Source organism: Corythoichthys intestinalis, chromosome 14 (genome assembly GCF_030265065.1).
Source record: "Corythoichthys intestinalis isolate RoL2023-P3 chromosome 14, ASM3026506v1, whole genome shotgun sequence".
Taxonomy (NCBI): Eukaryota; Metazoa; Chordata; class Actinopteri; order Syngnathiformes; family Syngnathidae; genus Corythoichthys; species Corythoichthys intestinalis.
Window position 1 is genome coordinate 21,320,522 of NC_080408.1, and position 264,271 is coordinate 21,584,792.

The following is a 264,271-nucleotide window of genomic DNA, read 5'->3' on the forward strand; positions in this document are numbered from 1 at the left end:
AATGTTGTCCATAAAGCTATTAGAAATAACTTCTGATTGTTTGTTCATAGACTTTAGTGAGGGCCTTTGAAGAAAATAATGAAAAATTATCTTTAGAAAAAATTTTAATGAAAAAAAAGTCATTAATCCTGCATTTAATTTATTGGCTGCCATTGACGGTGCTAGACATCCATTTGACGGTAGGAGACATCACTCTACCGACTTTTCAGGATGCTCAAATTGTCCCCACCAACTTTTAAGCAACCTTATTTTCATTATATAAAGAGTTTAGTTATATAGGTCATTTAGATTGTCTTCCCAAATGTTGTAATTATAGAATAGACTCTACCATTATTAAATGAATTATTTTCATTATATTCAGACTTACATTTATCCATTTTCACTTGCTGAATGTGCTGGTCTACCCCCCCCCCCCCCCCCCCCAAATGAACGTTTGGATGGCTGATGACTTGACGCCCCCTGTCCCGCCACAAAGACAGACAGACAGACTCAACCATTCCCAACAGATTTCGTCACCTTTAGAGAGGAGGGATATTAGAATTTTTTTTTTCGGCCAGCAACAGCCACTGTAAGACATGTAAAAAGACGTCAATGTTGTGGAAGTGGGGGAAACACCAACAATTTTGCTACTGAAAGTCCAACCTGCATTAGAGTTAGTATAACATTAAACTTGCTAACCTGCAAAAGTACTGCGATCAGGCCAGCCTACACAAGGAATAACAAAGTCAAGCTAGTCGTCCCTAAAATGGATCATTGTTTGCATTTTATGCATTACAGTAATATTGTCCCGACAATGTTGAGACCAAACCTACGCCGTACCGCTGAAAGTATTTAAGGCATCTAGTTGAGGTCAATTTTAACAACTTTTAATAGAATATCTTCATAAACATTCCCTTCGCTTTGCACGTAGGCAACTTACTCTGAATTGCTGACTTTTTAACCTTCAGGTTGGTGTGGAGTTTACATTGTCTGTGTTTGCAGAGGGTTTTATTATTGTTTTGCTTTTTCACTACATTGAAAAACAGGCCTGGTAGGTTACAAAAAGTAATACTTTCCATCTGAGATCACCTGTACAAAGTTCCGGCTGAAAAAATGCCTTGAAAGGCTTCAGCAACCCATAACATGCTTCAAAGAATGGATTAACGAGGAAGGGACCATAGGGCTGTAACAATAAATTGAATGATTAAACAACGCTCCAATGTAATTGATCGCAAAACATCAATAAACATGATCATCTTTTAAGATATGCCGTTTTGTTCACAACAGTGGTTTTAATTCAAATATCTGAAATGCTTTGGCAACAAAACAGTCCAAAACATCGAAATTGCTTTGTGTTTTTTATTTGCTTAAGGTAAAATGTAACTGATTATTAAGGTAGAAAATCGATCAAAAGCCCTTGAATCCAACTCAAATGCCATCATGGCAGATTTTATTCTGGAAAAAAAAAAAGATCGAAACATGGGTAATATCTTTAGTGATCTAAAATGTTTAGTTCTGAGTATAAAACAAGTAAATATTTGGCTTCCAGTCATGTGACAACTTGATTTTTTACATAACATATATATCTGGTATTAGTGACTACTAGGAAATAAAGTACCGATGTTGCGCAAAATGCACTTTCCGAGATCTAGTTAAGATCTAGTACCCATGATGGCCGCCAACTACGCACACAACCGTAAAAAAAGGAGGACTTCTTGCCCTTCCCATGATGATGGTAAATGTCTAATCGTGTCACTTTCAGTCGTTCTTCTGCTGTATTTGCCCCCTCTCACCAATTAGTTTGTCACTTGTAGACGTCCAATCCATTTGAAGGGGGAGGGCAACCCTCCCACTGACCCCCCCAAAGTATTGGCACCCCCAGCCTAATACTTGGTAGCGCAACATTCAGACAAAATAACTGCGAACAACCACTTCCGGTATCCATCAATGAGTTTCTTACAATGTTCTGCTGGAATTTTAGACCATTCTTCTTTGGCCAACTGCTCCAGGTCTGAAGGGTGCCTTCTCCAAACTGCCATTTTCAGATCTCTTCACAGGTGTTCTCGGGGTTTCAGGTCTGTACTCATTGCTGGCCACTTTAGAAGTTTCCCGTGCTTTCTTTCAAACCATTTTCTAGTGCTTTTTGAAGTGTGTTTTGGGTCATTGTCCTGTTGGAAGACCCATGACCTCTGAGGGCGACCCAGCTTTCTAACACTGGGCCCAGCATTACACTGCAAAATTTGTTGGTAGTCTTCAGACTTCATAATGCCATGCACACAGTCAAGCAGTCCAGTGCCAGAGGTAGCAAAGCAACCCCAAAACATCAGGGAACCTCCGCCATGTTTGACTGTGGGGACAGTGTTCTTTTTCTTTGAAGGCCTCCTTTTTTCCTGTAAACTCTATGTTGATGCCTTTTCCCAAAAAGCTCTACTTTTGTCTCATCTGGCCAGAGAACATTCTTCCAAAACGTTTTTGGCTTTCTCATGTAGGTTTTGGCAAACTCCAGCCTGGCTTTTTTATGTCTCTGGGTCAGAAGTGGGGTCTTCCTGGGTATCCTACCATAGAGTCTCTTTTCATTCAGAGACCGACGGATAGTACGGGTTGTCAATGTTGTACCCTCGGACTGCAGGATAGCTTGAACTTGTTTGGATGTTAGTCGAGGTTCTCTATCCACCATCCGCAAAATTTTTCGTTGAAATCTATCGTCAATTTTTCTTTTCTGTCAACATCTTGAGAGGTTAGCCACAGTGCCATGGGCTTTACACTTATTGATGACACTGCGCACGGTAGACACAGAAACATTCAAGTCTTTGGAGATGGACTTGTGGCCTTGAGATTGCTCATGCTTCCTCACAAATTTGCTTCTCAAGTCCTCAGACAGTTCTTTACCAAACAGTTTCTTTCTTTTCTCCATGCTCAATGTGTTACACACAAGGACACAGGAAAGAGGTTGAGTCAAATGTAATCCATTTTAACTGGCTCCAAGTGTGATTTAGTTATTGCCACCACCTGTTATGTGCCACAGGTAGGTAACACGTGCTGTTAATTACTCAAATTTGATTTTTCAAAGGGTCCCTATACTTTTGTCAGCCAATTTTTGGAGTTTTGTAATGATTTAATTTTTTGTTTTTATTCTCTTGTGGTTTTTCATTGCAAGCAAAGTAAATGAAGATACTACTACCAAAGCATTTGTAATTGCAATCATTTTCTGGGAGAAAATGAGCATTATCTGACAGAATTGGAGGGCAGAATTGCAGAGGCGCCAATACTTTTGGCCAGCACTGTAGGTCATTTAACTTAGATTGTCTTCCCATATGTTTTAATGGTTGTAATTGACCCCACCATTATTAAGTCAATGCAGTAGTGTTTTACTTGAAGGACAGCTCCATTTTTATTTATTTTTTTAATTCCCTGACAAAGAGTCCGACCCTTCCTTAAAAGCCGTGTTCAAGGCAAGCTAGGCGCTAATGACGCACAGCTGCACCGCTACAGTACTCTCTCGCTTTTTGATGACGTAATTGCTGGATGAATTCCGATTTGAGAGACTGGACAGTACAGACCGCCGCGACAGTCTGGAAAAATGTGGCCCAGATCGGATTTGAACCACATACGAAAGTGACCCAGATCGGATTTGAAATGGTCCAGTTCTATGCAACTTGTCACGTTCAGACCATCAAGTTAATGCCTCACTCAAGTCGGAAAAACACAAAAAAATCGGATTCGTGCATTAAGACCTGTAGTATGAACGTAGCCTTTGTGAACTTGCTAACCTGCAAAACTTGAGTAGGAAGCTGCTTAGAGAGAAATGTCCTTCTGTTTGTGTTTTCTACTGTTAACGTTAATTAAACTGTGAGAAATGTACTGAACTCTGCTGGAAACTATACAACCAGAAAAACGCAAGCAAGAAGCTGCTTGGAGAGAGAGTGCTGCATAAACTCATACGTTGCTCACACAACAGAACATACACACAACATAATCATAATTAACTATCTTGGGTGGCCTCGAGCTACCCACGTTGCGATCGACTGGTCGATCGTGATCGACGTAATGACCACCCCTGATTTAGCCTCTAAATTAATTAGGTTGATATCCGTGACAAATTTAGCCCTGGCCCCCGTTCATTCTATCTGTTTGGTTTTATTTATGTCCTATTCCCAGCAAAAAAGTGCACATTCAGGTTATGCCATATTGTCCCCACCAATGTTATATAGCATTTTTTTTTAAATCATATAATTAGGATGGAAATTAGGTCCAAGGGTCGAGATAATATTTTCAGTTCATTTGCTAATAATAAATATTAATATTTGAGGCATAGGAGGTATGACAAATTAACCAAACATTGTCAACTTCATAAAACAACAACAGATGGAAAATATACATATATTCAAACAATAATTAATGTGCATTTAAACAAACTGTGAAAACTTTACTCCAAACAATCATAATTGAATCAACTTAAATAACCCCCCCTTCAGAATGGTAGGTGGCAGATCTTACACAGCTGTGGTCGTTACCTCAAATTGGCAAATAAAATCGAATAAGCATTCAGACAAGTATTAACTAAAGTGTGCACCCATTAGAAAATACATGTCCAAAAAATATCACATAAATAATTAACTAAATCTTGAAACATTAAATTGTGGTAGTAGTGGTAGCCCCCACAAAAAAAAAAAAAAAAAAAAAAAAAAAAACTCACAAAAACATATAGCATTACTTTTATTGTGAAAAATAACGGAAACAGTCCCAAACTATTCTCACACTTCATTTTATCACACTTTTAAGTTTATGCAGAATTAATAAATATCTGAATCAGTCAATGAGCTGGAGACTACCAATGTTTCTTTTTTTTTTTTTAAATACGGCTTCGTATTGACTGCGCATGCGCACTAACCCGAGTCGGCTCCGCTGCTGTTTTCTGTCTTCTTACCTCGCGTTTAGAACTTGTTTTTGCTGCAAATGTTGCAACGGACAGAAGCCCAAAGCCACATCGGTGAAATGAAATGACGTCCATTCATTCGCGTCGGTTGCTCACGCGAGGCGAGACGAGACGCTGGATTGGCTCTGCGTTGGCTCGGTTTGACTGATGTTCTCCAGTTTTGAGATGATCTATTTTTGCGATGGCGAAGGGGCTGTTTCCACGGGCCTGGGTGAAGAAGTCGTTCTATTTCCAGGTAAGACAGCTTGCTGTTTTTGAATGAGACAGTATTGTCGTCGAAAATTAACAGCTAGTTTTCAACGTGTTGTTCTTTCCTCGATTTTATCATACCTGAAGAATGTTGACTGTCCTCATAACCCGAATGCATCTGAGATTGGAGTTTGTATGGTCTTGGTCTTAGAATAACGAGGTTGTAGGCTTTCCAAAGTCTTAATTCAGACAGCAGGTCTTAAAACTAAGAATCAGATTTGTGTTTTTGTCAGTTTGTGTGGTCTTGGTCTTAGAATAACGAGGTTGTAGGCTTTCCAAAGTCTTAATTCAGACAGCAGGTCTTAAAACTAAGAATCAGATTTCTGTTTTTGTCAGATCTGATTGTTTTTTTATGTTTGGCCTTAAAAGTACGGTGGTATCAAAAAGTATCTGAACCTTTTGGAATTTTTCACATTTCTGCATAAAAGCACTATCAAATGTGATGTGATCCTTGTCAAAATCACACAGATGAATGTAAAGTGTCTGCTTTAACTAAACCCACCCAAACATTTATAGGTTTTCATGTTTTAATGAGGATAGCATGCAGACAATGACTGAAGGGGGAAAATAAGTAAGGGAACGGTCTGCCTAAGAAGACCTAAAGAGCAATTGTCAGCAAGTCAGGTGTGTGCTTAATCACTGATGAGTGGTCTAAAGCTGCCCTGCCAACTAGGCCTGCACAATATATCGTTTGAACAACGCCATCGCGATATGTGCATGCGCAATAGTCCTATCGCAGGACGTGCAATTTTTGTTTGTATTTTTAACACATAAACCTTTGTTTTGCTTCATATAAGCAGCAAGTGTACAGAGACGTGGCCTCCTGGTACCTTTTTACATACATGAATCTTTATAATTCACAGATGAAACCCCTTAACCTGGAGTAAACTGTATTATATGACTACAATGTGGTCATGGTGAGTCAACCAAAGTCTTCCCAAACAAAGCTATTCAAGTCATCTGGTGAAAATTCTTTTAGTTTTAATATTGCAATATATATCGCAAACTCCCAAAAAGTCACAGTGTAAGTTTTTCCAATATCGTTCAGCCCTACTGCCCACTATAAAACACACACCTGGTAAGAAATGTCTTGATGAGAAGCATTGTCTAATGTGGACCATGGCTCGGTCAAAAGAGTTGTCTGAAGACCTACGATCAAGGATTGTTGCCTTGAAAAAGCTGGGAAAGAATATAAAGCCATCTCTAAAAGTCTGGATGTTCATCAATCGACAGTCAGAGAAATTGTCTACAAATGGAGAGAGTTTGGCACTGTTGCTTCTCTCCCAAGGAGTGGCCGTCCACCAAAGATGATGCCGAGAGATCAGCGCAGAATACTCAGAGAGGTAAAAAAGAACCCTAGAGTGTCTGCTAAAGACTTACAGAAATCACTGGCACAGTCCAATATCTCTGTGCACACATCAACTATTTGTAAAACTATGGCCAAGAATGGTGTTCATGAGAGGACTCCACAGTAGAAGCCACTGCTGTCTAAAAAAAACATTGTTGCTTGTTTAATGTTCCTAAAAAGGCACTTGGACACTCCACAGAAGTTTTAGGAAAAATTTTGTGGACTGATGAAACCAAAGTTGAATTGTTTGGGAGTAACATACAACACAATGCATGGAGTAAAAATGGAACAGCTCAACGACATCAACACCTCATCCCCACCGTGAAGCATGGTGGAGGGAGCATCATGATTTGGGGCAGCTTTGCTTTCTCAGAGCCTGGACAACTTGCAATCATTAATGGAAGAATGAATTCTCAAAATTTTATCAGGATATTTTGCAGGAAAACCTGAGGCAGTCTGTCAGACAGCTGAAGCTAAAAAGAGGATGGATGCTGCAACAAGACAATGATCCAAAATGTAGAAATAAATCAACTTCAGAATGGTTTCAGAAGAACAAAATACACGTTCTGGAGTGGGCTAGTCAAAGACCAGACTTGAACCCCATTGAGATGCTGTGGCTTGACCTAAAGACAGCAATTCATGTCAGACCTCCCAGGAATCTGACTGAACTACAGCAGTTTTGCAGAGAAAAATGGGCCAAGATTCGTCCTGATCAATGTGCCGGATTGATCTACAGCAACAGAAAGTGTCTGGTTGAAGTTGTCGCTACCAAAGGGGGGGCCACAAAATATTAAATGTGATGGTTCACTTACTTATTTTTTCCCCCTTCTGTCATTGTTTGCATTCTATCCCCATTAAAATATCAAAACCTATAAATGTTTGGTTATAGTTGAAGCAGACAGTTTTTTCATCTGTGTGGTTTTGACAAAGCTCAGATCACATTTGACGGTGATTTGTTGCCAAAATGTGAGAAATTCCAAAAGGTTCAGATACTTTTTCATACCACTGTAGGCAAAGGTGACAAGCTTTCACTGAAGAATATAAAAACAAGCAGTAATGTTCTACTACTTCACTACAGGCTGAAGGTTGTGACAAAGCATGGATGTCCTCAACTGGCTAATTCGTAACCTGCAGGTTACAATAATTCCGCGATTAAGTCATCAATTATTCAATAATTTAAGACTATCAGTTCACGAATGACAGAGAATTAGGGTTGTCAAAAGTTTCAAAACGCAATTATTTGTTTTTGCATTACCAAAGATGACCAGAAATTTGTTGTCATTGGATACTTTTGATCAAGGGCGTAGGTTTGGTTTCAGCACTGGTAGGGACGATATAACAGCATAACCTGTATGTACACTTTTTCCTGGGGACGGGACATTAATAAGACCAATCAGACTATTGAACGGAGGTCAGGGCTACATTTCTCATGAATATGAACCTAATTAAACGATAGGCTAAATGATCAATGCCAAATAAATCTATTGATTTATACTAATTTTCATGTTCATTGGTTAAGGTGATTCAACGTTCGATTCAAACCTTTGTTTTTAAAAAGTACTAAGGAAATATTTTGGAGTGCAAGTACCTTTATTTAAAAAAAAAAAAAGGGGGGGGGGGGTAGTACACTGGAGCACCCCTAGACTCGAACGAAAGAATTTATATAAAAGTGATTTGGGAAAAAAAAAAAAGAAAAAAAAACCTCATATATCCAAGGACTGATCAACATCTGAGGCATACTAGACTACCCTAACACTCAAACAAGGATGAGAGGCAAACAATGATCCAAATGAGGGACGGCTAGCTTGACTTTGTTGTTTTTTGTGGAGACTGGCCTGACCGCAGTAGTTTTGCAGGTTAGCAAGTTTAAACTGTTTAATGTTACGCTAACTCTGATGCACTTCCGATTTTGGAGTAGCAAAGTTAGAGGTGTCTCCCCCACTTCCACAACATTGACGTCTTTTTATTAGGGCTGTCAAAATTATCGTGTTAACGGGCGGTAATGAATTTTTTTTTCAATTAATCACGTTAAAATATTTGACGCAATTAACGCACATGCCCCGCTCAAACAGACTAAAATGACCGTACAGTGTAATGTCCGCTTGTTACTTGTTTTTTCGTGTTTGGCGCCCTCTGCTGGCGTTTGGGTCCAACTGATTTGATGGGTTAGTACTTAAGATCGATCGGGTCCGATCACGTCATTTTCAAAGTATCGGAATCGGCAAAAAAATATCGGACATGCCTTATTTTAATATATCTATATTTTTTATTTAAATCGTTTTCTAATTGTGTTTAACGTTACAAACAAAATGTCTTCCACTCATCCAGAGTTGTTTTGGCTTAAAGTAGGGCTATCAAATTTATTGCGTTAACGGCGGTAATTAATTTTTTTTAATTAATCACGTTAAATAATTAACGCATGTGGTGCACGACCCACTCACGCATTGTCGCGTTACATCTATAAAGACGCCGTTTTACCTATACATAGTGCTAAAAGGCAGCGTATAATGAGTAGAGAGAATTTTGACAGCCTTTGGAGCCATTTTTTATGTGGCTAAAGCCTTACAATACCTCTCTCAGCAATTAAAATAATGTGGGAGGCAATGTGGGGAAGAAAGGTAGTAGTTGATCATTTTCTTACCACCCTATATTCTTTCCCAACACAGAGAAGATATATCAATTGGTGCCCCTACACACAGTCATGGTTGCACTTCCCATCATGCATTTGGGCAGAAGTTAAATGGCTGCAGTATCATTTACTGAAAGCTCAACAAATACACTAGATGGCAATATTTAGTCACAATATACAAAGTCACATTTATCCATTAAGTCTTTCTGTCAGTGGATCCCTCTCACAGAAAGAATGTTAATAATGTAAATGCCATCTTGAGGATTTATTGTCATAATAAACAAATACAGTACTTATGTACTGTATGTTGAATGTATATAATCGTCCGAGTTTTATTCATTTTTTTTTAATGCATTGCCAAAATGTATATGATCGGGAAAAATTATCGGGAATGATTGGAATTGAATCGGGAGCAAAAAAAAAAGCAATCGGATCGGAAAATATCGGGATCGGCAGATACTCAAACTAAAACGATTGGGATCGGATCGGGAGCAAAAAAACATGATCGGAACAACCCTAGTTAGTACCATGAGTGAGCATGGTGTAATTATTGACATCAACAATGGCGAGCTACAAGTTTATTTTTTGTTTGAAAATTTTACAAAATTTAATAAAACGAAAACATTAAGACGGGTTTTAATATAAAATTTCTATAACTTGTACTAACATTTGTCTTTTAAGAACTACAAGTCTTTCTATCCATGGATCGCTTTAAGAGAATGTTAATAATGTTAATGCCATCTTGTTGATTTATTGTTATAATAAACAAATACAGTACTAACTGTATGTACCGTATGTTGAATGTATATATCTGTCTTGTGTTTTATCTTTCCATTTCAACAATAATTTACAGAAAAATATGGCATATTTTATAGATGGTTTGAATTGCGATTAATTCCGATTAATTAATTTTTAAGCTGTAATTAACTCGATTAAAAATTTTAAGTGTTTGACAGCCCACCTTTTTATATTACTTACAGTGGCTGCTGCTGGCCGAAAAAAAAAACTTTCCTCTCTGAAAGGGGCGGAAGAGATTAATGTTGTCGACATTAATCTGTCAGGGCTGTGGGTGTGCGTGTGTCTGTGTGGTGGGAGGGGTGGGGTCAAGTCAACAGCCAATCAAATGTGCTTTTGAGGAGGAAAAATTGACTGGCATTTTCAGCAAGTGAAAAGGAATAAATGTAAGTCTGAACATAGTGAAAATAATTCATTTAATAATGCTAGGGTCTATTCTATCCTTACAACATATGAGAAGACAATCCAACTCCGGTCCTCGAGAGCCCCTATCCAGCTTGTTTTCCATGTCTCCTTCTTTTAACACACCTGAATCAAATGATCAGCTCATCAGCAAGCTCTGCAGGAGCCTGATAACAATCCTGATTATTTGAGTCAGGTGTGTTGGAGGAAGGAGACATAGAAAACAAGCTGGATAGGGGCTCTCGAGGACCGGAGTTGGATACCCCTGATCTAAATTACCTCTATGACTGAACTCATTGTATACTGCAAAAAAAAAAAGGTTGCTTATAAGGACTATTTGAGGATCCTGAAAAGTTGGTAGTGTTATGTCCCTATTCAAACCTACGCCCTTGATAGTAATTGAAGATATTTTTGCATTTGGCGCTGAAAGATGAGCATTCACAACCAGTTCCCCCAGGTTAAATTAATTGAATGTCTATTGTTGTCAATGGTAGACAATGAGTTAATTTTGAGTCACCTGCTTGTTAATTGTAGGGTACTTACAGGTATCCAGTTTATTTTTGGTCATTTCCTCTTGATTTCTGATCATTTTATGTTGGATTATAGGTCACTTTCTGATGATTTTGGGGCATTCCAGGGTAACTTCCTGCCCATTTGGAGCCCCTTCTTGTTCATTTTTGGGCAATTTGAGGATTTACATTTCTTTTTTTAACCACCGACAGAATTAATACAAAGGAGCATTTATTTTTTACAACTGCTGTCAGGCGAGTTTCAAGTCAAAATAAAGTCAAGCCGCAAAAGATTTTTAAAGTCACCTTTGAATCGTTTGTTAACACTTGGCTGCCGCAATACAAATTGATGTCATCCACAAATTAATTCCACATATGATACATGATACACTGCCAATGGGTTTTCCCATTGGCAGTGTATCAAATACTTGTTCTCCCCACTGTATGTTGAATGTATATATCCGTCTTGTGTCTTATCTTTCATTCCAACAATAATTTCCAGAAAAATATGGCATATTTTATATTTGGCTTGAATTGCGATTAATTACGATTAATTAATTTTTAAGCTGTAATTAATTCGATTAAAAATTTTAATCGTTTGACAGCCCTAATTTAAATCAATTAAATGATTAGATGTTGCAGCCTACTTGAGAAACTAATTTAGACAGTAAGATGTCCGAAAATTGGCAAAAATCTGAATTGTTTTCCAAAGTAAAAGCAGATTTTTGTACATGTCCTACTTTGACTTGACAAAAATATAATGAAGAAATCTGATATTTACGACTGAGAATTTATATGTATGTTAAAAATTTCAAGAATTTTGACATGTTTAAGTTGAAGAAGGTCCTTAAATGATTAATTGGTTATCAAAATAGTTGTCGATTAATTGTTGCACCTCTAGTCTGAATGTGGCTTGTCGAAATATCCCAGGAACTACAGATTGACCCATTTGGATAGTTGCCTGTGTCTTCTGCAATGCAGTTGCTCAAAGTAAACTGTACAAGAAATGTGGCAGTTTCCCAGTAAACACTGATAGTTTTTTCCAAAGTGAAGATGTCAGGAAAATATGAGACACAATTTCCCGCAAATTGCCGTACTGTAAAATGTAAACATGACATCACATTCAATCCATTTTGAACTGAGAGGGCTGGAAGTGAATGATCATATTTCAGTGTCATCGAGTTAAAATCTTTTGACTGGGATTGTCTCAAGTTGCTCCCTCCAATTGTTTTGAATGCAATATAGGTCATGTTAATAATAGGCAAGATAGGGAACCTTTGCACAAGTCCTCATGACTTTTGTACAACATACCATGTGATTTTAATCTATAAACAAGCAGATTAGGATGACCTAGACATGACTTGTTAAAACAGTAGCAGTTTCCAAGTTGGTGTACAGCCATCACACCCGCTGAAAAATTAACTGCCGTAGTTGGCACAAAGTTGAGTCAAAAAAACTGCCTCATCTTTAGAATACTAGAAGGAAGAGCAACCACAGTTTTGCCCTCAAGGGAGTCGCTAACACAGCAAGTTTGACCACTTGTCACTTTGTTTATTATAAGTGCGCTCCAGTCTGTGTTGGGGAAAGTTCATTTTCTATGGCAACTAGTTTGAAGTTAGTTTATAAATAGTGGTGCACCGATACATTTTTTTTTTTGCCTCATGATTCCTATCCCTTTCAGCCCGTTATCGGCCAATTCCGATCCCGGACCAATGCCAAGTTTTAATTTTTTTTAATACTAAATTACTACATATTCGAATGTTAAGTAATTGCTATCATGACTTGGTCATACAATGCTTAACTCATTGGCTTCCATTGACGATACTAGACTTCAAATCCATTTGAAGTGTGAGGGTAACTCCCAGTTCAAATAGATTGAACGTCTGCGAGTGATAAACTAATTGGTGGAAGGGTGCATCTTGGCCAGAGGAAGAACATTTTTTCCCCCCCTCTTTGGCTGCCATTGACAGCACTAGACGTCCAATCCATTGGAAATGGGAGCGATCGAACAAAAAAAAACAACAACAAATTACTAGGGATGTCCCGATCCCGATCAATCGGGTCCGATCACGTCATTTTCAAAGTATCGGAATCGGCAAAAAAATATCGGACATGCCTTTTTTTAATATATATATATTTTTTAATTAAATCATTTTCTAATTGTATTTAACGTTACAGACATAATATGTTACACTCATCCAGAGTCTTTAGTTTAGGCTTAAGGTAGGGTTATCAAATTTATCCTATTAACGGCAGTAATTAATTTCTTAAAACATGTATCACGTTAAAATATTTAACGCAATTAATGCATGCACTGCATGACCCACTCACGCATTGTCACGTTTAATCTGTAATGGCGCCGTTTTACCTATATATAGAGCTAAAAGACAGCGTAAAATGAGGAGAGTGAATTTTGGCATCCTTTGGAGCCTTTTTGTAATTGGCTAAAGCCTTACAATCCCTCTCCCTACGATGAGAAATATCGTGGGAAGCAATGTGGGGAAGAAAGCCAGTAGTTGATCTTCTTCTTAACACCTTATGTGATTTCCCAACGCAGAGAAGATATATCAATTGGTACCACTACGCACAGTCATGGTTGCACTTCCCATCATGCATTTGGGCAGAACAGTTAAATGGCTACAGTATTATTTACTAAAAGCTCAACAAATACACTAGATGGCAATATTTAGTCATAATATACAAAGTCACATTTATCCTTTAAGAATTACAAGTCTTTCTATCCGTGGATCCCTCTCACAGAAAGAATGTTAATAATGTAAATGCCATCTTGAGGATTTATTGTTATAATAAACAAATACAGTACTTATGTACTGTGTGTTGAATGTATACATTCGTCTGAGTTTTATTCATTTTTTTCTTAATGCATTGCCAAAATGTATATGATTGGGAAAAATTATCGGGAATGATTGGAATTGAATCGGGAGCAAAAAAAAAAAGCAATCGGATCGGGAAATATCAGGATCGGCAGATACTAAAACTAAAACGATCGGGATCGGATCAGGGGCAAAAAAACATGATCGGAACAACCCTACGAATTACTTAAACTGGACTTCAATTAAGTACTGTATTTTATGACAATAAATTTAATTATAAATTAGTTTGGCCCGGTGTGTGACTTATACTCTGAAGAGACTTATTTGTGTGGAATTATTAACACATTACAGGTAGTCCCCGGGTCACAAACGAGTTCCGTTCCTCGGCTGGCGATATAACCCAAATTTCCGCGTAAGTCGGAATTAACCCTTTAAGTACCTCTAAACACAAAATAACTGTCCAAAAACATGTATTATACAAGTATTTAGACATGTATTAAACCAAGCGTTTCTCGAGTCTGCATTGGTTGCAGTACCTATATTGTGACCATTATATTTTATGCTAATTAACACCAATTTTTGAGGATCCAAGCTGTGTTTTTGCTTTGTTGACTCATTTTCCAGGGCTTATAGTCACTGTGCCCCCTGGCTCTAGAACTCCCTACCCCCTGATCTACCTTTTCACTTTTCAAATCCAGACTCCAAACACACCTGTTCACTCTTTCTTAGCCACCATGATCCCTAGCTCTGTTACAGTGAGGCAAATAAGTATTTAGTCAACCACCAATTGTGCAAGTTCTCCTACTTGAAAAGATTAGAGAGGCCTGTAATTGTCAACATGGGTAAACCTCAATCATTAGAGACTGAATGTGGGGAAAAAAAACAGAAAATCACATTGTTTGATTTTTAAAGAATTTATCTCCAAATTAGAGTGGAAAATACGTATTTGGTCAACAAACAAGCAAGATTTCTGGCTGTCAAAGAGGTCTAACTTGTAACGAGGTGTAACGAGGCTCCACTCATTACCTGTATTAATGGCACCTGTTTTAACTCATTATCGGTATAAAAGACACCTGTCCACAATCTCAGTCGGTCACACTCCAAACTCCACTATGGCCAAGACCAAAGAGCTGTCGAAGGACACCAGAGAAAAAATTGTAGACCTGCACCAGGCTGGGAAGACAATCTGCAATAGGTAAAACGCTTGGTGTAAAGAAATCAACTGTGGGAGCAATTATTGGAAAATGGAAGACATACAAGACCACTGATAATCTCCCTCGATCTGGGGCTCCATGCAAGATCTCACCCCGTGGCGTCAAAATGATAACAAGAACGGTGAGCAAAAATCCCAGAACCACACTGGGGGACCTAGCGACTGACCTAAAGAGAGCTGGGACCACAGTAACAAAGGCTACTATCAGTAACACAATGTGTCGCCAGGGACTCAAATCCTGCACTGCCAGTCGTGTCCCCCTGCTGAAGAAAGTACACGTCCAGGCCCGTCTGCGGTTCGCAAGAGAGCATTTGGATGATCCAGAAGAGGACTGGGAGAATGAGTTATGGTCAGATGAAACCAAAATAGAACTTTTTGGTACAAACACAGGTTCTCGTGTTTGGAGGAGAAAGAATACTGAATTGCATCCGAAGAACACCATACCCACTGTGAAGCATGGGGGTGAAAACATCATGCTTTAGGGCTGTTTTTTTGCAAAGGGGCCAGGACGACTGATCTGTGTAAAAGAAAGAATGAATGGAGCCATGTATCGAGAGATTTTGAGTGAAAATCTACTTCCATCAGCAAGGGCCTTGAAGATGAGACGTGGCTGTGTCTTTCAGCATGACAATGATCCCAAACACACAGCCAGGGCAACAAAGGAGTGGCTATGTAAGAAGCATTTCAAGGTCCTGGAGTGGCCCAGCCAGTCTCCAGATCTCAACCCCATAGAAAATCTGTGGAGGGAGTTGAAAGTCCGTGTTGCCCAACGACAGCCCCAAAACGTCACTGCTCTAGAGGAGATCTGCATGGAGGAATGGGCCGAAATACCAGCAACAGTGTGTGAAAAGCTTGTTAGGAGTTACAGAAACGTTTGGCCTCTGTTATTGCCAACAAAGGGTACATAACAAAGTATTGAGATGTACTTTTGGTATTGACCAAATACTTATTTTCCACCACGATTTGCAAATTAGTGGTTGACTAAATACTTATTTCCCCCACTGTATATCTTTACGTCTCTTTATCGTGCTTTTAATCTTTTTATGCTTGTTTTGTCGGTACTGCGATTCCATCTCTCTTGTGAAGCGTCTTTGTGTGGTTTGAAGTGTTCTAGAAATAAAATTTATTATTTTTCAATCAAGTGTTCCGTCATGCACCAGCGACAAAATGACTCTTTCAAAACAACGTGGTGCATGGTATTTTTAACTTAATGGGACACCGGAACGACTGGATCTGTACAGCCTTCATCATGAGGGAAGCGACAACCTGAACACCCCGCGATACCTTTATGGCGTAATGCTGTTGTCTCTTTTGGCAGGCTCGGATCTCTTTTGTAAGGGTGAAGTACTTGTTCCTCACTTGGCTGACGGTGCTAGTGGGGAGTTGGGTGCTCTACGTGCAATACTCAGCCTACACAGAGCTGTGCAGAGGACGCCAGTGCAAAAACGCCATTGTGAGTTATCGATTCACGTGTGTTTGTTGACACCACATCGAGGGCGTAGCATTGATTTTTGGGGGGATGTTGATGTTTTTGCACAATATGTCTGCTGGTTGTCTGGGTCAATGTTGCTTTTTTAGATTTTCACAGAGCCATGTTGAACAAGATGATGAATTAGAGTGGAGGTCAATTATTCATGCCAAGGTGCAAAAGTTGCAACTGGCAGTGATAGGATTTTTTTGTTTTTTTTAAATAAGCCAATTTTATTTTGTTTTAAATATAATTTCCTAAGTTTTGTAATGGTTGCACTATATGAGCAATGAGCATCTAAGAAAATCTGGAAAAAAATAGCATAAAAATGAGTAGCAATATTCGAATAATAATTTCTTTAGATCTCATTTGGCTCATTTACTGCCATTGACGGTGATAGACGTCCAATCCAGCCTCTTCCAGTCAGAAAGGATTGTACGTCCATTGCCGTCAGTGCTATTGAAACGTGAAGTCAGATTTTTTAATATGGACAAAAAAAATCATAATTTAGAAGAACAAAGAGATATTTTCAGGATAAAGTTTGAATTTTACATGATTGTAAATTGTTTTACCCTTGGAGATGCGTGTGTGGCAGTCTGGCTATTTATTTTTTTTAACATGGAGGTTATCAAAACATATTTTCAGAATCAAAACACCGTTCCGGCCCACTTTAACCCCTGCTCTTCAGTAATCATTTTAGGATATTTGAATTTTCTAAGTAGTACCTTTGTACTAAACAAGTACCTTAATGATTCTTTTTTTCCTGTAATAATACATATTTTGCACAAATAAATACTTCATACTATTTTCATACCTTATTTTTTCCCCTTCCAAAAAATACTTCATCCATAAGTAGATGTGAAATTGATATACACTGCTGGCCAAAAGTATTGGCACCCCTGCAATTCTGTCAGATAATGCTCAATTTCTCCCAGAAAATGATTGCAATTACAAATGCTTTGGTAGTAATGTCTTCATTTATTTTGCTTGCAATGAAAAAACACAAAAGAGAATTGGAAAAGAAAAATCATTATCATTTTACACAAAACTCCAAATATGGGCCGGACAAAAGTATTGGCACCCTTTGAAAAATCATGCAATACTTCTCTAATTTGTGTAATTAACAACACCTGTTACTTACCTGTGGCACATAACAGGTAATGGCAATAACTAAGTCACACTTGGAGCCAGTTAAAATGGATTAAAGTTGACGCAACCTCTTTTCTGTGTGTAACACATTGAGCATGGAGAAAAGAAAGAAGACCAAAGACCTATCTGAGGACTTGAGAAGCAAAATTGTGTTGAAGCATGGGCAATCTCAAGGAAACAAATCCATCTCCAAAGACCTGAATGTTCCTGTGTCTACCGTGCTCAGTCATCAATATGTAAAGCCCACGGCACTGTGGCTAACCTCCCTAGATGTGGACAGAAAAGAAAAATTGACGATAGATTTTCAACGAAAGATTGTGCGCATGGTGGATAAAGAACCTCAACTAACATCCAAAGAAGTTCAAGCTGTCCTGCAGTCCGAGGGTACAACAGTGTCAACCCGTACTATCCGTCGGCGTCTGAATTAAAAGGGACACTATGGTAGGATACCAAGGAAGACACCACTTCTAACCCGGAGACATAAAAAAGCCAGGCTGGAGTTTGCCAAAACTTACTTGAGAAAGCCAAAAACGTTTTGGAAGAATGTTCTCTAGTCAGATGAGACAAAAGTAGGGCTTTTTGGTAAATCGCATCAACATAGAGTTTACAGGGGAAAAAAACGAGGCCTTCATGGTCCCCGCAGTCAACAAGGCGAAGGTTCCCTGATGTTTTGGGGTTGCTTTGCTGCCTCTGGCACTGTCGCCTGTACTACAAAGGCGGTTTTCTAGCTTATCAGGGTAACTGCGAGAGTAACTTCATCGCGTGCAGCTTAACTTCCCGGCTAACCTGGACAACGAAAGGTGGATATGTTGAAACCGGGGAATGTTGCAATGGCAATATACCCGACATCTCAAACCTGGTCATCTCAGAGTTAAATCTTGCTTAACCCCAGGTTCCCGATTAACCATTCCATATATTATCACCACAATGCAATATATTACTCCGCACATAGAGTGGACATTTCCGCTGCCCCAGGGGTGGATTGCATCCCCTCAACCCCCTCCGAAATTGGCCTTTCACTGTTCACTGTTTCACTGTTGGCCAACTCTTCAGCCACAGTGAAGGACTCTTGTGCACCCCCCCCCCCCCACTCCCCCACCCAATCACCACCACACACACTTACCATTTGCGTTTTCTGCTGCTGTTGCCTCAGAAGATGTTCAAAGGACATACAGTGCCTTGCAAAAGTATTTGGCCCCCTTGAATCTTGCAACCTTTCGCCACATTTCAGGCTTCAAACATAAAGATATGAAATTTAATTTTTTTGTCAAGAATCAACAACAAGTGGGACACAATTGTGAAGTGGAACAACATTTAATGGTAATTTAAACTTTTTTAACAAATAAAAAACTGAAAAGTGGGGCGTGCAATATTATTCGGCCCCTTTACTTTCAGTGCAGCAAACTCACTCCAGAAGTTCAGTGAGGATCTCTGAATGATCCAATGTTGTCCTAAATGAACGATGATGATAAATAGAATCCACCTGTGTGTAATCAAGTCTCTGTATAAATGCACCTGCTCTGTGATAGTCTCAGGGTTCTGTTTAAAGTGCAGAGAGCATTATGAAAACCAAGGAACACACCAGGCAGGTCCGAGATACTGTTGTGGAGAAGTTTAAAGCCGGATTTGGATACAAAAAGATTTCCCAAGCTTTAAACATCTCAAGGAGCACTGTGCAAGCCATCATATTGAAATGGAAGGAGCAACAGACCACTGCAAATCTACCAAGACCCGGCCGTCCTTCCAAACTTTCTTCTCAAACAAGGAGAAAACTGATCAGAGATGCAGCCAAGAGGCCCATGATCACTCTGGATGAACTGCAGAGATCTACAGCTGAGGTGAGAGAGTCTGTCCATAGGACAACAATCAGTCGTACACTGCACAAATCTGGCCTTTATGGAAGAGTGGCAAGAAGAAAGCCATTTCTCAAAGATATCCATAAAATGTCTCGTTTAAAGTTTGCCACAAGCCACCTGGGAGACACACCAAACATGTGGAAGAAGGTGCTCTGGTCAGATGAAACCAAAATTGAACTTTTTGGCCACAATGCAAAACGATATGTTTGGCGTAAAAGCAACACAGCTCATCACCCCGAACACACCATCCCCACTGTCAAACATGGTGGTGGCAGCATCATGGTTTGGGCCTGCTTTTCTTCAGCAGGGACAGGGAAGATGGTTAAAATTGACGGGAAGATGGATGCAGCCAAATACAGGAACATTCTGGAAGAAAACCTGTTGGTATCTGCACAAGACCTGAGACTGGGACCGAGATTTATCTTCCAACAGGACAATGATCCAAAACATAAAGCCAAATCTACAATGGAATGGTTAAAAAATAAACGTATCCAGGTGTTAGAATGGCCAAGTCAAAGTCCAGACCTGAATCCAATCAAGAATCTGTGGAAAGAGCTGAAGACTGCTGTTCACAAACACTCTCCATCCAACCTCACTGAGCTCGAGCTGTTTTGCAAGGAAGAATGGGCATGAATGTCAGTCTCTCGATGTGCAAAACTGATAGAAACATACCGCAAGCGACTTGCAGCTGCAATTGGAGCAAAAGGTGGCGCTACAAAGTATTAACGCAAGGGGGCCGAATAATATTGCACGCCCCACTTTTCGGTTTTTTATTTGTTAAAAAAGTTTAAATTATCCAATAAATTTTGTTCCACTTCACGATTGTGTCCCACTTGTTGTTGATTCTTGACAAAAAAATACAATTTTATATCTTTATGTTTGAAGCCTGAAATGTGGCGAAAGGTTGCAAGGTTCAAGGGGGCCGAATACTTTTGCAAGGCACTGTACATAGACTCGTACAGTCAAGGGGACTAAACATAAAATCATCCTGTTTCATGTGGTGATACACATACGATAAATTATTGCTTACAGTTAACGTACCAAACTTTATTTTATTGTCCTGACAGCAGGCTTTATTTCTTTTCACAGACATAAGTAAAACTGGCATACTTATTAATTCCTCCGCTGGGCAAAAAAAATATGGTGGATCCTACCAGATTGAAGGATGTCAAACAGAAGTCTCGCGTGCGTCTCGCTCCTGCGTGAGGCACAGTTCAATGGTTCGTCTTTGGATTAGCTCGCCATCTTGTATCCCAGTTGGAATTTCTCTCTCCAACAATTTTTCAGTCACTTCTTAATCAAGCTTTAATAGCCTATCGAATTCACAAAAATACATAAATAAATAAACTAGGGCTGTCAAACGATTAAAATTTTTAATCGAGTTAATTACAGATTAAAAATTAATTAATCGCAATTAATCGCAATTCAAACCATCTATAAAATATGCCATATTTTTCTGTAAATTATATGTATATTCTGTAAAATAAATTGTTGGAATGGAAAGATAAGACACAAGATGGATATATACATTCAACATACAGTACATAAGGACTGTAGTGGGCATTTCACTCTACTGTCATTTAAATCTGTCTATGCTGTCCTCACTCTGAAGCGTCTACTTTTTCCAAAGCTAGACAGCTAGTGAACGACGCCTTAATAATCAGACTTCTTCCTTTTTCATCTGATTTATTAATAAAATGGCCTCAAACCATTGTCCTCTTTAGACCGTAGTGAAACTACAAAAAAAAGTGCACAAGCATTGCATTAGCAACAACGTTAGCTTAGCACGCTATACAGGTTCACTAAACATAAACAAAAAGCATCTCATACAAAAAATAGAACATTTCGCTTACTAACATAATATGTACATTCTTTACAACAACCATACTTACGGACAAATCTTGTTCAAGGATCATATAAGCACAACATTACAACGTAGGCGTCAGCCCGACACGTCATGCAGCCATATTGAACTGGCAAAAAAGCAATAAACCATGTCGCAAAGCGACCACAAGAGTTCGCTGTTAGACAGCACAAAAAACATTGCTGAAAACTTACCAAAAGGCAGAATACTGTCTGACATGGGACAGTGCGGGACATGTGCGTTAATTGCGTCAAATATTTTAACGTGATTAATTTAAAAAATTAATTACCGTGCGTTAACGCGATAATTTTGACAGCCCTAAAATAAACTAATTCGCACACTAAAGAGCTCTAAGTATGATTTAAAAAAAAGTTATCGTCGAGTGAAGTCGACAAAAGTGCAGTGACGCACGTTATAAACCGACAGAGCAGGTGGCTAGGCTAGGCAAAAAGGAGACATTTTGCGACGTCATATGTTCAATTAACCACCATTTCTTGGTTTACAATAATTGTGTGACAGAAATATCATGAATTAACACTTTTAGCATACACTGACACAAATAATGTGAACTAAAATATTCAACAAATATAAGTAAGTATATTTTTGAACTCACCAAATCCCTTTCAGCAAGCAGTTTGTCACCAAGATGAACAGTGCTTGTGAATAATCCAAGAAATACACCTCTCACAGTTAAAAGAAAGGTTTTAGTGTCATAGTTTTAATCATATTTTAATCTTTATGGCAGTAACTCTAAGTGGACTCACCGCTTCCCTTCCTCAATCACGAATGAGCAATAGCGGTGAAAGTGCGCATTCTACAGGTTAGTGCATTTCGCCAGTAGAGATTTTTTAAATAAAAGCGTTGCGGAAATTTTTAACTTTTTATTTCTTTTAAATCAAATAATTGTTCGTATACTGATTATATCAGGTTTTAAATATTTTTTAAACATAGATTTTTAAACAACTTTCCAATTTAATGTTTAGACAATGTATTCTTTTAATGGTTGTCTTAATCAATGGCTCTTAATTTGGTAACTATGTTAACTTGGGTTACAGAAAAAACAATTGTTGCGATTTTTTGGGGGTTTGCGATATAATATTGCAATATTAAAAAAATATACATCTATTTTTTTTTTTTTTTTTCAAGAAATTTTCACTTGATGACTTGAATAGCTGTTTGGAAAGACTTTGGATGACTCACCATCACCACAGTGTACAGTGATCCCTCGTTTTTTGCGGTTAAGCGGTTAATGGGGACCAGAACCCGCTGCGATAAGTGGAAAACTGCGAAGTAGCGCACCCCCCAATTTTTTTTGTGTGTGTGTGTGTTCTTTATGGTCAATGTATTTCTTCAGATTTAGCATTGGAAATAGATACATATAAGACATGTTTTTTTCCTCACTTTTCCCCCCAAAGTGATTTTAAAAATGTATATAAATAAATGGTTTTTAAGCACTTCAAATGTCATAATTATTATCAGTTTTAAACATAACTGTCCAACCAAATCATTTTTGAACAAGAATAAAGTACTGTAGTTGAAAAATGCTTGGCTTTATTAAATGCTTCTGTTTATCTACCTTAGCTGTAACTCTTGGAGTGACATGTAGAAATTTCAAACTCCTCATGATCACTTCTGGCATTTATTTTATATGTCTCCGACGCCTCCACACACACACATTCATTCCAGCGCGGCTTCCTTGCAGAAACTGTTTAGCAAGTTAAACGATGATTGACACATTCCTCCGCTTTGAAGTCCCCTTCTTTGGCAAGATCTAAGACAACGAGCATCGTTAACTTTGATAAGCAAGTGCTGCAGTGACTGTGAGGAACAAAGGGCTGGGAGAGGGAGGGTGTGAAGCTGTGCGCAGAGCAGAAAGCACGGCGTATGTAGATTTTAAAAAAAAATTGCACGTGCTTGTGATGGGACTATCGCTCACGCGCACATCACGATGGCGATGTTTAAACGATATATCGTTCAGGCTTAGTGCCCGTGCCATCATCAAAAGTTTGACTCTGGTATCCGCCCCCTTTTATGTGAACGCGCAGTAACTATGATTGGGTTAACACACGTTCAGCATATCAACTTCATAATCAGTGTCATAGCACCGAATAACCCCAAACTAGATAATCAGGTTTTGTCAACCCCGGTTTCCTGCTGGAACACCGTTCACAGTACAGGCCACTAGACTGCTTGACTGTGTGGATGGTATTATGAAGTCTGAAGACTACCAACAAATTTTGCAGCATAATGCATACCTGTCAACCCGAGGCTGTTGGCAATCTTACAAATAGTGACGTATGCCCTTACAAATTGGTGACTACAGAAAATCATATTGTTTGATTTTTAAAGAATTTATTTGCAAATCATGGTGGAAAAGAAGTATTTGGTCAATACCAAAAGTTCATCTCAATTAGAGCTGAAAAGAATACTCGAGCAACTCGAGTTTAAAAACTGACCCGAGTAATTTTATTCACCTCGAGGAATCGTTTAATTTTTCCAGCTCTAAGCATCACGTTTTGCCCGACTACTTTTAATGCGAGACAACGCGCTGACGTCATGTGCGTAGAGGACGAAGAAATAAATACCTGACTGCAACCGACAGCTGCTAAAAACTACGCCCGCATGACGATCGTAGCAGGTAGCGTCTGATGCTACGGTGGTAGCAGATAGCGGCTGATGCGTCTCATAGATATCATTTATATATAACAAGATGCGAAATGACAGAGTCGGCGGCGTTACTAAACAGCCGCCATCTTAAAGCAGTATTATTTATTCTGTGAAAACAGCGCTGTAGAGTGAAGAGGGTGTAAAATAAAAACTTAATAATGCTAACTGTCAATTTTAGCTTGGTAGTCATTACTGGATAAAACCTCAAGTAGCACTGGTCCCTAATGTGATCCAATACAGCAGGTATCATATATTTATATTGAAAACAGAAAAAAACTAAAAATCCTATCAGGACTTACAGTTTAGACTAACTTAAAACTTAACTAGAACCTAAAAATAGCTTGACACAAATGGAAATTCAATTGAACCAAGTGGGGAAAAACACCTAACTTTTAAGTGATATGTGTTATCAAGCGTCATGACATTTTTAGGTAAGAAATATACATATTTTTATAAGAACTAGAAGTTTTTTGAGTGAAAGCAGTGAATGTCTTTTTTTTTTTTTTTTTTTTTTATTCTAGTCACATCTGAGATGCAATTGTTGGCTGTTTTCAACAATGTACATCAAAAATAAAGACATTGATTGACTGAAAATGGTTCAATATTAGATGAAATGTCTTGTTTTCTCATGTAAATTTATCATTGCTCTTTTCCTAAGAAAAAATGTTTTATCCGATTACTCGATTATTCGATAGAATTTTAAGTGGATTACTAAAATATTCGATAGCTGCAGCCCTAATCTCAATACTTCGTTATTGCCAACAAAGGGTACATAACAGAGGCCAAACATTTTCTGTAACTCTTCACAAGCTTTTCACACACTGTTGCTGGTATTTTGGCCCATTCCTTCATGCAGATCTCCTCTAGAGCAGTGATATTTTGGGGCTGTCGTTGGGCAACATGGACTTTCAACTCCCTCCACAGATTTTCTATGGGGTTGAGATCTGGAGACTGGCAAGGCCACTTATGGACCTTGAAATGCTTCTTACGAAGCCACTCCTTTGTTGCCCTGGCTGTGTGTTTGGGATCATTGTCATGCTGAAAGACCCAGCCCTTGCTGAAGGAAGGATCATTTTCAACTTATTCTTATAAATATTCTTGTAAGTTAATTTTATCGTTTACACTGTGTTTCGGGGTCATCAACATGTTGTGCCCCCCCGTCCCAAAAGTCAAACTCCGCCTATGGCATTACCTGACAGAATTGGAGGGGTGCCAATACTTTTGGCCAGCAGTGTAGTGTCCTGAAGCTAAAATCAAGAAATGTAAACAAACCGTAATCCAAATATTTGCTTACAGTAACAGGTGTTTATCTGGTTTAAACCTATTTGATCTGAGCACATAATTCTCTCTTTGAACCCACAACAAACATGTATTTCTTGGCCTTTCAAGTGTGACAAATACAAAAGAGGGATCATCGATGGCTCGGCTTGCAGCAGCCTGTGTGATAAAGACACCTTCTACATGAGCAGATGTTTGTCAACGTTCCCCAACAATCAGGTAGGAAACACTGCAGTTTTGCTTTTTTTTTTTTTTTTTTTTTGTTGTCGATTGAAAAGAGGCTTATCGGTGTTTGATCAGGTATACACGGGGAGCTGGGGCGATCGCGAAGGGATCATTCGCTGTCGTTTGGGGAAAGTTACACACGACGAGCTGGGCGAAGAGCCGGAGCCTCAGCGGGAGGCGCCAGCGTTCGATACTCCAACTAGGGGCACGTCGGTGGAGAAGTTCCGGGAGATGGTCTTTAATCACGTCAAGGTCAAAATAATGACCGCGATAGAAGTCCGTTTGTGGTTTTTACCTGGCACTTTTTGTGGCTTTTCTAGTCCAAGCTTGGGGATCAGGCCAACCTCGGCAGTTTGGTGAGCGTGATCCTGTCGGTGGCGGACGGCAACAAAGATGGAAAAGTTTCCCTGCCGGAGGCTCGTTCCATGTGGGCGCTTCTACAGATTGATGAGGTCAATCACAGCCGACGTCCATTTTTCCAATGTGCTGTAGTTACAAATACTGTTACTCAGCATTGGTTTGAGCCTTTTAATTATTGTGTTAGTCTTTAGTATGAAACTACATATTAGTCTTAGTCAAATCGCATACAAAATTTGTCTAGTTTTAGTTGGACGATATTGGTTATCGGTTAAAAAGGTCAACTCTAAAAGGGCTAAATTTCGGACTTGTAGGGTAAGTTTGAAATTTGAAACGGAACAGTTTTTGCCCAAAATAGCAACTTCCTAATTTTCATATCAGAAACTTAATACTGGAGGAAAGCAGAACCATCTAAATTTTACTCAACAAAAGCAAAATATGCATTTTTCTATATACGATCACAACTTATTTAGGCTAAATTCCGCTATTGTACAGAGGTACAAAATCCAACATGGCGGCCGTCACGAAACAGAGTTAAAGTTGAAAATTATTTTCAAATAAATACTTAAATCGCAGAATTTCTATAGATATGAACGTAAAACAGTCTAGATTCTTATGTAAATATTTCAAGCCAAAGTTACACTTTTATCAATTTTTACAATTTTATCCATTGTTTTTTTTTTTTCCACAACTTTTCAAAGTGCAGGCATATTGCTATTTAATATAATAATTACCTTGCCTCCTCAACCAACTCACTCTTGAGCAGTGGTGTCCAAACTATTCCACATCGGGCCGCAGTGGATGCTGGATTTCATTCCTACAAAACAAGACGACATATTTTCACCAATCTGGTGTCTCACAAGTGTAATCAGTTGCTTGTAGTCAGGTGCTGCTTGTTTTAGCACAAACTTCATTGGTTAAACTGTCTGTGCTCGATTGGTAAGAACAAAAACCAGGACCCACAGCGGCCACAGAGACCCACAGGTTTGGACACACATGCTCTTGAGACACTCCTGCCTGCTTGGGTGCAGTAAAACCTTCGTCCTATTTCCACCTAAATCCGGCGTTAGAAAGCCGCGTGTGTTTGAGTTTATCACAGTAAAAGCCAAATGCTCTGCCTGGGTTGGCCACCTACGGCAGGGATCTCCAAACCGGTCCTCGATGGCCGCTGTGGGTCCTGGTTTTTGTTCATACCGATCAAGCACAGCAATGGTGCCACCAGCGAGTGACCAAATTTTTTGGCCACTCCAGTGGTCAGCATAACAGTGGGGTGTTGAGGGTGCTGCAGCACCCCCTGGTGTTAAACCGAGGCTTATTGGACCTTTTATTTTTCAAACGTGTTCGTGTGTCATTGCCATCAAGTAGCAGGGCGCTTTTATTTCCAGTACAAAAACTCCAAAACACACTGTAGGAGAAATAGAACGCTGTCTTTGTAATAGCCTAGTAGTAGTAGTACGTAAACTATCCAGCATGTATGGAGAAAATGCGCAATCATGACAAATTTGGACCAAAATGGCTCTTCTTGGATGGAAAATCTAAAAAAGCTGTGAGTGACTCCAGCGCCGCTGCAGTATAATGTCAGATTGTAGTAGCTGTGGAACTCAAAATGTTGACTGTACTGTTATGGACTGTGCGCATTAAATCATTAGTAACATTAAATACAGCACAATACACCAAAGTATAACAGTAGGTGTGTCCTTAAGTCTTTCTGATAGTTTTCTTCTGGCCTTTTTACTGCAACAACATAATAAAAACCTGAAATTATGGCTTTTAGTTTTGGTGTGCCACCCTAAGATTTTAAGTGGCCCCGTCTGGCCACCCCTATGAACAATTTCTGGAGGCGCCACTGAAGCACAGACCTTTTAACCAATGTGGTTTCTACTAAAACAAGCAGCACCTGACTGCAATCATCGGATTACACTTATAAAACACCAGATTGGTGAAAAGGTGGTCTTGTTTTGTTGGGGTGAAATCCTTCACCCACTGCGACCCTATGCGGAATAGTTTGGAGACCACTGCCCTACGGGAAGGCGTGGCACAATGTCTGGAGGAGCTGTCTTGTCAGCTGATGGGTGAGTCTATGGTCACCCTGTATTATTCAAACTCATGCTAAATGAATCAGTTGTCCAGGTTATAGGCCTCATTTTCCGAGATTTCAAATATCTTTCTTTCGATTGCTTCAAGTCAAAATAGATAGGATATGTGATAGACTTCATAATTATATTGACGGGACACATTCCACAGACACTGCGCCACGCCTTCAAGTAGAGGGCCGTCCCACACTCCGCTTCAGTTATTCGCAGTCGGTCGCAGTTATTCAACACATGCAGCGATCCAACAGTGGATTTAGGTTGAAAAAGTATGAAAGCTTTACCGCATACAAACAGAAAAGATTGTCTCAGGAGTGATTTGTTTGAGGATTCAAGGTTATTATTACCGTATTGGCCCGAATATAAGACAGTGTTTTTTGCGTTGAAATAAGACTGAAAAAGAGGGTGTCGTCTTATATTCGCGGTCTAGACATTATACCCATTCACGACGCTAGATGGCACCAGATATCATTGAAGCGATGTTCTGTCATGACAGATCTCAGCTACTCTTCCCATTCACGACGCTAGATGGCGCCAGATATCATTGAAGCGATGTTCTGTCATGACAAATCTCAGCTACTCTCAAGTTTAAGCAGTTTTGCATAATTTTATGGCAATGTTGTTTCAAGACTACAGTTACAGTTAGACTTCACTTTGATGGTTAATGCTGTTATTGCAATTTTGTTGTCTTATCACAATAGATTGGTTTATTTACATTTCAAAAACCAGAAGCCATTCATTTATGAATGTGATTGCACTTTAATTTACATATTTAAATGTTCAGATATTAAGATTTGAATGAGGCAAAATAACATGCTTTTTCTCTCAAATATATTGTTATATTCATTTGTTTTGGATGTACTGTAGTAATTTTCTGTGTGAAAATTAATTTGGTGTTCAAAAAGTCTTTTTTTCAAACTTGTGTCTTGAAAAAGAGGGGGGTCGTCTTATAATCAGAGCCGTCCTATATTTGGGCCAATACGGTATTTTCTACCACGCATGCATTTTGAAATGTTGTGAAAAAAAATCAATGGGAGAAATTAACCCCTACGGCATTGACATCTGAATTTGCAATATTTGCTTTTCAGAATCGAGACTGTTTTGCGTTCATATCTAATAAGAATTCAGGGATTTAAGCATTTATTCACAAGAATTTACAACGTAAAAAGCTCTTTGTGTTGAAACGGCGGCGCCACAGTGGCTTAAAGACGAGCAGCACATTCAACATATTTACGTAAAATAAATGTTAACTGCCCGTTTTTTGCTTTTAACCAAGAATCGAGGCTGTTTTACGTTCATATCTATTAAGAATTCAGGGATTTAAGCATTTATTCACAAGAATTTTCAACGTAAAAAGCTCTTTGTGTTGAAAAGGCGGCGCCGCAGTGGCTTTAAGACGAGCAGCACATTCAACATATTTACGTAAAATAAATGCTAACTGCCCGTTTTTTTGCTTTTAATCAAGAATCGAGACTGTTTTATGTCCATATCTATAAAGAATTCAGGGATTTACGCATACAAGAATTTTCAACGTAAAAAGCTCTGTGTTGATAAGGCCGCGCCACAGTGGCTTAATGATTAGCTGCACGTTCGACATATTTACGTAAAATAGATGCTAACTGCCCGCTTTTTTTTTTTTTTTCCGCTTTTAACCAAGAATCGAGACTGTTTTGCGTTCATATCTTTAAAGAATTCAGGGATTTAAGCATTTATTCACAAGAATTTTAAACGTAAAAAGCTCTTTGTGTTGAAAAGGCGGCGCCACAGTGGCTTCAAGACTAGCAGCATATTTGACATATTTACATAAATTAAATGCTAACTGCCCGGTTCTTTGCTCTTTTAACAAAGAATTGAGGCCGTTTTACTTTCATATCTATTTTACATAAAATAAATGCTAACTGCTGGGTTTTTTGCTCTTTTAACAAAGATTCGAGACTGTTTTACGTTCATATCTATTAAGAATTCAGGGATTTAAACATTTATTCACAAGAATTTTCAACGTAAAAAGCTTTTTGTGTTGAAAAGGCAGCGCCACAGTGGCTTAAAGATGAGCAGCACGTTCAACATATTTACGTAAAATAAATGCTAACTGCCCGTTTTTTTTTGTTTTGGGGTTTTTTTTGCTTTTAACCAAGAATCAAGACTGTTTTACGTCCATATCAATAAAGGATTCAGGGATTTAAGCATTTATTCACAAGAATTTTCATCGTAAAAAGCTCTTTGTCTATGTTTCCACTCGGTCAGCTTTGACGTAGATAGTCCCCGCGTCCCGTCAATATATTATGAGGTCTATGGATATCTATTACCTTCACTGGCCTTTGTGTATTTGTTTTTAATGACGCCCAACCTGCGGGTGTGTTTCAGGTTCTACTGGGTTTGCTTCTCCAAGAACGCGGCCACACCCCTCGCCTCCTGGGCTACTGCGGCGACTTGTACATGACTGAACGGGTACCCCATGGCCCCCTGTACGGTCTGTCTGTCCCCCAGCCATCAGTCTCTTGGCTCCCAGGTGGCTTCCGGCGTGCGACCGACCGGTGGTTGGCCCCCTCGTGGCCCCGCAAAGCAAAGATCTCCATGGGCCTCCTGGAACTGGTGGAGGACATCTTCCACGGCACTTACGGCAGCTTCTTTATCTGCGACATGGCGGCGGCGCGTTTCGGATACACCGACGGCCACGAGCTGCGGCTGACAGACGCTCGGGCGCTGGTGCCCGAGAGCCAGTTTCGTCAGGGGATGCGGGCACTGAGCTGCCGCACGGATGAAGACTGCGTGTACGGCGCCGACTGCCGGACAGCGTGCGACGCTGTGCGGCGACGCTGCGGAGAGGAGCCGCTCAGGCCTAATTTGGCCAAAGTGTGCGGCGCGCTGAAGGACTACCTGCTGCACGGGGCGCCGGGCGCCCTGCGGGAGGAGCTGGAGAGGCACCTGTACGCCTGCATGGCCCTCAAGGGCAATGCCGTGCAGTTGAACATGGAGCACTCGCTGCTGCTCAATAACTTGAAGTCTCTGCTGTGGAGACAGATCTCCCACACCAAGGATTCGTGACCGGCAGCTAGTCAGGTCTAGCAATACTGTGAGATAATGTCAAGGAGAGCACATGGAGGTTCTTATAAAGGTACACAGCTGCCAGTACTTTACTATATATATTTTTTAGGGCTGTCAAACGATAAACATTTTTAATCGAGTTAATCACAGCTTAAAAAAATAATCGTAATTAATCGCTATTCAAACCATCTATAAAATATGCCATATTTTTCTGTAAATTATTGTTGGAATGGAAAGATAAGACACAAGACGGATATATACATTCAACATACTGTACATAAGTACTGTATTTGTTTATTATAACAACAAATAAAAACGATGGCATTAACATTATTAACATTCTGTTAAAGTGATCCATGGATAGAAAGGTTTGTAGTTCTTAAAAGATACATTTTAGTACAAGTTAGAGAAATTTTATATTAAAACCACTCTTAATGTTTTTGTTTTAATAAAATTTGTAAAATTTTCAATCAAAAAATAAACTAGTAGCTCGCCATTGTTGATGTCAATAATTACACAATGCTCATGGTGCTGAAACCCATAAAATCAGTTGCATCCAAGCGCCAGCAGAGGGCGACAAAACACCAAAAAACACACGTAACAAATGGACATGACACTGTGCTGTCATTTTAATCTGCTTGAGCGCGGCATGTGCGTTAAATGCGTCAAATATTTTACCGTGATTAATTTAAAAAATTACCGCCCGTCAACGCGATAATTTTGACAGCCCTAATTTTTTTTTTTTACAGTGTACTGACGCAAAAGGTTTAGAATGTTATTTTTTAGGGCCAACCTATACTGCACATTTTTACACATTTACAGGGGAGCTTCAGTTTAGTTCAGTTAAACCTAAAAAAATATAAGTGAAAATGTAAATATATATCTGAAATCTTGAAATACTGAAGATTAATTACAAGAATTTCATAAATGTCAAAGGCTTTGACCACTGAATGCCAGGCAGGGAATGAATTAATATTAGTTTGTGGAAGATTCCCATTTGATGTGATGAATTTTGCATGATTATTTGGGATATTCATTTGAGATGTCGGAACTCAGCAGATTACACTCGTATGGGAAAACATGGATTAGTAATGAAGGTTTTTAAAACTTCAAGAACACTGGTTCGGGTTTGTTACACGATTTCACTGTCAGTTTTCATGAATGATGCTTTTTTTTGTGTGTCACATTTCCAGTCGGGTTGATACTTATTACTCAATGTGGTATTACGGGCATTGCAAGCAACTACACGTGGTGGTCAGTTTGGAAGATATGGAAGTTTATTGCATTTATTTAAAAAAATATATTTTCCAAGTTATTTATTTTGGAGGGTGCTCTTGGTTTAATGTACATTGAGGAAAATAAGTTTTTGAACACCCTGCAATTTTGCAAGTTCTCCCACTTAGAAATGGGTGGGTTTGAAATTTTCATGGTAGGTGCTTGCCCACTGTGAGTAACAGTCTAAGGAAAAAATATCCAGAAATCACAGTATGATTTATAACAATTTATTTGTATTATCCTGCTGCAAATAAGTATTTGAAAACCTGTCTATTAGCTAGAATTGTGAGCTTCAAAGACCTATTAGTTGCCTTTAAAAAGTCCAACGAATAAGTAGAGCGGAGGTGGACTTTCTGACTTTTTGACCTGTTTGAGGCAGTTAGCTGCATATAAACACCTGTCCACCCCATGCAATCAGGAAAAATCTAATTCCTAACATGGTCAAGACCAAAGAGCTGTCCAAAGACGCCAGAGACAGAATTGTAGACCTCTACAAGGCTGGACAGGATTTTGGGGCAATTGCCAAGCAGCTTGGTGATATAAAATCCAACGTAGGAGCAATTATTAGAAAATGAAAGAAGCTAAACATGATTGTCAATCTCCCTCGGACTGGGGCTCCGTGCAAGATCTACCTTGTAGGGTCTCGATCCTAAGAATGGTGAGGAATCAGCCAAGAACTACACGGGGGGAGCTGGTTAATGACCTGAAAGGAGCTGGGACCACCATGTCCAAGGTTACTGTTGGTAATACACTAACATGTCATGGTTTAATATCATGCTTAGCATGAAAGGTTCCATTGCTTAAACCAGCCCATATCCAAGCCTGTTTTAAGTTTGCCAATGACCATTTGGATGATCCAGAGGAGTCATGTGGTATTATGAGATCAAAATTGAACTCCTTGGTCTTAATTCCACTCATTGTGTTTGGAGGAAGAAGAACGATGAGTACCATCCCAAGAACACCATCCCTACTGCGAAGCATGGGGTGGTAACATCATGCCTTGGGGGTGTTTTTCTACATATGGGACTAGACGACGGCACTGTATTAAGTAGAGGATGACCAGGTCCATGTATTGTGAGATTTTGGAGAATAACATTCTTCCCTCAGTTTAGAGCATTGAAGGCCAGTACTTACTGGGTCTTCCAACATGACAATGGCCCAAAGCAGACAGCCAGAATAACCAAGGAGTGGCTTCGTAAAAAGTGTATCAAGGTTCTGGAGGGTTCTAGCCAGTCTCCAGACTTAAACCCAATAGAAAATCTTTGGAGGAAGCGCAAACTGTTTCTGAGTGACAGCAAATAAACCTGATTGATCTAGAGAAGATCTGTGTGGAGCAGCGGTGCATAATCCCTGCTGCAGTCGGTGCAAACCTGGTCAAAAGTTACAGGAAATGGTTGATCTCTGTAATTGTAATCAAATGCTACTGTCCTAAATATTAACACCGATTTTCTGTTGTTCCGGTGTTCAAATACTTATTTGCAGCGGTGTGATACTAATAAATTGTTTTTTTTTTAAAAACCACTGTGATTTCTGGATTTTTTTTTGATTGGCTCTCACAGTGGACAGGCACCTACCATGAAAATCTAAAATGCACCCATCGTATCTAAATGGTAAAACTTGTCAAATCACAGGGTGTTGAAATACTTATTTTTTCCCCCAATTAATGTTGGAGTAATGTTTCAGTATGTTTTCCGGGATTATTTTTCCGAATACTTGTCAAATGTTCCAATATAATAACGAATTATTTTGAAACATTTTTCAGTTCTTTCAACTATTTTATTTGTATTTTTTCCCCAACTGAATGCAGTACGCTTCCGTAGAAACAAGCACAATTATATTGCACATGAATAGCTGTATGGTCATGAATGTTAGCCACTTATTTTTGGCTCATCACACTGCATTAGTTGTTTCACCTATCACAGTGCCATAAAAATATGCTGAATTAGTTTTATGAATGTTATAAGTGAAGCTAATTTTCCAATCCTGTGACTGCACGACAATGCTGTATGAAAGATGAAGGACTGAACGCTGCTGTCTGTTTCAAAGAAGGAAAAATATGCATGATTTTGCACAACTGGGACTTCAGTACACACTATTTTGATGTCATACCACATGCCTTGTTCTTTTTAAATCATAAAATGTTATGACTATTTGAATTGACAGTGAATGATGTTTTAGCAATTTTTTTCAAGGTATAACAATTTTTGTTTGCTTTGCTCCTTATATTATTCTTTACCAATTTATCGGTTTTGTCTTAAAATGGTCTTCTTCAGTGAAAGTATTTAGATGATCGTACTGTATATGAAGCGTGCAGCAGTGGTTCAAACCATGCTCACTGCAAGGACAAAACTATACGAGCTGCCACAATCAGCTACTCACTAGTTTGAATGTTTTTAAATCAAATTGCCTTCTATGATCATCTTACCGACAAATATTTGATTACTGTTGTTTTTGATGAAAGCAGACTAATCTTGGTAAATATTAAAGGTAAAGAATCTTTGAGTTAGCGGGGGTTTGATTAGTAGAGATGATATCAACAAATTCCGTGCAGTTTTTTAGTTGTTTCAGGGTTCTGGAGTGGCTATGCAAAGTCAATGGTGTCTGCTTGGCATACAATCAAAAAACAACATTTGCACACATGAGAATCACCAATGATACTAGTACATGCAATCAACAGTGTTGGCTATGTTTTAAGGATAAAGTTAATTAAACTTACCAATTTCCATGTAAATAATTGTAGTATGAACAGCAACATTTCTAATCCAGCAGCTCAGCAGGGGACAGGCTTTCTAGGCAAGCAGGGCAGTGATATTTTTTTCACCGCTGATTATTTTGTGGGAACGAAAGAGACTCCCCAGCAGACTGCGCACGAGTGGCCGAAGCACTCCTCTGTTGCAGTTGCATTACATATCTAGGGGAAAAAAATAGTCCTGCAGAATGAAATAAATTAAAGCAGTTTGGTGTAACACAGTAGCTACATGGGTATCTCGAACAATGATCTGCATTTTTAATTTGACTGTTAACGGGCATGAAAATGGGTCAGGGGTTACAAAGGTGAGAAGGGTGTGGAGGAAATATGTTCCTGTACTCTATACAACCCAAAAAAATATTGAGCTCTGTCGACCCACACTGTGTTTCAGCAGGGCAGTGCAGAGACCGGTGCTCATAGATCAAAAGGGGCACATGAACAAGTATTAAATACACCTTACAACAACATAACTTCAATTTTAATCAGCTTTAGATTATAAGTGGCTGTGACATACTTTAATTGGGAGGGGGCAACAGTGAATAGAAATCAACACTGTCATCAACACTTTCTGGCTGTGACTCAGTCACTGCCTCTTTTCTTCCTTCAACCTCTACATCAAAACTTCAACTTGTTGCTCATCTGAGAACAAACCACATCAGATGGTCACTGAGCCACCAACAGCAGTTTTCTCAAAACTATTATTTCATTATCATCAATATTTGACAACTCTAGCGCCTAATAATTAATAAAGCAATGACATAAAATCTTATAAATAACATTGTAATTGTGTTTATAATTGTATTTTATACCCGACTATCCTTGCAAACTGTTATTCTTACTAAGTGTGCTATTCTCCCAGCTAATGAGGTATCCACTGCCTTTAGCAGCCTCATCCAACTCCTTTTTTTCCATCCCTCAATCTCCTTTCCTTACTAGGCATGTTTACATAATGAAATATAAATCTTAAATTCAAACAGACTTCCCGGTGGCATTTATTTTTAAAGCTTTCTTAATATCTTTCTCAATAACTATTGAAGTAGATTTGTGTCTTTATTATTCAATCCCAAAAACAAGTTGCTTCGATCAAAAACAAAGGTGCTTCAATCAAAATATATATTTTCAATCCCAAAAAAAGTCACTTCAAAATAAAAATAAAAAATGTGTTTGAATGCAAAAATAAATTTGAGTTAAAAAAAAGCATTTGAAAACTATTTTTTTGATTGAAACAACTTTTTTGTTTGAAGTAATGTTCTGCGTTTTGGCCACATTTTGGCTAGGACATTTGTGTCTTTATTATTCAATCAAAAAGATAAGTTGCTTCAAACATATATTTTTTAAAAATTCACTTTAAAAAAAAAAAAAAAAAGTCATAGAAAAAGTTTGCGCATGTGTCAATCATTGTTTAAGTGAGCAGCTTGAGAGGATTCAACTACTATGAAGCATTTAATAAAGCCAATCATTTTACTACTACTATATTCTTGTTTAAAAATAATTCGGTGGGACAGTAACATGTTTAAAACTTTTAATTATTACTTTTTGAAGTGCTTAAAAACCATTTATCAATTATACTTTGGGGACAAACGACTGAAAAAACATGTCATGTTATATAATGTATATATTTTTTAAATCTCCCGACCCACCCCAAAAAAAATGTTCTCCTCGAATCTACACAATTCACGTAGGTCACTCTTTTTGACTTCAAAACAGCGAATTTCGCCGAAAGGTGAGACATTTTCATGCCTGTGTTAAATATGTTAATATTTTTACTGGCATGCTAAGCAGGTGCCATTGACTTGTGCTAGCTTAGCACTCTGGAGACCTGAAACTTAATAACTGACAACTGCGTTAAACTCCCCACTAACTCGAAGATTAAGCCTAATGTAAAAAAATCTGAACTTCCCTTTTAAACACTATTTTGGAAAATGTTTTTAGTTCTACTGCACATTGACAGCTAACAACTTTAACCCATATTAATAAAACGGCGAATATTCTAATTTATATATGGCGGAAAACACAAGACTGAAAAAGAAGTTTCTGCTCTTGCACCCTTCTTTAAAATAAACTGTATTTTAAGCCAAAACAACTGTTGTGTTTGATAGAACATTATGTTTATATGGTCCCATAGCACATGGCGCATTAGCCCCCGAACTATTTTTAATTTGTCTGTCTTACCCTGAAAACCCCCGTTTACAGACGTCACGCAACCACTTTTGTTTCAACCCAGCCATAAAAACAATTATATTATTCAAAATGTCATTTTTAGTTTAGAATCATTAATCGATGTGTAAGATTTAGTTAAAAATTTTAGTTAAAAAAAAAAAAAAAGACTAAAAAATTATCGCATATCTTATACTTTTAAACAAATGAAAAAAATGGCGTCTGTAAAAAAAGTCACGGATATCTACCTAATAACTATCGATTAATTTTATTTTTTTTTGTCACTGACGCATGTTCCCCAATACGTTAAATAATTGATCCAAACAAAGAAAAATTGGGGAAAAAAAACATTTAAAAGGGTACATATATGAAAAAGAATATCTCGACCACTCCTTGATGTCTGCGATTTCTGCATCACGACCCTTGTTATATTACCATGTTTCCCCCATAAAATCCCCCAAAAATTCGGCTGTGGCTATTCACATCTGTTTCTTGACACTCGATGATACATGCTACATGGAGTTTTGGGGTCGAAACAAGGTAAGTATGCGATTATGCGATCTCATTAAAATCATAGCGTCTTTAATTCTGCTCTCGCCTCCAGTTAGGGTTTTGCTGTTTTTTTTTTTTCCAAATGCCCTCCTGTTCAAAAATAATTCCCCCCAGAAAATAGAGACTTTAAGCTTTCCAATGATGTATCACACATGCATATATTGGGGGGCCTCAGCTTCAAGTCAACTGAGTGTTTTCCGCCATATACAAAAATGAGATTAGTAAACAAAATAGTTGTCTGTGGCAGCCCTAATTCTTAAAATCTATCCAGTCGTAACCTCAACACTGGAAACGAAATGACATACTAGGTTGAACGTTTTGAGACATTTTTTCATTCAACTGAATGGTGAAATGTCTCAAGTCAGGTGTTTTGTTTGGCATGATTATCTTGTCTTTTTTTTTTCATTCGTGTTAAGAGGAGTGAATAACAACATAAAGGTTAAGTTCACACGTAAAGGTCAAAGTGTATTTTTCACTTGTTTTTTTTTTTTTTTTGCAAATACTAAGTCAAGGGACCAAATGTGAACGATTAAACTAAGTATGCCATTCTCTGACTCGACTCATCTCTAAATCAAACCACAAAGTCAAACAACGAAGTGATTCTTTGGAATAAATTTATTTGTTTGCGAGTCGCTCCGAGCGGGACCGCTAACCGTCGCCTGCCTGCCGCTCTTGCGCTCGTAAGAAGCTGGCCTTTTTCTGGGCAACGCGGTCCTTCCTTTGAGCCAGGGACATCTTGGCACGGTTCCATCTGGCCAAAGAGGAGCAAAAAGCACCATCATTAACATTCAAGACAAGAACTGCATGACAAACTCGGCTATCACAAGATAAATGTTCATGTGAGGCATGCTGTTTTGTCACTTGATTTGAAGGAAAATAAAATGGAGGGGGGAAAAAAAACGTACCTCTTCTTCGTTTGGATTTCTTTTTTGAGTTTCTTTTCGTGAACAGGGTTTGCTCTGATGGTGGCGTGTGCTTTTTTGTACATTTCCTCTACCTGTAAAGTCCACAAATATCACGTTAAGGTGCTAATACTACAGCAAGTGACTAAAATGATAGCAGACCATTTTTTGGGACACATACCCATTAAAATGTCACTGAAAAGGCTTAATAATGAAATCAGATCCTAATTAGTCTCCCTTTCTCAAGTGTGTTGGCCCTGCCACTAAAAAGAAAAAAGTCCAAATAGAAGATATCATACCTAGAATGAGCTGTTGATTTTTTGAAGTCACCTAACATGTTATCTATGGCCATGTCTACACCTAGCAGGTTTTTTTTTTTAAAAAAACGAGGATTCTGCACTAATTCGTCCGGAAAAATAATTACGTCTACAACAGCACGTTTGTGGAAGGGGAAAAAGCTTCCACAGCCAACCATTCATTCGTTTTTAGCTCATTTGCTCCCAAAAACGTATACATTCTATTTCTAATTGTTTCAGTGTCCCAAAGACGTATAATACGTCTTTTACGTTTTTTTCCCCACAAGAGATATCTCTAGGTTCTGATGCAACTTCGCTCTAAAGCACAATGCTGAAAATCCATTTTAAAGCAATAAAACTGGTCACTGGAGGGCAGTAGCGCATTTGGTAAGACCCTCAACCCGATTCAACGGAACAAACAGCCGGGCCGCACAGCCAGGGCACCGGCGGAAGACGACCGAATGGACATCCAGGATGTCGGGCGGCGGACGACCGAGCAGGACGACAGGGACCACCAGTGCAGCGGACAATACCGTTGAGTCAGTGCTGCCCGCGCCGCCATGCTCGGCCGCTCGCGTCCCCCGCACCCTCTAGTGTCCCACGACTCAGCCGGAAACGTGCACGGCCAAACCAGTTCCCGCCCAGGAACACAAGCTCCCTAGGCGAACTCTGCCACGAAGCAGTGGTCACCACAAAAGAAAGACTAAAAAAAAAATCCATCTTTATGAGACAGGCGGCGATGAGGGAAAAGTTTACCCTGGCTGTCGCAGCCACAACAGCGTCATCTCTCACTTAGTTATGTGTAAATAAATTGTTACTTTGCTATCAAAAGTAGGGCTGTCCCAAACGACTAATTTTCTCCCGATTAGTCAGCCGACTATTTTTACGATTAGTCGACTAATCTAATAATTAAATGTTTTTTTTTTTTTTTTTTTTTTTTTTTACCAATTTAGCAATGAAATTTTTGTTGACGCTTATCAATTCACAAAAAACATATTGGAACACTCAAATTATTTATTAAAGTACAAATAAACACGTAAATAACAATAATCAATCACAAATAAACAATGTGTTCAAATGCTGATAGAATTAACTAGTGTAGCATCCCGATTGAAAAGATGGTCTCTTAAACTGATGGTTTACAACTTTTATTCCATCCTTGATGTAAACACACTGTAAGAGCTACGGTGCACACAAATAAAGCAACACAATTAGAAATTAACAAAAACTTTTCACCTTTTTCCTTTTAAACCTTATTTATATATCAATGAATTGCCTATATGAATTGCCTTTACCTTAATTTATTACCTTATCATTGACAATCTCTCCCTTGAGTGCAATCACTGTATATACTGTATATATTTATGACCTTTTAACCTTATATAATATAATTTTCTATACCATAAAATAAACCATAACATGAAATAAACCTTTCAATTAGCATTAAGAACAATACTAATAGCACTTATAGGCCCATTGTCAATGAAACATTATTATTTAGTAAGGCGACAGCACCCTCTGGTGTACAAAAAATGAAAGAAAAAAAATTACAAACTGCGTGAAGGCGCTTGAGGTGTTTATTCACGGCCGACGTGCAGCCAAGCTTGGCATTGAAGAGACAGGACAGAAGAGCGTACTCTCCTTTATTTCTTTGAAATAAGGCAATGTTTTGGACACTCTGGTGCGCTTTTTTTGGCTTTGTGCCGCTTTCCCCGCTTGCAAACAGAGCATCCGACATTCTAACTTTCCACGCATATATTTTTTTAACCCTTCATTAACCGTCGACGGGATGTTGTGCTCATCGACGGATTTACGTCATCGATGACGTCGACTATGTCGACTAGTCGGGACAGCTCTAATCAAAAGCTCTACTTGTCTTGTTGTTAATGTTATTTTGTAGAAGGAAAACACTATTCAGATGTTTGGGATGTAACTAAAGCAAAAAATAGCTTTGTTCAAGTCAAAGTTATGTTTGATATGTATGCTTTTACAAAAAGCCCAATTTCTGTTTTTTTCATCAGAAATTGGAAAATTGCTCAAACTAAGCTATTTTCTAATGCTAATTTCTAAAGAATGGAAAAATATATGAACTCTCTTTTCCTGCTGAAAGAAGAAAGTCTTTCTTTTGGTGGGTTCCATGTTTATATAGCAATGGAACAGAATTTTCTGTGGGCGTTGCAAAATCAGTCAAAATCCAGTAAAACGGCCGGGAGCGAAGGGGGTTGCACCGGTGAAAATGGCAGGGAGTGAATGAGTTAAGTATATTCATAACATCGCGCGAAAAATAATTGTCCATAATACTACCCTCATCCTTTGCATGTGTTCTTCAATATGAAGCACTTCAAGAGTTTTAAAAAAATGGAAGCAAAAGATCTAAAGCCACTGCGAAGGTATCCATGTTTGATCCAAATGTAAACATTGGTCTCATGTGTGACAGAACAAAAATTTGTCAGTCACTGACGTTTCCACAGTTAAATCTTTGTTTATCAGTGTCCACATGATGGCGCTAAAACGCAGAACTCGCATGTCTTTACTTTGAACGGAGTTTTTAAGAACGCTCGTTTTCCATGCCCAAAATGTGCACGTGGATGATAGGCCAAACCGTAGGCAAAGTTCTTTTTTTTGCCAAATACCCTGCAACATGTAGACATGGCCTAAGGATGTGACAATAAATCGAAAAGGTAGCTCAAAAGGTTATCGATATGCTCCCAAGAAGAATTGATAGAAATCGATAAATCGTTTTATAAAGGTGTCACCGCTTAAAAAAATAATTAAAAAACCAGGTTGCTAACAAAATCTTCCATTAGAATAATTTCTACGTCAGCTCACTGGCTGCCACTGATGGCGCGAGACATCCGTTACATGTTGACTGGACTGGACGTCACACGCCGTCAATGGCACTGAAACCAGAGCATTCACAGCTGTCACACCTGTTCATTTTATGGCATTTACAGGTTACTTTCTCTTGATTCTGAGTCACTTCCTATTCATTTGGGGACATTCATGAGTCACTACTTTTTCAGTAACCCAAAATCAACAAGAAGTTACCGTATTTTTCGGACTGTAAGTCGCAGTCCCCCCCCCCCCCCCCCCAAGTTTGGCTGGGGGTGCGATTTCTACTCAGGAGTGACTTATGTGTGAAATTATTCACACATTATATCATATCATTTCACATGTTGTTTTGGTGTTTTGGAGTGACACTGATGGTTTGGTAAACTTATTAGCATGTTCTTTATGCTATAGTTATCTGGATAACTCTTAATAGCAATGGCCACGTTCGCGTTCTGCCTTTGGCAATGTGTATTCAATTGTATTATTGACTTTTTATATTGAAATGCATGCTTTTAGTTTGTGGCGCTTTCACGCCCACGTGAGGGCGCACTCGCACTTGTTTACGTGAAGAAGACCGCTCTCACGCCAGAAGAAGACGGACAGCTACGCAGCTTGAGTGTGTGAGTGAGTTAGCGAGAGAGAAACACGACTGCGAACCTACGTTCATTGATTATGCTTGTAAAATATCTCTACAGAGACAACACCTGTGTGTATCATCTTTTCTGTTGTTGTGTGTTTTCCACCCGCGATCGGACACTTAAAGCCAGTTGTGTGGTTGTTTGAACGATGTGCTAATGCTAGCGAACGCATGCTAACCGTTTGTCTCATTGCTATAACAGCACCTAATCATCATTTACGTTGATGCAAACCTGTTTGGTATCGAGGATGAAATTGATTCCGCGCAAATTATACGGACGTCAAGCATTGTCATTTGGGAGTTTAGCTCGCTGTATAGCCAGGACCGAGCCGTAGCGTCCTGGTGAGGACACTATATTCGCATTTCGTTGTTCATGCACTATACACTTATTCAGCATGTTGTTCTCTATTGTATTTTTATATTAAATTGCCCTTCAAGATGACAGATCTGTTCAATGTGTCGGATTTTATCAAGTAAATGTCCCCCAAAATGGTGCGACTTATATGTTTTTTTTTTTCTCTTCGTTGGACATTTTATAGCTAGTGCGACTTATACTCAGGTGCGACTTGTAGTCCGAAATATACGGTACATGTAAATGCCCAAAATATAGAAATGGAAGTGACTGAAAATCAACAGGAAATATTGTGAAATGCCCCAAAATTAACTCATGGCCATAGACATCAAATCCATTTGTCTCCCAGTTCAAATGGATTGGACGACTACTAGTGATACTCATTTAAATTCATAGCCTGAAAGATCAATATCGCAACATAATTGGATGTCTATCATTGTCAATGTCACAGAAATAGTTTTCGGTTGTACCGTTTCGGGCGTGACTCCGTTTTTGATGAACCGCGAAAACTGCTTCTTGAAGGCATCCTCATCCTCCCCCATCAGGTACGACATGTAGTCGGCCACGTTCATGCCCATGATGTGTTTCCGATGCACCTCGGCGTTAAATTCTTTGCTCTCCGTATCGTAACCGGGGAAGCGTCTCAGGCTGGACAACAAGAAATCCAACACACACACAAAAAAAAAGAGGTTTTAGTTAACAATAGAAATGTGCCGATTACCGGTTTCAAGGTATACCGTGATAGGAAAATGTCAAGGTTTAAATTCCGCAAAAAAATTCCATCATATCTTACCTAAGGTATTCGCTATTTTTTATGTCCCAAAAAATGCAGGGAGAAATCCCTTGCTTGCTTGTCTGTAATGCTCAACCCTTCCTCACCGGTCTTGCTCAGTGTCAGTGAGTCAGCTGTGCTACACGATGGCTGGAGGAGGTGAAACTCCTGAACTTTTTCCCCCCATCGAAGAAAATGAAATTGCTGGTGTTGGAATACTTTGGCTACAGAAAAGTTAGAGGCGGCCGCGGCTTAGCGGAGGAGGGCCAACCGACATGTAAAACATGTTTGCAGAAGGTGGCTGCCGAGGAGGCAATACCTCCAATATGATTTCGCATTTATACAAAATTAAAGGTTAGGAAACACTAGAGCTGGGAATCTTTGGGCACCTAACGATTCGATTACGATTCAGAGGCTCCGATTCGATTATAAAACGATTATTGATGCACCCCCCTCCTTTTTTTTTTTTTTTTTTTTTTTTAATAAAGTTTTGTACATTAGTTCCAAAATTGTTCAAAAATACTCTCAGGCTAAACCAAACTACTATTTCAGTATCAAGTTAACATATAGCAGTAAACAAATATACAAAAAAACATTAAATAAAAAAACTCCAGTCCCCATTCTGTATCAGCAGCTTTAAACTACATTCAATTAATTTAATGTTGTGAATCAACCGTTAAAGTTGTTAAAATTGCTCCCGTTATTCCATAATTTCCCTTTTGTCTACTTTTGACATGTGAAAGTTTTAAAATTATTTTAAAGATAGATTCAGGTCAATATTTTACCGATTTAGGAGTATTTTAGATAAAAAGTTAATTAGGTTTGCTTGGAAGGTTCGCTACAACAGCATTGCAGGGAAGTTTACTGCTTTAAGATGGCGGCCGTTTACTAACGCCAGCATCTAGCTTTTTGCAAATGTGCTGCTACCGCTACCGAGTCTATGATCCATCTAGTCCTATGTACATGATATCTACCGTAACATTATGTAGCTTAGCTGTACTTGTAGCAGCTTTTCGGCAGCAGTCAGGTATGTTGTTGTGTTTTTTTTATCTCGTGGCATGAGTTGAGCTAGAGCCGTGAGTTGAGCGTTGGCATTACCCGAGGGGCCGGTTAATGAGAAGCATAATGTTTAGCTACTCCCGCTCCGTTCAGTCCCAAAGACCGCGCAGCGCGCTGAGTGTGTTGTTCTTCCGCTTTACTTGGCATATTTCAATAATCGGAATTTGGATGTTTGTGAATCGTTCTCGAATCTTGCACGGCCGAATCGCGAATAATCTCAGAATCGGAAATTTTGCACACCTCTAGGAAACACTGTCATGACCGTTTCCAACCAGCTACGAGCGTTAACTCCGGTGTGTTTAGTGTGTCTAGCGGTGGTAGAACGTGTTTTTCCTCTCTCTGGCAACTGTCTGTGTTGAGAAAGTGTATGTATAATGTAAACACGATACGAGTCATCCACACGTGCTTTTTACGAAAAATAGTTATTTTTCTTCTGATGGTAATAATGTTGAGCTGTCGGTTTACGCTCACCTAAAGGACAGCACTTATTTTAATTTTATTTAGAATATTTCAGTTGTTTTTTTGTTCCTTTTTTTGAAAATGTATTTTATTTTAACTTAACATTATACTTGTGTTCCAATTTACTAAGTATTTCCAATGTTTTGAAAAATAAAAATCATGGTCAATGGAAAAAAATTTTTTTTCATTCTTGTTTTTAACCCAGATATCTCAAAGTAACATATTTTAGAGCTGTAATTGCAATACCGTGATATTTTTACTTAAAGTTATCATACCGTCAGAATCTCATACCGGCACATTCCTAGTTTTTAATGTTATAAAGCAAAGGATTGAAGCACAATATTGTCGCAGGCTACAATGTGGTTATGGTTACATTTGGAGGGATCAAATGACTGAATTAAAAAATTTTTTTTTAAAAAAGTCAATGACAGTGCCACTGCCACTAGGGGTGAGATAAAATATCGAAATGGTGATATATAGTGATACTTTTTACCACAAAAGGTTATCAATATACTCCTGCCAAGAATCGAGATATCGTTTTAAAAAGGTGACAATGTCTAAAAAAATAAATAAAAAGGAACCAACAAGTTGCCACCCAAATCTTCCACCATAGTAGTGTCTCAGTTAACTCTTAGGCAGCATTGACAGTGCACGACGCCGAATCCATTTATACTGAGAACGTTCGTTCATTCGAAACCAGAGCATTCACAGTCATTCTGTCCGATTCTCAGGGCATTTACAGGTCATTTCCTGTTGAGTTTGAGTCATTGCCTATTCATTTGGGTGATTCCCAGGTCACTTCCTGTCCTGTAACTCAAAATAAACAGGAAGTGACTCGTAAAATACCCCAAAATCAACAGGATGTAACTGAAAATCAACAGGATGTAACTGAAAATCAACAGGTAAATGACCTTAAATAGCCCAAAATGACCTCATTGCCTGGCATTGGCTGCCACTGACGGCCATAGACGTTCAATCTGTTTGAAGTGGGATGGTGATTCGCTGCCACCATCCCTGTTCAAATGGATTGGACGTCTACTAGTGATACTCATTCCAATTCACAGCAGAAGCTTGTTTTTGTATTTATTAGTTGTTTGTAGAATAATGTAGAATGATTTCCTGACCAATTTATCGAAAATTTTTGTATCACCATATCGTCAGATCATCGTTATCGTGAGCTTTGTATTGCAAATCGTATCGTGAGGTACTAAGAGGTTCCCACTCCTTACTGCCACCCACTGAGTGGATGTGCAATTACACTTTATTCTAATACGGCAAAAACGTATGTCCCCCTAAATCACATGCGCCACCCCCAGCATCGCTCTGTGCCCCACTTTTGAGAAGAACTGAATTAATACACCTAAAAACAGATGACAGATTTGGGTATGACTGTACCTAGTTTAAATATTAAATTTTAATTAATAAGTGTTTATTCAACATGGCAATATGATTAATTACAGTTAATCGCGAGAGCATAATAAAGCTCTCTCAATAGGCGTCCAATCCAAATGGACTGACAACGATCGGCAGTTGATTGCAAGTGTGTATGACAATGCCATTAATCACAAACCATTGCAAGTGTGAATGATTAATCGCAGTTAATCGCAAGACCATAACGCTTTGTTTGTGAAATAACATTTCATGGATTAAAAACACATATAACAGTAAAACAGATTTGGGTATGACCGTTTTGACTTTATATTTTTTTTAAAATTTATCATCGGTTTGCGTGCATGACAATGCCATTAACGCAATAAACTAGAAGCGCATAAAGCTCTTTATCAAACGACACATTTCATGATTAACTCATTAGCTCATATGATCGCTGCTAGCCCCTCCCAGTCTAAATATATTAGACATCTATCGCCGTCAATGGCACTGAAACATTTTGAGCCATCCTGGTTTGAGTAATAAGAACAAATTGGGTGGTTCTATTGCTTCTCTCAGCCCCGTCTTGAAAGAACAGCAAACATCAGCGGATGCAAACGAAGGACCAACTACGTTTTGCTCAGCTTACTTTGGTTCATCATGGAGAAGCAAAGACCCACCTTGCACAAATTCGACCCGTCACTCCAAATGGAAAGCCAACTGACCTGTGAGGAATGGCCAGGCCTCCGTCGACCGCTCCTTTCAGCACGCCGAAGACTTTATTGCCCGTAGTGGTTCTGGCCAGGCCCGCGTCCAGGTAGCAGGTGAAGGCGCCGGGCTGACCGTCTACGCTCTCCACATTGAATTCGTCGCCGGTTACCTCCACCTGACCCTCGTAGACTTGATCCATGCCAAACTTTTGCAAAAGCTAGGACAAAGTTCACGCCCCTTAAGCATGCCGCTTCCCGTCAGTTGTGTTTTCAGTTCTTACCCGGCGGGCCAGCAGCAGTCCAGTACAGTAGGCCGCGGCATAGTTGGTGAGACCTACTGCAATGCCGTATTTCGGCAGCTCGTGGGAGTAAGCGGCACACACAATGTGGTCTCCTTCAATCTTGGCGTAGGCAATCTGTTTAAAGACAAAGCTAAATAAGTCCTCAGAATACATGAAAAAAAAAAAAAGAGTGTTTCTATAACTGACCTGGCAGCAGATGTCCCTGTTGGACAAGCGAACGATCAGTCGGTACTTGGGTGTGTTGTACTTGTTCTTGTCTTGTACAACCAGGCGCTTGCGGGCATAGTAGTCCGTTTTACCCTCTGGAATGCAAAACAAAAACTTCCAAGGTTTATCACAGTGCTTTATAAACCTGGCATGCCGCCACACTCCCCACACAAGGCTAAAACAGTACTACAAAAAAGCAAATATTTTAACCACATCTGGTAATGCATTTGTAAGCACAATTCTGACATCTTATGGTCGATATCTGAACAACCATGTCATGCTCTCTGCCATTGAACTGAATTCCTTGTTAAAATGTATTTCAAGAGCATGCCTTTTTATAAGACTACATTTAAGTATTGTTAATAAATGGCTAGTAATAACTTTTTTTTTTATTCCTGTCTAACTCAAATTTATATTTTTATTTATTTTCCGCTCAAAACAAGGCCGCCAGTAGGCTTCTCCACTGCAAAGTTTTGTAATTGTCCTGGTGGAAACCCTGCCCTCGTTCTGTTTTGTACTTCTTTGAAAAATCAACAACTAATTGATGATGAAATTAATTGACAACTATTCTAATAGTTTTTGAGTCATTGATTGTTGAGGTAAAAATCCTTGTCTATTTAAGTATTATCGTAAACTAACCTTTTTTCCCCCTCTCATACCAAATGGGCCATTAAAAAGATGGGGATAAATTGTTACCTTGGTTTGGCTGACAACAACTCAATTACAGCTGTCCCGACTAGTCGACGTCATCGATGACGTAAATGCGTCGACGGGCACAACATACCGTCAACGGGTAATGATGGGCCAAAAAAAAACAAACAAACAAAAAAAAACACGCAGATAAAGTTGAGAATGGCGGACGCTCGGGATGCAAGCAGTGAAAGCGGCTTAAAGCCAAAAAAGCGCACCAGAGTGGCCAAAGCCTGGAATTATTTTAACAAAAATAAGGAGGGTGCCTAGTTATGCGGTCTTTGAAATGCTGCGCTCGCATATCATGGTAGCACGTGGGCCATGAACAAACACGAAGCGCCGCCACCCAGATGCAATTTTAGAAGACGACAAGAAAGAACAAGCTGGTGGATCGTTAGTTCATATAACCACCGACTTTTTTTTTTTACTGAAGTTGCCTTTATGTGCATCATATCAACGTGCATCAATAAGTTTTTTTTTTGTTCTTCTTCCATATTTCACGTTTTTACTCTCCTAAAAGCTATAGGTCTCGAGTCTCTCGACACAACTGTGCACGGCAGATTGTATTTATTAGGATCATGGAAGCAAAAAACAAAAACACCCACACAAAAAAAAAAAAAAAAAATCCACATGACTGCACTAATGTTATTTAATTTATATTATAAAGTATTATTATGTACAGTATATACATATAGTAGTATCAGGGGTCGCGTTAACCGGAAATTTTCCGTCGTTGACCGGTTTTTTAAAACGGTGACGGAAAAAACTGAAGTCCGTCAGTCATTTTGACAGGTTGCAATTCACACCCCAGACCACAGGGTGGCACATTAATTAGCTATTGTCTCTCTTAATGCATGACGTCGTTGGCTATTCTGTCAGAATATTGTAGCGTAACCGGGGTCTGGCTGCAGCACCGTGATTGACACATCAACGCGAGGTTCTTATTGGTGCACCCGGTGTGCCAGCGCGTGATCCAATTGGTGGACTAGATTGCCTTTGCTATTGATATTACGATGATGATTGTAATTACGAAGTTTAATCATTTTTACAACAACTAGCTTCTGCTACTGCTGCTAGCCGCCTGTTGCTAATCGTGTTTGAATGCACCGCATATATCCAAGTGTTACAAGTTTTTATTCGTTTGTTTACAGCTGGGAAATGCTGTTATAAAAGAGAAGACAACTTGACTTGTACGTTGATGGACATATATCGAACATATATAGTTTGCGTTCCACAATGATGATGACAGCTCGACTCCCGGGAGAGGCCGAGAGAGGCAGGAATTGTGACAGACGGTGGTTCGCCGAGATCCAACTACGAACTTGTGAACGGTAGCATTTTTAAATATATGCTATTGGAGCTGGAATTACCGAAGAGGAGAGTGAGATGGACTGCTGTAATTCGACAAGAAATCGGGGCACCAAACGATCACCACAGACTATGTAGTAGTCATTTTATATCTGGTAAGATGCATTTAATATATATTTAGAAGATTTTGGGCTGACAACCACAATTAAGATCATTGTGTGACGTTGGTGATTGGGGTCTATATGGTTGCCTCTTTTTCTTTGGGAGTGGAGTTGTTTTGGTGGTGTTGTTGGCGGTAAGCAGAGTAAAAAGAGGGAGAAAAATACAACTTCAGTGTCTAATTTTTCGCCGCCACGCAAGCGTTACAAAATTAAAAATGAATGAAAACTAAATACTATTGAATATGTCATCATTATCATTTTAAAAATTTCAGTGACTGGTAAAAATAGATTATGACCGGATTTTTATGACCCTGTCAGTCAAAATGACAGACAACGAAAATGTCTAGCGCAACCTCTGAGTAGTATACTATAATATTTATATATTTGCCAGCAGCATTTGACCTCCTTGTTTGTGATTTATTATTGGTGTTTATGTTAATTATTTATACGTCAATAAAGAATTTAAGTGTTCCAAAATGTTTTTTTTTTTTGAACTAATAAGCGTCGACAAAAATTACAAAACTAGCAAAACAAAACAAACAAAAAATATATATACCATATTGGCCCGAATATAAGACAGTGTTTTTTGCATTGAAATAAGATTGAAAAAGTGTGGGTCGTCTTATATTCATGGTCTAGACGTTATACCCATTCACGACGCTAGATGGCGCCAGATATCATTTAAGGAATGTTCTGTCATGGCAGATCTCAGCTACTCTCAAGTTTAACCAGTTTGCATTATTCTATTGCAATGTTTTTCCTTATTCAGATTTGTTTCAAGACTACAGTTACAATGAGACTTCACTTTGATGATTAATGCAGTTATTGCAATTTTGTTGTTTTATCACATTAGATCGGTTTATTTACATTTCAAAAACCAGAAGCCATTCATTTACGAACAAGTGATTGCACTTTAGTTTACATATTTAAATGTTCAGATATTAAGATTTGAATGAGGCAAAAATAACATGCTTTTTCTCTCAAATATATTGTTATAATCATTTGTTTCAGATGTACTGTAATTACTTTCTGTATAAAAATTAATTTGGTCTTTAAAAAGTTTTTTCAAACTGGAGTCTTGAAAAAGAGGAAAGAGGGGGTGGTCTTATAATCAGGGCCGTCTTATATTTGGGCCGATACGGTATATATTTATATTGGATTTGTCGACTGATCATTAAAAAAAATAAATAAAAAATAATAAAATTTTAAAAAGTCTGACTAATTGGAAGAAAATTAGTCGTTTGGGACAGCACTAAATTGAATCATGTATCTAAGCTTAAATAAAACGAAGGGGAAAAAATCATGTCCAAATCTATTTTTTTTTTAGTCTCTTAACAAGTATTTATTTTTTATATTTACCTTTTTTTTTTTTTTAATATGAAAACCAAATTTTAAAAATATTTGACAGAAAAATCAAAATAGGAAAAACAGTAAACATCCTCTTTTTCATTCAAAAACGGTAAGGAAAACTGAAAATATTAGATTTCTGTAGCCCTCAATCATGATTAAATCCAGTCTGGTTGGCTCTTGTTTATAATTTCTTCCATATTTAAAAAAAAAAAAAAAAATTCCCAAATGTACTTAATATAAAAGAAAAAGATGGATGAATGAAAAAATATTTTCTATTTTACATTTAAAAAAAACAACAACAAAAAAACAAAAACTTTTTCCGTTTATTATAATTAATACAAATTCTGGGGAAAACTATATATTTTGACATTTCTGTGATCATCAATTAAAACACTATTAAATCAGTCTTCTCTCAGCCCCGTCTTGAAAGGACAGCAAACATCAGCCCATGCAAACGAAGGACCAACTACGTTTTGCTCAGCGAACTTGGGATCATCATTGAGAAGTAGACAACCAGCAAAATTAACTCATTAGCTTCCATTGACGGCACTACACGTCCAATTCATTATGACCTTTATTCGCCAGTCAAAATGAATTGGACGTTTAGCACCATCAATGGCGTTGAAAAATGAACATTCACAGCCAATCCTCCCAGTTTAAACGAATTTATATCGTTGTCAACAACCAAATTACGGTAGTTGAAACATAAATTATCACATACTTCCCCTTCATATTGTAGGTTTTGGACCTTTCTCAACGTGTCCTGGTGTTTCATGTAATTTTTCGTTAAAGTGTAAATATAAACATACTTATAATGAATACATACCTCTCCTCCTCCTGAATTTGACTTCATATCTCTTGAAGTAAGACTTATTCTTCACCACTTTGACGAAACCCTGAGAAGAAACGAAGCGGTCCAATACTTGTTAGAAACTCGTATATGATGTTGCAAGATACAAACAATTTGGGCAGACTCGAGAATCTTTGATTTTTTGCGAATGTTTTGGGCAAATTTGAGCTCCGTCGACCACTGAAAGCGCCACGCTAGAACTGAGCACCCGGCATTTTATCAAACGCCATCCGGCTATTAAACCAAGGCTAACATTCGTCAAACATGAATAATCTACATGTAAACACACACATTGAAATAAATTAATATATATTTTTAAGATTATTCTCACCATTTTGACGGGTTTTATCTTTCTAGTGTCAGCAATTTATTACCACTACTTGGTTCGCTGAAACGTAAATTTCTCCTTTGTATACGTAGCGCCCCCTGCAGCACTGGAGGAGACATGATATATACAACCAGAAGAGGGCAGCAAAATGCAGACTTTAAAGAGCATACGACACCAGAAAAAAAGTCTTAAATGGCATTATTATGTGAATTAGAATCATATTTTGAGACGATTCGACCATATACAACAATTTAGCAAAGCGCAGATGACGAGAAATTAGTCTTTTAATCTGCCGGTTAGCCACGCCTACAATTATAGGGCTTTAGCGTCCCCAACAGGTGGATGACGTCAGCGGTAGACTAGGCTCATCGGTTTTACTATTCAGCCCATTGAGGGGGAATTGTTCAGAACGAGGAAAACGAGACGAAGAGAGCTGCAAAATGTCATTGTTTCAGTCTCTCTACTCCCAATATTTTTACAGGATATTCTTTTTATCCAAGTATTTTCCCCAATAGCTATATAAATGGCTTGAGAAGGACCAGTCAGCCCGTCGAGGGGGGACTATTCACAATGAGGAAAACGCGACGAAGAGAGCGGCAAAATGTCATTGTTTCTGTCTCTTTACTTCAATATTTTTACAGGATATTCTTTTTACCCAAGTACTTTCCCCAATTGCTAAATAAATGGCATGGTCATGACAAATAACTTGTGCTAAATGGAATATAAAATAATAAAAATCCATTTATTCAAGACGACATGGCAAAATTACTCCATAATGGTCAAAACAGTCGACTTTACCTTTACTGTCACACCTGCCGAACGATATTTTATGACACCTAAATCGGACATATGTCATTTCCCTTCCCCGGCTTCGGAGAATGCAAACAGACCAGAAGGAGTGACAGCTAGCCGACATGCTAACCCGAACCGAGGGATGTTTCAAAGTCTTCGAAGTGGAAAATCACACATAACTAGCCTGGATTATTTGACATGACGACCCGGTTGTCGAGTTTCTTTGCGGATCGGCAAACCGCCCGGCGGAGAGCAATTTACAGTTCGTTCCCTGGAGGAGGGTGGCTGGAATTGTTGTGTAGCTAACGTGCTAACAGCTAACTGCTAATGAGCGTGAGGATAGCTTTTTACATGCCTATCAATGATCAAACGTAAGTAGTCCTTTATTTAAAGGAATTTTATAGTGTTTACTTTGTAATCACTGTATTCGTATTTGACATAATACAAAACAAGATGTTTACTCACTTCCTTGTAAGTCCAATGGTCCCACAGTAAATATCCACGGTGAATGGGAACCTTTTGAAACTCCAAAAAGGCGCATACGCCTCTCCCGCATACAGAATGATTTTTCTGCAGCCGTTTGGCTGGCGTGATGCAAAAAATAAAAGTATTAATCCGCAAAATCAGCTGAATCCTTCGTCCTCATACACAACAGTACACTGTAGCGTGAAGAGGACGTCTTCTACCGTACACGTCACAGCGCCCTCCTCCTCAATGCGAGACCGAAGCCGGAAGTCACTCATTTTCCTGGCGCGGGATTCAAAAAACTAAATAAATATAGCGATCGCTTCCACACACATCCAAGCGGTCCATATCATTCAGGAGCATAAAATACCGCGTGTATTATGAAATAAACATGCTTTTTCGTGTCACAAGCACTTTAAACTCATTTTCCTCGTTTTATATATGTTAAAACAAAGAGGCGATTATGTCTTTTTCCTTCACCTTTCATATTTTTTTCTCATTGGCTGCCATTGACAGGGATAGACTAAGCAGTGTTGCTTTAAAAATGAGCGTCTTGTACATTGAGCACACTGTAACTTTATCAAATTACCACTTACAACCCTGAAACAAACACATCAACAACGGTCCTACTGCTTTAATATTACTTTATTTCATAAATTAACATTGGCTGCCATTGACGGCGATAGATGTCCAATTTGGACAGTGACTACCCTCCTAGTTCAAGTGGATTTGACGTCTATCACTGTCAATGGCAGTAAATGAGTAAATAACTCAGGACATTCATTGACCATATCTTCCTTGGTTAAAAACATGTATTCGGGTAGCCACAATTAATCAACACGTAAATAGTTTATCAAATTAATTGACAGCTATCTTGACAGTCAATTAATCGTTTAGCAACATTGCTGACCTTTTTGACAATGATTTTGAGCCATAGTAAATTGTTTCAATTTTTTTGGTTTATTTTTTAAAAATATTTTTAATTAAAAGCAAATGCGGGGGAAAAAAACTACAAAAATATATTTCTACAGTTTTATTTATTATATATTTTGATTAGAACAAAAACAACAACAAAAATTCACATAGGTATTTATCAATTTTTTCTGAATTTTCTGTTTTCTGTTAAGATTTAAAGGAAATAAATAGCAAGTACTCTCTGATTCCTGCCATCCTTGACGCAGATGATTATCTTCAACGGCAACTAAATGATCATCAAATTAAGTTTTTCTTAATTGATTAATTAGTTGATTAACTGTTTAAAGACATTGTTATAACTAGTCCAAGTGTCCTTTTTTGTGCCTCTTAATATTAAATAATATGTATTGGATATATATGGCGGAAAACACAGACAAGGCTGAAAAAGCAGTTTCTGTTCTTGCAACCCTCTTTAAAATAAACTGCTGCATTTTACGCCAAAAGAACTGTTGTGTTTGATAAAACAATATGTCTAAATGCTGCCATAGCAGATTCATGGCGCAATAAGCCCCTAAACTATTTTTAATTTGTCCGTTTTACCCTGAAAACCCCTGTCGCGCAACCGCTTTGTTTCAACCTAGCCATAAAAAGAAGGTAAGTAATCATATTTATTGTTTAAATGTCTGTCATTTTTAGCTTAGAACCATTAATTGATGTCTAATATTTTAAGCCAAAAGAACTGTTTTGTTTGATAGAACAATGTGTCTATATTCTGCCATAGCAGATTCATGGCGCAATAAGCCCCCGAACTATTTTTAATGTGTCCGTTTTACCCTGAAAACCCTCGTTTACAGACGTCGCGCAACCGCTTTTGTTTCAACCTAGCCAAAAAAAAGAAGGTAAGTAATCATATCTATTGTTCGAAATGTCTGTCATTTTTAGCTTTGAATCATTGATGTCTAATATTTAGTTAAAAAAAAAAAAAACTTTAAAAAATTATTCACTTGCATATTTTAAACTTTTTAAAAAATTACGTCACAATGAAGAAATTGGCTTCTGTAAAAAAGTCACGGATATCTACCTCATAAATAACTATCGCTTAATTGTAATTTTTTCGTTACTGTCGCATTTTCCCCAATATTTTAGATGATAAATAGTCGATCCAAACAAAGAAAAATAATTAAAAAAAAAAAAAAAAAAAAAAAACGTTTTAAAGGGTAAATATATGAAAAAGAAAATCTCGACCACACCTTGATGTCTGCGATTTCTGCATCGCGACCCTTGTTATATTACTATGTTTCACCCATAAAATCCCTCAAAAATCCGGCTGTGGCCATTCACAGCTGTGTGTTGACTCTTGATGATACATGCTACATGGAGTTTTTGGATCGAAAAGAGGTATGCACGCGATAATATCCCGTTAAAATCATGGCGTCTTTAATTATGCTCTCTTATGCTCTCACCTCCAGTTAGGGTTTTGCTGATTACATTTTTTTAAATGCCCTCCGGTTCAAAATTTTTCTTCCCCCAGAAAATTGAGATTTTAAGCTTTCCAATGACATATCACACATGCATATAGGACAATTTTGAAATTTGACCAAACTGGGGGTTTCAGAGCGGAACTTCAAGTCACCTGTGTGTTTTCCGCCATATACACACACATATACTTATATATGCAGTATATATTATGTATACATATACAGCTTTCTTTTTTTTTAATAAAAAAAAAAAAAGTTGTACAAACTGTAGATTTCTTGTTTAAATGCTTTATTACCTCCACCCAGAAGTGAAGCTTACTATTCGGTTATATATATAACAATAACATGTTTCATCGATGAGCCAATTTATTGACTAATCGCAAAAAAAAAAAATTCTGTGATTACTCTCCTATCAAAACAATCGTTTGTGGCAGCCTTACCAGGTATACATTAAAAAAAATCTCAAGTATTTGTCGTGACTCGTGAGTGTGGTTCTACACCATTGCAAACTATTCAACTTATAGTTAACTTAAATAAAAATAACTGCCACAGTTCAGGCCTCAAATCTCTGTACTCAATCAGAGTTGACTCACTAGTTTTTCTGATTTATTTCACCAGTGTGACTAATACAATAGGAGAAAGTAGGGAGCTAAGGTTCAACAGTTTATATCGAGCAATATGAGCAACAGGAAGAGGAACTGTGAAATACTCACAGCAGGGATCCACCTATTCCCAAACGCCAGACACCCAACAAATTCATCATTCGAGATTCATTTCACAAGTCTCACGATATATCATCTCTTTGAGCCATTGATGGCAATAGGCGTCCAATCCATTTGGACCAGGATGGCAGAGATCATTCGTTTTTGGAGATTTGAGATAACTCAAGAACGACAAAAGGGATTAGTATCAAACTTGTAGGATATACTGTATATATGGAGGAAGTGGTACCAGTTTGTTGTTACTATCATTCACAGTCCAGTAGATATGAGGACTGAATGGGATTTCAGTTGTACAGGCCTCATTCACTTATTTTCTGCCATTGACAGTGATGGACGTCCAATCCACTTGGCCTGGGAGCAACCATTTGATCAGTTAATGGTTAGAGCATTAAGTTCTTTTTTAAATAACTTATTTCATGAATTAAACACACCTAATAAATAAAGATGTCCCGATCGATCGTCCGATCACGTCATTTTCAAAGTATCGGAATCGGCAAAAAAATATCGGACATGCCTTTTTTTAATATATATCTATATATATATTTTTTAAATTAAACTGTTTTCTGATCGTGTTTAACATGACAGACAAAATGCCTTACACTCATCCAGAGTCTTTAGTTTTGGCTTAAAGTAGGGCTATCAAATTTATCGCATTAACGGCGGTAATTAATTTTTTAAAAAATTAATCACGTTAAAATATTTAACACAATTAACGCATGCGCTGACCCACTCACGCATTGTCGCGTTCAATCTATAATGGCGCCAATTTGCCTATATATAGAGCTAAAAGGCAGCGTAAAATGAGTAGAGTAAATTTTGGCAGTCTTTGGAGCCTTTTTTTAATTGGCTAAAGCCTTAAAATCCCTCTCTCAACAATTAAAAATATCGTGGGATAGCAATGTGGGGAAGATAGGTTGTAGTTGAACTTTTTCTTTACACCCTATGTTATTTCCCAACGCAGAGAAGATATATCACTTGGTGCCACTACGCACAGTCATGGTTGCACTTCCCATCATGCATTTGGGCAGAACAGTTAAATGGCTACAGTATCATTTATTAAAAGCTCAACAAATACACTAGATGGCAATATTTAGTCACAATATACAAAGTCACATTTATCCCTTAAGAATTACAAGTCTTTCTATCAGTGGATCCTTCTCACAGAAAGAACGTTAATAATGTAAATGCCATCTTGAGGATTTATTGTCATAATAAACAAATACAGTACTTATGTACCGTATGTTGAATGTATATATTCGTCCAAGTTTTATTCATTTTTTTCTTAATGCATTGCCAAAATGTATATGATCGGGAAAAATTATCGGGAATGATTGGAATTGAATCGGGAGCAAAAAAAAAAGCAATCGGATCGGGAAATATCGGGATCGGTAGCTACTCAAACTAAAATGATCGGGATCGGATCAGGAGCAAAAAACATGATCGGAACAACCCTACTAATAACTGATAGGGCAAGACAAGGGAAGTCCGGACAGCTCTAGCATAGACTTCATAATGTATTGACTGGACACGGGGCCAATAAATAGGGGGCCTGCATTGTTGGTGAGGCCGTCAAAGCTGACCAAGTTGAATCACAGACAAAGAGCTTTTTTCGTTGAAAATTCTTGTGAATAAATGCATAAATCGATTAATTTTTTAAAGATATGGATGTAAAACAGTCTCGACTCTTGGTTAAAAGAAAAAAAACGTGCAGTTAGCATTTATTTTATGTAAATATGTCGAAGTACAATGCTAGTCTGTTAGTGAATGTAGCTAGCGGCCGCCTTATGTAAACAGAGGAAATTCTTCGGTGAAAATATTTTTGAATAAATTATGGCTGTCAAATGATTAAATTTTTTAATCGAGTTAATTACAGCTTAAAAATTAATTAATCGTAATTAATCGCAATTCAAACCATCGATAAAATATGCCATATTTTTCTGTAAATTATTGTTGGAATGGAAAGATAAGACACAAGATGGATATATACATTCAACATACGGTACATAAGTACTGTATTTCTTTATTATAACAATAAATAAACAAGATGGCATTAACATTATTAACATTCTCTTAAAATGATCCATGGATAGAAAGACTTGTAGTTCTTAAAAGATTTAGTACAAGTTATAGAAATTTTATATTAAAACCCCTTAACGTGTTCGTTTTATTAAAATTTGTAAAATTTTCAGTCAAAAATTAAACTATTAGCTCGCCATTGTTGATGTCAATAATTACACCATGCTCACTCATGGTACTAACCCAGAAAATCAGTTGGACCCAAGCGCCACCAGAGGGCGCCAAACACCAAAAATCAAGTAACAAGCGGGCATTACACTGTACTGTCATTTGAATCTGTTTGAGCGGGGCATGTGCGTTAATTGCATCAAATATTTTAACGTGATTATTTTAAAAAATTAATTACCGCCCATTAACGCGATAATTTTGACGCCAGCAGAGGGCGCCAAACACCAAAAAACAAGTAACAAGCGGGCATTTCACTGTACTGTCATTTTAATCTGTTTGAGCGGGGCATGTGCGTTAATTGCATCAAATATTTTAACGTGATTAATTAAAAAAATTAATGACCGCCCATTAACGCGATAATTTCGACAGCCCTAGAATAAATGCTAAAATCCCCGAATTCTTTGTAGATATGGATGTAAAACACTCTCGATTCATGGTTAAAAGCAAAAAAAACGTGCAGTTAGCATTTATTTTACGTAAATATTGTGAACTATGATGCCACTGCAGTAGCGGCTAATTTCTCCCATTGATTTTTTTTCAAAATGCATGAATGGTACGAAAAATATAATAATTACCTTGAATCCTCGAACAAATCACTCCTGAGACAATCCTTCCTGTTTGTATGCGGTACAGCTTTCATACTTTTTCAACAGAAATCCGGCATTAGATCGCTGCGTGCGTGTGTTTGTGAATAGCTCCTCTTGATGTGGGCGGCCCTCTACTTAAAGGTGAGGTGCAGTGCATGATCGATTTGACCCGTCAATAACGTTATGAAGTCTATGGCTCTGTGTATGACTGTTACTACTTAATTTTTTTGAATTTATTATTGGTTTGTGCGTATAACAATGCTTTTATCGTAGTTAATCACAATAGCATAAAGCGCTCCTTGTGAAATAATTTATTTCATGCATTGCGCACGCTTAATAACGGATAGTCAGGACAGATTTGGGTATGACAGTTAGTACTTTTTATACTACCTTTGAATTATAAGTATTATTGGTTCGTGTGTACGACAATGCAATTAATCGCAAGCGTATGAAGCTCTCTTTATGAAATGACTTTTTTATACGAAAGGTATTGGCTGCATTGACAGCAATAGATGTCCAATCCATTTGAACGGCGAGTACAAAAAGATTAGACGTCTATCGTAGTCAATGGCAGGATTTTACTAATCAAAAGCAAAAGCAGAAGCAAAATCTTCTGCTTTACAGTTCCTGAGCGATAAAATATCTCAGAGTGAGTTTCTGACATTGACACTGGGCGATAAGAAAAGTCTAAAGTCACGGTTGTGGGCCGCATTTTCACGGAGGTTCAAGCTTGCTTTCTGCAGAACTGATTTCACAACAAGGAGAAAGCAAAACGTCCAGTCATCTGACAGCAGTTACACAGTAGATGGTGTGATGCGATAATGACTGTGTGTCTCAATCAGTCTAAATGCTCATTTTGGTCTTCAGTGGGAAAAAGTAAAGGCAATTGTTGGTTTGTTTTGGTTGCAATCCAGAAAGTGGAATGTATTTTTTTGTTTTCATAATTCTCCCGGCATGGCAAGAGTTGAGTCAGATCTGCTATTCCTACAGTGTTTTTTCTATCATTTTCTATCTTTTCACACCTTTGTTTTAGTCATTTTCTTATTTGTTTTTATTGTTTTATAGAGGATCGTTAGTGACAAAAATTAAAAATACATTAAATTAAATACATACATAGTGAAATAATTACTGTAAATTAGAGATGTCCCGATCGATCGGCATCCCGATCAATCGGGTCCGATCACGTCATCTTCAAAGTATCGGAATCAGCAAAAAAAAAATCGGCCATGCCTTTTTTTTTAATACAGTATATATATATTTTTTTAATTAAATCGTTTTCTAATTGTATTTAACGTTACAGACATAATATGTTACACGCATCCAGAGTCTTTAGTTGAGGCTTAAGGTAGGGTTATCAAATTTATCCCGATGACGGCGGTAATCAATTTTTTAAAAAATGCATCACGTTAAAATATTTAACGCTATTAATGCGTGCGTTGCACTACCCACTCACGCATTGTCACGCTCAATCTGTAATGGCGCCGTTTTGCCTATATAGAGAGATAAAAGGCAGCATAAAATATGTAGAGTCAATTTTGGCATCCTTTGGAGCCTGTTTTTATTTGGCTAAAGCCTTACAATCCCTCTCCCTACGATTAGAAATATCATGGGAAGCAATGTGGGGAAGCAAGGTAGCAATTGATCTTTTTCTTAACACCTTATGTTATTTCCCAACGCAGAGAAGATATATCAATTGGTAGCACTACACACAGTCATGGTTCCACTTCCCATCATGCATTGGGGCATGGCTACAGTATCATTTACTGAAAGGTTAACAAATACACTAGATGGCAATATTTAGTCACAATATACAAAGTCACAAGTCTTTCTATCCGTGGATCCCTCTCACAGAAAGAATGTTAATAATGTAAATGCCATCTTGAGGATTTATTGTCATAATAAACAAATACAGTACTTATGTACTGTATATTGAATGTATATATTCGTCCGAGTTTTATTCATTTTTTTTTTAATGCATTCCCAAAATGTATATGATCGGGAAAAATTATCGGGAATGATTGGAATTGAATCTGGAGCAAAAAAAAAGCAATCGGATTGGGAAATATCGGGATCGGCATTTACTCAAAACTAAAACGATCGGGATCGGATCGGGAGTAAAAAAACATTATCGGAACAACCCTACTGTAAATGTATCATTCCCACACATCCCGTGTGTATTTTGCTCTGCAAATTTTATTTCATTTCGGTTTAAAAATTATTTTTTTTTATAAATCTCTTGTGAATTCACATCGCATAACTCTTTAGCTGCCATTGATGGCAAGATCGTTCAATCTCTTCCAGCTCCTCCCATTTAAAATGGATTGGACGTCAATTTCTGCCAATAGGTGTTTTCAATCTCAATTTCCCTTTTTTACTAACTACCGCAACACATGCTCTGGAAACAGGGCTGACACTCCATGAGTTAAACTACTGTTAAGATTTGAATAGGTGAAGAGTTCAAATTAATTTTTGTACATTTTTACTTTCTAATTTTAAAAAGAGATCAGCCTTTTCTACTCCTTTGCCAAAATTAGAATTGGACTGAAAAGTTAGTGTGTATGTAAAAATACCTTTTTTGAACATAAGGTCGGATCCATTGGAAGTGTGAACAAGAGAAGTAAGACTCAACACCAAACTGGATGCTTGGATTTATGCTTGAAACAGTCCACAAATCAGACGCCCTGATCCATCCCCCTTGTTTGCAAACAGACCGTTTCTGGTTGTAAATCTAACCTCAGCTAAGGACCTCTACCAGCCAGGGAACGTGAAGAAAGCTGCTCTCTACTTCCTGGTCATTGTGTGTCTCTGTGCGTGTCTTTCAAAAGGTCACGGTTCATTTCTGCTTTGTTTTGGCTTTTTGATATTAACTCATTGGATGCCATTGATGCTGATAAATGTCCAGTCATAGATAAACTCAGTTAAAAAGCGAATTATCGCTGAAACCGTATGGAGGAGCAGGAGTGCGAACAGTAAATACATGATTAAATACAGTAAATAAACAGTTGTGTTAGTATTCCAGGTTAATTTTTTTCTCAATATGTGTTGATATCCTTCATTTTTCTATATATTTATGGTGTTTAAAATTGCACTTGATAATTTCAGCAAATATTTATTTCGATTTTTTAAATACACTTAAATTAGTTTTGATGTACAGTAGCTCGTTGATTTTTTTTCATTTATTTACACTTTTATTTTTCGAAATTTGTATTCATTTACTGTATTTTATTTTGTATTTATGTAACTATTGATTTTAACATATTTATTACACTTCTTATCTATTTCATTTTGAGACAAAAAAGTAAATGTTGAAATAAGAACAAATTAAAATGGATGAATATAAATTGAATGAATCAATTAATAAATTAATTAATCAAGAATATTAAAAAAAATACAAAAACAAATATTTAAAAAAAAACAAAAAACTTTTAATAGAGAAATATATGTTGAAATAAATATAAATTCAAATACACAAATATAAACTTAAATAAAGGAAAATTTAAATTTAAAAAATGGAAACAAATGTAAAAAAAAGAATAAACAAATTTTGAAATAGATCTTGAAACAGCTAAAGGAATACTGACATAATATACAGTGGGGCAAATAAGTATTTAGTCAACCACCAATTGTGTAAGTTCTTCTACTTGAAAAGATTAGAGAGGCCTGTAATTGTCAACATGGGTAAACTTCAACCATGAGAGACAGACTGTGGAAAAAAAACAGAAAATCACATTGTTTGATTATTAAAGAATTTATTTCCAAATTAGAGTGGAAAATAAGTATTTGGTCACCTACAAACAAGCAAGATTTCTGGCTGTCAAAGAGGTCTAACTTCTTCTATTGAGGTCTAACGAGGCCACACTCGTTACTTGTATTATTGGCACCTGTTTTAACTCATTATCGGTATAAAAGACACCTGTCCACAAGCTCAGTCAGTCACACTCCAATCTCCACTATGGCCAAGACCAAAGAGTTGTCGAAGGACACCAGAGACAAAATTGTAGACCTGCACCAGGCTGGGAAGACTGAATCTGCAATAGGTAAAACGCTTGGTGTAAAGCAATCAACTGTGGGAGCAATTATTAGAAAATGGAAGACATACAAGACCACTGATAATCTCCCTCGATCTGGGGCTCCATGCAAGTTCTCATCCCGTGGCTTCAAAATGAAACAAGAACGGTGAGCAAAAATTCCAGAACCACCCGGGGGGACCTAGTGAATGACCTACAGAGAGCTGGGACCACAGTAACAAAGGCTACTATCAGTAACACAATGCGCCGCCAGGGACTCAAATCCTGCACTGCCAGATGTGTCCCCCTGCTGAAGCCAGTACATGTCCGGGCCCGTCTGCGATTCGCTAGAGAGCATTTGGATGATCCAGAAGAGGACTGGGAGAATGTGTTATGGTCAGATGAAACCAAAATAGAACTTTTTGGTAGAAACAAAGGTTCTCGTGTTTGGAGGAGAAAGAATACTGAATTGCATCCGAAGAACACCATACCCACTTTGAAGAATGGGGGTGGAAACATCATGTTTTGGGGCTGTTTTTCTACAAAGGGACCAGAACGACTGATCTGTGTAAAGGAAAGAATGAATGGGGCCATGTATCGAGAGATTTTGAGTCAAAATCTCCTTCCATCAGCAAGGCCATTGAAGATGAGACGTGGCTGGGTCTTTCAACATAACAATGATCCCAAACACACAGCCACGGCAACAAAGGAGTGGCTTAATAAGAAGCATTTCAAGGTCCTGGAGTGGCCTAGCCAGTCTCCAGATCTCAACCCCATAGAAAATCTGTGGAGGGAGTTGAAAGTCAGTGTTGCCCAACCATATACCCAAAACATCACTGCTCTAGAGATCTGCATGGAGGAATGGGCCAAAAAAAACAGCAACAGTGTGTGAAAAGCTTGTGAAGAGTTACAGAAAACGTTTGGCCTCCGTTATTGCCAACAAAGGGTACATAACAAAGTATTGAGATTAACTTTTGGTATTGACCAAATACTTATTTTCCACCATGATTTGCAAATAAATTCTTTAAAAATCAATGTGATTTTCTGGGTTTTTTTTCCACATTCTGTCTCTCATGGTTGAGGTTTACCCATGTTGACAATTACAGGCCTCTCTAATATTTTCAAGTGGGAGAACTTGCACAATTAGTGGTTGACAAAATACTTATTTGCCCCACTGTATATGTTTTTTATGTTACTCTGACAGCCGTGATATTGTTATGTTGTGTTGTTTAGGCTATAGTTATAAAAAAAAAACTGTTAATATGTTATGTTAATGGATGCCTATTTAACCTGTCGTTCCCATTTTCCCATTATTACTTTAATGTATAATATTTGCTCTTGTTTTTTGATAAATCTTAAAAATTGCTCTCCAAAATTGTGACTGATATTCTAGTGTGATACAATGGGGAAAACAAGTATTTGATACACTGCCGATTTTGCTGGTTTTCCTACTTGCAAGCCATGTAGAGGTCTGCAATTTGTATCATAAGTTCTCTTCAACTGTGAGGGACGGAATCTAATTAAAAAAATCCAGAAAATCACATTGTATAATTTTTAAATAATAAATTTGTATGTAACTGCATGAAATAAGTATTTGATACATTACCAACTAGTAAATATTTCGGCTCTTAGTTCTTTTTTAAGAACCCCTCCTGTTCTCCACTCATTACCGGATGTAACTGCACCTGTTTGAACTTGTTACCTGTATAAAAGACACCTGTTCACATGCTCAAACAAACAAACTTCAACCTCTCCACAATGGCCAAGACCAAAGAGCTGTGTAAGGACATCAGGGATAAAATAATAGACCTGCACAAGGCTGGGATGGGCTACAGGAAAATAAGCTAGCAGCTTGGTGAGAAGGTAACAACTGTTGGAGCGATTATTAGAAAATAGAAGAAGTTCAAGTTGACGGTCAATCTGCCTCGTTCTGGGGCTCCATGCAAGATCTCACCTCGTGGGGCATCACTGATCATGAGGAAGGTGAGGGATCAGCCCAGAACTACACGGCAGGACCTGGTCAATGACCTGAAGAGAGCTGGAACCACAGTCTCGAAGAAAACCATCGGAAACACATTACGCCGTCATGGATTAAAATCCTACAGCGCACGCAAGGTCCCGCTGCTGAAGCCAGCGCATGTCCAGACACGTCTGAAGTTTGCCACTGACCATCTGAATGATCCAGAGGAGCAATGGGAGAAGGTCATGTGGTCGGATGAGACCAAAGTTGAACTTTTTGGTCTAAACTCGGCTCGTCGTGTTTGGAGGAAAAAGAAGGATGAGTACAACCCCAAGAACACCATCCCAACCGTGAAACATGGAGGAGGAAACATCATTTTTTGGGGCTGCTTCTCTGCCAAGGGTACAGGACGACTGCATCGTTTTCAGGGGAGGATGGATGGGGCTATGTATCGCCAGATCTTGGCTGACAACCTCCTTCCTTCAGTGAGAGCCCTGAAGATGGGTCGTGGCTGGGTCTTCCAGCATGACAACGACCCAAAGCACACAGCCAAGGCAACTAAAGAGTGGCTCCGTAAGAAGCATCTTAAGGTCCTGGAGTGGCCTAGCCAGTCACCAGATCTGAACCTGATAGAAAATCTATGGAGGGAGCTGAAAGTCCGTGTTGCCCGGCAGCAGCCCCGAAACCTGAAGGCTTTGGAGAAGATCTGCATGGAGGAGTGGGCCAAAATCCCTGCTGCAGTGTGTGCAAACCTTGTCAAGGACTACAGGAAACATTTGGTATCTGTAATAGCAAACAAAGGTTTCTGTACCAAATATTAAGTTCGATTTTTGTGATGTATCAAATACTTATTTCACGCAATTAAATGCAAATTTATTATTTAAAAAATCATACAACGTGATTTTCTGTTTTTTTGTATTAGATTCCGTCCCTCACAGTTGAAGAGAACTTATGATACAAATTACAGACCTCTACATGCTTTGCAAGTGGGAAAACCAGCAAAATCGGCAGTGTATCAAATACTTGTTCTCCCCACTGTGTATGTTTTTTTCCTGTTCTATGGGCATTCTTTGGCTGGTGCGACTTAACTCGAGTATGACTTACAGTCAGAAGAATACAGTATATACTCACGTAGAGTTCAGATATCAGAAATCTGCATTAGTACAGTTGCAAAATACTGCAACGTCAAATGAATCTATCATTGAATCAAATCAGTAAAGGGCGACGAAACAACATTGCTGTGAGGGCACAAACAGCAAAAAAACAAGGTGTCAGTGCAGTTGCTATGTGAAAGAAGAACAAGTGTCTTGTGGTCAGAAGCATTCAGTAAATCATAGTCACTGTGTTCACACTTTGCTTCTTACTGCATATGCAGTAGTGGGACAATGAACACATTGGCTGCCATTGACTGCGATAGACGTCGAATCCATTTTGACTGTGAAATGGATTGGATATTCGTTCATTCGCCCCTCCCAGTCAAAGTTATGTGGACATCTATTACCGTCAATGGCACTGAAACGTGATCACTCACTGTTTGATTAAGTTGGCCAAGTCCCCACAAATCAGAATGGAGCGTGGCACAGAGATGGTAAGCAAGAGGAGGGGGTCCGGGTGGTTGACACGCTGCGGTTTGGCTGCAAGAGTCAAAGGAAAAATGTGAGGGGATGAGATAGCGATTTGTGGTTTGCATTCAAATGCAGGACAAACGGACTAAACAAAGAACCAAACTAAGGAAAGTGTTTGACGGTTCAGACTTCTGAGGCATAAATCTAAAGTATGTTTGTTAAAAATCAGTTTTGACAAGTGACAAGGAAGGAGGAAAATTACACTCAAACTTGCACATTCTCCCTCTAAAAGCCCTTAAAGTGATTTTACATCCCAGCCAATTAGAGAAAAACAGTACCGTAACATTTTCGGACTATAAGCCGCTACTTTTTTCCTTCATTTTGATTTCATTATGGTCCAGTGCGGCTTATTTGTTGATTTATTTTGGTTAATAGGTAACATTTTATTTGACACTACCATGGGCATTACTGAATGCTTATGACAGATGTCATTAAGTGTCATCCTGCAAATTATCTCACTAACTCCATTTATTTCCATCTCGGCTCTTTTACATCCTTTCAAAAGTTAGATAATTTGCCGGATAACACTTAATGACATCTGTGTAATGCTGAAATATTTGAGAAATTAGGATTTAAAAAAATCTTTTTAGCAAGAAAGCGTGTCTAAAACACGACAATGTTGATAAATGTATTACATTCCATCATTCGGACTGGATCGTTCCTTAACCAATCGACAAATTAATACAGATCAATGTGGAAAAGCGCTATATAAGTGTAACACCATTTACCATTTACCATATACATGATAAAGAATATACAGTGGGGCAAATAAGTATTTAGTCAACCACTAATTGTGCAAGTTCTCCCACTTGAAAATATTAGAGAGGCCTGTAATTGTCAATATGGGTAAACCTCAACCATGAGAGACAAAATGTGGGGGGAAAAAACAGAAAATCACTTTGTTTGATTTTATAATAATTTATTTGAAAATCATGGCGGAAAATAAGTATTTGGTCAATACCAAAAGTTCATCTCAATACTTTGTTATGTACCCTTTGTTGGCAATAACGGAGGCCAAACGTTTTCTGTAACTCTTCACAAGCTTTTCACACGCTGTTGCTGGTATTTTGGCCCATTCCTCCATGCAGATCTCCTCTAGATCAGTGATGCTTTGGGGTTGTCGTTGGGCAACACGGACTTTCAACTCCCACCACAGATTTTCTATGGGGTTGAGATCTGGACACTGGCTAGGCCACCCCAGGACCTTGAAATGCTTCTTACGAAGCCACTCCTTCGTTGCCCTGGCTGTGTGTTTGGGATCATTGTCATGCTGAAAGACCCAGCCACGTCTCATCTTCAATGCCCTTGCTGATGGAAGGAGATTTTCACTCAAATCTCTCAATACATGGCCCCATTCATTCTTTCCTTTACACGGATCAGTCGTCCTGGTCCCTTCGCAGAAAAACTGCCCCAAAGCATGATATTTCCACCCCCATGCTTCACAGTGGGTATGGTGTTCTTCGAATGCAATTCAGTATTCTTTCTCCTCCAAACATGAGAACCTGTGTTTCTACCAAAAAGTTCTATTTTGGTTTCATCTGACCATAACACATTCTCCCAGTCCTCTTCTGGATCATCCAAATGCTATCTGGCGGACCGCAGACGGGCCTGGACGTGTACTTTTTTTCAGCAGGGTGACACGTCTAGCAGTGCAGGATTTGAGTCCCTGGCGGCGCATTGTGTTACTGATAGTAGCCTTTGTTACTGTGGTCCCAGCTCTCTGTCGGTCATTCACTAGGTCCCCCTGTGTGGTTCTGGTATTTTTGCTCACTGTTCTTGTTATCATTTTGATGCCACGGGGTGAGATCTTGCATGGAGCCCCAGATCGAGGGAGATTATCAGTGGTCTTGTATGTCTTCCATTTTCTAATAATTGCTCTAACAGTCGATTTCTTTACACCAAGCATTTTACCTATTGCAGATTCAGTCCTCCCAGCCTGGTGCAGGTCTACAATTTTGTCTCTGATGTCCTTTGACAGCTCTTTGGTCTTGGCTATAGTGGAGTTTGGAGTGTGACTGACTGACTATAGTGGAGTTTGGAGTGTGACTGACTGAGGTTGTGGACAGGTGTCTTTTATACGGATAATGAGTTAAAATAGGCGCCATTAATACAGGTAACGAGTGGGACCTCGTTAGACCTCGTTAGAAGAAGTTAGACCTCTTTGACAGCCAGAAATCTTGCTTGTTTGTAGGTGACCAAATACTTATTTTCCACTCTAATTTGGAAATAAGTTCTTTAAAAATCAAACAATGTGATTTTCTGGGTTTTTTCCCCACATTCTGTCTCTCATGGTTGAGGTTTACCCATGTTGACAGTTACAGGCCTCTCTAATCTTTTCAAGTAGGAGAACTTGCACAATTGGTGGTTGACTAAATACTTATTTGTCCCACTGTATGCACTTTAAAAACATGACATTGTGTGTTTAGTTCCCTTTTGACCACACTGGCCCGTACACAGGCGAGGCCTCCAGTATCAGTGCACCGTGAGTACGTTGCCATGTGTTCTATCTCGCTCCCTCCAGCTGCATCAAACAACCTCAGTTCCCACTCGGAACACAAATCCACACCTTGACCTTGAGCTGCACAGCCCAAATCTCTGACAGGATTTAAAACTGACAGATTTCCTAACGGACGTCACGTTAGCAGTTCCATTTTTCTGCCCTCCCAGACTAATGAATGCGTTTGAGTGTGTAAAACAATCAGGCTGAAGTCAGCGTTGGTAAACTGAAGCAGAGCAACTGTAAAGTTACACCCTGAGCATCCACCAGCAGGCTGCCGGGAGGCTCATTAACAGGATCGGCTTACAAGCAACCCAACAAAAAGGCCTCTCTGTATGGATGACCCTACCTGGTCATCCACAATAAGCGGACGCACTATAGGATCAATTGTATTCATGTCATCTCATTATTTGTCTTAGGGTCGTCTTGTCTTTCATTACTTCCAATAGCAATAAAGACATTAAAATTAAAAAAAAAAGCTACAATTATACCTAGTAATGGGCGTAAATAATTTGATATTACTTTGAAAAACCTTGATTTTCATAGTTTAAATAGCTGAACAGATATCACATGTATAAGGGTAGCTGTCTAAAGGTAAATAAAGCTTTATGTTAGTATATAATTCAATGGAGCTTTGAAAGACAAAGGCCCAGATAGTAAAATTCCTTTTTTTTTTTTTAAATTGAATGGCGTTTCGTCGGCTCGCCAACACATCCCCAAACATTTGACCGACCATCACCGTTCGGATATCAAAACAACTGGAATTTTCGCGTGACGCAGCGAATTTTTCCAACGATCCTCCCCAAATTTTCTGTTCACCCGTAAAATCAAAATGCAGAATTTACACATCAAAAATTCCAGGACGGTAAATGGCATAAAAGTTGTATACAGAATTTGGCAAAAACCTATAGTTCCCCCAAAATTCCCCCAAAACTGTCCAATTAATTTCTAATGGGATGCCATTGACAGCCATGTACTCCCAAATTTCCCCATTCATTTTCAATAGCAGGAAAACATAGGTCATTGTGATTTTTGACCATTTACCATGACAGTTCATTGACATTCAACTGGCGCCCAAGTAAGTCAATGCCATTACATTACATGCACATTCATACCAGTGACAGCTATGTACGTCCAAATTTCCTGTTGTTTTTCAATGGCAGAAAAAACTGAGTGGTTGCGATTTTTGACCAAAAAAAACTTACAATTACAGCCCACTGACATTAAAATGCGTCCAAGTAAGTCGATGCCATTGACAGCCATGCAACAGGACGTGTCCCCGAAATGTCCCCAAATCAATCTGGGTGGGTCTTAGAAAATGTATCTCCCACAGCAAAGCCCCATTGTAATTTCTCCAGAAATTGCAGTTTCTAGTTTAATAATAATTTTTTAAAACACTATATCAGTGGTTCTTAACTGGGGTTCGATCAAACCCCAGGGGTTCATTGAGTAAACCTCAGGGGTTCGGTTAGTAAACACAGTGCCCTAATTTGTACGCTGACTAAATCTAGGAAAAGTGGGGTTTTAGACAAGTTTTTTTCACTGGGTTGCCGTAAATTTACAGTCTTTATTCTATTTCTTTCAAGTGCTAGCCCTCTATCTAATGGTAGGAGAGATCGGTTTGCTCAGTGGAAGGTTGACTTGCACTTGGTATGAGGAAGAATAACAGACCTACAGGCAGCGTGAACTGCGTAGATAACTTCTTTTTTTTTAATTGCGTCATTTTACGTCATGAACATAGTATGTAATGCAAGAATGTGACAATAAAATGAGAACGTAGACATGAAAACAGAAAAAGGAACAGTGTGAAATGAAATGAGTTTCATTTCATTTGCCAACGAGAAAATCTACAGCAAAAGGCAAAATTATTTGGAGTAAATTTGACATCTGGAAGAAATTTGAACAGGAATTCACTTGGATGTTAGGTTTAAAAAATGGCTTTATTATGAAATTCCGAAGGGTTCGGTGAAAGCACCTGTAAAATTCGTGGGGTTTGGTACCTTCAGCAAGGTTAAGAACCACTGCACTATATAAAGACAATGTGTTTTGGTTCAGTGTCATTGACAGCGATGGACGTCCAATCTATTTTGACAGGGAGGTCTAGCAGAAATCATTCATCATAGCGTCATCAAAGGCAGCCATTGAGCTGATATAGTGGAGAAAACAGTGCGCTTTTTTTTTTTTTTTAATGCAAACTCAAAAGTATCAAGTGTGATTTGTGAATACACGAATAAAGTCAAGATTTGATTAATAATCACTCATTAATCTTTTTTTATAGATACATCATTAAGATCAAAGAAAAAGTTTTTTTTTTCTAATGACTTTCTCTTAGAATCTTTGTTAAGTCTGACAGCTGTATTTTTTTAAACAAATTTTTGAGGACTTAACGCTTAACTGATCTCAAGTTTTCTCTTTCACATCACGTTTTTTTTTGACTATAGGATCCTTGTTTTCTTTATAGGGCACTCATTTAAATAATAAAATGAGTATCAATACTTTTGCAATCAAATATCCTTTTCAACAACATTTCACTTTCAATATTTTTAACAACCATATGTTCTGGTGTACATTGATTTTCACATAGAGTACTTTTGGGGTTTGGGCACCTGCCACGGGCAACACCTGGCAAGCAAAGAAGTCTCTGCGCATGCGTAATAGTCCTTAAAAAATCCCAACCTCAAGTCGCTCGAGAGTTTTGAAGCGTTCCAGTCAAGTGAGCGGTAGTGACAAGTAACACAGAGTTGAGTCACGCCACGGACCATGCCGAGGTCTTTCCTGGTTAAAAGTAAACGGGCCCACAGCTACCACCAGCCCCGATACTTGGATGACGTCTGCATCGGCCTGGATACGCTCTTGGCTCACATAAACGCAGGTTGGTCATGCCAAATTACGCACGGATTTAACCAAAAATATAATTTATTATACTAAGATTTTAGAAGGAGGAAGAAAAAAAAAAAACTAAAAGTTTTCTCTTGATAATTTTAGAGACAAAATGTCAAGTGGAGTCGCGCTTGGAGGTCGTGACAACCGACAGACTGTCACCCGGGCTCCAGCTCCTGTCTCCGGGTTCACTGCCGTCCAGCTCCCCGCTGAGCTACGGAGCGTGTGACCGTGTCACGGACTGTGATTTGTGGCGTCCCCCGTCCCCGTCATCCTCTCCAGGTCTCATTTTATTTTTGCTCGTTTGCATTAAAAGGCCTAGTTGGCATAATTAGTAGAAAACGTTTGTCAACTTTAGCCATGTAAATGAAGGCCAACTGTTCATACACATACATACATACACACACACATATATATCTATATTGTTTTTTTTTTCTTTTTCTTTTGACTAGGCAGCAGAAAATCTGTTCTGATCTGTTTTTAAAATTAGGAAGAAAGTTTCAAGTTGTCCAAAAATTGAATTAAATTAGAAAGTGCTGATTTATCCCCTTGACGCCTGAATTTACATTTAACAAATTTACGTCAAAAAGCATTGAGAAATAGATAGGTTCATGGAAATAACAATGAAAGAAAACAAAATACAGAAAATTAAATTGAAAAATACAACAGAAAATGATAAAATCCCAAAATAGTTCAAGAAAATATGGAACACTCATTAGAAAGTAAAAATTGAAAACATTTAAACCATTTAAAAAAATACTCTGGGAGAAAATATAACAAATACAAAATGAAATAAATTATTCTATTGTTATTATCATCATTATTTATGAATTAAAAATATTTTTAAATAATTCAAATATTGTATATTTCTTTTCATCTTTTCCTGATTTTGTATATTTTTCTATATTTTAATTTTCTAAATTTTTAATGGTATTTTTCAAATAAATTTTCTATATTTAGTTTTTTGTTTTTTTAAATCAATACTGTCATTTATGTTTATGTTTTATATATATTTGTTAATTCTTTGGGTGCAGTTGATGACACTAGACGTCGAATCCATTCGAAATGCGTGTGTTTGTGGGGGGGTGTTCATTCATTTGCCGCCACCCTCCCAGTGCAAATGCTTTGGAAGTCTACTGGTGATAAAATATTGATTTAAATTCAAAGCAGAAGAATGATTAGATGCCACTTCATTGGATGTCTAGCATCGTCAATGGCACTGAAAGAGGCAGAAAAGAGTATTCTATCCCCCAATCCCAATATAAAATGAGATTAAAAATACTAATATTTTTAGATATTTGTATATTATTGCAATGCACTAGGCTGATTTAAAACATGAACTAAATATATTTTCACCTCAAATCCAGTCAGTCATTTCCAGTTGTTATTTGTGTTGTTTTGAATGTAGACAAGATTTTAAAAGTCATAAAGTTTATATTTTTGACATAATTCAGAAATGTTGTCTGCATTGTTGTTGTTTTTTTTTTTTAATAATGAGCCATCATGTAACAGTAATATTCAAGTTTGTAAACTATAATTGAAAATGTGAGGAATAGGGTTGCATTGGTTTGGGCAGCAAACTCAATTACGGCTGAAAATATGAAAAAATATGAAAAAATAAAAACGAGTACTGTACTTACCTTTGTCTAATTCTGGTCAGAGCAAAATAATTTAAGGCTTACTTCTTCTTTTCCGTAGGAAGCGTTTTCATTGTTCATAATTGCTGGGCTTTAAAGAGACACTTCTTCAGAGGATAAATACTCCTGCCGAATGTGATAAATGTACAACTTGAAAAGATACTTATAAAACAAAATCATATTAATATAAAAAATGGAAAAAGTTGGCCACTGGGAGGCAGTATCATACAGTCACAAGTAAAGAGGTTTAATGACAACGGTGACTCATTGAGCTACAGTTATATTAGTCGTTCTTTGCAGAGGATAAAGAATAGATGCCTGTGAGTATTGTTGTGCTGTCTACGTGTTGCTTTGTGTTCAAATATCAAATACACATAAAGCAACAATGTGGACACTTTTCATTAGCCCATTTATTTATAGTATTTCCTACTAATTATTAGCATTACAGTAGCAGATGTATTGAATCATCGAAGTAATCTCAAATTTTTAATCCAATAAAGTGGTCTGAACGGTGGCTCAAATCTTAAAAAAAAACAAAAACTTATAATGTCAGCTGCTTCTACTTACATTGACGACATTCCAGATTCGGAGGAATGCTCGACAGCCAGCGTGGAGGACGGCCATCACTTCAACATGTCCCTGTTCCCCGCTTATTCCTGGTCCCACTTCCCTGCTTCAGACCTACGGCACGCCATTCCAGCTCCGTACCACCGGCCTGACCCACAGCGGGGCCACGGGGAGCCCGGGACTGAAACGTGCTACGGGGACTGCTCGGCTACCGTCCGCGTCCAACAGATGTGTGGGATGATAAACACTGACAACATGTTTGGCGACCTAAAACAGAAGCAACGAGTGTCGGAAACCATTAAGAGTGAAGACGAGTTCATGTGCGTCAACCGGCTTGACCCTGACGGCACATATAAGTGCATCAAGTGTTACAAGGTAATGTTAAAGGCATCCTTCGTGCAAAAAAGTGCATTTTTAATGCAAAAATGTATTTTTTTAACATGCCATGGAAAGGCCATCCGGTGGCCCAACATGTTTGGGTGGGGGAGGGGGGGCAATTCTTGTGTAGCACTGTCTTAGCCTAGCAACCCGCCAGTCTTATAAAAGCACTGGGGAAAACACTACATTAATCCATTTTATTCGTGTTGACATCAGAATGACATTGTTAACGTCCGTAATTTGTTCTCAAAGGTGTTCTCCACATCCCACGGGCTGGAGGTCCATGTAAGGCGATCGCACAGTGGGACACGTCCGTTCGAGTGCGGGATTTGTGGCAAAACCTTCGGTCACGCGGTCAGCCTGGATCAACACAGGGCAGTGCACTCGCAGGTAAGAAAGCTGACGTTACAAAATAATCCAAAGGATCAGCAGATCAATCATCAATCCTTACTGGTTCAAATGTATTGGACTGCATAACAGACAAATAAATTGGACAACTACGAACAACAATGGGAAACATTTGCTAGAATGGTGAACCTAGAATAATGATTTTCTCTTGACTGCGAAGGAATGCCATAACAACAATAACAAAAATGTATACATATATATATACAGTGCCCTCCATAATTATTGGCACCCCTGAAAAAGATGTGTTTCTTTAGCTTCTAAAATATATTTTTTTTTATTCAAATAATATGGGACCTAATAGAAAAAAGAGAAAAATCCAACCTTCAATACAAGTGCATTCATTCAGTGGGGAAAAAAATCCCACATAAAGAAAAAAATATTTGACATCAAATAATGTGTGTCACAATTATTAGCACCAAGCTCAATCTTGGTCTCATCTGACCAAAGCACACGGTTCCAGTTGAAGCCTGGGACCGTGTGTATTTTTGTGTGAAACCAAGATTGAGCTTTTTGGCAACAAACACTCTAAGTGGGTCTGGCGTGCCACGAAAGATGCGCATACTGAAAAGCACCTCATACCCACTGTGAAGTATGGGGGTGGGTCAGTGATGCTGTGGGGCTGTTTCGCTTCCAAAGGCCCTGGGAACCTTGTTAGGGTGCATGGCATCATGAATGCTTTGAAATACCAGGACATTTTAAATCAAAATCTGTTGGGTCGTCACTGGGTCTTTCAGCAAGACAATGACCCTAAACATATGGCCAAATCTACACGGAAATGGTTCACCAGACACAAAATCAAGCTCCTCCCATGGCCATCGCAGTCCCCAGACCTTGTTTTGTTGGCAAAAGGGGGTTGTACAAAGTATTAACACCAGGGGTGCTAATAATTGTGACACACATTATTTGATGTCAAATAATTTTTTCTTTATGTGGGATTTTTTCCCCACTGAATAAATGCACTTGTATTGAAGCTTGGATTTTTCCTCTTTTTTTCCATTAAGGTCCCATATTATTTGAATTTTTTTCTTAAATATTAGAAGCTAAAAAACACATCTTTTTCAGGGGTGCCAATAATTATGGAGGGCACTGTGTATATTGTATTGTATATACAAATAACCAGAATAATAACAAATAAAGAATTATGTTTAAATAATGCCCTTCACTAGTCACGGGCACACATCTATGGGTTCTCGATAAACCTATCCCTTCACAGTTGCTGCATGGGTCCCCTCTCTGGGGTGGGGTGGGGGGCACAGTGCCCTCCCAGGTCGGCCCGGCCTGGGCCTCGTCTCCTTGCACTGTGTGCCGGGGGGTGCTCCCAGAATTATATCGCGTGGGGGGTGCCTCTGTCCCTTGGGCCTGTCTCTGGCTCTGGAACTTCTCCGGGCGGGCCTGCTGCGACTGCCCTTCTGTCATCTGGGGTGGGGCTTGTTATCCCCTGCTGGGGGGGTAGTTGTCCCCTGGTCTGTGGAGCATGGTGTGGCGCCTGTTTGGGGATGCGGGGTGGATGCCTGGGGGTAGGTGGGGTGCTGGGAGTGGTTCAGGGCGGGGGTGGGTCGGAGCCCTGGTGCTTCTTTCGCCCTGCGTCCAGTGATTCTGGCGGGCGGGGCCCCGCCTGCGGGAGCTTACCTCTTAACTCACCCACTCATCACTTTGCACTGTAAATATTTCGCTGGCTGAGTGCCGGTGGGTCGGTGTGGTGTCACTCACTCAGGGTGGAGAACCTGTCCTGCCCTGGGCCTAGTGGGCCGTGGGGTCCTGCGGTGTGCCGTGTCGGTTGGGGGCAGTGGCGTGTCCCCTCAATTCCTTCCCTGAAGGCTGGTTGATGGGGGCGTGGATGGTCCGGGGACCAGCCTGGATCGCGGGGGAATGACGGCAGCCCCTTTGCTGAAGTTGCAGGAGGAGGGACAGGTTGCCCTGGCTAACCCACCCAGATTGGCTGGGGAGGGGCTGTGGCCGTCCCCGCGCAGAATTTCCACTTGTCTGCGGGACTTTTACATGTCTGATCTGATTCACGCATGACTGGGTGCAATTAGACACAATAAAAGTAGTGAAACTATTGGTGCCAGGATTAGAGATCAGGCAGCATAAGATAGGATGTCAACATATCCACATTTACAAGTGATTCACATAATACTGGGTTCTACACCTCACATTGCTTATTTGTGTATGCTCCACCCCACGTAATCACATCGCTTTCTGACTCACCCCCCATGCCTTTTTCTCCTCGGTCATCAGGCCCCCCCATTTGGTGTAGGAGTTCAATGTATCTCATAAACTTGATAACTTTGTTTTAAAATGTGCAAAAGAAATTAAATCCATGTGAAAAAAGAAAACAGACAAATTAGAGCTAAATTAAAGCTTTTTTCTGTATTAGAAGTCCATCTACCGAAAAATTCACCCTATTTATTGAATGACCGAATGATACTGATAATGTTCAGTATTTTGCAAAAATTATAGTATTACAGTACAGTACTAAATCCACCAATTATTCATTTAAATTATTTAATGCCAATATTTTTGCATTCGTAACACAATGGGACTTAGCACATTTTTGGCTCAAGATTTTATTTATTTTCTTAATCTTCTTGGGGTGAGAAAACAAGCCCAGTTTTGTTCGAAAACACTGGCGATTTGTATAGTAACTTTTTGAGTTAGAACATAAAAGCAAATATAAGCGAGCATCAATATTTGCAGAATTTCACATTTAGCAATCGGCCTCTATATTGTTGCTATTGCTATTTACAACTCCCTGATTTAGATATTTTGATATCTTTCTGATTTATATATTTAATATACTTAAATCCTGAATGAATGTTTCCACTTGTTGCCATTCATACAAAATTTAAATAACAGACAGTATTTTGAAAAAATATACACTACATACAGTGCCTTGCAAAAGTATTCGGCCCCCTTGAACCTTGTAACCTTTCGCCACATTTCAGGCTTCAAACATAAAGATATAAAATTTTAATTTTTTGTCAAGAATCAACAACAAGTGGGACACAATCGTGAAGTGGAACAAAATTTATTGGATAATTTAAACTTTTTTAACAAATAAAAAACCGAAAAGTGGGGCGTGCAATATTATTCGGCCCCCTTGCGTTAATACTTTGTAGCGCCACCTTTTGCTCCAATTACAGCTGCAAGTCGCTTGGGGTATGTTTCTATCAGTTTTGCACATCGAGAGACTGACATTCTTGCCCATTCTTCCTTGCAAAACAGCTCGAGCTCAGTGAGGTTGGATGGAGAGTGTTTGTGAACAGCAGTCTTCAGCTCTTTCCACAGATACTCGATTGGATTCAGGTCTGGACTTTGACTTGGCCATTCTAACACCTGGATACGTTTATTTTTTAACCATTGCATTGTAGATTTGGCTTTATGTTTTGGATCATTGTCCTGTTGGAAGATAAATCTCCGTCCCAGTCTCAGGTCTTGTGCAGATACCAACAGGTTTTCTTCCAGAATGTTCCTGTATTTGGCTGCATCCATCTTCCCGTCAATTTTAACCATCTTCCCTGTCCCTGCTGAAGAAAAGCAGGCCCAAACCATGATGCTGCCACCACCATGTTTGACAGTGGGGATGGTGTGTTCAGGGTGATGAGCTGTGTTGCTTTTAAACCAAACATATCGTTTTGCATTGTGGCCAAAAAGTTCAATTTTGGTTTCATCTGACCAGAGCACCTTCTTCCACATGTTTGGTGTGTCTCCCAGGTGGCTTGTGGCAAACTTTAAACGAGACTTTTTATGGATATCTTTGAGAAATGACTTTCTTCTTGCCACTCTTCCATAAAGGCCAGATTTGTGCAGTGTACGACTGATTGTTGTCCTATGGACAGACTCTCCCACCTCAGCTGTAGATCTCTGCAGTTCATCCAGAGTGATCATGGGCCTCTTGGCTGCATCTCTGATCAGTTTTCTCCTTGTTTGAGAAGAAAGTTTGGAAGGACGGCCGGGTCTTGGTAGATTTGCAGTGGTCTGATGCTCCTTCCATTTCAATATGATGGCTTGCACAGTGCTCCTTGAGATGTTTAAAGCTTGGGAAATCTTTTTGTATCCAAATCCGGCTTTAAACTTCTCCACAACAGTATCTCGGACCTGCCTGGTGTGTTCCTTGGTTTTCATAATGCTCTCTGCACTTTAAACAGAACCCTGAGACTATCACAGAGCAGGTGCATTTATACGGAGACTTGATTACACACAGGTGGATTCTATTTATCATCATCGGTCATTTAGGACAACATTGGATCATTCAGAGATCCTCACTGAACTTCTGGAGTAAGTTTGCTGCACTGAAAGTAAAGGGGCCGAATAATATTGCACGCCCCACTTTTCAGTTTTTTATTTGTTAAAAAAGTTTAAATTATCCAATAAATGTTGTTCCACTTCACGATTGTGTCCTACTTGTTGTTGATTCTTGACAAAAAAATTAAATTTCATATCTTTATGTTTGAAGCCTGAAATGTGGCGAAAGGTTGCAAGATTCAAGGGGGCCGAATACTTTTGCAAGGCACTGTAGTTTGGTTTCACTTAAAAAAGCATACAAAATTTTAAACACAAATCCTGATGTATGAACCAAGGTGTGCAGACTCTAATTACCTTCCATACTTTTTGCTGAATTTCTGAATGGGGTTTTTGGTTCTGCATGTGTGGTTAAAAATAGCAACGATTTTGGATGTACAGGAGAGGAGCTTCAGCTGCAAAATCTGCGGGAAAAGCTTCAAGCGCTCGTCCACGCTGTCCACACATCTTCTCATCCATTCGGACACGCGGCCTTATCCGTGTCAGTACTGCGGGAAGAGATTCCACCAGAAGTCCGACATGAAAAAGCATACGTTCATCCACACGGGTAAGAGAGCCATTGTTGAAAGACCGTTGAACAAGTATTCCATATCCTTGATATACAGCTTAACCCTTTCAGTGGTTAAGATGACTATCCTGGATATGGGTCGTTTTTATATATTTTGCTCAGTAAAAGTAAAAATTGCAATTTTTATTACGCTTAAAGGAGAGAAACCGCACAAGTGCCAAGTGTGCGGCAAGGCCTTCAGCCAGAGCTCCAACTTGATCACGCACAGCAGGAAACACACGGGATTCAAGCCATTCGCCTGCGACTTCTGCGGAAAAGGCTTCCAGAGGAAGGTGGACCTGCGCAGGCACAAGGAGACTCAGCACGGACTCAAATAACCACATCCGTTTCCAGGCACTTTTAACTCCCATGTTGTTGCTGGAGAGACACATTTAAACATAAATGAGTTGACTATTTATTGTTAAGCCTGGCAAAACGACACTGGGTGTTTTTATTGTCATTAACATGTATTTATTATTCTTCATTAACCTTGTTTTCCCTTCAATAAATTATACATTCAAACAATTCACAGCTTAAGAATTCTAATTTACGATTTGCGTGTACTAAGCAAGCACACAAAACAATTTCTGAGCACTCACCTAACCACCTAGGACTTATTCAATCTTTCTGTGGTGTGCACACACTTGTGGCGGGCAACAAGGCGCGCTAAAGTGGATTTGACTTGTTTACTCGTTTTAAAATTTCACTGGAAAAAATGAATTTTTTTCATCAGTATTCTACGGTTTGTTAAAAAAAATCAATGTGAAGCAGTGTTGTTTTCGTCAATGACGACGATAACAAAAATATTTCGTCAATGAACAATTTTTTTCATGACAATGACGTCACGAGCTAAAAACGTGTCTGGGGAGACTGAAACATATCGAGATGGATGCCAGTTTTCATCTGATGAGACGAGAACGAGATGAAAACTCGCCAGTTTCCGTCCTAAGTTCACAATGTGTGACATTTTCTAATTGTATGTGTAGTTAGCACGCATCGTAGCAGTGTTTGGTCATATGTGCTTCGCTACCCCACACACACGCTTACTCACCGGCCGGTGTGTCCACTCTAGGTTCCTTGTGTAAAACATGTGTTAGGAGCTGCTTGGTAAGTTTTGTTTTCTCATCTTGGCTCGATATGTCATGTTGCTTTAGCCTGTAAAGGTGCTGAGTCATCATCACACGCTAAATGCAACTTGTAGCATTTGCATAATTTTAGACGTAATTGTTGCCTAAAACTAGACTAAATTTGTTTTCGTTGACTAAAACTAGACATACACATTTGTAAATGACTAAAATATGACTAAGACTAATAAGACTAAAATGAAAATTAAAAGGGCTGCCGAAAACAACACTGATGTGAACTAAAATCACAAAATTTGAAGAACATAAATGGGTTGAAATTCTGAATAGCGGATTTTCAGTCTTATAACTGTATTACATCTAGATTGCACTGATAGTAGCATCGGTATCGATACGGCACTAAAATGACATCATCAGTATCAGGGGTTGTTGTGCAATGTTTTTTTTAGATAGTTTCCAAATGCTTGTTACCCTACCCAAGATGGCTGCACGCTACGTACAACACTGTAAGAAAAAAAAAGAAAAAGGAGAACTTGGCGGCCCTTCCAAGATGGTGACAGACCTCCCATTGTGTGGCGTCCAATTGTCCTTCTACTGTGAATTTTGTAAAACTATTTGACACTGGCCTCATAAGACTGTCATAAGGTTATAATTATAACATGACATTGTCATTAGCATTAATAAATGCTTATGACAGATGTCATTTAACGTCATCAGGAAAATTTTGTCACTAACTCCATTCATGTCCAGTCTGGATCTTTTCACATCCATTCAAAAGTGACATAATTTGCCAGGTGACACTTAATGACTCATTAATGATTAGGACAGTGTAATGTCAAAATTACGACAGTCTTATGACGCAACTGTCAAATAAAGTGTTACCGTGAATTACAATGAATTTATTCCTACTAGACGTCCAAGCCACCATAAATCGGAGGGTGATAACGAATGGACGAACATTTTATAGACTCCTAGTTATAGTCTAAAGACATGGTAATAGTTCTAGGAACTGCCGACCTTGGTAAAATGCTAGCTACAGTATGTTGATCTAAGTTTGGCATCAATCACAACTCCAATCCCTCTGATTGTCTTATCAATAGTACCAAACAGGAAAATAACACATGGAGAGTGCCATCTGGGCAAAATCAAATGCCATACCCATATAACAAATACTATTATGGTGTCATAAAGCAGTTTGTAAAGGAACTAGCGTCAGATTTACGACCAATGCCGATAACTTCCATTGCTACAATTCAGAGCATGAAAGAAGTTTGTAAAGGAACTAGCGTCAGATTTACGACCAATGCCGATAACTTCCATTGCTACAATTCAGAGCATGAAAGTTACACGGACCTGATTTGCACAAACTCCACCCCTGATTTTAAAAATTCTGGTCAATTTCCATCAAATAACATCACAGTGTTTTCATATGTAATATGATTACTTTCTTTCAGTAATGAGTAATCTAACACATTCATTTTTCCAAATCTGATTAGTTTCTTTAGTGTCTGTGCGTTACTATTTAGTACTCGTAATGTATATAGAATGAAGAATATTGTAGTCATGTACGAAGAGCATTTTGAATAAAAAATGTTAGTAAGATTCCTGCTATGTGTTCGTTTCCATGGTAATTGCTCATAGTTGTTCCTGTTTTGGGACTGACACATGCCAGCGCGGGTGTATATTAGAGCCGAGAGCAGCCACATGTTGGGATGTGCGAGGGAATGTTAATCTGTGTACGTCCATGAATGAACGTATTCTTCCTTTATTCTGGAGGGTTCCAGCTATAGGTTGGACCCACTACATGCGTGGCCGTTTTTTAGCGTTGTCAATGCAATGATGGGTAGTCGTCGCTCCAAGTTGGCAAGAATTGTTTACATCATATTCCTGTTGCACATTTATGCCATGAGGTGACGTGTTCGTTTAGCATTTTTTGGATGTGCTGTAAATCCGACTGAGTGTAAAGTGCTTAGTTGCCGCCAAGTTTTGTGGCCAAATTGACCGCGTGTGTGTACGGCGTAATTTCGGGTTGTGCGTGCGCATCCGCCCCCACCTTTATGTTTATTGCACTGTGCAACTCATTTGTGTGTTGATCATTGTGCAGTCAATTTACGTTGTTTTACATTGGCATTGATATGCTGTTAACCCTAACACGAAATACAGAATTTTTGACATTCGGCTTAATCTTCGAGTTAGCGTGGTTTAATTAGTCGGTCGAGTAGATTTCAACAAATTCCATGCAGTTTGTCAGTTATTTGTTAGTTTCAGGGCTCCAGAGTGGCTAAGCTAGCGCGACTCAATGGTGATTCCGCAAACTCGAAGCCTTATGTGAAAAATTCCGATCTTCCCCTTTAAATTCAATCATCAGAAAGTCAATTATGTGCGATGAAATTTTTCTCGTCATTCTTACGTTGAGGCGGCAAAGTGAGAAAAACTGGTAAAAAGTAAAAGTAACTTAGTTACTTTGATAATGAAGTAATCAGTAGATTACTTTTTCGGCGTAATCAGTAATTAAATTACTTTTTCAAGTAGTCTGTGACAACACATCACAAATCATGCAAAAAGTAAACAATACATATTATACTTATCAAGAATGATAATTCTAAAAACATTAGGCAGATTATTTGGAAACACATAGTGGCAGAAATCTTATTGGACAAAATGGTTTCATTTACCAATCGGACGTTCATCGCCGTCAATGGTAGCCTATCAGTTAACATGCTGGAGGCGCAAGAAAAACACACCTGAATAAACCAACAAATGGAAAAATACATTTATTTGGTTGAATTACAGACCCCATTTCAAGTGCCCATTCCTTGCAAAATAATTGTGCTTGTCATTGTTGTAGATTTTTAAATGACTGGAGCAAGTTTAAAAGATCTTGCTGCTGTAGGCCCAGCTCCTCCATCAGAGTGTTTACATACGACACTGAAGAAGACTTCGCTAAAGCCTCTGCCACCACTGGAGACACACTGGACAACCTGTATAAAAAAACAAAATACTGTAGATAGGCACCATTTACAGGATAAGGCAGAAAATGAACAAAAACTCACCAAGAGAGACTTATTTTTCCAAACGACTCAGTATGATTCAGTGTAATTTGAGACCACCATGAACTAAAAAGTAAAATAAAACTACCAGGTTTCATTGAGAATTTGAAATGTAGGTAACATGGCTAATTAGAATGAGACACTCGGGCCTTTCCCAAACCCTCATCTGCCATCTCGGGCTGTTGGGTCAACCTGCGCGGAGTTCGGATTATCTGTGGTTCTCCTCAGGTTCCAGTGTTGCAAAGGGGTGCCATCTATTATTCAGCCGGTTTCAACAATAGCCGCCAGACGAGCTTCACAGCTGCTGGGTAGCAGATAGATAACCACACCGCGCCAAATTATTCATGGTGGAGAAATAGAAGCTTAGATTTAAATGGGAACTAATGAAATCACGTGGTATCACTGGCACTGCTTCCCATAGTAGTGTATTATTTGAAAATAGACGGCTTCGTTTTCTTTTCTAAGTTTAGATGCATCCATTGGATAATGACATATCATTGCAGTGATCCAGACACACCTGAAGTGTGACTATCTAAAAGAAGCTCCTCAATTCACTTTAACTTAATTCGTTGATGCCAACATGCCAAACATTGTCAGAAAAGCTCTACTTTTTTTTCTTCAGTACAAATGCTGTAAATACAGTAGATGTGTTTTTTCAAAAAACAAATAACAGAATAGGTTGCAAAAATAAATGTTTTTATTCTTGTACAGGATCTATATCAAGGTTTTCCCCTAGTGCTCTATAAGGCTGGAGCGCCACCAGGCTTTTCTTGCCCCCCGCCAGGCTAAAAAAGTGCTACAACAGAAAGTATAAAAACTATAGAGGTTTCAAAGGCATTTTAACTACTTCTGTTGAAAGCTTGAAATAATATGTCCATATGTGAAAAAAGCTCTCTGCCATTGCACCGTATTTTTGTTTGCTGGTTAAAACTGTTTTTCAAGACTTTTGCTTTGACTATTTTTAAGTATAAATGGCTTATCATGCTAACACAAAAGTCATAATTTCAAAATTCCTGTCAAATTTATATATATATATATATATATATATATATATATATATATATATATATTAGTGATGCACGATAATGCATTTTTCAACCGATACCGATAACCGATAATTTCCTCCTCATTCCAACCGATAACCGATAATGTCAAGCCGATAATTCTATTAAAAGATTTATGTAAAATTTTAAAGTATACACAAAAGAAAATATTACTGTGCAAAAATATAATTTATTGCTCTTTTTTTTCAACACAATGTATGAACAAGTCGTCAATTCAAACATCTATCTAAATAATGACAGATTGTCTGACATTGTGTAATGGTCAACCTTTGGCAACAATTACTTACAGAGTAAATACCTAAGTTGCACAAAAATGCCTTTAAAAGTAAGCCATTCCTAATATATATAACATTAATCCGCTGCAAAACACACCTCCTTAAAACTAGTCAGTTTTAAGTGTAAATCTATTGGCAATAAGTGAAATTATCTGCCATCGCTTCAAGTGTATTTCTCTCAGATTTCTTGGAAGAAAAATAGCTAGCTGAAAATAATCTTAACAGCCTTGTTTTAAGCAATACAATATTATACTTAATCCTAAAAAAAAAAAAAAAACTTGAAGAAGGAAAGATTTTGAATAATATTTGTGGCTACAGAATATTGATTTAAGAATTTGATTATCTACTGTGACTGTAATTGAGCAAAGAAATAAGTTAAATAATTTGAAAAGTGATTGCTAATGTTATATGCTTTGTTGCACACTATGAAAATGATTACCTCAAAAGAGCGAGATGTCATGTACCCATTCTGCAGCGCTTTGTTTACATTTGCGGCTTTCACGACATTTGCGTTACAGCAGCTAAACTGCTACACGGCAGTACTATTTGGACGGAGTTGGCGCTCGCATCCGTGTGCGTGTTGTTTTGTGCCTGAGTTTTATTAAGCCGAAAATAAAGGTAGCGTTACAAAGTCATCTGACCACTCGTCATTTCACATTCTGAATGCATTATTGACTGGCTGACTTCGTTTTCTCCATGTTTAAATTATCTTATAACCACTGTGCCGTCATGATAAGCTTGCTTACCGGACATCACTTTTTCATGAAGAATGGTGGTCGTATAAACTGCATTATTTCTTTTATCCAGGGTTTTCGTTCTCGTGTCATTAAGGTAAAAAAAAAAACTGTCTCGTCTCGGCGGCAGCTACATTCGTACCGGATAATCCGCCCGCCCGCCCCGGCCGGTTCGCCGCGGCGTATTCGGGTCCTGGCTCTGCTCGCACGCCATGGGGGAACGCTCGAGAAACCGGGGTGTTCGCCGGAGGTCCAGAGGCCGGGGAACCGGGCTCGGCCCGCCCTGCCTATGGCGAGGCGGCGGCGGCCTGGCCAAAGCGGCGGGCTCCGTCGGAATTTACCACCCGCCTTGGGCTGCATTCCCAAACAGCCCGACTCTGTATCGTCACAAGCCCTGTAGTTTAGCTTAGTGTTTACAATAGCTTTAGCATTCGTGCTAGCAGCAGCTTCGTATATGTTCCAAAATTCTTTGTGATGCAGTTTTAAATGGCTGCTGGGTTAGTGGTTTTGAATGAGGACGCGTTCTTTCTGCCTCGTGGAACTTGTACGGTACATGTTTCGCAGATGGCGAGAGCGTCGTTTTTTTAGTAACAGCCGCCATAATATTCAACTACTTCTTGTCTTGTAACTCCGCCTCCTCAACCCCTCCTCCCTCAGGGGCTTCAGAGAGGGGAGGGGTTGAGGAGGCGGCGTGCTGAATTCTTCGGTTGAGCACATTTGGAGGCAAAATCAAGTATATAATTATCGGATTGCATTATCGGTTGAATTTTTTTATTATCTGGATTATCTGTGTGTCATAATTGCCATTATCGGCCGATAATTATCGGTGACCGATATTATCGTGTATCTTTAATACATATATATATATATGGCGGAAAACACAGACAAGACTGAAAAAGCAGTTTCTGCTCTTGCACCCCTCTTTAAAATAAACTGCTGTATTTTAAGCGAAAATAACTGTTGTATTTGATAGAAGAATATATCTATATGCTGCAATAGCAGATTCATGGCGAATTAAGCCCCAAAACTATTTTTAATTTGTCCATTTTACCCTGAAAACCCCTGTTTAAAGACGTCTCGTAACCGTTTTTGTTTCAACCTAGCCATAGTAATTGTAAGTAATCGTATTTATTATTCGAAATGTCTGTCATTTTTAGCTCAGAATCATTGATTGATGTCTAATATTTAGTTTAAAAAAAAAAAAAAAGACTTTAAAAAAGTATTCACTCGCATATTTTAAACTTTTAAACAAATTACGTCACAATGAAAAAAATTGGCGTCTGTAAAGAAGTAACGGATATCTACCTCATAACTATCACTTAATTGTATTTTTTTTGTTACTGTCGCAATTTCTTCGATATGTTAGATGATAAATAATGGATCCAAACAAAGAATAATTGGAAAAAAAAACATTTAAAAGGGTAAATATATGAAAAAGAACATTTCGACCACTCCTTGATGTCTGCGATTTCTGCATCGCGACCCTTGTTATATCACCATGTTTCAGCCCTAAAACCCCCAAGAAATCCGGCTGTGGCCATTCACAGCTATGTCTTGACACTCTGTGATACATGCAACATGGAGTTTTTGGATCGAAACAAGGTAAGTACGCGATAAAATCTCGTTACAATCGTGGCGTCTTTAATTCTGCTCTCGCGTGCTCTCGCAGGGTTTTACTGTTTAAAAAAAAAAACTTTTTTTTTTTTTTTTTTTTTTTAAATCCCCTCCTGTTCAAAATTTTTCTTCCCCCAGAAAATGGAGATTTTAAGCTTTGCAATGATGTATCACACATGCATATAGAACAATTTTGAAATTTGGCCAAACTGGGGGTCTCAGAGCAGAACTTCAAGTCACCTGAGTGTTTTCCGCCATATACAGTACTGTGCAAAAGTTTTTACAGGATATACTGTATGTATATATTTTCCCCAAGTGGAAGCTTCAATGATCCTAATAAATTTAATAATTAAAAAAATATATATACAGTACTGTGCAAAAGTTTTAGGCAGGACACCTGCCTAAAACTTTTGCATATTTTTTCCCAAAAAGATGGTGGGCCGACAGTGAGCTTCTCTACCATCGAGCTTTGCAAGTTTTCTGAGGGTAACCCTGAATAATCATTGTAAAGTGCTTGGAAAAACCCATAAAAGTGATCACTGGAAATTCCTGTAACACTAAATGCAACATGTAATCCCTAGAATGAATGAAGAATAAATAAAATCACTTGTTTTATCGGTAATTTGTCTTTTGGCATTTTTTTTCAAATTGCAAAACAGCATTTAAAAAAAAAAAAAAAAAAAAACATTCGTTTAAAAGTCATGTCCGTTCTGTATTTTAATGTGTTTAATAGTACTGTATAAAAAATTGGCAACAATAAAAAAATTCCAATTAATTCATTGGCTGCCATTAACGTCCAATCTGTTTGAATGGGGATTGCTTCCAAACCTCCCAGTTCAAATGGATTGGAAGTCAATCGCCGTCATGGGCACCCAATTATCAAAAAGAAACCTAATTTTCTTTTAAACTATTTTTATATATATTTTTTTAAAACAACTGGAGATTGTTAAAGGAGTCAACGAGCGAGTATATTGCTGTAACTTACTTAACATCCTAAATCAGAGCAAGTTCAAATCAGGTGCACATTTTCCCGAGTGGCATTTTAACATGAACGTGTGTGTGTGTGTTTAACTTGAGAGTTAAACAACGTCGCTTGTGTGCTTTCCGTCCTCCATCACGGATCTGGAGCAGGACAATCTGGTTGAGATAAGGCAAGCGAGCTGGTGTGTGTACTCAGATGGGAGGAGCGCGGAACTGCCGATGAACCGCAGTCGCCACGAGCGCACGCGCGTGCGCCCTCGGACGCCATATGGTATTGGTGAGGGAATATCACATGCACTGCGATGCCAGGGCCCATGAAGGGGTTTTATGACACGGGTGCGCTTGTCTGGATCAGGAGCTGCATTTTATAAATCAGTCATCAATAATGTAAAAGTACATACAGTGGTATGAAAAAGTATCCGAAACGTTTGGAATTTCTCACATTTCTGCATAAAGTCACCATCAAATGTGATCTGATCTTTGTCAAAATCACACAGATGAAAAAACTGTCTGCTTTAACTAAAACCACCCAAACATTTAAAGGTTTTCAGATTTTAATGAGGGCAGTATGCAATCAATGAAAAAAGAGGGAAAAATAAGTAGTAAGTGAACAGTCACATTTAATATTTTGTGCCCCCCCTTTGGCAGCAATAACTTCAACCAGACACTTCCTGTAGCTGCAGATCAGTCTGGCACATCGATCAAGACTAATCTTGGCCCATTCTCCTCTACAAAACTGCTGTAGTTCTGTAATATTCCTGGGATGTCTGGCATGTATCACTGTCTTTAGGTCATGCCACAACATCTCAATGGGCTTCAAGTTTGGACTTTGACTTGGCCACTTAAGTACGTGTATTTTGTTCTCCTAAAACCATCCTGAAGTTGATCTACTTCTGTGTTTTGGATCATTGTCTTGTTGCAGCATCCATCCTCTTTTTAGCTTCAACTGTCTGACAGACGGCCGCGGGTTTTCCTGCAAAACATCCTAATAAACTTTTGAATTCATTCTTCCATTAATGATTTCAAGTTGTCCAGGCCCTGAGGCAGCAAACCTGCCCCAAATCATGATGCACCCTCCACCATGCTTCACGGTGGGGATGAGGTGTTGATGTTGGTGAGCGGTTCCATTTTTCCTCCACACATGATGTTGTGTGTTACTCCCAAACATTTAACTTGGGTTTCATCAGTCCACAAAATATATTGCCAAAACTTCTGTGGAGTGTCCAAGTGCCTTTTTGCGAACATTAAACGAGCAACAATGTTTTTTTTAGATAGCAGTGGGTTCCTCCGTGGAGTCCTCCCATGAACACCATTCTTGGCCAAAGTTTTACATATAGTTGATGTGTGCACAGACATTGAACTGTGCCAGTGATTTCTGTAAGTCTTTAGCAGACACTCTAGGGTTCTTTTTTTTACCTCTCTGAGTATTCTGCACTGAACTCTTGGTGGACTGCCACCCCATGGGAGAGAAGCAACAGTGCCAAACTCTCTCCATTTGTAGACAACTTCCCTGACTGTTGATTGATGAACATCCACACTTTTAGAGATGGTTTTGTATCCTTTCTCAACTTTATACAAATCAACAATCCTTGATCGTAGGTCTTCAGACAGCTCTTTTGACCGAGCCATGATGCACATCAGACAATGCTTCTCATCAAGACAATTCTTACCAGGTGTGTGTTTTATAGTGGGCAGGGCAGCTTTAAACCACTCATCAGTGAGTCGGCAAACACCTGACTTACATTGTTTGGTAAAAAATGGTTTCAGTTGCTCTTTAAGTCTCCTTAGGCAGAGGTTTCACTTACTTAACCCCCACTTCTGTCATTTTTTCCATGCTATCCTCATTAAATATGAAAACCTATAAATGCTTGGGTCGTTTTAGTTAAAGCAGACACTGTTTTTACACCTGTCTGATGTTGACCAAAATCGGATCACATTTGATGATTTTATGCAGAAACGTTTGAAATTCCAAAAGGTTCAGATACTTTTTCATACCACTGTATAACGTACAGTATACATTTAATTTTGTTTGACTTCTTCTGCTTTAATGTGGTTTTCATTCTTGTTTTAATTTGTTCCAAAAGTGTTTGATGGGCTCAAGTGCAACAGTTTCCTCCAAACCATAGGTCAATTTATGACTTTGTGAGCCTTTCTTTTCACCATGGGAAACACAACCCCCCCCCCAAACTGTTCCCACAAAGATGGAAGAGAAGAAAAACATTTTAGTGAGAAGGGAAAGGTGCCTAAAGTTGGTGTTTTACAGTTAGGGCTGCCATAATCTGCAACTAATAGATTATTAAATTAATCGACTACTGTTCATAGTCCATCAATCATTTGTTGACCTGAAATTGTTTGGTCAAATAGTCACTTTGAGATTCCCAACACTAAATATTTGGCTTCTTTCTGTAGTTCTAAATGAAAGCAGGGTGATTCTATTTGTAATTATTGAAAATGGGATATTTGCAAACATCTATTTTGGAAAACAACGACAATTTAGACAAAGGTTCTAAAATTTAATTGTCAAAACAGCTGTGGATTAATTTCATGATACTTGTTGATTCATCAAATTGTTTTGACACCCCTAAGTTGCAGTTAACTTTTTTTAATCGAAAAAAATGCATTATTTATTTCATTACACTGATTAATGTTGAGTTCCTTTGTAAAGGATGTTATTTTATAATATATTTCAGGGTTTCCCCCATTGTTTTATAAGCCTGGTGGCTCGCCAGGTTTTTCAAATGAATAACACATATTGTAAGTTATAATTTCATAATTCCTGTCAATTTAGAATCTTTATTCAATATTTTTTTTCTCCCCAAATACATGGCAGGCCATCAGTGGCCTTCTCTTGTCAACCAACAGGCTTTCTGGGGGAAACCCTTTTTCTGAGTTTTTGAATTGAATGCACTTACAGATGGAGTAACACTACAGCGATGAAGGTCCACTCTGGAGGTTTATGGATGATGTTGGTGTTGGTAAACCTGTGGTATGAAGATAAAACGAAAATCAGTCCAAATATTTCATGCTTAGTAAATACAAAAGCCTGAATATGGTTTGAATGTAAGGTAGCATAGCCACAAATGTGGCTTTTGCTGTGAAAGGTGCTATGATATATGCCTCTCTGGCACCTCGCATATCCTTTATTTTCGGTTCAAGTGTGTCAGTGGGACCTCTCATCAGAAAACAAAAGAATTCCAGGAAGGCAGACTACTCTTAAAACACCAACACAGTGATTTAATAGCAAACCTATTGAAAACCTCTTAAAAGACCAATGGAAGAAAAAAAAAAAAAAAATCAAGGATTTGTTTGTGTTTTCATTTCTTAATTTCCCACGTGACCATAGTCAATATTTTAAAATTGTACTTTCTCCTTTCTAAGCATAGGCATCACTTTCTCATTTTTTATCAGTGGGGTTGCTTTAACTCAGCCTGCTTAACTTAAAAAGTGAATTATCATGTTTCAGTCTCATTGACGCCAATAGACGTCCGATCCATTTTCAGTTCATGGACCATGGTCTTCAACTTTTCTATTGTCGTCAATAGCAGTAAAGAGGTTAACCAAGAGCATTGTAGTATTGCTAGCATTTTGAAGAGCATACCGTAATACGAGTAACGAGTTGGCATCAATTGCTGCCGTGAAACATGAATACATCACAATGGGGGCGTGTCGTGTGTTGCAATGACCTGAACGTCCTGACCAGGTTGTTGAGGTCACTGGTGATGTCACTCAGGGTGAGACTCAGTGGACCCACAATGTTTTTGAGACTGCACAACAAAAAACACAGACACAATTTGAAAAAAAAAAAAAAAAAAAAAGAATTTGAAATACAGTTTAAGCCTACATTGATGGAAAAATATTAACTGTACATAGCCATTTATGAATAAAATGAGAAAGATTGTCAACACACCAGCTAGCAAGCTTCTCCACTGTGATTCGCTTCTGAATGAGGTGCTGAGCTTTGGAGTCAACCAGAGGCAGAGCTGGAGAGTCACTTGTGCTCTGGTCCTGTTAAAATATGGTATTGTTATCACATTGCGGAACACAATTCTTGTTGTTTTTGGAATCTTTTAACACTTTCAGTGTCATTGCCGATGATGGCCTTGAAATCATGTGGCCCTTTTCGTCTTCCTGTTGTCAATTTACATTAGTAGATGTCCAATCACTTGGGAGGGTTGCCAGCGAATTACCATATTGGCCCAAATATAAGACGGCCCTGATTATAAGACGACCCCCTCTTTTTAAAGACTCAAGTTTGAAAAACAGACTTTTTGAACACCGAATTAATTTCTATACAGAAAATAATTACAGTACATCTGAAACAAATGATTATAACAATATATTTGAGAGAAAAATCATGTTTTGCCTCATTCAAATCTTAATATCAGAACATTTAAATATATAAACTAAAGTGCAATCACATTCGTAAATGAATGGCTTCTGGTTTTTGAAATGTAAATAAACCAATCTATTGTGATAAAACGACAAAATTGCAATAACTGCATTTACCATAAGGGGTTCGCTTTGGCCTGTGGAGTCAAATTTAGCATTCAGCATTACTTTTACTTGAGTAGATTTGTGAAGAAAAAAACACTACTCTTACTTTGCTACTTTAAGCTACACAAGAGTCGTTACATTTTCTCCTCTTTATTCTACTTTTTTTTTGCCAGCGATGCCAAGAGTAGCTCTACCAATTTCACCGATGAGACGTCGCAACAATAATCACATGACTCCATTACACCAATCAGACTCAACTCAACAGCACTCGAAAGCGCAGATTTACACCTCTCTCACAGTTTTTATTTGGCACAGATTGACCACGGAAAACCGGAGATATGATCCTTTTTCATAACAGTAACCATGAAGGAACTATTCACTATTGAAACTAGGAACATTTTCTCCACTAGATGGCACTCATGCTCTTTATTTCTGTCTTTTTTTTCCAATGATTTCTTTTTTTGTATTTCTCTATTGGCTTAATGCGGTTATGTAACGGGTTATTGTACAGTATCATTAGAACAACAGTTCATATAGATAAGTTTATGCAGAGAAAAAAAAATACCAGTTTAAAAAAAATAGCATGCACATAATTACTCATAATACTTGAGTATTCTTTTCACTGTATATTGTTTCCTTGTACTGAAGTACATTTTTCAGATGACTACTTTTACTCTTACTTGAGTAATATCATCTTATTTGAGCAACATTTTTGGCTACTCTACCCACCTCTGGAATTAACGTTCTGCGAACCTTCCCAATTCAAATGGACAGGAAGTCTATCGACGTCAGTGGCAGCCAATCAGTTAATTGGAGGTCACCTGATTATTATGATTTTTTTTTTCCAGAGGTTATTCTAAATTATGTACTTGAAGATCGTGGGTGACAATAATGGTGAGTACTTAGGAGGACCATTTGTGTTTTATTTGTGTTAAAAAACAATTTACAATAAAATATGAAAAAAAAAACTGCATGATTGCACTTTTTATTTAACACTATTAAATTTTTATAAATGAATTGGCTAGATGTGTGCTTGTAGTATCAACATAGCAGTTAGGTAAGCTGTGGGGGAAATAAAATGAAAAGAACTGAAAAGATTTGTTTTCCGCACCCAAATATTAAACAGCTGTCAGACCTAAAATGACAAATATTGTGTACCCACTGTAATCGATTAGCTTACCAGGCACAGGATAGGTTAATGACTGGAAAAAAAATCGACACCGGCAAAGCATCAAACATTTACTGTTATGTGGTCAAATATGAATGTTTTTGCCAATGTTGAAATCCAAATCGCTTGATCCTAACGCTGTTCACATCTGTACACATGTCAATGGTTTTAATCCGAAACTTCTGACTTTACAAATGTAAAGTGGGTGATTTGTTGGCTTGTTTTTGGTCTATCGTCTGCCAAATAATTGAAATAATCAGAACTGACATAAAATTCCTCCAAGTGCGACTAGCGTTTATCTAGCACCCTCTTGTGGCCTTTAACTTGTCACATCACTCACCTTGTTCCCCTTCATGTTTTCTTCCTCCCCAGGCAAAATCCAAGTCCCTTTGTAAAACTCTCTGACCCTGAGAGCCATCTGCTGGGTTTCTCTTTTCAATGTCTCATAATCAGGAGGCGCTCTCCAGCCTTCTTTGCCTGCATTCTCCTCAGTCACGTCATCTTCAAGATCATCTTCATCCAATTCCTCCTCCTCTTCGTCTTCTTTCGTGAATATAGAGGGAGAGTCAAACTTACAATCGGAAAAGTGCAGGTATTTAAGACTCTCTACTGTGAGCCATTCATTCAGTGTCGCTCTTAAGGATTTGAGCAGATTCTGCCCAATCGGGTTGGGTCTTGCTTCGGAGGCGTGGTTCTTAAGAAGCTCCCGTAGCCCTGATGCCCCTCGTTTGCTCATGCCTACCTGGATGACACTGAGTCCATTTGCATTCAACTTGGCCAGATTTCCATCTTCATGTGAACGGCTTTCTTTTGGGTGAAATGATTCTGCATCAACAGAGGTTGGAGGATGTCTTGTGTGGTCTTCCTGAGGTGGTTTTACAGTTTGTAAGCTGCATGAATTCAGGCGATCAGTCAGTCCTTCAACTCTGACTTCCTCACGCAATTCTTCATTCAACTCCATTTCCGCTTTCTGCTTAGCTTGACGCCGTCTGACTGCCTCGCCTTCATTTTTACGTTTTGGACGGTCACCCCAGTGCACCCTGGGTCTCTGTTCCTGGGAGAGCACGCTGGAAATAAAGTCCTGCTCTTGTTCGTCATCGCTGCTGTCGCTGTAAGCGGTTTTATGGGAACGATCCTCATGTTGAGTATTCAGCGGTTGTTCTATGTCTTCCACCTGGAGGCACTTGGCTGTCAGATGTACCTCCTCACCCGAACTTCCGCTGGACACAAAGTTTGTACACAAAATATAGTTTAAGTCAGGGGTCCCCAACCTTTTTTGCACCACGGACCGGTGTTATTCGGGTCTTTTTTTTCCACGGACCGGTGTTCTGACAAATTTTGCAACCCATCAAAAATTGCAACGATGCGGTTCTGCGCATGCGCGTAACGTTAAACATAGCCGCAAAATGCGCAAATGCAGCGATTCCAAAGTAAACACTACAAACTTTCTTGAAAGAAAAGAATATTAACTTACGTTTGATCATGGAAGGACTTGTAGAAAAGTTCTCCTCAGATTTATCCTGCCATGTAAGCTTCACACAACAGCTGCACACCGCGCTCACCATTAACGACTTCGCCTTGTCGTTAAACATGAATTAAAAAGCCCGCTTCACAAAGATACGATGTTGGAAATTGTAGCAAGGTTTTCAATGCTCTTGTCGCGATGTCAGGATATTCCAGAACGACTTTAATCCAGAACTTCGGTAGACTTGTTGTCTCAAATGTACGTTTAATAAGGTCGCCGTCATTTGCGATCTCTCTGTTTATTCACAAATGGGTCACGAATCCACTCCTTCGCAGTTCGTGGGTCTTCGAGGTTGTAGGCTCGTCAGGTGCCCTTTTCGCCGCAAAAATATCCTTTTCGCCGTAAAAATATTTCCAAAGACGTCCGTTTTCCTGTTATCTTCGCTCATGTGGGGGCTAATTATTTCCGGGAACAAATGTGCTGCGCTGCGGCCTAGTAATACGCTATTATCGAGGACAAGCACACATAGATATACTATATACACAAACAAGATGTACTGCTAACAGTCCAATCAATGGACTTCTATGACAACATTGTAATTTATCCCGTAGTATTATATCTAGAGTAGACAGAGATATTGGTGTGTTAAGCAGGGGCACAGGGTTAATTCGGCCAGAATGCGGTCGTTATTAAATTATTTTTTTCTTTGCGGCCCGGTCGCAAATGCGCCACGGACCGGTACCGGTCCGCGGCCCGGCAGATGGGGACCCCTGGTTTAAGTTATCAAAACCACATAAGACAGATGCAATTTAGCATTAGCGTTAAGCTAGAAGACTGAGAGGCTAAGCTATGTAGTTGTTTTAAATATAGAGGGTATATTTTCAACTCATTGGCCGCCATTGACTGTCTACCGCCGTCAATTAAAGAATTGTTCGCCAATTTTATCTGCCAAATAGCTGTTTATCGTGACCTGAATATTCAAAGTCTGCAATTGCAAGTCAAAGTTGGGGGACATTGGTTTAACAACTTAACAGTGGGGTTGCCACAATTCATTGGCAACTAAATTGATTATTCTGATAGGCGATTTATCATTTAGACATTGTTTCACTCGAAATTGTCCAAATTGTTTATAGTAAATATTTAAATTATTTTTTATCTTTATCATTTCCATTTACAAAAAAATAATTTGTAATAAATGTAATTTGTAAGTTTACGCTGTCATACAAGCTGCATGCGGATTACATTGTAGCAAAGTGTCATTTTCTTCAGTGTACAGTGAAAAAAGTCGATTCAAATTTTGACAAATATGTGCAGTGTGGACAGTTTATAAGATAATGAAAGAAAAAAAGAAGGTGGAATGCTATGAATGAAGCAAATACATACATGTCCCCTTTCTTCTTCAACTTGATTTCAGGAGGTCTGCAAGAAAATGTGAGGATTTTTCACTTCACAATGTGCTCATTCAAACGTAAGAATATTAAAAGAACAGTATCATGGAATTCTAAAGAATTAATGTGCTAATGAAATGGCTAACAAATTCAATTTTGGCTGCAATGTAGCTATAACATGAACAAAATATGCTAATTTGTGACCACAAAATTAGTGCTGTAACGATTAATCGATTAACTCGAGTAATTCGATTAGAAAAAAGCTTCGAATCAAATTTTGATGCTTCAAGTATTCGTTTAAATAGAGGCATTGAAATGGTTTGTTTTGAAAGTGCTGCCACTTAGTTTTACTGATTTGGATGCATTGCCTTCTAGTGGCAACAGTGATTATGACATAACTCATTTAACATGGCTAAATCCAGCTGCTCCCTGTTAAGACCAACATAAGGTTCTTTTTATTATGCATTCGTAATTTAATTTATAGGTGTAGCCGTTTTTTGTGGGAATGTTTGTCTGAACGATTCGTTAAGAGCAATGTTTTTTTTTTAAAGTTAGCGTTTTACAGCATTTAAGTTAGCGGACCTTTGCTGTGCAAGTTAGCCAGTTGTTTTTTTGTTGTACTTAGATCCTAATTTATTTTAATTTTTTATACCGTTTGAGGCTAAGATCAGGTATTGTTATTTATTTGTAAATTAATGTGCAATTCTGCATAGCTTGAAGTGACACTCAGGAATTTATTTTGTATTCGCATTTAATGCTCTTTTGAAAGTGCAATCTTGGCAAGCCTTTGTTTTACATCTCCTAAAATTTATTCTGCAACACGTTAAATGTTCCTAATCCGATGACTCCATTATTCGAACTAACTAGTTGATAGATTAATCGACTACTAAAATAATCGATAGCTGCAGCCTAACACAAAACATAAAATTGTGTCTGGGAAATTGGGATAATAAGCGCCCAAAATACTTATTTGTACGTTTAACATAATTCTCATTTAGAATCTGGACATTTTCAAACAGAATGATAATTTTTCCAGTTTTTTAACATATATTGTTAAAAACTAACTGCTGCACTGTTAAAGTTCTACAAGTCATAGTGCCACACACCTCTCTTCATGCCTGAGCCAAAGTGGGGTCTTTGAAATTTGTAGCTCAAATTCTTTGGAGGCTTTGTAGCAGAAGTTACTGCAAAAACTCTACACATCAAGACAAAAAAAATCTGTTACGTACACATGCAATGTATATTTCTCATATTGTGTTCAGGCACATGTCGTAGTACTTACCTTGCGCTCTGTGATGTCATACACCCTATTGGTCTTCGTCGAGATTTTGTACTGTTGCTTTGGAATCTGCAAGGCATACAAATTGAAGTATGAGAAAGTAGGTAATTTGTGCTGTGGAAATGAATGTATGATAAATGGCTGCAGGTACCTTTCCTAGTTTATTGGAACATAAAGGATAACCACACAGTTTGGTGATGAATCTTTCCTCCACAGCATCTTTGTAATTAGCAGTAGTGATAAACTTGGCCTGAATGTGGAACAAATAGTTATTTGTGACTTTAACCCTTTGCTGCCATTGACAGCGATAGATGTCCCATGCATTTGAAGGGGGAGATTGGCAGCAAAAGATTTGCTGCCACCCTCCTCCTTTAAATGGATTGGACATCTACCAGTGATAAACTCATTTTAATTCACAGCAGAAGGATGACCGGAAGTCGATCATTTAAACTCACACAGTCAAGCAGGAACTCATCAGACACGCTGTCTTCTAGGAGGCGCTCTACCACTTGCAGGGCTTTTTTCTCTAGTTCCAGCCTCTCTCTCAGTCTCTCCCGGATTGCTTCTCTCCTAAAGGTTACATACAAGTATCACTTTACAGTAAAAATATAAATTAATGAAAATAAATAAATAAATAACAGCAGTTAGTAGAGGTGGGAATCTTTGGGTACCTAACGATTCGATGACGATTACGATTCAGAGGCTCCGATTCGATTATAAATCAATTATTGATGTCACCCAAACCCCCCCTTTTAATGTTTTGTACATTAGTTCCAAAATAGTTTCAAAATCCTATTAGGCTAAACCAAACTAATATTTAAGTATCAAGTTAACAGTTAAAAACATTAAATAAAATACTCAAGTCCCCATTCTGTAACAGCAGCTTTTAACTACATTCAATTCATTTAATTAGGTGAATCAACCGTTAAAGTTGATAAAATTGCTCGCGTTATTCCATAATTTCCCTTCTGTCTACTTACAATATGTCAAAGTTTTAAAACTGTTTCATTATTTAAAGATAGATTCAAATCAAGATTTTGCTGATTTAGGAGTATTTCAGATAAAAAGTTAATTAGGTTCGCTACAACAGAGCCTTCTAGAGAAGTCTACTGCTTTAAGATGGCGGCTGCTTACAACGTGGCAACTACTAAACGGCAAACCTGTCGGGTCGCATCTAGTTCTTTTTATATGTTCTAACACCGCAGTTGTCTGTCATTTAGCATCTAGTTCTGCATATATGGGGTATCTACAATAGCCGTATGTGGCCATATGTTTGTAGCAACTGAGCGTTGTTTGAACCAGCTGTCGGCCGCAGTCAGGTATTTTTGTTTTTTTATCTAGCAGCATGAGTTGAACGTGATAATTGCTCTCGGTCCGTTCCTCATTGCGTCCTGAAGACCGCGCTGACTGTGTTTTAGTTCTGCTTTACCTGGTATAATTCAACAATCGGAATTTGGATGTTTGTTAATCGTTCTCGAATCTTCCGCGGCCGAATCGCGAATAATCTGAGAATCGGAAATTTCGCACGCCTCTAGCAGTTAGCAGTGATTAACAACCACTACTTGAACCAATTTCCCGTATAGTCCAAAAATGATAAAGATCTTTTTCATCAAATCTTTGTTCTATACCAGCGACGTATCGTAACAGGCACACAATACTGTCCATTGTAAATTGCACCTATATCACAGTATCCCTTTGTTTCTACATGTAGGTGTTTGTATACTGCCTGTACAAAACCTGTGTGTTAACATGTCTACGGTGAATTAAAATAAAAGTATTTTTAATTTTGTGGATTCAAAATTAATATTATTTATTATATGTACTTTTATTTTATGAAGTTCAATATGTTAAAGTTGCTATCCTTAGCTTTTTTTTCTTATTAGTGAGAGCATTGTTGGACAACTACGAGTGCAATTTTTGGGGGGATTGATTTTCTACATATGCAACCATACAAAAGACAAGAAAACACAGAACAAATGAAGGCAAACCAACAATAACCAACAACAACAAAAACAGCCAGCTGGCAATAGCAAACAGGAACATCATTAAAGGAGTGCAAAACAATGAAAGCTATACAAGGGAGAAAGTACTATATTACACAAATGCCCTCGTCAGAATGGCTGAAACATTGTCCTGAGTGTAGTCCAGGAATGGTTTCCAAGATTGTTCAAAAACATCCGTTTTTGAATGCAAATGACAAGTTAGAAGGTCCAGTGGAATATATTCCATTATTATCCTGTGCCATCCCGACAGTGAGGGGGCTTTATCCATAATCCAGTGCATGAGGATTATTTTTCCAAGCATAAAAAGTCAAACTATTATGAAGTCTTTCCTGATATTTTTCATTAATACGGTCAATTGTAAGACACAAGAGAAGGCAAACCAGGTTGAAATGAAGCGGTGATTTTAGAATTTTCTGTATTTCAAACAGGACATCATTGCAATATTTCTGTATTTTAATACAGGACCAATAGCAGTGAGTAAGATCACCGATTTCTGTCTGACATTTAGGACAAACAGGAGAAACATCTTTCCTATATTTAGAGAGACGGTTGGAAGGAACATGTGCACGAAGCAAAATCTTTAATTGAATGGCTCTTGTTCGGTTACAAACAGTATTTTTTTTTTCCGTTCGTCCAAATGTTGTCCCACATTTCCCCAACTATTTCAACATCAAGTTCCCTCTCCCAGACCCCATGAGTGCAATTTAATATAATAGAAACTATTTTGTTTGCAGTGCCAACAGAATTGACACACACTTAGTTATTTTACTACATTTCTGGCGCTGTAGTTTTATTTTTACTGAAATACAAAGCTAGAAATCAATATTTAAGTTGAATATGAGTACTTTTGAGACTTGGTGCTTTTCCCCCACACAAACAAACAAACAAACAAACAAACAAACAAACAAATAACGACTTCACATAACTTCTACCATCGTAACCACATAAAATTCGGATTTTAAAAATGTAAAATACCCTTTGCTTGGCTCAATATAAGGTTAGAATTTAAAAGTAGGGGGGAAAAAAACATTTAAAAACCTTCGTGCTTCTTCCTCCGCACTCTGAAGCTTAGCTTGTTTTCCACCTGCCATGACAAATAAACATCAAAGTTAGCAAAGAGCAAGTAATTCGTAAATACAAGCTGTAAAATTACCTTTTTTAGCCGCTTTCGAGACAAATTGTCTCTCTTCCGTCTCCATGTTGCTCCTGTTTGGTAGGATTTCAACTCCGACCCGTGAAGTCACAGAGTTAGGGCGAGTCAAAAGGGCCAGATTTCAACAATTCGCATATCTCATAGACATATTAAAACAAAATTAGATGTCTAATACGCGCTGTGAGGTAATGGGGACGAGCGTCGATAGTTATCTGCTATTTTGCGTCGGTGCCATTAATATAACAATAACAACAGTGTAATTTAAAATTTAAAAAAAAGAAAAGAAAAAAATATTCCATTATGAACGGGTTTTCAAATAGTTTGGTTTCAACATTCACGTCAGACATGCTGTAAATTAACTGTAGACTACAAAATGAAAATATTTTCCCTCTACAAACAGACAAAATCATATGGCATGTTATAAATACAACAGTTTGTAAATTCGTCAAGTTTAGTGGAGGCGGAGCAAAATAATAAACTCAGCCCGACGCAAGATGGTAGCTAGTTATTACGCCGCTGACTGCACCTTTTAACATTTAGCCTTATATATGATATCTATGTTCTTCTCAACCCGGCGTGGGTAAGTTGCACCGTGAAGATAAAGATTTTTCATTTATTCGTAACATTAAAACTACATAATTACTAACACAATGAAGTATTTTTTTTTTTTTAATTAAGTTACGGTCATACTTTTGTGTGTCTAGTGCCTACACTGTTTAAGCTAGCCTTGACCAGTCTCTTTACAGTTACCTATTTAGTTGTGTTAGGCTAATAATATAATTTGAATGCATATGATGTTTTATTTTAGGATTTTCGTCTGAAGTCAAACAGAATGGCTTTGGATCAGTTCAGTGATGTGGTCCAGAGATGTGTAAGTATAAACCTGGGGGGAACAACTCCAACTACTACAACCATACATATATAAAATGTCAAAGTCTAAAAGGGCTTCACAGGCAAAGGTTTGAGGTGTTGGGATCAGGGGATCATTTTTGTGGATAATTTTTAAACGTGGATGTTTTTATTTTTAAATCATTTTCTTTCTCATCCAGCAAGCCCTCCCAGTTGACAGTTACAGTACAGACGATCACGACATTTTTATGACTGCTGGTCGGTCATGCATCGAGGAGGGAAACAGTGCTCAAGTGCTGAGTATTGTCCTGGACGAAAAAAATCAGGTACATAAATGTTCACAAGTGCTACAATATGCAATATTCATTGACACAAATCCATTCTTTTGTAGGACACGGTGAGATTTATGGGGTGGAACTTGCTTCATCCTCTGGTTCAGGTTCTAATGAAGAAGGAAGACAAGAACCTTCCTCACTGTCTGGCCATTTTCAATCACCTGCTTGAGGTTATTATATATTATAAGACACTTTCTGTTGTTGATTAATTAATGTTATTTGTAGGAGTGGGAACCTCTTGGTACCTCATGATACAATACAATTTGTGATAGAAAGCTCACGATAGCGAAGATCTGATGATATGGCGATACAATGATTATCGATACATTGGTCAGGAAATCATTCTAGGATATTCTACAAAGAACTAATACACAGAAAAACAAGCTTCTGCTTTGAATTGGAATGAGTTTATCACTAATAGACGTTCAATCCATTTGAACTGGGAGGGTGGCAGCGAATGAACATTTGCTGCCATCCCTCCCACTTCAAACGGATTGAACATCTATGGCCGTCAGTGGCAGCCAATGCCAGGCAATGAGGTCATTTTGGGCCATTTAAGGTTATTTACCTGTTGATTTTCAGTTACTTCCTATTGATTTGGGGGGTATTTTATGGGTCACTCTTGTTTCTTTTGAGTTACGGAACAGGACGTGACCTGGGAATCACCCAAATGAATAGGCAGCTACTCAAACTCAACAGGAAATGACCTGTAAATGCCTTAAAATGAACAGCAAGTGACAAGTACAGTGCCTTGCAAAAGTATTCGGCCCCCCTTGAATCTTGCAACCTTTCGCCACATATCAGGCTTCAAACATAAAGATATGAAATTTAATTTTTTTGTCAAGAATCAACAACAAGTGGGACACAATCGTGAAGTGGAACAACATTTATTGGATAATTTAAACTTTTTTAACAAATAAAAAACTGAAAAGTGCGGCGTGCAATATTATTCGGCCCCTTTACTTTCAGTGCAGCAAACTCACTCCAGAAGTTCAGTGAGGATCTCTGAATGATCCAATGTTGTCCTAAATGACCGATGATGATAAATAGAATCCACCTGTGTGTAATCAAGTCTCCGTATAAATGCACCTGCTCTGTGATAGTCTCAGGGTTCTGTTTAAAGTGCAGAGAGCATTATGAAAACCAAGGAACACACCGGGCAGGTCCGAGATACTGTTGTGGAGAAGTTTAAAGCCGGATTTGGATACAAAAAGATTTCCCAAGCTTTAAACATCTCAGAGCACTGTGCAAGCCATCATATTGAAATGGAAGGAGCATCAGACCACTGCAAATCTACCAAGACCCGGCCGTCCTTCCAAACTTTCTTCTCAAACAAGGAGAAAACTGATCAGAGATGCGGCCAAGAGGCCCATGATCACTCTGGATGAACTGCAGAGATCTACAGCTGAGGTGGGAGAGTCTGTCCATAGGACAACAATCAGTCCTACACTGCACAAATCTGGCCTTTATGGAAGAGTGGCAAGAAGAAAGCCATTTCTCAAAGATATCCATAAAAAGACTCGTTTAAAGTTTGCCACAAGCCACCTGGGAGACACACCAAACATGTGGAAGAAGGTGCTCTGGTCAGATGAAACCAAAATTGAACTTTTTGGCCACAATGCAAAATGATATGTTTGGCGTAAAAGCAACACAGCTCATCACCCTGAACACACCATCCCCACTGTCAAACATGGTGGTGGCAGCATCATGGTTTGGGCCTGCTTTTCTTCAGCAGGGACAGGGAAGATGGTTAAAATTGACGGGAAGATGGATGCAGCCAAATACAGGAACATTCTGGAAGAAAACCTGTTGGTATCTGCACAAGACCTGAGACTGGGACGGAGATTTATCTTCCAACAGGACAATGATCCAAAACATAAAGCCAAATCTACAATGGAATGGTTAAAAAATAAACGTATCCAGGTGTTAGAATGGCCAAGTCAAAGTCCAGACCTGAATCCAATCGAGAATCTGTGGAAAGAGCTGAAGACTGCTGTTCACAAACTCTCCATCCAACCTCACTGAGCTCAAGCTGTTTTGCAAGGAAGAATGGGCAAGAATGTCAGTCTCTCGATGTGCAAAACTGATAGAAACATACCCCAAGCGACTTGCAGCTGTAATTGGAGCAAAAGGTGGCGCTACAAAGTATTAACGCAAGGGGGCCGAATAATATTGTACGCCCCACTTTTCAGTTTTTTATATGTTAAAAAAGTTTAAATTATCCAATAAATTTTGTTCCACTTCACGATTGTGTCCCACTTGTTGTTGATTCTTGACAAAAAATTAAAATTTTATATCTTATGTTTGAAGCCTGAAATGTGGCGAAAGGTTGCAAGGTTCAAGGGGGCCGAATACTTTTGCAAGGCACTGTAAATGCCCCGAAAATCGGACCGAATGATTGAATGCTCTGGTTTTGAATGAACGAACGTTCCCAGCCTTAATGGATTGGGCGTCGAGCACCGTCACTGGCAGCCTTAGAGTTAACTGAGACACTATTATGGTGGAAGACTTTGGTAGAAACTTGATAGTTCTTTTTAGAAAACACTGACACCTTTATAAAACGATATCTCGATTCTTGACAGGGGCATATCGATAACCTTTTGGGATACAAAGGCTAGGTTCATACTACAGGTCTTAATGCACGAATCCGATTTTTTCGGGTTTTTCCGACTCGAGTCAGGCATTAACTTGACGGTCTGAACGGGACAAGTCGTATAAAGTGGACCATTTCAAATCCAATCCGAGTCACTTTCGTATGTGGTTCAAATCCGATCTGGGAAACATTTTTTCAGAACGTGACTGGCGGTCTGAACTGTCAAGACTCCCAAATTGGAATTCATGCAGCAATGACGTCAGCAAAGAGCAAGAGGCACAGAGGACGGCAGCCATGTAGGCATTAGCGTCTAGCTTGAACTCTGCTTTTAAGCTTGAAGCGGGCTTGACCATGGTCATGAAAAAATAAATTAAAAGAATAAGCCTTACAATTTTCGATTTTCATTTTGTGCGCCGAATAAACAATTTTTCATTATTGCACACATGGCCGAGTCAGGGCAAACTGACGCACCCACGTCATTTCACGCACACACGTCAAGGCTCGTGTATGCGTTCTATCAGTCCATATAAACTTTGAATATAAGACTATACGGGGATTATTAATGTCTGTTATTTGTGTCCTCTTTTTGGAAATCAAAATATGATCATTCTGGAAGGACGTACAGCTAGCATGTGTAATTTGTTTTGATGCTTCTGCGCATGCGGGTCTCTTTGCTGAGCGCATCTCGGACTGCGAATTAGTGCGCATGCGTGATACTTGAACGGTCTCAATGGACAAAGGCAGTCTGAACGGGCACGCCAAAAAAACAGATATTGCAAAAAATCGGATTTGTGCATTAAGACCTGTAGTATGAACCTAGCCAAAGTATCACGATATATCACCATTTCAATATTTTGTCACACCCCTAGTTATTTGTTCCATTTTAGACGTGCAGGCCTAAAGAATTGCTCATTGGCCTATTGGAACAGTTGGAGCAAGAAGAACCAGTCATCATAGCAGAAAGCCTCCATCTGCTGTTGAACCCTTTGCAAAAAGGTGACAAATAGGTTGATATTAAAAAAACAACAACAAAAGAATGCCAAGTTAATTTTCAAAATGATTAATTTCTCGCAGTGCTGCTGCGTCTGGGAAGCCGTAAGGCATCCTCTTTGGGCATGGCCTTGTCCTCCGCCTTGGAGCAAGTGGCCAAACTGCCCATCCCTCACTCCGAGGAGGAGGAGGAAGACGACATTATTCTGCTCGGTCGCTGCTGCGCTGACCTGACTACTTTTGTCAAGCCATTTGTCCAAGAAGCTAAACTGGAACCTGGTAGCGACAATTGTAAGCAGAGTGAAAACTGCAAAACGTCGGACATTAAAGGGGTAATACAGGATCAAGAAGAGTTGAGGACAGAACTGCTTAAGTTGTAAGTGATGATTTGGAGGTTTCATCTTATGCAACCTGATTTAATGATGTTTCTGGACTGCAGCTGTATGAGTTCTTTGAGTCGTCCTCTTCTGGAGGTGCAACTCAAAGATCAGGACACTCTGGCTTCGTCACCGCTGAGGGATTTTGCCACAGAAATTTTGGTACGACGACCTCCACTGTAGTTTAAGAAATCCAATTCACTAGAACTATAATTTAACTGATAAACATCCAATCCATTTGAATTTGGTGGACTCCTAATTTAAATGGATTGGACATATATCGCTGTTTTAAATTTCGATTTAATTCATTTAAAGTTTTATTCTGATTTTCAGAGATTTATTTCAATTTTTATTTATTCCAATGTTTCAATTTTTATTTAAACATTTAATTTTGAATATTTTTTTCTACAATTTATATCACTATTTTTTTTTAATTCAAAATTTACTTATTTCAATATTTATAGTTCAACTTTTATCTCAACATTCATATTTATTTTTCTTTTTTTTTTTTTAAATGTCCACTTTTATATATAATCTAATCGTGGCACTTATGTTCCCTTGCACAGTATGAAAAAAATATCTGTAAAATGAAATAAAAACTTCATATACAGTCAAAGACGAAATTATTTGCACCCCTGAAATTTAGCATTTCTCACAGCAATTTATGCAATTACAAATGTTTTCCGTATGAATGTGTTTATTTCTTGGATGTACATTGGGAAAAACACAAAAAAAGCTGCAGAGAAAAGCCAAAATGTACACACTTTTGCACAGAATGCAAATATGGGCTGGACAAAATTGTTGGCACCCCCAACTCAATATTTGGTTGTGCATCCTTTAGAATAAAATAACGGAAAGCAATCACTTCCTATAACCTTGTTGCCATTTTAGGTATTTTTTGGTTCATTGTCCTGTTAGATCACCCATGACCTCTGACTCAGACCAGGTTTTCTGACACTACATCCGACATTGCGACCCAAAACATTTTGATAGTCTCCATATTTCATGACTCCTTGCACACTGTCAAGGCAGCTCGGCAGCAAAACTACCCCAAAACATCATTGTTTTCTTTGGGTGTTCATGTTGTTCTTTTCTTTGTAGGCCTCATTCTTTTTTTCTGGCACTGCCACAAAAAAGAATGAGTTCTACAAAGAAAAGATCACAGTGCCTATAATAGAACATGGTGGAGGTCCAATAATGTTTTGGGGTTGTTTTGCTGCCTTTGCCACTGGGTGCCTTGACAGTGTGCAAGGAGTCATGAAATATGAAGACTATCATAATGTTTTGGGTCGGAATGTAGGGTTTAGTGTCAAAAACTGGGTCTGTGTCAGAGGTCGTGGGTGTTCCAACAGGACAATGACCCAAAACATACCTCAAATAGCACCAAGAAATGGTTGGAGACAAAGCGCTAGAGAATTCTGAGGTGGCTCTCGATGAGTCCGGTTCTAAATCATACTGAATACTATATGGAGAGATCTCAAAATTGCTGTTGCTAGAAGGCACCCTTTAAATCAGAGAGATCTGGAACAGTTTGCAAAAGAAGAGTGGTCCAAAATTCCATCTGAGAGTCGCACGAAGTTGTCGATTGTTATAGGAAGCAATTGCTTTCCGTTATTTCCTCAAAAGGATGCACAACCAAATATTGAGTTGAGGGTGCCAACAATTTTGTCCAGCGCATTTTTTTTTGGCATTCTTTGTAAAATTGTGTACATTTTGGCTTTTCTCTTTAGCTTTTCGTGTTTTCCAATGCACATCCAAGAAATAAACACATTCATGCTGAAAACATTTGTAATTGCATTAGTGAGTTATTGTGAGAAATGCTGTATTTTCTGGAAAAATTCCAGGGGTGCCAATAATTTTATCCATGACGGTAAACACAAATTTTAAAATATAAAGATTGAAATGTTTAAATACAGTGGGGGAAATAAGTATTTAGTCAAACCCTAATTGTGCAAGTTCTTCCACTTGAAAATATTACAGAGGCCTGTAATTGTCAACATGGGTAAACCTCAACCATGAGAGACAGAATGTGAAAAAAAAACCAGAAAATCACATTGTTTGATTTTTAAAGAATTTATTTACAAATCATGGTGGAAAATAAGTAGAGTGCCTTGCAAAAGTATTTGGCCCCCTTGAACCTTGCAACCTTTCACCACATTTCAGGCTTCAAACATAAAGATATAAAATTTTAATTTTTTGTCAAGAATCAACAACAAGTGGGACGCAATCGTGAAGTGGAACAAAATTTATTGGATAATTTAAACTTTTTTAACAAATAGAAAACTGAAAAGTGGGGCGTGCAATATTATTCGGCCCCCTTGCGTTAATACTTTGTAGCGCCACCTTTTGCTCCAATTACAGCTGCAAGTCACTTGGGGTATGTTTCTATCAGTTTTGCACATCGAGAGACTGACATTCTTGCCCATTCTTCCTTGCAAAACAGCTTGAGCTCAGTGAGGTTGGATGGAGAGTGTTTGTGAACAGCAGTCTTCAGCTCTTTCCACAGATTCTCGATTGGATTCAGGTCTGGACTTTGACTTGGCCATTCTAACACCTGGATACGTTTATTTTTGAACCATTCCATTGTAGATTTGGCTTTATGTTTTGGAACATTGTCCTGCTGGAAGATAAATCTCCGTCCCAGTCTCAGGTCTTGTGCAGATACCAACAGGTTTTCTTTCAGAATGTTCCTGTATTTGGCTGCATCCATCTTCCCGTCAATTTTAACCATCTTCCCTGTCCCTGCTGAAATAAAGCAGGCCCAAACATGATGCTGCCACCACCATGTTTGACAGTGGGGATGGTGTGTTCAGGGTGATGAGCTGTGTTGCTTTTACGCCAAACATATCGTTTTGCATTGTGGCCAAAAGTTCAATTTTGGTTTCATCTGACCAGAGGACCTTCTTCCACATGTTTGGTGTGTCTCCCAGGTGGCTTGTGGCAAACTTTAAACGAGACTTTTTATGGATGTCTTTGAGAAATGGATTTCTTCTTGCCACTCTTCCATAAAGGCCAGATTTGTGCAGTGTACGACTGATTGTTGTCCTATGGACAGACTCTCCCACCTCAGCTGTAGATCTCTGCAGTTCATCCAGAGTGATCATGGGCCTCTTGGCTGCATCTCTGATCAGTTTTCTCCTTGTTTGAGAAGAAAGTTTGGAAGAACGGCTGGGTCTTGGTAGATTTGCAGAGGTCTGATGCTCCTTCCATTTCAATATGATGGCTTGCACAGTGCTCCTTGAGATGTTTAAAGCTTGGGAAATCTTTTTGTATCCAAATCCGGCTTTAAACTTCTCCACAACAGTATCTCGGACCTGCCTGGTGTGTTCCTTGGTTTTCATAATGCTCTCTGCACTTTAAACAGAACCCTGAGACTATCACAGAGCAGGTGCATTTATACAGAGACTTGATTACACACAGGTGGATTCTATTTATCATCATCGGTCATTTAGGACAACATTGGATCATTCAGAGATCCTCACTGAACTTCTGGAGTGAGTTTGCTGCACTGAAAGTAAAGGGGCCGAATAATATTGCACGCCCCACTTTTCAGTTTTTTATTTGTTAAAAAAGTTTAAATTATCCAATAAATGTTGTTCCACTTCACGATTGTGTCCCACTTGTTGTTGATTCTTGACAAAAAAATTGAATTTCATATCTTTATGTTTGAAGCCTGAAATGTGGCGAAAGGTTGCAAGATTCAAGGGGGCCGAATACTTTTGCAAGGCACTGTATTTGGTCAATACCAAAAGTTCATCTCAATACTTTGTTATGTACCCTTTGTTGGCAATAGCAGAGGCCAAACGTTTTCTGTAACTCTTCACAAGCTTTTTACACACTGTTGCTGGTATTTTGGCCCATTCCTCCATGCAGATCTCCTCTAGAGCAGTGATGTATTGGGGCTGTTGTTGGGCAACACAGACTTTCAACTCCCTCCAAAGATTTTCTATGGGGTTGAGATCTGGAGACTGGCTTGGCCACTCCAGGACCTTGAAACGCTTCTTATGAAGCCACTCCTTTGTTGCCCTGGCTGTGTGTTTGGGATCATTGTCATGCTGAAAGACCCAGCCACGTCTCATGTTCAATGCCCTTGCTGATGGAAGGAGATTTTCACTCAAAATCTCTCGATACATGGCCCCATTCATTCTTTCCTTTACACAGATCAATTGTCCTGGTCCCTTTGCAGAAAACAGCCCCAAAGCATGATGTTTCCACCCCCATGCTTCACAGTGGGTATGGTGCAATTCAGTATTCTTTTTCCTCCAAACACGAGAACCTGTGTTTCTACCAAAAAGTTCTATTTTGGTTTCATCTGACCATAACACATTCTCCCAGTCCTCTTCTGCATCATCCAAATGCTCTCTAGCGAACCGCAGATGGGCCTGGACGTGTACTTTCTTCAGCAGGGGGACACGTCTGGCAGTGCAGGATTTGAGTCCCTGGCGGCGCCTTGTGTTACTGATAGTAGCCTTTGTTTATGTCCCAGCTCTCTGTAGGTCATTCACTAGGTACCCCAGTATGGTTCTGGGATTTTTGCTCACCGTTCTTGTTATAATTTTGACGCCACGGGGAGAGGAGGGAGTTGAAAGTCCGTGTTGCCCAACGACAGCCCCAAAACATCACTGCTCTAGAGGAGATCTGCATGGAGGAATGGGCCAAAATACCAGCAACAGTGTGTGAAAAGCTTGTGAAGAGTTACAGAAAACGTTTGGCCTCCGTTTTTGCCAACAAAGGGTACATAACAAAGTATTGTGATGAACTTTTGGTATTGACCAAATACTTATTTCCACCATGATTTGCAAATATTTTTTTAAAAAATCAAACAATGTGATTTTCTGTTTTTTTTCTTCTCCACATTCTGTCTCTCATGATTGAGGTTTACCCATGTTGACAATTACATGCCTCTCTAATATTTTAAAGTGGGAGAACTTGCACAATTAGTGGTTGACTAAATACTTATTTGCCCCACTGTAGGTTAAATATACAAGTATTTACATAAATACTTAAATACCTATATATTAACACATTCGACTCATAGCACTTGCCACTAATGGTCCCCCATATTGGTGGATGGAACTCCAATCCAACTGTTTTATTACATTTTTCAATGAGTAGCTGTTGAAGACGTTCTCAAAACATGGATGGGCTTTGCCGCTGATTGTACCTCTGTGGTGTACTTTAGAAAAACCTCAACGCTATCGGAGAGTCTACGCCAGGTCTCGTTTATCAGCCCCTGTTTAAGAGAAAAGTAGCCACGGGTTTTTTAGAGGAGGAAGTGCGCTATCCCAAAGAGTCCCTCGCCAGCCTGGCTCACCTGGTGTTCGTTCACCACCTGGCAGCTGACACTTTTCCCTATGTCTTCAAGTAAGACGACTGTAAGATCGACACCAGATGAAAGGAAGCTTTGATCAACTCTCTGAAGTCTAATCAAATGTTCTCACGCTTGCAGTCCTGTGTTCTGTCTTCGGTGTAATATGGAGCATGTGAGCCTCCTGCTGTCCAGGTGAATGCATTCCACTCCTTAAACAGTGTTAGACTGTTAGATTGCTAGAATGTTAACTTCATTAGCCTGATAACAAAAACTCCTGGGTTGTATATTATGGGGCGCCGTTTGTAATGCAGCACATGTTAAATATTACGACAACATTTTCTCACATTTAGCGCCACGCGGTGTTAAAATAGGGTGTGAAATTTTTAGTCCCCCTTTTTTTTTGTTTTTTTTTTGGTACATTTACAACATTATTTAGCAACTTAAATATTTATTTTTAAATAATAAGTTTTGGACTTGAATTTTTAAATCCAGAACTAAATATTTATTTAAATCATAAAAATAAATATTAAATTTATATCCTAAATAAATTTATTAAATTTATATCCGAAATATATATCTTAAAGTAGGTGTTATTCATTTTTCATTTCATTTCATTCATTTTTTTTGTTATTCATTCAAGTCTGAGCTCCTCCAGCTTTTATTTTCTTACTTCCGGTCCCCAGTCGTGAATTTGCATATTACGCTTAATATTTAGTTTCAACTGTTTCCAGATTTAAGATTTACAGTGGGGAGAACAAGTATTTGATAAATTGCCGATTTTGCAGGTTTTCCCACTTGCAAAGCATGTAGAAGTCTGTAATTTGATTCATAAGTTCTCTTTAAGTGTGAAGGACGGAATCTAATACAAAAAAACACAAAATCACGTTGTATGATTTTTAAATAATAAATTTGCATTTAATTGCATGAAATAAGTATTTGATACATCACAAAACTCGAACTTAATATTTGGTACAGAAACCTTTGTTTGCTATTACAGATACCAAACGTTTCCTGTAGTCCTTCACAAGGTTTGCACACACTGCAGCAGGGATTTTGGCCCACTCCTCCATACAGATCTTCTCCAGAGCCTTCAGGTTTCGGGGCTGCTGCCGGGCAACACAAACTTTCAGCTCCCTCCATAGATTTTCTATCTGGTGACTGGCTAGGCCACTCCAGGATCTTAAGATGCCTCTTACGGAGCCACTCTTTAGTTGCCTTGGCTGTGTGCTTTGGGTCGTTGTCATGCTGGAAGACCCAGCCACGACCCATCTTCAGGGCTCTCACTGAAGGAAGGTTGTCAGCCAAGATCTGGCGATACATAGCCCCATCCATCCTCCCCTCAATACGATGCAGTCGTCCTGTACCCTTGGCAGAGAAGCAGCCCCAAAAAATGATGTTTCCTCCTCCATGTTTCACGGTTGGGATGGTGTTCTTGGGGTTGTACTCATCCTTCTTTTTCCTCCAAACATGACGAGCCGAGTTTAGACCAAAAAGTTCAGTTTTGGTCTCATCCGACCACATGACCTTCTCCCATTGCTCCTCTGGATCATCCAGATGGTCAGTGGCAAACTTCAGACGTGTCTGGACATGCACAAGCTTCAGCAGCGGGACCTTGCGTGCGCTGTAGGATTTTAATCCATGACGGCGTAATGTGTTTCCGATGGTTTTCTTCGACACTGTGGTTCCAGCTCTCTTCAGGTCATTGACCAGGTCCTGCCGTGTAGTTCTGGGCTGATCCCTCGCCTTCCTCATGATCAGTGATGCCCCACGAGGTGAGATCTTGCATGGAGCCCCAGAACGAGGCAGATTGACCGTCAACTTGAACTTCTTCCATATTCTAATAATCGCTCTAACAGTTCTTACCTTCTCACCAAGCTGCTTGCTTGTTTTCCTGTAGCCCATCCCAGCCTTGTGCAGGTCTATTATTTTATCCCTGATGTCCTTACACAGCTCTTTGGTCTTGGCCATTGTGGAGAGGTTGGAGTTTGTTTGTTTGAGCATGTGAACAGGTGTCTTTTTTACAGGTAACAAGTTCAAACAGGTGCAGTTACTTCCGGTAATGAGTGGAGAACAGGAGGGGTTCTTAAAAAAGAACTAAGAGCCGAAATATTTACTAGTTGGTAATGTATCAAATACTTATTTCATGCGGTTAAATACAAATTTATTATTTAAAAATTATACAATGTGATTTTCTGGATTTTTATATTAGATTCCGTCCCTCAGGGTTGAAGAGAACTTATGATACAAATTACAGACCTCTACATGGCTTGCAAGTGGGAAAACCAGCAAAATCGGCAGTGTATCAAATATTTGTTCTCCCCACTGTAAATATAGTATTTACATATAACATTTACATTTATGATATAAATATAAAATTTGGATTGAAGATATAGATTTTGGATATAAATTTAAAATGAATATTTAGAATATAAATTTAAGATTTGTATTTACGATTCAAATAAATATTTAGTTCTGGATTTAAACATTCAAATCCAAAACTTATTTTAAAAATAAATATTTAAGTTGGTAAATAATGTTGTAAATGTGCAAAAAAAAGGTGACTGTAAAAATTTCACACCATATTTTAACACCGCGTGGCGCTAAATGTGAGAAAATGTTGTAATTTTTAGCATGTGCTGCTTTACAAACGGTGCCCCATAGTATATCCTTTTTCCTGATTTACAGTAAAAGCATGTAGCCATTATTATGGGCCTTTGTCCTCATTATCACTTCACATTTTATTTTCAGAAGTGAAGAATTCAGGATTCAGAAAGGACTGGTGGGTCATTTTTAGTTCTTTTTTTTTTTTAAATAGGTGTTTATATGAATGTATATTACAAAAAATACTTTTTTCTGTGTCACAGGAGCTTTATGAAAAGATTCTTTTGCGGGTTGAGGACAACAGTCTGCCTTCAGAATTACTAGAAATTAAAACATTCCTCACTGTTCCTCAGGTATGCTTTAATAACGGCCCTTTTTCTAATGTAGTTATATTCCTTCACTGCATTATATCCCAATGATTGTTTGTCTGTTTGTATGCAGAACTTAACTAAGGTTATGACCATATGTCCAAGACAGGACTTGGTAAGTTCCTATACCGAGCGAGGATTTTCAGGGTTTCCCCAGTTCTCCATTTGCCGGGCAGGCTTTTCTTGTCCCCACTCCGACAGGCTGAACAAGTGCTACAAAAATGTACACAAACTGATTCAAATTCCTATCATCTGAAAAATGGCGCCATCAGATGGGGACATCTCTAGTTTTACTATATGAATAATTTATTTATTTTATTTAAAAGTAGCAGTATGGCCCGGCCTTGCCTGGCATGCTACTTGTGCTGGGTTGTTAGGGCCAAGGTTTGTTAAATCGACACTTAGGAAACCTCGAAACATGGGTTTCCCCATGTATATACTGTATATTTTTTTAATGTATACTGGATGGATTATCGAGCTGTATGGCCTCGTGTGAAAAAGTTAAAATTGGCCTTTTCTATCCTAATTTTTGGAGTTTGGAATTAATTTTCTACATTAAATGGAGGCCTGTAGAGCTCAAACCCATTGTAAAATATGTGGGAGCTACACTAATACTACAATTGGATGTCAAATGGAGGCCGCAAAATATTGTCCCACGGGCTGCAGATTTGAGACCACTGCCCTATATAAGTAATTAAAACATTTAAGAAAAAAATCCATCTCTACATGAAAAGGTTAATCACATCCGGTGAGAAGATTGAATGGTGACATCTGATGGTCCATATGTGAACTGGAAGAAACCCTGAAATAGTTAACTGGACGATCGATCAATCGTGGCAGCCTCACCAAATAAAATACAGTACATTGAATGTCTTATCTAAGGATATGGCTCCTGAAATAACATGAATCTCATTCTCTTCAATCGCAGAGATGCAAAGGTTTGAAAGTGTTTCAGCTGAGCATTGAGAAATTCAGTCTTAAGGCCAAGTACGATTTCTTCAGGTAGGTTCCCACAAATTAGACTGGATGTCTATTGCTGTCAATGAGTTGAAATTACATCTTTTCAGATTCATGCTGAGAACGAGTAATCACTCTGGCTTAGAAGGTTACATTATCAAAAACATCAGGGGTCAAATTGATAAGGCCTTACAGGTGAGTGGACTTGAAATGGCACTTTAATTGGTGTTCCTTATTATTTCTTCTTTGCTTGTATGAAGCCTGGCAACGGTAACATCTGGTTCGATGGTGTTCACCTGCTTCCTCTGTTGCGAATGGTCTTCACCCTTCCAGATGGCCCAGAGACTGACCTCCTACAGTATCTTGACAGGTGAAGATGGGGGAAAAAATCCAAAAAGACAATGGAAACTCTACTATCAGAATAGTTATCGGTTATTTGACGATTGTTGCAATTTTCTAACAGAGTCATGGAGGCTCTCAACCTACTGCGCTACCTCGTCATAAGGGACAAAGTGACTGAGAATAAGGTGAGTTTTAGTTTTACATCATCATGGAAATCATATCACGTTAATACTTCAACATTAATTCAGTGATCTTATTGTGCACCACTAGAGCGTGTGCATAACACTGGTGGTACTCTGACCACATTTTGAGAAGGACTGACTTAAATGTCAAAATACACCTACCAGTTTTTAGATGCATGTCTGGTATTATCCATTAATGTCGCAGACCGGCATCTGGACAGAGCTCTATAAAATTGAAGATGTGTTCATGAAGCCCCTTCGTGTTGGAATTAACATGTCAAGAGCTCACTATGAAAGAGAATTGAGCACCACTATGGATCAGAACAAGAGAAATGTCAAAGGTCAGGCCAACGCAAATATGTTTTAAACCAAGTAACTACTCAAATATTACAATCATTAAAAAAAACAAACTTATATTACAATTATTATATCGTCCTCTCCAGAAACATCTGTGATTTCTGTGTCCGTCGGTGACGAGAAGCTACCAAACATGACATCAGAGTCTCAGATTCAGGTGAGAGGCTGTTTTGTATTACTTTAATAGTACTTTGAAGAGTACTGTATATTTTTTCCCCCACCAGGCCCTCCATTCAGCTTTGCACACCTTTGACATGATGGAAAGTGTACTAGTACGAATAGAGGAGCTCACAGAGGGGAGGGACTGAAGATTAGACTTTAACATCACCTCCTACTGATTAAAATTGCAAAAATTGGGGATCTGTCATTGTGCTGTTGTTTTTTTATTTTAACGCAAGTCTGCTAATAAATATTTGTATCTAACTTGGTGTTTTCAGTATGTCACATCATTATGCACACAGGACAATATATGCCAGACTGCCCTCCCAATTATATGATACAAATTAATTAGGACAAGCATCTTAGCAATTGATAATATACATTTAGAAAACTATTTGGTGTTAAGATTCTTCATTAGGCAGGAGCGGGTAAACGTTTGAGCATTCAGTCTTTGATTTTTAACATTCACAGAAAGTTTTTTTTTTTTTAAACTTAGGTTTCTGACAAGGCATTAATATTTTCCCCACAATGAACACTAATTATAGTCCAGTGCATCTTGATTTTTTACAGGTTAATGAGCTGCATGTCTTTTGGTGTGAACATTACAAAATACAATATGGACATTTACGAACAGTACATTTTATACGGTAGGTATATAAACAAATTCGGGCTTCTTGTCACAGTTGGTGGGTGAGTCTTATAGTCATAAAATTATGGTATGTAAAAATGCATGCTCATTTTAAATGGTCAACAGTAAATTGTGTATCTTGAAAGAAAACTAATGACTAACAAGTCCAGTTTTATTCATTTATCTCCCGTGCTGCTTATTCTCATGAGGGTCACGGAGGCCAGTTTCACTGTAATTTTTTATTAACAAATTATCCAGTTAACTCATGGTTTACCATTTACAGCACCATTGAAGGAGTTTACAAAAATTCAGTCATTTTATGTGATAAATATGGGAGGGTACCTCAGATTTATTATTTAATATTTCATTCCTTTATTCTCACCATTTAAAATAACATTTTATGAAATTTATCGAAAAATAGTAAAACGAAAAACATGTTCACTGAGGTGGATTAGAATTGGTCACCCTCTACTCACCCCATTTGTTCATAAAGCCTAAATCCGAAATACTACCTTTACTGATAAAAATCCATATAACCTGACAATCAAAAGTCTGTAAAGAGTGGGTGCTCCAGAGCCTTTGCTGCTGTAATTCTAGTCATTGGGTTGAGATCCAATAAGTGGTCCAGTAGGTCATAGGCCTCTTCAGGCACAGTGTCCCACCCCTGTTCATCATTGACCAAAGTTTCGCTCTGTGAGACTTTTTGGAATTTCGCCTTGCTTTTTGAAAGCAGTGGTGTCTCAACCGCTCGCTTTTTGCGGCAATCATCTAGAGATTTACAGACTTCTTCAACTGGTCTCCGACCTCTTAGTGTCTCGCAAAGAACCCTGAGATCCAACCTGGGAAGCTCCCGACTGCACAGCACCGCCTTGCCTGGACAAGATGGATGACGAAGGTGGTGGTTGAAGCCACTTTAAGTTGCAACAGTTATTTTGATACGCACCGAATGCCTTAGCAGCTCGTGCAGTTTCTCTGGAGCCTCGGATGGTCATAATCTGAGTGAGGGCCACCATGTCGTCGCTGGCTTTGAAAAACGGGTAACGTCCACTCAGCAGGGAGAGGAAGATGACTCCGGCTGACCACACGTCGATAGCTGAGTGCAGAAACAAATGCATTTGTCTATCGCTGTTAGGCAAAGAGTTAGAGGACAGATGAAGAGTTTAATTTTTGAGCGTTTTACTGTTAAATTATATTGAATGCATCATTCGCTGTGTCAAAACTTATATTACCCTCCCCCAAAAAATTTGAATTGACCGCATAGTTTTTGAGTTACTGCCATAGTAACACCTTAGCAAAGCAGGCCGCCCCTCGTTGCCGGCTGCTACCTAATGACGTTTTTTTATATAAAAACCTCGCCAGCTCTCCCAATACAGTAGTATAGCACTACTCTATCCTCGCCGTATATAGCAAAGATTTTCTGGGTTTTACTTGCGAGATTCATCATGCCATCTCTGTGTAGCGATAAATTGCTCACACAAAGGTTTGAAACTATCAGTTGCCTAAAAAACCTTCTGCTAGGATTTGGACATCTTTTGTGAGAGTCAAGCGGGAGAACTTATCCCCTCCTCGATCGCTTCTGTGTTTTCAACTTTTCAGCTACGAAAGCTTTGGAAGCCTAGGAGAATACAACTTTGGGTTTTTCAGACATAAGTAGACCCTTACTGGCTTTTTCAATTCTAAAATTTGATGCAATTCTGTTGATATAGGAGGTCAAATCCTATTGCCTGTTCGTTGAAGTGCGAACTTTTTTTAGTTGTTGTTGTTGCTGGCCTTTCATTAGTAAATAGGACAGCTGACAGCTGGTCCTCTATTCATGTGAATTTGATCAATTTATTACTAGAGCTATATGATCTGTTTTTGCAATTACTGATAATTATATCACAGAATGACTGGGGAAAGAAAGGTTGAGATGAATCATTATGCTAGACATAGGCTTAACACTCTTCATTTCGTGAAGTTTCGAGCCGCCTATCGCCGTCATCAACATCACCTACTGCGCCAAGTCAATCGTCGTCATCGGACGCCTCAAATTCAAACATGTAAGGATTAATTGAAGATACGGTAATCTTTCCTGGGAGCCCTCATAATCGCTAACATCACGAAAAACCGATCCTAAATGGGTACTTTCGCTGGAAATATCACTATCGCTGGTTAAGTCAGCAACATCTTCTGTTGCCCTCTGTAAATGACGTCGCACTTTCGAATTTAGGAAGGCAGTGTTGTCGGAGTGCTTAAAAAAAAAAAAAGTGCATTCTTTTTACAGTTATGCATCAGAAATGGCAGTCGTTTTGACGACCTCGTCCAAAGTATAAATTCTTTAAATTATACCAAAAGTCCGACAAACTCTTCATCTGCTCTTTAAAGCCACCTACCTGTCCCTTGGTTCGGACACTTAATGAGGACTTCAGGTGCACGGAAACCAGGAGTTCCCGCTCTTGGAGCAGACTGCTGCTTCCTTTGGAGAAATTAGACAGTATAAGGTAAATCAAGAGTCAATTTCATGTTTCTAGCTAAAATAAACTGTAAATCAAATTTCTGTAGTGCTAATCGAATTGAACAGGACATCTGCTGCCATCAATGGCAGTGAAACATCATTACTCAATGCCAGGCATCTCAGTTTAACCCGATTTGATGTCCATCTCTGTCAAGGCAGTGATGAATAATAATAATAAAAAAAGACTGTTCACTGTTTTAACAAATATTGCAAACAGATTCCAAAAGTTAAAAAGCAAAAATAAGAATATTTGCAATCAAGATACTGGGGAAAAAAACAAAAAAGATTTTCACAATCTGATGAACGATGTTGTCAATTATACGATTCATCACGGTAGCCCTAGTTGGTGGACATAATGGTCTTCTGAAGAAAACAAACTACAACTTGGCCCCTGTCAAAGATGAGTTTGACACCCGTGGTATAAGACAATAGCAGGAGAACCTGAGACGGCAAATATCAAGACTTTACCTAGACAAGCACACGTTGCAGACTTGGTCCGTTTGGAAGCAGTTGCAGGTAAGAGAGTGGTGGACACCTCGCTGAGATTTCTGATTGCGGACAGTTGCTAGTCCTCTTCTGGCTGGAGGAAACCTTCGACTTGAAAGCTCTCCAGTTCTCACGAGCTGAACAAGAGAAAACATTTAATACATTACGACTTCCTTTTTGGTAGGACTGAGCAATCTGGTCCTCAAAAATTATAATCAAGACACCGTAATGAAATATATCATTATCCAGTTAACATTAATGATTCTTTAAAATGTGCACCTTCTTGGCAACAAACTTACTTGTGTTTTAGTTTCTTGTTTGGTGGTGATTAAAGAACAGCTGTTCAGGTTCCTCTCGCTAAACACAGGCCTTGGTGCTTTGCTTAAACCCACTAAATCCTAGAAACAACAAACCTTCATGAGTCAAGTACATAAAAAAAGATTGGTACAGAAACCAGGACATAAACAAACTCAGTCTGGATATAGTGTCACTCATTCCCCACTCACTATAGAAGGGTTTGTAGTTAATGAGCTAGCTGCTAGATGGTGAATTCGCAGACAGAACATTAAAGGATTTTTAAGAGTGCTTACAGAAAGTTATACCTCTGAATGTAATTTGTCTTTTTTTTAGTAAGCCCTTGATGCCTGAATTTACATTTAACAAATATACATAAAGAATTGGAGGAATATATTTAATATATAAATAAAAAGGAAAAGGTTTCATTTTATAATCGTTTACTTGTCCGTTGGTCGTATAAATTCACATTGATGGCGCTAGATGTCCTACTCTATTTTGACTGGGATGGGTTGGCAGCGATCCTTCGATCAAATCAAAATGGATTCAACTTGTACCGCCATCAATGAGTCAAATATTTATATAAGTGGCCGACATAATGGCCCTCCAAACTCAAAGAAAAACATAACTACACTGATGAGTTTGACACCCCTGATATAGATTGTAGGGAGTGATTCTGAACAGTCCCCAATCACCAAGAAAAAAAGTGACCATGACAGTGCAGACACCTTTGCGTGAGAAGTGGAGGCCCCCACTGTGTTCGTGAGAGAATGTGATTTTTTAATCAGCACTTTCCGAGTTGCTGAGGAAGAAAAAGAGTTGGAGGAATGTGGATGAGCCGTAGAATGCGGTGGATGTAGTGAGGTGGGGGCAGTGTTGGCAGAGGGGGGTCTATGTTGTGCTCGTCTTTCTTTGGAGCCTCCGGGTTTTGGTTGCGACAACTTCTGCCTGACCACCTTGAGCAGCTCGATTTGAGTGTCCGCCGTTCCCTGAGCCAAGCCAAAATCCACCAGGGCAAACCTACACATACGACATATAGACATAAAATCGTTTATCGTTGACAATGGCATTGAAAAATAATAATTTCCAGTCCATTTAAAGCTGTCTGCACGGTTACTACTCACTTCTTGGCCTTCCTATTGTAGAGAAAGTTGTTCGGTTTGATGTCTCGATGGATTATACCAAACTGATGAATGTGTCTGAGGGCCTTCAACAGATGGTAGATGTACAGCCGAACCTCTTCAAAGCTCAATGTGCCAATGATGTCCTTGTTTGATAGATTTCAACCACATCAGTGTTAGAAAACAGAAATCAATACGTTGCTTAATGTTTTGTTGTTGTGCTTATAATCATTTGGTTTCACATGATAAATCTGATGGCAGTTTGTTTTATAGATGTGTCTCTTTAAATAACATATTTCTGATTAATTCAATGTTTTCTCAGGGTTTCCCCCAGAGCTTTGTAAGCTTGGCAGGTCACCAGCTTCTCTGTTCCCTGCCAGGTTAAAACTAGTGATGCACGATAATACATTTTTCAACCGATATCGATAACCGATAATTTCCTGCCCCTTCCACTCGATAACCGCCGATAATTCTATTCAAATATGTATGTAAAATTTTAAAGTATACAAAGATCAAATGTTACTGTACAAAAATGTAATTAAGTGCTATTTTTTTCCACATCAACTGTGAACAAGTAGTAAATTCCAACATCTAAACAATGGCAATGACATTGTGTAATGGTAAGCTTTTGGCAACAATTACTTAGAGAGTAAACACTCAAGTTGCACAAAAATGCCTTTAAAAGTAAGCCATTCCTAACATATATCACATTACTACACTGCAAAAACACCTCCTTCAAACTAACAGAATTGGACAAAACTGTTGATTGCGCACATTTGGAGGCTAAATCAAGTATATAATTATCGGATTGCATTATCGGTTGAATTTCGTTTTATCTAGATTATCTGTGTGACGTCATAATTGCCATTATCGGCCGATAATTATCGGTGAACGACATTATCGTGCATCTCTAGTTAAAACAGTTAAAAGCACATTGGCGAGATCATATGATTAATATGTGAACAAACCTGCCCCATCTTTCTGCCATTGTAATGAAGTATTTCATTTTTTGTTTAATAAATTTTTTTTAAGACGGTGCCTTTTTATAAGACTGTATTGTTAGCACATTGGCTAACGGCGATTAACCGTCCGACCCATTTGAGGGGGAGAGTTGGCAGAAAATGGACGCCTGTCTCAGTAGATGTCACTGAAACATGAGCATTCACTCCTACCCGCTTACTTCATATGGATTGGATGTCTGCTTGTAACAAATTCGTTGAAATTTATAGTGAAAGGGCGGCACGGTGGCTGAGAGGTTAGCACATCCGCCTCACAGTTCTGAGATTAAGGGTTCCGGCTCCGGCCTTTCTGTGCGGAGCTTGCATGTTCTCCCCGTGCCTGTGTGGGTTTCCTCCGGGAACTCCGGTTTCCTCCCACATCTCAAAAAAATGCATGGGAGGCTGATTGAACACTCTAAATTGTCCGTAGGTATGAGTGTGTGCATGAATGGTTGTATGTCTCACTGTGCCTTGCGACTGGCTGGCAACCAGTTCAAGGTGTACCCTGCCTTTTGCCCGTAGTTTGCTGGGATAGGCTCCAGCACCTCCGCGACCCTCATGAGGAAAAGCGGCATGGAAAATGAATGTATGAATCATCGTGAAAGTTTCTGAGGTGAGACTTTATTCATTAGTTCACTCACTGTCAGCCCTCCGATTGCAAATAGATTAAACGTCTACTAGTGGCAAACTCATTTAAATTCACAGCAGAAGGATAAAAAGAGCCACATGATTGGATGTAAATCACTGACAATGGCACTGAAAGAATTAAAACATGACTTATAATTAGGGTTGTTCCGATCATGTTCTTTTGCTCCCGATCCGATCCCGATCTTTTTAGTTTGAGTATCTGCCGATCCCGATATTTCCCGATCCGATTGCTTTTTTTTTTTTTTTGCTACCGATTCAATTCCAATCATTCCCGATAATTTTTCCCAATCATATACATTTTGGCAATGCATTAAGAAAAAAATGAATAAAACTCTGACGAATATATACATTCAACATACAGTACATAAGTACTGTATTTGTTTATTATGACAGTAAATCCTCAAGATGAAATTTACATTATTAACATTCTTTCTGTGAGAGGGATCCACGGATAGAAAGACTTGTAATTCTTAAAGGTTAAATGTGACTTTGTATATTGTGACTAAATATTGCCATCTAGTGTATTTGTTGAGCTTTCAGTAAATGATACTGTAGCCATTTAACTGTTGTGCCCAAATGCATGATGGGAAGTGCAACCATGACTGTGCAAAGTGGCACCAATTGATATATCTTCTCTGCGTTGGGAAAAAATATAGGGTGTTAAGAAAAAGATCAACTACTACCTTTCCTCCCCACATTGCCTCCCACGATATTTCTAATTGTTGAGAGAGGGATTGTAAAGCTTTAGCCTATTAAAAAAAAAGGCACTAAAGGCTGCCAAAATTCACTCTACTTATTGTACGCTGCCTTTTAGCTATATATATATATATATATATATATATATATATATATATATAGGTAAAACGGCCCCATTATAGATTGAACGCGACATTGCGCGAGTGGGTCGTGCAGCGCATGCGTTGATTGCGTTAAATACTTTAACGTGATTAATTTTAAAAAATTAATTACGGCCGTTAACGCGATAAATTTGATAACCCTACTTTAAGCCAATATATATATATATATATATATATATATATATATATATATATATATATATAGGTAAAACGGCCCCATTATAGATTGAACGCGACATTGCGTGAGTGGGTCGTGCAGCGCATGCGTTGATTGCGTTAAATACTTTAACGTGATTAATTTTAAAAAATTAATTACGGCCGTTAACGCGATAAATTTGATAACCCTACTTTAAGCCAAAACTAAAAACTCTGGATGAGTGTAAGACATTTTGTCTGTAACGTTAATACAATTAGAAAACAATTTAATTAAAAAAAGAATATATTTAAAAAAGGCATGTCCAATATTTATTTGCCGATTCCGATACTTTGAAAATGACGTGATCGGACCCGATCCGTCCCAATTGATCGGGACATCTTTACTTATAATAGCACATACTAGTCATATTTTCAAATTTTTATTTATTAAAAAAATGATGGGAAACATTGCATCTTCAGTAAAAACAAAGTGCACTTTCTTTAAAAATTTTTTTTTTTAAAAGTATAATTTATAGATTTGTCTTACCACTATTGCTTGATGTTCCATATAAGGCATGACAATCACGGCGTGATCCTCCTTTCTGAAGCAATACTCCACACCCATTACATTCTCCCTGCCCCTGCAAAAATGAAGAGCCAAGGCGTGTCATGCAAAATTACAACAAAAAAAATGATTATAATCTCAAAATACTAATCAACTAACCCAGCAATTGTGAGACACTGGAGCTCAGCAGCAATGCGAGTGGGATGACTGGTAGGAATGAGATGTTTGAGCGCAAACAAGCCTCTGCTACCATCCTGCATCCGAGCCTCACCAAGGTAGACTGAGCTGAATGTTCCTGAAGCACCAAATAAAAATTATATTGATACAAAGAACATCGATTCTTTGACGGGTCATTAATTCTCAACAAATAGTGTACCTTGTCCAATTTTTTCTATGATACGAAAAGTCTTGGCAAGCTGAGGAACAGCTTTGTAGAGGGATTCTATGTCCGACTCCATGTCCCCTGGTGGAAAATAGGAAACATCGTGTTATTGTGAGCAAAATATGACATTTTGACATTTGACATTGACAGCTATAGACATCTAATCGTCTTTCATAGGAAGTAACAGCACTATCTATCTATTGCCGTCAATGGCAGTCAATTAAAAATAAAATATCGGTGCCATATTATTATTTATTTAATAGTATTTAGGACCAGTATACTTTATTCATTTCCCGTAAAACTGGATGACGACTTTTTTCATCATCAACATTTGAAACCAATGCATTATATCTCCACATTTCAACTCACTTGACATTTTTTTCTTGTTTCCAGACTTGACAATGCCGTCTACTCCAAACATTTCATCAGTGCAGGCGACACAAGAATCCATCTAAAAGTACATTTAAAAGGGGAACACGACCATTCATTCCGCACTCTCAACTGCGCTTATTTTACATTGTAAACTAACGAAAGCAACTTTATTAGTGTAAGCCTGCGAAGGTTCCGAACAAAACAAAATGAAACTTACCTCAAGTGTTTGACGTAAAGTGTGGCTGCATATAAAGTATGCGTATTAAACACTTTCCAAAATCCGCAGGGATTAATCTACCTAAGAAACGTTAGTTAATTGTTCAAATCAATCACAATTCGTCTGAATTAATAGTTTCACTTCTGCTACCGCGCTTTTTCCCCACCAACAACCCGCGTAAATGACGTCATAGAACTGAGTTCTCGCGATACGTACAAATTACCATAGAAAACGCGTTTAAAGTCTGGTATCAAACTGAAATATTAGTTAAAAAATTAAAAATTGTCGTAGAAATTTTTGATAATACACAGACAATGTCTTTTCATAAGTTATTTTATTTAGTGAATATACTAAATATATTTTGGTACATGCAAACAATCAACTTTTATTGGTCTCTTCTTGAGAAGTCAACATAGGAACACATTGAGACAAATTATTTCTTCAATATCCGAGGCAGCTAATGTAACAATTACTTTTAACAAACCAAAAAGCATCTGGGAACTATGCAACATCTCAGAACATTCAACAAGTGGAAAAAAACACTTCTTTTTCTTTTAATTATGTCATCCAGGGGTTTTAGAATATGCCATCAAAAATGCCGTCAAAAACGTCTTCGTTTTTGCTGTGGAAAATGGAACATAATTTAAATTCCAGTTAAATTCTGTGTCATGGATATTTTGACAAGAAACTTGCAAGGAAATAACATAAATTTGTAATCATTAAATTAAAAAGTACCTGCTGTTGTCAGTTGCAATGGCGTCAAAGGGTCCACTCGTTGTTGTGAAAAAATTAAACCTTGGAGTGAGCTGTGCCACTAAGTTTGAGGTTTTTTCTGGTGCATTTGGTGGGACAACTGTATCGAACATGCTTGGACTCTGCATCTTAAAAATAGAATGAATCACATACAGGATTAATTAATTCTACCGATGGCAGACCACCTCTGGTCGTTAACTCTTTCAGGGACAATCTTTTCAAAAGTTAACATGAGCTTAACTCATTCACTGCCAACCCAGGTCACAGAATATGTGTCGTGGTAGTTAGTAAAAGAGGGAAATTGATATTGAAAATACCTACTGTTTGAACGAACAATCGCTACCAGCCCCTCCCAGTTAAAATGGATTGGACGTTTGTCCTCGTCAATGACCGCCAAAGAGTTAAACTATATGAGGTCAGAAGGGATTTATAAAAATTTTTTAAAAACAAATAAAAATCCGAGAGCAAGATAAGAGAGAGCTGCGCTGGTTTGAAATCATATCTTTTTTTTTTTAAATTATCATACCTTTCTTTTTTTTAATTTTCTAAAATGTATTTTATTTAGAATTATGTATGTTTTTATTATTTCTGGCTTTTTATTTTGAAATTGCTACATGCTGACATCACGAATACTACAATTTAATGTCAAAAGTGGGTTGCAAAATATTGTCCCGCCGGATGCATTTGGCAAGTTTAACACCCCTGTCCTAAAAGAGTTAAGAAAAAAAAAAAAAAGTCATGAAATGGTTAAAAGCATGCATATATTTTTCTGCTCACTCAGCAATACTCTGAAGATAGTGAGCAAAAAAAGAAGTACATTCATTTATTCGATCACTTGACTAAAGCCGAAAATTTAGATTGTACTCCAACATGGTGTCTCATCACTTACCAACAAGTCTTTGTCTATTTGTACATCAAATAGTCAGCATATACCCACCTTTGCTTGGTTCTGCAGTCTAGGTGTCAAGGGAGAATGTCCAGGATTGTTCGGTGTAGCCTGAGAACTTGTCCTACAGAAAAAAAATTGGGTGTAAAAAACATTTATCTTTCATTTTCTAAATGTGGAAAACTCTTTTGCCTTCCTAGGATTTAGCATAAACTTCATAATGATATTGACAGGTCAGATTCAACCTTCATTGCGCCACACCTTCAAGTAGGGGGCCATCCCACAATCCACTTCAGTTATTCGCGGTTGGTCGCAGCGACACATGCAGAGATTCAACGCCAGATTTATGTTGAAAAAGTACGAAAGCTCCACTGCATACAAGGTAATTATTATATTTTTCGTACTATGCATGCATTTTGAAACGTTGTGAAAAAAATTAATGGGAGAAATTAGCCGCTACAGCATTGGAATTATACTTCGCAGTATTTACGTAAAAAAATTGCTAACTTTACGTTTTTTTTTGTTTTGTTTAATTTTAACCAAGAATCGAGACTCTTTTACGTGCATATCTATAAAGAATTCAGGGATTTAAGCATTTATTCACAATAATTTTCAATGGAAAAAAGCCCTTTGTTTACATATGGCAGCCGCTAATTTCCTTATTGACTAGCCTCATAATTCGCAATATTTACATAAAATAAATGCTACCTGCACGTTTTTTTTGCTTTTAACCAAGAATCGAGACTGTTTTACATCCATATCTGTAAAGAATTCAGGGATCTAAGCATTTATTCACAAGAATTTTCACCAGAAAAGCTCTGTTTACACATGGCGGCCGCCACATTGACTGACAGACTAGTATTGTACTTCAACCTATTTACGTAAAATAACTGTACGTTTTTTGTTTGCTTTTAACCAGGAATCGAGACTGTCTTACGTCCTTATCCATAAATAATTCAGGGATCTTGGCATTTATTCACAAGAATTTTCACCGGAAAAGCTCTGTTTACATATGGCAGCTGCCACATTAACTAACAGACTAGCATCGTACTTCAACATTTTTCACGTAAAATAAATGTTAACTGCACGTTTTTTTTTGCTTTTAACCAAGAATCAAGACTGTTTTACGCCCATATCTACAGTAAAAAGAATTCTGGGATTTAAGCATTTATTCACAATAATTTTCAACTATAAAAGCTTTGTCTGTGATTCCACTCGGTCAGCTTTGATGGCCACGCCAAAAATGCAGGCCCCCTATTAATCGGCCCCGCGCCCGTCAATATCATTATGAAGTATATGGATTTAGCTTCCCTTGAGCTCAACTTGAATCAGATACAGTATGTATAATATTTGTCGAACAATAAAAACTTTTCAGCTATACAAAAAATTGGTTAAAAGTTAAGATATGCAAGAGATTTTTTGTGCCGACCTCAGTGCGATGCCGGTAGGACGACACTGGGGTGTAGTCAGATAACCTGTGCAAATATGACCGTTACTGTTGTGTTCAAGTACACATTAGGTATTATTAACTCACTGAATAAAAAAATCTTAACATTGTTACACTTAAACCTAGAAGAAACAACCTGGTAATTTCCATTCAGCAGATTGTTGAGCTTGAGTCAGGGATGTGTCACCGATTTGAACCGGTTCCTCAACATCAAAGTCGTCCCAGTCGTCCCAATCATTTCCCAGGTCAAAGCTGACATTTGGAATTTTAGACAATGTCTCACTGTTGTTGCGTGTGGTCTGATGTGACCCTTGCCAGGGACTCTGTGGGATAACACATGCGAGATCTAGTCGGCAGTGTTGTTTTGGTTCTTTGCTCTTTGGTTCATTTACTCACAGAAGCGTGGAATCCAGCGTTCCTCTCTTTGATTAATTAAACAAACGACAGACAGAATTAGTTTAGCATTAGACTTGTAACTCTTTAATGATGAGGAAGTGAGGAATTGGTACCGTTGTCAAACTCATTTGTATACTGTGGATACTGGGAAGAACCGTCTTCTGCAATATCCATTATTGCATCAGGAACACTATGGTGGTATCCGCCACCACTTCAAGCAGGAAAAACAAACAAAAAAACAACAACAAATTAAATCTGACTTTAAGTTGTATTATTAGTAGGGCTGTCAAAATTATCGCGTTAACAGGCGGCAATTATTTTTTAAAATTAATCACGTTAAAATATTTGACGCATTTAACGCACATGCTCAAACAGACAAAAATGACAGCACAGTGTCATGTCCACTTGTTACTTGTGTTTTCTGGTGTTTTGTCGCCCTCAGCTGGCGCTTGGGTGCGACTGATTTTATGGGTTTCAGCACAATGAGCATTGTGTAATTATTGACATCAACAATGGTGAGCTACTAGTTTATTTTTTGTTTGAAATTTTTACAAATTTTATTAAAACGAAAACACTAAGAGGGGTTTTAATATAAAATTTCTAACTTGTACTAACATTTATCTTTTAAGAACTACAAGCCTTTCTATCCATTGATCGCTTTAACAAAAAGTTAATAATGTTAATGCCATCTTGTTGATTTATTGTTATAATAAACAAATACAGTACTTACGTACTGTATGTCAAATGCATATATCCATCTTGTGTCTTATCTTTCCATTCCAACAATAATTTACAGAAAAATATGGCATATTTTATAGATGGTTTGAATTGCGATTAATTACGATTAATTAATTTTTATTAACTTAATCGATTCATTCGATTAAGAATTTTAATCGTTTGACAGCCTTAATTGTTAGTAATTACTGTCCTATTGTATCACCTGGTCAGAGTATGTTGTGGCTTGGCTTTGTAGCTATGTTCCATGTTCACACCCACAGAGGACTCCATCATTTTCATCTAACAAAAAAAAATCAATTCAATTCAATAAACTTCATTAAATAAATTATCACTAAAAACATACTCTCTGTGAGGGCTGTGTATCATATCACCTTGAGTCGTTTGACTGGAGAGGGCCCAAGTGTGTCACACCTACTCTTCAGATCATCCAAAAAGGAAGAAAAAAACCCACTTTTGCCTGCTGGCCTCTTTCGTACCACAGCTACACCGATTTTACCTGGGAGCAGATGAAAGCTGTTCAATAAAACCTGGACCAAATAGTGAAGAAGAACGATCAATGAATATACTTACAACAGTCATGGCCGCACTGGTTCTTATTCTTGCAGAGGTGGTTGCATTGTCTTTTGTTAGCTGCATCTGATTAAATAGATATTTATTTTTTACATTTGTCGGAATTTAGCAGCCTAATAAAATCAAACAATCACTCCAGTAGTACCTTGTTCTGTAGATGCAGCGTTTCCCCTTCGACGTGCAGATTTGCCTACAGACTGAAAATTTGTTGTTGACTGCTGTGAAGTGTCTCCAGAAGAATCATATGACCTGTTGTGCGCACTTTCATAGTAGTACACTGTCAAGTTTTGCTGGACGTCAAGACCAACTACAAGAGAGGAAGATTTTTCACTTTACATACGGCAGTTTTGAACATGGCTTTAGTTTAAAATATATATTTTCCCAAAAAAATAATCACCATATTCTGAACTGATCAGATGAACACTGATCTCATTTCCCTTCAAGGCCTTTTTCACTTCAATCTTCTTTGACCAGGTACTGCACTTCAACAGTGCGAGGTCACTGGATGAATAGAAAGTTTTTTTTTTTTTAATGATTGAGACATTATATGAAAACCTGCCATTTTGCATCCTTGAGATATGATAAAGTTGTCTCAAGAACAAAATATTTTAAGATATAGTTGATCTGATATGGTAGGACAAATTATCCTAATATAAAGTATTCATTTGTTGATCTTTTTTTTTTAAGCAAATATATTTGTATTGTAAATTGTTACAAATTGTAAAAATGACTTATTCTTCTGTGACATGTTTCCAATATAATAGGCTTTCAAAGAGCGTATAAAATTAGGTGTATATGGCGGAAAACACAGACAAGGCTGAAAAAGCAGTTTCTGTTCTTGCACCCCTCTTTAAAATAAACAAATGTATTTTAAGCCGAAAGAACTGTTGTGTTTGATAGAACAATATGTCTATATGCTGTCATAGCAGTTTCATGGCGCATTAAGCCCCCAAACTATTTTTAATTTGTCCGTTTTACCCTGGAGACCCTCGTTTACAGACCCCGGATAACCGCTTTTGTTTCAACCCAGCCATAAAAAAAAGGTAAGTAATTATATTTATTACTTGAAATGTCTATCATTTTTAGCTTAGAATCATTAATTGGTGTCTAATATTCAGTTTAAAAAAAAGACTTTATAAAATTATTAGGGCTGTCAAAATTATCGGGCGGTAATTAATTTTTTTAATTAATCACGTTAAAATATTTGACTCAATTAACGCACATGCCCCGCTCAGACAGATTTAAATGACAGTACAGTGAAATGCCCACATGTTAATTGTGTTTTTCGGCGTTTTGCCGCCCTCTGCTGGCGCTTGGGTGCGACTGATTTTATAGGCTTCAGCACCCATGAGCATTGCGTAAGTCATTATTGACATCAACAATGGCGGGCTACTAGTTTATTTTTTGATTGAAATTTTTACAAATTTTATTAAAACAAAAACATTAAGAGGGGTTTTGATATAAAATTTCTATAACTTGTACTAACATTTATCTTTTAAGAACTACAAGTCTTTCTATCCATGGATCGCTTTAACAGAATGTTAATAATGTTAATGCCATCTTGTTGATTTATTGTTATAATAAACAAATACAGTCCCTACGTACCGTATGTTGAACGTATATATCCATCTTGTGTCTTATCTTTCCATTCCAACAATAATTTACTGAAAAATATGGCATATTTTATAGATGGTTTGAATTGCGATTAATTGCGATTAATTACGATTAATTAGTTTTTAAGCTGTAATTAACTCGATTAAAAATCTTAATCATTTGACAGCCCTAAAAATTATATATTTTAAACTTTTAAACATATTACATCACAGTGAAAAAAATTGTGTCTGTAAATAGGTCTTGGATATCTACCTCATAACTATCGCTAAATTGTATTATTTTTGTTATTGTCGCATTTTCCCCGATATTTTAGATGATAACTAATCTATCCAAACAAAGAAAAAAATGTTTAAAAGTGTATATACATGGAAAAGAAAATCTCAACCACTACTTGATGACTGCGATTTCTGCATTGTGACCCTTGTTATATTACCGTATGTCGCCCATAAAATCCCCCAAAAGTCCGGCTGTGGCTATTCACAGCTGTGTCTTGACACTCGGTGAGACATGCTACACGTAGTTTTTGGATCGGAACAAGGTAAGTATGCGATAATATCTTGTTAAAATCATGGTGTCTTTAATTATGCTCTCTCATGCTCTCACCTAGAGTTAGAGTTTAGGGGTTACAATTTTTTTTTAAAATGTCCTCCTTTCCAAAATTTTTCTTCCCGCAGAAAATTAAGATTTTAAGCTTTCCAATAAAGTATCACACATGCATATAGGACAATTTTGAAATTTGGCCAAATTGGGGGTCTCAGAGTGGAACTTCAAGTCACCTGAGTGTTTTCCGCCGTACATATGTAAGGTACTTATGAAAACCCTCAAGTGTAATTTAACATATGATGCATTTATGTTAATGTAGGCCCATTTGAAAAATTGGCGGGGAAAAAATCCTTTAATTGGTGTCCCTATATTTTCCATCAAATGCGTTACTTAAATAAACATGACCTACAGGGCAAGGATCATCTTGGAAGTTACATAATTTTTAGAAAGTGGCATCGCCTTTCTCTTTTTGGGATGCTACCAAAAAGTAAGTGTTCATTTCTTTTCAACAAGTACTGATGCGAAATGCTCCAAAATTTACAGGAAGTCACACGAAGTCAACAAGAAGTGACGTGGATTTGCCCCAAAATCTTCAGGAAGAAATAACGTCAACGACAAAACACACCTTTGCATGTTGATTGTTTCAGGAAAATAAATACATAAAAATGATAGCCACTGCATATTTTTCTGACTTTCAAGAGCCTACTTGGACCAAATAGTAGATTTAGACAGTAAAAAGCAAAACTTTAAAAATTGGATTTTCTGACAGCAAAATAGCACATTTTCATATAAATGTGTCTTATTCAACTAATGCCGGTTTGTCAAACAGTCCCTACGTGAGTTTTTGGCGGAAGACACAATTGTTGTCCGAGTCTCCGATGAGCAAAGACACATAGTGATGGTCTGGAGCGGTTCTCTTGGACATCAGTAGCTTTTGGTTTTTGAGGGTTACCTTCACAACAATCTCAGCAATACTGCTACTGTATCTTGGCAGCTGTGAAATACAGAAGTTACATGAGAAAAAAAGATTTGAAGTATATATTTTACATATCAACAGTCTTCACAGGATCATTTGTTTAACTCATTGACTGCCATTCATGGTGACAGATGTCCGTTTTAATTGGGAGAGGCTATCGCTACCAGCCATCTCAGTGCAAATAGATTGGTCGTATAACGCTGTTAATGTTAATGGCACTGAGTCATAATCATTCATGTGTTTTTTTACCTGCTCCAAAGAGAGCTCATACTTTGGGAGATACAGGATAAATTCTTGAATTTGGTTTCCGAAAGGTGGATGTCTGTTGAGAATCTGAACAAAACAGCAGGGTCTGAACATTTATTTGGTAAAACATAAATAATGTATTTAAACATGTGTACATTGACCACCGTACCATATAACACAAATGTCAAGCTCAAGGCCCAGGGCCCAAATCTGGCCTGCCACGTCATTTTGCGTGGCACGTGAAAGTAAATCATAGGCATCCACTTCATTTTTTTTTTTTTTCTAAAATGACAATTAAATTTTAAAAAAATGTCCTCAATAAAAGATCGAAAAATTTAAACAAAAAAATGAAAATATTAAAATAAAAATATATTTAAAAAACACATATTAAAAAATATTTTTCCTCCTTTGTGAAATAAAAAAAATGAAGAGATTTTTTTAATTACATGAAAAGCAATGAAATATATATTTTTATAAATAAGGAGACTACTTATTTTATTTTCCCTTTTTAAAATGAAAAAATAAAATAAAATAAAAGAATAATCACTGTTTTTCTCTTTTCGTTAAAAAAAATGTAAATTTTATAAATGAATAAATACAAGCGAAAAATCAATATATGAGATAATGTGCTATTTTTAAAAAAAGATGAATTGGACAATTTTTACGTCAACAATTTCTCCAAAAATTAAATGCCTATTAAAATAGTTATCAATTCATTTGCTACTCGATTATTTGCCAATTATCCAATTAATCGTATCAACCGTAGTTGGCAGACATATTAGCCGTCCAAAGGAAATCATAACTCCAATTTGGCCGACAACAAAAATGAGTTTGACACTGCTGCTGTAGAATATAACATAACCTTATATTGTCTGAAAATGTTTCAGCGTATCTGTATCTGCAAAAGTCTATCTAAATCTAATAAATCCACCTTTACAAAAGAAGTACGTTTTATATTGACTTAGCTGTAGACTGACCATCTCAATCTCTCTCGGGTTGGTTTGCTCTATCTTACTGAATGTGGTGAGTCCAGCATTCACCATAACAGTAGACAGAGTTTGCCCTGAGACACAGTATTATGAGAGTCACATTTGTGCAGATACAATGCGATTTGTTTTTCAGGGATTTTTTTTTACCTATTTTGTCAAGCTGTTTTGAGACAAACACAGAGTTCTCCCAGAGTTTGGCTCTGAAACATTTGGCCAGGATCAGAGCGTTGAGCAGAGTACTGAAGCCCATGTTGAAATTCTGACTAAGGTATTCAGAGAGGCCTGGTTGGAAGTGAGAACAAATAGAAATTTAATTGAGGTTAAACACAATTTGTTGCCTCTGGTTTTGTAAACATACACTTGCTAATGCGCAGCCCAATCCTGAAGATTTTTGCTGTGTCCTGAGTAAGTCCAAACTCTTGAATTGAGATGGACCCTAACTGAGCTTGAATCAAGCTGTGAGGAAATGAAAAACCAAGGTGGAGAACAATTTGAAGTATTCCTGTTAATCGTACGTACAATACTTTTGTCAAGAGAAAAATTCACCCACCAGTTCACTTTCATATCACTGCTTTTTATCTTTCCTTCCATCGGAAACCTGGGAAGTACATTTGGGTTTATTTTACCTAAACTTGAATCTTAAATGTCCAGACATTGTGAATTTCAAAAAGCGACAATATTGAAATGAGCGATGATATTGAAATCAAAAGCTATTAAAATATACTGCGATTTCCTTTTTTTTTTTTTTTTTTTTAAATTTTTTTTATAAACCTGTCCTGTTCTCATCTAGACCAATTACTAATATGTTGGTGCTATCGTCAGCTAGATGTATTATCCGTTGACACCATGTGGGGGGCCTGTTGACCAGGGAAAGAGGGGGACGGGGGTGGGGGAGTCTATAAGCTAAATGATTGAAAAGGGAAGAGTGTACACAAATCAGCTCTGTGAACTAGAACCCAGTAATCGTGTGAATCCCTTGTGAGTGTAAGCCCGTTGGCAACCAACCCTACGCCGCCCCATCGCCAATCCCGGCACCAGGACCCCCCACCTGAGCGCGCCTTATCACATCCAGCCGCACGCGATCCCCACCAGGTGCGCGACAGCCACGCAGACGAGCGGAGACGCCATGCGGGCGCCAACCCAGGGCCACGGCCCCCACCCAGCCAGCCCGGGGAGGGAGGGAGGTGGGGCGGGGGCTCCATCCCTCCTCCCGCAGCCCAGCAAAGGGGCCATCACCCCCCGGAATCCAGGGTGGTCCCCCGAGCCATCCGCGCACCCATCAACTGGCCTTCAGGGATGGCAAGAGGGGACGCACCACCAACCCCTCGGCTACCCCCACCCCCGCCCGCCCACCCCGACTACGAGCCACAGCCGCAGCCCAGCAAAGGGTCCTTCGTCTCCTCCCCCCTTCCCCCCAGGATCTAGGGTGGTCCCCCAGGCCACCCGCGCACCCATCAACCGGCCTTCAGGGATGGCAAGAGGGGACACACCACCAACCCCACGGCTACCCCCACCCCCGCCCACCCAGACTGCGAGCCACAGCCGCAGCCCCCCCAACCGGCACGGCACACCAAGACCAGGGCAGGGCAGGGTCCCCCCGCCGGCGCCCAGAATCACAATGACCAGACATTGTGAATTTCAAAAAGCGACAATATTGAAATGAGCGATGATATTGAAATCGAAAGCTATTAAAATATACTGCAATTTCCAATGATGTGACCTGATTGTAGTTGCGTTCACATTCCGGTTCAAGTTATTCAACGGCCTCTTCTCCATAACTCGCAGCTGGATGTCCCAAAATTCTCGGCTCTTTGAAACAAGCCCTATCTGTCCAACAAAACATTTTGAATTGATAGCTCAAACCACAGAAATTCCAAGATCATCAAAATACTGATGTATTTGGACTTTAACCTACCAAATCGGACAGGTTCTCGGTGCCAGACAATTTGCTGAACTGCTTCATAGTGTCAAAAGCAATACAATATCTTGCCATCAACCCGCCAGCCTCTTGGGGAAATAAACATTTGGGTCATATTGACAAGTGAAACAACAATAAACCGAAAGATGTGCAACTATGAAAACAAAACAGCTTTAATAACTTACAGTGGTATGAATAAGTATATGAACCTTTCGGAATTTCTCACATTTCTGCATAAAATCGACATCAAATGTAATCTGATCTTTGTCAAAATCACACAGATGAAAATACAGTGTCTGCTTTAACTAAAACCACCCAAACATCTATAGGTTTTCACATTTTAATGAGGACAGCATGCAAACAATGACAGAAGGGGGATAATAAGTACAGTAAGTGAACCCTCTGCCTAAGGAGATTTAAAGAGCAATTGAAACCAATTTTTACCAAACATTTTGAGTCAGGTGTGTGCCCAATCAATGATGAGTGGTTTAAAGCTGCACTGCCCACTATAAAACACACACCGGGTAAGAATTGTCTTGATCAGAAGCATTGTCTAATGTGTATCACGGCTCAGTAAAAAGAGCTGTCCGAAGACCTGCGATCAAGGATTGTTGATATGTATAAAGCTGGGAAAGGATACAAAACAATTTCTAAAAGTCTGGATGTTTATCAATCGACAGTCAGAGAAGTTGTCTACAAATAGAGAGTTTGGCAGTATTGCTTCTCTCCCAAGCAGTGGCCATCACCAAAGATGACAGAAGGAGTTCAGCGCAGAATACTCAGAAAGGTAAAAAAGAAACCTACAGTGTCTGCTAATGACTTACAGAAATCACTGTCACAGTACAATATCTATGTGCACTCATCAACTATATGTAAAACTATGGTCAGGAACGGTGTTCATGGGAGGACTCCACGGAGGAAGCCATTGCTGTCTAAAAAAACCCATTGTTGCTCGTTTAATGTTTGCAAAATGGCACTTGGACACGCTACAGAAGTTTTGGCAAAATATTTTGTGGATTTATGAAACCAAAGTTCCATTGTAAGGGAGTAACACACAACGTCATGTGTGGAGGAAATATGGAACAGCTCACCAACATCAACAACTCATTGCCACCATTAAGTATGGTGGCGAGAGCATCATGATTTGGGGCTGTTTGGCTACCTCAGGGCCTGGACAACTTGCAATCAATTAATGGAGGAATGAATTCAAAAGTTTATTAGGATGTTTTGCAGGAAAACCTGAGGCTGTCTGTCAGACAACTGAAGCTAAAATTAGGATGAATGTTGCAACAAGACAATGATCCAAAACACAGAAGTATTTTAACTTCAGAATTGTTTAACAAGAACAAAATACATGTTCTGGAGTGGCGGAGTCAAGTTAAAGTCCAGATTTGAACCACATTGAGATGCTGTGGCATGACCTAAAGACAGCGATTCATGCCAGACATCCCAGGTATCTGACTGAACTACAATAGTTTTGTAGAGACGGATGGGCCAAGATGAGTCCTGATCGATTTGCCATACTGATCTGCAGCATCAGGAAGCGCCTGGTTGAAGTTACTGCTACCAAAAGGAGGGGAGGGGGGTCACAAGATATTAAATGTGATGGTTCACTTGCTTATTCCCCCCCCCCCCCGTCATTGTTTGCATAATATCCTCATTAAAATATGAAAACCTATAAATGTTTGGGTGGTTTTAGTTCAAGCAGACACTGTTTTTTCATGTGTGTGATTTTGACAAAGATCAGATCACATTTGATGGTGATTTCATGCAGAAATGTGAGAAATTGCAAAAGGTTCAGATACTTTTTCATAGCGCTGTACCTGATTGTGACAGTATTCAGTATATTTTGGGGGTTTAGGTACCTGTAGGTTTAACACTGATGTCCTCATCCATAATGATCAGACCAATAGAATGCAGCGCGTTAAGGTTCTTCAGACACAGTTCTACAATAGGCATGAAGAAACTGAATTTGCGAGTGAATGATCATGTTTCATTGCCAATGATGGCAATTGACATCCAATCCATTTTGACTCAGAGGAGATGGCAGCGATCCCTCCAAGTCAAAATTGAATGGACATCTGTCACCATCAGTGTAAACCAATGATTTAAATATCTGAACATGGAACCTGAAAACATGGGGAAATAACTTACCATGAAGTTTTGATTCAATTCCACTTCTGTCCAAGTCAGTCGGGAAACCTGGTAAGTTACAAATGCATTTAAACTACTATGATAACCCTATATCAACTTTAGCTTCGTGGAAAAAGTTTCTGTGGAAAGCTAACCATAGTGTAAGGGATTCTTCAGCGCTCGGATGTAAAGGAAAGTGGAGCGTATCCAATCCTGAGCCATGCTGACATTGCTGATCGTTTGGAGAACTATCTCAGCATTCAGGTGCTCTACTAAGTGACTGTGCAAACTGTCCAAAACACATTTAGTGTTACCTGATGTACTGAAAGGGTGTCAAACGCATTTTTGTCATACGCCACATCCGAGTTATGGTTTCCTTCGGAGACCCTTATGTCTGCCAACTAGGACTGCCATAATTAATCAACTAATCCTAAACTATCGATCATCAAATCAATCGACAACTCCTTTGAAAGGTAATTTACAGACTATTTTGTAAATTAAAAAACGTTTACTTTTCATTTATTCATGTAAAATTTTACAAAAACGGAAAAAGCAGTAAATATTCTCTCATTTCTAGCGGGCCATACAAAATGATGAATCTGACTACCGTAATCTGGCCTGCAGGTTGCAAGCTTGACCTCTTTTATGTACAGTGATTAACTTTTTTCAAGTTATCAATACGAAACTTTTTTTTCTAGCTTGGCACACCTTGTGACTGCGCTGCCTTGCTACATACCTGCTTTCGATAATCTCCATCCCGTTCATCAGTTTCGTATGCTTGTCCCTGGTTTGCATTTTGGTCATGATCACTGCAGTGGCAGATGTGTCAAACTTGACCAAGAATATGAAATCATGAAGAATTAGCTTTGTAGAATTTCCAAAAAGTACGTAAGTACATTACTATTAGGTCCACACCTGAGGTCGTCCAGCACGGCCAATCATCTGCAGCAGGTCTGCCTCACTGTACTCTTCACAGGAGCCTCCAGAATACTGCATTGTGGACTTGATCACCACTAGGTGAGCAGGAAGGTTTACTCCCATGGCGAGAGTTCGTGTGGTAACTATAAGAATTGAACACAGCCAGCCACACCCGAATTAATGCTACATCTGGCTGTTTAGCAAAAAATGAACAGAAAAACTTGATCATGTGTCACAGACAGTCAGTCTTACAAAGGACAGGAAGGTCACCAAGGGTAAAAGCTTTTTCTATCACTTTTCTGTCCGATGCTTCGACTCCGGCGTGGTGGTAACCAACTCCTAGTACCACCAGATCTATGCACCAAATTGAACAATGTTATCAAACATTGGCACATGTTTGCTAAACTACAACACACTATTTTATATAACCCAAAAACATACCTCTCAGTTTGGAATCCTGAAGGGACTGTGCATATTTTATCAACCTGCAGGTCAAGAATTATGACAGTTGACCGACCTCAAAAGCTTTTATAAAATGAAAAGTTGTTGGATGCTAGCATTTATGTTGTTGAGTATGCACCTTTGCTTGTGTTCAACTTTTAAAAGAAACCTAGCATCCTTAGCCAGAACAGCAGCTGACTGCTGAGTTCCTTTCCTTGTGGAGCAAAACTATAAAATAAGATAATTATTGTCACAGACAGTATAGACGCCTCCTGTATATTTCAAAGGAGAAGACGCACAACTAAAGCTGGCTTCTGGTCAGAGTAAGTCTGGATGATAGAGCCCATCTTGTAATTGAGAGACAAGTCGAACTTAAACTCTGATTGGTTTTCGTTGCAGGGGAATCCTAAAACGACCTTCCTCAGCTTCACCGGGCGGTGGCTGTCATCCAATTGGAGATATGAAGCTGGGCCCTTCTCATTGGACAGCCAGTCTGCGATCTAAATATAAGATAAATCCCATTAGCTCAACCACTGCAAGTGCTAAAGTAGTAAAGTAAAGAAGTTGTAAAGCTAGAGATTAGGACCAAATAATCATGTCCTTACGTACATCAGAAATATTGGGTATAGTTGCTGACACTGCCAAAAACCTCATAGTGATGCCCGTGTCTTGGTTTTGGACAACCATGTAGCCATGGACAGCCTTCATCCTGCTAACCACCACTTCCAGAGTAGCACCACGTGCTGCATTCTTCACAACATGAACCTGAAGGAACACATGATCATTCACGTCGTCACAGCTTATCAAAAGAAAGATTGGATGAAAACACTTACCTCGTCTATCAGGATGAGTCTAACCAACTGGAGAAGACAGTTGCTTTTCCACCTTCTGGTCATGCTGTCCCATTTTTCCTAGGCAAAGAATATGTCATTATATTGCATACCCAAGTGAGTCTTTTGCCCCAGCTTTTTTCTCTTGCATTGCGATCACACACTGGAGTAGTCAGGATGATGTGGGCGTCCTGGATTTCGAAAATATCGTCAATTTCGGTGTCGCCCGTAAGCTCCTTGCATTTCAGCCCCAGAGGACCAAACTTCTTTGTCCAATTCTCAAAACATTGACTGCAGAGAGCTTTGATGGGAGCGACTGGGAAGAAGACGAAAAAAAAAAAAAATCATTAAATCTATATAAAATCTAACTGATTGGCTGCCATAGATGGTGTTTAACGTCCAATTCATTTGGGCCAAAAGAGTTGGACGTGTAGTGCTGTCAATGGCGCTGAAACATTCATTCAGTCATTCAAGGACACTCACTATACACAACTTTGACATCATGCCAAGGCTCTGAGGTCTTCATCAACAGGTGAATGATGGCGAGTTCAAACAGCACGGTTTTCCCAGATCCGGTCGGAGCACATGCCACAAAGTTCTTGTCTGTATAAAGAATCTGGGACAAACATTAAAGATAACCACATTCTCTCAAAGAAACAAGCATCACTTTAACCCTTTATTGGGCAAATGGCTTTTCTGTAATCTAAAAAAATATATATATTAGGGCTGTCAAAATGATCGCGTTAACGGGCGGTAATTAATTTCTTAAATTAATCACGTTAAAATATTTGACGCAATTAACGCACATGCCCTGCTCAGACAGATTTAAATGACAGTACAGTAAAATGCCCACTTGGTAATTAATTGTGTTTTATGGAGTTTTGCCACCCTCTGCTGGCGCTTGGATGTGACTGATTTTATAGGCTTCAGCACCCATGAGCATTGTGGAGGTAATTATTGACATCAACAATGGTGGGCTACTAGTTTATTTTTTGATTGAAAATTTTACAAATTTTATTAAAACGAAAACATTAAGAGGGGTTTTAATATAAAATTTCTATAACTTGTACTAACATTTATCTTTTAAGAACTACAAGTCTTTCTATTCATGGATCGCTTTAACAGACTGTTAATAATGTTAATGCCATCTTGTTATAATAAACAAATACAGTCCTTATGTACCGTATGTTGAATGTATATATCCATCTTGTGTCTTATCTTTCCATTCCAACAATAATTTACAAAAAAATATGGCATATTTTATATTAATTGTGATTAATTACGATTAATTTTTAAGCTGTAATTAACTCGCTTAAAAATTTTAATCGTTTGACAGCCCTAATATATATTTAATGTAACCCAAAAAGAACTGGTGTCCACATAGATACACGTCATATTTTAAGTCATCTAGTCCACACTTGTATACTAACTGTTAATATTCTCAAATGTCTTAAGAGTAAAGAGCATGGTTAAACACCATCATACTTACGTCATCAAGCGCTTTGGACTGGACAAAATTGAAAAACGGGAACTCGCTAAAGACGGGTCTGAACTTAACTGCTGTTAGCATGGGTCAGGAAATGAAAATGTCAATTATTTGTGAAAACATTTCATTTAAGAACTGGGCTGTTGACAACACTTTCTTCCCTTTAGTGTCAAATTTAGAAGACATTTGTTTTAATTTTATAAGGACACAGAGTATTTTATTCTTTTTCATTTGGTAAAAAGGATACGGATTTCAGAGACTGGGCGCAAAGAGTCTAATTCTGACGACCCTGCAACACACACAAGGCAAACCATTAAAATTATAAGTCAAAACAAATAAGACATTTTAATTTATGATAAAATGAACACTGTTATTTGTACTGCATATACATTTTGTAATACATATATATATATATTTGTTTGGCCAGGAGGGTTTTTATTTTATTTTATTTCATTAAATATCATCCAGTTTAAGTAAAATAAAGTGTTATAGTGTTGTAAAACTCAAGACCCATCTTGGTCTCAAAACCAGATTTTGAGGCTCTTGGTCATCTCTCGACTCGGGTGGACTCTGGATTAAGGGGGGGCCGGCGGGGCATAGCCCCCACCAGTGTCCACAAATGTCATTGCATATAATTGACTTCCCAATATATGAATTTAAAATTAAGACTTTGCCGGTAAAATGTTGTCTATGAGTTGTAAAGCAAAAAACAAACAATGAAATGAACAAAAAAAATATTTTTAAAATGTGTCAGAATTATTTTTCAAACAAATCATGTGACTAGCACCTTAGAGAGGGTCAATAGCTTTGCTTAATCCAAAAAAAAAAAAAAAAAAAGACCCGAGGACAGAAGAGGAAAGATGGATATACGTAATCTTTTCAAACCTAAGCTTTCAAAAGCGACAACAACTATTGAGCAAGAACCAAGGATTGAAGATGTGGACCATAAAACGCCGGAGAGCATTGCAAAAATGGTGACCGGAGTTTCATTTTGCTCCACTAAAGACGTTAACCCTCATAAATGATGAGAAACAACAACAACAAAAAATGCTCATTTTCAACATATTATTAGAAATGTTTGTGGCTGAAATATTCAGTCAAAATGGATGTGATTTTATTGCTGACACTGCATTGCAGGGTCATCGCCATTTTTGCCCCCCCTGCCACAAAAGCCAAACTCCGCCTATGTTCAAGACCAGCACTACAGGTTCATTAATGGGATTTTATGGGGTGCTTCGGTTTTCTTTTTTTCTCAATAATTTACTTTTTTAGTATGGGTCTCATAATGTCCTGGTCCTGTCTTGGTCTTGGATAGATAGGCGGTGTTTGACTTTTGGGGCGGGGGGGGGGGGGCACAACATGTTGATGACCCCGAAACTCAGTGTCAACAATAAAATTACTTACAAGGATATTTATAATCATAAGTTGACAATCAGCGTTGTTTGTTTCCCATCATTCTTGTGGGGAATTCTAAATCAAGCAGCTTAGGCAATAATTTTCGCCAAGATCGTCATTATTTAATATAATACGCCCGCCGGTGTCGAGCCAATGTAGTTACCCCAGTCAAAAATTGTATCCCCTGTGCGGAGCCATATGAAGGTAGATTTGTGTCTTTATTATTCAATCCAAAAAAGTTGCTTTAATTAAATAAATAAAAAAGTTGCTTCCTTAAAAATATATTTTTTCAACCAAAAAACGCTTCAGTAAAAAAAAAAAAAAAAAAAAAAAAAAAATTGTTTGACTGCAAAAATAAATTTGAAACTCAAAAAACTAAAAAAAAAAAAATGCATGTGAAAGCTATTTTTCTTTGTTTTTTATTTTTTTTTTAATTTTATTTTTTATTTTGATGAAGTCCAGTTTTATTTTTTGATTGAAGCAACTTTTTTGATTGAAGTAATGTTGATTTGTGTTTGGGCCACATTTTGGCAAGGACATTTTTGTCTTTAGTATTCAATCAAAAAATAAGCTGCTTCAAAAAAAAAAAAAAAATTTTCAAAAAGAAAAATCACTTCAATCAAAAAAAGAAAAAATTAAATCATAGAAAAAGTTTTTGAATGCGGCAAAATATTTAAGATTGAAAAATTTGCCTTTGAAGACTTAACTTTTCTTTGAAAAAGTTTTCTTTGATTGAAACAATCCGTGTTTGGGCCATATTAAGGGTAGGACATTTGTGTAAAAATCATTCAATCCCCAAAAAAGTTGCTTCAGTCAATAAAAAAATATTTTCAATCAAAGCAAAAAATCATTTGAAAAATAAAATTGCCCTCCCCTAATTTTTAAAAAATTATATGCAAAGCAAATGACCGTCTAAGGTGCTAGTCACATGATTTGTTCAAAATATAATTTTGACCCATTATAATTTTTTTTTTTTTTTTTGTTCATTTCATTCATTTTTGTTGGAGTTTAATTGCTTTACAACTTTTATATCTATAGGAAAGTCAATTAAATGCAATGACACTTTTCGGCCACCGGGAGGGCCTGCCCCCCCCCCCCCCTTAAAATCCGCTTAAACTTGGATACTGTGGTTTTGAGCACAAAACCAAATGCTTTGGCTCAATTATCAGAGTTTCTCAAGGTGTTTTATAAGACTGCTAGGCCACCAGGCTTTATTTTACACACACACACTCCTTCTCCCGCATGCCTAAAACAGTGGTACAAACAACAAGTATAAAAAGTACTGTAGAGTATACCTATTTTAATTGCATCGAGTGATCTTGTTGAAAGTGCAAAGGCGACATCTTATGGTCAATATGTGAACAAACCTCTCCCAGTTGTAATTGCATTGATAATTCCTGTCTAGTAGGCAAGTGCCGGTATGGGATTTTGACGGTATGATAACCTTAAGCAAAAATACCGTGGTTTCATGGTATCATGATATTGCAACTATAGCACTAAAATGTGTTATTTTTAGATGCATGAGGTTAAAAAAAAACAAAAAACTTTTTCCCATTGAACAGGATTTTTCACTACATATTTGCAAATTGGAACATCAACATGAATATCATGTAAAAATAGATAAATAAAATAACCAAAAAAATCACTGAAATATTTCAAATAAAATTGAAATAATTAGAATTTATAGACCAGGGGTCCTCAAATACAAATCTTGAAGGTCCACAATTGTTTTTTTCATACAAGCATGGGTCCATTTATTAATGTCGGTCAAGTACAAGGCAGGTCGAAGGTGGTAAAGGTGGTTTTCTTTTGACCACAAAAATTACAATGCACATTCTGATTAAATAAAAATAAATTAACAAAACATTTTCTTGACTTAAAATAAAAAATACAAAAAAATAAATAAAATAAAACAAGTACAATGAAGTACAATGTTTTCACATGTACACTAAATAATTGACAAGATCTGTCATTAAGGTGCAAACAATAACTATTGACAGTACATTTTGTAACTGTAAAACACTGCTGGACAAAAAAAGAAAACATGTGCAAGTAGTACAGTACATGTTCACATGTACAGAACATAAATGAGAAGCTCTGTCATTAAGTTGCAAACATACCGTAATAATTATTGACAGGAACTGTAAAATACTGCTCAATGAGAGAAATGGCATTTGGGGGTCACAAAGCTTTTTACTCACATCATCAGCCAGTACTTCAGTGCATCTTGTGGTTGATGAATCTGAGAGTGAGATTTGTTTGATTTTTGTTGTCATTTCCTCTTTTTCTTTTCCTTCGAACATTGCTGCCATCACTTCAGTCATACACTCTTTTATTGTTTCTCCATCAGAGAATGGCTTCTTATGTTTTGCCAACACCCACGGCACTCTGAGTGAGCACTCCATTGCAGTTTGTTGTTGGGTCATATATTTAACGATAACCTTGCTTGACTCTTGATATGACTGCTTCAACCAGTTAATTTCTTGCCTTCTCAATTCTGATTCAGGAGGAAACTTCTCTTCAATAGAGCTGTGCTGTTTAACATAATGGCGTTTCACATTTTCACTTTTTATCAAAGCAACTGTCTTGAAGCATATTAAGCACATAGGTTTGGTACTTGCAGTTGGTAAAATGGACGTATACATTTGTCAGTCCATTCCTCATTTTCGTTGTCCACTTTTCTTCTCTTGGTCAACTTGAACATGCCATTTTGTTAGTTTTCATACCACGTAAACCTTGAAACCGGTAACCGGCACATGCCTACTGTCTAGTGTAGTAAACTTTCTTAGATATTAACAGGGTGAGTATTTTGTTTTCACTTTAAGTAGGTACACATTTGTCTAATGTCAGTTAGGTGATTAGATTAGGTTTCGCTGATCTCTTCACAATGTGCAGAAAAAAGTTGAAGAGGCCACGCAGTACATCCTTCTAAGCTGGTTTTACCGCTTGCCATGTTTGCACTTTATTCTAGTTGATCAATATAATTTAAAAGTGAAAAGCAATCGATTGTTTCGGGATTCACTAGGTTAAGTGTAAAGAATGTTTTTTGTTTTTTTTTAATTGTACTTTTTTTTTTTTTTTTAACAGTTTTAACAGTTTTAGTTTTTAGAAAACATGGTGGGCCTCTGGTGAGCTTCTCAACCACCAGGTTTAGCAAGTTTTCTGGGGAAATCCTGGACATTGGGAAACATGAGTTTCCTCTCTACTGTTCCTACCATCTAGTGGTACATTATGTTCACTTAAAAGTAGACGGTCAATCACCTCACCTCACTTCACCTCATCGCGACCTACGTACATTGTGCCAGCTGCTGTCAAAGGCTGGATTATTCATTCAGAAGCCAAATGATAATCCGTGTGAGCGTCAAAAGCGGTGTGTTTTTCAATAGTGCTATATTTGTATAGAACCTTGAATATGGAGCGGCGGAGGCACCGTGGATGGAACCAAGGCTCTCATTGTGTCCTTGTCCTGCCTTTCTACATGGACCGCCCGCTGGGGGGGGTTGACGCTTACTGCAGATGAGACCAGACGAGGGGGGAGGAAGGAGGCCGGCTGGAAAGGGGAAGGAGGAGCGGCTTTGTAAAATGTCGCCCTCGGTGGCTGGAAAGGAGGAGGCACTGTTGCCATGGAAACCGGACTGCGAAAAGTTTGGGGTCTGGATGCTGTGCGACTTTGACAGAGGTCATTTGGGTTTGACGAGTCACCTCCGCACCTTGACACCGGAACCTTGAACAAGCTGTTGTGGTCGGGAGCACAAGAGAGTAAAACATGAAGACTCTTGTGGCCGCAGTCCAGTTTGAAGGTTACTTTAACGGCAATAGGAACACGCAGACTGATCCTATTGGAGTGTAAATCACCAATTTCATGACAACAAAAATTTAACACAATGAAATCCACTTCATCTGAACAATTAAAAAACACAAATGCCCCGTTAGCAAATTTCAGAAAATTTATGTTAAATATGTGTTGACTTTATTAACACATTCACTGCCGTTGACGGGGACAGGTATCCAATCCATTTGAGCTGGGAGGGCTGGCAGCAGATGATCGCTGCCAGACCTCCCAATGTTAAACAAATGCAGTTGGTGGTGCACTTTTGAGGAATTTAATGTGCCACTTGCCTTCTCTGAAGAGGTAGGTGCTTTCTGTCATCCACAGATGAATACTTTATGCCGAAGTTTTCTTGATCAGTATCTTGCCGAATGTGTTCTCCATCTATCCGACTCTGATGCGGGCTAAGAAGGGGGTCCTTAAAACATTCACCTTCCCTAATGCCAAATGTTATGTAGTTCTGGGTGTTCTCTTGGCTTTCGTTACCCTCCTTCTCAATGGGATTGTTTGACACCATTTGTGAGATACCTGTGAATTTACAAGAAAAATATTACACCTGAGCTTATGAAGCAAGGGGGAGAAAAGTTTTTCAAGCTTATTTAAATAATCATTGCAGTGAGTCTTATTGTATAATTTAGTAAGATACAGAGCAGGTTATGCAAGCCAATCGAAAAGGAATTTACTCTAATCCAAAACATAACATACTATAAAGGGTAGTGAGCAATTCAGCATCTTCCTGCATAACCTGGGTGGCTGGAATCTGTGAAAGAGATGGTGGTGCTTCCAGCCGCCATGGTCTGACCTCCTGGTGCAGTGGGTTTCTAAAAAAAATTTAAAAATTAAAAAGTACCTAATCTAAATAAATAAATAAATAAAGGGGATGAGAGTGAGTTCAGCTATTTTTCATTGCACTCACACTTTTTGGACGAAGGTTTTCTCGGAAAAAAGCTCGTCCAAGGACCAAGTGTCATCTGAGTCCAACATCTTATTCATCAGTACAGTATTTCCTAACCTATTTTAAGTCACAGCACATATTTTACATTGATAAAATATCATTGTGCACCACTAAACTGGTGAACCATATACACATTGATATGTGTGAATAAATGATGATGTTGTCTCAATTACGAACAAATTTACATTGTAAATTTAAATCTGGGCTTTCACTGTAGACATATTAAATGGACCTATTTTTAACTTGTTCATTTTCTTGACCAGTTAGGTTAGGGTGACCAAACGTCCTCTTTTCCCCGGACAAGTCCTACTTTCACGTAGTATCCTCATCATCCGGGCGGGTTTTATAAATTCATAAAAATGTCCGGTTTTTATGATTTTTCACGGGACCAATTTGAAGAGAATCCGTCCGGCCGCTGGGTGGCAACAGTTGACATGGCTTTTACTAGAAGTAAGGGAAGGAGTAGTTCTTCTCGTTTTTGTTGGCAATTTACCCCTATCATGAGGCATTACCGCCATCTACCGGGTTGACGATTTGGCCACAACGCCTGCCCAGTTAAGTTTTTTACAATAAATACGTATATAATGGCAACTGTTGACTTCTGTCGGAGCTTTGACTGTAAAATCCCGTTTGGTGTCGCATCGTTGCGCTGCCGATGATTAAACTTGAATAGCAAAGTTTGTTTTTTACCTCAGCTAGCTATCAGTAAGCTAAACCACGCTATGCATTATGGGAAACGTAGTTTTGAACTGCTACATTTGGAAACATGCTGGTTGAATTGTTTGTCAGTTTATTTCGGTTTTTGTTTGTGTGTAATCTAGAACATTGAATGAGAATATCAATTGAATGGGAATAACAATTGGTCAAGGACTATTGTCGTGATAGTAATTTATAAAAATGTTTAGTTGGCACATAGCCTACTGTGTGTATGTCTATTGACTACATTTCCATGGGTCTGCATTCTATATATATTATTATTATTATTATTTTCAAACTGCATTTTTCCATCCAGAGTGAGGGGGCACACTTTAAATATAATAAAGTGATATGGGCATCTTTGAGTGAACTTCGAGTAAAATTCAATTATCTTGAGGCCGGGCTGAGTGTCCTCTTTTTGGGAAATCAAAATATGGTCACCCTAAGTTAGGTGAAATTCAAATATTAGACAATGACGTAGTGTCATGATTCGGTATAAATAATTATCTAAATATTATGACTGTAATTCATTCTAAAGTCTAAATAATTACAACAGTTGGCGTGTTTCCTTTCCAAATGAATGAAATACTACATGTATTCACGAAAACATTATGAAGTGACTTACTCAGACAGGACCGAAAAAGATTTTGCATTTGCATTGCTAATGACAAGCAATAAATTGACACACGCTAGCAGGACAGTAAATAGCGGATATTGATTAATTTTGTCTAAATTGAGACTAATTACGAACCAACTGGATATAAATTCAACATTTTCAAATTAGCTCTTTTTCTGTTATTTGTATCTAAGTGTTAATTACCTATGAATCTTAATGGTTTCCTTCCCCAATGCTAATATGAGCTATAATTAGCACAACCGACCACATTTTACTGTAAAGTTTTAGAAGTCCCTTGTTTTGCCTGATTGAAAGTGACAAACTAAATCACTGTGAGGCTAATTATTTGACACTCGTAATTTTTAATTGAGCAGACAGTGAACTCTTTTAAAAAAAATTTAATATGAGAATTTTTTTCATCAGGTAATAGAAAGTGGAATATGCTTTTTAAGTAGTAAATCAGGAATCTTTGGGGCTTAAATGCGCTTAGAAATACTTGTTAAGAAAGACCAAATGCAGCCTCATACGTAAATGTTAATGACAATAGAATCGGGTTTAATTGAAGATGGTCAATATATGAACAAACCTCTTCCAGTTGTCATTGCATTAAACGTGACCTAATAATAATATTTTTTTAAAAATCATTGACAACCACGAATGCAGCAGAGCAACAAAGACCTTGGGGCCATTACGGTACGAATGCCCAGTGTTCACCAACTATGCCTAACAGACAGTGCATATGAGAGCAAAGTTTGCATGTATAATTCCATGTTTTTATTTTTAATAATTAAAAACACAGCTAATAACGGAGATTCCCGCCGTTTGAACGATTGGAGCCCAATACGTATTAAACATCAAGCTGTCCAAAATCTGTCACCAAAGGGAAGAGGTTCATTAACTCCTTTTTATGCCTCCTATTTGGAACGAACCATTATTACATTCCGCGGGGGTGCAAACATGGACTCGTAACGTCGCGTGACTAAATTAAATGCCACGGCAAGGCCATTTATGTTTCTTTCGATTTTATTGTTAACATTGTTAACTCAGCTAAACGCCGCTAATGACCAACGTGTTTGTTTTTTCCGCCAGACAGGCAAATGTACGGACGACTACCTATAAAAAATGATCTGTGCCACTCCAGACCACCACGGAAAATGGCGACTGTGAAGTAGATGGAAGACGAAATTCGAAAATTATCAAATGCACGGCATTCCTCGTCTCCAATCTCCATCTACACCTTCGGGAGGTAATGTGTTCTTGTCCTTTTCTTCCTCCCAACATTTCATTGTTTTCCGTGTAGAATGTGGTGAAGAGTGTTTTGTCATTAGCTCCAGTTTAGCTTAGGTAATGAGGTTTTTGGGGGGTATGAAGCAGCCTTGTTGGAAATGCTCTGCAGCTCATGCCGATCAGCATCCGACAACACGAGCGATTATGAATGCTCAATATGACGTGTTTTCTAAGAAACAACAAAAACAGTACGAATCCGCCGAGCTGCTCTGGAATCGTATTCCAACTACCTGGTGAGCCGGTATACATCAAACTACAGTGAATAAAGTTTCTGTTTTACACACAATTCATAGGCGTTTAGCCAAATACATCCATGTGATGTATGTATTCGTATATTGTTATTGAACATGCAGTATATTGTTGTGCCTTGCTCGATTGTTGTGACACATTTATTACCCGTCAATTCCAACACCTCTCGCTCTCCAACCTTGTGCTCTTAACTCACTGGCTGCTTTTGACGGCGTTAGACGTCCAATCTATTTGAACTAGGAGGGCTGACATTGAATGGACGCTGGTCGACCTCCCAAATCAAATGGATTGGACGTCTACTAATGGCAAACTAACTAAGATTCTTAGCAGAAGGATGAAACGTGCCAAATGATTGGACGTCAATATTCATCAACGGCATTGAAAGAATTAGGAAAATGATTTGAAGGAAATATGAAAGCCATGGTCTTTTATGATGTAAAACATTGTGACATCTGCTGTTGAACCAGTAACATTTGAATAACCTGATTTCTCAGGTTGTCCTGAGAACTCAGAATTTCTGACCGAAAACGAGAAAGTACCGTAATTTTTAGGACTATCAGACGCTACTTTTTTCCTTCATTTTGAATCCTGCGGTTTATAGTCCAGTGCGGCTTATTTGTTGATTTACTTGGGTTAATAGGTAACACTTTATTTGACAGCGGCGTCATAAAACGTCATAATTATGACATGACACAATCATGGGCATTACTGAATGCTTATGACTGTGGTCATTAAGTGTCATGAGGCAAATCATGTCACTAACTATTTTATTTATGTCCAGCTCGGATCTTTTACATCCATTCAAATTCAGAGAATTTACCAGATAACACTCAATGACATCTGTTATAAACATTCATTAATGCTCGTGACGGTGTCATATGATAATTATAATGGTCTACTGACAGTCTAATGGTGCCACTGTCAAATAAAGTGTTGCCAAATACCATAACTAGCAATTAATGAAACAACTGGAACAGTAACTGAAGAAATAATTAGCACAGAACATGAATTTTAATTGTTATTTACATCTGTAGCGGTGCAATGCATGCTAGGAAGTGGAGGCATGCAAAATTTCCGATTCTTAGATTTTTCGCGATTCGGCCGTGGAAGATTAAAGAACGATTCACAAACATCCAAATTCTGATTATTGAATTATACCAGGTAAAGCGGAAATAAAACGCAGTGAGCGCGGTCTTCGGGACGCAATGAGGAATGGACCGAGAGTAAATATCATGTGCAGCTAATGCCGCTAGGTAAAAAAAAAACAATAATACCTGACTGCGGCCGTCAGCCGCTACAAACAGCGCCCAGTTGGTAGTTGCTACAAACATACGGCAACATACGGCTATGGTAGATATCACAAACAGTATATCTAGACTAGATGTGAAATGACAGACTTTCCCGCACTAGTAAACAGGCGCCATCTTAAAGCAGTAGACTTCTTTCGAAGGCTCTGTTATAGAGAATCTATTTACTTTTTATCTAAACTACCCCTAAATTGGCAAAATCTTGACTTGAATCTATCTTTAAATGATTAAACAGTTTTAAAACTTTCACATGTCGAAAGTAGACATGAGGGAATTTATGGAATAACGGGCGCAATTTTCACAACTTTAACGGTTGATTCACAACATTAAATTAATTGAATGTAGTTTAAAGCTGCTGATACAGAATGGGGACTTGAGTATTTTATTTACTGTTTTTAACCGGTAACTTGTTACTAAAATAGTAGTTTGGTTTATTTAGCCTGAGAGGATTTTTGAACAATTTTGGAACAAGTATACAAAAGATTTTTTTTTTTAATGGGGGGGGGGGGGCATCAATAATCGATTTATAATCGAATCAGAGTCTCTGAATCGTAATCGTAATCGAATCGTTAGGTGCCCAAAGACTCCCACCTTTACTAGGAAGTATGTTGGACAACAACAATGTTGACATCAGGTGGCAGCAGAGGTTTACTGTCTTCCCCAAGGGAGCTTCTTGAAGCACAGAAGCTTTGCAGCCAATTGGTTCAGAGCTTCATAGTGGTTCATTTGGTCTTATAACAGTTGTATGATGCCGCTGTCAAATACATTGTTACCGCTTAATATCTTTTGGTATAAATATCCCATAATACAGCTAGGACAGCTGCGGCTTATAGTCCAGTGTGGCTTATCTATAAACAAATGTTGTTTTCGTGTCAAATTTGGTGGGTGGCAGCTTATAGTCAGGTGCGCCTTGTAGTGCAACAATTAGGCTACGTTCATACTACAGGTCTTAATGCACGAATCCGATTTTTTCGTGTCTTTCCGACTCGAGTGAGGCATTAACTTGACGGTCTGAACGTGACAAGTCGCATAGAACTGGACCATTTCAAATCCGATCTGGGTCACATTCGTATGTGGTTCAAATCAGATCTGGGCCACATTTTTCCAGACTGTCGCGGCGGTCTGTACTGTCCAGTCTCTCAAATCGGAATTCATGCAGCAATTACGCCATCAAAAAGCGAGAGAGACGCTACCGTAGTGGTGCAGCTGTGCATTATTAGCGCCTAGCTTGCCTTGAACACTGCTTTTTAGGAAAGGTTGGACTTGACAACAGTCATAAAAAAATAAAAATGGGTTGAGGATAAGCCTGAGAATGATCGTTTTTCTGTCTAGTCCATATAAGCAATATTTCAGCATTGCTTACACGGCCGAGAGTCGGGGCAAACTGCGCGTATGTGTGTGTGACATGCACGGACAGTGCGTGCATGCTATCGATCCATATACTTTGAATATAAGCCTAAACTGGGATTATTTATGTCTGTTATTTGTGTCCTCTTTTTAAAAAGCAAAATATGATATCCCTAGAATGACGGATGACAGCCAGGATGTGTGGTCATTTGTTTTGATGCTTCTGCGCATGCGGGTCGTCTTGCTCAGCGCTTGTCGGAGTGCGAATTAGTGTGCATGCGTAGTACTTGAATGGTCTCAATGGACAAAGGCAGTCTAAATGGGCACGCCAAAAAAACAGATATGACAAAAAATCGGATTCGTGCATTAAGACCTGTAGCATGAACGTAGCCTTACAGTACTTGGGACACTAAACAGTTGTAAATAAAATGCTCTTTTACATCAATGTTATGCAACCTTTTTTGAGTCTAGACACACATTTTACTGTACATTGGAAATGCATTACATATGTTCCTGGCATAGTCGTAGATCATTTTACGACCACTTATCTCATTAATGCCAGTCTATTTCAGAAAAGACGAGGCATAGCGTGCCAGCCACTGAAGAGGGTTTTGACCGATGTTCCGAATCTAAATGAAAGAATGGACTTCCTTCTTTCAAGAAGAAGTGTGATGCTTTTGTCCGTTCATTAGTAATTAACTGTTGAACCGGTATGTTTTCCAAAATTCAGATACTTCCCCAACCTACCCATCAATGGAGAAAAATGTAATTTTTTATCAAGCATAACAGTGACTTTGTTGCTAGTATTCTTTACTTATGAAACAACTTTCACATAGGAACAGTGGATTCATTTTATAGAACAGATAAAAAAAACAATTTGTAATTACTTTTTATTTATAGTAAGATATTAATCCATTTACCGATATAGCTTCATATACTGTCAGTGATGTAAATCAGCAGAATGAACTAGGGCTGCAGCTATCGATTATTTTAGTAGCCGATTAATCGATGAACTAGTTAGTTCGAATAATCGAGTAATCGGATAAGGAAATTGCAAAATTAAAATACCCGAGCTGTGCCTCAAACGTTATAAAAAAATAAAATAAGGATTTATGTACAACAAAAGAACAATTGGCTAACTTACACAGCAAAAGTCTGCTAGCTTAAATGCTATAAAACGCTAACTTTTTTTTTTTTTTTTTAACAATGCTCTTAACAAATGGTTCAGACACATATTCCCACAGAAAATGGCTAAATATACCTGTAAACTAAATTACGAATGCATTAGAAAACATTAGCTCAAACAAAAACTTAGCTTATGTTGGTCTTAACATGGACCAGCTGGATTCCGCCATGTGAAATGAGGCAGACGAGAGGGCAGTGTAGCCACCCAAACCAATAAAACTCATGCAAACACTTTCAAAATAAACCATTACAACCCCACTTTAATTAAACGGATACTCGAGGCAGCAAAATTTAATTCGAATCTTTTTTTCAAATCGAATACTCCAGTTAATCGATTAATCGTTGCAGCACTAGAATGAACATCAGTTGTGCTTAGGAGTGGGAACCTCTTGGTACCTCATGATACGATACGATTTGCGATACAAAACTCACGATAACGATGATCCGACGATATTTCGATACAACGATTATCGATACATTTGAAGAATATCCTAGAATGATTTTCTGACCAACAACTAATGAACTGAAAAACAAACTTCTGCTGTGAATTGGAATGAGTTTATCACTAGTAGACGTCCAATCCATTTGAAATGGGAGGGTGGCTCCCACTTCAAACGGATTGAACGTCTATGGCCGTCAGTGGCAACCAATGCCAGGCAATGAGGTAATTTTGGGCCATTTAAGGTCATTTACCTGTTGATCTTCAGTTACTTCCTGTTGATTTTGGGGTATTTCATGGGTCACTTCCTGTTGATTTTGAGTTACAGAACAGGAAGTGACTTGGGAATCACTCAAATGAATAGGCAGTGACTCAAACTCGACAGGAAATGACCTATAAATGCCCTGAAAACCCCCAGTCTAAAAGGATTGGGCGTCGTGCACCGTCAATGCAGCCTTAAGCCTGAGTTATTCTCCCGCGTTGCGGTGACGGCGCAGCGACTACGGCGTCATTCGACATTCAATGTTCTGCGGTGAGGGAACGCGTTGCTCTGTAATTCACCACCAAGCCACTAGAGGGTTGTGGCGTTATGTTTGTACGGTTTTGTGGCATGCTTGTTGACTTCCGCTAGTCGGAGAAAAAATAAACAATGCAAGATGGAACTCTTGAAAGTAAATATTCTGCTCATCAACACTGAATAAATATTGAACATACAAATGTTGAGGGGCAGGCGACGCAGAAGACTGTTTCGAGGCAGTCTGGCCGACTTTTGATGCCGCACAGAGAGTTTTAGACTCGGGTGGAGAGAGCTAGCTGTGGCAGCAAGCTTCAAACTAGCGTCGAACACTGCGTTCAAGGTCTGCAAAGCCCTCCAGCCCGATTTGTTTGCCGTATCCTACAACCAGCCAGTGGGAAGCCATAGCAGATTTCTGGCGTCTATGGAACTTCCCAAACTGCATTGGGAGCCTTGATTTTAACGTTATCATAAAAAGCACCGAGGCACTCTCAGTCAGTGATGATGTATCGTGTGTGAACTGTCTGTTATTGAAAATTAAAGATCAAAACAACTCTTTTGACACCAAATCTGAGCTTTATTCTTCATATAGTTGGAGTGTGACACGTAAATAAGTCACAGGCTCACAGCAAACATATGTACACAATAAATGATGAAGTGCACCAACCAAAAATACGGCATAAAGTGATAAAAAGTTGTCAGTTTTTGGCCGACTGGGTCACCGCTTCGTGTGGCCACTCGATTCCGAACACACACGTCTCGGTGGTTCATCCATTTGTTTAAAATTTTTTATTTATTTTTTTTTTTTTTCCCCCTCCAATCGCCGACCATGCCATTTGGCAATCACAATAATGTCTTGACGAGACTTGCTCTTCGATGATACTCCCTTCGGCTTGGTCCATTTTTGCGTGTAGAAAACAATGTTTGATTCTATTCTACAATGGCGGTGATTTCGCGCTAAACCGGAGACAACAGTCCGAGCGGACCAATCACAGTCAGTTTCTGCCACGTCATACGCGTCTACGCATGCGAAGGTTAGAAAATTTGAGAGGCGCGCGCCAGGCTACGGCGCAGGGTCGTAACTCGGGTCTTCCTTGACGGCGCAGGTCTGACACGGAAGTATAACTCGGCCTTTAGAGTTACAGTAACTGAGACACTATTATGGTGGAAGATTTTGGTAGCAACTTGTTGGTTCCTTTTTATTCATTTTTTTAGACATTGACACCTTTTTAAAACGATATCTCGATTCTTGACAGGAGCATATGGATAACCTTTTGGGATACAAAGTATTCCAATTAGGGTTGGGAATCTCTGGCATGAAGCCGATTCGATATGTATCTAGATACACAGGTTACAATTCGATTCAAACACGATACATTTTTAAGGCCGACCGATTCAATACGATTCGATACAGTTTAAGAACAATACGGTTCGATACAGAGTGAAAACGATACGATACTAAACATTTGTTGTTTGTGTTCGTACAGTATTTTAAACATATAAAAAAAGACCACATTTCTAATAACAAAATTAAACAAAATTTCATACCAATGTTATGTTTTATTTTTTTATGAAAAATAAGGCTTACTGTATGACCGTCATTTTGTTGGATGGGATTGATAATAAAATAAAACTCCAGTGACAGACAACAATAAAGTGCAGTAATTCAATTACTGTATTTCCTGGTGTTTCGAACACAAGAGGTAAGTAATTTAAGTGCAAACTTTTAACGTGGACATCTTACAAACAAAAAATATTATATATATTATATGCAGCAGCTCTACAAAAAAAGAATTAAACCTGCAATGTTATCATAAATAAATAATAAATTATGCTTTACCACTGGTATAGTTGGGGGAATAAAAACATGGCATTTTAGATAGACAGGTCAATAATCATTACTTTAACCTTATACACAGAAGAGTCTTTCACTTATGCCTGTGCTTCCACATTTTTTTATTCCTCATCACTGTCCATATCTTTTTTGAAGGGCAGATTTTTTCTTGAGGAAGATCAACTAATCCACATGTTAATGTTTAAGTAGACAGCGTTTCGTGGAAAAAAAATCTCCAGAGGTCGTGCTGCCCTTTCCACCATTGTAGTAGGTTATTTTTCAGGGTTGGAAACTCACGATCTCTGTACCGCTCCACAATTCACACTAGCTCTGTCCCATGCGAACAGATCTAGCTGCCTTCCTCACTTCAAAGTCCGACTTTTGTTTTTCCTGGGTGCGTTGAAAATCCATCGCTGCACCTCGCTGGTGTCGGTGCTCAAACTGTCCATTGTTTTAGCATGTTGCTTCGTTGCCACTACTAGTTTCGTTTTCGTTTTGGGCTGTGAAGAAAACGCTACGCAGCGTGCGTTACAGTGGTTTTGTTAGCTCTCGCGTTGTTATGACACGCCCGTGACGATCGGGGAATGACGGCGACTAGGAGCGGTTCTGCCGAAATGCATGGAAAGTTGTGTGTGCGGTCTCAATCTAAGTGCGCTGTGTGGTGAATGACACAAGCGCAGCATGTGAAGTAAAAGCTAAATTATCATCCTATTAAGCAATGCATTGAACTAGGCATTAGAAGCCGATTCTTGTGCTCGCGATAGCCGAATTCTATCTCTACTATCGGTTCATTGAATATTTAATGGCTAATTACTGTCGAATGGTAACTTTAGTATCGATACAGCTGTATCTCTCACCTGTAAAACCGGATATCCGGTCGTATCGGTTTATCGTTCTCAAGCTTAATTACAATATATCACCATTTCAATATTTTGTCACAAATAGGACTCGTGCTATTTGTAGTGTGTCATCCTGATCATGTGTGTATATCAAGATCTGAGTTTCACACAATTATGACCCTCATCTGCTAACTACCATGACATATACCTAAAATCTATATCTTCCATCTGGTTGAACGGTTCAATTCCCACCTCTGTTTTGAGGTTCTTAACTCTATATATACATATATATACAGTATATAAATTGAAAAATCTTTTTTTTTTTTTTTTTGGTCTTGTCTCAACTCAAAAGTCTTGGTTTTGTCTTGGTGAGTTCTACTCTTGAGCTAATTATACGCAACGTTCACACTGGAGGTCCATTCCGATATGTTCGCCACAAAGCCACTTAAACATGATGGCTGAGACCTTGCTATAGTTAAGTAAACACTGCGACATGTGACAACGTGTTGAGCTGTGTTTTCACCAGCCAAGTTTTTTCTTGTCGTGCAATGGGTTCCCATTAGCCTTGCAAGCAAGACTGTACTTCCTTATTTATTGATTCATTATTCAGTGCTGTTACTGAAGTTTTGTCAAAAATACACTTAATTTCCACATAAAAAGAGCAAGCCAATCAGGGAAAAGACTGCAGCTGCGGATGTGACGAGGAAGCGACGATTTGCTTGAATAGTACTATGGCAGAATGCAAAGCTTTTGTTGATAGGTCAATTTGTGGGGTGGCATGGCTCAGTGGTAGAGTAGTTGCTTCCCCCCTCCCCCCCAACCTAGAGGTCGTGGGTTCGATTCTCCGCACTGATGAACTAATCTAAGTATCCTTGAGCACGATACTGAAGCCCATGTTGCTCCCGGTGCTGCGTCGCCAGTACGTGAATGGCTATGTAGTGTAAAGCGCTTTGAAGGACTTGAAAGGTGGAAAAGCGCTATACAAGTATAACACGATTACCACTTCCCAAGTTTTGTATGAAATATTCTTAATTTCCTCATTAAAAGAGGGGCAAAGAATAGTTTCCTGTCAAAAAAAGCTTTTAGTGACGGGAAACTATTTTTTTGCAAGTGTGACAAGAAGAGACATGGTCCAATCAGCAGCCGTATATTATTTGAAGGTTCCTCCAATGAAATAGGTCTCGATTGGATCTTTCTCAGATTGATATGAGGAGTATACTCGTAGCGGATATATGGAACAATCAATCTGGCGTGCCAGGTTTGTTTCCCATATGAAGTCAATGTAATCATGCGTTGAAAGGATACTGGCGGCCTGGTGACAGATGGCTTGGCGACCGGTGGTGAGAGTCTAGTGTGATGCGGTGTCGCAGTTTTGACCAAATATGCCCCGCACCTCGATTTCACACTGCAAGGAAATGGCTTTGATTTATCTTTGTGCAACCAATTTCAGGGACAATGAAGCAGTAGCCAATCAAATATTTTTTCTCATACATGAGAATTCAGTTTCCATGTGATTAGCTGCTGGCAACAAATGGCTGCACCAGATACACAACAATGGCTGAACTGGAAGTTGTTTTGTGGGCTTTGATTTTTGGCAAGGTAAGGTAGGTGTGAACACAAAACTGCTTTTGGCGATGGGCGTACCTGAGTATTGCGTTGTTGCGCGTTAGTTTAATATAGGTGTGAACCACGTTTTAAAATGAGCGTCACACTTTGAACGTAGCCTTAAGGCTGATTTATGCTTTTGCGTTGCGGTACCAGCAGACCACGATTTAGACCCTACAACGTAGCCAGATGTGCGGCTCCAATAAATTCTGACTACACGTACTTCTAAGTGTCGTGATGTGAACGTCAAAGGTAGAGCTGAAACGAGTACTCGAGCAACTCGAGTAACTCGAGTTTAAAAACTGATCCGAGTAATTTTATTCACCTCGAGTAATCGTTTATTTTGACAGCTCTAAGCATCACGTTTTGCTCGGACTACTTTTAATGCGGGACAACGCGCTGTCACGTGCGGAGAGGAAGAAGGGGGGAAAAAAAAAACTTACTGCAGCCGACAGCCGCCACAAACGACGCCGACGTTGCTAAATACTAGCCCGTACGATGCTACGTTGGTACAGGTAGCGTCTCATGCGTCTCATAGAGATCACATGTATGTTGAACTAGATGCTAAATGACAGACTCGGCCGCGTCTGGGCAGCTTTAGTAAACAGCCGCCATCTTAAAGCAGTAGAGCGCTAAGCGCTAATAAAGAGCGCTAAGCGCTAATAAATAAGAGTAACGTTCCTGTTCTGAAGTCACGTTAGCCCTGCGGAGGGCTAGGTTTCTATTAATTATGACCACTGTCGATGCTTGGCTAACGTGTCTTACATACAGGCTTTAACATAACATAGCATTGTGGAGTGATGAGGGTGTAAAATAAAAACTTAATCATGCTAACTATCAATTTTAGCTCAGTAGTCATTGCTGGATAAAACACCAAGTAGCACTGGTGCTAATTTGCTCCAATACAGCCTGTATCATACATTTATTTTGAACACTGCAAAAACTCTAAATCCTATCAGGACTTACAGTTTAGACTAACTTAAAACTTAACTACAGTAGAACTTAAAAATGGCTTGACACAAAGAGAAATTCAATTGAAAGACGTGGGAAAAAAATCCAAACTTTTAAGTGATGTGTGTTATCAAGCGTAACGACATTTTTAGGTAAGATATATATATATTTTTTTGTAATAAGATCTAAAGTTTTTTGAGTGAAAGCAGTGAATTAGTCTTTTTTTTTTTTTTTTTTTAATTCTAGTTACATCTGAGATGCAATTGTTGGCTGTTTTCAACAATATACATCGAAAATAAAGACATTGATTGACTGAAAATGGTTCAAAATTAGATTATATGTCTTGTTTTCTCATGTATATTTATAATTGCTCTTCACCTAAAAATATATTTGTTTTATCCGATTACTCGATTAATCGATAGAATTTTCAGTCGATTACTCGATTACTAAAATATTCGATAGCTGCAGCCCTAGTCAAAGGACTGCGATTGGTCCGCTCAGAATCTTTTTTCCAGTTAAGCACAACACAGCTTTTTTCAAATATTCTTGAGCTACACAAAAAAATGGACCGAGCCGAAGAGAGGGTTCTCGAGGAGGTCTGCAAGTACGACCAACCGTACAACGTCTCTACAAGGCATTATACTCTCCATAGGCATTGCTATCTATACAGGAATAAAACTAAAGGAATTCGACAAGAGTGGCTTGGCAGTGAATTACAGAGCAACGCATTCCCTTGACGCAGAACTTCGAATGCTCAATGATGACGTAGGGTCTACGCCGTTGCTCTGTTGTGGCTGCAATGCAGAAGCATAAATCAGCCTTTACTCTTGGATAGTTTGGTCATGAGCACAACACTACCACTGACATTCAACTTGTGTCACACAATCAGTCAAGGAGATGACAACTATCATAGGAGACAACTATTCAAGGAGATAACTTTAAACATCCATTTACTAGTTTATAGTAACTTGATCTTTTGTACATAGGTTCAAAATTATCAAGACTCTAAACAGACTAAATAGTCCAACATGTAAACTTAATGAAATGCCACATGAACCTTCCCTGGACCATGTAATGGCTAATGGCGTACCGCAAGCAACACGTCACTTCCGCTCATTAATATTTATGACGTTAGCTACTGTTGCTAAGTAGGGACAAGGCACCGTTTGTCCCTATTAGGAAATGAATGGAAATCGTGTACGAAGGAGATGTTTACAGAGCTAAACCTACCAATTCTCTCCGAAAATGATGTGCCTGGTGCCAAATTCACTGTCAAAGATGTGGAAGAACATAAAAATGTTCAGTTAAAGAGATGGCTTGAGTGTCGAAGGCTGAAAAAGACGAAAAAAACGAGCCGACCTAAGCGTAGCTTTAGCTTTTTTATCGACGCGACTGACAATGAAATTCTCCTGTTTCAACAAGCTATCCTTTACCATCAGCCCTGTCTTTCTTATATATCCTCTGGTTGTCCTACGTCTCTTACCGTTCTTGGGGGTAATTTAGTTAGCTTTGTGTAGCGATCGCAAATACTATTCAGTGACAGCCAACGAACACTTTTAATTTTTTCATTGATAAAACATCTTAATTCTATAATTTATTTACACTTCCCCCTTACTAAAGTTGTTTTTTTAAATATATATATAACAGAAACTGTAACAGTGGCAGTCAGATACCATTGTAATTCTTTTCAGGTCATTCATTGTCAGACAGAAGCAGTACGGCACAACGTTACGCTAAAAAAATAAATTAAAAATATAAAAATGGCTTACCTCTTTGTCCTCTGAAAGACCATGCCAACCCAACATAATGTTTACTGCATATGAAATGTGAATGGATTCACCGAGTTGGTGTTAAAGTCCGCGCAAGTTGATTCGGTCTTCACATTTTTTCCTCCCGAGTTTTTGGTTTCCGGAAACGTATGAAGAAAACATCCTTCATGTGTCGTAATGTCTGGAGTCGTTTCTACAAGTTCCAAAAAAAGCAATGCGTGATCGACATGTTCGTTTTTTAAAGATTACCGAAGAAAAGTAGCACAAATTACGTTGTGTCTATGCGAGGGCGGGTCTATAATGTCCCACTTCGGCTTTACTTCCGCTTTACGATGCGACGTCACGGTCTAAAAATAGCCTGCGTGCGGTACGCCATTGTCTTGTCCATTGTTCGCGATTCACAAAATAATGGACTATTGCTTAGCTTTTTTTTGTTTGTTTTTTGTGTTTTTTTCAAACAACCTAATTGCTTAGGTTGTTGAGGCCTTTCACATGCCCTGAGCGTCTTCTGGAGCAAGGAAGCTAAGGCGTAGTTTCCCTTAGAAGACATGGGTTATCGATTTAGGGATCAACACTCACCAACCACATCCTTTTTCATGGAAACAGGACTATAATGACTGATCTGGACTGGCAGACCAGTGTGGTGGTCTCCCTTTTTAAGAAGAGGGACCGGAGGGGGTGTTCCAGTTATAGAGGGATCACACTCCTCAGCCTTCCCAGTAAAGTCTATTAAGGGGTGCAAGAGAGGAGGGTCCGTCGGGAAGTCGAATCCCGGATTCAGGAGGAGCAGTGTGGTTGTCGTCCCAGCCATGGAACAGTGGGCCAGCTCTACACCCTCGGCAGGGTCCTGGAGGGTGCATGGGAGTATGCCCAACCAGTCTACATCTCTTTTGTGGATCTGGAGAAGGCGTTTGACCGTGTGCCTCGGGGAGTCCTGTGGGGGGTGCTCCGGGAGTACGGGGTACCGCCCCCCTTGGTAAGGGCTGTTCGGTCCCTGTGCAACCGGTGTCAGAGTTTGGTCCGCAGTGCCGGCAGTAAGTCGAATTCGTTCCCAGTGAGGGTTGGACTCCGCCAAGGCTGCCCTTTGTCATAGATTCTGTTCATAATTTTTATGGACAGAATTTCTAGACGCAGCCGAAGCGTTGAGGGGGTCAGGTTTGGTGACCTCAGTATTGCATCTTTGCTTTTTGCAGATGATGTGGCGCTGTTGGCTTCATCAAGCCGTGACCTCCAACTCTCACTGGAGCAGTTCGCAGTCAAGTGTGAAGCGGTTGGGATGAAGATCAGCCCCTCCAAATCTGAGACCATGGTCCTCAGTCGGAAAAGGGTGGAGTGCCCTCTCTGGGTCGGTAATGAGATCCTGTCCCAAGTGGAGGAGTTCAAGTATCTTGGTCTTGTTCACAAGTGAGGGTAAGAGAGAGCGGTAGATCGACAGGCAGATCGGTGCAGCGTCTGCAGTAATGCGGACTCTGCACCGGTCCACAGTGCTGAAGAAGGAGCTGAGCCGAAAGGCAAAGCTCTCGATTTACCAGTCGATCTACGTTCCTACCCTCACCTATGGTCACGAGCTGTGGGTCGTGACCGACAGAACAATATCCCTGATACAAGCAGCCGAAATGAGTTTCCTCCGCAGGAAGTCATCCGGGAGGGACTCTGCTTCGAGCCGCTACTCCTCCGTGTTGAGAGGATCCAGCTGAGGTGGCTCAGGCATGTGGTTCGGATGAATCCTGGACACCTCCCTGGAGAGGTGTTCCAGGCATGTCCCACCGGCGGGAGGTCTGGGGCATGACCCAGGTCACGCTGGATAGACTATGTCTCTCGGCTGGCCTGGGAACGCCTTGGGATTGCCGGAGGAGCTGGTTGAAGTGGCTGGGGAGAGGGAAGTCTGGGCTTCCCTGTTAAAGCCGCTGCCCCCGCGACCTGACCCCAGAGCAAGCAGAAGATGATTGATGGATGACTGATCAGAGCATCCCCAACTGGCCAAATTCAAGTTTTGTGTCAAAAGATGAATATAAGACAAAAGGTCAACAACTGGTTTTAATACATATCAAGGGTGGTTCTGTCTGTGCTGGGATTCAAGTTTGGGTTTTGTCTGGGAAGATACGGTGTAGACAACACAAAAAGCAGAGTGGCGTCCATGAGTGCTCCATAGACATGTTGAGAGAAGATGGAAAATCAATCAGCCCCACTGCTTAATCATTGGCCAGAGTTCAACAATTTGGACTGTCAAGAAGAAATAAAGCACAGTTCTGGTGTACTAACATAATTTGAACGGGGAGACAAAGGTGGAAAACGAAAACATTCGAAATGTAAGACAACAACATTAGTGGTAGAGGACATGCGCAAAAAAACTCTACAAACCACTTCGTGAGCAGGAAGAATGAGAGGGTCTGGTTGCAATTTGATGCTGTCTAAAGACGTTCGTCCAAAATTCTGAGCAGTTATAAGGACTCATGAGACAATATAAAGTTTTAAAAATTTGATGAAATGACCGGATCTTCCACAAAAAACAAACTGCATCTACCCATGATACCCAACGTTCAAGAACAACTTGGGCTTTTCTGGTTTTCCTAGAACCGTCTCAGAAGTCTGGGGAAACATTTTGTCAGTGAATTTGTAAAAAGATTAACCACAGATGAGCTTCAATGTTATAAATATCTGGAAATAAAAAATTCTAAAGTAATTTGCTGGGAACCTATCGTTCAAAGGGAGTTTAACTACAGGTTGCAAAGGTGAGCCCATTACAGGCACTTAGTCATATGTACAGTTGAATTTGTTTTTCACGTTTAATCTATCCCCTAGGAGTAATGGGCAACAACCGAGTCACGCCAGGGGACCAAAACCAGGCCTTGTGTCCTTGGTCAGGGGAATTGACTGGAAAGGAACCTCACACATTTTCAGTTGTGAGAGAAACAATAGCACCTGGAGAGACATGGTGGAGGACACGTAAAATTTAACACCTATAGACAAATTACCCTTTGACAGGTATTTTAAAGAGTTGTTCACAACAACAACAACAACAACAGAATTTGAGTGTAGTTTGTTTGTTTGCGTACAGGGATCGCGGAGAATACATACTGTACTATACCTTGTAATGTTTTTTGGTACTTTCCTTCAAGAACATTGAACAATAGGTTGTGGTGTGATTCAGAAAAAAATATGAATAGATTTTAACCTATTTCCCTTTCTTTAGGTCATGGCAGCTGAAATGTCCTGTCTGGCTGGTGTCGATGGAGATGAGAAAGATTCAGATGCTGACATCGGAGTCCTCAGCCTTCTGCAAGAACCACTGAAAATGGCAGAGGTATCAACCACTTGCAATGATTCTTTTTACAATGCTTCGGGAAAGCAGTCCAGTATCCTGGACAATCTGTCAAACGCTGACATGTTGTCACCGGTTGGCCTGGGAAATGGACTTTCTTTACACGAGGCAACACAGGCTGAAGAACTCAACAGCATATCCATGGATAAAGATGAGGAGAAAAGCATAACCCAGTTAAAAACTGTACAAGAAATAGATCCTTCTGGAATTTGGGGTTTTGATGAAGAATCACCAAAGAACTCATTAAATGAATTAAGCACTATCAGCGACCTCCAATGTGACCCCCGGAGAGAGTTTGTGCACTTTGTGTGGGAAAATCACAATGATTCCTTTGCTCCAGAACCTAGAAAGGAAGTGCAGCTACTAAACACCCAGAGAAGAAGAAAACGAAAAATGGACATGGTTATGATGGTGGATCCTTTAGAGGACCAATGTTCCGATTTTATTCAGTATTCATCTGAGGCTTTTTCTGATAAAGAAGACCACGTGGACGACATTCCTCCTGATGTCAAACAGTCAAGAACTTTCCCCAATGGAACCATGAACGTTATCAATAAAGTTGTTCGAAGACATTCACATGAGGACAACCCAAGTCGAGGGATTTCATCCCTTAAGGGAAGGTTCGCGTTAAATTCTCATTCTAAAGAGAAAGCGTTGCGTTACCCCTGCTCAAAATGTAAGGTCGTGTTTGACAAGCGACATCATTTGCAGCGCCATTTGAAAAGTCACGAAGAACCGGCCAAAAATGCAAATTCTGAGACTCTGATATGTAGAGAATGCGGAGAGTCTTTCAGACAAAGTAGCGTACTCATTGAGCATCTAAGATTGCACCATGAAAAAAGATCAACACTCCCCAATAAACTCAAAGGATGGACGGATAGTAATGATACTGATGCCAAGCTTTTCTGCCCTCAATGTCCGTTCGGAACAAACTGCCCCAAAGCATTTGTTCAGCATGCACAAACTCACGCGAAGGACAAGAAGAATTTTAAATGTGACAAATGTAACTTCAGGACGGTGACTTGGCACGATCTTCGGATACACATCATACAGCACACAAAATACACAGTTAGAAATCAGAAATCGCCGCACAGGGCCGATGACTCGGACATCTTCTCATGTAATGTTTGTCCTTACAAAGCTTTCAGCAAATCTGTTTTTCAAAATCACCTTTGGCGTCGCCACCAGCTAGAATTGGAGGAATACGAAGCCGAGCAATTTTCAGAGAAAAACGCACAACAGTCTGAAGAAGATTACCCTCCTCATTGCGCACCCGTGGAAGACGCAGAGTTAACGTCCAAAATCATGATCAAGAATCAAGTTCCTTCAAAAAGACCTTCTCCAGCTCAGTCAAATGACATTTCAGACTTATTTAAAAGTAACAAACTCAAGAGAGGTTTTAAGTCCCAACTCACAGAATCCAAACTGGACAAATCCATAAACGTTCTGCTATCACGACAAAAACATCGTAAGACTGCAGAACAGAGGAATTCTGCTCAGGAGTCAGCTAGTGAACATAAAGTTGCATCTCCAGGATTAGAACCTTTATCACCAAATGGCTTCACAGGATCATCCCGTGATGCTGAAAGACTTCCTAACAGAAGCAGTTTGCCCAACTGCATCCCCGTCAAGAAATCCCCATCAAAAAGAAAGATGTCAACACCGTACCGCAACATGTCTGACCAAGATTCGTGCTTCGTCTCGCCAGAACCTTTGCCAGCCCCTAAGTGGCTAAACCAGAAAGACCTGCAGGACTGCGACAACAAAGATATTTTCCGCTTTAAAGATACAGACGATCTTAGAAAAGGTGTCAATCAAGAAAATCATAATATGATTTATACTTATAGCCGAAGAATGTCAATACGTGGCGCTCTGGAGGCATCGAAGAGACTCTTTAAGAAAGTGAAGAGTGAAGAGCCAGATGATGCAAACCCTCCAATAAAAGAAGAATGCATTGAAACTGAAGTGTTTCAAGAAGCCTTTGAGTCACGCCAGTTGCCGTTGATGGAATCTTTAGCAGACGACATGCCAAAGCTGGACATGGACTGCAAGAACTGTCCGTACTGCCCTGCTGTCTTCCAGTCGGGAGTGGGATTGTCCAATCATGTGAGAGGACATCTTCACAGGGTTGGACTGACCTACACGGCACGCCATATACTGACCCCAGAACAAGTGGCTTATAAAGATAAACCGAAGGTTCGGCAGAAGATCGCATCATTCCGGAAACTGAAAAAAGGTGCTCATTTATTGTTTTTCTTGATTGTATTTCTTCGGAATTATGGCTGCCACAAAGAATTATTTTGATTTTTGGTTAATTACTGATTTATTTTTGCACTTATTCAACAACAACAACTAATTGCTCATTTAAAGGGCACTCATTGACAGTGCTGGACGTTCTATTCATTTAGACTGGAAGGACATGCAGTGAATGGATGCCTTTCTCAGTCAATGACACTGAAACTAGCATTCACAGACAGTTGTCCCACTTTAAATGAATTGGACATCTATCGCTGTCTTTGCCTGATGTTTTCCGAAATTTCCAGGTTCGCGGTTAATCAGTAACAGGCACACGTTTGCAAAATAAACAATGTTTATTGATTAGAAAATGCAGAATAAATGTGATTTATTGATTACAGTCCCACAAGAGCAAGCAAACAGGAATCAACAAATGTCAACGATGACGCTAGATTTGAGTTTGTCAACCCCAGAGTCCCCGCGTTACCGTTACAGCAAAACAAAATGTCCCTTAGCAATGAAAATCGCTTACCGTGACAAATGAGCGGGGAGCCAACACACTCCGGTAAGGCGGTGAAGGAACAAAGCCAGGCGATCTGTACGTGACCCGCTGGCGGACTTCATGGGTCGCCCAGAAATGTCCGGTTTTTGTAGGGACGCGCCCCGCGGAGGCGGAGAGGCTAACCTCTGTCTCCGAGCGGCGCAGCCCTGCCCAATGACAAACATTAAAGCTACTTTTGGTTCAGCCGCCTTGAAAAAGGGCTTTTCACATGGGACAAATGAACTGTGCTGCAACAGATGCAACAAATGGTAAATATTATGGGTGCAAAACAAGTTATCTTGTGAGATTCCGTTCTAGCTATGGGATCCAGGCGTGTAACTATGGGACCCAGGCGTGTAATAAAACAATACTGTGGTGCAAAACAAGTTATCTCGTGAGATTCCCTATCCAAGCGCGTCTCCTAACTATGGGAACAAGGTGAAAAACAATAGAATTTGTTCACAGACATAAAAACAATAGAAGTTGTTACAATCTATGTCACAGAAGCAATCATACATCACAAAAGCATAATGTAATATTTTCCCCCATCACCTGATAATGTGTTAAATACGATGATACAGTATTTAAGAAAAGGTTATTGCGGGCCATAACAAGAGTATAGTTTTGTTTTTATTCATTGACACAATTTAGTAGTTTTGTTTTATTAACACAGTGGTATCTCAACGTAGGACATTGATTGGTTCTGGAAGAGGTCTCGTAACCTGAAAATTCCGAAAGTATAGACGCATTTTCTATGTAAATGCCCTAATTCCGTTGCAAGCACTACTGAAACGCCACATTAAATTTTATAGTCGGGGTAAAACCGGAATAAAACAACAGACACATTTAAATCATTCAATATACTTACCCTAACAGTTAATACCTGTAATGAAGTTGAAAAAATAAAACAAATTATCTTCCCTTTCGAGTGAGGCGATGTCCTCTTCTTTCACGGGATCGAAAATGGCATTGACTTTCTCGGTGATTGTGTCTCCAGTGATTGAGAAGAATTCTCCTGCATGAAAGGATAGTCACACTCTTCAAAGGTGTTTCTGCTTTGATGGCTTATTTGTCTTTCAAGATGGTGCCTCTTGCCTGTCTCACTCTTCGTGACACAAAAACGCGAGGAGATTTGTGCTTTAATGTAGTGAACTGTGTGTGGTTTTAAACTCTTCGTGAGACAGAAACGCGAGGAGACTTGAGTTCTTTTGGCAAAGAAGTCGAACACTACAACAAAAACAACGTAGCACCGGTGCATGTCATCATACTGCCACACCCAAATTGAAACGTCATCAACAATAGGCCAATAAGAGCAATAATACCTGACTGCAGCCGACAGCCGCTACAAACAACGCCCAGTTGCTACAAACTACGCCCACGTGGCTACGAACTCCGCCCACATGATGCTACACTAGATATATCACGTTTATAGAAATAGATGCGAAATGACCGACTCGGCGGCGTTAGCACATGTATAGAGAACTAGATGCGAAATGACCGACTCGCCGGCGTTAGTAAACAGCCGCCATCTTGAAGCAGTAGACTTCTCAGGAAGGCTCTGTTGTAGCTAACCTTCCTAACCTAGCAAACCTAAGTAACTTTTTATCTAAAATACTCCTGAATCGGCAAAATCTTCACTTGAATCTGTCTTTAAATGATGAAACAGTTTAAAAACTTTCACATTTAAAGTAGACAGAAGGGAAATATTGCAATAACAGGAGCAATTTTAACAACTTTATCGGTTGATTCACAGCATTAAATGACTTCCAAACATAGCAAAGGTTATAATCTAGTTATCGCAATATCCGCAATACCCCTGTGTCTAGTTAAGTTTAGGTTAAAGAATTGGGCTAGGTCTTTTTGTCCCAAAAAACCTTTGAACTTCACATAGTACAGCAAACAAATTCTTCGTGCCACTGTACCAACAGCAGGCATGGTTTTGAGCGTGGCTGCAGCTGCAGTCAGACCCTTCTCAATAGGAGAGCAGAATCACATTACTGAAGCATGATGGGAAAGATTAAGACCAATAGGACAGCAGCATCTTATGGCGCGACATTTTAAAACAGAAAGCAGGAAGTACATACGTATCTTTTACAGTACCGTATAGCAGGGGTCCCCAACCTTTTTTGCACCACAGACCGGTGTGATTTGAGTCTTTTTTTTTCACCGACCGGCGTTCTGTCAAATTTTACACCCTTATAAAATTTTACTCCTAAAGCTTTTGTGGCAGTGAAAAAGCCCTCTTTTATATTCAGTTGGACTCTCAATGTTATCCAACGGTGCTAAAAAACTATTTACATCATCAACATACATGTGCAACATGAAAATGGCGTAAATTAATGCTTAACAACACGGCAAAGTCGTTAGGTAAGAGAGCTGCTTGCAGTTGTTGTGTGCGGCTAACATGGCAAACGTAAGTTAATATTCCTTTCTTTAAAGAAAGTTTCAAGTGTTTACTTTGGAATCGCTGCATTCGCGGCCATTTTTAACATTACGCGCATGCAAAACTTGTCAGAACACAGGCAATGTGCGGCAGAAAAATACAGCAAATATAAAATAACATATTTTTAGCCCCGTCATGTTAAGTGCAGGGAAAATATAACTCAACCGCTGAATCAGTGGGAGGACTGAGCTTGTTTCGTTGAGACGAGATGGTCCCATCAATGTGTGATTGGAGAGTGAGAGAAGCCCGCTTCACAAAGATATAATGTTGGAAATTGTAGCACAGTTTTCAATGCTCTCCTAGCGATGTCAGAAAATTCCGTAATGACTTTAATCCAGAACCTCGGTAGAGTTGTTGTCTCAACTGTACATTTAAGGTCCCCGCCATTTGTGATCTCTACAAATTGATCCTCCTGTTGCACCGACATGCTCGAATCACTCAATTCACAAACGGGTCACGAATCCACTCCTTCGCAGTTCGTGGGTCTTTAGTGATTGGGAAGTAGTGTAGATTTTCTTCGAGGTTGTAGGCTCATCTTCTGGCTCGTCAGGTGCCCTTTTCCCCGTAAAAAATCTATCCAAAGACGTCTGTTTTTCAGTCATTCTAGTGTAGGGGCTAATTATTTCCGGGAAAAAATGTGATTCACCCGCCCTACGTCAGACGTTATTATCGTGGACAAGCGCACGTAGATATACAAAACAAGATGTACTGCTAGCAGTCCAATCAATGGATTTCTATGACGACATTCAATCCTGTAGTATTATATCTAGAGTAGACAGGGATACTGGTGTGGCCAAAGTTAATTTGGCCATTACGCAGCCGTTAATCAATTATTTCTTTTGCGGCCCGGTACCAAATGCGCCACGGACCGGTACCGGTCCACAGCACGGCGGTTGTGGACCCCTGCAGTATAGTGTTTTTGCTTCTCGTGACCTGAAATTTGTTTAACAAGAGGCAATATTTTCCCATTGAGCCTTGTCTTAACCTGAAAAGTACGCTTGTAGAGACCTACGTAAGTAGATGTACCAGTGTAATTGCTTTATTCACAAAAATTACTGAACATTATTTTAAAAATAGAATAATTAATAATTACTAAAAAATGATATAATTAAGACCTAGGGTCTAAATATGTGGACATAACATTTTGGGTCATGTAGGCCACACCTCTTTTTTTTTTGTATTACAAATTTATTCTGCGGATTGATAATAATCCCGCTGTTCTTTCTTGATTTATTACGTAATTCATTGTCTGACCTCTTTGAACTTTTAGCTCGTTACCCCCTAAATTTATTCACGCGTTCTGTTTCATTTTACATTTACCCTGAAAGTTCGATAATCCCTGTATTTGTTCTTGAGTTATCACAAAATTCCTTTTCTGACCTCGGTGACCTTTGATCCCAACTTTATACACCTCTTCTATTTTATATTACAAATCTAAGTTTGATAATAATCCCTTTATTCGTCGTTAATGTGTTTTTTTCTTGTGAGCTATTCAGTCTTTGTATGTTTTCAGCAATTATATTCAAACATGAATCATGTATTCAGAAACAAAAATTATTTTATTCAGAGTCTTTCATGGTTGCCTTTTTTTTCTCTTGTTGCAGTGTTGCAGTTGCAGCCTGACTTTGAGGAAAGCAATACCCACTCCTGTCCATTATGTGGGGATGCGTTTGATAATAGGAAAGGACAATCCAACCACGTACGTGGCCACCTCAAAAAGATTGGTCGAGCCCATTTATCAAAGAACAAATCCCCATTAATAGTACTCAAGGAGCTGATGTGTAACAAAAAAGAGTACTTGAGGGCCGTTCATATTCTAGGAAAGAGAAAAAATAATTTCCATTATGGTGCTAATCATTTCACGCCATCCTCCTTTGGATTCTCTCAAGATAACCCTGACTCAAAGGTGCGTGCTGATGTCAAACCACACATGCCTACGCTATCGGTGTCGGAAACAAACTCCGATAGAAAGCAACTGCAAATGAAGGTAGAGGAGCGAAATTCATTCACGGACACGACCGCGTTAATAGGGATTCTGAAGAAAAGAAAATGCCAGGAAGACACCAAACCTAAGGTGGCGTACCCTTCGTCCAAGTACTCGGGAACGGTCTCCTCCAACGGTGAACAAAGTTCAGGACCAAAAGTTGCGTCTTCACTGCCAATTCCAGTACCAGGTAAGAAACTGAAAGATGACCCTCTCTGCCAACTCAATACGTTCATACAGTGGTGGGGAAACTATTTCAGAAAGGGAGCAGTGGGTTTTTGTTTCAACCCATCAAGAGGACACCTTTCCACTAATCTGATGTCTTACAAGTGAAATCAGTTAATTGCAGTCAGGTCCTCAGACACCTCATTGGTTAAACCGTCCTTGCTGCATCGGTTGCAACAAAAAACCACTGCATCCCTTGAGAGCCAATTTACTAACCCCTGCGTTTGGGATATTCCAGAATTGGAGGTCATTTTACAACCCACCCTTTGAATTCAAAATGAAACTCAAAAAAATCTAAAAGAAAATTACACTAAGAAAATATTAATTACTATAATATTTGTGGAATCTGTGTACCGCAACATGCACACAACCCTGTATAAACCTTTTAGCATCAGATAATCAGATATGCTGAATTTGACATTTCCCCTCCGGAGCCCTGAAACTAACAAATAACTGACAAACTGCATGGAATTTGTTGAAATCAACTCCACCGACTAATTAAACCCCACTAACTCGAACACTAAGCCTAATGTCAAAAATTCCGAATTTCGGATTTAGGTTTAGCGTTAACAGCACATCGGGGCCAATGTAAAACAATGCAAATTGACTGCACAATGATCAACAACACACAAATGAATTGCACAGTGCAATAAACACAAAGATGGGGGTGGGCGCGGATGCACGTGCACAACCCGGAAGTACGCTTTACACACACGCGGTCAATTTGGTCACAAAACATGGCCGCAACTAAGCACTTTACACTTGCTCGGCCTTACAACACATCCCAAAGTTGCACATTTATGCCGTGAGGTGACGTGTTCGTTTAGCAACACGAATATGATGTAAGCAATAGTCGCCGAAGACCCGCCGTTGCTACCAAACGGCCACGCATGTACCGGCTCCAACCTATCGCTGGAACCCTCCAAAAGGAAGGAAAAATATTCACGTTCATTCATGGACGTACACAGATCAACATACCCTCGCATATCCCAACAGGTGGCTGTACTCGGACGTACACACTCAAAAAACTGATCCAAGCCCTTCTTTGATGTAACACATTAAATTTTTGTTTGATTTGCTAAAACAAAACTATTAAATACGAAATATATGTACATTTCATTGTGTCAACGTAATAATTTCATCTTCACATTCAGAACACAAAATGAATGAGTTTCATTTGAATTGGGACCGCCCATTGCGCATGTGCAAAGCAATGTGCGCTCAGCCTCCGTTCATCCCCGTCTGGACTTGCTTTTTCACCGACACATCTTTCGGCACTGCTGCGGGGTTATACTTTACAGAGACGCTCAAAGGTGCTGTAATCCCACTCATTGGTGAGTACGTGATTATGTAATATTTTTAAAAGCTTGCTGTGAAAAGACCGTGAGAAAAATTTCACCGTTTCACCGGGCTTGCTAGCTAGCTAGCAAAACTACACAAGGGAGAGTTTATATAACTTGTGGAATGCGACAAATGGCATCGGCACTCTTGCACCTCGCATAATCTATTATATCGTGGGGCTAAATGTAACGGTGCATTTATATTTTGTGTATGATTTTCTGTTTGTTGTTTAGCGTTTTACTTAAATTTGTTTTCTGTGTTCAGTCATTTGCTGCTGAGGATGCAGAAAGGACATCGCCACCACAGTCATGAGGATTTACACAATCAGAAGAGATGGACATGAGGAGCCAGAGGACGTGGGAATCGTGATTGAGGGCATATGGATAGGTTGACTGGACTCAAAGAAATTTAAATGTTATTCAGGTTCTGTTTTATACTTCTACATGTGTGTTGTACATATACTGTATATTTAATATGTGTTTGCAGTCGTTACAAATTGCACTTTATGGTAAGGTTTCATGTTTAATTGGAGCTGGTTATACCATGCCTTAGCCTTTGCAAATATTGTACTTATTGCTGTACTAGTACTTGTGCTACTTTGTTTGAACCACTTTTGAAGTCAGCAGATTACATGTCTAAATGTGATAGGTCATGCACTGTCTTCATCATAGAGGAAAAAACTTAAGAGAATGTCTTTCATCATTATTTTGATGAGTTCCATGTTGATACGTATACTGTAAATTGGGATGCGTTTTTGTTTTAAATAAAAACACTGACCAGATTTTGTGTTCTGTCTGAGGGTCAAATGAAGTATGAAAAAAAATATTTTAGACTATATTAATTTGAGTTAAACAAATGTAAATAAGTTGAGGTCAGTTAAAGTACTAATTTTATTTTGGCTGTATTTGATAAAAATGAGTTTGACGAACTCAATTTTATCATATTACAAGGAGGTACTTAGTTTGAGTTGGGGCTACATAAATTTAATGGATGGAAATCCTGCCCAAAATTTATTTGTGTTCATCCAGTGAGTTATTTTTTTCAGTGCACCCGCGCTGGCACACGTGAGTCCCAAAACACTTAGCGGGTGTGACGCGAGACCAAAACAGGAAGAACTATGAGCGGTTACCATGGAAACGAACACGTAGCAGGAACCTTCCTATCATTTTCTATTCAAAATGCTCCTCATACATGACTACAATATTCTTCATTCTACATACATTTTGAGGCAGTAACAAAATAGCAACGCACAGACACGAAGGAAACTAACTTTAATCAGATTACTGGTTTGGAAATGTGAACGTGTTAGATTACTTGTTACTGAAAGACGGTAATCAGAATACATTGACAATGCTGATATCTGTCAGGCTGTTTCAGCAGACAGATACACAGAAGTCATGGTTGACGAAACCTTGAGAAATGTGCTTTTTTTTTTTTTAGTTTCGCAATCTGTAGGACACTCGAAAAATGACTTTCACACCTTTCCTTGCTAAGCTAAATGATACCTCGATGTGTTTGTGTGGAAATGTAGTTCACCTACAAAAAAACTATTCACCTTCTCACCGAAACTTGCAAAATTCTTTACATGGCTATTATAATTCCCACTACTCCTTAAAATAGTCGCTATTTTCTTGTGCAACGATAGAAAAAAATGCATTGGTGCTAGGGACTATAGTAAATATGCTAGCTGGAGTCCACACGCTTTCACGTCCTTACAACGTCTACAGCAGCCTACGTGGTTACTCTCTATTTGCGCTTGCTGTGGGCCACGTTTCACACTGGACCGCTCTAGTGTGAAACAGCTAGTTTCTACTCCTGAGAAATGGTTAACATTAGTACCGATTTGCAACTCTTTTACTGTGATTATGCCAACAATTGTAAATATCAAATTAATAATGTCAGAAAAATTTGGCCACTGATCTATAAGCTGACCTAATCAAGCCTTTGATAGTTTATAAACAGTTATTGATGAATATGCAGCAAAAAATCCTTCAGTTTAAAAACTGAAGTTTTATTGTTCAAGAATTTTGAAGCCAAAATGTCACCCAATTCTGGAATGACCCATGGGAAAAAAAGTCATGAAGGGTTAGAGGAAGAATGTATATGGATGTGCTTTTTACAGAGAAAGGTGAATTCAACCGGAAGGTGTGCGTCCATTGCAAAGCAACTTTTCACAGTGGCGTTAGCCTGTCTAACCATCTGCGAGCATGTGCCAAACGGAAAAGAGCGTCTTTGCTTGAGAGAACTGGTAAGTGTCCAATTGAATCATTCCAAAAAGCATTGATGGAAAGCAGTGTTGTTAATCTTACTTTAAAAAATAATTAAATACAGTTGCAAATTATTTCTCCCAAAATGTAATTGAGTTAGTAACTCAGTTAGCTGAATATAAGAGTAATTAGTTACTTGGCAAAGTAATTGATTTTACTTTTCATGTTTTTTTTTTCCAATTAAGGAAAAAAAAATGTAGGTCACAATTTGTGAAGTTCAAAGGGTTTTTGGGACAGTCGCCCTAGCCCAATTCTTTACCCTAAACTTAACTAGACACAGGGCTATTGTGGATATTGCGATAACTAGATAGTAACCTTTGCTATGTTTGGAAGTCATTTAATGTTGTGACTCAACCATTAAAATTGCTGCCGTTACTGCATTAGTTCTCTTCTACTTTCTACACGTGAAAGTTTTAAAACGGTTTCATCATTTAAAGATAGATTCAAGTCAAGATTTTGCCGATTTAGGAGTATTTTAGATAAAAAGTTACATATACCCCTTTCCCACTGGCCCAAAAACTCGTGTCAACCCACTAACAATCGGCTTTTGGTAGCAGTGGAAAAGGTGCAGCGACCCGCCTCGACCCGAGTCAATCAACCCGCCAAGCGATCCGCGTTAAAATCACCTTGGCTCTGATCGTCATGCAGTGTGAAAGCAAAACCCCGGGTCAACAGTCAACACCCTAATCTACGTGGTGACGTAGGCTCTTAAGTGATGCGTTATAACAACGTGCCAGTCGCCTCCCATTTAACACGCCCCACAACCGCAGTTACGTCGATGCTCACAACAAAGCTAGTAGAAGAATTCACATCGCCTACGTTGCCTCAACACAAGCAGAGTGTTGATCCTTTGCTGCATTTCGACCATTTTGAGGGCAGTAAAAAGCATACAAACAGAGAACACAAACGAAAAGGAGGCTTCCATTTTGCTCTGCATTATTTACTTCCTTGAACTGAATGAATTCGGTCGCATTTGTCGATGCACTTCTTAGCGTGGTGACGTCACGTAACCTTACGCACGGCTGAGGAGGGGTGGGGGGTTAGACGGGAGAGAAAAAAAAAAAGACACGGCTTTTTTTGTCAGTGGGAAAGGTGCCAAATGCCAATTGCTAGTGGGTTGCATCGGCTTGGAAAAAATGCGCGTTGACCCACTAGTTTCAGTGGGAAAGGGGTATTAGGTTTGCTAGGAAGGTTCTCTACAACAGAGCCTTTGAGAAGTCTACTGCTTTAAAGTGCCTGTGACACGAAAAAGCATGTTTATTTCATAATACACGCGGTATTTTATGCTCCTGAATGATATGGACCACTTGGATGTGTGTGGAAGCGATCACTATATTTATTTAGTTTTTTGAATCCCGCGCCAGGAAAATGAGTGACTTCCGGCTTCGGTCTTGCATTAAGGAGGAGGGCGCTGTGACGTGTACGGTAGAAGACGTCCTCTTCACGCTACAGTGTACTGTTGTGTATGAGGACGAATGATTCAGCTGATTTTGCGGATTAATACGTTTATTTTTCGCATCACGCCAGCCAAACGGCTGCGGAAAAATCATTCTGTATGAGGGAGAGGCGTATGCGCCTTTTTGGAGTTTCAAAAGGTTCCCATTCACCATGGATATTTACTGTGGGACCATTGGACTTACGATGAAGTGAGTAAACATCTTGTTTTGTATTATGTCAAATACGAATACAGTGATTACAAAGTAAACACTACAAACGTCCTTTAAATGAAGGACTACTTACGTTTGATCATTGATAGGCATGTAAAAAGCTCTCCTAATGCATTAGCAGCAGCACGTTAGCTGCGTTAGCTCCAGCCACCCTCCTCTGGGGAACGAACTGTAAATTGCTCTCCGCCGGGCGGTTTGCCGATCCGCTAAGACATTCGACAACCGGGTCGTCATGTCAAATAATCCAGGATAGCTATGTGTGATTTTCCGCTTTGAAGACTTTGAAACATCACTCTGTTCGGGTTAGCATGTCGGCTAGCTGTCACGCCTTCTGGTTTGTTTACATTCTCCGAAGCCGGGGAAGGGAAATGACATATGTCCGATTTAGGTGTCATAAAATATCGTTCGGGAGGTGCGACAGTAAAGGTGAAGTCGACAGTTTTGACCATTATGGAGTAATTTTGCCATGTCGTCCTGAATAAATGCATTTTTATTATTTCATATTCCATTCAGCACAAGACTGTTATTTGTCATGACCATGCCATTTATTTAGCAATTGGGGAAAATACTTGGATAAATAGAGTATCCTGCAAAAATATTGAAGTAAAGAGACAGAAACAATGACATTTTGCCGCTCTCTTCGTCGCGTTTTCCTCGTTGTGAATAGTTCCCCCTCAACGGGCTGACTGGTCCTTCTCAAGCCATTTATATAGCTATTGGGGAAAAATACTTGGGTAAAAAGAATATCCTGTAAAAATATTGGAGTAGAGAGACTGAAACAATGACGTTTTGCGGGTTTCTTCGTCGCGTTTTCCTCGTTCTGAATAATTTCCCCTCAATGGGCTGAATAGTAAAATCGATGAGCCAAGTCTACCGCTGACGTCATCCACCTGTTGGGGACGCTAAAGCCCTATAATGGTAGGCGTGGCTAACCGGCAGATTAAAAGCCTAATTTCTCGTCATCTGTGCTTTGCTAAATTGTTGTATATAGTCGAATCGTCTCAAAATATGATTCTAATTCACATAATAATGACATTTTAGACTTTTTTTTCTCATGTCATATGCTCTTTAAAAACCCTAGAACACTAATGTTAAATTAGTTACTCCATCACTAATGTTGGGTATGTTTTACCCGATATATTATCCCCGATAAATTACAGTTTTCATCAATTTATGTTAAAAGTGAAAAACTGTATGCCAAATTGTAGTACTCTTCTTTATTTTACCAATTTACAATAACACATAAAATAAAAAAGAGGTACCATGGGGTACCCTTTAAAAAGGCAGCAAAATTTTTGAAAAATCAGGAAGTCCTTAATGAAACATTTCCTAACAAAAAAGATAATGGAGCTTAGAACTTGCTCTTTGGTCCACCCATTCCTGGGACATGTGAGCCTAGTCTGGTGAAGGCACAGTCTTCCTGCATCACTGACAACTGAGAGAGAGAGAGACAAAAAATGGCATTTTTTGAGAGGGGAAAAATTACCGAATTTTATTGAATATATGCATTTCCTTGGAAATTAGCATTAAGTGATGTTTATTCATGGTCATTATACTAATTGATGCAAATTATAGGACGTCTCTAACTTGCCTTATGTCTTACATGCAGTCGGTACAGGCAGGGTAGTAATGGCGAGGGCACACTGGTCGACCATTTGTCTGGTGGTATGGTCACCACACTCACGATGTCGTATTTTTTTTCTCTTATGACCTGAAGTGCTAGGCTCAATGCAATCACTATCATCTTCCTCATCATCATCACTTGATTCTGGTATATAGTCTCTATCACTGTCACTGTCATACATCACCTCTGCTTCCACATGATCAACATCTTCATCACTGCTTTCCCTGAACAGAAGATCTTGTATTTCCTTCTCTGTCAGGTATTTTACTGGTTTTCTGGACATCTTTTTTCTCACTCCCTGAGTGCTACAACTTCACTTGTAGCTAGCTAGCTAGCTAAAAGCTTCGCTCTAGTTGAAAACAAAAGAAATCTGCTCAGCTAACAATTAAAGATGTAAATTAACATTGGCTACGTGTTACTCACTTGTTAGCATGCCAGAGTAACCAAGCTTGAAGCAGAATGGCATCTGTGGATGAAATGGGGCAGAGTATGCGGCCAGTCTGAATGTTGTTTCTCTTGAAAAGTGTAAAGAGCGTCTGAATTAAACACACTAACATCGGGTAAATTTCACTCATACAATATTTACTCTCTATCACTAACGTCGGGTGAAAATCACCCGAACGCATGCCTCTTGAAAAAACTATAGCTTGGAGGAAGGAAACAAATATACCATTAATGACATCAGTGAGAAGCTTGAAGCTACCCAGGAACCCATGTAACTAAGACAGCAGCAACACAATAAAAATCACATGACAATGACTGTATGGGTGAAGATCACCCAGGTTTAGTGTTCCAGGGTTAAGATGGCAACTGTTTACTCACACTGGCAAGTGTATGATTTCGCATCTACTTCTCTATACATTGCTAACGCAGCCGAGTCTGTCATTTAACATGTAGTTCATAGGTGTAGTTTGTAGGCTGTCGGCTATAGTCAGGTATCATTGGAGCCACCAAGCCTAGCATCGCGTTTACAACGGAGTCACAACTCCCTCTTTCCCATTCCCGCTCTTCTCTCTCCGTGTCTCGCAGACTTTTCTTGTGTCATTCAACAAACGTAGTAATGCAAAGTAACGCACGCCTTTACATCCTCAGTAACAATAACAGCGTTGCAAAGATGAGAAATGTAATTAATTAGATTACACACTACTGAAAAAAATAACGCTGTTAGTAATGCCGTTATACTCTTAACGCCGTTATTAACAATACTGATGGAAAGGCAAAGGTCGGAAGAGTAACCAAAAATTTTACTCAAGTAAGAGTAGCTTTACTTCAAAATAATATTACTCATGTAAAAGTAAAAGTAGTCATCCAAAAATTGTACTCAAGTACAAGTAAAAAAGTATCCAGGGAAAAGAATGCTCAAGTAATTAGTAACATTGTGAGTAACTTTTTTTTTTTTTTTAAAACAATGGTGTGTTTTTTTTCTCTCAGCACAAATGTATTTATATGAACTGTTGTTATAATGATACTGTACAATAACCCATTATATAACCACATTAAGCCAAAAAATACAAAAAAAACCCCAAAAACATTGAATTCCGGTGAGAGAGAGAAAAAAAAGACAGAAATGAAGCATTATTCGTGCAAAGAGCATGAGTACCCTCTACTGGAGAAAAAAATTCCTAGTTTGAATTGTTCCTTCATAGTTACTATTATGAAATTAAAATGATCATATCTACGGTTTTCCATGCTTAATCAGTGCCAAATAAAAACTGGGAGAGATGTTTAAGTCCGCGCTTTCGAGTCATGTTGTCAAATACTTCATTTTTTACGGTGCTTTAAAGACGCCACGTGATTGAACAGGCTGGCGTGATCGTAGAACGGCAAGCTTGCGTCTGATTGGTTTAATGGAGTCATGTGATTATTGTAGCAATGTCTCATTGGTGAAATTTGTAGAGCTAAAAAGCTAGAGCAATTTTTTTTTTTTTTTTTTTAATCTAATATGTAGAATAAAGAGGAAAAATGTAACAACTCTTGTGCTGCCCAAAGTAGCGAAGTAAGAGTAGCGTTTTTTTCTTCACAAATCTACTCAAGTAAAAATAAAAGTATGGCTTATTAAAACTACTCTTAGAAGTACATTCTCAAAAAGTTACTCAAGTAAATGTAACAGAGTATATGTAACGCGTTACTACCCACCTCTGTGGAAAGGTTTGTAAAACATTTCAAATGAATGGTTTTTTTCAGAGTTCGATTGTAAAGCGAGGAGGCAGCGTTTGAGGACCAGCTCAAAGAAGAAAATGCTTACGTTAACACAAACTCCAGAGGAAATGTACAGACTGACATGCAGGTAACATATTTATTTATTTATTTTCTTTTTTTTTTTTTTTTATGAATGCCCCTTTTGTATGTCATCATTTTTTTGTACTAAAGGACCACTTTTAAATTTTCACACAAGCTCGGTGATGTCCAAATTGATTAATGCGTGTAAAATATTTATTCGGAATAAGAAAATACGAATTAATGCCGATTTGAACAATGATTTATTCAAATGGATTCAGCTATGAAGCCTGTCATTTGATACTGAATGTAGAATGGTTTTACGAAAATAATTTTAAAAAGCACATTATGTAATATAATAAACATAAACAAAATACAATGTTAAATATAGCATTTATGCTAAATTCATATTGAACCTTTTCCTGCTGTATTAAATGTTAAAAAAGCCAATAATTTAATAAGATTTAGATTATTAACATTTTTCGTATTTTTTTCTATATACAGCATATACTCCAAAATAGTTTTGTATTAAATTTGTGCAATTACATTTTTGCATTTTTAATTTGACTTTTGTGTTGTATTTTCATATTTATACCTATATAGTAAAATGTTCAACTATTATTTGACATTTAATAAATGTAAAATGTAATGATTTTACCAACATATTTCTATTCCTATACAATCAGCCAATGGATCTTTTCCAGCCCCTCCCAGTTAAAAAAGATTGGACGTTTATTGGCGTCAATGGCAGCCAAAGAGTTGAGCTATGAGCAGTCACAAAACACAAAAATACATCAACAAAATTCCCAGAGCAAAATACTCACAAGCTTCTCTTATTTGAATTTTTATTTGTTCTTCTGCTTCCCTTCTCCAAATTATTACAATTAGATTTAATTTGCCTATTGAAGTTTTTTCTTTAATTCATTTTATTCATAATTATCTGTATATATAATTTTTACTCATAGTACTGTTGTCACGATACTAAAATTTTCAACTCTAAATTGATACTCAAAAATGCACTCAATACCATTTTCAGTTTTTATTTTTTTATTTTTTTTTAATGTTTTAATGAAGTCTTTTATTGCCATTGACTTTGATACACCAAATCATGTGGGTCTTAACAATTAAATTAAAACTCTTTGAATAGGTTTGTCACTAGTAGATGTCCAAATCCATTTAAAGTGAACGTTCGTTGATTCGCTGCCATCCTTCTCACTTCAAATGAACTGGACGTCAATGGCAGCCAATGTGTTAACAAATGCAAAATTATACTCCACTACTATTAAAAGTTATCCAAAATCAAATTTGACAACAAATTCTGATGACCTGTGGTCATGCAAATGGAAATAAATGAGTATCGATACTTTTGCAATCAATTATTGTATGGGGATACAACATTTCAGTATCTGTACTTTGATAATTTTGACAACCCTAACTCATAGTTATTTAAAAATAAATATATATGGCGGAAAACACAGACAAGACTGAAAAAGCAGTTTCTGCTCTTGCAACCCTCTATAAAATAAACTGCTGTATTTTAAGCCAAAAATAACTGTTGTGTTTGATAGAACAATGTCTATATGCTGCCAGAGCAGATTAATGGCACATTACTATTTTTAATTTGGCCGTTTTACCCTGAAAACACCCGTTTACAGACGTCGCGCAACCGCTTTTGTTTCAACCCAGCCATAAAACGGAGGTAATTATATCTATTATTCAAAATGCCTGTCATTTTTAGCTTAGAATCATTAATTGATGTCTAATATTTCGTTAAAAAAAAAAAAAAAAACAGCTTCAAAAAATTATTCACTCGCATATTTAAACTTTTAAACAAATTACGTCACAATGAAAAAAATGGTGTCTGTAAAAAAGTCATGGATATCTACCTCATAACTATCACTTAATTGTATTTTTTTGTTACTATCACATTTTCTCTGATATGGTAGATGATAAGTAATTGATCCAAACAAAGAAAAAAGAAAAAACAAAGTTTAAAAGGGTAAATATATGAAAAACAACATCTTGACTACCCCTTGATGTCTGCGATTTCTGCATCGCGACCCTTGTTATATTACCATGTTTCACCCATAAAATCCCCAAAAATTCCAGCTGTGGCCATTCACAGCTGTGTCTTGACACTCAGTGATACATGCTACATGGAGTTTTTGGATCGAAACAAGGTAAGTACGCGATAATATCTCATTAAAGTCATGGCGTCTTTAATTCTGCTCTCGCGTGCTCTCACCTCCATATCGGGTTTTGCTGTTTAAAAAGAGATTTTTAAAAAATGCCCTCCTGTTCAAAATTTTTCTTCCCCCAGAAAATATAGATTTTAAGCTTTCAAATGATGTATCACACATGCATATCGGACAATTTTGAAAGTTGGCCAAATTGGGGGTCTCAGAGCGGAACTTCAAGTCACCTGAGTGTTTTCCGCCATATTTACTTTTACTACAGGTAGTTCCCGTGTTACGACGGACCAGAGCGCGATTTAGTCAAAATGTATGACTATTTCCGCCTGAGTACCATCGTTTTTATTTATTATTTTAATGTTGACTTTCGTTTTGTGATGCATGCTTTTATTTTGGCACAGGAAGTGAGTGCATGTACAGACACGCGCCGCCCACCTCACACACGGCGCACGAACACATGAAGAAGCAGCCTGAAGAGGTGACAGCCTGCGCGCACATTTGTTGCTTGTGAAGCATCCATAGGCGACAGCTGTATATAACGACTTTTGTACTGTTCATTCTGCGTTTTCAATTGTGGGGGTGAGTTTATGTGATTGTTTTTGATGATGTGCGGACGCTAACTGATACATGCTTATCGTTTGTTATTGCTGTATCAGCAGCTACTTGTCAACGCAAATTTGAATTGTTGTTATTGAAGATAAGACTGATTTAATTTCATTTTATTTTAGTTTTATTCTGCAAGTGTTGATGTCATGAGCAGCTGAATAAAGTAAGCAAACCACACAGATGTCTGACAATGTCAATTCGGAGCTTAGCTCACAGTCTAGCTAGGACTTAGCGACAACGTCTGGCAAGGACAGTACAATGATGCTTAATACATGTTTCTGCATATTATATATTTAATTTAGAGGGTGTTTTGAGGTATTTCATGGATTAATTCCGATTTACGCGAAAATCCGGGTAACATCGCCAGCGCATGAACGGAACTCGTTCGTAAACTACCTGTGTGAGTTTTATGTACTTCAAACAGTACACTTGTGGACTACAGTACAGGTAGTAGGTACTGGTTTACGAACGAGTGCTGTTCCTCTAAATTGAAAAAATAAAAATCAAAAAAACATGTATTATACGTCATTGTACTGTCCTAGCCAAGACGTTGGAGCTAAGTCCTAGCTAGACAGCGAGCTAAGCTCCGAAATGACGATATCAGACGTCCGTGTGGTTTGCTAACGTTAACACTTGCAGAAGGAAACTAAAATAAAATGAAATTAAGTCAGTCTCAACTTCAATTCCAACAGTTGTTTACAAGTAGCTGCTGATACAGCAGTAACAAACGATTAGCATGTACCATTTAGTGTCCGCACATAATCAAAAACAATCACATCAACTCGGCCCAAATATTCGACCACAATTGAAAACGCACAATAAACAGTGCAAAAGGGGTTACAGTATATACAGTTGTCTCTTCTGGATGCTTCACAAGCAACAAATGTTCGCGTAGGCTGTCACCTCTTCACTCGGCTGAGCTCTTCCTCATATGTGCGTGTGTGGGATGGGTGGCGTGTAAATGCTCTCGCTTGCGGAAGTACAACCTGCTCTACGCTTCCTGCGCCAAAATAAAAGCATGCATCACAAAAAAAAAGTCAACATTAAATAAAATTAGGGCTGTCAAACGATTAAAATTTTTAATCGAGTTAATTACAGCTTAAAAATTAATTAATCGTAATTAATCGCAATTCAAACCATCTATAAAATATGCCATATTTTTCTGTAAATTATTGTTGGAATGGAAAGATAAGACACAAGACGGATATATACATTCAACATACGGTACATAAGTACTGTATTTTTTTATTATAACAATAAATCAACGAGATGGCATTAACATTATTAACATTCTGTTAAAACCATCCATGGATAGAAAGACTTGTAGTTCTTAAAAGAAATATTAGTACAAGTTATAGAAATTTTATATTAAAACCTCTCAATGTTTTTGTTTGAATAAAATTTGTAAAATTTTCAATCAAAAATAAACTTGTAGCTCGCCATTGTTGATTTCAATAATTTAATATTTAATTAATTTAATAATTTCAATGCTCATGTGGTGCTGAAACCCATAAAATCAGCCGCACCCAAGCGCCAGCAGAGGGCGACAAAACACTGAAAAACACAAGTAAAAAGTGCACACTACACTGTGCTGTCATTTTAATCTGTTTGAGCGGGGCATGTGCGTTAAATGCGTCAAATATTTTAACGTGATTAATTTAAAAAATTAATTACCACCCGTTAACACGATAATTTTGACAGCCCTAAATAAAATATAAAAAGGAAAAAAATCACGACGAGACAGGAGTAAATTTGAAAAAGTCGGGTACGTCATAACCCGGGGACTACCTGTACAGTTAAGTCAGGAAGCAGTACTAAAATATTAATTTTGAAGGAAATAGTCATACATTTTGTCTTCATTGTTACTTACAAGTCTAAAAGAACTTCAAGTTAAATTGTAAAGCTAATTAAAAAAGTGACATTTGTCAGATAAATCTATGCATCGTTTAAGTAATCGTCCGATTAAATGATTATAAAAATAATCGTTAGTTGTAGCTGGACACGTGCCAATTACAGGTTTCAAGTTATACCATGGTATGAAAAATTTTCCGTCATACTGTCCCTACGGTATTAGCTAATTTTCATATCCCAGAAATGCATTTAGAAATCTCTCGCTTGAAGCTGGAAGGCTCAACCCTCCCCCACCGGTTGTTGCTTAGTGTCATTGAGTCAGCTGTGCTACACGATGGCTGGAGGAGGTGAAATTCCTGAACTTTTCCCCCTATCGAAGAAAACAAAACTGCTTGTATGGGAATACTTCGGCTACTAAAAAGTTACAGACGGCCGAGGCTTAGAGGAGGAGGGCCAACTGACATATAAAACGTGTTTGCAGAGGGTGGCTGCCAAGGAGGCAATACCTCCATCATAGTCCTGTTCAATGGAAGAACGTTTTTTTTTTTGTTGTTGTTTTTTTTACCCAAATTAGGGCTGGGCGATGTGGCCTTAAGTACGTATCACGATAAATTGAGCAGATTTACCTCGATAACGATAAATGACGATAAATTCGCCCAAGCAAACTGTTATATAATTTGAAATTTTGAATCAATGCATGGAATACAAATGAACAGTTTCTCGTTAAATTTATTTACCAGCTTTCAATTTAACAATTGCACATGCAGTCTAAACATTAAGTATTAAAAAAAATCTTGTAAACAATAAGAATTCTTGTGTGAACATTTATAACAGCTTGTATGACTTGAAAAATATCATCACTTGAATTTCATTAAATTCATTCCGCATTGTTATACACTAGATAGTGGCATTCGTTTAGATATTTAGAATAGATACGAATACGACACATCCACCCGCCCCCCAGAAATTATACTTAATTAAAAAATAAAATGTTTCACAAACCTTTCCTTTCTTTTATTCGGCTCAATTATTTACATCTTATGATTTTGGAAATCCTTACAGTATGCAATAAATAATATTCCTGTTCCCAAGCACTGTGCTTACTGTACTGTAATTTTTACAAAAAAATAAACAATACATAGTTACTCCCCGTCATCTAGGACGAGCCACTTACAAGACTAGCACTGTCGTGTATTACAAATACTGCTTTGAACACATCTTCACAGACAAAAGCAATGACACAGGCTTAAAGAGGTCAACTTTAATTGTGTAAATCACACTTAATGACGACACGATCTCCTGGTTGAAATAGACGATATCCACTTAATTCTATTGAAGATATGTAATGCTGAGGCAATTTGTCAACTTTACTTTTAAAAAGAAACGTGCACTGTTTATCCAGTAGATGGGGCTCTTGCAGTGTGTCAAACAGTGAATCAATTTTGGGCAATCGTCTTAAAAGTGGTTCATTGTTTCAGAAAGCCTCGGTTTTTCCATCCCTATCTGGAACCCGTCAAGAGTTTACTTAATGTCGGGTGAAAGTTTGGCAAAGCTAACTTAAGCCCGACTTCATCCCGTTTACTTGTAGCGTTAGCCGCTAGCGTTAGCTGCTAGCGTTAGCCTACCGGGCTTCTGTTTGATTGGCTTCCTGAAAACCATGTGACTCCAAACGTAAGCACACTGTCTGCTTTCTTAAAGGGGAATGAACATAGCCGAACAACACAGTCAAAGCGGGATGAAAAGACTATATTTTCTTCTTTTATTAAATTACCAAATTTACCGACATGGTCAAAATTACGTCGGTCATCGTGAAGAATTTCCGTCACGGTAAATTTTCGGTTTACCGCCATGCTCTAACCCAAATATCTCAAAGTAACACATTTTAGAGCTCTAATTGCAATACCATGAAACCATGATATTGTGACATAAGGTTATCGTTAAGCCTGTCACAATATGCAATAATTCCATTTATCGCACGGTAAATAAAAATGAAGGCGGTATTTTTTGCTGCGATTCATCGCCTCGCGTGCACGTGCGTGCGGCAGACGTGCTGTTAAAAGCTCGGCTTTCTTGTTACCAACTATGCAAAATGAATCTTCGTTCCGGGTCCGGCAAAAAATAGCGCCGGAGCCAATCCATTCCCATTATATCCCATTGTTCAACATATACCGGCCGCGTCAGTGCTCCGGTGTTATGCCGGATTGACTGCGGACCATCTCCACCGTGCCGGAGCCCACTGGATGGTTTGGGCTATTTTTTATTTTTGCCGGAGACGCATCCGTCAAAATGGGCGGAGCCAGGCCTGGAGTCAACAGCCCAGTTGCTTATTCACGGTTTAACCAGCGAACATGGACGAAGAACACTCCATCATGGAGGTGGACAGTCACAATGTGATTTCTGATGCAACAGATCATCATTATAAAGACAACATTAAAAAGGAAGCTGTGTGGGTCGTATTAAGTGCGTTGTTCTGGCAATGATATCAAACACAGGACGTGCTAACAATAGGGTTGTTCCGATCATGTTTTTTTGCTCCCGATCCGATCCCGATCGTTTTAGTTTGAGTATCTGCCGATCCCGATATTTCCCGATCCGATTGCTTTTTTTTGCTCCTGATAATTTTTCCCGATCATATACATTTTGGCAATGCATTAAGAAAAAAATGAATAAAACTCGGACGAATATATACATTCAACATACAGTACGTAAGTACTGTATTTGTTTAATATGACAATAAATCCTCAAGATGGCATTTACATTATTAACATTCTTCCTGTGAGAGGGATCCACGGATAGAAAGACTTGTAATTCTTAAAGGATAAATGTGACTTTGTATATTGTGACTAAATACTGCCATCTAGTGCATTTGTTGAGCTTTCAGTAAATGATACTGCAGCCATTTAACTTCTGCCCAAATGCATGATGGGAAGTGCAACCATGACTGTGCGTCGTGGTACCAATTGATATATCTTCTCTGCGTTGAGAAATAACATATGGTGTTAAGAAAAAGATCAACTACTACCTTTCTTCCCCACATTGCTTGCCACAATATTTCTAGTGGTTGAGAGAGGGATTGTAAGGCTTTGGTCAATTAAAAAAAGGCTTCAAAGGCTGCCAAAATTCTCTCTACTCATGTTACGTTGCCTTTTAATTCTATGAATACGTAAGATGGGGCCATTATAGATTGAACGCGAAAATGCGTGAGTGGGTAGTGCAGCGCATGTGTTCATTGCGTTAAATATTTAAATGGTATTATCGCCGTTAACTCGATAAATTTGATAGCCCTACTTTAAGCCAAAACTACAGGCTCTGGATGAATTTAAGACATTTTGTCTGTAACGTTATATACAATTAGAAAACGATTTAATTAAAAATTATATATATATTAAAAAAAAGGCATGTCCGATGTCGATCAGGACATCTCTAGCTGACAACTGTTTTTTATGAACACACGGCGCTAAGAACAGTTCCTCAACCTGTGGCTCTTGGTGAACAAAACAACATCAGGGTGCCTCGAAAAAACATACAATCAGAATATTACACATGGAACCCCATAGCAGAAGCTATGAAGGGAAAAGTTTTCATTTGCTTAAATGCTAAAGTTATTAGTGCAATTTATTTTCTTGAAAAATACATTTTATTCATTCTGTGTTTCTGTGCGGTAATAATATTGTTCTTTTACTTAAAAGAGGCATGGTCTATTGTGTTTAGTTGTGATTTCTTAAAGAGTATTTTTGAAATCAAGAGTAAACATTTATCACATTTAAATGGGTGTACTTGATCTATTAATATATACTGTATTCTCACTGTGTTATTGTAAATTGGTTTTAAAAAAAATTGGTTTGGGGGGTCGTAATGATATCGCATATCGCAATAATTTATGAGATAAATTATCGCACGCTAAAATTTGTTATCACGACAGGCCTAGTTATCGTACAGTTAGAATATCATACCGGCACATGCCTAGATGCTACGTGTGAACATGGCCAAAGTTAACACTTGGAACGGAGATTCACTGCCCACGGCAACTTGTACTTTTTGGGCTTGCAGGTTCTGCGACCTGGTCTTCCAGGGTCCCTTGTCTGTCCAAGAGGACTGGGTCAAGCATTTACAGAGACACATCATGAACACTGGTGTCCCCCGCACTGGGCTTGGCATGATGGAGGTGACTTCGCCACCCGCCGCCGACACGGCTTCTTGCGTCAAGACTGATCCGGAGACCGCGCACCCCGCCGCCTCCTGAAGACCGACGGGCAACCTTTTGGGGTTAGATTTTCACTAGACTCTGTGTATGTACATTTTTCCACGTTTTTTTACAAGTACTGGCCAAACGTAAACTATTGCTCATTGTTAAGAACGTTGAATATTTTGGAAACACCCGGCCCTGTTTTTCTCCCCCGTTTTTACGTCAGCCGGCATTTTGGAAAACACTTCCAAACGGGACCGTTTTGTTTCATGCAGTACGTGTCTTTTGAAGACAACTTTTACCTCAACCTTTTTAACAATTTGGGAGCACCTCTACTGTATCCGTTCATAAGATAAGGGGGTTAAATAGCTTTTCTACTCCATTGTTATCAACCCAGTTGCATTTTTTTTTGCACCATAGAAACTGAGTATTTCATTCTTAGAAAGTCTGCAAACAAAAAAGTGGCAGGAACAAAGTTTTGAGCCGTCAGAAACTGAGTCTGAATTTCCAAACTTGAATTTGAAATGCTTGAATAATTGAAATATAACACTGGATCTGAATACAGGGAGGCCTTGGGTTCTCGATCTGCAGAATCAACTTTTGACGTCACAGAAACCGTTCAAATACAGTCATGGCAAAAAAATTAGGACACCCTATGGAAGCCTTTGTGTTTTCTAACATATTTGGTTATATGGATATTTAATATACATTTTAGCAATCTTGAGAGATTCAAGTAATAGAACTAAACAATTAAAACAGGAAAAAAAAGATTTTTCATAACTTTCTGTAAAATGTCATTTTAAATAAATGCAATTTCGGTTGAGGAATAAATTAGGACACCCTCACATTCAATCCCAGTCAAAACGGCTAAAATCACACACACAGTTGTATCACATCAGGTGAACATGAATAGAACACCATTACCCATTGTTTTGAAGGAGGCATTCACATTTAGTTTGGTGTGCCCCTGACTGTTGAAGTGAGAGAAAACACCATTGTGAGATCAAAGGAGCTGCCTGAGACTTTCAGAAAGAAGATTTTAGATGCTTATGAGTCTGGTAAGGGATTTCAAAAGATCTCAAAAGAATAGAAAATCGGCTATTCCACTGTCTGGAAAATAGTCTACAAGTAGAGGACATTCAAAACAACTGTCAACATGCCCAGTTCTGGCCGTCCAAGCAAGTTTACCCCGATAGCAGACCGCAAGATGCTAAAAGAGGTCTCCAAAAACCCTAAAATGTCATCACGGGACGTAAAGCAGGCTCTTGCCATTGTTGATGTGAAAGTGCATGCTCTACAATCAGAAAGAGACTTCACAAGTTTAACCTTCATGAGAGGTGTGCAAGGAGGAAACCTTTGCTCTCCAAGAAGAACACCAAGGCCAGACGGACGTTTGCCAGAGTGAATGTAGACAAAGACCAGGACTTCTGGAATAATGTTCCTTGAACAGATGAATCTAAAATTGAATTATTTGGACACCAGAAAAGAGGAAAGTTTGCCGTAAACCCAGTACAGCATTCCAGGAAAAGAACCTCATACCAAGTGTGAAGCATGCAGGTGGAAGTGTCATGGTTTGGGGATGCTTTGCTGAAGCAGGACCTGGCCAGCTCACCATCATAGAATCCACTATGAATTCTATCGTGTATCAGAGTGTGCTTGAGGAATATGTGAGATCATCTGTGAAAAAATTTAAAGTTGAAGCAAAACTGGACCCCGCATCATGACAATGACCCAAAACATACCAGTAAACCCACCAAGGAGTGGCTGAAAAGGAAGAAATGGAGAGTCCTGGAATGGCTGAGTCAGAGCCCAGATCATAAACTCACTTAGATGCTGTGGGGTGACTTGAAACTGGCTGTACATCCAAGAAACCCCTTAAACATCTCACATCTGAAAGTATTCTGCGTTGAGGAGTGGGGCAAACGTTCTTCAGACCGATGTCAAAGACTGGTAGATGGCTACAACAAGTGTCTAGCTGAAGTTATTTCAGCCAAAGGGGTTAACATTAGCTATTAGGTGGTAGGGTGTGCTAACTTTTTCCTCAGTTAGAATATGCATTTTTGTTTATATATTTGGTTTAATGAGTAAAACCATGTTCATTTTTGTTGTTTACCTGCAATTACATAACTTTTTCTTCCAGAGACAAAGAAAAACAAGATCAGACATTGATATGTGAACATTTCATAATCAAGAACTGAATATTTAATGGGGTATCCTATTTTTTTCACTTGACTGTAAATGTGAACTGCTTTCCACAAAAACTTAAAAGCAAAGCTTGTTTGCTATTTTTTAAGAAAGAAACATTTTAGGTTGACTATTTCTGGTCATTGTAGCGAAGTACCCGTATCGTGTCTTAAAAATATAGTCAAATTGTACCGTGATATCTGAACGTGAAAAATTAAAGGAGTCGGAATTTCTTTTTTGTGAAGGTGAAGTAAAATTGGAGAGAATGTCATCATGATTATAAAACTTCACATTGTTTCCAATTAGATGGAAGAGAGTAATATATTCCATTTCAAATCGAATTGGGTTTCAATGGAATGATTCAAATCAAACAATATTTTCAGATTACGTTCTTTGTGTAGTTTAATATTTCAACTATTCAAGTGAAGCAATTCATTTTCTGATGTCACAAATATTAGCCATTACGTTTATTTTGTAATGCAACAAATGAAATTTGTTTAAAAAACCTGACACAAATCCACGTGTTCTTCTCCCAGCTACGATATTTAATGATTAAAACAGTTTTTACATAATTTAATTTTGAAATGTACTATATCACAAATACAAGGCTTAATACATTTGTGTTCTAAATAATAAAAAAAAACAAGTTGACAGTCACTTGTGTATTTTTTGTTGTTGTTTTTGTTTGTGTAACGATGTCTTTAAGAGCTGAAACATTTTTAGTGTACCGGCTCCTTTTGTGGATGGTGAGAAGGTGTTATTTGGAACATACAGCTGGACATAGAGTAAATAAAACATGTTTGAATTAAACGTTTATAGGGCAGATTTTGGAAAATTCTTTTTTTTTTTTTTAAATGGCATTTTGAGCCATTTTGTATACCAAATGTTAATATTGCTATTGTTAAAAAATAGTTGTTAAATAATGCAAAATAAACCTTTTAGCCTTTCAAGATGGAGTCAGTACAAAGGGTTAAGACTAAGGTGAACGCGAGTTTGGCCTTCTGGCTGGATTGCCGGGGTCCCGCTGGCCGGGCTCGTTGGATCTGCGCCAGCGCGATTTCGGCAGTCTGGCTAGAAGGTCAGATTCCTTCAATATGTTTTATATTACTCTCAACACTCCCAGAAAACAATGGAAGAGGAGGTTCTCTAAATAGTACAGTACTGTAACATGTTTAGATTGGTGTTTTTGGTTTTTGTTTCTTGAACAAAAGGACTTTATTTTTTTCGGTATCGGATCGGGACTCTGTATCGGCACATTTTCAAAATCAGGTGACTCGGACCCAGATGTAAAATATATGCAATCGGGACATTGTCAGGACATACAGTGGGGAGAACAAGTATTTGATACACTGCCGATTTTGCTGGTTTTCCCACTTGCAAGCCATGTAGAGGTCTGTAATTTGTATCCTAAGTTCTCTTCAACTGCGAGGGACGGAATCTAATACAAAAATCCAGAAAATCACATTGTTTAATTTTGAAATAATAAATTTGTATTTAACTGCATGAAATAAGTATTTGATACATTACCAACTAGTAAATATTTCGGCTCTTAGTTCTTTTTTAAGAACCCCTCCTGTTCTCCACTCATTACCGGAAGTAACTGCACCTGTTTGAACTTGTTACCTGTATAAAAGACACCTGTTCACATGCTCAAAAAAACAAACTCCAACCTCTCCACAATGGCCAAGACTAAAGAGCTGTGTAAGGACATCAGGGATAAAATAATAGACCTGGGATGGGCTACAGGAAAATAAGCAAGCAGCTTGGTGAGAAGGTAACAACTGTTGGAGCGATTATTAGAAAATGGAAGAAGTTCAAGTTGACTGTCAATCTGCCTCGTTCTGGGGCTCCATGCAAGATCTCACCTCGTGGGGCATCACTGATCATGAGGAAGGTGAGGGATCAGCCCAGAACTACACGGCAGGACCTGGTCAATGACCTGAAGAGAGCTGGAACCACAGTCTCGAAGAAAACCATCGGAAACACATTACGCCGTCATGGATTAAAATCCTACAGCGCACGCAAGGTCCCGCTGCTGAAGCCAGCGCATGTCCAGACACATCTGAAGTTTGCCACTGATCATCTGGATGATCCAGAGGAGCAATGGGAAAACATCATGTGGTCGGATGAGACCAAAATTGAACTTTTTGGTTTAAACCCGGCTCGTCGTGTTTGGAGGAAAAAGAAGGATGAGTACAACCCCAAGAACACCATCCCAACCGTGAAACATGGAGGAGGAAACATCATTTTTTTGGGGCTGCTTCTCTGCCAAGGGTACAGGACGACTGCACCGTATTAAGGGGAGGATGGATGGGGCTATGTATCGCCAGATCTTGGCTGACAACCTCCTTCCTTCAGTGAGAGCCCTGAAGATGGGTCGTGGCTGGGTATTCCAGCATGACAACGACCCAAAGCACACAGCCAAGGCAACTAAAGAGTGGCTCCGTTAGAAGCATCTTAAGGTCCTGGAGTGGCCTAGCCAGTCACCAGATCTGAACCCGATAGAAAATCTATGGAGGGAGCTGAAAGTCCGTGTTGCCCGGCAGCAGCCCCGAAACCTGAAGGCTCCGGAGAAGATCTGCATGGAGGAGTGGGCCAAAATCCCTGCTGCAGTGTGTGCAAACCTTGTCAAGGACTACAGGAAACCTTTGGTATCTGTAATAGCAAACAAAGGTTTCTGTACCAAATATTAAGTTTGATTTTTGTGATGTATGAAATACTTAATTTATGCAATTAAATGCAAATCTATTATTTAAAAATCATACAACGTGATTTTCTGTTTTTTTTGTATTAGATTCCGTCCCTCACAGTTGAAGAGAACTTATGATACAAATTACAGACCTCTACATGCTTTGCAAGTGGGAAAACCAGCAAAATCGGCAGTGTATCAAATACTTGTTCTCCCCACTGTACTTTACATGTCCTTTGTGCTTAAAGTCCAATCCAATAGCATACCGCACGAATTCTATCTTTAGACCGTGCGGCTGCGTGACGTCACCATCGTAAACTGGAAGGGGGTCAACATAGAAGCAGGCCCGCATACAACCCATGCTAGTACTGCTTGTTTTCTGGACGTAATCTTTCAAAAACAAAAAGAACATGCCGATTAAACACTGCTGCTACGGAACTTGTAGAAACGACTCTAGACATTACGACCGTCCACATATGAAGGATGTTTTATTCATACGTGTCCTAAAGCCAAAAACTCAGAGGGGGGAAAAATGTGAACTATGGATTAACTTGTGCAGACGTCCAAAAGACCAGTTTAACGCCAGCAAGGTGAAGCCATTCACCTTCATATGCAGTAAACACTTTGTTGGGGGCCGTGGTCCTACAGATGACAATCCTGGTCTATTGCCTGCCCCGAAGAGGTAAGCCATTTTGATATTTTTACTTAATTTTTAGCGTGGTGTTTTGCCATGTTGCTTCTGTCTGACAATTAACGACCTGAAAAAATTAAAACTGTAATTATATCATCACAACAGTCATGTTTGGCCCTTGTATTTTAGTAGTAAGCCTGGTCATGCCGACAGGTAGGCTCTAGATTTACCAGTTTTACCTTTTGTTGTAAAGAAACAACCTTAGTAAGGGGGAAGTGTAAATAATAGAATTGAGTTTTGTTATTAATGAAAAAATTAAAAGTGTTCGTTGGTTGTCACTGGGCTTGTTGAAACAGGAGAATGCGATTGTCTGTGGCGTTAGGCAATGAACAGAAGAAAAAGTATCGATAAAAAAGCTACCTCTGGATAGGGGTGTGACAGAATATCGAAATGGTGATATATCGTGATACTTTGTATCCAAAAAGGTTATTTATATGCTCCTGTCAAGAATCGAGATGTCGTTTTGAAAAGGTGTCAATGTCAAAAAAAAAAAAATCAAATAAAAATGAACCAACAAGTTGCTACTAAAATCTTCCGGCATAATAGTGTCTCAGTTAACTCTAAAGCTGCATTGACGGTGCTCGACGCCCAATCCATTTAGACTGAAACGTTCGCTCATATGAAACCAGAGCATTCAGTCATTCTGTCCGATTTTCAGGGCATTTACAGGTCACTTGCTGTTCATTTTAGGGCATTTACAGGTCATTTTCTGTTGAGTTTGAGTCACTGCTTATTCATTTGGATGATTCCCAAGTCATTTCCTGTTCTATAACTCAGAATAAACAGGAAGTGACCAATTAATTACCCCAAAATCAACAGGAAGTAACTGAAAACCAACAGGTAAATGACCCTAAAGTGATCCTTTAACTTAAATACATGCAGACATGTCCAAAGTCCGGCCCGGGGGCCAAATGCGGCCTGTGGTCAAATTTCATCCGGCCCCCAGCCTCTGTCATAAAATCAATAACGTCTGGCCCGCACACAGACTTAATAAATTGGTCAGCAGTACTGCAACCAGCATATGAAGTAGCTTAAACACGAAATGCTGCTCCTCATTTACCCACTATAAGGCTGCAGCAGCACTTTAACCCTTAATTGCCAAATGTATCACATTTGATACACCTAAAATTTCATGATTTTGAGACTATTTCAGAATTTTGACATTTCTTTATGAAAAGGATGCAAGTCAACACATGCATCTGCAGGTTCCATGAGAGAAAAAACATGATTTAGCATGGGTTATAGATATTAGAGCGCTTATTAAACATTCATTTTGACTTTTCTTTTTACAAATTTGAAAAATACGTTTTATTAGGACCTGATTTTTTCAAAAATTTGGAATTCTCTGATAATTGCTTCATGTTGCAAGTATTTAAGGGCTAAGCAACAATACTTCGTGTGACCCATTACTTCCATTTTCTAAAATGGCGACAGTCAACAACAACAAAAAAAAGTTAACTGTTACGGCGGACACTTCAAGGATAGGTGGAAGTTGGACTATTTCTTCACTAAAATACGCAACAACTGTGTCTTGCCTCATTTGTAAAGAGACAGTCACTGTTTTTAAAGATTTCAGTGTGAGGCGATATTACCAAACAAGACACACCGACATGTACGACAAGATTACAGGGAAGATACGCAGCGAGAAATTGAAGCAACTTGTAGCTAGTTTAATTTCACAGCAGTAGTATGTCGAAAGAGAATGCCACAAAGGCTAGTTGCGAGATTGTTGAAATTATTCATTAAAAAATAATAAAGCAAATGTGACACACTGAATGGCTTGCTAAATTTTGCTTAAATATATTGTTCTACGTAAAGGACGTCAGCTAAGGTCGGCCCCCCACATTTTTACCACGCCCAATCTGGCCCCCTTTGCAAAAAGTTTGGACACCCCTGATGTAGGCTCTAATAAACCACAGTTGTTCTATTGTACTAAAATATGTTGTTAGAAACACATAAAATGCTAAATCAATGGCAATATTTTATAATATTTAGTCCATATTTTGACCGTTAGTTGGCGCCATGGTTTGCGGGCTCGCAGTGATGACGTAATTGGTATCTTTCCAAATGTGTAGCGTGTTCAACAGTTGCTTATTGCTGCCTAAACTCGCGAAGTAAAATGCCACGATGTGCTGCTTTTGGATGCAATTTCCAGTCAAATGGAAACAAGGGGGGTGGAGTGAGTGGTCAAGGTGGAATTATTATTTTTAGTGAATAAATGTGCATAAGTGGAAGCTTCTCCCCCTTTTTGGTCCCTGTATGCACGTATCCTACCCACCACGCGTTACAACTGGCGCCCGAACATTTTTCCTGGATCCTCAGTCAAGTAAGGGATCCGTATATTTTCTGGATCCGACGGTCCCACCACGTCTGCAATATTGGTTTCGGATCTGTCCATTTTTTTTGATTCGTCGGTTCCACGGCGGCTTTTCGGATCAGAATATTTTGTGGAATCGACGGCTGCGACATTGCCATGGGATTGGTCTAATTCCTGGATCTTCGAGTGAGTAAAAAACGCAGATTTGGATTACTATTGTTTCTTTTATGTTGACTATTCTTCGCGGGAGTTTTCCCCAAATCATACTAAATAATTAAAGCACTATGGCACGCTACAGTGACGACAGTGACTCTGACGTGGACCTCACAACAATGTTGGAGTTCGTCAGAGAACGCATGCTTGCTTACTGCTGAGCTCCCAGGTTGTTAAGTCTAAACTTACTTGTATCTAGCAAAATAATAAAGACCTAGAGGAGGACGAAGACAAGGATCAGAACGGAGACAGAGATAAGGTTTTTACGCTGACGGCCGTCAGGAGAAAGGTTGATGCGGAGCGAGTGGCTCACAACAAGCCTATCTGCCCACCCCCTGAGGAGCGCAGCCTTTTATTGCACACACGTGAGTTTCGTTTAGCTGCTAAGGTATTCTTTACTGAGAACAGAAACCAGAATGAAACATTATGGTAACGTTTACTGAAAACAGAAACCTTACTCTTTTCATTGTGTAAACACTAAAGCACAGGCGAATAAACTGTTACATGAGAAAACAATCATAACACCTAGTTTTAAACACACATAATTGCTTTAATTATTGTAAATACTGTTATTGTGAATACTGTTAATACTGTTATTGTGCAAAAGCATTAAAGCACATCTCACACAGGTGAAGAGTGGACAAGGTGGAAATATTTTTTGTGAATAAATGTGCATAGCGGAAGCTTCTCCCCTTTTTGGTACTTTTATACACGTATCCTAGCTACCACGTGTTACAATGTACAAGACATGGATTACACAAGGTGTGCTCTTTGGCCTGTACTGTATGTAAAGCACACGACAGCTCTGGATGCTAACAATCTACATAATTATATTGGGATAAGTTTGAAAACGCAATATGCTTACCTTGAATATCTGCTAATAAAACCGGAGTTCCAAACAGCATACACTCTCGTTCCCAACCGGAGTTCCAAACAGCATACACTCTCGCATCACCAGTTTTGCCCAACTTTTGTCTTATCAGGTATTTGCTGCACGCATTTTTCCCTGAAGCTCGTCTTGCGAACGACCGACAGTGCTGTCCTGCTCTTCACTTTTCAGATCTGGTTCAAATAGGAAGGGTAGAACTGACGACATGTTGGGAAAGCTAACGAGTGACACGCTGGAATTTCGGCAACGGGACCAGTGACGTCACGCACTGCGACGTAACAAGAATGGCGACCTATCACTTAAAACAAAAACATTAAGAGGGGTTTTAATATCAAATTATTATAACTCATACTAACATTTATCTTTTAAGAATTACTTGTCTTAAAAATAGAGGATCCCTTTAAATGGCCCAAAATGACCTATTTGCCTGGCATTGGCTGCCACTGACGGCCATAGACGTTCAATCCGTTTGAAGTGGTAGGGGTGGCAGCGAATGAACTGCCACCCTCCCAGTTCAAATGGATTGGACGTCTACTAGTTATAAACTCATTCCAATTCACAGCAGAAGCTTGTTTTTCTGTTTATTAGTTTTTTGTAGAATGTCCTAGAATGATTTCCTGACCAATGTATCGACAATCGTTGTATCGCCATATTGTCAGATCATCGTGAGCTTTGTATCGTATCGTATTGTGAAATACCAAGAGGTTCCCACTCCTACCTCTGGATCAGGTCTGCTCTTTTCCCGGTCTTTTTCAGCCCTTTGACACTCAAGCCATCTCTTTAAAGGGGAAATGTGAACTAAGGTTGGCCAACCATGTTTTTGAATAATATCAATGGCTAAACAATTATAAGCATATTTAAAAAAAAAAAAATTTAACGCAACCCTTCCAGATTGTTTGTTTAACCCATAGCAACGCCCCTGACAACGAAAATGCTTTTCTTCGGCAATCTTCGTAAATGTTCGGAAATTACGCCAAAGAACAGTATTGTTTGTTGCATTGCTTCTCGGTAAGATGCCACGGCGGTGTGTGGCGATGTTTTGTTCTCACTCAAACGAAAAGTTGTATGAGTGGCCAAAGGATAGCGGGGCACGTAAATGGACATCTTTCGTTCGCACGAAGCCAATGAATTTCACGCCATCATCAAGTAGTGTTCTCTGCTGCAAACACTTCGAAGAGGCCTGCTTCCTTAACCGGTCTGTTTATGATCAAGGATTTGCCAAAAAGTAAGTGTGATTTTTGGATAGATGACTGATGACTTTGTCAAAACAGAGCTGCCAACTGTTGTAGAATGTACAGTAGAAGCTAGCGACGTTAGCCGATAGCCAACTCGTGGCAATAGTGGTGGCATAGTTGTTGTTGTTGTGTTCGCTAGTGTAACGTCCCAAGGACGGCTCGCGAAGGGCGTAACATAAAACGAGCCACACAATTTCACAAGTGGCACAAAATTTACACAACAAACTCGCAATGAATATGGTAAATGGTGTTATACTTACATAGCGCTTTTCCACCTTTCAAGGCAATATGTACAAAATGTAGATGAAGCACGGCTTCAGGGTAAGCCCAGGCCAAAACAACAAACAAAAGGAATCTACACTTGAACCCCAACCACTAACTAAACCCTGATCATGAAAAAGAACGAAGAAAAGACAGCCACTCACCTAGCTTCTTACGCTAAAAGAAACAGGAGAAAATGGGTTGAACAGAAATGGCGACTTACCCCTTCTTGCTTCAGTGCTCTTATTTACAGTGGTGAACAAAAACGATCCAATAATTACAAAAGACCTCACCGAAAAAGCGGGAGTGTATCAGACTAGCGATCAAATGCAAACGAGCGTGAATGGCGAGCTAACAGCTGGCGAGGAGGACCGCGGCAGAATGCTGTCAACAGAACAAGATCTGCTGTCAACAGTTGTATGTTCTTTCAAATCTTTACCAGAGAATTTTGCACCAGGGACATCATTTTCGGACAGAATTGGTAGGTTTAGTTCAGTAAACATCCCGTCCGTACACTATTTACTAGAGATGTCCCGATCACGTCATTTTCAAAGTATCGGAATCGGCAAAAAAATATCGGACATAACTTTTTTAAATATATATTTTTTTTTTTATTAAATCGTTTTCTAATTGTATTTAACGTTACAGACATAATATGTTACACTCATCCAGAGTCTTTAGGCTTAAGGTAGGGTTATCAAATTTATCCCATTAGCGGCGGTAATTTTTTATTTATTTTTTTAATTTATCACGTTAAAATATTTAACGCAAGCGCTACACGACCCACTCACGCATTGTCGTGTTCAATCTGTAATGGTGCCGTTTCACCTATATATATATATATATATATATATATATATATATATAGAGAGAGAGAGAGAGAGAGAGAGAGAGAGAGAGAGAGAGAGAGAGAGCTAAAAGGCAGCGTAAAATGAGTAGAGTGAATTTTGGCAGCCTTTGGAGCCTTTTTTTAGTTGGCTAAAGCCTTACAATCCCTCTCCCTACGATTAGAAATATCGTGGGAAGCAATGTGGGGAAGAAAGGTAGTAATTGATCTTTTTAGCCTTTAAGAATTACAAGTCTTTCTATCCGTGGATCCCTCTCACAGAAAGAATGTTAATAATGTAAATGCCATCTTTATTTATTGTCATAATAAACAAATACAGTACATATGTACTGTATGTTGAATGTATATATTCGTCCGAGTTTTATTCATTTTTTTCTTAATGCATTGCCAAAATGTATATGATCGGGAAAAATTATCGGGAATGATTGGAATTGAATCGGGAGCACAAAAAAAAAGCAATCGGAATAGGGAAATATCGGGATCGACAGATACTCTAACACGATCGGGATCGGATCGGGAGAAAAAAAACATGATCGGAACAACCCTACTATTTACATGGATCTAGTATGAGTAACAAACGCTAGTTTGACCCCCCTAGCAACAGTTGCTAACGTCATGAATATTAATGAGCAAAGGTGACGTTTTACCTGCGGTACCCTATTTGACTAGGTCAAAATCTTAACGCCGTCAATGAATAATTTTTAAAGGTTTAATATGCTACCTAATTGTAGGTACCATTACAAGCTCCTCCTGCTTGCCTGCGAGCTAAACCTACAAATGAAAAAGCTAGGAAAAGGGAAGCTAGGTCAGATAAGGGTGTGATAGGGCACAGCTGTGTGTAGCAATGTTAATGATGTGATTATTTAACACAATGCTCATAAATTTCATAGGAAACAACTTGTTTATTAAAAACATACATTTGAACACTTTTTTTTTTTTTTACATTAGGGAAGTCAATTGTCACAGTATCAGGCTTAGATCATCTTTTTGACGACCTTTTTTCATTAGAAGTGGTTGAAACCCTGTCCAAAAAAAGGTGCAGAGAAAGATTTTTACGAAACGTAGCGACGGCTTTTCTCATAAAATGTTTAAATATAAATGGAAAATACCTTCATGAAATGGGTAAACTGAGGTTGCAGCTCTTTCATGATGGTATCTGCTTTGTCGAGTGACGTGCGTCTCCGTTGCGCTTCAAATAGCTTTAAGAAATCGACAAAAAGCAGCCTGTTATGAAAATTTCAGCATTTGTTTGGATGTTACTCACCTTTGTGTTTGAAATGTGTTCCGAAGACGAAATGTGATTCTGCACGGCCGCCGCCGTAGTGGAAACAAGGACCTGGCATGCCGAGCAGTGGAACAAGGACACCTTTGTCATGTGGTCGTTCTCCTGCAAACCTGCAAAGGCAGCGATGCAATCAGTGGCGGTGAATGAGTTAATCACGGCGCATTAATACCTTGAAGAGCGCTGTAATCGACAGATCTGCTGCACTTTATGCTCTTGTACTGCATGACGTCCTGCCAATGGAAAAGCAGACTCTCAACAGTGAGTACACTACAGGCCGCCACTACGGAGTTGTTTTGAGACGATTCATCGTTTAGGGACATTTTTTTACCCCACAATTGTCCAAAATCCTCTTTATCGAACTCACTTTTTTTTTTTTTTTTTAATATATATATTTTTTTTCTGTATGTGTGTGGGTGAATGAGAACACTGTAAAATACGACAACTCACCCTTCTGCTCATCTGATCTTTTTTTTTTCTTCATTGCCTTGATGTACGCAGGCTCCTGACTATAAGCTTTTAGTAGCTTCTTAAGGAGACCTGACTCACACATAATCTTGGTTCAGCACTATGATATGATGTACAATTTGTAAATATGAATGTTTGTGAATAAACTGAATTGAATTGAATGATCCTATTTTCTTTGTTGTATTTTTTAATTTTATGTTTAAATTGTAAAAAAAAAAAAAAAAAAAAGTAGGAGGAAAAAATATATTTACGGCTCTTTTCGGACTTTACATTCACATATTTCTTTTTTATTTACAGTGGGGCAAATAAGTATTTAGTCAACCACCAATTGTGCAAGTTCTCCTACCTGTAATTGTCAACATGGGTAAACCTCAACCATGAGAGACAGAATGTGGGGGAAAAAAACTGAAAATCACATTATTTGATTTTTAAAGAATTTATTTCCAAATTTGAGTGGAAAATAAGTATTTGGTCACCTAAAAACAAGCAAGATTTCTGGCTGTCAAAAAGGTCTAACTTCTTCTAACGAGGCTCCACTCGTTACCTGTATTAATGGCACCTGTTTTAACTCATTATCGGTATAAAAGACACCTGTCCACAAGCTCAGTCAGTCACACTCCAAACTCCACTATGGCCAAGACCAAAGAGCTGTCGAAGGACACCACAGGCAAAATTGTAGACCTGCACCAGGCTGGGAAGACTGAATCTGCAATAGGTAAAATGCTTGGTGTAAAGAAATCAAACTATGGGAGCAATCATTAGAAAATGGAAGACATACAAGACCACTGATAATCTCCCTCGATCTGGGGCTCCATGCAAGATCTCACCCCGTGGCGTCAAAATGATAGCAAGAACAGTGAGCAAATATCCCAGAACTACATGGGGGGACCTAGTGAAAGACCTACTTAGAGCTGGGACCACAGTAACAAAGGCTACTATCAGTAACACAATGCGCCGCCAGGAACTCAAATCCTGTACTGCCAGACGTGTCCCCCTGCTGTAGAAAGTACACGTCCAGGCCCGTCTGCGGTTCGCTAGAGAGCATTTGGATGATCCAGAAGAGGACTGGGAGAATGTGTTATGGTCAGATGAAACCAAAATAGAACTTTTTGGTAGAAACGCAGGTTCTCGTGTTTGGAGGAGAAAGAATACTGAATTGCATCCGAAGAACACCATACCCAGTGTGAAGCATGGGGGTGGAAACATCATGCTTTGGGGCTGTTTTTCTGCAAAGGGACCTGGACGACTGATCTATGTAAAGGAAAGAATGAATGGGGCCATGTATCGAGAGATTCTGAGTGAAAATTTCCTTCCATCAGCAAGGGCATTGAAGATGAGACGTGACTGGGGCTTTTAGCATGACAATGATCCCAAGCACACAGTCAGGGCAACAAAGGAGTGGCTTCGTAAGAAGCATTTCAAGGTCCTGGAGTGGCCTAGCCAGTCTCCAGATCTCAACCCCATAGAAAATCTGTGGAGGGAGTTGAAAGTCCATGTTGCCCGACGACAGCCCCAAAACATCACTGCTCTAGAGATCTGCATGAAGGAATGGGCCAAAATACCAGCAACAGTGTGTGAAAAGCTTGTGAGGAGTTACAGAAAACGTTTGGCCTCCGTTATTCCCAACAATGGGTACAGATGAACTTTTGATATTGACCAAATACTTATTTTCCACCATGAATAAATTCTTTAAAAATCAAAACAATGTGATTTTCTGAGGGTTTTTCCACATTCTGTCTCTCATGGTTGAGATTTACCCATGTTGACAATTACAGGCCTCTCTAATATTTTCAATTGGGAGAACTTGCACAATTAGTGGTTGACAAAATACTTATTTGCCCCACTGCATATATTATATGTGTACGGCTCTTTTCGGACTATTAGGCTAGGTTCATACTACAGGTCTTAATGCACAAATCCGATTTTTTTGTCATATCTGTTTCTTTGGCATGCCCGTTCAGACTGGCTTTGTCCATTGAGACCATTCAAGTATCACACATGCGCACTAATTCACAGTCCGATACGTGCTGAGCAAGACGACCCGCATGCGCAAAAGTACCAAAACAAATGACCACACATGCTGGCTGTCATCAGTCATTCCAGGGATATCATATTTTACTTTTTAAAAAAAGAGGACAAAAATAACAGACATAAATAATCCCAGTTTAGGTTTACATAAATAATCCCAGTTTAGGTTTATATTCAAAGTATATGGATCGATAGCATGCACGCACTGTCCGTGCATGTCACACACATACGGGCAGTTTGCCCCGACTCTCGGCCGTGTAAGCAATGTTGAAATATTGTTTATATGGAGCAGACAGAAAACCGATCATTCTCAGGCTTATCCTAACCCATTTTTATTTTTTTTATGACTGTTGTCAAGTCCAACACTTCCTAAAAAGCCGTGGCAAGCTAGGCGCTAATAACGCACAGCTGCACCGCTACCGTAGCGTCTCTCTCACTTTTCGATGACATAATTGTTGCATGAATTCCTATTTGAGAAACTGGACAGTACAGACCGCCGCGACACTCTGGAAAAATGTGGCTCAGATCGGATTTGAACCACATACGAAAGTGACCCAGATCGGATTTGAAATGGTCCAGTTCTATGCGACTTGTCACGTTCAGACCGTCAAGTTAATGCCTCACTCGAGTCGGAAAAACACGAAAAAAATCGGATTCGTGCATTTAGACCTGTAGTATGAACCTAGCCTTAGTCGCACCCAGAGTAGAGGCCGCAGCAGCCAAAAATGCACAACAGAGAGGGGGGAAAAACAAGTCGCACTGGAGTATAAGTTGTCAAGAATCTGCATTGGACAAGGTGATGATGCTGGAACTTTGGTTTGGTGCTGTTCCAGTGAGATTTACAAAGATGACTGCCTGAAGAAAACATCAAAATTCCCTCAAGTCCTTGATAATACAGTGGTACCTCTACATACGAAGTTAATTCGTTCCAGGACCTTGTTTGTAAGTCGAAATGGTCGTATGTCGAGCAGGATTTTCCCATAGGAATACACTATAAGTCCATTAATTCGTTCCACAGCCCAAAAACCTACAGTAAATCCTTAATAAATACTGCTGGTACTATTAAAAATGGCAATTAAACATAGCAAAACAAATAAGTTATGAATAAAAATCGGAATAATAATAATAATTAATAATCATTCCTGTAAATAATGTAACGAATCGGATTCTAATGTGGCGGACACTTTTTGCTGTACCTGAACGCCCCGCGGGGCTGACATCACAGTGAGATAGGTCAGTGCGGTAGAGATAATACTTTCGTTTTCTCAAGAGCACAGTCAACAGCGGAGGGAAATGGACGTTTTGTGTTGAATAAGTTCTTAAATAAATGATAAAAACGTGACAAAGCTGGCGATTTCCTTGGCAACGTTACCACAATAATATTGTCACCTTAACTTAGAAAGACTGGCGAACGGTGGTCGGAAGAGGACCGTGGAGCTGTATTGTTGAGCCAGCTCATGGATGCGCACCCCAGCGCTCATATTTTTATATAATTTGCATTTTCATTTCAAAGGTAAGCATCACTTTTTTCCTTGTTTGACCAACTGTACCAACGTTTTGAAAATCTGTGTTGATTTCTCACACATGAAAATCCGCCATGCGTTCGTTTGCGGTGCTGTCATGTCGTCATATTTGGAGCATGTCGTCGGATGTAGAAACAAATGGCGAGTCAAATTTTACGTCGGATGTCGAAAAGATCGTGTGTCGAAGCGATCGTATGTCGAGGTACCACTGTATGGGGCTGCAAAAGCACTGGGGAGATGGCCGTGGTTAAATCTTCAATAAATGCACAAGTTTACATTGAAATTTGAGACCGCTTTCTTATCCCTTCAATTGAAAATATGTCGTTTTCCAAGATGACAATGCATCATGCCACTGAGCTAAAACTGTTAAAGCATTCCTTGGAGAAAGACTCAGAGTCAATGTCATGGCATGCAAATAGCCCAGATCTCAACCCTATTGAGAACCTGTGGTGGAAATTTGAAAAAAAATGGTCCACAGCAAGATTTACAACCTGCAAGGATGATCTGGCAACTGCAATCAAAGAGAGTTGGCACCAAATTGATGAATAATACTCATCAAGTCCATGCCTAAGAGATGGCAAGCTGTCATAAAACCCAGAGGTCGTGCTCCTAAATACTAGAGATGTGTTTTGATTGTTATTTCTTTGTTTGTTTCCCATGATTCCATATTTTTTCCTCAGAATGGAGTGATTCCATATATTATTTCCCTGCACTTGCTCCATAAAAGTAACATTTACCGACCACTACGTTTTTTATTTATTTCTTTTAGTGTTTCTGAATAATTAAATAGTTGCACTTTTGAACAAATTCATTAGTTTTTCAAGCTTTTAATCTGAGTTTGTCTACATGATAAAATACAGTGCCTTGCAAAAGTATTCGGCCCCCTTGAATCTTGCAACCTTTCGCCACATTTCAGGCTTCAAACATAAAGATATGAAATTTAATTTTTTTGTCAAGACTCAACAACAAGTGGGACACAATCGTGAAGTGGAACAACATTTTTTGGATAATTTAAACTTTTTTAACAAATAAAAAACTGAAAAGTGGGGCGTGCAATATTATTCGGCCCCTTTACTTTCAGTGCAGCAAACTCACTCCAGAAGTTCAGTGAGGATCTCTGAATGATCCAATGTTGTCCTAAATGACCGATGATGATAAATAGAATCCACCTGTGTGTAATCAAGTCTCCGTATAAATGCACCTGCTCTGTGATAGTCTCAGGGTTCTGTTTAAAGTGCAGAGAGCATTATGAAAACCAAGGAACACACCGGGCAGGTCCGAGATACTGTTGTGGAGAAGTTTAAAGCCGGATTTGGATACAAAATGATTTCCCAAGCTTTAAACATCTTAAGGAGCACTGTGCAAGCCATCATATTGAAATGGAAGGAGCATCAGACCACTGCAAATCTACCAAGACCCGGCCGTCCTTCCAAACTTTCTTCTCAAACAAGGAGAAAACTGATCAGAGATGCAGCCAAGAGGCCCATGATCACTCTGGATGAACTGCAGAGATCTACAGCTGAGGTGGGAGAGTCTGTTCATAAGACAACAATCAGTCGTACACTGCACAAATCTGGCCTTTATGGAAGAGTGGCAAGAAGAAAGCCATTTCTCAAAGATATCCATAAAAAGTCTCGTTTAAAGTTTGCCACAAGCCACCTGGGAGACACACCAAACATGTGGAAGAAGGTGCTCTGGTCAGATGAAACCAAAACTGAACTTTTTGGCCACAATGCAAAACGATATGTTTGGCGTAAAAGCAACACAGCTCATCACCCTGAACACACCATCCCCACTGTCAAACATGGTGGTGGCAGCATCATGGTTTGGGCCAGCTTTTCTTCAGCAGGGACAGGGAAGATGGTTAAAATTGACGGGAAGATGGATGCAGCCAAATACAGGAACATTCTGGAAGAAAACCTGTTGGTATCTGCACAAGACCTGAGACTGGGACGGAGATTTATCTTCCAACAGGACAATGATCCAAAACATAAAGCCAAATCTACAATGGAATGGTTAAAAAACATAAAACGTATCCAGGTGTTAGAATGGCCAAGTCAAAGTCCAGACCTGAATCCAATCGAGAATCTGTGGAAAGAGCTGAAGACTGCTGTTCACAAACACTCTCCATCGAACCTCACTGAGCTCGAGCTGTTTTGCAAGGAAGAATGGGCAAGAATGTCGTCTCTCTATGTGCAAAACTGATAGAAACATACCTCAAGCGACTTGCAGCTGTAATTGGAGCAAAAGGTGGCGCTACAAAGTATTAACGCAAGGGGGCCGAATAATATTGCACGCCCCACTTTTCAGTTTTTTATTTGTTAAAAAAGTTTAAATTATCCAATAAATTTTGTTCCACTTCACGATTGTGTCCCACTTGTTGTTGATTCTTGACAAAAAATTAAAATTTTATATCCTTATGTTTGAAGCCTGAAATGTGGCGAAAGGTTGCAAGGTTCAAGGTAGGGCTGGGCGATATGGCCTTAAGTACGTATCACGATAAATTGAGCAGATTTACCTCGATAACGATAAATGACGATAAATTCGCCCAAGCAAACTGTTATATAATTTGAAAATTTGAATCAATGCATGGAATACAAATTAACAGTTTCTCGTTAAATGTATTTACCAGCTTTCAATTTAAAAGTTGCACATGCAGTCTAAACATTAAGTATTAAAAAAAAAAAATCTTGTAAACAATAAGAATTCTTGTGTGAACATTTATAACACCTTGTATGACTTGAAAAATATCATCACTTGAATTTCATTAAATTCATTCCGCATTGTTATACACTAGATAGTGGCATGCGTTTAGATATTTAGAATAGATACAAATACGACACATCCACCCGCCCCCCAGAAATTATACTTAATTAAAAAATAAAATGTTTCACAAACCTTCCCTTTCTTTTATTCGGCTCAGTTATTTACATCTTATGATTTTAGAAATCCTTACAGTATGCAATAAATAATATTCCTGTTCCCAAGCACTGTGCTTACTGTACTGTAATTTTTACAAAAAATAAGCAATACATAGTTACTCCCCGTCATCTAGGACGAGCCACTTACAAGACGAGCACTGTCGTGTATTACAAATACTGCTTTGAACACATCTTCACAGACAAAAGCAATGACACAGGCTTAAGGAGGTCAACTTTAATTGTGTAAATCACACTTAATGACGACACGATCTCCTGGTTGAAATAGACGACATCCACTTAATTCTATTGAAGATATTTAATGCTGAGGCAATTTGTCAACTTTACTTTTAAAAAGAAACGTGCACTGTTTATCCAGTAGATGGGGCTCTTGCAGTGTGTCAAACAGTGATTCAATTTAGGGCAATTGTCTTAAAAGTGGTTCATTGTTTCAGAAAGCCTCGGTTTTTCCATCCCTATCTGGAACCCGTCAAGAGTTTACTTAATGACGGGTGAAAGTTTGGCGAAGCTACCTTAAGCCCGACTTCACCTCGTTTACTTGTAGCGTTAGCCGCTAGCGTTAGCAGCTAGCGTTAGCCTACCGGGCTTCTGTTTGATTGGCTTCCTGAAAACCATGTGACTCCAAACGTAAGCGCACTGTCTGCTTTCTTAAAGGGGAATGAACATAGCCGAACAACACAGAGTCAAAGCGGGATGAAAAGACTATATTTTCTTCTTTTACTAAATTACCGAATTTACCAACATGGTCAAAATTACGTCGGTCATCGTGAAGAATTTCGGTAACGGTAAATTTTCGGTTTACCGCCCTGCTCTAGTTCAAGGGGGCCGAATACTTTTGCAAGGCACTGTATCTGAGTGAGTGCTCATCCGCGACCGGTGATTCCATACTTTTTGCTAGGGGTTGTAAGTTGTTACCTGCAGGAAGGCTATGGCCATATCGTTGTAGTTATTTTGCTCCTGGATGTGCTCCATGGTGTCCCAGTGAATTTTGCTTTCCAGGTGTTTCTCCAACTCCTGCCCATTACTCACTTCGATGTCACACAGGTCACAGTTGATGGTTATCCTTCACAAGGAAATATTTTCAAATGACGCTAACTCATCGGCAGTCGTACGGCAATAGATATCGATACTCACTTGTCGATTTGTACAGACTTTCTTGACTTTCTTTCTAACATATTTACTCGTGAATGGAAGTCCGCTTCTGCTAAACCGAAGAAACGCATGATTAGGGTCAATGGTAAGCTGCATTCATTCATTTGCAAGGTTTCTCCCAGAAAACTTGCAAAGAGAAACTCACTGGCAGTAGAGGAGTTCCCCAAAAAATCGACAGGTGACGATTCGAAAAACATTCATTAAACGTTTAAAAACAATGATTTTCCCTCATAACATGGAAGCCGCTCGTAGCAGAACGAAATTCAAGACATGTCTGCCGCCCGGGCACCGTTAACGGGCACATGAACGTTATGATGGTGCTGCCGGGTACTGAGAGAGATTTACTCCTTTTTAAAAGACTGGAAAATAAATTTGTGTATGAGTGCGGTCGCACTTTTGTGCGCATGTTATTTTTTAGAGCAAGAGGGGAAGAGAGATAGTTCGTTGCTCCTTGTCTTTCTGATGTCCAGGAGTAGTTTTAAGGCATTTCAATTGAAAAATGTCCTGAGTGTGTTGCTAAGACCCGTGTGCAACTACAAGAGGTGAGTACACGAACCCTTTTGTACTGTTTAGCCTTTATTGTTGTTGTTTTTGAGATGTTAATAGTTAGCGTAGAGCGCTAAGCTAATTAGCTAATTCGCTAACGTGTATTTCATATGCAGAACCTGTAAAACCATGATTAAGTACAGCGGTAACACTACAAACATGCGAAATAGTACAGAAATCTGTGAAAACAAAGTATATTGGTTAAAAGAATTCTTATTTCTAAAGACACTTTGCTTCCAGAAAATGTGGAATTCATTCCACCTGTGTAAATTTTATTGTATTGTTGAGAGAAATAAGTACTCCCTTTAAAATGGTGAATGTTTTTGCACTTTCTTGTATTAAGGAAAAAAAAGCAGCTTTTTGTTGTATGGGCATGTTTCCATCGTTCCTGTTGAATCATTAGGATATTTTAAATAAATAATGGACATAAATTTGTTTGGCTACTATATTAATTAGCAATGTACGATGCATCGATAATCGCGATAATCGCGATAATCATCAACACCGTAATCATCGTTCGATAATCGAATCGTAGCATCCTGAATCGTAATCGAATCGAATCATGGGGTGCCTAAGATGGCCCACCCCTAACTGGCAGCCCACTATATTTTTGAGAAAGATAAAATGAACATTTTTAGTTGACAGGAACTTGAAAAATGACGACTTGTGTGTTATACAATTTGTTAATTGTACTTGAATGTAGGCCAGGTCTCCAGACTACTGCTATATGGGGGTATTGCACCCCCAAAATTTGACACATCGCAAAGTTTTTCATCCACTTTTACCTGTGCAAATAGGACTTTTGCAGATTTCTTTTTTTTTTTTTTTAACATTTTTGAATCTTTTTGTGGCTGACATTCTACTCCACAATTAAAGTGCCTATGACGCCAAAAATGCATGTTTATTTCATATTTTACGCTCCTGAATGAAATGGACCGCTTTGATGTTTGTGGAAGCGATTGTTTTATTTATTAAATTTTTTAATCCCGAACCATGAAAATGAGTGACTTCCGGCTCCAGTCTCAGGTTGAGGACGAAAGCGAACGTGACGTCACTCGGGTCAGCATTTCACAATACAGCATTGCTTTATAGCATGCAGATGGACTGTGGATTCAGCTGATTTTGCGGATTATTTTCGTTAATTTTTTGCAAAACGCCAGCCAAACGGCTGTAGGGATTTGTTGCTGCACCACGGAGAGGCGTGTGAGCCTTTTTTGGTTTCAAAAAGTTCCCGTTCACCCTCGGAGAATGGCCAAAACAAGTCTGACAACTGTGGGACCAAAACAAAAGTTGAACAGTTTTTCCCTTCCCCCCAAAATACGGAATGCACATCAGAAAAAGCATCTGAACTCACACACAAAGTATTCTGAAAATGGTTGTCTGGGACATTGCAATTCATTTTAACATTTACAACAATATAGATAATGACATACCACAAAAAGAGTAAGAATTGTTTTGACTCCTGTTAAAGAGGTGAAGTCTCAGTGTTTCCGTTTACATTTTTTCGCACTAGTTAATGCCAGCAGCATTTGACGTCATTGTTTGTGATTTATTTTTGATATTTATGTTATTTATTTATACGTTAATAAAGAATTTAGGTGTTCCAAAATGTTTATGTTGATTAATAAGCTTCAACAAAAAATTCATTAATTAAGTACTAAAAAAATAAAAAAAATAAATTATTAGATTAGTCGACTAATCCTAAAAATAGTCGGCTGACTAGTCGGGAGGAAATTAGTCGTTTGGGACAGCCCTAGAGTAAACATCGTATTTTCTATCATGTCAAATACTGGGATCATGGCACACGTTTTAATACAGCGGTGGCTTGCATTTTGTGGCTGACAATGCTCCTTGTCCTCCGAGAAAGCCACTCGGCCGACGACCAGCGGCTTTTCGCACACCCCCCCTCGGTCCTTCACGTGCCCGCCGGTAGAGCGTAATACTCAGCTTATTACCCTCTTCGTGTGCCCAGTGTTAAATTTTCCACCCCATCAGAAACTAATCAGTTACAAAGTAAACACGATAAACTTTCTTTAAATAAAGGACTATTTACTAACGTTTGATCATAGAAGGACATGTAGAAAAGTTCTCCTCAGACACATCCTGCCATGTTAGCTGCACAACAACTGCGCGCAGCTCTCTCACTGTTTACGTTTTCCCCGTGTAGTTAAGCATTCATTTACGCCATATCCATGTTGACCATGTGGCAGCTACGCGATCCTCTGACGTCGGCCGGTTTGTCCGGCGGTCATTCTCCAGCTGCTTCCCCGGCAAACAAGCTCTCCTGCCCGCAGCAGGGGGACGAGTCCGACGAGCTAACTTGCTCGCCGCCAGGCGGGTTGCCGATCGGCGAAGACAATCGACAACCCCACCGCCGTGTGACATAATCCTGGGTAGTTTTGTGTGATTTTTCGCTTTGAAAGCAGAGAATTAGACTTTGAAACATGACTCGGTTCGGATAAGCTAGCCGACAGCTGTCACGTCTCCTGTTTTGTTTACGCTCTCCGAAGCCGGGGCATAAAATATAATTGGGGGGTGCAAAAAGTGACAGTTTTGACCATTACGGAGTAGTTTTGCCACGTCGCACTGAATAAATGAATTTTAAATATTTCATATTCCATTTAGCACGTGACTGTTATTTGTCATGACCATACCATTTATTTAGCAATTGGGGAAAAAGACCTCGAAAAAAGGATATCCTATAAAAAATATTGGAGTACAGAGATGGAAACAATATTTTGCGGCTCTCTTCATCGCATTTCCCTCGTTCTGAATAATTTCTCCTCAATGGGCTGAATTCTAAATCAGATGAAACCATGACCCTGCCGAAAGTCATCCTCCTGTTGGGGACGCTAGAGCCCTATAATGGTAGACGTGGCTAAACGGCAGATCAAAAGACTAATTTCTCGTCATCTGCGCTTTGCCAAATTGTTGTATATGGTCGAATCGTCTCAAAATATGATTCTAATTCCCATACTAATGCTATTTAAGATTTTTTTTTAAAGTTACGCTATTGTGTATGGATACTTGGAGCTTTTAAAGTTGAAAATTCTTGTAAATAAATGCGTACATCCCAGAATTTCTACAGATATGAACGTAAAACAGTCTAGATTCTAGGTTAAAAGCAAAAAAAACAGGCAGTTGTCATACATTTTACATAAATATTTCAAGCTAATTTTTTCCCATACATTTCTTTTTTTCACGTTTTAAAGTGCCTACATGGTGCCATTTTATACAATAATTACCTTGAATCCTCGACAAAATCACTGAGACACTCCTGCCAGCTTGTATGCTGTAAAATTTTTGTCCTTTTCCACCTAAATCTGGTGTTTGAACGCAACTCGTTTTTTTAAATGAGAATAGCTGTTTTTTTACGTAAGCTATTTTGTCAAATTTAAAAATATACAGTGATACCTCAGCTCACGAACATAATTGGTTCCCAGAAAGTGTGTGTAAGGCGAAAAGTTTGTCTTCCGAACATTTATTTCCCATAAGAAACCATTAAAATGTTCCCAGGTCCCCATAAAACATAATTTTCTACTAAATAAGCCTTAAAACTACACAAAAATATACCTTATTTTCTTTAATGTCTTCTTAGGCTTAACACTAGCCTGTGGTGGGGTCTTTTTCGGTCCCATAATAGCAAAAGTACACTCAATATGGTCCAAAATGTCTACCAAACACAAACCACGTCCGCACTCAACGAAAGGGAGGGGACGAACTGGGACGCCGTGAGCGTGCGTCAGCTTCTCGTGGCCGCCACCGTGGCGCTGTTCGACCGCGTGGTTTGGTTCGTCCGCCGAAAACTAGTTCGTCAGCATAAGACTATATGCTCGTGAATTTAATGTTCTTGAGGCGAAAAGTTCGCGAGCTTAAGCGTTCGTGAGCTGAGGTATCACTGTATATTTAAAAAAAAAAATTGAAACATTCACTTGTCTAATTTAAAAAGAAGTATAGATTTTTTTAAAGCCAAGTTTAAAAACTGAAAAAATAAATAATACAATAGTTACTATTAACTAATTGCCTGCCACTGACAAAAAAAAAACAACAACCTCCAATTCATTTAAACTGGGAAGACTGGCTCTGAATGCTAATCTTTCAGTGCCATTGACGGAGCTAGATTTTCAATCCATGTTGACTGGGAGGGGCGAATGAATGCCCCTCCCAGTCAACATTAATTGGACATCTAGCACTGTAAATGTCTATAAAGGGTTAATGAGCATTAAATGTTTCTTTACCTGCTCTTCCAGGCTCCGCCTCCATTTCATAATCCTGATGCAAAGTGGGCGGGGATAACTGAACACGTTTGACCTGTAGAGATGAAAATAAGGCCATTATATCATCATCTCTACAAAACAATTATTGCAAAACTGTAACAGATGAATAAAACGGCCATTTAAGCGCATATAAGTGTTAATCACTCAAGCTTCTGAGACCTAAAATATTTGTACATTATATATTTTGGACAAGATGATGTACTCAAAACTTCTTGTGCGAAGTATAAACCACTTTGACATGTAAAGCTTCTACCATTGTAAAATAACGACGAAGTAATTAACTTTTTTTTTTGCATATTAACTAATTGGCTGCCACTGACGAACCAGAGTTGCTTTAAATATGCTTAATAAAGTACAGCACAAGACAAGGGATGACAAGTATAGATTTGGGTATGGCTATTACTACTGTATTTACCATTTTGAAATGAATAGGTGGGTGTGTGACGATGCAATTAATCGCAAGACCATGAAGGACTCTTTATGAAAAAAAAAACAAATTCCATAAATTAACTGTTTTGCTGCCATTGACATTGATAGACGTCTAATTATCGATACATTGGTCAGGAAATCATTCTAGGATATTCTACAAACAACTAATAAACAAAAAAACAAGCTTCAGTTGTGAATTGGAATGAGATCATCATTAGTAGACGTCCAATCCATTTGAAATGGGAGGCGTTCATTCGCTGCCATCCCTCCGACTTCAAACGGATTGAACGTCTACGGCGGGTAGTGGCAGCCAATGCCAGGCAATGAGGTAATTTTGGGCCATTTAAGGTCATTTACCTGTTCATTTTCAGTTACTTCCTGTTGATTTTGGGGTATTTTATGGGTCTCTTCATGTTTATTTTGAGTTACAGAACAAGAAATGACCTTGGAATCACCCAAATGAATAGGCAGTGACTCAAATTCAACAGAAAATGACCTGTAAATGCCCTAAAATGAACAGCAAGTGACCTGTAAATGCTCTGAAAATCGGACTGAATGACTGAATGCTCTGGTTTCGAATGAACGAAAGTTCCCAGTCTAAATGGATTGGGCGTCGAGCACTGTCAATGCAGCCTTAGAGTTACCAGATACACTATTATGCTGGAAGATTTTGGTAGCAACTTGTTGATTCATTTTTATTTGATTTGTTTTTTTTAGACATTGACACCTTTTCAAAACGATATCTCGATTCTTGGCAGGAGCATATCGATAACCTTTTGGGGTAAAAAGTATCACGATATATCACCATTTCGATATTTTGTCACACCCCTACTGGGAGGGGCTGCCAGCGGTCCAAATGGATTGGATGTCTATCGTTGTTGTTAATAACGGCAGTAGTCATCTTGGCAACGCTGTTACTATGCGTTACTATGTTGGTTGACTGACGCAAGATAAGTAAGGAAGACGGACTCAAGGAGACGAGAGAGCAGAGCAGGAGTGGGGAGTAGGCAAGGGAGTGTGACGCTGTTGCAAACGCGATGCTACTATGCTCGGTGGCTCCAATAATACCTGTCTGTAGCCGATAGCCTACAAACTACGCCCACAAGATGCCAGGTAGACATCACATATATACAGAACTAGATGCAAATGACAGACACTGCGACATTAGCGACATGTATAAAGAACTAGATGCATTGGTAAACAGCCGCCATCTTAAAGCAGTAGACTTCTCAGGAAGGCTCTGTTGTAGAGAACCTTACTAGTGAACCTAAGTAATTTTTTATCTAAATTCTCCTAAATCAACTTAACTTAAATCTAGCTTTAAATAATGACACGGCTTTAAAACTTACACATGTCGAAAGTGGACAGAAGGGTACTAATGCAATAACGGGAGCAATTTTAACAACTTAAACGGTTGATTCACAACATTAAATGAGTTTAGGGCTGCAGCTATCGATTATTTTGTAGTCGATTAATCGAGGAACTAGTTTGTTCGAATAATCGAGTAATCGGATAAGGAACATGAAAAATTAACATGCTTGAGCGGAGCCTCAAACTGTATAAAAATTTAAATAGATAAGGATCTATGTACAACAAAAAAACAATTGGCTAATTTACACAGCACAAGTCCGCGAGCTTAAATGCTATAAAAAACTTTTTTTTCTTTTCTTTTTTTTCTTTTTTTTTTACAATGCTCTTAAATGGTTCAGACACATTCCCACAAAAAACAAAAAAAAAACCCAGCTAAATATTCCTATAAACTAAATTACGAATGCATTAAAAAAAAAAAAAAAACTAGCTCAAACAAAAACTTAGCTTATGTTGGTCTGAACATGGAGCAGCTGGATTCAGCCATGTGAAATGAGGCAGAGTAGAAGGCTGTGTATCCACTCAAATCAATAAAACTAAATGCAAACATTTTCAAAATAAACCATTACAATGCCACTTCAATTAAACTAATACTCGAAGCCGCAAAATTTAATACGAATCTTTTTTTTTTCCTAATCGAATACTCGAGTTAATCGATTAATCAATGCAGCACTAAATGACTTCAACACATAGCAAAGGTTACTATCTAGTTGTCGCAATATCCGCAATACCCTGTGTCTAGTTAAGTTTAGGGTCAAGAATTGGGCTAGGGCCAATTGTCCCAAAACCCTTTAAACTTCACATTGTGTGACCTGTCCCCCCCCCAAAAAAAACAAAAACAACAAATCCTGAAAATTATCACCAGTTACTTTGCCAAGTCACTAATTACTCTTACATTCAGGTAACGGAGTTACTAACTCAATTACTTTTTGGGAGACCTAATTTGTAACTGTAATTAATTACTTACTAAAGTAAGATTAACAACACTGATGTCTATCGCTGTCAATGGAGCTAAAACATGATCATTCAATGCCAGCCAACCCAGTTAAAATGGACAGGTGTCAGTTTCAGTAAATGACATAAATTAGTGATTGGAGATGATTTTGGGGGTGGTGTTCCTTTGATGTTGGTGCACAAGGTTGTAATTTCACATTCAAAAGCAATCTATTGCCATCAATGATACTGAAAAATTATCATACCGGTCTTCTAGAATCGAGCATGGTCATCTCCTCTACTTCTTTGGTCCTTTCTCTTCTGTAAATCTCAGAATAAGGCCGACTGTCAGGGCTGAAAGATCGCCGACTAGATCCGTTCCTGTCCGCAGTGTAGGACAGTTTCTCTGACATCTGCCCCATGTTTGAAATGCGACTCTCGCCGAGTCTGTTTTCGGGGCTAAAGTCCTGACTCTTGTGTGCTACTTCTCTCTGCCATGAAGGACAGACGCGGAATTCCAAAGACTCGCGATGCCACTCGGGATTTTCGCCTTTCTCGGGTTCATCAAAAGGGTTATAAAGTTCAAGCCTGAAGGCGACAGAGGAGAAATAATAGTGGAATTTTCCTTTTACAACTTTCAGAGTATTACACTTGAGTGGGTCGGCACTCTAGTATGTTACCTTTCTTTACTGTTTTGCTCACGTGAATCACCTTCAAGATCGTCCTGACCGATCGGTTTGAGGGAAGACTTCCATTGAGTGGGTTGCGCTGACAGGTAAAAAAAAAAAAAAAAAGATAAAAAGTATTGAGAATCAAAGGTAGAGTATACTTCCTTGTAGGGGTGGAAACTTCTGGCTACCTCACGATACAATACTATACGATTTGCGATACAAGGCTTATGATAACAATTAGAGATGTCCCGATCAGTAATAGGGTGGTAGGTGGGTCCCACACTTTTTCTATATGGCGTGGCTCCCGGGGTGTGGCCTCCCCTCTGCCTCGGCTGCCGGCCGCGGGAGTGGGTTGGGGGGTCGGGTCTCCGATCTTGCGTCGCCCCATGGCAGTCCCTGGGCGTTCTCCTGCCTCCGCCTTCCCCTCTCTTCTCTGGCTGGGCGTCCGCCCTGCGCTCCGTCGCGGGTCGCTGGCTGGGCGCCGGTGTATCAGCGGGGTGTCGCCTGCACCGGCGGGGGACCCTGCCTTGCCTGGGGCTTGGTGGGCCGCTGGGGGTCCCGTGGCGTGCCGTGCCGGTTGGGGGGCTGTGGCTCGTGGTCCGGGTGGGCGGGCGGGGGTGGGTGTAGGCGTGGGGTTGGTGATGCGTCCCCTCCTGCCATCCCTGAAGGCCGGTTGATGGGCGCGCGGGTGGCCCGGGGGACCACCCTGGGTCCCGGGGGGGGGTGACGGTGGCTCCTTTGCTGGGCGGTTGGAGGAGGGATGGGCTGCGCAAAGGATCCCACCCCCGCCCCCCCCGCCCGCCCTCCCTCCCCGGGCTGGCTGGGTGTGGGCCGTGGCCCTGGGTTGGTGCCCGCGCGGTCTCTCCGCCCGTCTGCGTGGCTGTCGCGCGCCCGGTGGGGCTTGCGTGCTGCTGGAGGTGGTAGGGCATGCTCGGGTTGGGGGTTCCGGTGCCGGGATTGGCGATGCGGCGGCGTAGGGTTGGTCGCCAACGGGCTTTCACTCATAAGAGATTCACACGATTACTGGGTTCTAGATCACAGAACTGATTTGTGTACACTCTACCCCTTTCAATCACTTAGTTTATAGTCTTATAGACACCCCCACCCCCATTCTCCTCTTTCACTGGCCAATAGGCCCCCACATGGTGTAAACCGGAAATACATCTCGCTGACGATAGCACCAGCATATTAGTAACTAGTTTAGATGTTCAATGTATTTCTTGTTGTTGTTTGTGTATGTGTTTCTTTTCTTTCTTCTCTTGTATTTCTTTTCTTCTGTCCCCCCATAATCCCTTCCTGTTCGCTGCTTTGTCATAATAAAAAGGTATTTTGAATGATCACAATGGGAGTATGTCAGACTCTCAATGTGAAACATTAAAACTGTTCAGAATCCGGGCACTTAGACTTCCATTCTCTGTGTCAAACAGCTGAACAGGACAGGTTTTAAAAAAAAAAAAAAAAAAAAAAAAAAAAGAGATGTCCCGATCACGTCATTTTCAAAGTATCGGAATCGGCAAAAAAATATCGGACATGCCTTTCTTAATAATATATATATATATATAAATATATATATATATATATATATATTTTTTTTTAATGAAATCGTTTTCTAATTGTATTTAACATTGCAGACAAAATGTTTTACACTCATCCAGAGTCTATAGTTTTGGCTTAAAGTGGAGCTGTCAAATTTATCGCGTCAACGGCAGTAATAATAATAAAATATTTAACACAATTAACGCATGCGCTGCACTACCCACTCACGCAATGTCGCGTTTAATCTATAATGGCACCGTGTTACGTAATCATAGAACCAAAAGGCAACGATAAATGAGTAGAGAGATTTTTATCAGCTTTTAAAGCCTTACAATCTCGTGGGAAACAATGTAGGGTAGAAAAATAGTAGTTGATCTTTTACTTAACACCCTATTTTATTTTCCACCGCTGAGAAGATATATCAATTGGTACCATTACGCACAGTCATGGGTGCACTTCCCATCATGCATTTGGGCAGAACAGTTAAATGGCTGAATTATCATTTACTGAAAGCTCATAAAATCCACTAGATGGCAATATTTAGTCACAATATACAAAGTCATAATTGTCCTTTAAGAATTACAAGTCTTTCTATCCGTGGATCCCTCTCACAGAAAGAATGTTAATAATGTAAATGCCATCTTGAGGATTTATTGTCATAATAAACAAATACAGTATTTATGAACTGTATGTTGAATGTGTATATTCGTCCGAGTTTTATTCATTTTTTTCTTAATGCATTGCGAAAATGTATATGATCGGGAAAAATTACCGGGAATGATTGAAATTGAATCAGGAGCAAAAAAAAAAGCAATCGGATCGGGAAATATCGGGATCGGCAGATACTCAAACTAAAACGATCGGGATCGGATCGGGAGCAAAAAAAACATGATCGGAACAACCCTAATAACAATTATTCTCACGATATGGTGATACACCAGTGATGGCTCAGGAAATCATGCTACGATATTCTACAATACATTGGTACTTCTACTTACGAACGTCTCTACTCAATGGAATAGTATCTTTTCTCGTATTTACCGATCGACAGTCTGTATTACTCTAACACAGGGGTTTTCAACCCAGTCCTCAAGGCACACTGTGGGTCCTGGTTTTTGTTCCAGCCGATCCAGCAGAGACAGTTGAACCAATGAGGCTTCTGCTAAAACAAGCCACACCTGACTGCAATCAACTGATTGCACTTGTAAAACACCAGATTGGGGAAAAAGTGTTGTCATCTTGTTTGGTAAGAATGAAATCCTGCACCCACAGTGTGCCTTAGTGGAATAGGTTGGGAACCCCTGCAACACGCTTAATATAATCAATCAGGGAATAGTATCTTTTCTCGTATTTATTGTTTGAATTACTCTAACACACCCAATATACAAATAAATAGCACTTATACCATAGTTTAAGGAAAACAAGCAGAATATAGGGCATAAAAGATTAATGACGCCTTCTTATCACGGAAGCCCCAACGTGTGTGTCATGCAGCCGACTGAGCAAGATTGACGCTGACTACCAGGTGATAGGCAAGACATCTACAAGCCCACGTCCCCACGTCAGTTCTTCTAGACAGTCCAGAACAAATAGCGGGACGTCCTGTCCCAACACAAGGAACACCAGAGAACGCCCGATATCCAACTGATAACACGACTGATTAGACTCCAAGAGCCCCTTTTACAATGAGGCGGGCAAAATCACCCACTGCGGTTGCCCCAGTAACGGTAACTCCGCAACTGTGACGCACGAACTAAACAGCCCAAACTGCGATAGATTATCCTAAAACACCCTTCTTCCTGCCCACGGCCCACCCCGCAAAAGGCTTCAAAAGACTGAGCTTAATTAAGTTTAACTAAGCATTGTCATTTTTTCTCAGGAACATTTGTTGACTTGTAATATGGTGACCCTGAATCCTCACCTGGGTCCCTCTGTGCTGTGTGATTGCTGTCGACTCAGAATAAAATGTCAACTTGTGTTTCGAAACCTTTTTCCAGCTTTCAAAAGAGAGTCAGTAAAAGGGGTTAAGACTAAGGTGATATTTCCGGATATTTATAACGAAATCCGCCACAACATTGTTACCAACTTGGCACCTCGCTTTGACAACAGACAGCTTAACACCCTAGGACACAGAGAGCTATCTCATTGTTAAGATGAACAATGAGTGGCAAATTAAGAGCGCTGTACTTAAGTTCAAACTCGTCCTGTTTATAAAAGTCGATTTTTTTTAGATTCTGGTGTTGTGCCGTAATGAGCAGACGTGACTTCTGTGGCGTTTGTTAACTTTTTTAATGCCCTGACAACACTCACGCGCACACACTAGATATCATCAAATAGCAACCTAGATGTGATACGTTAGATCCCATGCTATTGGCTGCGTGAGCCCAGAGTGATCATAGGACGCGTAGTCCGTACACTACATCGATGAATTAAAAACCGCCATGCCTGAATAAAAGTTAAGCAGGTCAAATCAATCCATACTAGTGACTATAGATAATGCCACAAATATTGTTAATTCAGTACATGACACAGATGGACTCAGACCACAAATAGGATGTGTTGCTCATGTGGTAAACATAGCTGCTAAGAGAGCTGTAGGAATCAACAGTGTGCCCCGCCTGACTTTACAAACAGTAAAGATTGTTCTCAGCACTTTTATACGAAATTTCTTCAGATCAGTAAGAAGTAAGCACATAAATATTACAGGGCAGTCAAACGATTAAAATTTCTAATCGAGTTAATCACAGCTTAAAAATTAATTAATCGTAATTAATCGCAATTCAAACTATCTCTAAAATATGCCATATTTTTCTGTAAATTATTGTTGGAATGGAAAGATAAGACAAGACTGATATATCACTGATTCTTGAGAATTTGTCCAAAACATGTATCACCTGGAAAAATGCTTATTCCGTTTGAAAATAACTACATTTTCACAAAAAACATGAATCAAATGTATAATCAGAGGGTTTTATACACATATGTAACAGGCTTTTATTGGTGGACTATCAATTTTAATAATTTTGTGACATTTTGCTGGCCCATTGCGTTCAAAATCAGCTGTCCCCCAATGGGAGCTTATCATTTCAATTTGATTAAAAAAACTAAAAGTAATTATGAAATTTAATATTAACCTCACCAGATTAAAAAGTTTATTGTTATATTTATAAAATACTACAAAAAGTGAATTTTGAAAAAAATTAACTGTCATTTTCTGATCGATCAAAATGTGTCCCTCACCTCCAGTCACTACCGTCAGATTTTTTTGTAAAACCAATAAAATCAGTCAAGTACAAAGTCCATTACCCCTTTTCAAACCTTCACATCTTCTTCATGGTTCAAGATCACTCAAGCTCCTGTAAGTTTGCCATTTTCTCTAAAACCTGTATATATTCATTTAAACTGCTTCTGTTGCAACCATAACATGTCACCACCGTATCTTTTGTGTATAGAAAAAAAAATAAAATTACAACATACATGTTTAATATTTAAGAAGAATTTTGTGGCAGCTAGCAAGAGAGTGAAAACAAGATGGCTAATGTGGACTACCTCTGCATAGCATGGAAAAGACTAGATTTTTGTCACTACCGTCAGATGTCACTACCGTCAGACTTTCTGTCTGACAGTGGTGACATACAGACTGACGGTAGGGATGAAAACGTCCAAATGGTCCCTAAGGAAGGATTACTTATGATTTGCTGACCACAATTAGTACAATTATAGTTTTTATTTTTTTATCTATCTTTATTTTATTTGTATTTGTGTATGAGAATAGCAGAGTTTGTTCTTTATTTCCTTTATAACGTTGATACGATTCATTTCTGGTCAGATGATCCCAGGAAGCAGTATAAAACCAAAAAAAAACTTTTCACTTCTCTGCAGTGTCCCTCCAACTCTAGGTTTCCAGAGAACCACCTGGAACTTCTTCCCCACCTCACAAGGGAAGGGAGCCCCAGACGGGGTTGGAGGAACTGTGAAAAGGACTGCTGATAGCCTTATACTGAGGGGAAAGGACATTGTGGATGGCAGTGTCTTTCATGAGATGGTTGGGAGGAGTCTGTGCAGTACCAAGTTCTTCATTATCATAGAAGCTGACATGCAACCATATGATGCACTCTTAAGTCAGACACTAAAAGCTGTACCTACCACTTGGAAAATCCATCAGGTCATCCCAACAAACCAAGAAGACTTTGAGATCAGATGCAGGTTGCTGTCATGTTTCTGCAGTGAACCAAAGACTTGCAAATTTTTCAGCCCTACGACATGCCAGTTGAAGGCCAGCACACCCAGGGCCGAGGACGACGATGGCCCACCGCAAAAGAAAAACAAAAGTCCTCTGGCAATGCTCATGGAGGAGATGGAGCAGGAATAGGAGAGCGAGCCACAGGAAGTGGTGGAAGATGAAACACCAACCAGCAGGGTTCCACTTCCTGATGGGACTATAGCCGATCTATCTGCTGATGAAGTTCAGTGCAGAGATTGGCTTGCAGTGATTTATGACAAGAACTGGTGGTTGGGAAAGGCTGTAATGGTGGATGCTCAGCATGAAGATGTACAAGTGGAGTTCTACCATCCTCATGGGCCTAACCCACAATTCAGTCCAAAACAGGGAGAAGGGATGTGTGCTTCATACCATTTGAACACATTCTGGTCAAACTCGTGGAACCATCTGCACCAGGTCGTGCAAGCAGAAGAAGACAGATATACAGCCTGTCTAATGAAGTCATGGACTACATAGAGGAGAAACACGTACATTACAGGGGCTGACAAAGCTGAATGAGTGTTGGAGTGATAAAGTTGTTGTCTTCTCTCCAATAGGACTATATGTTCAAAAATGTTGCCAATCAAATATGTAACACAGTGATCATACTTGTTCTTTGTTTTGCAAATTGTTAAATGAAGTTGTAAAACAAAAAAGCATGACTGGTGGTTTATATTTTGGAATTATATGTAAAAAAGGAGGGCACTGTCACTACCGTCAGATTTGTGTCACCACCGTCTGGTCCAATGTCACCTCCGTCAGAGGTACTTTTATTTGTTTTAAATACATATGTTTGTGATTTGTTAATTCAGTGCTCCTGGGCTATCAAGGTAAAATTCAATTTTATTAGAGAAATGTGTTTGTAGATTTTCAAAAAACATTATTGACATATTTAAGTGAAAAGTAAACGTTGGATTATGTAAGATCTTATAGAGGAGTATACTTGAAACAGTATAAAAAAAATAAAGGAAAGTGAATATTTACCGTTTAGCACCATATATGTGTACTTATATTGAAAGGCATTGGCTTGAAAAGCTCCAAATTGGTATTGGACTTGAAAAGTAAAAATAAATGAGCTTTTTATTGTGTCTGACGGTAGTGACAAATGCAACACAGTGACTCAAAAAGCATCCATTTTATGAAAAAGGTAAAAATTGGGGAGCTGACACCGGTACATTGCTGAAAAGCTAAGACATTGGTCTATAATAACATTACTTCAGATTTTGCAATCAAAACTTTTTTTTTTTCCAAACAAAAAAAAAAACCTGTTTTAGGCAAATTCTTAAGAATCAGTGATATATATTCAACATACTGTACATAAGTACTGTATTTGTTTATTATAACATTATTAACATTCTTTCTGTTAAAGGGACTTGGAGTTCTTAAAAGATAGATGTCAATACAAGTTATAGTAATTTTATATAAACCCCTCTGTATGGTTTCGTTTTCATAAAATTTGTAAAATTTTCAATCAAAAAATAAACTGATAGCTCGCCATTGTTGATGTCGCCGAGCGGGACGAGGGCAAGTTTTTCTAGTGCGTTTTGCCCCTCGACTGATGCCGTAGTTTCCGGGTTTATTGTTCCTTACGTTCATTTGAATGTTGACTTCACAAAGTATGAGACCGCTGATAGTTTGTATATTGTGACTAAATATTGCCATCTGGTGTATTTGTTGAGCTAAACGAAATGTTTGAATAGAGTTTGACCTAAGTCTGAGGAAGTTTTGTGTATTTTGCATAGCTATTTTGATTGGGTATCCCAGCTTTTCTTACTTCTTTTACTCTAGCGACTTAACTGTTTCGCCAAAATGCATGATGGGAAGTTGGGCAACCATGACTGTCAGTGGTGGCTGCAAATGGTATGTGTTCTGCGTTTTGTTCAATGAGGCGTGTTAAGAAAAAGATCATCTCCTGTTATTCTTCCCCACGCCGCACACCTCAATTGTTATGATTGTTGTGAAAGAGATGCAAACGCTTATGCCAATAAATGGTGCGGCCCCAATTGAATGCCTGTGTCCACTCACTTTTTCTGCCTCTTGACTCTCAATAAATAAAAAACGGCGCCATTGTAGTCTGTTTGCGGCAATGCATTAGTGGGTCATTCCGTGCATGCGTTAAATACGTTAAATATTTTAATGTGATTAATTTAAAAAATTAATTATCGCCCATTAACGCGATAAATTTGACAGCCCTAAAATATTATGCACTAAAATGCATGTTTATATGATGGAATTGTTATTTTTGTTTATTTTGCTTGTTAGCAAAATAAAAAAAACAATGAGGAAAAAAAATAACACTTGTATTTTTTGTTTCTGAGCATTAAATGTATTAAATCTAATAGAAAATCGTGTCCCTTGTATCGAAAATCGTATTGAACCGTGACTTAACTGTATCATTGCACCCATATATACACTTGGGAAAAAATATTCCTACCTGCTTTGATGGGCTCCTCCATTTCATAATCCCAGTGCTTGGTGGGCGGGGATAATTGAACACGTTGGATCGTCTGTGGAGGTCAAAACAAGGCTATTGATTTCACTACTTTCACTAGTAGGTGGAGATGTATTAGGTTCTGTATGTCTATGTACGTATGTGTTCAAAATCACTGAAGAGCCAATAAAGGGATAATTGGCAAATTTGCAGGATATGCTTGCAATACGATGATGTGAAATTTTGGAGTGACCGGGTCATAGGTCAAAAAAGGAATTTTCTGATAATTTTTTAAAAACACCTATTTTAAAGACTTTCAAAACCACTTTTCCAGTTTTTCCAGCATCCTTTTAACTTCTCCCAATTTTTTTAAGGATCAGGTAGAAATATGGCGCCTTCTCACAGGTACGCAAATGTCTTCCAAAATGTTCTACGACCCTGGAGGTTGGAGAAATTTAGTTTGAAAGATGCTGATTCTGAACTCCCCAAGGTGGGTGCATTCCCTGGCGACAGAGAGCGTTTTGTGGCAAACTCTGAGCGCGGCATGCTGTTCGGTGGACACATAAGTCACAGCCTGGCTCTCTCTCCTCTAATTGCAAAACTAAATGACATCTCGATGTACGTTTGTAGTTCATGACAACAAAAAACTATTCTGTTCTTGACGAAAATAGTAAAGCTTGTATATCAATTTCCCTCTTTTACTAACGACCACATGACAACATAGACTGAGATCTGGGCTAGCAATGAATGAGTTAGAGTGCATGTGACACGAAAAAGGATGTTTATTTCATAATACACGCGTTATTTTATGCTCCTGAATGATATGGACTGCTTGGATGTGTGTGGAAGCGATCGCTATATTTATTTAGTTTTTTTAATCCCGCGCTATGAAAATGAGTGACTTCCAGCTTCGGTCTTGCATTGAGGAGGAAGGCGCTGTGACGTGTACAGATGAAGGCGTCCTTTTCACTAAACAGCGGTACTGTTGTGTATGAGGACTAAGGATTCAGCTGATTTTGCCGATTAATACGTTTATTTTTCGCATCACGCCAGCCAAACGGCTGCAGAAAAATCTTGCTTTATGAGGGAGAGGCGTGTGCGCCTTTTTGGAGTTTCAAAAGGTTCCCATTCACCGTGGATATTGGCCAAAACAAGCCCTACTACTGTGGGACCATTGGACTTACGAGGAAGTGAGTAAACATCTTGTTTTGTATTATGTCAAATACGAATACAGCGATTATACGAATACAGCGATTACAAAGTAAACACTACAAACTTTCTTTAAATAAAGGACTACTTACGTTTGATCATTGATAGGTATACTGTATAAAAAGCTCTCCTTATGCAAATTAGCTGCACGTTAGCTGCACAACAACTGCAGCCGCCCTCCTCCGGGGAACGAACTGTAAATTGCTCTCCGCCGGGCGGTTTGCCGATCAGTAAAGACAATCGACAACCCAGTCGTCATGTCAAATAATCCGGGCTAGTTATGTGTGAATTTCCGCTTCGAAGACTTTGAAACATCACTCGGTTCGGGTTAGTATGTCGGCTAGCTGTCATGCCTCTTGGTTTGTTTACATTCTCCTAAGCCGGGGAAGGGAAATGACATATGTCCGATTTAGGTGTCATAAAATATCATTCGGGAGGTGCGACAGTAAAGGTGAAGTCAACAGTTTTGACCATTATGGAGTAATTTTGCCATGTCGTCCTGAATAAGTGCTTTTTTATTATTTCATATTCCATTTAGCACAAGAGTGTTATTTGTCATGACCATGCCATTTATTTAGATATTGGGGAAAATACTTGGATAAAAAGAATATTGTGTAAAAATATTGATGTAAAGAGACAGAAACTGACATTTTGCAGCTCTCTTCGTCGCGTTTTCCTCGTTGTGAACAGTTCCCCCTCGATGGGCTGACCGGTCCTTCTCAAGCCATTTATTTAGCTATCGGGGAAAAATACTTGGATAAAAAGAATATCCTGTAAAAAAATATTGGAGTAGAGAGACTGAAACAATCACATTTTGCGGCTCTCTTCTTCGCGTTTTCCTCGTTCTGAATAATTCCCCCTCAATGGGCTGAATAGTAAAACCGATGAGCCCAGTCACCCGCTGACGTCATCCACCTGTTAGGGACCCTAGAGCCCTACAATGGTAGGCGTGGCTAACCGGCAGATTAAAAGACTAATTTCTCGTCATCTGCGCTTTGCTAAATTGTTCTATATAGTCGAATAGTCTCAAAATATGATTCTAATTGACATAATAATGCTATTTAAGACTTTTTTTCTCCTGTCATATGCGCTTTAAGCTAATGAAAACTTTAACAGAGGTCCACTAAAGTGGGACTGTCCTGATGAAAGGGTTAAATAAAATTTACAGAGTAGGTCATATGAGAAAATGTTCATACTTAAAATATAGCAAGGTTTTGAATTTGGCTGCTTGGGCAGAAGTGTGCTAGATTATCAGCGTTTTAATACATGACACCATAAGGTTATCATACCGGTCTGTAACCAAGCATGGTCATCTCTTCCGCTTTGGTCCTCTCTCTTCTGTAAGCCTCAGAATACTGATGACTCTCAGAGCTGAAGGATCGCCGACTAGATTGGTTCCCGTCCGGGCTGTATGACTGTTTCTCGGACATCCAACCCGTACTGACGGCGTGGCTCTCGCTGCAGCCGCTTTGAGGGCTGAAGCTGCCAACGCGGTAGTCTCTGTCCTGTGAAGTGCTTTGCCAATCTAGGTTGTCAGCGTCATCGGGTGAACCTTTCGCAGATTCATCGAAGGGGTCATAAAGTTCAACCCTGGAGGTAAGAGAATTTTTTGTTCTACATTTCATTTGACTTGAACGGTTTGACTTTTTGGGGTATAAGATGGCGCAGTGTTACTTTTCATCACTGTTTTGCTCCTGTGAATTATCTTCAGGATCTTCCTGACCGATCGGTTTGAATGAAGACTTCCATTTAGAAGCACCAGAAGCGGGGTGCGCTAAAAGGGGGGTAGAGGTAAGTTAGTAACGTGACATAATAGGGAGGGAATCTGTTGTTAATAGGAAATCTAAATAGCGCACTTTAAATCTCAGATTTCATTTAATTTTTTTTTTTAACGAATGTTAACTCATCGATAGCGATAGGCGTCCAGTCCATTTAAACTGGGCAGGTTGGCAGGAAATGAACGAATTATTTGTTTAGAATTGTATTCTTAAAAAATAAAATACAAAAACAATGATTAAAGAAATAGAATAGGGAAAATTGTACAATTAAATATTAAAAATATGATGATGATGAAAACAAAAAAAATTAATAGAAATAAGATTTTGTTAACAAAAATGGTCACTTTAAAAGGAACTAATTAAATTTTAAATATGAACTTTTTAAAATATATATATTCATTTTACTTGAATTTTTTACCATTTTATAAATTTTAATTTTTAAAAAATTATATTAAAAATTATTATTATTATAAACTGCTGCCCTGGCGACCTGACCCTGGATCAAGCAGTAGATAATGGACGGATTAAAATATTAATAACACGATTAAAAAATATGTAATTAAATAGTTATATTGAAAATACTAAATACAATTAACTCACTGACTGCCATTGACGCCCATGGATGTCCAGCCCATTTTGAGTGGGAGGGCTAACAGCTATTATCTGTCATAATAAGCAATTTATTGACTACAATCAAATACATTTTGACTGGTTGTCTGCCAGCAATTATATGTCATTATTAGGGGTGAACGATATTGAAAAAAAATGACATTGCGACATCTTGGGGGTTTGCAATGCATTGCAATATACAGTATATTGAAATAATATGAAAAATAATTTTCAGATGACTTGAATAGCTCTGTCTCAAGGAATTGCTTCCCAACATATGCTTCTCAAATGTTTATACAGTGGTATGAAAAAGTATCTGAAAATTTTGGAATTTCTCACATTTCTGCATAAAATCACCATCAAATATGATCTGATCTTTGTCAAAATCACACAGATGAAAAAAACGGTCTGCTTTAATATTTTGTGGGCCCCCTTTGGCAACAATAACTTCAACCAGACGCTTCCTGTAGCTGCAGATCAGTCTGGCACATCGATCAGGACTAAACTTGGCCCATTCTTCTCTACAAAACTGCTGTAGTTCAGTCAGATTCCTAGGATGTCTGGCATGAATCACATTCTTAGTCATAGTTTTGCATATAGCTGATGTGTGCACAGACATATTGGACTGTGCCAGTGATTTTTGTAAGTCTTTAGCAGACACTTTAGGGTTCTTTTTTACCTCTCTGAGTATTCTGCGCTGAACTCTTGGCGTCATCTTTGGTGGACGGTCACTCCTTGGGAGAGAAGCAACAGTGCCACACTCTTTCTATTTGTAGACAACTTCTCTTACTGTCAATTGGTGAACATCCGGACTATTAGAGATGGTTTTGTATCCTTTCCTAGCTTTATACAAATCAACAATCCTTGATTGCAGGTCTTCAAACAGCTCTTTTGACCGAGCCGTGATGCACATAAGATAATGCTAATTCTTACCAGATCTGTGTTTTACAGCGGGCAGGGCAGCTTTAAACCCCTCATCAGTGATTGGGCACACACCTCACTTAAATTGTTTGGTAAAAATTGTGGTTTCAAAGGCACTTTAAGTCTCCTAAGGCAGAGAGAGGGTTGACTTATTTTTCCCCCTTCTGTCAATGTTTGCATGCTGCTATCCTCATTAAAATGTGAAAAACCATAAATTTCTGGGTGGTTTCAGTTACAGCAGTTTTTAAATCTGTGTGATTTTGACAAAGATCGGCTCACAATTGATGGTGATTTTATGCAGAATTGTGAGAAATTCATATTTTAATAAGGACAGCATGCAAACAATGACAGAAGGGGGAAAAATAAGTAAATGAACCCTCTGCCTAAGGAGACTTAAAGAGCACTGAAACCAATTTTTACCAAATAATTCAAGTAAGGTGTGAGCCCAAACACTGATGAGTGATTTAAAGGTGCTCTGCTCACTATAAAACACACACTTGGTAAGAATTGTCTTGATGAGAAGTATTGTCTGATGTGCATCATGGCTCGGTCAAAAGAGCTGTCTGAAGACCTGCGATCGAGGGTTGTTGATTTGTATAAAGCTGGAAAAGGATACAAAACCATCTCCAAAAGTCTTGATGTTCATCAATCGACAGTCAGAGAAGTTGTCTACAAATGGAGAGAGTTTGGCACTGTTGCTTCTCTCCCAAGGAGTGGCCGTCCACCAAAGATGACGCCAAGAGTTCGGCGCAGAATACTCAGAGAGGTAAAAAAGGAACCCTACAGTGTCTGCTAAAGACTTATAGAAATCACTGGCACAGTCCAATATCTCTGTCCACACATCACAGCGGAAGCCACTGCTGTCTAAAAAAAGCATTGTTACTCATTTAATGTTCGCAAAAAGGCACTTGGACACTCCACAGAAGTTTTGGCAAAATATTTTGTGGACTGATGAAACCAAAGTTGAATTGTTTGATAGTAACACACGACGAACGTCATGTGTGGAGGAAAAATGGAGCAGATCATCAACATCAACACCTTATCCCCACCGTGAAGAATGGTGGAGGAAGCGTCATGATTTGGAGCCGTTTTGCTTCCTCAGGGCCTGGACAACTTGCAATCACTTAATGGAAGAATGAATTCAAAAGTTTATCAGGATGTTTAGCAGGAAAACATGAGGCCGTCAGTCAGACAGTTGGAAGCTAAAAAGAGGATATATGCTGCAACAAGACAATGATCCAAAACACAACAGTAAATCAACTTCAGAATGGTTTCAGAAGAACAAAATACAAGTTCTGGAGTGGCCAAGTCAAAGTCCAGACTTGAACCCTATTGAGATGCTGTGGCACGACCTGAAGACAGCGATTCATGCCAGGCATCCCAGCAATCTGATTGAGCTACAGCAGTTTTGTAGAGAAGAATGGGGCAGGTTTAGTCCTGATCGATGTGACTGTTATTGCTGCCAAAGGAGGGGCCACAAAATAATAAATCATGGTTCACACACTTATTTTCCTCCTTCTGTCATTGTTTGCATACTATCCTCATTAAAATATGAAAACCTATAAATGTTTGGTTGGTTTAAGTTAAAGCAGACACTATTTTTTCATCTGTGCGATTTTGACAAAGCTCAGATCACATTTGATGGTGATTTTATGCAGAAATGTGAGAAATTCCAAAAGGTTCAAAGGGTTTTTCATACCACTGTATTTGGCAGGCCTAGTCATTATAAGAAAATTATTATTATCATTGGCTGCCATTGATGGCGATGGAAGTCCAATCCATTTTGACTGGTTGGGCTGGCAGCAATTATGTCTATGTGGCATTATAAACAATTTTATTAACTCATTAACTGCCATTGAAGGCGATAGTCAAATTGAATTTGAAGTCTGTCGCCATCAATGAAACTGAATCATGATCACTTAATGCCAGCCGTCCCAGTTAAAAGATTTGATGTCTATAACTGTCACTAGCAGTGAATAAGTTTAAATATAAAAAAATAATAACCAAGTAAAGTTGTTTTTTTAATTACCTGAAATGAGTGTTTATTCACTAGCAGCGAATGAGTTTATCCACTCAAGTTTCTACTGATAGCATTATTTCATTTTTTAAAATAACAACTTTAATCTTGAAAATGACAGCAATACATTACTGTAGACTAAAAATTAATAATACAGATTTTTACCTTGAAAATGTTTTACTTTTTGACAGCGGGATTTCATGGTTTACCTGACCGAGTCTGAGCTGCCTTTTCCGGCGTCGCCTGAACAGATGCACCGCTACTCTTGGGCTTGGCTGAGGATTTCATCGGAATATGTATCATGCTTTCTTTAAAGTCTTTGGGCACTCTGGTAAGTAAAAATAAAAAAATATTATGACATGCCACAATGCCGAAATGGCTAAACAACAGTCGTCCTAATAGTACAATCAAGCTAGCAGCTAAGATTGTTAACATTAGCCACAAAAACTTCACACTTTAACGCAAGAAAAATACAGTTGAGTTTTTTTCAGTCATTCTTTTATTTTTAATTAAAACCAAATTAACATGCTGGGAAGCAACTGCAGTTTTTGCATAAATCTAGCACAAACAGGCACAGCTAACTGTTAATCGAGTAGCTTACCTGCTGTATTGTGTGAAGTGGCTAACTTGACGAGTCCCAGATGATGCTAAGCGAGAAGTGTTGGTATGGTTAACATTTTTGTGAGGATTCATGATATCGTCACCTTTATTCAGTCCAGCAAATGGTCGAGTGCATGCATGAAGCAATATTTTAACGAAGAATGAAGAGGACGCCCCCCGTCTACTATCACTGATGTAGGGTATTTTGGCAGAACAGCGGTTGTCCAATGTCAACAACCAGTAGGTGGTGCTATTGCATACATTTAAGGTTCGTGAACTTGTAATTTTCTCCTGCGAAGAAATGAATTGGACGAGACGTAAACGGCAACCAATGACATCCAGCATGGCCTATTCACTCTCACAAAACTACCAAAAGTTTCTTTTTTTAACATAGAATTACTGAAGAAATAAAGGCAAAAATAGCATTGACCTGAAGGTAGCCATCTTGTTAAGTGTAATCAATCTACCTGTAATTTTCAGACTATAAACCGCTACTTTTTCCCCCTCATTTTGAATCCTGCGGCTTATAGTCCAGTGCAGCTTATTCGACAGCGGCATCATAAGACTGCCATAATTATGACATGACAGTATCATGAGCATTAATGAATGCTTGTGACAGACAGCGCCATCCAGCAAATTATGTCACTAACTCAATTTATGTCCTGCTCAGATCTTTTACATCCATTGAAATGTGAGATAATTTGCTGGATGACACAAAATTACATCTGTCATCAGCATTCATTAATGCTCATGGCAGTGTCATGTGATAATTATAATGGCCTTATGACAGTCTTAAGGTGCCACTGTCAAATAAAGTGTTACCAAATACCATAACTAGCACATAATGAAACAACTGGAGCAGTAACTGAAGAAATAGTTAGCAAAGAACATGAATTTTGAACGTCATTTACATCTGTAACGCTGCAATGCATGCTAAGAGGCACGTTGGATGACAACAGTCTTGACAGCAGGTGGCAGCAGAGGTTGACTGTCTCCCCGAAGGGAACAGTGATGGACAAATGAAGTGTCTTGAAGCAATGAATCAATTGGTTCAAAGCTTCAACTGAAATGTTACCAATTAATATCTCATGGTGTAAACATCCCATAATAAAGTGAAGACAGCTTCAATTTCAATTTCTAAAAAATAATACTGTGGGGAGACTATAGGTTTAAAAGTTTTAGGTTACTTTCATGGAAAATTTCAGTACATTTAAGTACATGTAGGAGTGTTTCAGAAACATTGTTCATGAACAGTTGGGCCAACAAAGCAACTTTATTTAAATGTTGGTGATTATGATGGAATTTTTGATGTACTGGTAAGTTGTAGTCAACCAGTGACTTATGATTCTTCTTTTTTTTATCTTTCCTGCATCGTCGTCATGTAATATATGCGCCAGATCCATATTTTTGTCTTACAAATGTTTTATTAAGTCAAAAAAGCTGTGAACTTTGAGTATAGGACACTGAGGTGATACACCAACTTTTACAATGACCTACGGAGTTTTAAAAACAATACACGTGTGAAAGACAGACAACTTTGTCATCATTGTGGGACAATCACCATATTTTTCAGACTATAAATCGCATCTGAGTATAAGTCGTACCAGCCAGAAAATGCACAATGAAGAGGAAAAACATACATATATGTCACACTGGAGTGTAAGTCGCATTTTGGGTTGCAATTTTATCAGACCACTAACAAACATTATACATTATGGTAATAATTAAATGCAGAATAACGGGCAAAATACCTTTCTGTTAATATAACGTTAACATCAGTTATTCAGATAACTTTAGCATTAAAAAAAAAAAAAAAAAAAAACACTTTTTTACCAAGCTTTTAATCTCACTCCACAATCCACATTACTTCCAAATCCATTCAGTCTTCTCTTCAGTGTGACATGTAAAGAACTTCGCAAACTCTGCAAGTATTGGCCACACCTTGAGAACACTTCTCACAGCCTTCAGTGTGAAAAGACACGAGATGCACCTGAATAAGTCGCAGGGTGCGCCAAACTATGAAAAAAGTGTGACTTATAGTCCGGAAAATACGGTACATGTTTACATTTTATAAGAACATTCAGATTTCAAGTACATTGCCTAGAACAACTGTACAGTAGTTAAAGACACTAAACACTACTAACCTGATTCTCTGAAAAAAGATATATTCAAGTAGTGTGCATGACAAAAAACAATATTTGTGATATTTTTTACTTGCATTTGGCCCTTTGTGAAGAAAACAAATCTCCAAATAAATGTTCATCTCTGGTTGTAACTGTTCCAGAGAGGCTAAATACAGATCTACTGTAAAGCAAACAGTGGGTAAGACATGAATATACCAATTCAAACTCGCAATATAAGTTACAAACAATGCAAACGGCGATATTCCAGCAGTCATTTGTATTGTTCTTAAATCAATACAATAAAGAAAAAACAAAACAAAAAAACTAATGTTTGTGCCACAAATTTATACCACGCGAAAAATCAAATTAGCTCAATGGCTGCCATTGACGGTGACAAACGAAACAGAGTTCCTTTAAAGGGATCCTCTGTCTTAAAGACTTGTAGGCTCTAATAAGCCACACTTGTTCTCTTTTACTAAAATATCTTATTCGAAATACATATATTATTTTCATTAATTTAAAAAATCTATAATATTTAGTACTTGTTTTGACCTACGGAGGGCGCCCTGTTTTACATGCGGTTTACGCGGTTGGCCTGGGCTAGGACAATAGCTGTGCTAGCTAGCACGCGAAGCTAGTATGACAACTGGCATGATTTTGTCACATTCTGCAGCGGGTCAGATTGTTCCCAACGTCGTACCTGCATCCAATTCCAGCTCATCAGCAGTGTCTTTAAACCGATCCTAGACGGCTTGCCGAGATAGTCACATGCTGCCCTTTGATAGTTTGTCGCACAGACAGACAATGCATGTGGGTTGCAATTGCTTTATTAGGAAAATCATAACTCTTACGTCACACGGTAGTCCTGTGGTTTACGCGCTCATCTAATGCACGGGAAATGCGGGTTTGGATCCTGCTTTCCTTTAATTGTTTTTGCTGCCCAGTGACATCACCGCCCAGAGTGCATTGCGTCGGCAACAACAATGGCGACCTACTGGTCAAAAATTTTTCAAGTTTTATAAAAATGAAAACATTAAGAGAGGTTTGAATATCAAATTATTTTAACTCATACTAACATTTATCTTTTAAGAACTACAAGTCTTTCTGTTCGCGGTTCCCCTTACAACCAAGACAATGCAATTTCTGGAGAAATTGCGTGGGGGTGCTTTGGTCACTTCCTGTTACTTTTGGGGCATTCTCAGGTCACTTCCACTTCATTGGTAACTTTCTGTAGATTTTAGGGCTTTTTCAGGTCACTTCCTGGTATATCGTGTTATTTTTGTTTTTCTTCATCGGAATTTAACAGGAGCAAATAAATCGGGATGTTATGTCAAATTTTGGTGCAACCATACATTTTTGGAAAAACAACTTGTGTGTGCCTTGATTTGCTAATATTATTTACTATTTTAATATGTGAATTACATGAATTGGTTAAAAAAAATCGTAGAGCAAGACACAGTTTGGAAATTGAAATGTTTTTGCCATTGGAAATGAATGGGGCTTTTTTTTGCTAGGCAAACTAACTACTCCAATTTAAGTCACAAATTAACATAGTTATTTTAATTGTGCATTAACACCAGAGCCACCGAAGAAAAAACCACTAAAAGTGTCCTATTTGTATATACTACTACTGTATACATAGTACCAGAATATATGCTATCTAACTAAAAGTAGCGTTACATGCTTATGAGGGCTTCATTTAATATTAAATTTTAAATGTATTATTGGTTTGTCATTCGATTAATCACAACTGTGTACGACAATGAGATTAATCGCAAGCCCATAAAGCTCTTATTGGCTGCCATTGATGGTGGAAGACGTCCAATCCATATTGGATTGGATGTCAATGACTGTCAATGGCAATGAAACATTGATTCAATGCCACCTATCAGTTAAAATGGATTTGATGTCTGTTGTGTGAATGGTCGGAACAAACTAACCCTGAAACAGAAAATATTTTTTCTGAATCGGTGTTTCGTGGGTTACAGCCTGACTAGTGACCATCAATTGTTGACCACTTATCACAATGCATTGTGGGTTACATTGATCCGTTCCAAACACGGGATGACTCACAACTAACGTACGATTGTGAGCAGTTTTCAACAGCCCCCAATCAAGCACTCGTGATGGTCTTGTCATCATCTCGACTGATGCTGTCCCTGATCTCCACTGGCAACGTCATGTAGATGCGATCCTCCGCCAGGAGCTGACTTCGGCGCAGCGAGCGGCACTTTCCGAGCTGCGGGGGCAGCTTTTCAAGGTTGTTGCCCTCTAGCTCCAAATGTTCGAGCAGAACCAGATCACCCACAGACTCTGAAAGTTCCTTTAGGTAGTTGTGGCCCAAGCACAGCACCTTCAGCTTGAAGCACCTGAACAGATTGTTGGGTAAGGTCTCCAGTTTGTTTGAAGTGATGTCTAGATGCTGCAGGGCCACCAGAAGACCCACTTCCTCCGGGAGCATCTTGATTAAGTTGTGGGCCACATCCAAGTTTTGGAGTTGCGGTAGCTTGAACAACGTCAGCGGCAGGGTTTCAAGTTTATTGTGGGAGAGGTCTAGAGTTTCAAGAGACTTGCCCTTGTCAATAGACGATGGGATAGTTTTGATTTTGTTGTGCCACAATTTGAGACACGTCAATTTCTTTAGGTGCTGGAGACTGACAATCTCCTCTATGGTCTGGATGTTATTTGACTTGAGATCCAACTTCAGCAGGTTGATCAAACTGAAAATAGCGTGAGGAATCTTCTCCAGGTTGCAACAATGCAATTCCAGGTTGGTGAGGTTCATCATTTTTTTCAGAGTATTGAGTCCGCTTGGTTTTGTGCCGTCGTTGTGCACCACTAATACCTCCAGGTGCTGCGACACGTCTGTGATGTTGGGGGGCAGTTTCGGAAGGTTGCCTTTCAGGCATAGTAGTTTTAATTGCTTCAAGTCACGCATGGACTCCAGACCCACCATCTTGTTATTTTCCAAGCTCAAGTTGCCAACGATTTGAAGTTCTCGCAAATTCCTCAACAAGAAGATCCAGGTGGGGATTTCTGCCACGTCGGTGAAATTGATGTGAAGGCAGTGAAGGTGGTCGCGGAGGAAGGCGAAGCCCGTCCGCTCCACTTTGGCCGGACAGTCGTAGAGATGAAGCTCCCTCAGACTGGTCATCTGAGAAACGTTTGCAGTGAATCTGACCTCGGGAATCTTTTCAAGCTTCAGCACCTCCAAGTCGGTAAGGTCAAAGACCACATTTGGGAGACCAAAAAGGTTCTTGAGATGGAGCTCTTGTTGGTCTTGCGCGTTTTGAGTCACAAACTTCTTGGCCTTTTTGAAGTTCCACTCGTGATTGAGGCTAATCTCCCGCAACTTGTTCTCGCTCACCTCAGACAGGAAGACACCGAAACGCTTGGAGTATAGCTGGTCGTATTGGTCAACCATGTGTAAGAGGAACGCAAAGTCATTTTTGACATCTGGAATGTCGCTAAAGCTGCTCTCTTCCCTGACTTTCTCAAAGGAATACTCTTTCAGAGGTCCCCGAAAAACCCAAAAGAGGGAGTACAGACACACAATGCCGTACATGATCATCAGAGCAATGTAGCAAATGAGCATCTTGTCTAACATGAACGCCATGTTATGCGTACAGTAAAACTTCCCGTACCCGACCAATGCTTTGACGTCGGTCTCGCAGATGTGAATAAAATTAATCTTAACCATAAAGCTCGACGTGTAGGAGAGCATTGAAATAAAGGTGGCCGTTTTGAAAATGGTCTGGGATGAGTAGAACCTGTAGATGAAATCGTTGTCCTCCACGTGAGCTCGGAACTTGCGTACTTTCTCAAACAAAGCTTTGGCCTGCTCGCCGTCCTTTTTATCCAAGATGGGCATACTTGCCGTCGGGGCTTCGGCGATGGGGGTATCTGCGGAGACCACGCCTTCCAGATCGGGGGAGGTGGAGGTTGAACCTTCTTCCTTCCCCTCTGCGGATGCCTTCTTGCGAACAGAAGAGGTTCCGCTCAACCTCTGCTTGTTCTCCTCGGAGTCTTCGCAGGCCGTTTCTGACACCGCCTTGGTGGTCCAAGGAGACTCGAAACATCGGCACAGAATAGAAACAAAGTGTTCTATTTTGGAGCTGGTCTTGGGGAATTTGAACCAGAAATTGCTGCTGACCATGAGTATAACTGTGTTGATCAGTATGAGGTAGGGGAAGAATTTGGAATACCAGGGTAAGACAAGGTGATAACACATTTGGTTGATAAACACATACTGCTGAAAGTCCAGATTGGTTTTGATTCCCAGCGCTTTTGGCTGATGAGTGAATTTTTCTCCACCTCTATTGGTGGTTTGATACAAGTTCTGAAAACTGTGGACAGCACTTGCCGGTACGTCTCTGGTGTCCGTCATAGCCATTACTTCCTTCGTGCTCGGGTACGAGTCGTTTTCAGAGTCCTGCGATTCTTCCATGAAGGGAAGGCATGCTACCTGGTCCTTGGTGATCTGCATGGTCATGGCGAATAGTGCCAACATGAGCATGAGCAAGCTTAAGTAGTCCATGAAGACATCCCACCATGGCTTCAAGATGCGGTATGTTGGCTGTACGTCATTCAAGGATGCAAACTCAGTGACCGAGAACATTACTGCAATGAGATGAAGGAGAATCAGTCAATTTTTCACCATCGAAGGGAATGGAAATGGATACGAATGAGTATTAGGGACAAAGAAAGAAAAAGATTGCGTTACGAGAATAAAGTCACAATATTACGAGATTAAGGTTGTAGTAGTATGAGAACAAGTCATACATTGTACGGTATTGGCCCGAATATAAGACGATGTTTTTTGCGTTGAAATAAGACTGAAGAAGTGGGGGTCGTCTTATATTCGTGGTCTAGACATTATACCCATTCACAACGCTAGATGGCGCCAGATATCATTGAATCGATGTTCTGTCACGACAGATCTCAGCTACACTCAAGTTTAACCAGTTTGCATTATTTTATTATTGCAATGTTTTACCTTATTCAGAATTGTTTCAAGACTACAGTTACAGTTAGACTTCACTTTGATGGTTAATGCAGTTATTGCAATTTTGTTGTTTTATCACACTATTGGTTTATATACATTTAAAAAAACCAGAAGCCATTCATTTACGAATGTGATTGCACTTTAGTTTACATATTTAAATGTTCAGGTATTAAGATTTGAATGAGGCAAAATAACATGCTTTTTCTCTCAAATATGTTGTTATAGTCATTTGATTCAGATGTACTGTAATTATTTTCTGTATAAAAATTTGGCGTTCAAAAAGTCTTTTTTTCAAACTTGAGTCTTGAAAAAGAGGGGGTCGTCTTATAATCGCGGCCGTCTTATATTTGGGCCAAAACGGTAGTTCAAGAAAAGTCAATACATTGAAGAATAATTATATTACAGTTGTAATATTGCGAGAAAAGTCATAATATTACAACCTTAAAGTTGGTATATTACATATCTTCACATTACGTAATATACAGTATATGGCTAATTTAGCTAAGTTAGGTAATATATACTCTGGTAAAATGAACAATATTGACAGCATCTCGTGAGGTTCTAATGTAGAATCATATAACCAGTATTAAAATGCATAATACTTCATCGTAACTCCAAATTTAAAAAAAAAAAAATAACAGAGGCGGTTCAGCGCTATATAAAGTACCTAGCAGCTAAATTAGCCATAGTGCATGCATAAACGTAAAGATACGTAAAATAATGACATTAATCTCGTAATATTAGGTTTTTTTTCATGTAATATTGCAACTTTTTAAAAATTCTCATAATATTACAATGTTAATCTCCTAATATTGACTTTATTCTCGTAATTGTATTTTTTTTTTTTTTTTTTTTTGGGCTCTAAAACTCCGTCATGAATGAAAAGGTGACAACCCCTGAAATTAATTGGGGGATTTATTTTTTGTTTAATTACAAAATCGTTGATATTTACCACCCTTGTGAAATGCTTCTGTTACTTACGGTCCAACATGAATCCTTCCTGTTCAGCATGCCTGTCTTTTTGTCAAGCCTGAAACAGGTCAGGAAGTTAAACCTGTCAAGGGGTTAAATCCATAAACGCTTACCAAAATGGTTCCAAAACTCGTTATAACACATTTAATAACATATTTTCCTAATGTGTTAATTAAGTGGCAGTTTAATGAATAGCGGAGCCTCAAGTTTGCTTTAATCACTGCCACTGAGAGCGCTACACAGTAAGTCAAATCCATTTGAAACGGCATTGATGGTGAGAGACATTTTGACTGGGAGAGGCGACAGTAGAGCTGGGCGATATACCGAAAATTTACCGTTACCAAAATTCTTCATGGTAACCGACGTAATTTTGACCATATCGATAAATTCGATAATTTTAATAAAACAAGAAAATATAGTCTTTTTATCCCGCTTTGACTCTGTTGTTAGGCTATGTTCATTCCCCTTTAAGAAAGCAGTCAGTGTGCTTACGTATAAAGTAAAGATACACGATAATATCGGTCAACGATAATTATCGGCCGATAATGGCAATTATGACGTCACACAGATAATCCAGATAATAAAAAAATTCAACCGATAATTAGGGATGGGAATCGAAATCCGATTCCAATTCGGAACCGGTTCCGAGTGTTTCGAGGCCTCGACATCACAATGAAAAAGCCTTAACGATCCCTTTAACGATTCCTAAAGACGCGTATTGCGTCGTGACTGTCTTGTTGTCCAGACGCATCAAACTAGCATGGCGCCAAGAACCACTCGCTCCAAAGTTTGACTACACTTCACCAGGAAAGAGTGTGAAAATGAAAGGTTACGACGGGTAAGCACGAGCATTGCAGCCATAAACATAACAATGACAGCACGTAGGTTCAAACGCTCGAAAGTGTGTCTTCACTTCACGAGGAAAAATTACAACAAAGCGACTTGCAGTCATTGCAAGGTGGAGGTAACTGCATCGGGAAGGAATACGACTGCGCTGTCCTCACAGAGAGGCTAAAGCTCAGTTCTGGCTATACAGCTAGCTAAACTCCCAAATGACGATGTAGAAGACGTTGGTATAATTTGCTGACTTTATTCAACCATCACTTGAAGAGTGAAACTAAGAATAGAAATGAAACAAATCAATTTCGTCCCCAATAACAAACAGGTTTGCATCAACGTAAATCAGCGATGATTAGCTGCTAATAACAGTATGGTTAGCATTCGTTCGCTAGCATTAGCACATCGTTCAAACCACTACACAACTGGATTTAAGTGTCCGATCGCGAGTGGAAACACAACAACAACAACACAAAAGATGATACATACAGGCGTTGCCTCTGTAGATATTAACATTAACAAAGAACGTAGGCTCGTAGAAGTGTTTCCCTCTCTCACTTCGCTCGCTCACTCGCTTGGATGTGGCATTTCTTCGGGTGCCGAAACTGCGGCCCGCGGCCCAAATACGGCCCGCCTCCACATTTGGTCCGGCCATTTTGATTTTTTTTTTCTCAATCTTGTTATTTATTTCCTGGCCTTTTTCCTTGAAGAATTCAGAGAGGGTTATTTGGTTATTATCTATTTAATTAATAGTGTTTTTATTATTAATTATTATTATTATTATTTTTATTTTATTTACTTTCATTCCGTGAAGAATCCAGAAAGAGTTATTTGATTGTGGCTTTCTGAAAAACAATAATTTTTTACATTTATGCACTTCTGCAATCGTCACACTTTTTCTGTTACAAACTGACCCCGGCCCCTAATCAGAGAAGGGAAAAGTTATGTGGCCCTCACAGGAAAAAGTTTGGGGACCCCTGCTTTAACACATATTGCCAAAGGCAGAACAACAACCTATCTGCCAATATTTACCAATATTTTTTATTTCTATTAGATAAATGTTTCAGTAAAATGTTACACATTCTTGTGTATTTGCCACTTATTGCCACAGTTAACATTGAGGCTTTGGGCCTCTTTTGATTTCGTTGTGAGTTTGTAAGGTTGTGAGTTCTGATTAAACAAACTCGATGCCAATCAAAACGTTTGTTCTTTTTCCCCAAATTAGAATCGATAAGAGAATCGATAAAGAATCGAATCGTTAAGCAATATCGATAATGGAATCGGAATCGTAAAAATCCTATCAATTCCCATCCCTACCGATAATTATATACTTGATTTAGCCTCCAAATGTGCGCAACCGAAGAATTCAGCACGCCGCCTCCTCAACCCCTCCCCTCTCCCCTGAGGGAGGAGGGGTTGAGGAGGCGGAGTTACACGACAAGAAGTCGTTGAATATTATATGGCGGCTGTTACTAAGAAAACGACGCTCTCGCCATCTGCGAAATATGTATCGTAGAAGTTCCACGAGGCAGAAAGAAAGCGTCCTCATTCAAAACCACTAACCCAGCAGCCATTTAAAACTGCATCACAAAGATTTTTGGAACTAATACAAGGCTGCTGTTAGCGGGAATGCTAAAGCTATTGTAAACACTAACTAACTTAAACTACAGGGCTTGTGACGATACAGAGTCGGGCTGTTTGGGAATGCAGCCGAAGGCGGGTGGTAAATTCGCATCTAAGGCTAAACACCGGCACGACTGGAGACCGATAGTCAGCAAGTAGCCGTCTTCCGACGGAGCCCGCCACTCTGGCCGGTCCGGCAGGCCGCCGCCTCGCCATAAGCCTCGGGACGTCCGGCGAACACCCCGGTTTCTCGAGCGTTCGCCCAGGGTGTGCGAGCAGAGCCAGGACCCGAATACGCCGCGGCGAACCAGCCGGGGCGGGCGGATTATTCGGTACGAACGTAGCTGCCGCCACCAAAACAAGTAACGGTTTTTTCGAGCAGAGCCAGGACCCGAATACGCCGCGGCGAACCGGCCGGGGCGGGCAGATTATCCGGTACGAACGTAGCTGCCGCTGCCGCCGAGACAAGACCCGTTTTTTTTTTTTTTACCTAAATGACCCGAGAGCCAAAGGCCTGGATGAAAAAATAATGCAGTTTATACGACCACCATTCTTCATAAAAAAGTGATGTCCAGTAAGCAAGCTTATCATGACGGTACAGTGGTTAGATGATAATTTAAACATGGAGAAAACGAAGTCAGCCAGACAATAATGCATTCAGTATGTAAAATGACGAGCGGTCAGATGACTTTGTAACGCTGCCTTTATTTTCGGCTTAACAAAACTCAGGCACAAAACAACACGCACGCGGATGCGAGCTCCAACTCCGTCCAAATAGTACTGCCGTGTATCAGTTTAGCTGCTGTAAAGCAAATGTCGTGAAAGCCGCAAATGTAAACAAAGCGCTGAAGAATGGGTACATGACATCTCGCTCTTTTGAGTTAATCATTTTCACAGTGTGCAACAAAGCATATAACATTAGCAATCACTTTTCAAATTATTTAACTTATTTCTCTGCTCAATTACAGTCACAGTAGATAATCAAATTCTTAAATCAATATTCTGTAGCCACAAATATTATTCAAAATCTTTCCTTCTTCCAAGTTTTTTTTTTTTTTTAGGGTTAAGTATAATAATGTATTGCTTAAAACAAGGCTGTTAAGATTATTTTCAGCTAGCTATTTTTCTTCCAAGAAATCTGAGAGAAATACACTTGAAGCGATGGCAGATAATTTCACTTATTGTCAATAGATTTACACTTAAAACTGACTAGTTTTAAGGAGGTGTGTTTTGCAGTGTATTAATGTTATATATGTTAGGAATGGCTTACTTTTAAAGGCATTTTTGTGCAACTTAGGTATTTACTCTGTAAGTAATTGTTGCCAAAGGTTTACCATTACACAACGTCAGACAATCTGTCATTATTTAGATGTTTGAATTGACGACTTGTTCATATTTTATGTTGAAAAAAAGAGCAATAAATTATATTTTTGCACAGTAATATTTTCTTTTGTGTATACTTTAAAATTTTACATAAATCTTTTAATAGAATTATCGGCTTGACATTATCGGTTATCGGTTGGAATGAGGAGGAAATTATCGGTTATCGGTATCGGTTGAAAAATGTATTATCGTGCATCACTAGTATAAAGTCACATGGTTATCAGCAGGGGTGAAAGTGGCTAGAATTTCTTGCAGGAACTCCCCGACGTGAAGGTTGCCACAGAGCCAGAAATTTTTTTTTTTTTTTTTTTTCTTTTTTTTTGGGGGGGGGGGGGGGCAAACCTCCTAAAACTACTGAAATGCAAAGAAAACTGTTTTGGCACAGTTATTTCTATAAAACATACAAAATCTGATTTTCATTCAAAATTGTATTTTTTCAATGATTTGCAAAATAAAAGTTAACAAAAACTGCAATAACCCCAACCTCCATCTCCTAATTTTTATTTTCCCTCATTTCCTCACATTCTAAATGCCAAATCTCAATTTTAACTACTTAAGAACATAGGATGCATATTAAAATTAGTTAATTTCAACATTTACTTTTTTTTTAATAATAATAAAGATATAAGTAACATACATTCAGAAAAATACAATTGACTTATATTAAGCAGAGTGAAATGGAATATATTTTGAAGATCGCGCAACATTGACTTTTTTAAATCATAAGGAAATGAATAAGTAGCCGAACATAAATGAACAAATTTAAGTCCAAAGTGCACATTGACAGCTACAATGTTCTCCCCATCAGAGCAAATAAAACTATATATGATAAATAAGCCTCCTTAACTCATTCCTTGCTCTTAAGATTTGATCCATTTTCTGTTGCATGACCGAGCAGAACAACAGGGAGGACGCCCGGGATGCCAGGTGCTGGACGACCGAGCAGAACAATCGGAACCACCAGTGCGGCGGACGATGCCGTTGAGTCCGTGCTGCTCGCCAAGCAGAGACAGGCGGCGATGAGGGAAAAGTTTACCCCAGCTGTCGCGGCCACAACAGCGTCATCTCTCAGTTAGTTATGTGTAAATAAATTGTTACTTTCACTATCAAAAGCTTTATTTGTCTTGTCATTTATGTTATTTTGTAAAAGGAAAACATTATTCAGATGTTTGCAAGCAAAAAATAGCTGTGTTAAAGTCAAAGTTATGTTTGAAATGTGTGCTTTCACAAAAAGCTCAATTTCTGTTTTTTCATCAGAAATTGGAAAATTGCTCAAACTAAGCAATTTTCTAATACTGATTTCTAAAGAATGGAAAAAGATATGAACTAACTTTTTCTTCCTGCTGAAAGAAGAGAGTCTAATCTTTCTTTTGGTGGGTTCCATGCTTTTATAGTAATAGAACAGAATTTTCTGTGGGCCTTGCAAAATCAGTCAAAATCCAGTAAAACGGCCGGGAGCGAAGGGGGTTCCACCGGTGAAAATGGCTGGGAGTGAATGAGTTAATAGGTATAATTAGCCGTTTTGGGAATATGTGTTTGAACCATTTGTTAAGTGCATTGTAAAAAAAATAAACAAAAAACCTTAGCATTTAAGCTAGCGGACTTTTGCTTTGTAAGTTAGTTAATTGCACTTACATCCTCATTTATTTTTTTATACCGTTGGAGGCTCAGCCAAGGTATTTTAATTTTTTAGGTTCCTTATCTGATTACTCGATTATTCGAACTATTTCATCAATCAGTCGACTACTAAAATAATCGATAGCTGCAGCCTTAGTAACTTTTTTGTTCATTGTTTTTTTTTTTTTCCTGAAGGAAAACTAAAGGGAGTAAAAAAACATTTTGAAAGTCGGGGTCACTTTACAGCCCCTTGAACGCAACATTCCAAGACCGCTACATCGTCTATTTGTAATGATTTTTTGTTTTGTTTTGTTTACCGTATTCACGTTCGCAAAAAGCTACAAAAGGTCAACTCAGTGTCTAATCAATGCCAGTCAAAATTGATTGGACGCTAATCGCTCTCAATAGCTGCCAATGAGTTAAAAATATATATATAAACATACGTGATAGAAACAAGATGACATACCCCAAGTGGTTGAGAGGTCACAGTAAAACGATGTAAAACGCTGCGACGTTGCACACAAGAGCGCTAAAATGTGTCGTCACGCAAAAATTTCATTCGTGATGTGGACTAACGCTCACGTCATGCTTTATTTGAGTCAACTGAAGCTTCCTTGTGAACAACATGTGCGTGTGACACATAAGAGTTGAACGAGACAGTATGTGTGACGTTTAGAAAAGCTAGTTATTTGTGCAGACTTGCGACCTTTTCAGCATGAAACGGTTGACTTTTCCTTGTGCAAACGATTGTTAAGTCAGGCAACTTGTGTTTGAAGTAAAACACAAAGGAAGAAAAACTAAAATTAAAAAAACAACTTATTTACCAACAAGTAGTAATGATAACATACTGTATCCATCACTTACTGTCGGGGTGCCGGTGTGGCGTTAAAGGACCCCAGTTATTTCTTCGTTAGCCCGCCTTCCACATCATTCCGAGAAGAAATAAACCACGACCATTGACGACGAGCGCGACAACGTTCATCAAGTGCGGACGCGTCTTGTTCCAGGACAATGTGCGCAGAAGAAGAAGCGAAGAAAAACTCAGGTAGGCGTAGAGGAAAATAAAGAGGCTGATCCAACATGGAGCCGCTGTTGTGCTTTGCTCGTCTCTGATTGGATGGTGAAAGAAAAGCTACTTCCTGAAGATGCTGCTTGCTGCGTTCAGTACCTCCGTGAAGTTGGTCCCCCATCAGACGCAAATACATTTAAAAAATTATGGCACTCGTTTGTGTTACGTTTGGGTCGGTTTGTGCTGTAAAAAGTTTTGTCTGTGCCAGTCTGAGGTCAACCAGTCATGTTAAATATTTTTTAAATCAATTAAATAATAATTCACGCAGTTTAATAATACAGGGATCCTTCGTTATTCGCGGTTAATTGGGACCAGAACCCACCACAATAAGTGAAAAGCCGCGAAGTAGCGCCCCGCTCCCCAATTTTCTTTTTGCAATGTATTTATTCAGATTGAGCATTGGAAAGAGATTCATATAAGACAGGGGTGGGCAAACCGGTCCTCGAGGGCCGCAGTGGGTCCTGGTCTTTGTTCCAACTGATTCAGCACACACAGTATAACCAATGAGGTTTCAGTGGAAACAAGGAGCACCTGACTGCAATCAACTGATTGCACTTGTAAGAAACCAGATTGGTGAAAGACTGTCCTCATGATGGGTATGAACAAAAACCCGCACCCACTGCGGCCCTTTGTGGAATTAATTGCCCACCCCTGATATAAGCCTTTTATAGACATTTATGTGTGTATATATATATATATATATATATATATATATATATATATATATTAGGGCTGTCAAAATTATCGCGTTAACGCACGGTAATAATTTGGTAAGTTTTACAGCAAAGTTTTTTGTGCTGTCTAACAGCGAACTCTTGTGGTCGCTTTGCGACATGGTTTATTGCTTTCTTGCCAGTTCAATATGGCTGCACGACGTCTCGGGCTGACGCCTACGTTGTAATATTGTGCTTATATGATCCTTGGACAAGATTTGTCCGTAAGTATGGTTGTTGTAAAGAATGTACATATTATGTTAGTAAGCGAAATGTTATATTTTTTGTATGAGACGCTTTTTGTTTATGTTTAGTGAACCTGTATAGCGTGCTAAGCTAACGTTGTTGCTAATGCAATGCGTGTGTACTTTTTTTTGTAGTTTCACTACGGTCTAAAGAGGACAGTGGTTTGAGGCCATTTTATTAATAAATCAGATGAAAAAGGAAGAAGTCTGATTATTAAGGCGTCGTTCACTAGCTGTCTAGCTTTGGAAAAAGTAGACGCTTCGGAGTGAGGACAGCATAGACAGATTTAAATGACAGTAGAGTGAAATGCCCACTACAGTCCTTATGTACTGTATGTTGAATGTATATATTCATCTTGTGTCTTATCTTTCCATTCCAACTAATTATTTTACAGAATATATATAATTTACAGAAAAATATGGCATATTTTATAGATGGTTTGAATTGCGATTAATTACGATTAATTAATTTTTAAACTGTAATTAACTCGATTAAAATTTTTAATCGTTTGACAGCCCTAATATATATATATATACACACACACAGTGTATCACAAAAGTGAGTACACCCCTCGCATTTCTGCAGATATTTAATTATATCTTTTCATGGGACAATACTGACAAAATGACACTTTGACTCAATGAAAAGTAGTCTGATTGCAGCTTATACAATAGTTAATTTATTTTCCCCTCAAAATAACTCAAAATATAGCCATTAATATCTAAACCCCTGGCAACAAAAGTGAGTACACCCCATAGAAACTACGTACATCCCTAAATGTCCAAATTGAGTACTGCTTGTCATTTCCCCTCCAAAGTGTCATGTGACTCGTTACAGGAGTGCTGTCAGAATTGCTGCAGCGATTGCTCAGACCGTACACCGCACTCTACATCAAATTGGTGTACACGGCTGTCACCCCAGGAGGAATCCTTTTCTGTAGACAGTACACAAGAAAGCCCACAAACTGTTTGATGATAATAATAATACATTTTATTTCTAGAGCGCTTTTCAAGCCACACAAAGACGCTTCACAAGACACATGAAATCACAGTACGATCAAAACAATCATTTAAAAAATAAATAAATAAAGATGTTAAAAGGATAAAAGATTACAATCACAACAAAGAGAAGTAAAGATATAACAGAGTTATTAACAGGGTTATTGTGGATAAAAAAGGGTGAACAGGTGTGTTTTGAGTCTGGATTTAAAAAGTGATAGGGTAAATATACAGCGAAGATCAGGGGGTAGGGAGTTCCACAGTTGGGGGGCACACTGACTAAAACCAAAGGTGGAGGGGCGGACACGGGGGACGGAAAGGGCGAGGATAGTGGAAGAGCAAAGTGGACGGGGTGGATTGTTTAAACAGAGTAGATTGCAAAGGTAGGGAGGGGCCAAGCCATGGAGTGTTTTGAAGGTGATGATGAGGATCTTGTGATTGATTCTTTGTTTGACGGGAAGCCAGTAAAGTTGACGGAGGATGGGCGTGATGTGGACGTGTGTATGTGTTGTTTGCTGAAGACATGTCAACAAAGCACATGGATTACTGGAACCATATCCCATGGTCTGATGAGACGGGCGGGCTTTCTTGTGGGATCAATAAAGGTCTTCTTATCTTCTTATCTTATCTTGTGTACCTTCTTTAGAAGAGGCTTCCTCCTGGGGTGACAGCCATGCACACCAATTTTATGTAGAGTGCGGCGTTAGCCTGCTCTGTCCATATATCTCGCACTAGCGTTCGATTGCAATTTATGTCTTTTTGTGGCTTTCCAGTAACTCGAGGTGAGGGCACGAGAAAGCATAATTAAAGACACAATGATTTTAACAAGATATTATTGCGTACATGTTTTGATCCAAAAACTCCGTGTAGCAGGTCTCACTGAGTGTCAAGACACAGCTGTGAATGACCACAGCCGGACTTTTTGGGGATTTTATGGGTGAAACACGGTAATATAACAAGGGTCGCAATGCAGAAATTGCGGACCTCAAGGAGTGGTCGAGATTTTCTTTTTTAAATATTAACCCTTTTAAACGTTTTTTTCCCCCGATTTTTCTTTGTTTGAATCGATTATATATCATCTAAAATATCGGGGAAAATGTGACAGGAACAAAAAAAATACAATTAAGCGACAGTTATGAGGTAGATATCCGTAAACTAATTACAGACACTATTTATTTCCAGTATGATGTAATTTGTTTAAAAGTTCCAAATTTGCGAGTGAATAATTTTATAAAGTTATTTTTTTACCTAAATATTAGACATTATTAATGATTCCAAGCTAAAAATGATAGCCATTTCTCATAATAAATATAATTACTTACCTTCTTTTTATGGCTAGGTTGAAACAAAAGTGGTTGTGCGGTGTCTGAAAACGGGGGTCTCCAGGGTAAAATGGACAAATTAAAAAGTTCCGGGGCTTAATGCGCTATGAAACTGCTATGGCAGCATACAGACATTGTTCTATGAAACACAACAGTTCTTTTGGCTTGAAATACAGCATTTCATTTAGAAGAGGGTGCAAGAGCAGAAACGGCTTTTTCAGCCTTGTCTGTGTTTTCCGCCATATATTTTAATAAATGGTTTTCAAGCACTTCAAATGTAATAATTATAATAAGTTTTAAACATGCCACTCTCCCACCGAATTATTTTTAAACAAGAATAATGTAGAAAAATGCTTGTCTTTCTTAAATGTTCCATTGCGTAAGTCCACTCAAATCCGCTCAAGCTGCTCACTTACACACAATGAGTTGCCATAGTAATTGTTTAACAAGTTAAACGATGATTGATGGTGTGGTACTTTGAAGTTTTGGCTTCAAAACATCTCGGCAAGATCAAACCTTAATGTCTGTCACTCATTAACTTTAATAAGCGACTCCAATGCACTGCCAGACCAAGAAAAGCAGCAGGAAGGAGAGTTAATTTGTGTTTATGTATTTTTTAATTGAAAAAAAAAAAATCTGCAATGGACTGAGGGCGAGAAGTAGCGAGGGATCACTGTAGTGTGAATTTGGGCCATTTAACTCTCCTGTTACTTCGAGAGGTTAAAAATGATTTGTTTAAAATGTTTCTTTTAACTGAATAAATTAAATTTTAATTAATTTTAATTTTTAAATTTTTCTTTTTACTGAAGTTGCACCGGTTTCCCCCCCCTTTTTTTTTTTCAATTTTAAATTGCATAATTTTTATTAAACATTTTACACATATTTTGCTGTGATATTAAAACAAAAAATATTATTTTTTACGTAATTATTAAACGTGTTCTGCTTGGCTTAATGAAGGTTAGTGGTACATGTTTACAACTAGATTAAAGTTTTAAAAATTCAGTTTCTGACACCTTTAACTCTCATTGCATTTGACGGCAATAGATGTCCAATCAATTTTGACTGGGAGGTGCGTTCATTCACCCCCTTACAATCAAAAATGTGAACCGTGAATAGCAGCCAATGAGTCTCAGCTTAATTTTTTGACAGTTTTGACACACATCCCTCGGGTCAAACCGACCCAACAAAACTCAGAGAACAGGAGGGTTGAATTAGCTTGTGACGTCATTGTTCCTGACTGTATTATTATAACCAGGGGTGAAAGTGGGCCAGAACGGTCAGGAACGCAGTTCTGGTATAAGATTCAGGGCCAGAACGCAGTTCCGGTATAAGATTCAGGGCCGGAATGCGGTTCCAATATAAGATTCAAGGCTGGAATGCTGTTCCGGTACACGGTGCTTTGGTTCAGAAAATATGACGGCAACTGTCAAAACGCTATGTAAAAAAAGAAATTAAATGCCAAGCTGCCACTCATGCATTTCCTCTCCAAGAAGAAAACAAACTACTAATATCAGATTTACATACACAAGTGTTAACAACAAGCATAATAAAGTGCCTGCGTAGCATAATCCGTTTCCACCAATATTTATTATTGATTTTATTCCACGGACAGCATGGAGGTTTCCCCAGCTGCTACAGTTATCTGAGTCTGACGATGATTTATCACGTCAATGTGCGAATGCACGCAGCAAAGCAAAACACCCGGATTCATTTATCCGTTCAATTGGATGACATACTGACATGTGATCAGCAGAGATAGTTACCTCTGATTGGTTCAAATGTGCACGTTTTCTGGAACAGCAAAAAAAAAAAAAAAAAAAGGTTGAACTGATGTGACCAAAAAAAGGGCAATGCAACATAAAATGGATCAAAACGAAAGAGTTGAGGAGGCTTACTTATCATATTTAGTTTTATTTGCTCTGATAAGGAGGTTCAGAACATCTTAGCTGTCAATGTGCACTTTGGACTTAAATTTGTTCATTTATGTTAGGCTACTTATTCATTTCCTTATGATTTAAAAAAGTCAATGTTTGCGCGATCTTCAAAATATATTCCATTTCACTCTGCATAATATAAGTCATTTGTACTTATTTTTCTGAATGTATGTTACTTATATCTTTGTTATTAAAAAAAAGTAAATGTTTACATTAACTTCAATTTTAACATTCACTTTTAATATACATCCTATGTTCTTTAGTAGTTCAAATTTAGATTTGGAATTTAGTGTGAGAGGGAAAATAAATATTAGGAGGTGGAGGTTGGGGTTATTGCCGTTTTTGTTAACTTTTATATTGCAAATCATTGAAAAAATACAACTTTGAATGAAAATCAGTTTTTGTATGTGTTATAGAAATAACTGTGCTAAAACAGTTTTCTTTGCCGCCCCCCAAAAAAAAGAAAGACAGAAAGAAAAAAATACATACCATTTCTGGCTCCGTTGTGGCCTTCACGTCGGGGAGTTCCGGCAAGAAATTCTAGCCACTTTCACCCCTGATTATAACGGTAGCAGCGCAAAGGAAACTTTTCACGGCAAAAACTTAGCACAACCAATTCACACCATTTTTAGCTGGTTTAGACCATTTTTAATCAAAATGGGGGGCTGGTTGACCTCAAATTGACCTATAAAAGAATTGTAAATATCTCAGGAATGCCTCAAAATCAACTGACCTGACCTGTAAATATTAATGTTGGACTGATACAAATAAAATATAAAATATACAAAATGTAATACTCTATGTAGATTTTTCTTTTAATACTAAATTTCCGCATACTCACTTGAATGTAAGGATCTTCTATCATGGCTTGGTAAGACACTGCTTAACTCGTTGACAGCGCTACATAGACGGCCTTTAATTCGATGCCAACCTCCCACTTCAAATGTCAACGAGTAATAAAGAAATATAAATTCACAGCACAAGGATGACTGGACACCACATGATTGGACGCTTATTAACATATTCAGCACAAGGATGACTGGATGCCACATGATTGGACGCCTATTATCATATTGATGCTCGTAAATTGCTCTTCACTCAACTTTGCTCTTATTTTGAAAACCTCACGGCCCTGATCACTTGTATCTCAAGGCACCACTGTAAATACAGTGGGGCAAATAAGTATTTAGTCAACCACCAATTGTACAAGTTCTCCAACTTGAAGAGATTTGAGAGGCCTGTAATTGTCAACATGGGTAAACCTCAACCGTGAGAGACAATGTGGAAAAAAAACAGAAAATCACATAGTTTTGATTTTTTTAAAAATTATTTCCAAATTAGAGTGGAAAATAAGTATTTGGTCACCTACAAACAAGCAAGATTTCTGGCTGTCAAATAGGTCTAACTTCTTCTAACGAGGTCTAACGAGGCTCCACTCGTTACCTGTATTAATGGCACCTGTTTTAACTCATTATCGGTATAAAAGACACCTGTCCACAAACTCAGTCAGTCACACTCCAAACTCCACTATGGCCAAGACCAAAGAGCTGTCGAAGGACACTAGAGACAAAATTGTAGACGTGCACCAGGCTGGGAAGACTGAATCTGCAATATATAAAACGCTTGGTGTAAAGAAATCAACTGTGGGAGCAATTATTAGAAAATGGAAGACATACAGCCAGGGCAACAAAGGAGTGGCTTCGTAAGAAGCATTTCAAGGTTCTTGAGTGGGCTAGCCAGTCTTCAGATCTCAACCCCATAGAAAATCTGTGGGGGGAGTTGAAAATCCATGTTGCCCTACGACAGCCCCAAAACATCACTGCTGTAGAGGAGATCTGCATGGAGGAATGGGCCAAAATATCAGCAACAGTGTGTGAAAAACTTGTGAAGAGTTACAGAAAACGTTTGGCCTCCGTTATTGCCAACAAAGGGGACATAAAAAAAGTATTGAGATTAACTTTTGGTATTGACCAAATACTTATTTTCCACCATGATTTGCAAATAAATCCTTTAAAAATCAAACAATGTGATTTTCTGGTTTTTTTTCCACATTCTGTCTCTCATGGTTGAGGTTTACCCATGTTGACAATTGCAGGCCTCTCTAACATTTTCAAGTGGGAGAACTTGCACAATTAGTGGTTGACTAAATACTTATTTGCCCCACTGGATGAACACAACTCAAAAAGTAAGAGTAAATTTGTAGTCGATAGAGCCCAACGCGCGTGCATCACTTCCAGACGCAGATGCATCCGGCAACGTAACAGTGTCTCCTCAGTTGCTACCCATACAGGTTCCAACCGGTCTTGGGCTGCTCGCTGCTGTTTGCCTGCACTCTGTTCTCACGATCCTACAGTACAGTGAAGGGGGGTTAAGAGGGAAAAGAAAGCAAGCGTTGGAGCGTGATATGCTGTGAGTCTGTGACAAGATCAAATATGGAAGTCATGCACCATGACAACAGAAAAAGTACAATAGTTTGTAGTGAAGGGGCCCAGGAACTGAAATAAGGTACCTTCAATACCAGTCAATAGCAGTGAAACATGATTATTCACTGCCAGATAATGATGCTAACACCGACATTTGCTGTTCATATGATCGGCCATCCTGAGAGAAGCTTATTTTGAGGATGTATTCTACTTACAGTGTTTTTAAACCTTTGATGCCTGAATTTACATTTAAAATATATATACTGTATACAGTGGGGCAAATAAGTATTTAGTCAACCACTAATTGTGCAAGTTCTCCCACTTGAAAATATTTGTGAGGCCTGTAATTGTCAACATGGGTAAACCTCAACCCTGAGAGACAGAATGTGGAAAAAAAAACAGAAAATCACATTGTTTGATTTTTAAAGAATTTATTTGCAAATCATGGTGGAAAAGAAGTATTTGGTCAATACCAAAAGTTCATCTCAATACTTTGTTATGTATCCTTTGTTGGCAATAACGGAGGCCAAACGTTTTCTGTAACTTTTCACAAGCTTTTCACACACTGTTGCTGGTATTTTGGCCCATTTCTCCATGCAAATCTCCTCTACAGGAGTGATGTTTTGGGGCTGCTGTTGGGCAACACAGACTTTCAACTCCCTCCTCACCACGTAGCGTCAAAATAATAACATGAACGGGGAGCAAAAATCCCAGAACCACACGGGGGGACCTAGTGGATGACCTACAGAGAGCTGGGACCACAGTAACAAAGGCTACTATCAGTAACACAATGCGCCGCCACGGACTCAAATCCTGCGCTGCCAGACGTGTCCCCCTGCTGAAGAAAGTACATGTCCAGGCCCGTCTGCGGTTCACTAGAGAGTATTTGGATGATCCAGAAGAGGACTGGGAGAATGCGTTATGGTCAGATGAAATCAAAATAGAACCTTTTGAGTGAAAATCTCCTTCCATCAAAATCTCTCGATACATGGCCCCATTCATTTTTTCCTATACACAGATCAGTCGTCCTGGTCCCTTTGCAGAAAAACAGCCCCAAAGCATGATGTTTCCACCCCCATGTTTCACAGTGGGTATGGTGAAATTCAGTATTCTTTTTCCTCCAAACAAGAGAACCTGTGTTTCTACCAAAAGGTTCTATTTTGATTTCATCTGACCATAACGCATTCTCCCAGTCCTCTTCTGGATCATCGCATGTAATCGACTTTCCTATGTATGGTTGTATGTGTCTTGTGCCCTGCGATTGGCTGGCAACCAGTTCGGGGTGTCCCCTGCCTACTGCCCGTAGTTACCTGGGATAGGCTCCAGCACCTCCGCGACCCTCGTGAGGAAAAAGCGGCATGGAAAATGAATGAATGAATGTATGATTTTAACCCTTTAAGGTCTGGGCCTATTTTGTCTGATTTTGCATGCCTTTGAAGTAGCCTTTATATTTCAAAGAAAGCATTGTTTACGATGGCCTGGTTTGGTCCCTTTTTTTGTGACACCTTGAACTTCATGTCCAAACTGTTGTTTCCTTCACTGACCAATTATAAATCATCATTTTGGGCCCACAAAGACCAAAAATTCCAAAATTGTTTTGTCAAAATTTTTAATATTGATGTCCAATTGACAACCAAACATGCGTAACGAACTGTTTTGAAACTTTGTAATATTTATTCAACATGTTAGGATGAACATTCAACCCAAAAAATTTAGAATAAATAGTCTTATATTTGACAATTCAACATAAGCAACAGGTATAGCCATAGGCGTTTTTTGCCTTTATACATGCTCTAGTCAAAAGCAGCAGACCAAACTGTGAAGAACAGTGAAAAAATATATACCATCTAACACAAAAAGTGTTTAGAGGCCATCTCTTTATGAGTTTAGGTATTGCGGCCCATCACCTGATGAAAACTATGTACACACAATCAAGCTTCTTGAACACATTTTTATATACACAAATTGAGAAGACTGATTGTGGGGGAAAAAAAAAATATATAACATTGGGAAAAAAAGTATTTTCAAAAATATTTACAATAAACAATTTAAATTTTTTTCTGGCATGCCACTCCGAAAAGCAGTTTCGTCCTGGAATTAGACACAGGGCTACATCACACAGCCCACACTTCCATGGGGTGTCGGTCCTCTTTCCACCCTTCCATTTTCATTTCACTTTACTTTCATTGTCATTATAAATGTACATGGGAAAAAAGTCAGTATTTATGAAAATAATAAAGTATAAAATAAAAATATATACAGCAATAAATAATAATGCAAATCTATATGTATGACAATAGAAAGAATACCATAGCTGAATATGTACTACATCCCTAATCTTCATATAGAAAGAAGAACACCACAAACTAGAAACTGCAATTTCGGGAGAAATTACACACCTTGGTCTTTCCTCTGTGGAGATACAGATCTTAGCCCCACTCAGGTCTATCAATAGAATGGATGATAATGCCAGTCATTGGCACAAAACAAAGTAAAAGCCATTAGAAATGAATGGGAGAATTGGACGTCCATGGACGTCAATGGCGGCACCACAAATGATAAATTCCTGCCTGGGATACACACAGTACGACTTTGATCTGATATGCACATTTTATTATTATATACACAAACACATACTTATATTGCATCAAAATTAACTTTGTCTTGCAATATCAAAAGAAACTTTCAAAAGAAACTTTTTCAGCATAAAAAAAAAAAAAAAGTGAGTTGGTTTACCTCTGCTCGTCGATGGCGTCACCCACGTGTTCAAATCCGTCACTATCTTCACTCGAGGACTCTTCCGAAGAAGGCGATGATGACGAATTTGGACCATCCTCTTCCTCAAGTTGATCAAAAAGCACAATTGCTTGCGCTAAATTTAGTTTGCCGTTCATTCTCAAAGTCACACAAAGTCGCTTGCTCGATCCAAACGGCCGTCGCTCGCCACCTCGCTGCTTCAGAACACTCCTCCCTCTCGTTCGGTGGAACCTCGCATGGCAGTTATATTTATAAAAAAAAAAAAACGCATTTTGTGCTTCCACTGTGACTTCGAAAGGGTTCGTTTGATTTATGTTTTTTTCATGGAGCTTCCGTTTTGAAAAAGGACAAGAAATGATGGAAATATAGACATAAATAAATGATCCATGCGGCGTTTTAATGTTTTTTTGAGAGGACAATAAAACTATAAAACTTAAATGACAATATCTCACGTTTTAGTTGGTCGGTTGACTTCAAATAATAACGAGAGTAAACCGCAACTTCCGCACTTTAAAACGAGACCAACCAACGGCATGTGGGTGACGTAATTAAAACGTGAGGGCGCTTCAAAGACGACGTGCGCTGAGGACGTGCCGGTGCGTCCTTCGACTCTCAAGGGTTAAAATCAAGAATTCGCCGGTAAAATTTTGTCTATAAAAGTTGTAAAGCAATGAAACATACAACAAAAATGAATGAAATGAAGACAAAAAAAAATTATAATACGTCAAAATTATTTTTCGGACAGATCATGCGACTAGCACCTTAGACGGTCATTTGCTTTGCCTAGCCAAATCCACCCGAGGACCGAAGAGGCAAGATGGACATACGGAATTTTTTCAAACCTCAGCTTGGCCAGAGAGTATCGCCAAAATGGTGAGCCGAGTTTCCATTTGCCCCACTAAAGACGCTAATTGTATAACAGAGCCACCAACTGTGTCTTGCCAATGTAGTTACCCCCGTCAAAAATTGTATCCCCTGGCAGCGGGAGCGGACACACACACACACATTAGTTATGAGTTATGTCGACTTAAACAATTAATTGAAGCCAGAAAAGAAACACAGTTATATATTTTGGACATCGACAATTATTAAACTGGAGAAACTCCATACAGGACTTGAATTACAGTAATAACAGTTATAGATCATCCTACGAGGAAAACAATTAAACATTGCCTTTTTTTTTGTACATTTAGTACGTATGTTACATTATGCGACAGGAAAAAAAAAAGTTTTTTTTTAAGGATGGGCCATATTTTAAAACTTCGTAGATAACTACAGTACCAAAACCCGGAAATCAAGCAAATCAGTGCAGCACAGTGGCTGCGCACAGGGGATACAATTTTTGACGGGGGTAACTACATTAGCGCGACACCGGGGGCGTACCATATTCAATGTATGACGATCTTGGCGAAAAGTATAGCTGTCCTGAGCAGCCTGATTTAGAATTCCCCTCAAGAAAACCCGGAAATCAAGCAAATCAGTGCAGCACAGTGGCTGCGCACAGGGGATACAATTTTTGACGGGGGTAACTACATTAGCACGACACCAGGGGCGTACCATATTCAATGTATGACAATCTTGGCGAAAAGTATAGCTGTTCTGAGCAGCCTGATTTAGAATTCCCCTCAAGAAAACCCGGAAATCAAGCAAATCAGTGCAGCACAGTGACTGCGCACAGGGGATACAATTTTTACGGGGGTAACTACACGACACCGGGGGCGTACCATATTCAATGTATGACGATCTTGGCGAAAAGTATAGCTGTCCTGAGCAGCCTGATTTTGAATTCCCCTCAAGAATGATGGGGGAAAAAAAATGCTCTTTTTCAACTTATTACTATAAATGTTCTTGTTGAAAGTTAATTTTATTGCTGACACTGCATTTCGGGCATGTTGATGACCCCGGGATCACTTCCTGTTGTTATCGCGTCACTTCCAGTTGATATCGGCTCATTT

The 264,271-nt window shown here is 38.9% G+C and overlaps 9 protein-coding genes across 17 annotated transcripts; 4 read left to right on the forward strand and 5 right to left on the reverse strand.

Moving 5' to 3' along the window:
- The first annotated feature begins 4,792 nt into the window (after positions 1-4,792).
- On the forward strand, positions 4,793-37,219 carry dipk1aa (divergent protein kinase domain 1Aa). Of its 2 annotated transcripts, XM_057856861.1 has the most exons (6): positions 4,831-5,150; positions 16,213-16,347; positions 25,288-25,395; positions 25,477-25,653; positions 25,722-25,853; positions 30,213-37,219. In XM_057856861.1, the coding sequence occupies exons 1-6, from the start codon at positions 5,097-5,099 to the stop codon at positions 30,891-30,893; spliced, it is 1,287 nt and encodes a 428-aa protein (XP_057712844.1). In that variant the 5' UTR covers positions 4,831-5,096; the 3' UTR covers positions 30,894-37,219. The 2 variants fall into 2 exon arrangements, with proteins under 2 accessions (XP_057712845.1, XP_057712844.1); XM_057856862.1 differs by lacking the exon at positions 16,213-16,347 and having other exon boundaries at positions 4,793-5,150.
- A 1,004-nt stretch (positions 37,220-38,223) lies between these two features.
- rpl5a (ribosomal protein L5a) lies at positions 38,224-52,329 on the reverse strand. The gene is made up of 8 exons (XM_057856863.1): positions 52,213-52,329; positions 51,858-51,927; positions 47,502-47,617; positions 47,295-47,429; positions 47,029-47,231; positions 43,116-43,293; positions 38,532-38,623; positions 38,224-38,377 (listed from the first exon to the last, which is right to left on the reverse strand). The coding sequence occupies exons 1-8, from the start codon at positions 52,213-52,215 to the stop codon at positions 38,275-38,277; spliced, it is 900 nt and encodes a 299-aa protein (XP_057712846.1). The 5' UTR covers positions 52,216-52,329; the 3' UTR covers positions 38,224-38,274.
- A 19,889-nt stretch (positions 52,330-72,218) lies between these two features.
- Positions 72,219-80,685, forward strand: LOC130930109 (zinc finger protein Gfi-1-like). 2 transcript variants are annotated; one of them, XM_057857840.1, is made up of 6 exons: positions 72,219-72,373; positions 72,487-72,663; positions 74,602-74,960; positions 75,216-75,353; positions 80,055-80,220; positions 80,380-80,685. In XM_057857840.1, the coding sequence occupies exons 1-6, from the start codon at positions 72,262-72,264 to the stop codon at positions 80,556-80,558; spliced, it is 1,131 nt and encodes a 376-aa protein (XP_057713823.1). In that variant the 5' UTR covers positions 72,219-72,261; the 3' UTR covers positions 80,559-80,685. The 2 variants fall into 2 exon arrangements, with proteins under 2 accessions (XP_057713823.1, XP_057713824.1); XM_057857841.1 differs by having other exon boundaries at positions 74,698-74,960.
- A 3,366-nt stretch (positions 80,686-84,051) lies between these two features.
- rpap2 (RNA polymerase II associated protein 2) lies at positions 84,052-102,093 on the reverse strand. The gene is made up of 12 exons (XM_057856447.1): positions 101,971-102,093; positions 101,856-101,901; positions 99,270-99,384; positions 98,966-99,064; positions 98,818-98,883; positions 98,642-98,730; positions 97,531-97,566; positions 95,023-95,902; positions 92,928-93,025; positions 92,704-92,784; positions 91,933-92,001; positions 84,052-84,283 (listed from the first exon to the last, which is right to left on the reverse strand). Exons 1-12 carry the CDS (start codon positions 102,014-102,016, stop codon positions 84,139-84,141), a joined length of 1,770 nt encoding a protein of 589 aa, XP_057712430.1. The 5' UTR covers positions 102,017-102,093; the 3' UTR covers positions 84,052-84,138.
- A 373-nt stretch (positions 102,094-102,466) lies between these two features.
- On the forward strand, positions 102,467-117,655 carry glmna (glomulin, FKBP associated protein a). The gene is made up of 19 exons (XM_057858233.1): positions 102,467-102,550; positions 102,779-102,841; positions 103,020-103,145; positions 103,211-103,324; positions 106,635-106,743; positions 106,822-107,113; positions 107,177-107,276; positions 112,297-112,478; positions 112,564-112,617; positions 115,174-115,204; positions 115,290-115,379; positions 115,468-115,509; positions 116,323-116,396; positions 116,462-116,546; positions 116,612-116,721; positions 116,815-116,878; positions 117,081-117,216; positions 117,319-117,389; positions 117,457-117,655. Exons 2-19 carry the CDS (start codon positions 102,803-102,805, stop codon positions 117,538-117,540), a joined length of 1,803 nt encoding a protein of 600 aa, XP_057714216.1. The 5' UTR covers positions 102,467-102,550; positions 102,779-102,802; the 3' UTR covers positions 117,541-117,655.
- Positions 117,656-117,704: 49 nt separating this feature from the next.
- cdc7 (cell division cycle 7 homolog (S. cerevisiae)) lies at positions 117,705-126,788 on the reverse strand. 2 transcript variants are annotated; one of them, XM_057858236.1, is made up of 12 exons: positions 126,589-126,788; positions 126,369-126,450; positions 125,994-126,080; positions 125,777-125,912; positions 125,600-125,693; positions 122,418-122,560; positions 122,250-122,313; positions 121,299-121,397; positions 120,982-121,136; positions 120,392-120,474; positions 118,963-119,112; positions 117,705-118,892 (listed from the first exon to the last, which is right to left on the reverse strand). In XM_057858236.1, exons 2-12 carry the CDS (start codon positions 126,448-126,450, stop codon positions 118,564-118,566), a joined length of 1,422 nt encoding a protein of 473 aa, XP_057714219.1. In that variant the 5' UTR covers positions 126,589-126,788; the 3' UTR covers positions 117,705-118,563. The 2 variants fall into 2 exon arrangements, with proteins under 2 accessions (XP_057714219.1, XP_057714218.1); XM_057858235.1 differs by having other exon boundaries at positions 117,721-118,892; positions 122,022-122,313.
- A 173-nt stretch (positions 126,789-126,961) lies between these two features.
- Positions 126,962-151,422, reverse strand: hfm1 (helicase for meiosis 1). 3 transcript variants are annotated; one of them, XM_057858232.1, is made up of 40 exons: positions 151,168-151,422; positions 149,613-149,708; positions 149,442-149,517; positions 148,987-149,224; positions 148,273-148,601; positions 143,720-143,761; positions 143,476-143,546; positions 142,470-142,602; positions 142,151-142,302; positions 141,990-142,067; positions 141,766-141,921; positions 141,456-141,656; positions 141,296-141,384; positions 141,157-141,200; positions 140,968-141,069; positions 140,713-140,858; positions 140,534-140,628; positions 139,953-140,086; positions 139,819-139,866; positions 139,530-139,610; positions 137,662-137,753; positions 137,467-137,573; positions 136,297-136,344; positions 136,105-136,202; positions 135,894-136,028; positions 135,735-135,820; positions 134,761-134,844; positions 134,372-134,529; positions 131,776-131,879; positions 131,524-131,685; positions 131,379-131,444; positions 131,180-131,304; positions 131,011-131,087; positions 130,184-130,281; positions 130,071-130,096; positions 129,811-129,997; positions 129,657-129,702; positions 128,279-128,351; positions 127,324-127,469; positions 126,962-127,210 (listed from the first exon to the last, which is right to left on the reverse strand). In XM_057858232.1, the coding sequence occupies exons 3-40, from the start codon at positions 149,488-149,490 to the stop codon at positions 127,165-127,167; spliced, it is 4,152 nt and encodes a 1,383-aa protein (XP_057714215.1). In that variant the 5' UTR covers positions 149,491-149,517; positions 149,613-149,708; positions 151,168-151,422; the 3' UTR covers positions 126,962-127,164. The 3 variants fall into 3 exon arrangements, with proteins under 3 accessions (XP_057714215.1, XP_057714214.1, XP_057714213.1); XM_057858231.1 differs by having other exon boundaries at positions 143,476-143,543; positions 149,402-149,517; XM_057858230.1 differs by having other exon boundaries at positions 149,402-149,517.
- A 624-nt stretch (positions 151,423-152,046) lies between these two features.
- Positions 152,047-196,002, forward strand: znf644a (zinc finger protein 644a). The gene is made up of 6 exons (XM_057857858.1): positions 152,047-152,209; positions 167,483-169,847; positions 174,435-175,004; positions 178,503-178,628; positions 184,123-184,225; positions 192,855-196,002. Exons 2-6 carry the CDS (start codon positions 167,486-167,488, stop codon positions 193,045-193,047), a joined length of 3,354 nt encoding a protein of 1,117 aa, XP_057713841.1. The 5' UTR covers positions 152,047-152,209; positions 167,483-167,485; the 3' UTR covers positions 193,048-196,002.
- A 9,063-nt stretch (positions 196,003-205,065) lies between these two features.
- LOC130929986 (volume-regulated anion channel subunit LRRC8D-like) lies at positions 205,066-251,946 on the reverse strand. Of its 4 annotated transcripts, none has more exons than XM_057857638.1 (14): positions 237,296-237,655; positions 236,904-237,022; positions 233,044-233,143; positions 232,659-232,959; positions 230,164-230,236; positions 221,942-222,029; positions 221,528-221,849; positions 218,493-218,565; positions 213,691-213,760; positions 213,472-213,619; positions 205,771-205,831; positions 205,581-205,711; positions 205,426-205,515; positions 205,066-205,338 (listed from the first exon to the last, which is right to left on the reverse strand). In XM_057857638.1, the coding sequence occupies exons 1-14, from the start codon at positions 237,637-237,639 to the stop codon at positions 205,321-205,323; spliced, it is 1,938 nt and encodes a 645-aa protein (XP_057713621.1). In that variant the 5' UTR covers positions 237,640-237,655; the 3' UTR covers positions 205,066-205,320. The 4 variants fall into 4 exon arrangements, with proteins under 4 accessions (XP_057713621.1, XP_057713622.1, XP_057713619.1 ...); XM_057857639.1 differs by having other exon boundaries at positions 205,073-205,338; positions 213,691-213,757; positions 237,296-237,650; XM_057857636.1 differs by lacking the exons at positions 205,066-205,338; positions 205,426-205,515; positions 205,581-205,711; ... (7 more) ...; positions 232,659-232,959; positions 233,044-233,143 and adding exons at positions 245,404-245,476; positions 251,719-251,946 and having other exon boundaries at positions 237,296-244,037.
- Positions 251,947-264,271: the final 12,325 nt, after the last annotated feature.

What these genes read in the sequence shown, in the direction of transcription:
- cdc7 (XM_057858235.1), bottom strand. Translation starts at nt 126,450, where the DNA reads ATGGATTCTTGTGTCGCCTGCACTGATGAAATGTTTGGAGTAGACGGC. An exon ending in TGGAACATCAAGCAATAGTG is followed by an intron (nt 122,561 to 125,599) that starts GTAAGACAAATC and finishes CTATCAAACAAG; the next exon opens with GACATCATTGGCACATTGAG. An exon ending in TACAATAGGAAGGCCAAGAA is followed by an intron (nt 122,314 to 122,417) that starts GTGAGTAGTAAC and finishes TCGTATGTGTAG; the next exon opens with GTTTGCCCTGGTGGATTTTG.
- LOC130930109 (XM_057857840.1), top strand. Translation starts at nt 72,262, where the DNA reads ATGCCGAGGTCTTTCCTGGTTAAAAGTAAACGGGCCCACAGCTACCAC. An exon ending in CTTGGCTCACATAAACGCAG is followed by an intron (nt 72,374 to 72,486) that starts GTTGGTCATGCC and finishes TGATAATTTTAG; the next exon opens with AGACAAAATGTCAAGTGGAG. An exon ending in GTCCCCGTCATCCTCTCCAG is followed by an intron (nt 72,664 to 74,601) that starts GTCTCATTTTAT and finishes ACGACATTCCAG; the next exon opens with ATTCGGAGGAATGCTCGACA.
- hfm1 (XM_057858230.1), bottom strand. Translation starts at nt 149,689, where the DNA reads ATGAATAAGATGTTGGACTCAGATGACACTTGGTCCTTGGACGAGCTT. An exon ending in AAAACCTTCGTCCAAAAAGT is followed by an intron (nt 149,518 to 149,612) that starts GTGAGTGCAATG and finishes AATTTTTTTTAG; the next exon opens with AAACCCACTGCACCAGGAGG. An exon ending in AATTGAATCAAAACTTCATG is followed by an intron (nt 139,611 to 139,818) that starts GTAAGTTATTTC and finishes TGCCTATTGTAG; the next exon opens with AACTGTGTCTGAAGAACCTT.
- dipk1aa (XM_057856861.1), top strand. Translation starts at nt 5,097, where the DNA reads ATGGCGAAGGGGCTGTTTCCACGGGCCTGGGTGAAGAAGTCGTTCTAT. An exon ending in TGGTCTTTAATCACGTCAAG is followed by an intron (nt 25,654 to 25,721) that starts GTCAAAATAATG and finishes TGGCTTTTCTAG; the next exon opens with TCCAAGCTTGGGGATCAGGC. An exon ending in CGCTTCTACAGATTGATGAG is followed by an intron (nt 25,854 to 30,212) that starts GTCAATCACAGC and finishes GGTGTGTTTCAG; the next exon opens with GTTCTACTGGGTTTGCTTCT.
- rpap2 (XM_057856447.1), bottom strand. Translation starts at nt 102,016, where the DNA reads ATGGAGACGGAAGAGAGACAATTTGTCTCGAAAGCGGCTAAAAAAG. An exon ending in ATGACATCACAGAGCGCAAG is followed by an intron (nt 98,731 to 98,817) that starts GTAAGTACTACG and finishes CTTGATGTGTAG; the next exon opens with AGTTTTTGCAGTAACTTCTG. An exon ending in AACCTGGTCAGGACGTTCAG is followed by an intron (nt 92,002 to 92,703) that starts GTCATTGCAACA and finishes TTCATACCACAG; the next exon opens with GTTTACCAACACCAACATCA.
- znf644a (XM_057857858.1), top strand. Translation starts at nt 167,486, where the DNA reads ATGGCAGCTGAAATGTCCTGTCTGGCTGGTGTCGATGGAGATGAGAAA. An exon ending in ACTGCCAATTCCAGTACCAG is followed by an intron (nt 175,005 to 178,502) that starts GTAAGAAACTGA and finishes TGCTTTTTACAG; the next exon opens with AGAAAGGTGAATTCAACCGG. An exon ending in ATGTACAGACTGACATGCAG is followed by an intron (nt 184,226 to 192,854) that starts GTAACATATTTA and finishes TTGGGCTTGCAG; the next exon opens with GTTCTGCGACCTGGTCTTCC.
- glmna (XM_057858233.1), top strand. Translation starts at nt 102,803, where the DNA reads ATGGCTTTGGATCAGTTCAGTGATGTGGTCCAGAGATGT. An exon ending in ACTTTTCCCTATGTCTTCAA is followed by an intron (nt 112,479 to 112,563) that starts GTAAGACGACTG and finishes TCACGCTTGCAG; the next exon opens with TCCTGTGTTCTGTCTTCGGT. An exon ending in CTCCTACAGTATCTTGACAG is followed by an intron (nt 116,722 to 116,814) that starts GTGAAGATGGGG and finishes ATTTTCTAACAG; the next exon opens with AGTCATGGAGGCTCTCAACC.
- rpl5a (XM_057856863.1), bottom strand. An exon ending in CAAATTCAGGAGGAGGAGAG is followed by an intron (nt 47,618 to 51,857) that starts GTATGTATTCAT and finishes TTTGCATTCCAG; the next exon opens with AGGGTAAAACGGACTACTAT. An exon ending in ACGGAGTCACGCCCGAAACG is followed by an intron (nt 38,624 to 43,115) that starts GTACAACCGAAA and finishes TGGACTTTACAG; the next exon opens with GTAGAGGAAATGTACAAAAA.